Source organism: Grus americana, chromosome 9, assembly GCF_028858705.1.
Source record: "Grus americana isolate bGruAme1 chromosome 9, bGruAme1.mat, whole genome shotgun sequence".
Classification (NCBI taxonomy): Eukaryota; Metazoa; Chordata; class Aves; order Gruiformes; family Gruidae; genus Grus; species Grus americana.
Window position 1 is genome coordinate 8,957,851 of NC_072860.1, and position 286,336 is coordinate 9,244,186.

At 43.9% G+C, this 286,336-nt stretch overlaps 6 protein-coding genes and 1 long non-coding RNA gene across 15 annotated transcripts; 5 read left to right on the forward strand and 2 right to left on the reverse strand.

The window, feature by feature from the left end:
• Positions 1-1,264: 1,264 nt before the first annotated feature.
• LOC129210184 (RING finger protein 223) lies at positions 1,265-11,719 on the reverse strand. Its single transcript, XM_054835846.1, has 3 exons — positions 7,553-11,719; positions 1,793-2,028; positions 1,265-1,429 (listed from the first exon to the last, which is right to left on the reverse strand). Exon 1 carries the CDS (start codon positions 11,491-11,493, stop codon positions 10,630-10,632), a length of 864 nt encoding a protein of 287 aa, XP_054691821.1. The 5' UTR covers positions 11,494-11,719; the 3' UTR covers positions 1,265-1,429; positions 1,793-2,028; positions 7,553-10,629.
• A 17,330-nt stretch (positions 11,720-29,049) lies between these two features.
• SGPP2 (sphingosine-1-phosphate phosphatase 2) lies at positions 29,050-63,541 on the forward strand. Of its 3 annotated transcripts, none has more exons than XM_054835853.1 (5): positions 29,050-29,315; positions 43,592-43,750; positions 54,453-54,632; positions 57,127-57,216; positions 62,602-63,541. In XM_054835853.1, exons 1-5 carry the CDS (start codon positions 29,103-29,105, stop codon positions 63,145-63,147), a joined length of 1,188 nt encoding a protein of 395 aa, XP_054691828.1. In that variant the 5' UTR covers positions 29,050-29,102; the 3' UTR covers positions 63,148-63,541. The 3 variants fall into 3 exon arrangements, with proteins under 3 accessions (XP_054691828.1, XP_054691829.1, XP_054691830.1); XM_054835854.1 differs by lacking the exon at positions 29,050-29,315 and adding an exon at positions 36,177-36,643; XM_054835855.1 differs by lacking the exons at positions 29,050-29,315; positions 43,592-43,750 and adding an exon at positions 46,768-46,890.
• A 6,131-nt stretch (positions 63,542-69,672) lies between these two features.
• FARSB (phenylalanyl-tRNA synthetase subunit beta) lies at positions 69,673-111,713 on the reverse strand. 2 transcript variants are annotated; one of them, XM_054835844.1, is made up of 17 exons: positions 111,607-111,711; positions 110,336-110,391; positions 109,054-109,208; positions 108,440-108,512; positions 107,879-107,994; positions 107,285-107,435; positions 105,982-106,090; positions 103,580-103,650; positions 102,214-102,275; positions 102,076-102,127; positions 100,468-100,529; positions 99,837-100,044; positions 99,330-99,410; positions 96,366-96,458; positions 94,079-94,196; positions 87,332-87,484; positions 69,673-70,356 (listed from the first exon to the last, which is right to left on the reverse strand). In XM_054835844.1, exons 1-17 carry the CDS (start codon positions 111,662-111,664, stop codon positions 70,205-70,207), a joined length of 1,770 nt encoding a protein of 589 aa, XP_054691819.1. In that variant the 5' UTR covers positions 111,665-111,711; the 3' UTR covers positions 69,673-70,204. The 2 variants fall into 2 exon arrangements, with proteins under 2 accessions (XP_054691819.1, XP_054691820.1); XM_054835845.1 differs by lacking the exon at positions 69,673-70,356 and adding an exon at positions 83,114-85,624 and having other exon boundaries at positions 111,607-111,713.
• An 892-nt stretch (positions 111,714-112,605) lies between these two features.
• On the forward strand, positions 112,606-137,267 carry MOGAT1 (monoacylglycerol O-acyltransferase 1). Its single transcript, XM_054835856.1, has 6 exons — positions 112,606-113,005; positions 123,191-123,369; positions 123,799-124,000; positions 126,651-126,825; positions 130,219-130,418; positions 133,627-137,267. Exons 1-6 carry the CDS (start codon positions 112,912-112,914, stop codon positions 133,779-133,781), a joined length of 1,005 nt encoding a protein of 334 aa, XP_054691831.1. The 5' UTR covers positions 112,606-112,911; the 3' UTR covers positions 133,782-137,267.
• A 2,537-nt stretch (positions 137,268-139,804) lies between these two features.
• LOC129210305 (uncharacterized) lies at positions 139,805-150,094 on the forward strand. Of its 4 annotated transcripts, XR_008578372.1 has the most exons (5): positions 139,805-140,344; positions 144,018-144,386; positions 144,816-144,964; positions 145,595-146,288; positions 147,484-150,094. It is a non-coding gene; the product is annotated as an uncharacterized LOC129210305 (long non-coding RNA). The 4 variants fall into 4 exon arrangements; XR_008578371.1 differs by having other exon boundaries at positions 145,595-150,094; XR_008578373.1 differs by having other exon boundaries at positions 145,797-150,094.
• Positions 150,095-160,457: 10,363 nt separating this feature from the next.
• ACSL3 (acyl-CoA synthetase long chain family member 3) lies at positions 160,458-211,545 on the forward strand. Of its 3 annotated transcripts, XM_054835306.1 has the most exons (16): positions 160,460-160,716; positions 175,836-175,939; positions 180,212-180,634; positions 186,971-187,148; positions 193,292-193,401; positions 194,675-194,813; positions 196,593-196,743; positions 197,349-197,472; positions 197,757-197,828; positions 198,333-198,472; positions 199,204-199,376; positions 200,081-200,155; positions 201,186-201,377; positions 202,612-202,726; positions 207,397-207,554; positions 209,967-211,545. In XM_054835306.1, the coding sequence occupies exons 3-16, from the start codon at positions 180,284-180,286 to the stop codon at positions 210,128-210,130; spliced, it is 2,142 nt and encodes a 713-aa protein (XP_054691281.1). In that variant the 5' UTR covers positions 160,460-160,716; positions 175,836-175,939; positions 180,212-180,283; the 3' UTR covers positions 210,131-211,545. The 3 variants fall into 3 exon arrangements, with proteins under 3 accessions (XP_054691282.1, XP_054691281.1, XP_054691280.1); XM_054835307.1 differs by lacking the exons at positions 175,836-175,939; positions 209,967-211,545 and adding an exon at positions 207,003-207,196 and having other exon boundaries at positions 160,458-160,716; positions 207,397-207,528; XM_054835305.1 differs by lacking the exon at positions 175,836-175,939.
• Positions 211,546-239,400: 27,855 nt separating this feature from the next.
• KCNE4 (potassium voltage-gated channel subfamily E regulatory subunit 4) lies at positions 239,401-242,528 on the forward strand. Its single transcript, XM_054835338.1, has 2 exons — positions 239,401-239,481; positions 239,914-242,528. Exon 2 carries the CDS (start codon positions 239,949-239,951, stop codon positions 240,429-240,431), a length of 483 nt encoding a protein of 160 aa, XP_054691313.1. The 5' UTR covers positions 239,401-239,481; positions 239,914-239,948; the 3' UTR covers positions 240,432-242,528.
• The last annotated feature ends 43,808 nt before the right edge of the window (positions 242,529-286,336 follow it).

Below are 286,336 nucleotides of genomic sequence, written 5' to 3' on the forward strand. Positions count from 1 at the left end.
CGAGAGTGGCCTGAGTACGACGGCGAGTTGTAAAATGTCACAGAAGAGAAACTTCAATACTGTTCTAGTAATTTGGGGGTTACAGTAATACGAAAGTCTAATAAATCCCCTGCTTTGAGCAGGGGACGCGATGGTGGGGGGTGGGCGGCGACACCAGAGAAGTGACCGGTTACATCGACAGTCCCGTACAGCCCAGATTCCTTCTTAGAAATAAGCTCCGCGAATAGAGCCGTCCCAGGGAAAGCCTCTCCAGGTCGTACTTTCGAATATCACTCCTCCTCCGTTTATGGTCCCAAAGGTGTCCGGGGACATTACCTGTCAGGCCGGGGGTGTGAGGGAGCCCCGCCGCCGCGCCCCGGAGCAGCCGGCCGGGAAGCACCGCCCCGGCGGTGGGAAGCGGCGGTAGGACGTCCGGGGCTCGTCCGGCTGCCGGCCGGGCCGCTTCCCCAGCCGCCGTGCAGCGCCGGCCGCGGGGCCGAGCTCCAGCGCTGGGAGAGAGCCAGACCTCACCCCACCTCCAGGTTTAGAGGGAAAAATACCTGGTCGGACACCTCGCCCGGCTCCACGAAGTACCGCACTGCGGGAGGCAGGGGCCGCCTCCGGACCCGGGCCGAGCCCGCAGACGCCTCCGCCTCGGCGGAGCCCGGGCCAGGGGCCGGTGCCCCGGGAAGCCCCCCGGGCCGGCAGCGGAGCGGACAGGAGCGTCGCCTTCCGCCCAGCTCCTGGGCTCGAGCCTTAGCAAATATTTCGAGGCAAGCAGCCTTAAGATTAATCGGTTTAAGGGCTAGGGGTTTTTTGTTTGGGTTTTTTTCTTTTTTTTCTTTTTTTTTTTCAGAAACATAATACTATTTGGCGAAAAAAGAAATTACCAGCAAAGGGCCGAAGAGATTAACATTTGGAAACTTATGAAATGTAATCTGCATATCCAATTGATTCTCAGCATATCAGGTGAAAGGATAAAGATGCATATCTCCATGATGGATATTGCATTAATAGGCACATAAATAAAGGTTGAAAAGTCATCACCGAAAGCTTTGAACCTTTTCCCATCGCTTTTATGTCCCATCCGCACGTCTCAGCACCGCCTTATATATTTTTTTTTCTGTTTGAGTTGTTACGTTTTCATCAATTTACAGCCACTGCGCGTTTGGCAGCCCTAGAAGGGCTCGGTGCGGGGCGCGGAGCTGGCAAGGTGGCTCGGTACCGGAGGAGGCTCTGTGTAAGGACCAGGACAGGGGACAGGATACCCCAGACCCCTCTAACCATCCTAGGCACCCTGAGGCGAGCCTGGGGACCACTCCGGAGCCCCGCTGTCCGGGTCGAGGGGAAAGGAGGGGGCTTTGCTGCTGCCCCTCGTAAGGAGGAGTTTTCTTCCCGAGGGTATGTCCGCGGGGATCGCCTTTGCCAGGACCACGGAGGAAAGGGAAATCTGGAGGGTGAAGGCAAAGCACTTTCGTGGGTGGGTGGATAGATCCAAGGTAGCTCCCGCCACCGGGACCCCGACGGAGCCGTGAGAGGGACCAAACACCCAGGCGAGTCCCCTCCACCGCCCGCTGCCCGCCGGGTCCTGCCTTCGGGGGCATCTGCCCGCCGCCCAGGGACCGGCCGTGCCCCGGGCTGGGAGGTGGTCCCCGGGAAGGGCGAAATCCAATTCCCCGTAAGCCGGCGAGGCTGCCCGTGGGACAAGGCTGAAACACTTAACCCTACAAATGGCTCCCTTTGCGGCACCGGCCGCCCTCTCTCTCCCTGTAAACTGGCAATAAATACAACATGTATTTCACTAACTCCTCACCTTTCTGATTACTACCAGATCCTCCAGTAAGCGATACTACAGCTGCCACTCCATACTAACACACGCTTGCTGAGACGAGGAAAGAGATGCATCTGCGGTCTCGGGGCTGAGGGGCAGGAGGGAGCGGCGGCGTGTGCGCTCCGGGCTCCCCCAGCCCCGCCGCCGGCCCCCAGTTCGGCACAGCCCGGTGGGCTCCTTCCAGCGGGCCACGGCGGCAGGGACGGGCTGGTCCTTCCCTGAAAAGAGACCGGGGAAAAAAAGCGGGTGTTACTAATTTATTTATGATTTTAAAGATTGCAGTCGAATTTCGGAGTCATCTCAGAGAGAGGAGGTAATACCCCGCCGTGCTCCCCAAGGGAAGGCTGGGCCGGCTCCCCCGCGCCCACCTGCAAGTCTCACCCACGGGACGGGGAATTCGTATCTCCCTTCCCCACCTCCCCCGTAGTTAACAGCCACATTTCAAAATGAAGCGTCTAATCCTCGTTAATTACTTGTAAAAACACCAGTGATTATTAATTCCAGCAGTATCGCAATAGATTTCCACCGGGAGTTTTATTGCACTCAGAAGACCACGAGTGTTTTACGGACCCAACGTTCACACTGATCAAATATATTTGTTTTCGGAACGGTATTTTCACAGCAGCGGGCGGAAACGAGGAACACGCGTGGCCTTGCGTGACCCACTCCGAGTCTACCAACAGGTACCGGGGCACCGGCAGGCAGCTAGCCCTCGGTCCCAAAGTGTCTCCCGGGACATTCCTCCCTCACTCGCCGCCCTCCATCCAACGTGATGGAGCCAGAAATTAACAATATTAAAGGGAAAGCGGCCCTACTAGCACAGACATTGAATTCATTAATCGGTATTGCGCCCGCAGCTATATGATTTCACACTTATTCTTTTAAAGATGAACTGGATTACAATCTGTGAAGACAGAAACCGAAAGAGAGGAAGAACGAGAGGAGAGGAAAGAGAAAGAGAAGAGAAGAAAAAAGAAAATAGAAAATAGAAAAGAGAAAAGGAATCAAACAAGAAAACAAAAGAGGAGGGGAAAAAAACAAGAAAGAAGAGATGAACGCAAGCCAAGGAGGGCCGGCGCCCCGCTCGGTGCCTGCCCGGCGAGGCTGCTGCCGGCGGCGGCTCCGGCCGCAGCGATGCTCTTGCCCGGGCCGGGGGCTCCTCCGTCGGAGAGCTGTGGGCCAGCACCCCGCTGGGGCTTGCTGTATCGGAGAGGAGTCTCCGCCGCTACCGGAGGCTTCGGACCGTGCGGGGACCGGCCTCCTTCGCCTGAGAGGGCAGCACAGGAGGGCAGGCGGGCAGGGTCCGGCTCCATCCCCTGCTTCCCCGCAGCGGGTACCCCCGGGCCGCCCATCCCCAGAGCGCGCTGATGCCGCTGCTCTCCTGCCGTCTCCCTCTCCGCCACCCATCCCACGCTAAAGTAAAAGGATCCTGCTCCACATGGCCAAATTAATATCCGGAAGAATACTTTTTAGTGATCGTAACCAAAGAGAGACTCTTCCCTCTCCTTCAGAAAGCAAGCAGCAGTAATTTCCAGAACAACTAGAATGTCACCTATTTTCCATACGATTTTGATACTTAAATAATAGAGAGATCTAAATTTATTCTCAGGGAGAAACGTTTACTACCTGACTAGAAGAAAGTGTGGGGTTTATTTTATTTTTATGGTTTCATTTAATTTACTTTAAAGTCTGCAATAGTTCGAGCTTTTTTGACAGAAGAGTATTTTTCTGTCTCCTAATATTACCTGGCCGAGTAACGAGTCCTTATTTACAACTTTGAAATCAAACTGGAATTACTCATCACTACATTTTCTAAGTCATAAAAAGTCTCATTCTTCCCATTTTAAGGAAAGCACATTTTGATTTATATTGCAAGCATATTTCTCAAATTTCAGTCATTAAACACCTCCCCTAAAACCAAACGCTCTTATTGCTATTTGCTATTAATCAAAAGACAACAAAATAATAACTGAAATGGATTTGTTAGATTCTGCTAAATGGTTAAGCAACCTAGAGATGGGTAAATGTTGCTTACATCTAGACCTGTAATGAGCTGAAGTGTTAAGATTTAGATTCCTTGACAAATCAGGAGTAGGTTTGGGGGATAAATAACAATGAAAAAGTAAAAAACTTTCAAGTTATTCCTCTCAAATTTCATAATTCAATGAGACAAATCAACCTCATGATATTTGTTTACCATAAAAATCTCCTTAAAATAGCTGAGATATTTCTCAACTGAAACTATATGTAAGAGATTACAATCACCTTGATCCAAAATCTCACAATCTGCACACCATGTGAAAAGTACACCTGCGATCAGCTCAGAACGAGAGCTGCGAGGCCAGTTGCAGACCCGGGTGTTTTTAGTAAGAGGAGATACATGCCAAACAGAGGGCCAGTATTGCTCCATCCTCATAACACAAGCAAAAGTACCTTATGCTGCATTGATCAAAGATCAACTTAGTTGAACTTGTCTAGTATGAATAAATGTATTCCTCCATGACACGAACCGCCTTTTGTGCACTTTGCCGCACTTGTGGCACTTCCTTTAAATATCTCCATTTCTACATGCATCTGGATAAAATGCAGAAGCAGGATAGGCTGCAGGGTTTTCCAGCTTTAATGAAAGTGAGCCACCAAATTTAAATACCCTTCAGAAACATCAGAAATCATAGCCATGAAAGACCTGCCACACAATCCACTCTACAACATGAAGGGAACATTTGTAATTTTTGTGTGAAGATCTTGCACCAACAGGCAATTGACAGGCAGTCATCTCTGGTGGGGTTTAAATGAGCAGAGGTTAATACATACAAATATTAACATTTTCTTTGGCAACGTAACATGCTAACAAAACTAACTAACTTCCAATGAGATAAAGCATATTCTCTAGACCAGCAGAAGAGACAGGGACATTGTATCTATAGAACATCCGTAACACAGGGAAAAGGACCGTTGAGCTCAGGAGGATTTAAGTGCACGCCAAGAGCACTGACAAAGTTAGGCAAACGATTCTCCTAGTTTTCTTTCCAATGAATGTTAGGCATTCAATATTGTTTTCATAAACATATCTTGCACTGTATTAATATCAAATGCACTGTTTATGCCTAAGCCTGCAGGTCAGAGATGATTAATAACTGTTCCTTGGAATGATGTACACGTTTATATTTAAATAGCCTTCTTCAGCAGCTGTTAAATTTTCACTGATACACAGCACATGCTGAAACAGGAAAGAGACTGGACTGCGCCAGGCATGAACATGAGTGAGGGAGCTGCAACAGCACTTCTCCTTGGGATTCACAACTATTTCCCTAAGGAAAGGTTTTGAGCACCAGGTCTGAATACACGATTGCACACCATTCTCCAGAGAAATTTGGAGTTCACACCCCCCCAAAATTCCCATGCGGTGTGATTTTGCCTGTTTGCACAACCAGCAATCTTGGCCAGTTGAAACAGTTCACCCATGCCAGTGAAATCACTCACTGAAGTAGGATTTCAACTGAAAATCCACATTAACCCTGTAACTTCAGGGTGTGGTAACTGCCTGCATGAAGGCAACTCACTCTTCCATCATTTGCAAAAGGCATTTTATACAAAGTGTTATACACAATAAGCTACTTTGGGACGTAAGCCTTGAAAGCAAACCTGGATCCATGTAGAACAGTAATTTGAGCTACAAAAGAGCATTAAGGTAAGAAGCAACAGTATTTCCATATGCACCTGTAATCCACCATATTTTAATAACACTGTTCTACAGGGCAAGGAGCAAATAATGGCAGTTCAGTCATTTCTGTTCTCTAAAGTATAAACGCAGACAGAAAGTTGCTTTTCAGAGTAAGATGGTCTTTTGGGTTCTCAGCCCACAAAACTATTATTGAGCCTCCTTTTCAAAATGTGTTTCTAAAATGCTGTCTCAACCCAGACAAAAATAGATCGGACCCAAACTACCAGTCACTTTTGGAAAATCAGGTCATTGATGTAACTTGCAGAGATGTACGACTCAGTACCCACAGCTGTTAGCTAGTTTTATTATTTGGCTTTGTGGTATGTATCTAGTGATCATGAATATGAGAGTAATCACTGTGTTGCTTTTCGCAACATAAAAGAATACAAAAGTACCTCCACATGCAGGCCTTTTAACCAATCCAACTGCATAATCTAGGGTTTTATTCCTTCCGTGCATTTATGAAATACTCAGGTGTTTTTCTATCAAACCTGCCTTTCAAAAGATGAAAGTCTGCCATTAGGCAAATGAATATTGTTTGATTATTTACTACTTGTGGGCTCATGATGCAAAAGGAATATCACTTCTTCCCTGCAGCCTCAGTATTTACCAGAGACACTTCAAAGGAGAAAGCATTTCTACACTGGGGCACTGAAGATAGATTGTATGTCTTAAAAACATAGCGGTGCTTTAAAAAAATCAAATTCTTGAGCACAAGCTATTAAGGACAACATGAAAGAGCTAAAGTTGTAATGCAGGAGTGGTTGTCCTAACACATTGCCATAAATGGCAGAAGCTCCCCGCAAATAGCATACACTGTGCTTTATCCCATGTTAGCTCCAGTGGGGACTCTCCCCAAGCAGAGATGGTAGTCACCTGTCCCAGAAAGATGGAAAAGAACAGTTTACAGTACGTGACCACCCAGGGTCTGTGTTGGTAACCTAGGTTAGGCCCTCCTGCCTGCCTTTTTCTCCCTCTCTTGGACTCATACCACTGATGCCTGGCAGCCTATTCCAGACCATGAACTTAACACTCAATATCACCTCCCAGTCTGGAGCCCAGTATGCTCCACTCAGGCAGAGGAGTAGGGGATTACTGCTACACAAAATTTAAGGGGTTTTGGCATGACTGGAAACTACAGATCTTTCAGAGTTCACACAGCCTATGATCTTGCAAGGGTCAAAAAATTGCTGAGAAAACTTCAGGTCTTTGTTTACTTTCCTGGTGCTTCCATTTCTTGGCTGTAGCTGCTTGTGCCCCAGACTGTGTAATGCAGAGAAATGTTGCACAGGAAGAAAAAAAAAGTACAAGAAAAAAAAAAGGCAGCAGCTTGTACTTCCCATGATTTTCCCCATGGTGTTGTGGTCTACCCTGCCTGCTCTGCTTTCCCACAGAGTGCCCCAAAGCACTGGTTTCTTTCTGTGAGATGTGTGGATAGTGTAACTGATGATGCACAGCCCTTCAGCCGTGTATCTCTGTGCATTTTTAAACAACTAGAAAATACAAGGGTTCTGACTGAAATAGTTACAATAAAACACCACCAGCCACACAGATTTTCTCTTTTTGTATTTTACTTTTTTTTTTTCTGAAACTTGAGCAAAGTTTGGCTTTGGACAAGCAATCTGTACACTCAAAGGAACCCAAAATACAAATATAATACTGGGATTCTACAGTAGCCAGAGATGTATACAATGCATGATTTCTTCTGACTGGTACTGTGATGTGGATCCAGACTAACGCTCCTGAAACCAGTGGAGTTTCCCAAAATTTGCATAAGCAGAGAGAAGGATTTGGCATACGGTCAAACTGTCCATTTTAATTTGGCTCTGAAATATTTTCAAATATATGAGTAGGAACCTGATACATAATATGATCGTCCAATTGTGAATAAGCCTGAAAATCCTGTTTAGGCCTGTGATCTTCAACTTTTTGTAATGTGCCAACCTCTAAACATTTTAAAGTTGACCCCCACGTAACAAATTTAAGCTTCTGATGATCGGTTTGCTTTTCTTACTTACCTTTCGCAGATCCTTTAGAAGTAGTCCACGGGTCCCAGTTGAAACCATTGGTTTAGTCAAAATGGCAAATACTGTTTACAGAGAAAAGGCAAGAATAAAACTATGATGTGGAAAGAAAAGAAAACGATGGAGTATACATTTCTTACTGTAATCAGTATTTCAGGGCGTAGCTACGTAATGGCTTCCATTGTGACTGCAGCTCCTGCAAACGCACCCACGTCGGAGCGAGCTCGCTAGCTCGCCCCGACGGTGCCAGCGGCGCACCTGCGATATCCCAGTGGCTCACTGCAGCCACAACGCCCGCAGGAGTACAGCAAAGGAAGGGCTCTGCAGTGGGCTCCAGCTGAGCTCCACCAGCACTCAGAGCTAGCTTCGGCATGTCTACACGAGATGGAGTTAGAGCAGTGACTGCCGGGTGGGCCCACTGAACTGCAAGGCACCGGAGCTTACCTGATGGGACAGAAATGCCAATACGCATGCTGCGTTTGCAATAGAAGCACAAACAGGTAAATCATGTATTGGTGCATATGATGTACACATGTACATATTTTATATATTTATTTTTCTTAGAAAACATCGCTGCTGTTTATGTCCATTAATTTACATATATTTATTCTTACTACAGTATCATTTATAATAATACTTTCACTTCTATAGCACCTCCTCTTCAAGGATCTCCAATTGCTTAAAAACTTTAATAAATAAAGCCTCACATCTTGCCTGTGAGGTAGGTCAACGCTATTATCAAACTTTACAGATGCATTAACTTAAGAACAGAGAGGTTAAGGCCAAAATTTTCAAATGTTTGTACCTGAAGTCAACCATCTAAATTCTCATTTAGATGCTTAAATAAAAGTCTCATGGTTTTCTTTGGTGCAGAACATCCATAACTACTGCTGAAGTCAACGGGGGCTAATAGTCAGGCCTGATTTTAGGAGGCATACACCTTTTACACAGCTAACAAGCAACTCCAAGTTTGAAAACACTGGTCTAAATACACCAACCACGGTCAGAGCCACAGTTGATCCCAGTAACTTATCTCCTCAGGGCCTCTATATTACGATATATAATTTTAAAAGGCTGGTGCGGATTTTTTTAAATAGACATGACATAAAAATCATACACTGTTTCCACAAACTGTGTCCATTGTAACAGAGTCTGTATAAACACTGCTTCGGTTTGTGTGGGGTTTTTTTGGGTGTCAGGGGGTTGTTTTTCACAGATTTGTGATAATCAAGACAATGCACAGTACACATCACTTGTGCAGTCATAAAACACATCACACATCTTCACCTGCCATCTTTACATTTCTACATAGTGAATTCCTTTGCACTTGTGATAAATAGAAGTGGTCAAGTAAAGGTCTATTAAGAGGATACTTGTCAGAAGATCATGCAGACAGCTTGCAAAATACACATACTAAAAGATCACTTTTAAAATTCTTGAATTGTTAAGCACGAAAATAATTACCTCATTCCATTACAGTACTGTGTAGAAACACGGAATAAGCAGCATTATCTTATTCCCAATAGATCATAACAACTAATTAAGTTAAAAAAGTTCAGGCACCAAATGAATTATCCTGCAACATAGAACGGTATCTATATAAGTGCTCTCCTTAATATACTACAAAACCAGCTACATGGCAATGTTTTTCCATTTCATATTATGAGCATCTCATCACATTTCAAAGACATCACTGATGTTCCATCCTCACAGAACAAAAACGTTTTCTACTGGCCTTTACAGAAACTCATAACACAGAAGAGAAACTTACCAAGCGGGAAAACCACTGTCTTACAATAGCCACCTGACCGAAGGTAAATGTTCAATACACAAATTATGCTACTGCATTCCACTTTTACAGTGATGCTGAAAGTCCGTATTTTAATGTGGGCTTCTCTCTCTGTGAAAAATTGAAACAAATGGCCACTGAAATATTACTCTCTACCACAGGAGTCTCTTAGTTCTACTTTAGAGCTCCATTAATTAAATCATCTTCCATAAATTGTTTTAAGTGTGCAATGTAGTGTTTCAGTCTCCCACATTAAATGAGAATTTCAAATAATTAAATAATAAAGCTTATTTTAAGCAACCAACAGAGGGCCCGATGGCCTTCTAATAAAATTGTAACAAAACGGTACTCAACACATTGTAGGTAAACTTTGGCTCAGTCTCTTTAAGATCATACATTTCTGTTACAGCTTCTTCTATATGCACTTGTTAACTTTATGAAAGGCAAAACACAAAACGCATTTAACATCGTGATCCTGTTCTGCTCCTAACCACAGTGTATCTCTCCAATTATCTTCTAACCACAGTGTATCTCTCCAATTATCTTCCAGGTGGGGGCAACAGTAAGCCAGTTTTCTTTAATCGAGATTGTGTCCTTCTGCATCAGGGAGCACGGAAACCAGGGTACGCTCCCGACAGAGGCGGGGAGGAGCGCGCCCCCGACCTCAGAGCCCCAGCTCCCCGGGGAGGCCCTTCGAGACACCTTTGCTAGAGACACGCGTCCAGCCCTCCCTCCAGAGCGGCCGGACCCCCGCGGCCCCTCGCCTGGTCACCCTGCAGACCATCCCTGCCACCTCGGACCCTGCCTGAGCCCGCGGGGCTGGCCCGGCTGCAAGGGCCCACCGTGCCGCCGTGGCGGGCCTGGGGCCTGTCACCGTGGCGGGGCCGGAGCCTGCGCCTGTCACCATGGCGGGCCTGGGGCCTGCCGCCCCCCGCCACCACGGCAGGCCCCAGGCCCAGAGCTGGCGGGGCCGTTACACCCAGGAGACCCACGGCCTCGCCCGTGTCCTTCCCGCCCCCCCCGCGGCTGCCCACCCGCCTCTCGGCTGGGTCGGGGCTAACACCGACCAAACGAGGGGTACCTGCGAGCAGGGGGCCGCGGCCGATCCGCTCCTGGACGGACAGGGCCGCCCGGCTGCGCACCTCCCCTCACAGCGGCGCGCGGCGGGGGGCGGACCCCGGGTCCCCTCACAGCCCGCTCCGTGCCCCCCGCCCTGCCCTGCCCAGCTCAGCCCCTCAGCGCCCGCCGCCGCCCGGCCCCGCTCCGCTCCACTCGGCCGGCGCTACGTGTCGCTTCTGCGGGCGGCCGCCGCCCGACCCCGCGGGGTGCCGTTGGCCGTCGCCCCGCCGGTCGCCGCCGCCGCCTCGGGCCGGTACTTGAGCCAGCAGATGAGCCATGTGACGACGACGGAGAAGAGGGCGAGGATGCTGGCCACCGACAGGCAGATGGGCCCCACCGGCGACGGCGAGGCCGAGGCGCCGGGCCCGGCGTCGCCGCCGTACTGATTGACGAAGATGAGGCCGGTGAAGAGCAGCACCACCATGGAGAGGAAGGAGACGACGACGCACACGCAGCCGGCGCTCAGCGCCGCCCGCTTGCAGCTCTGGCAGCTCTCGTAGCCGCCGCCCGAGGAGCGCGGCCCGGACCGGCCGGCGGGGGCGGGGGACGGCGGGGCGAGGGCGGCCGCCGCCTCCCGGGCGCGGGGCGGGCGGCGGGGCGGCAGCGGCGGCAGGCTGTCCTGGGGCAGCGGGTCGCGGGCCCGCAGCTGCGGCGGGCAGGCGGCGGCCAGCTTGGTGTTGACGGGGAGGCCGTGGACGCGGTGGTCGGGCAGCGCCGTGCGGTGGCGGCAGAGCGGGCAGGCCAGGGAGCCGCCGGCAGACCGGCCGGGCCCCGGCCCCGGCTCAGCGGCGGAGGCGGCGGGGGGCTGCTGGGCGGCCCGCAGGTGCAGCTGGCTCAGGCACTCCTGGCAGAAGGTGTGCAGGCACTCCAGCAGCTTGGGCGCCCGCCGCTCCAGGTCGAAGTAGTTGTAGCAGATCTTGCACTCGTAGTCCTCGTAGCTGGGGGCGGCCGCCGCCGTCGCCGCCGCCGCCTCATCCTCCCGCCGCCCGCCCTGCCCTACGCCGCCCTTCTGCGCCGGCTCGGCCATAACATCTCGCCGGAGGGGGGAACGAAGAGCCGCGGCGAGTCCCGGGCCGCGCCGCGCCTGGGAGGCGGGCAGGGAGCCGGGGGAGCCGCGGCCCCGCCGCCTCCTGGCCGCGCCCGGGGGCTGCGGCGCGGCGCGGCCCGGCAGGGAGGGAGGGAGGGAAGGAGGGAAGGAGAGCCGCCTGCCTGCCTGCACCGCCCGCCGCGCTGGCGGCTGCCGGGGGCTGCTAGCGGCTGCCGCGGGCGGGGGGCGGGATCGGCGCCGCCCGCCCCGGGGAGCGGCCGCCGCGGGCTCGGACCGGCCCCCCGCGCCCGAGGGCTGCTGGAGCGGCGTGCGGTACCGCGGGCAGGGCAGGGCAGGGCGCCGCCGCACGGCCCCGCGGCGAGCCGGGCTGTCGGGGCAGGGTGTTCCCTGCGGTGTGCTGCGCTGGCTCTGGGAAGCACTCGTATGTGGAAAATGCCCGTAGCTTTTTGGTCCCGAATTGCATTTTTTTTTTTTAAATCGTTCGATCGATTTTAATAATTTATGAGGATTCCCCAATGTGATCATGTATTAGCACCAGCAGTTAGGATTACAAAACATTCGTTAGGCGGTGAACACCGCTAATCAAGGGTTAATACGGGAAGGCCCGTATGGTGGCAGGTTAACATCTGTTCTATACACTGCAGCTCGCAGGAGAGCGTATTTTGCTTCTCTTTGGGAAGAACCTTTTGTGCACAGTGGTTTCCTTTCATTATGCATAGTGAAAATAAAAGCTATTTTATTCTGGAAAATAGCTTTCCAGAGGTGAAAGGAGCTACAGGTGTTTTTATTTACATCCTGATGTTGCATTATAAGATTGAGAGCTTTTGCTCTGTTTAATTAAAAACAATCCAAACAATAAAGCATTCATATCCTCCAATGTCACGCTGTTAAACAGTGGGTTCACTAAATCAAAATCTGCTCTGTCTCATCGGTGAAATCTGGAGTAACTCCATATTCTTCAGGTCCAGCACAGGCCATAAAACAATTGTTTCTCTGTAGTTCTGAAAATGCACTGACAGATGGGGATAGCTCTGGGCAGGTAAGGCCCATGTTTCAGGCACGCTGCATCGCCCTGCTGTGTTGCTAAAGCTGCATCTTGGGAAAGTCAGCTGTGGACTGAGAGCTGTCTCAGCTCAGACATCTTCCCCTCTCCTCTGCTGTGTGTCATGCTGTATCAGGCGTGCCTCGCTGCAAATGCTAGCGGAAGCTCCATCTCTTCCTCGGTATTGGACCCTTCTTATCTATCTGTGCTAGGACTTAACTTTGTTCTTGAGCCCTGAGCAGTCTGGAAGAGCCAAACAAAATGGGGAAACTGTTATTTAGAAAGACTGACTTGTTGGAACGATGCAAAGGCACATATTGCTAAATTGTAGTGACAGATCTGAAGATTGTCCGCGAGTCCTTCAACAATAAAACTAGCAAAAAAGGGAACTTGCTTCAAGTGTTTCCGCTTAGCGTAGACCGAAATAATGGGATAAAGTCAGAAAAAAGTAGGAAGATTCTCTGTTCAGGGAGATAGATCCTTTTCATAATTTATCCTAGGAGATGATTTAAAGTCCATTCAAAATCTAGGTTCGGTTTCTGAAAAGAAGAAAGAAAATGACTTTAGCTGTTACTGTCCATAGTGCACAGCTGCTTTGGCATGGGGAGTAAAAAATCACCGCTTTTTAAAAGCCCACACTGATTCGCAACCACAGAGCTAATCTACCCGTGTCATCTGGAGGACTTTCTCAGTGTCACTGTTTTCTGGGTGCTGCATATCGTCCTTGATGAATGTGGACTGTTCTCATCTAACTCTCGTATCTTCCATTTTTTACACTAAATCTCGTCTTATTTACTCAGGTCTTCTTAAATTCTTAAAAGGATGTTTCTGGTGGTTTTTTTGGTGTTTTTTTTTTTTTTTTGCTTGCTACTGTTTCCCAGTTTAGCGTCATCTTCCCATTTAATTAGTTCATTGTTAAAAAATGTATGTCAAATTATCCCAGGCACCACCCTTCCACTTAATATTATTGCCACTTTCATAACCATACAGCTTCCAATTACTTTTCAAAGGATGTGAAAGTCCTTAGATTCAAGCAAATCTGAATTAATTGTTCAAGTAAAATTTTTTGAGGCACTGTATCAAATGCTTTAATAAGGTCCAGATACATCAGCTGCATTTCTGGTTCAAACCGCTTTGCCCCTGTCTCTTGTGTTCTGAGTTTTCTTATCTGATGTGTATCTGCCTTGAGGTCAACTGAAACTCCACCTAATAAGTATATGAAAGTCAGCATTGGGAAAGCTTCCTGTAATTCTGGCACGAAAACTACACAGAATAGATGGCAAAGTTGAGCATAACTGAATAATAATAATAATAAAAGATAAAAATACTAAATGAGAGATTAGGATGAATTTTTTTTTTTTTGCTAAAACTAAGAATAAGAAAAAATAGCCTATAGTTGTAGAAACAACTTCTTTGCTCATAATTACCCCTGAGAACACAATGCTGTATAATGATCCTATAGAAGCAAGGTTATCTTGTGCTGTGTGGTCCCTAGAGAACATTATTTAATAGAACATGTAAGCAGCGTGGTCCCCACGCCTGGTGAGATGCTGTTTTTTTCTGTGGAAGGGTACAACTCCTATTTACCTCTTTGTGTACCTAGTGGCACTTGCAGGCTCTTACCCTTCTGGTAGCACAGGAACTCATGTGATGACGCAGCAAGTCAGTTCATGGAGACAATCCAACGGCACACTGTTTACTTTTTTATTAGTTTTTCTGCTGGAACAACTCAGCAAAGCAGGTTGCATGAGGTCTGCAGCCAGTGCAAGGAAAAATGTGGGTGGCTGTGTGTTCAGGAGAGGAAATGAGGCTGGGACCACAGCAATGGTGATTTATGTGCTCTTACCTTACTATGGAACAAAGCCATTAATGATTTCAGCCCTTTTGTCTTAGTCCAGCATTGTGTCGTGTGTATCGTGGGATATTATAGTCCAGAGCAAGGCTTGAGAGCCTGCTTTGGCAACCTGAGGAATAAGCTGTGTTCTTGTATCTCCTGGCAGCCTTATCTGTGTAGGATAGTCTTCAGCTGTAGCTCTCCGGGGGTTTGCAGATCCACTGGGCAGGGTGTGCAACACATGCTCCTACTCCCTGCGACGTGGTGCTACCCTGGCTCCTCGGTCAGTTGGACCAGCCAAGCACCTGGCCTGGAGTTGAAGGTGGCTTCTTGGTTGGATTGGTCTGGCGACTGAATCCATGATTCTGTACAAGCGGAGGAGTTGGACCATGAGTACTGGAAAACATCTTCATGTTGAATTTAAAGGCTTCCTAGGCTGGGATTGAAGAGAAGAGAAATTTCTTCACATTTTGGCAGAGTTACTGTATTTCTGAAGATCCAGATGTATTCTCTCTTTCAGTCACTTTAATTACAATGAACTTTTGTTCTTTGGACTGTGAGTTTGTAGAGACCGTTCTTCAGTGGGAAAGATGTATTAGTTATTGTAAAAAAAACCCTGAAATGCAACGGAGCCAATTCTGAGGACTGACATTTGGCTGAACCACTATCTGAGACTTTGGATGTTATTCAGCAGAAGTTGTGTTACGAATTCTGAGCAAAAGTGGTGAACAACCCTTACGAAATACACATTTTTCCACTTAAAATAATCATTCTGTGGCTGGTAAGGATTGATTTTTAGTGTTGTAAATATTGGGCTTGATTTAACCAGTGCAGCATGCCAGTTTTATGCTGGCGTAAGCCTTGACCTAAGAAGAGCTGTAACAGTGTAAAATGAACTCACCAATGAGCCAAGCCCAAAACTTCGTAGCAGAATCCTCCCGTGTTTCACAAGGGACACGCTGACATACATCCCTGCAGCAATAATATCTTCTTTAGCTGGGTTAATTCTTAAGAATTTCTGTGGTGTGGTACAATAGGTATGTTTAATGCAATTAGACATCTTGCTTTTTATTTACAGGTAGGACAAAAGTTCTCTCCGATGGATGCACAGGACCGGAATGGATTGGATGCCTGCCCATTCACTGTAAAAACATTAAACCCCTCTTTTTTATCCTTATGTTTTCTATGTATTTCAACAATTAAGTAGCTTGTTTAGGACTGATGCAAAGGTCATTGAAGTCAGACAGCTCTTCAGATAAGTCTCTGTGGTTTAATATACTATTATGGTTGACATCAGAAGCTTTTTGACAATATTTTAATATCGTGATTTTTTTACTTTCATAAAAGTCTGCTTATTGTATGACTTCAGATCTAAAGTGGATTAAGTAACTAAGCCTAGAGCTCATTTGGTAAATATTTAGAAAAAGAGAACTTTCTTGGTTTTCATCCTTCCACTCAAATTCATTTACACAAGTTTCCTGCTCCAACCCCATTTCCGCTCACTTTTGGCGAGTAGCAAAAGCTGTGAATTATTTTTGTGCCCTGTCATTGTATTGTAGGATGCTGCAACATCTTCTTCTTTCTTCACGTTAACATTTTATTTCATGTAATGTATTTCTGAATAATTTATAATTAAAGTGCTTTTTAACCTTTTTGTGTCTTGGAACTACTGTAAAAGCTATTGCATTCAGTACGGAAAGGAATGTTAATTTTCAATAATATTTGCAGGCCATTTCAGGGAGCTGAAAAAGGAGAGAAGAAGGATTACAATTATAAGCAATTCCACGTCAGTCACAGCTATACACAAAATGTGGTGTTCTCTTAATGCATGTAATAGGAAAGATGCAGAGGTAAATAGATGCAGAGCTACCGTGACGCCCTTCTCCCCCCAAAATACACTTTAGTTTGTGTTGTAGCTGCTAAATACGGTCCTCCTTCAGTTGCGTCAGGCAGCGAGGAATGTGTGACATGGTGCCTTCACTGACCAGAGGGGAATACCGCGGCTGGAGAGGTCTCTGCTTTCGCTGGTCTCTAGGTTAAGCTTTAAGCTTCTCTTCCTCACCCAGTATTGAGCTGAAGCCCCAAGCACAGACACACCCTCGTTGGCATCAGTGTGATGCCAAATTGTGCAACAGGTTTATTGGCAATAAAAGGGTGAGGGCCGCAGGCTTAAAGCTGGAGATGACTACATCATTTCTGATGGGAATAATTTCTGATTATTCCCATGCATTTATTTTCCATAATCCCATGTTTTCAGCACATCGCAAACAGGTAACTGCATTACGAGCTCTGGTTAAGAAAAGATGAGGAATCATTTAAAATTGTGAGGTTATGTCCCTTAGTGCAATGTCCTTCTCAAATAGCCAAGGTTTAACGGCAACGAGGGGCATCACCACAGACTTGCTATCCAGAGCAACCCCATCTCAGAAATGTTGTTAAGCTGATGGCAGATGTGGGCTCACTCTACGGTTCAGGCAGAGGTGACTCCAGTATTACCCGTGCAGACCTATGTTTAATTTAGCTAACGGGAGTATCAAGACCTCGGGCTCCAGAGCCGTGTGCCGTGTGCCCCTCGGGTCCCTTGGGCTGTGCGGGATGGCGAAGCGCAGCCGAAGGAACCCGCATCTCTCTCGTGCATGGCACCTCATTAACGGCTCCTTGAAACACAAACTCTCTGTGTTAGGGCAGATCTGCCCTGGGTGTTTGCAGGGATTTAATTAATCTCATGGAAAACAGTATTTAGGTCGGTGCAGTCTTCCAGGTTGGTTGCAGCTTTAGGAACAAATGTACTTTTATAAAAGTTACCTTCTACTAAGCAAACTGCGCTTCCTCAAACCCTTTGCTGATGATATAATTGAGAAAAGAATCCAGGAACTGCGCTGATTTAACGGTCACTTTTTCAGAAAGAACCAAGTTAAAAAGAGAAAAAGAGAGAAAACCTCAGAGAAGTCCTTTGTTTTGGCTGGCGCTGTGTTTTCTGCACGTCACGGTACTAGTGAAAATGGCATTCGACACCGGCTGCTGGTGCAGGTGGCAGCGGGGGGCTGGCAGAGCCTGGCTGGGCTGGCTTGGTGCTGCCGGCTGCCTCAGCCGCCTTGGCAGGGAGACAGAGCTCTGCGGAGCACGGCATTTCGGGGTGCGGGACTGCTGTGTCTCATGTGGCACCTTGGGGCTTAAAATTAGCTGAGTGGCTTTGCCGGCCACATTAAAGCAGCTCTGTGGGAAAATCTAGCCAAAATTAATAATTACTAATAATGGCGATCAGAGTAATTAGTGAATACCAGCATGGCTCTTTGCTCTCGGGCAGTTACTTTCTGCTACCCAAATTGTCCTTGCAACGTGCTGAGAAAGAAAAGCTATTCCTATGTGGAATCACTTTAAAAAATTATTTAGTGCTTTGGGAGCTCCGTTTAAAATACACGGTGCACGTTTCAGTTGCTGCTTTTATTACAACATATCATTGGTAACATTGAGTTAAAATAGGGATGGTTATCTCTGAAGTAAAATCCTGCTCCAGTGAAGCTGGTAAGCATTTTTTCATCAGCTTCAAAGGGGACAAGTTTTTATCCTTGATAACGACAGGGACATATTTTTTTAAGACAGCTTGGAAACAACTACTATTGCTCAGACCACAATATTATGTATATGTGCTTAAATCAATTTTATTCAGAATGAGAAACAGATGAAGGGTTTGGGGATTTTTGCATTCATACTATTGTGTATATTCAGATATTAAAGTGTAATTTTTTTTGTTTTGAGCTGAAGTGAGCAGATGGGAGTTTCTTATATTTTAGACAAACTTTAACATCTTCTCGCAAGAAATAACAGATTTAAAAATGACTTGATGTGAACCTAAAACCTGATCTACTGCTAGCTGAAACCCAAGGGACCATTCCTATCAATTTCTCTGGGCTTGAGGCTCGTTTCAAACAGTATTATCTTCTATTGGAGATGTATTTCAGCTTTGTGCTCAAGAAGAGCTTATGCAGGAGAGAAGAAATTTCATAAGCTTCACCTGAGCTAAGGTAGCTTGTGAGGGGAAAGAGGAATTGGGTTGCCTCCAGAGCAGCAGGGCTCCGTGCCACCCTCGCCACCCCCTGCTCTCCCCACCTCTTGGAAGTCTCTGCGTTCCCTGCCTGGGTCTCTGCAACCCTGGAGGAGCCCAGCCCCTGCTTTTAAAAGAGGTATCAGTCAGAAAACTGAGTGTTAGGGCTAGATTAGGAATAACTAAACCATCACTTTGCCGCTGTATCCATCACATACTGAGCACTCTGTGCGCTTCTGGTGCCCCTGCTCTAGGAAGGCAAGCTAGGAAGGAAAGTGTTCAGGGAAGAGCAAGAAGGACCAGGGATTGTGAAGAGCTTCCCTACGAAGGAAACCCAACGGACCAGGACTCCACAGCCTCCGGAAGAGGCGGCTTAGAGGGGATACAACAGCAGTCTAATTGACTCTGCCGAGCAAGCCAAGCGACTCAGACACGGCGAATGGATCTCCGGCATTACAAGGGGATGGAGGCTGCCAAAAGAGATGCTGCCAACTTCTAAACTCGCCCGGCCAAGGGTGACTGTAACTCTAGAAGGAAAGGGATATCTGATTTGTTACTTGGCATACTCCTGCTGTATAGTCTGTTCTGCTGGCCCACTCATTTTCATAATATTGGGAAGGAAGATGAGAAGCTTGTTTCTAAAGGGTCGATTAGATATTAAATATTTGGGAACAAAAACAACTAACAACTGGGATGTCTTTCTGATGGGGGTGAGAACTCAGGATGTTACATTTGGAGAGAAAAATCTCCAATTAGCTAAAAATGCGGTTCTTGCTTAGTCAAGAAGGAGATTCCTTCATCCTAATTTGAAATCTAAATTACTTTAATTGAAGAGTATATGGTTCCTGAGTTTTATGAGTAAGAATAATGAAAATGGATCCAATTTCCATTATTTTTTGTTCACAATTGTTTTCCCCACAAAAATGCGGACTAAATTTGTACTCCCACTGGTGAATGCCAGTTTGGAAGAATTCCACTGCATTCATTGCAGTTGCCATACTTGCACCTTTCTTAGCGAGTACAGCATCAGGCCCTGCGTGCATAATTTTTCCACTTTTAGACCTGAGGGAATATAATCGGGAGCCAGGCTGAGGTCCTATTCCAGATCAAGTCTTTCATATGCAGATTATAAAATCAGTGAAAAACAAGCTTGGTTTGGCAGTTACTTTAAAAGAGACCTCTGGATGATTTTATCAACAGCAGAAGAGGCAATTCATTCTTCATGCTAGAAATCATCATATATCTCATTTTGGGAGATGTGATCTATACTGACTGGTTTTCGTGTAGAGAGAAAAATACTGTATTTGGGAGACAATTTCTTAGGGCCACTTCAGGTCTCTGGAGGCACTTCTACCCTCAAAAACCACATCCCATAATCTCAGAGAAATATTTTTACTCAGTGTATTTAGATCAATATTTTTGTTTTATTTATTCCTATAGTCTTGTCTCTTTGACTGTCTGAGCTTTCAAATAAGATTTCAGAAGCTCATCCAAAGTTTGTGTATTAATTCTGCTGGAAGCATGGACACTGAGTTATAGCTGTGGTTCAGGTTTGTAGATGCTAATGCAAGACAGCACCCAAGGAATGCATCTTCCCTCAACTCTTTCACTGCTACAGACCTCATAACTGCTAAGGAAGGGAGTTAAGACTTTTTCTGCAGCCATTGCCAGGAAAGCTGCCAACCAGGTGGATGATCCGTGGTGGATGATCCGTGGTGGATGGTGAACAATCCTAGTTAAAAGCTCAGTAGGTGCTGCCATTGTCTTTCAAAAGAATGCATATTCCCCAAATGAGCACAAATAAACAGAGGTAACAGAGTGGGCGTGGATGGCTTCTCTAAAACAATCAACGGATGTCTCAAGCCTGGTTGACCCGTGCAAGTGCCACAGGTCAGGCTGTAGCACCATAAATGCTGCCGTAACATCCACCCTCCAGTCAGAGGGCGCAGCAGTTCCTGCCGGGTGTGATCAGTCGCCTCTTGGATGACACCTGATATTCAGCAATTTGATGCAGAGGAAATACTTTTGCTAAAATACTTAAAAATAAGGATTATTCAAATAGCCGTACAGACAGTTGATAGAGTTTGCATTAAAGGGAGATGACAGAGCATGGTCATGGTTCTTTTCTGCAAAAAATGCTGAAATGCCTGCCATTTGGTGATATTTAAATACATTTCAACAGCAAAATGTTTGCTCCGAGAGTGAGACATAGTAGAAAATCGCTCCTACTATGAGCTATTAAAGGTGGAGGGTCAATGATGACGTCATTCTAAAGAGGGATGAGGGAGCTGCCCAGGCAAGCCATCTCCTCAGTCTGCCCGCATCTGAATTCAGTGATGTCTCCACACAGAGGTCCGTAAGTGCAGGGTAGCCCTATATGTCTGTCTTCCTTATAGATGACTTTTCCTTCTTTCCTTCCTCTGGTCTGAGGATGGTCACGTTTTTAAAGGGTTGCAAGCTGTTTCAGAAAGCAAGGGCAGGACAGCCTAAGGATCTGGGAACAAGCTGGTCACACCTGGAACAAATGGTAATCTCGACTTCCCTTACACATATGTAAGAATGGAGTACCCTTGCTTCATTGGTAGCTGAGTATTAATTGCTAGAATCAGGGCAAATACCCAGAATATAAAAGGTTTTCTTCTTACTGCCCATACAGTTATTCTCACGGCTTCCAGTGTTTGAAGTGGATGACTTACATTATTTCTAATGAAGCAAGGAGAATGCTGTCAGACCTCCTAATGATTGTTTCTATCTACTATACCATAAAAAATGTACATATGTATCTTTCTCGGTTTACTGCCAGTCAATCAATGTTAAAACGTTGACATATGGGTGTGGGACTTTTTTGCTGTCTTTAAAATAGGATCAATGACATTAAGGTTCGTCATGTAAATAGTAGAAATAAAGTAAAAAACCCAAGAGCTATTTATGGATTTAGGATGACATCTGTAACGTGGGTGGCAGTAGAATGAAAAGTAGAGAATTTCAAAGCTCTTCATAGTTGAATGAATTGACTGAGCATATATTTTTAGTGGTTTAAAAAGGGTTTGTTACCCAAAGTTCATGCATACAAACAAAATACATCTATGAACTGAAGATAAAATGAATCTATGAACTGGCTGCACTACCCTCAATCCATTTCATTGTTCATTTTCCACTCCCACCCTTCTTCCTCCTCTGGACTGTTAACTTCTGAACAGACTTTTAGCTGAAACTCATAAATTACCTGGAAAAAAAAATAAAATTGTAACAAGCCAGCAGGTCCCAGCAAAAGCCACTGTTGCCCTTCTCAGGATGCTTTGCGTTGGCTGAGTCTCTGCAGGGACTGAACCATTTCTGATGGCCAGGTTAACCTGCACTGGTGATGCCCAGCTCCATACTGCAAATAAACGGGCTTTAGAGGAAAGAAAGAAATACTCCCAGTCTGTTGCATTCCTAACAAGTGTTTGACAGCAGTGACTCATGCCACAGCAATAAACATTTAGAAAACATAATGCTGCAGCTTCAAAAGTGATGGCTGGAAGTTTCTTACAGGTAAGGTGCCACTAAGGAGAAGCTCTCAAGGGGTGGGACGGAGAGGTGCCTGGCTGTCAAATCCATCCTCTGCTCTGAACAGGATGAAGAACCAAGGGAAAACATGCAGTGCACAGAGGGCATTTGGACGTGGTCTCTGCCAGGGTAAGATAAACCGTTGTTCCCCAGCGCTGGTGAGTATCAATGACTTTTCCTCCAGGAAAGGTATGTGATGAAAATGAGCAGCTCCTTTCCAACAGTTTTTGCTCAGTTTTCTACTGAGCTGGGCGTGAGCTGTCCATTAGCGACTGCCTGCTCAAAGACCACACGCCGTGTCCAGGCTTCCTTCTGTGCATATGGGCTCAGAGCAAAACTGACCTTTCTAGAATAACGGCTTGCTTGAAAGACCAGGAAATTGTAAAAAGCACGGTATTATGCTGTATTCGATAATAATTACTCAAGAACTGTCATGTTGTCACTGTTTTTTCACATGCTGAATGCGGATTTATTCAAGAGAGCATGCCAGGAGATGTCTCAGAACAAAACGAGCAAATAGAAAGGATGTTTGTTCAGCTGAGCCCTTCCATCAGTGCCCACATCTCTGTAGCAAAGGTGTACTCTCGGGCTGACCGTTTCCAGGGGAGCTGGTTATAACGATCTAGGAGCTGGTCACCGCTAGCGAAGACCCTTGAGATGCTTTTACAGGGGTGACTTACAGAGGCTGCTGAATTCCCTTGACCTTGTGTCATCCCTTCAGTCCCAGCACTGACCGCTATAAGCAGCGATGCACCAGACAGCAGCAGGGGAGCTGCCATAAAAATATTGCTAGAAGCCTTTTCTGTGGTTTCAAGTACGTCAAGGCAAAACTCAACCCAGAGAATGAGAAGCTTTCACCATTTTAAGCCTACGCTGCTGTTGAGAATCAGAATTATTTCCAGAAGGCTAGTACATGGTACTGTAAATAAAATCAGATAGGTCAAGTCTTATGATAGTCAAGCTTTTAAAGATTCTTAGAGGTTAAGTTTGATATTTAAACACAGCATTATTAGTTTCTCTTCTGCCATTATTTCCCAAAACACTGAAACAGCCAAGGTATGGTATAGCCTACAAATAACTCGAAAAGTTGAGAACACCTCTAGGAATTTCACAGTCGATGTGCGTGCAATTGAAGTGTCCAAATGATGTGGTGCAGAATAATTATTTAAATGATATGCTAATCATCGCTGGAAATTAGCAATACCATTTCAAGCAATGCAAATCATAAGCAATTACATAGCATTATCTGGTTACTTACGCTGCAAACAGAAAAGTTAATTACTCCTGCCCAAGACAGCAGCCGCAGCTTCAGCACATTCTCTTTCTCACAGTTTCTGGAGATGCTTTCATCTTCCCAAGTTCTAAAATCCACTTTGCTTTTGTACTTGCATTCTCTAAAACTGAAAATATGACCACATATATAGTAAGGATTTTATAATAAAATTATGTGAGAATTATAAAAACACGGGTCTACAATTCCATTTTCTCCATGCCTAAAGTTACAGAAGTTGATGAGCAGTTAGGACCTTAAAGGACTGATATATTTAGCACATGCTCTGTGCTGGAGCTCTACATTTTTAAAACCATCTGTGCAAAGACAATCGGCTATGTGTTCAGTGTGTTGAAGGCTGCCGAGTTATTACAGAACCATGTTCCAAGCTTGCTACACCTGTCAGTTAAACTAAAGAAGATACTTGCATAGAAAACATTTTCTCGTCGTCAGAACGGGCATACAAAACATGCAGGCTCGAGAGCCATTACAGCTGCGTGGACTCCTGTGGTGCCAAGGCAAGCTGGTTTGTGTCGTTACGTCTCAAACGGAGATTGAATCTGGGAGAGACTCAGTGCCAGTTGTACCTGTCCGTGGCTTCACGCTGCAGACACAAGACCATTCCTTCTGCTGCAGAGCAGAGCCGAGTGAAACTTTGTGATTCTTCCTGGATTGACCTATGCTGCAAAAGATTTCTTTCTAAGAAAATCTCTTCAGAATTCATTTTATTTGAACTTTGATATGCATTAAATCAAAAGCAAAAGATTCAGGTAGTGTGAAAACCATAGTCCCTCACGCAAGGGCACCTTGCTTCAAAATCTTCAGTTCTTCCAGCTAAGCTGAGAAAGCTCCTTTTTGTTCCCTGCGAGGTCAGTGGGCGGTTGGGTCTGACACTCAGTACAAAAGTCTGAGATCCAAAATAATGTATTCAGTAACATATTAACTAAATGGAATGAAAATGCAAGAATCTTACAAAAAGAGTAGTCAGAACTTTTTGTATTAAAAACATATAAATTTTAATAGTTTCTTTCGCAGTATAAACAGGGAAAAATGCAAATTAAAAAAAAAATGGCGAAGGAAGATGAAAGTAAGAGTTGGGCTCTAAAGTACATTGAGAAAATGACTGAGGATAGCAAAAAACATAGGGGATGAAGCTGGGAAAGGAAATTTGTCCAAAGCCTGTTAAATACAACATGCCATGATACTGATGAGTTGGTGGTGTTTCTATCTCCACCGCACGGCCAAAGGATTTCTGCGTCCAGCCCTACGCGTCTTCAAATGGTGGAGAAGAGGGATTGTGGCAAAGCAGTAAGTCGAGTCCCACGCCTCCCTCTGGCACAGCCCACGTCCCACGGTCGCGCTCTGCGGTGCCGGGACACAGCGTGCTGGTGTTTGTGGCTCCGCCTTGTTAAATCTGCACCACCTCTCTAGGGGTTAAAGATATGAGCAAGTGCTTTTCCCCTGGTACCAGAGACATCTCAGAATGCAGTGGCTCTGGGCCTGCTCTACGGCATTTCAGTGGAGGCATCCGTTTGTCCACGTTCACGTCATCCCAGTGGTTTTCTGTTTGGAAAACTGCAGTTCTGACATCGGTGTGTGCAACTAATAACCCGCCGCCACCTGAACTGGCTATCGGCTGAAGTAACTCTAAGTACGATTCTCCGCAGGGAAACGTGGTGGCTGTCTGTAGAGCGACTGTAAAAGTTATGCTCGTATTTGCTCCTTCAGACCCATTCCCTCGGCTTACGAGTCAAAACAAGACTCGTCTGGCTGTCAGGATTGCAAACTCACGCTGGCATCCGAAAACTGAGCTGTGTTCTAGCATCGTTATCCACCCCCAGTCATGGAATTTGTACTTTGCGCTCTGCTTTGTTGATGCTGGAGGCAAAATTATCCACTGTCATGACAGTGACACCCGTTGTTGTTAAGAAAATGCTTTCAGCGCAAGGCACTGTTTTCAGCTTTCTCAAAAGTTATCCTTTGTATTCTCATCTTTCACGCTTATCCTCAGCCCAGAGGTGATTTTCTTCCCTTGTGAAAATGTAGCTCAATGCTGACCAGCTATTAGTGAGATATTGTGGCCCTAGATGAGGTAGCTTCACCGGCTGAAGCTTTAAAAACGTTCTTTGCAGTTGGACAGTTTATAAATAGCTTCTTTTAAACACTCTTAGAATGCTACTCATCTAGTTCTTTGCAGTGATGTTGCTTCCAGTGGTTTTACAGAAAACTGCCTTTCTAAACATCAGAAAATCTGTATGGGGCATACAATGTCTGGGATAGTTCTTGAATTTTTTGTTTCATTTTGTTGGGGTTTTTTTTCTAAAGCAAGTCTTTCAAGGAGCCAAAGCCTGAGTATTTTTTCTTGGCCATCAGAGGTAATGTGAAGTAGGTCTCAGGAAAAGGCGATTAGAGCATTGTTCTGGAAGAGGAATAGAAGAGGAATGATTCATATTCTTGCTTTGAGCAAGAATAAACATGTTGTTCCATGAGCAGTGCAAACGATAAAACAAGCTTCCTATAGATTTTTATTCCACGTTACTAGGCACTTTCCACTGCAACAGTCAGTCTTCTGCCCTCGGTTCTCTCCTCAAACCCTCCATCCTCTTTGTGGCCCGAACACCTCCCACTGATGTGCTACGGACCTTCCTATGATCCTCTATTCCAGCCTGGAAGTGTCTCGATTTCCCTCTTCCCGGTTCCCCTGGGTATTTGCACCCCTGAGCCTCCAAGCACCTTTGTAAAATGCCCCCACACCTCCAACCTAATTAGGGTCAGCTCATTCCTAAGCTAGAAAGGACAGGCAGCATCCTTCCCACACGCAGCATCCTTCCCACACGCAGCCTGATTTGGCAGAGACAAAGGGTCACTGCAGTCTTGACTTAAGGGGTGCTTCACGTTCCTTCGGACCTGGCACGCTTCAAACCCGCGGTGCATTTTTGCTCAGTGGCACTGCAGTTCTGGCCTTGCTTTTTCTCCCACTCCCCAGTGGTTTGTACCTGCGCGCTGATTCCCCCGTGAGGCGAGGGGGCTTGCGTAGTCCCGTGCTCTCCATCCCACACTGCAGCAGGAAGGTCCCAGGCCTGGCTTTATCTAATGCTTCGCCACTTAAGCTAGCACAAGGCAATATGGGGATAAAACTGCATGTAGTCGTTCTGTGCGAGTGCCCCTGCTAAAATAATCTACTAATGCAATCTGAAGTCACAGTTGTATTAAGCTAATGTCAAGAAAATGGTAAATTCTTAAAAGTAGGTTCCCCCCCCACACCCTCTTTGGCTTTCTTGGAAGCCTAAGTGAATAAAGACAAACCAAGACCTGGCGTGCTCAAAGACACGGACAAGGCAGATTAAACTTAACAATAGGTAGACATCTCCACCCCCCTCCCCTTTTTTACTTCTTAATTTTTTGGGCTCTATTAGGCTTAGAGTAAGTTTGGAAAGAAAATCCCAGTCATCCTGAATTCTTATCGTCTGGATGCTGATGTCCTCACTGCGGCACACTCCCACTAACCTCAGCGCTTGCCTGAAGAAGAATTAGGTAGAAGCTGGCTACGAACTGTTAGGTCTATTTTAATACTTGGGAAGTGTTCTAATGACAATGGGGAGACACAGGTATGTAGGCAGATCAGATAAATATTGACTTGTGGTTGACAAAGAGATTTTTCAAAATACCTATAGAGTGCTGGCCCCAGCCGTGCACTTTCGTTCCTGCTTTCCTGCTTTACGCCGTGTCTCTGGACGAGATCCTATCTCACCGGCATCGGCGGCAAAACTCCCAGGCGCACTGGCGGGGCTGTAATTTTACTCTTCAAATTAACACGTTAAAAACGCTTGTACGCATTGTCGTACGGGTGGATAAAACAAGAATGAAATAATTTCGAAGACTCTCTCTGTAATACAATGAAACTAACCATGAAGAAACCATGAACAGAACTCGTCTCTCATCCAGCTCTACTGAAGTCAGTCTAGCTGGGAGAGATTAAGCAATAGAAACACAATTTTTAATTGAAATTCCACACTTGTGGATGTTTTGCTTATCCAAGAAACAGGAACAAGAACAGAAAAGCTTCCCAGATACTTATGAGTGCACCTAAGAAATTATACAGCCATTAAAAAAACAAAACCAGAAGCAAAGAACGAAGAATTCCTGCAAGTAAACAAGATAAACGTATAACGAACCGGAAGGGGCAGCCTCCCTCCTCAGCCCGCGTAAACTGGTTCTGCCAACAGGCGAGCCGCAACCCTGTCATCACAGCTGCGGATGAGTGCAATGAGGAAAGCACTGGAAATACGATGTCACCTGGAGCTGCAGTTGGGCAAACCTCGAATGATAGAAGATTACATTTTGATAAGACGAAAGAAAATGAATCGCATGAAACTATGAGATGGGATCTATGGAGTCTGCCCTGGAGCCTGGACGGGAGCGAAGGAGACCTGTCCCTGCAGTTTCTCGCGGAGGCCACGCTGCCCACGGCTGGGTGGGGAGATGACCCTGCCCCCTCGAGAGCGCGGGCACTCGCAGAGGCTGGGCGAGCATCCCCCGCGGCCAGCACCGGCAATGGCGCAGGGACAAACCGGCTGTCTAAAAAGCAAAGGAGCATGGCTTTGGGTTTCAAGGTTTTCTAGAAAAAAAAGCCTTGATGCAATCCTGGATAATTTGGGGGATTTGAGAGGGAAAAAGTACCCCACAAATTTGCAATGAGCCTACATCGAGTGAATGATGATTTTGCAATCTTTGTACAAAATATATTTCTGGGGATAGAAACGGGCTGTTCTAAAAAAACCAAATGCACCACCAAAACTAAGTCCCTAATGTTTCAAGCGCAGAAATCAGCAAGTATCACCCCCAGCAGGTTTAGCAGCCCCAGGGCTTGTGGGGTATCTTCCAAGTGATAACTTCTCTCCTTCTGTGGGAAACTCCGTAGCTGTATTTAAAGGAGGAAATAGTTCAAGACGGATGCTCATATGTGGATGTGTACATGTGTATGTATACAATATATACAGGTAATTAATTATTCAGGAGAAAAAAAAAATGCTGGCTCCAAGACGGGACAAAATGAAACTGGGGCCAGCCCAGAGGATGTTTTACACCTACGAGGGGAACTGGTGGGAGATGAGCCCACGTCGCCCTTGCGTGCCGAGGAGGGCGGCGTGAGAGCTTGGGCAGGGAAGGGGAGAGGCTCCCCCCTGCAGCCCTCCTCTCCGGCCGTGTCACGGCACCCGCGTTTAAGCGTTTTCCAGGGAAATCCCGAAGCTCCAGGTGAGATTCGGGCGGTTTATCTGGAGGTTAAGAGGCGGGCAGTGCTCATCTCCGGGGAGATGGTGTTCCCTTTCGCACCGGGGCACCCACGGGGGGACACGTGACCCAAGAGAGGAACTTGCCGGCTGTGGGTGGGGGTCGCGGGGCCGCGCGCCAGGAGCACCGGAGCGGGGCAGGGGGGGCGCACGGCCCGGCCGGCAGGGGGCGCTCTCGGGCGGGGCTGGACGCACCTGTGCGGGCGGGGCGGGGCTGGAGGCACCTGGCGGGCGGGGCGGGGCGGGGCGGGGCTGGACGCACCTGGCGGGCGGGGCGGGGCGGGGCTGGACGCACCTGTGCGGGCGGGGCGGGGCTGGACGCACCTGGCGGGCGGGGCGGGGCTGGACGCACCTGTGCGGGCGGGGCGGGGCGGGGCTGGACGCACCTGGCGGGCGGGGCGGGGCGGGGCGGGGCTGGACGCACCTGTGCGGGCGGGGCGGGGCGGGGCTGGACGCACCTGGCGGGCGGGGCGGGGCTGGACGCACCTGTCCGCGGTCCCGCAGCCGCCGGGGCGCTGCGTGGGTCGGGGCTGCGCGGTGCGGAGGCTGCCGGCAGCATGGCCCGCCTGCTGGGCACCCTGCGCAGCTCCCAGCCCGTGGCGCGCTTCCAGCGCTGCTGCGGGCTCTTCCCCGCCGGCGAGGAGGGCGGCGGCGACCCCGCGGAGGGGACCCGGGACCGCGGCGCCTGCAACGGCGCGGGGGTGCCGCGCCGCCTGGCAGCCGCCGGCCGCGGTCCCCCCAACGGGGTGCGGAGCGGCCGCGGCCCGCAGGTGAGTGCCGCGGTGGGCGGCCGGGCCCGGCCGTGACTCAGCAGAGCCGCCCCCCTTCTCCGTGGCCGTGCGCGCCGGGGCTCCCCGGGGGGTCCCCCCCGCATCCCGCCGCCTGCCCGGGCGGGGGACCGGGAGGAGGGATGGAGGGGCGGGGGCGCCGGTGGCGGGGAGCTGTGCGCGGGGCCGCAGCCCGGCATCATCCCGGCCCCGCCGGGGAAGCGTTTCAGGGGGTCCCCGCTTACCCCCGACCGCTGGCGCCCCCCAAATGAGATAATCGGTGTGCGTGGGGGGTCTGCCTGCAGCGGTGTCTGGAGGAGCTCCGCAGCAGCGCTGCCTCAGCCCGGGACGCGCGTTTTGCCGTGCGCAGCGCTGGGAAGGCAATTCCCTTCTCCCTGCCTGCTGCGGGTCGCTCCCCAGCCGGGGTGCACCTGTTGTGGTGGTGCTGCGGTGACCCACGCCCGCTTGCTGGTCTCCCGTGGGACGAGGCTCGGCACAGGTGCGGAGCTCTGCCCGTGGCTGTGCCACTGCCGCTGCCTAGGCCTGCGCTGGTTCCTGGCTGTTCGTTGCTGATGGAGATAAGCCGTGCTCTCTGTGCTTCCTCTGGCCAAGCAGGTCACGGCGTTTCGTGGCACGGTCTGTAATTCACTTGTGTATCTGAAGGGAACAGGGAAGGGCATGACGTAACCCATGTGTACGGGTTGGATGACCTGCTTTTTCTCTTACTGTAATGACTTGAATTCATTAGCAGATCACTGTGTGGGGCCTTTTGGAAAGGAAGCGTGATAATGGTCTTCCAAACTCTACCCGCAAAACAAACACAGGCTGGCCGTGAACACCGTAACTCTATCAGTCCTCCCCTCTTGTACTTTACCCTTCCCTGGTCTACATCCAGTGCTTGGATTTCTGCTTCAAGCATCTGAAATTCTTCATCAGCTGCTGCTCGACTCCTTCTCAATTAGAAGATAAGGAAAACTGAAAATCTCCTGGAGAAATCTGCCTCTGCTGTGTTTTTAATGCTACTGCCTTTGCAGAGAGGGGAGGGCTTTTTACTAGATTTCCACTGGACTTACTAGATTTCCACACTGAAAATCTTTCAGTCCTTCAGTCTGTTCACTTGTGAACAAACAACAGTAAACTCTATTTTAAGAAAATTATGCAGATAATTAACAAAAAGATTTGTTTTCACTACTTGCTTTTGAACAGTGATGTAGTTAATGTAATAGTGCTGATAGTAAAATCCCATCCAAGTTAATGCTCATGAATGAAGCCATTCACTTCACCTGGAGAAATTGTTTTGAGTTGCACAAAATAAGACATGACTACCTTTATGTGATGGTTGAATATGCCCTGGGTAAGAGTCCATGAGACCTGGAGATAAAAGCAGAAGGGTTTGTGTCCACGTTATTAGGGCACTCACTTCTAAAATGTGAAAGTTGGGTTCAAACCCCCCAAAAATGGGGATAAGAGTAATGGCTTGAACAACATTTCAGTGAAGTGCTAGAATTATAAGAACAGACTCTCTCTACCTCTGTGAAAATCTGTTTATACAAAGAGAGTTTTCTGCAACCTGCCAGGAGCAGCAGAAAGTGGTTTTGGATCTTCCTTATGCTAAAAACCATACTCGCTGCACTGTTGCTAGATGAACTGGGGTTACCCTGATGCATACCTGTAACAAAGTGCGTTTAGCAACACATAGCAAAGTCCTCAGCCATAAACTCTCTATGGACAGTGGTATTTTCTTGCTCTTAGCTGCAGGTGTTTGCAGAAAGGTACTTAAGCACTGCCTCTGCATCTCACTCCTGGTGATCTTGGATGGCTCCTTGCTCAGCTTGAGCATCCCTTCCTGGAGTTTGGGAGTTTCAAAGTCCATATTTATCAAGATAGAAGGTTTCTATGAGGTAGTAACTTTCATATTACTTTGTCCTTACTACCACAGTGCTGTAGTCTCAAAGGTTTACAGGTTCTCCTCCATAAGTTCTTGGACAACCAGTAGGTTATACCTGTGAAAACAGAGTATATAATTGCATACTTGAGTGAAGAAGACGTGAACGGTTGCCCAGATGCTGGGGCTGCCCCAGCTCCATCTCCCCAGGACATTCCCTCTTTCTTCTGTGCCAGCTCTCAGGCTCCTGCATCTGACGTGAGCTGGGTTGTGTGGCCCAGCTGGGGAGTCTGGGGAAAGGGAGCAGAGGGCCAGTGGTTGGTGGTGGTTTGGGAGGGGATGGACACAGCTGGTAGGGATGGATGCCATACTGCATGGAGAGAGGGGTGATCCCTCAGGAGGGTAAGGACACAGGACACATCTTCATCTGGGAGAAAGAGGTCTTTAATCACCTGCATGTATTTGTTGCCAGCAGCGCTGCTCATGGTGCATCAGTGTTGGCTTTCATGTATAACCTGCAGGTTATATGTATGTTGTTGTTTTTTTTTTTTTTTTAAACAAAATACAGCAAGGCCTCATTACAGTGGTCAGCAGCGCAATGAGTGGCTGTATTTCTGCATCTTTGTCATTCAGTCCCGTCTGCCCCACAGGAGCTGCCCTGAGATGATGAGACAAGGAATGAAATGCTTAGATGTGACAGCAAGGGCTGCGTGTGTTTCTTAAATATTTGAATCACTTGCCTACCCTGTGTTCTTGATGTTTCCTTGGTTACCAGATCAGTTAGAAATGCTTTTTAATACCTCAAGTGAAAACTCAGATATCTGAGGATGATAGAAAATGGTGCTAGGCCAACAGGCTAGCCAGATTTATGCCCTGGCTTGGACTTAATATTGAACCCCTGGGCTTTTAGTGAGGGAACTGTTGGGCTTGATTATTATGGAAGACAAGACAGTAACTTCTGGTAATTATCCTGTCTCTAGCTACTACTTCTTTGTTTTTTGTACTCCTTTCTAATAGTAGTTTGTTTCACAGGGAATTTATTTCTGAAACTGCTTGGAAGATATCTTTTCCTGATGCTCTGCATGAAGTCCTTGAGTTGCACACTTAAAAATACTAACTTTCTGAAGACTTGTCCAGTGTTTTAGTGAGTGGCCAAATAAATGTTATGTATATCTAAAAAGTGGAGCTCTGCTTATCTGTCACCTCCTGATAGATTTTTTGCTTCTGAAATTGATAGCCTGAACTAAAGGGAACAAAGAAAAAAAAAATCTTACTCAAAGTTGTCTGTAGAGATTTGTTTGTTTTTCTCCACTCTTCCTTTTCCCAGATGCTTTATCATCACTTGAGATCTATCTTCCTGACTTTGAAAGAATACAGATTGTATTTACTCTGTAGTTATACCTTAACTGTCAGAACTGCTCCGGACTGGTGTAATGTTTACAAACTGCCCAGTCACGTTTAGTAATTGTATGGTTCTTGCTCGTGCCTTAGGAGAGGAGGGTAATAACCAGCATGACAGCAAGGCGATGGTAACAGAAATGGAAAAGGAAGGTAAAAACTGCACATCCATCTCGGATGTATTGCAGTCCCCAAAAATGTAGTTAATTACTGGCAAGACGTAGATGACAGCACTGCTTTTGCTGTGATCGGATGTCTGGTAATCTGAAGTAGACTTGCTCTAGAGGTTGAGCGAAGGTCTGTCTTCTGTGGTGATCCCTTGCGGTAGATTTTTGCATCAGCCTCGGTCTTGCTTTTCCTTTTAAAGTCATATTATGGGCTTACTCGGTTTCACATTGTTTCCCTTTCCATGCAGCAGTAAGTTGACAGTAGCTGAGGTAGGTTCAGCAGGTGAGACGTTCCCTTGTGAGAAAAGCCCATGAGCACCATTAGGAGAGCTGGCAGCAAGGCATTTCTGCCTCGAGTGCTAGCACTTTGTCCTGCTGGAGAATATAGCTGAACTTTTGGAAGTTCCTCAGTTTGGAGCTGCAGCTGGGGAAACATGAGAGCCAGTTTCTTGTTTCGATGGGCTGAGCACGAGGCTCACGTTCCTCGGCATCGCTCCTGCTGCTCTGGCACTTCATGTTCAGATCTCCCCTACTCACTGTGGCTGCCGAGGGAGCTTGCCTGTGTCCGATTCTTGTTTTAAGGTTCCCATGGAAAGCAGCTGGTAAGGGACGTTGTTAGTCTGCGTGAACGAGACGGTTTCATCGAATGGTTTAGGCCAGCCCTATGGGTGATGGTCCTTTGGAAGACGATAGTACAGTCGCATCCAAGATTCAAGTAGTGCATGGCAGCCCCATGTAGATCTGTTAGTGCTGGGTTTGCCGCTTCTCAGCGAGAAAACCAGAGTCCCCCTTGGAGAACAGGCAGCAAAGCCAGGCATGTGTTGTTTACCAGCATCTAGTCATCTTCTAGATCTTGCTGCAGAAACACCTGATGCTAACCAACGTTTGTGAAACTTCACTTGCTGATTGTAATGGGCATCCTGCATGGCTGCGCGGTGCCTGCTGCCGAGGGAGCTGCTGCTGGCGAGGTGGGTAGCAGTGCAGGGGGCATGCGAGGGGCCGCGCCGCGTCGTTACGCCGATGATTAGGTGCTTCGTGAGTCAGCGCTTCCTGGCTCACAGCCTGAGTCATCTTTTTGGAGGCTGCTGGACCTCGTAATGAGGAGCTGTCAGGATCTTAGGATTAATTCCAGTACTTGGAGGCGAGCCACTTACTGTTTTATAATTCTGCTGAATGTCTTATGCCATTAGTTCAGATATCAACCAGAAGAATAAAAGCTCATCTGCTGTCATTATTCTCCTTTGGGTCTCTGGAGAACAGGGGTAGGTTTAACAGGCGAGGATCCAGAGAAAATTTGTTCTCCCTGGAAGATTCCTTTGGACAGGCAGTTCTTTTACTTTACATCATATATATGCTCTGCAGGGAATATTTATGGGTCATCCGGGCAATGGAAGGTGACTATTGACTGCTATGGAAAATAAATCCAAGGTCTAGAATGTACAGGTAGTGTTGACTAAACCACGAGATTTTTATTTAAAATGGCTATTCAAGTTCCTGCTTTGTAGGGCTTCATATCAGTCCATTATAGTTAGCACCTGTAACTTATTTTTCCAAGGTAAACTGCTAGTGATATAGATTTAGACGTACGTGAATGCTTTAATATAGGGTTACATTGCTAATTTTATTGCATTACTATTTTTTGTATTACTGAAATACAAAATTACTATTTTATTGTGTTACTACATTTGCAAATATTTTTTAGCAGACATAAAAAAGTATGTTTAATCGTTCCTTTTGAAGGCAACTGGCTGTTGCAAACAGAGTTCCCCGAGCCTGCCGGTTCTGGTACGTACGAAGCTGCGTGGTCACTCTGTAACAGCAGACCAGGTTGTTGTTATCCCCTTTGTGGCTAGCTCCACTCGATGTAGTTAAACTGGTTAGCATAAGTAAACAGTTATAACTAGGTGTATTGCCTTTAGTGTTCCTGCAAAGGGAGAGCGTTGAGGTGCTGTATTTTACAGGAGGAGACGGCATCAGACACTTCAGTTGTGCCACAAGAGAGCAAAGACCGAGTGTTTGCATGGGAAAGGGCTGAGAGGCATTAGCAGCAAGGAACCTGTTCCCTGACGGACATAAGGCCCATGGACCGGGATGTATGGCACAAAGGAGAGGACAGAATAGGTGTAAGAGGGGTCTAGGGAGGAGAAGGAGGTATGGATGGCAGGGCGGCTGCGTTGCCACTGTCACCCCTGCCTGTGAGGTACCAGGGTGAATAGTGAACTGGCACAGATTGAAGTATTAAACCTTGCAAGCACCTGCCAAATCGTGCCAGCAGCGCCGTGCCGAGCAGTGCTGGTGTGTGGAGGCTGCTGGGGTGCCAAGGGGGCTTCAGCCACTGTCGCTTGTTCAGTGGCATAAGAGATCCTGACCTAGAAGCAGCAGAAGAGAAGCTTGAAGCAGCGCTCATTGGCGACATTGGATTACATGTTGGTCTCCTTGCGCGTTTCCCCATCAGAAACAGAGCTGGCATCGGTATGGCCTGCATTAATTGCAACTAATAATGAGGCAGCAAGTGAATTGACAACATCTTATCTATGGCTCTCATCCCAGGGGCTGGCTGGCTGCTGAGGTGTCCTCCAACATGCCTCCCTACAGTCACGGCTGCAATTTGAACACCACGGCCCTTCCCATTTACAGTGGTCTCTGCCTTCCAGGAGTGCGTCTACCTGGGGCTTGCATATTTGGGATGATACTTAACCCGAAGCCTCATTTGGCACTGCCTTAGAAAACTGCTATTTGACTTGAATCTTGGAACTATCTGCTGGGGGAACAGTCACTTCTCCCATCCTGGTGCCTGATTATGACAGATTAAAAAAATAGTAGTTTAGTTGTCTGAAGTGTTACTCTGCCCATTTATCTTCCAGAAGCCTTGTTGCCCTGTGCCTCTCAAAATAGACCTCTACTGTGGCACCGACCTTTGTGCAGAAGGAGGCTGGCTGGATTCACGATGCTGCTGGGTAGAAATACGTGACAAACCTATGGTGTCAAATTTCCAGGCTATGGTCAATTTTTAAAACCAAGTCTTAAGATGAAAATGAGATTTTTGCTCTGAAAAGAAACATAACAGTGAAGTCCTGGTTCTCCGTGGTCATTTGACCATTCCCGCATGCTTCTGTTGGGTTATGTTAGGCCTCTGTTGAGGAGCTCCCATCAGCCAAAATAAGAAGTGGTGGTGCTCGCAGGGAGCTGGTGTCTGGGCAGGGTGGCCGTCTAATGCTGTGCAGTTTGAAAACTGTTGTTGTTACGCATTATTCTTCTGTTCAAAAACTTGTAGTAACACTTATCCTCTGGAGATACAAAATACAGTTGAGTTTCAGGGGAATTTTTTAGTCTCCATTTCAAAGCTCCTTCTGAGCTGTCTGTAATTTACTTTCTCTGGTTCTTAACTCATGCTTCCCCCTCCCTGTCCGCAGCTACCGAACCCTTAAAATAACTTCTTCAGACACTTTCAGGCATAGGCTCCATGGTGCACCTCACAAAATTGCAATCTAATTATCACGAATTGAAATGCAATTAAACAAACCTGTTCTCCCACTGTAAAGCAGGAAGGAAACCTTTTCCTTCTGCCCTTCCCTCTCCTGCCCTGTTTACTTCCTTATTGCACAAATTGGCCAATTCTTCCTGGGACGTAGGAGGATGCCGAAGTCCATGGGAAGCTCACCCACCACTTTTGTCGGAGCACCTGAAACAGCCGTGTCCAACCTGCCTAACCTCTGGCTGGCAAAGCCGGGCTGGTCGCTTGCCGAGAGGATGAAGGAGGTGAGCTGCCTTCACAGTGCTCGTCAAGAGATAGACGCACGCAGCCCTGCTTATGCTGGCGTTGAGTGGCTTTCTTGGCAGGAAACTGCTGTTGACGCTCATCAGTGATTAAAAACAAAAGGGTAAGAACTGGATGTCTGAGGAGTTACTCAGGCAACTAGAATGGCCACAAGTGGGACAACTTTCCATAAAGAGCATGCAAGGAAACAAAGGCATTGCCCTTTGTGTGAGGGATGTCTGTACAGGTGTTTGCTCACAAAAACCATGGTGGAAGTAGACTTCTTTGGGTTTCTTTGAATGATATTGGAAGAAAAGGGCTGAAACATTATTCTGATACCATGAGACCACTGTGTGGAGAAGATCCAGATGATCTTGCTTTTTTATTAGCAACTAGCACAAGCCTCAAAGCGCATGAGCTGGTAGGAATCATGAATGTCAACTCTCCAGGCATCTGCTAAGAAAGGAATATATGAAGTTGAAGTGAGTTTGAGTGCCATGAAGAGCACGTTTTGATGGAACCGAGGAGTACAGAGGCTCTTAGAATAGTTTTCATAGTCACATGGAAATAACTAGCTGGAAATAAAGGTATTGAGAGGCACGCTGCCTGTGGGATGAATTTAGGAGAAGCTGCAGGTAAGCTGGAGGACAAGAACAGAAATCGAATAGTCATGTCACGTTTGAAGGTATGGTTGAAAATTGACTTCTGTCCACTAGGTGCAGATACCTATTGAACAACCAGATGTAATAAATACTCAACTACAGAATGGGAAACGATAAGCTTGGTAGCATTATCATGGAGGAAAAAAATGGTTGGAGATCACCGGCGGAGCGTGGTTCAAAGGTGGCATGCTATTCTGAAAACAGCCTGCAAAATGAATGAAATTGTGCAAGACTATTCCTTCGGCATCACTGTGTCGTGTCTGATCTTTGAGTACCATAATTCAGGACAGGCATGTTAAGTGCTGTGTCTAGAAAATGCTAAATATCTTCTGTAAGAAATACCAGGTGATTAAGCAGTGGAAGAGAGGACAGTTATGTCCTTTCTGAATGCTTGTAACAAGCTTCTCCCATGTCAGCCTTCAGAGGAAGGAAACAATTTGTTCCTTGTCTGCAGTAGATAAGAAAATAGTCATAGGTTTAAATTTCAGTGAGAAAGTTTCAGGCTAGGTGGCAGGAGAGCAAAGCACTCGGAGATCGCCTGGAGCAAGCAGTGGAGCCTCCACCATCAGCGTTGGTAAGGACAGGTTAAACAAACTTCTGTCAGAGGGATGGGAGTGTAAACCATCCGTCCTTGGTGGACGAGCTGGACTAGACTTTGGTTAGGCTGTCTTTCAGGAAACATGAGGCTGTCCTTCCAGCTGACTGCAGGCATGGTCCTTCACAACCAATCTCAGTCATATTAGCAGCCATTCCCCTATGTCTCTGAAAGAGACTTAGGGGCTTTTCTTTTTTTTTTTTTTTTTAATTTAGAAATTTTCTTTAGGAAGACAACATAATCCATTTTTTTCTTCATTGATTCTTCCTATTAATTGCCTAAACAAGTACTCTGTCAACTCTAGTCTTATTTTATTCCACTCTAAATGACTTGGCAGATTCTGTTACATCCACTTGTGTTCTTTCAAGAGAAGGAAGGAGGGCTAATTATGTTACTTCAAGAGCAATATACAGACATACAACCTATAATTAAGTCTGCCTCTTGAGCATTAATCAGAGTGGAAGGGAAAATAATCTGAAGATTGAAAAAATGGCATCTTCAGGGATAAACTGAAGTGTCTTAACTGTGTCCTGGACCCATCCTAGCTGCAGCGTGCTGGGTGCATGTTGATCGTGCGGGGGTGTGCGCGTCTCAGCTGACTGTCCTTTGCAGCCTGGAGGGGAAACTTTGGATGAAGATGCACTGATGTCAGATGTGACGAGTGTGTGAGACATCGATTGGGTGAGCACCGTGCCCAGTGTGGCGGCACCGTTGGGAGTCCTGGGCGCATCTTTCCTGTTTCCCACCTGACTGGTGTCAGCCTTTGGTCCCGCAAAGCGTGGCCCCTCTCAGCCCAACTGCTTCCAGCCATCCCCGCTGCTGCTGGCTGTGCAGCACCGCTCTGCTATAGTACCTTGCCGAGAGCTTTACAGAATGGCCTTTTTTGGTGCTCTGAGTGAATTAAGAAACTACGGAAATGCTACCAGAAGTCTGCCTGACTTTGGACTCCCTGCTTGTTCTTTGTCTGAGACCATGGAAAGTGCCGTGATGGTCTGGCTTGACGCTCACACGTCGTAACTTCTCATAGAGTGATTGTCTTGCTTCTGCATCAAATGATGATTCATGGCCGTGTCCCTAATTGTTATGCCATTAGTGTGTGCCACTATAAATGCACAACAGCTGTGAGCTGGATGTTGTGTACTAGTCAACAAGCCCTTTCTGCTAATAGCAGAGCTGGCCAGAACTGTACACGGGTGAAGAAGGGTTTTCTCATGATTTCTGTTTGTCTCCATCCCCATGTTTCTCAGGTTTCAGATAGCTCTAGATGTCTCTCCAACAAGGACACGACATAAACCTGGACAGCTCTTGTTAACTGGCTGCAACATGTTCTGGAGGGGAGGAAAAAAATATAAATAATTACCTGATTAAAAGTGCTTGAACAGGGTGGGAAGCTGCACATGAGTTTGGTTGGGTAAGATTTTCATGCCTTGGGGCTCCTTGTGTGCATTTTGTGGGCTCTCTGTGCTACTGCCCTCCCCTCGCTGTCTTGCTGACATCTCTGTGATTTCTTCCACGTGTCTGTATCCCTCCTTTGCCGCCTCCTCCATCACCTTACCGCTGGTCCTGTGCCTGCCTGCGAGGGGCTCATGGCCGGGGCACGGCCCCCTTTTCCTGGCCACCCTGTTCTTTCATCTTGGAGCGATGAGTTTCCAGCGCTGATGCTCCCAGGGGAGGTGAATGTGTAGGTGCTGGAGATGTTACTGGCTGCTCTCAGCTGCTTGTTGGATCTTCAGAAAACTGAAATTCTTTGATATTTATCTATGCAGGTGAATGGGAGAGATGAAGTCTTTGATATCATTGGTTTTGCTTTCTCTTATTTTCCAAAATCTGATCACTGATACCTAATTTTTGGTTGTGGCTTCATAGGTTGCTTTGTTAATCAGGTACAGTTAATAAACATAGAAATGATATAAACCTGTCTACTTGTACAGAATACTGCAAAATTGAAGAGTGTTTTCCCCACTGGTGATATTCCCCACAGTACTGCACTGTGGGACTGAATTGTCTGATTTATATTGTCACTGTATACAGCAGCATCTATATCAGAATTTTTTTTTTTGTTGTGCCTGGTCTCTTGTGGCTTCTATAAATTTTGTGCCTTTTTGCGGCATGAAAAGAGCTATCTCTTAAGTGAGAAGTATTGTGATGCGTTAACTGGGGGCTTTGGGAGAGAAATTCTGAACCTCTGCAAGGCAGTTCTGTTGGAAGGGAAGCGATGTAATGACTTTAAGAACTTTAATTAAACGTGCACGTCTCCTGAAGGATCCAAAGTAATTGAGAGCTGAGAACAAAATGTTGGTTAATGGTATCTCTGGGTCAGGCTCTGAGCCTCAGACGTCTGATGCTGCAAAGCTTGTCTCTAGAGACAGGGCAGGGAAAGCTGGTGCCTGTTTAGCACTCCAACGAGAGAGATCCTACAGGAATTGGAGGCAGAGTGGTATACAGCTTTTTTTTTTCCTCATGTGGGATATACCTCTGTCTTAAAATACATTTTAAATCCATTACATTAGTAGTTCAACTGCTATTCCTTTATTGCAGCTATAAAGTAAAGGCTAAATATTCTTTACGTACTGTCTAAAATTATGGATTCCTGCTATAGTCTGTCGTTGTGTTAGTGTCTCCCAGTTGTCACCGTGGCGGTGGCTTGATCTGCTTTGCTGGCCCTGTCATTACTGCTCCACAGGGATGCTTTGGGGATGCTCCAGAGGAGGTTGGGTGGGTGCTGCGGCAGCGTAGGGGCGGCGCTCAGAGCCCCACGCGTGTGCGACCCACCCATGACCAACGTGCGGAGATTGCCAAATTAGAATGACCTACAATAGCCATTTTCTGTGCCAGTACTTCAGGTGAGTATTTAATTTATGAATGTGTGAGTCTCCTGTAATTTCAGCAGTTATGTTTTTTCAAAACAGATATTTTATAGCTGATGAGAAGGGTCATTTGCGTGAAATTACCTATCTTCTGTGTCTGCGAATGTTGTGGCTTATTGCACCTTGCTTCTGAAATGTTCTTAAACTTCTGACTTTCTCTACAGCCTTAAGAGCTGCCCATTAAAACCTCTCTGATCCAGACCGAATAGTAACGGAGATGGATGGAGGGGCTGACTCACTGAAAGTGCTTCAGAGGTTGTGGAAGGCATCGGGTCACTTCAGTGCATTAAATATCAGCAAGTCTAAAGAGCAGAGTTATTTAAAAGTAGAGATTGAATAAACTTCTGAGAGCGTTAGAAGAGAGCGTTCGCACAAATAACTGTAATGGCTTTTTCCTGCACCGGGGTTAGAATGAGAACAAAAAGGGAAGGCACTTCACAAAGCACACGAGTCTTCGCTCTCTGCAGAAATAATGGATATAAATAGTAAAGGTGAGCTAACTGCTGGGCTCCAGCACCGGCACAGCATCCACAGCTGAATGTGGACCTCTCACGGGCCCGGGTACGAAGGTGCCTGGAGTACTTACAATGCTTTAGGGTCACAATGATTGAAAACATAGCTTTTTTATTACTGTACGCTACCTGAAATCAAGTGGAGCGATTCTGTGGTACCTTGCGCAAGGTTATCTCTGTCCCCTGCCTCACATGTTGGGCTGTTCGCAGCTGCTGGTGTGGTGCTTAAAAAAAAAAAAAAAAAGTATTAAAAAAATGAACCAAACAACTGGGGGGTGATTTCTGATAGAAAAGGAAAAGAAAAAATAAAGAAAGGTTTTAAAAATCACATGGAAGGACTTGGCCCTGCCTTCTGCCTGGAAATAGTTTTTAACTCCAGATTTCTTTTAGAGCCTGAAAAATTATATTTTTTTCCCCTTCAAAACAGATTACTGGAATTAGAAAGTTTTATCCCTCATCCCACGAGGTTCCAAGTATAAAAGAGTTACCTCAGGGATATGTCTGATCATCTTTGATCTAAAGCACATGAGCACGTAATTCCTAATACATTGGAGATTGATGCTTAATTGAAGAATTAGCGATGCCAGAAGAGGGTTTTCTCTGGGGCAATGTAAGTATGGCCAAATACACTTCCAGGATCTCAGACAGAAGCATCAGAGTTACTAATTGCGCTGGGGGTGTTTCTAATTGGCGTATGAGACTCGAGACACTTAGACTGATTGCTCCGTCATTCAGCCATAGCACGCTGCTGAATTATCTTAGAGGGATGCGGTAACTCATCTGTGACCTCTGTCACTAATACATGGGGGGACACTCCTGCGAGCCGAGCCTTTCAAAAGCGTTGACTCATCTTTTCTGTTTATTGATGCAAAAATCAATTTAAATAAGTTGTTTTTTTTTTTTCTGTGATAGGTGAATGGATGTAACTTCTTTCCATCTTGCTTTTGTTGTCGTCATGGAGGTTGCCTCATTCCATATTGAAAGCAGATTAAGGGACTGGAACTTCTAATTGCTTTTACGATGAGTCACAATTGCATGTCTAGACTCCTTAGGCAATTTTTACATTTTCTCACCAGGATGTAGGATGAGAATTTCTCTCTGGTAGATCAGGTGCACAGTCAAGTCCGAGCATAATAGTTTTTCCCTTAGGAGAGTTTTAGGAGCTTATGTTGAAGCTATATCTTAATACTGTGTCTGTGCTTAAACCCTCACGATCCCTTCTCAGATCTCATCTTTAGGGAGTTCTTTCATCTCATATTTACACAGCCAACTTCCCTATTTTATTTCTTTTGGGGGACATGGAGAGAGTCTAGATTGGCTCCCTTGCTCCTGCCCCCAACTCAAAAAATCCTCTTCACGTATGTATCTCCTTTTTTTCCTGAAGCATACGGATGTTTATAGAAAATGTGATTCATCCAAATGCTGCTCCTGCTAACAGGGTGGGAGGCTTCTTAGTGGCGTACCAATCCCAAACGGCAGCAGCAGCAGACCTCTCCACGAGTGACCAAAGCCGTGGCCCGAATCCCAGACGCTGCTGTGTGGCGTCCCAGCTCCGGCGGGCTGGGCACAGCCTCTTCGAGGAGAGAACACGAGTCTGTTAGGTGGGGTGCGTCTAATGAAATAATCCAGCTGCCAAATCCAGAGAGAACTGAAATCTGTAGCTTAATAAAATGAAGAAATAAAGTCCTGCACAGTGTCGCCTGGTACTGGTTGCAATATGTCTGCTGGTAATGTTTAAAGAAACACCCTGGGGGTTGTTACTTAAAGATATTGGGGTGAAAATTTGGTGGTGGCAGGGGCGGCTCTTCTCTCTGCCCGCTCGCAGCCTGGTTTCCCCCGCTCGGCTCACGCAGCTGCCATTGCGGAGCCAACTCACAGCTAAGGGCTGTCGCTCCCAGCCGCTGCATCCCGCTGCTGCATCCTGCCGTGGGGTCGGAAGAGCCCCGTGTCGAGGGCGGTGCAGGGGATGCCGCTGCCAGCGGCACCCAACAGCAAATTTCAGGGACTAGCAGGGTAAACTTTGCCTGCTATAATGAGGCAAATTTTAGTGAAATGGTTCAGTAATTGCAGTTTACTTTTTAAATTTCAACATACATTCCCAGTGAAAGCAGTGGTGGCTTTCTTTATCTACAGATGTAGAAACTTCAAAATTAATGCATTGGTACTCAGTTTCCCTGGAGGACGGACAGATCCAATCTCTTGAAAATCTTTGTCACTGGGACTTAATTAGTTTGAATAGATTTCTGATCTGCAGGAAATGCAGTTGAGCTATCACTATAGTCTTCGTTTTAGTATAAAAATTGAACTTAATTTCTTGACACTTGTTCCAACAAATTACTCGGTTTCAGGGCTGGGAACTGTAACAGGTAAAATTTCTTAAATGTTTGATATAATTTGCTTGTTCACTAAACCTTTTTAAAATCCTCTCATTTCCAGGGTTGCACGCAGAAGTATATTGTGAAGAACTACTACTACTACTACTTGTTCAAGTTTTCAGCTGCTTTGGGTGAAGAGATTTTTTATATCACTTTTCTTCCATTTACCTACTGGAACATAGATCACTCTGTGTCTAGAAGGATGATAATTATTTGGTCTGTAAGTATTCCTATGACTTATTTTTAAATATTCTTTTGTTTTCTTTAAATAATAACCCTCCAGACAAAACCCCCAACATTATTTATGTGTGTAACTTGCATGTTTGGGGAAGCAGAAGCATTGCGACGCCGAGAGAGGCGCATTAGCTGACGCAGGGTGTATGCTCATCTCTGTTACATCTTGGACCGACTTATTTTTTCAGCCCAATAACTGATTGAGCTGCTTTTGGTAGGGTTTTCACAGAACAGCTGGGAAAACACTTCCTTCCCAATGTGTCATGGTATTTTAAGGACAGTTTTTCATTACTTTAGGAAATCTTTCTCTTACCCCAATTTCTTCTGCATAACCTCTTCATGTAGTTCTGGCTTGGTTGAAATCAGTGTAAACCTAACAGGTTTAAACTTCTGCAGGCTGCAGAGGAATAAATGGGGTGCCTCCGCGGTCACTTGGGGGGGGTGTGAAATCAGATTCTCTATTGAAGGCTAAGACTTAAAAGCATTGGTTTTTGTGACTACGAGAGCATCCTCAAATTAACATTTGCAAATGTGGTTTGGAGTACCCACAATAATGTATTTCCATTCTGGCACTGAAAACCAGTAGATAACCAGGCACTTTAATCTGGGAACGGCCGTCGTTTCGTCGCTGCCGTTGCTCATCTTGGTATTGATCATGTCTTTGCTGCCCAAATAAGACCATTTTAGAACAAAGAAAGGAGGCAGGAAGCATCTCTGGCAGATGACAGACCCTGGAGGTTTAGCTGTCAATCTACATTGATTAAGAAATTGAAGCTTGGTAAAAACTTGGATGTGATATCTAGCTTTGTTTCTTTACAGTGAAGCTTCTCCTTGACTTAGTAAATTCTGGTTAGTAATATTCTGTCTTTTGTCCAAATAATACGATGAGAAATAATAAAATCAATTTTAACTGGGTCATACACTTCAAATGCACCTGGCCTTGGACAGAAGGCATCAGCTGTTCTGTGCCAGTAACCCTAGTCAATACATTTTATAAAGAGAACATGAAAAATAACTTGCAGATGAAATTTCAAAGTAGGTGGACACTGTATAATTAGAGTTGGGTTTTGGCCAGGAGTACACCTACGGCTTCTGGAGACGTGCCACAGAAGATGATAATTGGTAGTCGCTGCCTTCTGGGTTTGCATATTGCTCAAAGGATAACTCTTCAGAGCTCCTTGCGTGCCTTTCTGCAGACTTGCCTTGCCTTCACCTTGCAAGGGCTCCATCTGAGTACTGGCCAGATCTAGGCTGGTTGAATTAGAGTATTCGAGCATGTGATGTTATGATTATTAATGTTACTTTTCCAGTTACTGAGGAGTTGTGGAGTTGCTTTTTATACTGAAAAGGGGAAAAGGAAAAGCTGTTTTAAATACACAGGCTTGTGACAATCTGCAGTTTTAAAAACATTTTAATTATATGTAATCATGAAGTGGCTAAAAATGTCTGTGCAGGCTATGCGTTAATCTTACGGCAAGCTCAGCTGGGTGGCTTATTCGCTGGTGAGCAGGCTGTGACCAGGACTCAGCATCCACGGTGCTGTACGTGGTGTCAGTCTGTCTCGGGCACCTTGGTCGTGTACGCAACAGCAGAATCGGCTCAGCTGCGCGGGAGGTGCCAAGGTGGTCCATGTGACAAAGCCGTGCTTTTAAATTGCTGGAAGGTTTTTGGCATGGCACTGGAAGGATGCGCCTCTGGTGACGTGCTGGTAAGCAGGAGTGCAGATCTGCAGGCTACCTGCAATTCAGAGTTTTAAAGAAATGTTCCTCTTTCTGCTTGGATGGTGGTGTGGCGCTGAGAATAGCCACGTTAGATAAAAGTGAAAATCCAGGTAGCCCGAGAGTCTCTTGCGACAGCTGGCAGTGAGGGGCAAAGTGCGGCACCCAGGCACGGTCAGCAGAAGGCTCTCACCCAGCTGGGGAAAGGAGTTGGTCTTGAATGGGGAGCCCCAAGGAGAAGGTGGAAGTAGTTCCCTTCGAACGCTGTTTGGGGTGAGGCGAGATGATTAGTGAAGCTCTTCAGCGGGGAGAGACGCAGCGGAGCAGCAATGACTGTTTCGTGAGCCTGCTGCAGGGCGTCCGGGGACGTTGGGTAAAACCCGGTCGACAGGCACGGCACGGCACGACGAGGGGGCTTTGGCCGCTGCGTGGGAGCAGTGGGCTCGCAACAGGAGTGGTGCTGAGCGTGGCGCTGTGTGTCCTGTGCTATTGCGGGCTTAACCCTGTGAGTTTCTGCTGCAAATTGGAAATGACAGTGTCGGGGTCCCAGGATGAATCAGGGGAACTTCTCCCCTTAAAAACTGAAGCGGTGTTAACGCTGTTTATGAGGCCTTGCCGCCATCTTGTCTGTAACAGTTCATGCAGAGCCAGTCACCCACGTTTGAGAAAGATAAATTTGAACTGGAGCAGGGCCAGGGATGATTAGGGAATGGGCTATTTTCTGAGCAGAGACTGAAAGCTTAGATAAGTCCCTAACAAAATGAAGTTGGAGAGAGAATGGGGCTGACTGTAAACACCAGGGGAAGGAAGGAAGGAGACTCTTCAAATAAAAGTACAGTCACAACAAGAAACGTGCGTAAGACAGTCACAGATAAGCTAGGGTGACACCAAAGGCTGTGAAAATAGCTCTGGAAGGGCAGTAAGAAAAATTATGAAGAGTTCATTGCAGCAGCAGCAGAGGAGGGGACTCGGTGCCCTGGGATGTCTTCTGCAGCCCTGGGTCTCCAAAACCAGCTGCTCCTGGTTCTCATTAGCTGGATGGCTCTGGGAAATGCTGGCTGCGGTCACATCCAGGTGCTCTGGGAGCTTAAAACAGCATGTTGTGCTTCCACGGTGCCTTTCCTCCGAGGATTCACGGCATACGTGTAGGATTTACCTTTCCCTTTACGGTTAGATGAGGGAAATAACTGCCTGAAACCTCCGAGCAAGATGCTGGGTCAGTGCCGAAGGTGCCCCGGTGTCTTCGCTTCCCTTCTTCAGCTCTTTGAAGTAAACGCTCTTGAATCTGCACAGCCGAGGCTTTGATGCCTGTGACTCTTGCTACTTCAACCAGGAAGCACGGAGATGAAAAATAACTTCACAGGAACCAGCTCCTACTTTAAATTTACTGCACATCTTGGCTCAAGAGGTGAAAGTTCAGTTTGTTTTTTTTAATCTCTGCACCCCTTCAGGGTTGAAAGCTTTATTTTGGTGTGGGATTTCAGTGGTGAGGTAGAGACCTGGAAAAAAACCCAGTTACAGTTTCTGCTTGCTATTTAGCATGTTTGGAAATTTTTTTCTTGTTTTTTCAGGGTGCGTGGATGTAAAATGCATACACACCTCTTTTGAGCCTATAGAACTTTAATTTATAAAATACAAGAGTTGGCCAGCGTGGACTTTCTCAGGGCAGGTGTGGAAGCTGCCGGTGTGTAAGTGTGAGCAGCTGCGGACTCGGGCGAAGGCGGCACCTGGGAAGGGAGGCAGCGTTTGGGTGGCGGGGGGTGCCAGCGGGCACCCGCCGGGCTCCTCGAGCAGCGCTGGGTGCAGGCAGCTGCAGCGAGATCAGGTTCTGGGGCTGAATCCATGGCAGTTTAGTTTCCCACCTTGCTTTTCAGAGGAACAGTTTTCCAAAGGCTGCGGGCAGTTAGTTACTTGGGAACGATGAGCTCTGAACTCGGGTGCTCAGAGTAACCAGCAGCTTAATAACCAGCAGGAATTTACCCACAGTCATGATGCTGCTGACGTGACTGTGCAGCAATTGAGTCCCTGGATGCTGCTTTGAAATGCACTTTGCAGCAAACTCTGGGTTTATTGGTTCTTATATGTTTGTTATTTTTTGTGCTTTTGCAACATTTCACCAAAACGTTCTTGCGCTTTTGCAACATTTCACCAAAACAAGCTTGGAACAGCCCATAAACGTACTCCCCGGAAAGGCAAACTCTGCAGAGTGCCATATATCACACTGTGTAAGAACACGTATTCAGGCATTTAAGTAGCTACAGAATGTCAGAATACAAAATAAAGGGTCCATAAAAGAAGGTGCCATGTGCAAGATGATAAAGTGTTTATTGAAAGAGAATTTTGTACGTGCTGGTAGCTGTCCTCTACCCTTGGAGAAAAAATGCCAGTGAAGCTTTCGTAACTGAGACCCTGCACTGAGGTGAACACTGTGTATCTGATGCCAGCTCCAGACTGCTAAATCTCAGTCAGAATAATTTAAGGTGAAATTTTAATTGGAAGCCTTTTGTGTTTCACTAGAACTACAATGGTTGCAGCTTCCCGGTTTTAGGTGATAGATGACAAACCAGATCAATGTGGTGGTAGTTTTTCCTGCTACCAGGACACTGTGGCCCCAAATTTATCTTATTTAAACCCATCACAAGATAGTCAGCTATCTTACAGTTTTGGCTAAAGACTTCTTTTAAAGACAGAGTGCACGTCCTAGGATGTTGGTAGGTTATGCTTCTGGAGGCAGAAGGCTCTCTTGATCTTCTTGTTCTGGTTTTGTTTTTCTCAAGTCTGACTTGAGAGATCTGAAGTGCTCCCTGCTATATATATATATATATATATATATATGTTTTTAAAGCAGCTGTCTGTGCTGTCTCTTCTCTCCTCCTGTCCGCTGCTGCCCCTTACCGAGACACGCACCCTGTGCTGCTGCTCGCTGCCGAGCGCCGCACTGCGTGTGGTGGGCTGGAGCCCTGCCTCCTGGAAGTGCTGCTCGCGTCGTGGCCAGGACATCTCGAGTAAGCGATGGAGAGTCCCAGCAGCTCAATGCAACCGCGAACGTCCTGTTGCACCTGACCAAATCCTTGTCAAACATGGTGTAAAGTTCCTGCGCAGCTAAGACGAGATTGATGTATTTTCTGGAAAACAGCAGCCACTTTGGAGGTGGCAGGTCCTTGAGCTCCCCTAGCCAGCCGCCCTCTCACATGAGGCACGTATGCCTCAAGGAGGTGCCCAGCCTCGCGGTCGCCATTGGCATCTCTGCACGTGGGGAGCAGCCAGGCGGCTCGGGGTGGTGATGGGGAGCGGGATGCGATCGGGCAGTGGCGTAGGGTCCCTCAGGCTGGAGGTGCCTGGGCTTCTGCAGGGCTTCCTCCACCGGGGCTGCCACCGGGGCGAAAGGCCAGCAGTGCTGGTCGGTAGCTTTCATGGTTATTTCCCTGAAGCCAAACCTTAGTTCTTGGCATGGGCTGGGGGGTAGGAGGAGCATCTCCAGAAGAACACGCTCTTCCTCGCTCTGCTCCTCTTTCACTGTGAACCAAGTGATGCTCGAGGGGCACAGCCGCAGCTATTATCTGTTGCAGTGTTTATCTACTCAATTAAGCCTTAGCTGGGGGATGCTGAGAATAGAAGCTGTGAACAGTGCAGGCTGGATGCTTGGTTTAATTTCTGTATGGTGAATCAAAGTCACGCCTGCCTTGACAACCACAAAAAATAGCTGGCGTTTTCAGGATACAGTCTTTGCTTCTGCTTGACTAATCTCCTGCAAATGCCAGTTTATTAATAGTGCATCCTTATTTTTTTACCCTCTTTCCAGTGTTCCCGATGTGCTCTGTCATTCCTATCAGCACACAGTGGTTATGACAAAAACAAAAGCAACATCATTTTCAAACTGTAAATTTTCTGTCTGGGAAGACAAGAAGTACTATGGCAGGGCAGGGCTTCTAGAGCCAGATGATAGAGTTTCTGTTTGGGAGCCAAAACAGGAGATTCAAAGTCAGGCTGCCACAGTGTGAGTCTTGGGGAAGAAGCCGCCGATGTTATTTGACCCCACGTCTTCTCTAGAATTTCATCTTGTCCTTTTAATAGATCAATGGTGCAGATGGGAGAGCTGCAAAATCAGAACTTGAAAATAAACATGTTCTGGTTCACCTTTGTTACTTGAACTATTACGGACTGCAAAAAGAATTGCTCCTCCTGCCCTTCGCAGGCCTGTGGGACGGCCAGGTGTGCCCGGCCCCGTGCAGAGGTCGTGGCAGAGGAGAGATGGCCGGCGCACGAGGAGGATGTGCCACACACAGCACACCTGCAGCACTGGGCCTGTTCCCTAAAACCTGCCAGGTCCGGGGTCTGCTGCCGTGTAGGTGTTCCAAAGGGGAAATCGTGCCCTGAGGCACCGGCCCGGTGCCTCTGCACGCGGAGCTGGCGCGGCTGTGTTTGTCTGCGTGCCTTCGTGTTCGCACTGCGGTGGTAGACCTACGGGCAGCTCTTGCTTCCTGCTGCAGAAGTGCCGCCCACAGCATTGCAAGAGTAGTGAGCGGCAAACCATTGAAAATGCCAGGGAGCACCTGCAGGTGAGCAAACCCCCTCCTTAAATTATTGAAGCAATACCAGAGTTATGCAGATGTCAAGGAGCCACAGGGAGGGGAACAGCCCCTCACCCAGAGGTGGGGAGAAATGTGTCGACACCTGGACCTATGTGGATGCCAGTGCTCTGAGTTTGATTCATGATCGTTTGCTAAAGCGAGATCCGTTAAAACACAAAGATAGATTCATCGTGTTTACCCCAGCGCAAAGTCCCAGGTGAGGATGTGTTTCTGGAGACAGACTATATATATGGCTCTGAGCAAAGTCAGAGGAAACCCTGAGAAAAAGGCTATTGTGCTGCTATAGCAACTGCTAATTGCACTCATGTAGTAAATGTAATGCTGTTGACCCATAGCGGCAATAAAGCTTTGCCTTTCCTTCGCCTGATGCCTTGGCTGCAAGGGACTGCTATTCCCCTCGCGCAGCCCAGGCTGCCCCAGCAGTACTGGCAGGCACCAGGGTTTGAGGAGAGTCTTGGTTTTAAGTTGCTTACATCAGTACAGAAAAACTCTGAGAGGGGAACAAGTGTGTACAACAAGTAGGACGTCTTTACCCAAGTAATTTTGAAATGCTTCTTGCGTTTGTTGTAAGGATTTAGTTCTGAAGGCTTCAGAGTCATCTGCGTAACACTGGAAATTTGGAAAATCCCAAACTGAATAAGGGTGGTGTGGGCTGGGGGTTAGAAAAATGCCCTTGTGTGCCAGGGTTGCTGCCTTGGCCCACGTGTTCAGCCTGCGGGGTTATAAAGGAGGGACCCCCGGGAAGGATGGCAGCTTCGGCGCAGCGTGTGCTGCATCGCGCTCCCAGCACGACCGCAGCGTGCCGGGCAGATGCGGTAGCACCTGGCAGTGCAGAAATGGTAGGAGATGGTTCAGCTCTGAGCAGATCAGGCTAGCCGTACCCTAGATTTCCAGCGTGGATCCGTAACCTAGGCTGCTTAGTGCTTCACCGCGGAGCACAGCAAGACACGGGTCGTGGATTCCCTTGCAGCGCAGGGCAGGAGCCCTTGGGAGGAAGAGCCTGCCTCGCCTCGCCCTGGGCTCTCCTCTGCCTGCAGATGCAGCTCACGGGTTCAGCCAAAAAATGAAGCGTCCGATTTGTGTCTCAGCGAGGCAGAGCAGCAGCAGGGGACGCGGGAGCTGTGCAGCCCGCAGCCGGGGAGCTGCTGTTTGTCTGAAGCCATCGTGAGTGTGCTGTTTGGCTTCCCTAGGGTAAGCTGGAAACCCCAGCAAAATCACCCAGTCCTGTGATCTTGGCTTTGCGACCTAAGCAATCCCAGGCTACCTGCTGCTCCGGACTTGGGATAATTTTTGCCCGTGCTAAATTTCTTTCCAGGGCCATCAAAGATTTTTGGCGTTGTGCAAATAGGTAATTCAAGTCAAGCGTAGGTGAGGCTTAGCCTGTTCCCCCATGTTTGTCTCTCCGTCTCCCGTCTCCTTTCCCGTGCTTATGGTTCGCAATGTTTATTACAGAGGTTTTTCTCGTGCTAGGTTAAAAAAAGCTGTTAAGAGGCCAAAACATTCAGGCTGCTTGCTTTCTTTCCCGGGACTGTTAGAGAGTAAATCCCAAATTACGGAGAAATAAGGTCAGGAAACAATGAAATGTGGCCTAAGAGCAAATATGCCACTTAACCAAGGCAGATACCTACCGTCCTCAGAAGACGAGAGCTGCGGTAGAGTGCAATTCAGATACATCCTGCAATTAAATAGAATGCTGTGTTTCTGCACAACGCTTGTCACATAGCGACCGCATCTGCGGTGGGTTCCTACTTGTATTTTTTTACTATTTGTGGCTGAGCTCTGGGAGTCTGTGCCTGGTATGCTCGCAGGGGCACTGCCCTCAGTCGCCAGCTGTGTGACGGTCCCCAGTGGGACTGGCTGATGCTCTGGGCTGGGGAGGGACGTGCAGCTCCCAGCTGGTGCTCTGCCTGCCCCGCTCTGTGCCGCAGGGCCATCTCCCTGGGGAGGGCATCCCTCTGCCCACCGTGGGCAGGCCTGGCAGGAGTTCTGGGCTGCTCGCTTTGCCGTGCTGTGAGCCCGAGAGCCCGTGCGGCGCCTGGGCAGTCCTCTGCTCCCCCAGCCGCTTGCGCGCAGGACGTGGGGAGGCAGGTGAACCAGAGCAACACCTTTGGGTGTTTGATCTGGGTGGCTTTTAGCAATGGTGCGCTTGTCATCTTTCGCCTTCTCAGGGAAGCCTGCCAGTTCAGCTGATGGGGGATGTTTTACTGCAGCCACAACTGCTGCTTCGCTAAATAATCCAGGACCTTGTGTGTAAAACCACGTGCACAGCACCCAGATAAGCTAAAGGCAAAGGTCTGCTGCTTCAGATCAGGGCTTAGTCTGAACGTGATCAGGGCTTAGTGTGAACATATTCTGGGCTCCTCTTCATATTTCATGGAGGTCGTCTCACCTCTTATTATTGTATGTGTCTATACAATAGGTTTTTAAAAAATAGAAGGGTCAGAATTTAATCTGGAATGCCAGGAAGGAAGGTGTTGCGAGGCTGCCTGGTATTTTTGCTTACCCGTACCACCTCCAGCATTCAGCCTGTTTTTTACCGTCAGAAGTCCTAGCATAGCCTTCATTTCAAAGATGACTCATTTCCCTTTCTGTAATACTCTTACGTACTAGTGCTAATAATACTTTTCCAAGTGGAAGTCATTATTGTAGAGAACTGCTGATAAACTGGCTCGTCCTACCTTGCTTCTCAGATGGTATCACAAATGGTAGCCTCAACGATTTGTGTTCTGCCAGAGAGAGTAATTTTGCTTTCAACCCTGGAATTTAATTAACTTCCAAAGATGTGCCTGTATCCATTTGGAAACTGGTGGCATTAACCAAAGAAACCCACGCAGTGGTTTCTTTAAGACACTTGTTCCTTGGGCCTTTGTTTGCTGTGAACAGTCGGGGCAGGGTGTCTGCTGCCTGCCCTCTGCCCCGTGTAGCAGGGTGAAGTGGGAGCAGCCAGCCGTGCCGCAGGCGCTGCCGCTAATAAGGCGGCAATGTGATTCATGTGATGAGGGATAAAGGATGCAAAGGCACCAGCAGTCCCTTTTCCAGGCGCTGGTGCTGGCTGTAAACCTAGCACTCCTTGTGGCATGTGCTTGCTGTAGAGAGGGCAGTGAAGGAATGTGACTTTTTGGCTTTTTCCTGGTCCTGATTTGTGAATTCTAAATCCTGATGTCTGTCTTTTAATGTGAAGCCATTTTTTAAGTGGCTGGTGGGAGAGGGAGGGACACAGTGTGGCTGGTGACAAATGTGGCAGCGGATGATCGTGTTGCTGTTCTGGCATATGGCTAACACCAGCATGGGAAGGATGTTATTTTAAGACCCCTCCTTTGCTAGTGGAAGCGTGAGAAGCAGAACAGCGAGCCGTCTCGCACAGCAACTGAGTTTTCATGGCAGATGTCAGTTAACCTGATTTTTGTAATAAAAAAAAAAAAAAGAAAAAAGGTTTGCTTTGTTTGTAGAGCTTGCTTTGCATATGTCTGGCTGCACTGTCCCAAGGGAGGAGGGTGACGATAGAAAGGAAATACATCCTCCAGGGATAGCCTGGTGGGTTTTGTTGACATCCTTCTCACTGTGGATGCTGAGAGCCCGTTGCCTTTGGGAAGAGGGTGCTGAGGAGCAGAGGATATCAGCACGGCGGGTGCCCTGGGCGCTGCTGGATGGGATGCTGGCCAGCTTTGCCTCTTGTCTCTGCTTCCCATTTCATCTGCTTGCGGTGACCTGAGAATGCAATATTTCCCCCCAAAATCACTTCATTGCAGTGCTCGGTAGCTAACGAATGGAGCCCTTGCTTAAACATCCGGTGTGCTGAAAGCCCTTTGCTGTTGGGGAGTTAGGCAGGAGAACTGGTACTTTATGGTGCTGGTCCAGTTTTCCCTCTGCTGCCTCCCCGAGGATGCCAAGGTCATTATTTAGCAACCACACGAGTAGCGAGTCCCTGCGGGGCTCCTGCAGCACCTTGTGCGCTGGGTGCAGGGCGAGCTGGAGCTGGGAGGGACGCGGCTGGGCAAGGCGGTGATTTCAGAAAAATACCTCTCATAGCTGTTTGCTTTGCAGGAGAAGGGTTGTAAGGAATTGGGAGGAACTTAAACTTCTCTAACGTGGGGTGGGAGCCAGCTGTCCGTCTCACACCATCCTGTACTGATGCATCTCGTCAGCGAACCCTCCTTTTGGTCCCACTTCTGATCAGGTTACAACACGGTGCAGTAAAACCACCGCTTCCTTCGCTGACTGGGATAATGGAAAACCCTTTAATAATTCAGGGGATAAATTCTGCACTTGGGGTGGTGGATTTTGCAGGAAAAAGGGCAGAAATAGAGGTGGTTCTTGGGTGGGCTGAGTGGGGATTGCCTGTGCTGACTGACAGCCCTGTGGCCTTTCCTCTCCCCAGATAGTGATGTACATAGGCCAGGTCTCCAAGGACATCCTGAAGTGGCCTCGGCCCCTCTCGCCGCCTGTCGTCAAGCTGGAAATGAGGACGGATGCAGAGTACGGGATGCCTTCCACCCATGCCATGGCAGCTACCGCCATCTCCTTCTCCTTTCTCATTGCAACCGTGAATCAATACAAGGTAGGGGGTACAAAAAGGAAAAAAAAAAAGGGAAAAAGCATGCATCTGCTTCCAGCAAGCTACAGAAAACTAGCAAATCCAAAGCTGTTGCCACTTCCAGAGGAGCTCTGTATTTATTTTCACAGATGGGTGTTTTTCCCTGTTGTTGCCCATAGCTGGCCGATAATAGACACAATCAGAAATTTGGCAGAAATCTCCTTTCTTTAGCATGAACCCCACTGAGAGCCGCGGGTGGGCTGTGCTGCCCTGCTGCGGTTTGGTGGGTCGCTGTGTTTTCGCATGTGGGGTGGCCGTGGAGGGAGCCGTGGTGCTGCTGCAGAAGATGCCCAGCGTAAGTGTTTTGTGCTTGCCCTGTGCCCGCCAAGCCAATGCTGCACGTTGAGAAATGCCGGCTTCTGGGGAAACCACAGGAGCTCTGTGTCGCCTGGTTTTTGTGTGATGCAGGAAAAGCTTCCTTGGAAATCCCCTGGCTCTAACCTGTGTTAGACTAACAGCATACAACAGGATTTGAGAGCCTGTTTGTCAGAGAAGCAACAGCAGTTTCACTGCGCTAGAGCTGCAGGCTGCTTGGGGAGATCTCATCGTTATTTTCCCCAAACCTTCAGTCTTTTATCTTTCTAAAAGTTTATTTCCCAGAAACTCATTTCTCCATGAGGATTATTTTCATTTTATTTTATGACTCCAAATAAATGTTTCCTGTACTCAAGCAATAACAACTTCCTGGCTGCACCATGTTTAAGCGTGTTTCTCAGCCCCGTTAAGTGTATTTCAGAGACAAACCCACGTAACCACGAGGGCTCGCTGTACGGCTGGGGGGTCTCGCTGTCACGGCGTCCCCGGGTGTCGTCCCTGCGGTGCCAGCCCGTGCGCAGGGACAAAAGGCGGCCACCCGTTTGATGAAAGGTGCTGTGTCCTGCGGCCGTAACTCACAGAAATGGAGATCTCTGAATTAATTGGACTTCCCGACTCATTAGGTCCCAGCCGTGAAGCAGTGGGCTTTGCCCCTGCCCACAGCGCAGGGATGAGCGGGCAGGTCGGTGGTGCCCAAATCTGCGCTGCCAGCCTCCTGCTCCCAGTAATGGTTTGGTAACTGGTCAGAGGGGCTTGGCACTGGGATGGGGACGGGGAGGAGGAGCCGTAAGGTGGGATATTTGTCAGCCCTGCCAAAAAGACCCAGGCGGCAGCACTTTCTCCGCCTCCTCCTCCTCGCCTGAGAAGCTACCAGTGGGACACGCAGCTCTTCACAGGCTGTCTCATAGTTCTTGGAAACTGCCATGAAACAATAAAGCTGCTGTAAAATAATTAAATGATTTAATTGCCTCTATTAAGAAGGAAAAATCTACCAGTACATTATGCTGCTATCTTCTAAAGCTGCCCTAGTCATCAATTACCGATCTGGGCTAGATCCCAGGCTCCCTGCTGAGGAGGGAGTAAAGTGGGCGTAAATCCTCCAAAGGGTCAGAGAAGTGAGGAAAAAATAGCGTTTTGCGAACTGGGAGTGACGTCTGCAGCCAGGTCTGAGCTCTCTACTTCGGGGGCTAGAGTACGCCAGGGCAAAGGGTCAGAAGGGAGTTGTTATGCTTAAAATTTCCACAGAAGCGTTTTTGCACTGACCTGTGGCCACCCTGGTCAGTCATCAGCCTCTCGGCAGGGGATGGAGACTTTGTGTCAAATCAGGTGAATTAATTTCATTTATTTATATTTTGAGTTGGTTTATTTTTTCAGCCAAAATGTCCCTTACAGACTGAAAGGAGCCCACCAGCCCGCTCTGTTTCAGGATTTGAATGAGTGGATTAAGGGCCAATATGTTAAGCTTATTCTTTACCAAATGTGTGTGGGGGTTTCCTTGTAAAACGTTCATTTGTTTCAACACTTCTCTCCACGTTCATAGGCAGCTCAGGGAATTAAACAAACCCAGCTTCATAAGAAGATGATTAAACCCGAAGTGTCACAGGGAAGAGCGGTCCTGACTGCTTTAACAGCTGGACCGCAGTTTCAGCCCAGACATTGGTTTTCCCCTGCCAGCCCGCTGCTGGAGGACTATCGATCACGCTTGTGGTCCGGCTCTGCAGCTATCGCGTTCCCCTCTGGCCACCTGGGGCTGCGGTTCAGCCTCGGGCATCACTCATACGATGCGCTGTGCCTTTTTTCCTTGGGGTCTTTAGCACTAACGTGGGTTTTGCAGGTGGATGTTGTGAGCAAAAACTCTGCAGATACCATCTATTTCCCGGGTTTCCCCACGCTAGGACTAGACCTTCACAAAAACAGGCACCACAGATAACGAAATGACCTTCCCGCAGGATTGCACGCTGGCCGATGTGAGGTCTTGTCTCGGGTCACGTTAATCCCTTTGGGAAAGTACAGCTCAGGAGCCGCTGCCCAACGCGAGATCCTTATGTCAGTCCAGCTGCTTGGATGTTTTATTTCAGAGATATGCTGAAGGTAAAGTGGATAACGGTGTAATGGGTGTATTTTTTTTTTCCCCTTTTCACAGTATCCATTTGAAGTGGGCCTGATAGCAGCATTTGTGTTCTCGACGCTGGTGTGTCTCAGCAGGCTCTACACAGGGATGCACACGGTCCTGGTAAGGATGCTGCGTGCCGGTCCTGCCGCCAGCTCTGCTTGCTTACCCACAGCCATTCCCAGCTCCCGCTCTTCAAGCGACGTACGTCCTGCGTGGCCGCGCCGCTGCGGGAATACAGGACCCGTGCCACTGAGTTTCAGGCTGTACGTTCAAAGGCAGCTGTGAGGAAACCCTCGGGCTATTGCTATTTGAGTCTGAAAGGGAATTATTTATACCATTAGGGAAGCAGCGGTGTGCGTGGGTTGAGGAGCTGGGTGAGGTCGGTGTGGCATCTGAATCGGAGTTCTCTATTCTGAAATTTTAATTGCGAGGAATGCACTTGGGCAACTGACGCTGCTCCTTAGCTAAGCCTTTTGTGCAATAGTATCACTGTTGACAGCGAGAAATATTCCGGGTTGGTTTAGCCTGGGAGTGTCAGGGAAGGAATAGCAGGTTGGTGAGTCACACCAGCAACCATTGAGAGCGGAGGAGAGGGTAACGCCTGACGAGTGAGGGTCCCTTGGGGTCTGGGGGACAGCATCTCTCCTCTTACCATACAGGGACGTGGCACTTAAAAAAAAAAATTATGACAAGCTTCTGGTTTTCAGTGGGAAATAAATTCATTCTTAAAGGACTGAGATGCACAAATACTTTGTCCAAAAATAAGCATAAAGTATCTGTGACTTTATGTGACAGACTTGTTGGGCACAGTTGTTCAGAGATGTCAGTCCTGCTTTAAGAACAGATTTTAGTGTAAATTTGATTACGTAGTAGCTGGTGCCTTCCTGACGAGAGGAAACATTATTGATCTGCTATACGTAGTGGTCAGAGGGGTGGTCCAGCTTCCCAAGTATGGATAAAAACTGCCGGCTACTTCCCCGCAGGAGCGTGATATGCATTGTTGGCTGGTGGCATATGCATAAATAATTGCATTTTTTTCCTAAGTAATAATTATGTTTGTAATAAGGAGACTTGGTGGCTGTGAGAAGGAGAGCCCTTATGAGGGGCTATAAAATATAGTTTGACCTTCCAGGCTTAGTGGATCGAAACGGTATCTTAGACCGTAGCTGGAGATACCCTCTCTTGGCTAGTGACCTTAAGTCAATCAGTAAAAATTCTTGGCATACTTCCCTTGCTGGTCCGTCAGAATGAAAGACTCCTCTAAATTTGGATGGATTTTAGGGTAAAGAAAAAAGTCCTTTGTTCCTTTTACATGATAAAAAAGGTCTTTAAAATAAGAAAAAGCTCCTTAGTTGAAGTGTGAGCAATGCTGCCTTTCAAAAGGGCGAATGTATTTCGCCGGGGTCTTCCTCCCGCGCGTGCCGTGGTGGGGACGGAGCTGGGGAACGCCTGATGGGCACAGCTGCCCAAATGCAGCCCCTCTCTCTGCAGCAGCATCCCACCTGCAGTGACAGGTTCTTTTGGGGAAGAAGTGCGGTTCTGAGCCGTTCGCCACGCTTTGAGGGATGGCTCCCACCCTGAGCTGCCCGAGACGCCACGGGGCTGGGGTGCGGCAGCGACTCAGCCAGAGCCACCAGCCGAAACAGCCTCTTCTGATGGATTTTTTAGCTGGGGTCTTAACAGAAAATGAATACTGACAGGGTATAATTATGCATTAAGTGATCGTAATATTTTAGTAGCAAATGAACAGGAAAATATATCCAGTGAATTAATGTAACTGAATTTTTCCATTTGAGGAACCAGAGAAGGAGCGGCAAGGTGGTTGCATGATGCTTTGCTACAGCCGTAGCCGAAGCTCTGGTGCAGGGGCCCATCTTCTGTAGTCTCAGCTCTAAAAATCAGTCTGTATTTCAGCATTGCTGGTGTTGCTTTTGGATCAGGAATGGCCTCAAAAAACACAGTTACGTCAGAGGAAGTGATGTTACAATTAAAGACCTTCTGGAGCTGCACCGAGCCGGTGTGAGAGCTGCCTGCATCGTTACAGCCGTGTCAGAATGGAGCCTGTGCTTGGGAAAGGCAGCGAGCACCGGTTGCCTGGGCTGTTACCAGGAGAGCATCACCCAGCCAGAGAAAGGGGCGGAAGCAATACACTGCCACTGCTGAGGGATGACTGAATTACCACCGGCCTTCGCCACCATGACACGAGAATATCCCCTGTGTGTGGAGAAGCAGGGGCAAGGCAGAGTCCTTCCTTTTAGGTGGTGAACGATGGACCCGGAGGGGCTGGCGAAGAGGGAATCTGGACTTACCTGGAAAGGGCAAAGCAAACATTTGTACACGTTTCAAAGCGGAGAACCTGAAACATTTTAGGGGTTATTTTTTATGATTTCCTCCTGCACGAAGCTGATGGGTCTGGCATTCACTGTGGCGGCAGAGCTGGGTCCCCCAGCTGCCAGTGTCAGGATCCGCAGACCGTGCTGCCGCGCTCCCTCGGTGATGGGCAGAAAGCGTTTTGAAGCGCCCCGGTCCTGCATCCCAGGCATCGCATGCAGCTGGGTTTATACCCCAGCTGTTGTACTTTAGGTACCTGTAGCACAGGAAAATAACCTGAACGACTTGCAGCACGAGAAACCCAACGCTGGCCTGTTCTTCAGGGAGCAAAGCAAAATGACGGCACTCTAGCTAAAATCGATGGGAGCGAGGCCTCCCTTGGGTGGACCCCGCAGAGATGCTCATCGCTTAGGGGAGGCGGGGGGGTGCTGTGCGGGAGCAGGGTGAGCTCTGCATGGCAGCGGGGGCGCTTTTTGGGGCAGATGGAACCTGTGGAGGACTTGTTAGTGCTGAGGGAGCTGGGGCATCCCAGCAGGGAAACAGGAGGTTTTATGTTTTGCCAGTAGTGCTGCACCTTGAGCAAAATTCGTGCCTGCCCTCATTTAAAAATTCCTTTATAATTGCGGGTTTGGCGAGAGAGGCTAATCTGTTTACACAGGCAGATGGGCAAGAATGTGCTTCCTGGGAGTGTGAACTGCGCCTGTACTGCCAGGAAAAACTGAGGTCCCGCTCCTGGGTGCACAGCAGGGAGAGTCCAGAAAAGCAGTTTTTCTCACAGAAGTCAGAGCCATCCCTTCTCTGCTCAGCTTCTCCTTAGTTCAGCAGGCGAGGAGGGAAATCACAAATTCTGTACTGCTGAATGTTTTTGTAAAGTGTTGGTCTTGAACTCGCCAGCCTGTTCCGGGTGTTCAGGAAATCAAACCTCTGGCCGGGGTACCGGAAGGGAAGGGAGTCACTACTGATGCCCGCGGCTGGGTATGTCCCGCACGCTCCAGCGGCTTCCAAGGAGTCTCCAAAATGAGAACCCCATGTATTGGTGGATGGGGGGAAAACAGTATGAACTACTAGTCTCCAAACTTTTTTGATCATGTAAAAAATCAGTAAAAAATTTTTGTAGCATGCGTGCCCCAAATATGTATATTTATTTATGGATTATTTACAGGTATTACTATACTGATAAATACATTATAAAACATAGAGAAAAACAGAAAGTGAAAAAAGGATGAGATAAGGATGAAATAAACACTACTTTTAAAATATATATATATATTTAATTTTACTTATTAGTGGTGCAAACAGTATTTTCTTCCCACAGCCTGACAGGTTGCCTTGTGCACCCACTTTGGAGACCACCGGTATAAGGCACCGGTCGGGAGCAGAGCTGGTTGTCTGGGTCCTGCTTGACAACTACAGGAACCGCGTTACTGCAGTGGGGCTGAACGGGAGGATAATAAAATTCAGAAAACTTCCATCAGGTCCATAAACAGAGGCTGTGTGCCCGGGCCGGGAACAGCTGGAGTCAGCTGGGTAAAGCTGAGCAAGGCATTCGTTAGGGGAATGTTAATGTTTGGTTTAGTGGCTTTAATTGGAACAGAAAAGCACGTGACCAGCTTTTGAGTTTCACTCCTTACTCGCGCGTGGAGGGGGTATTGAGACGTCAGGACTTTTTCTTCTAATATGAAGTGGACAAATAGTGGGGTGGGAAATGGAGCTGCACAGTGGTGGTGGGATTTCTGAGCATCGGTGCTGGGAGCAGCCCCCAGCTCTTTGGTGTTGACGCGGTTACTTGGTGTTGGGCCAAAACACGCCGTTGTGTGTGAAGTTACCATTTAAAAATTAGTATCAAAAGATAGATTATTTTGCTGTTGTGAAATATTGACACCTGATGGTATTTTACACATTAGACATCTGTGAACAACTTTGTGTATTTCCGTGGGTATCCTCATGTCATGGATGAGGGAATAAATGTAAGTGGGAATTTGTATTAGAAATATGCAAAATGACTCTGGGAGTTGCTTAAAACCAAATATGCTGTGAATCTATTGCCTGGGAGTTGTAAACAGCTAAAGTTCAGCCATACTGGAGTAATGCATTTACCAGAAAGTCATTAAATATTTCTGTTGTGAAAAAGTCCCCTCGTTCCTGCCTAGCTATAAACGAAGGTCTCATAAATAATTCATTTCAGACTGTGACCAAGCACGGTAGTAGTCAGCTGTCAAGACTTGGTGAAAAAGATACAATCTCGAGAAGAGGACATTTCTGTCTGTGATCAGCTCTAGCTTTTGCAGGGCATTTCATGGTCAGAATACAAATGCTGCTGCCTCCTGAGCAACGCCGGGAGAGCAGCGCAGGGAAACTTGTTATATTGCTTTTTATCTGGCTGCTCTCATACAGACGGCTTTTGTTAGGGGTTACCTCTTGTCTCCCTTCCCAGCCTTGCGGTTGACAGCAATCAAGTTCTCGAAACACCTTATTTGTCTCTGTTAATAAATTAGGTTTTAACTACGCGCTTGCCTTGGGCGCTTAACTACAAGCCGGATTTCAGAGGCTTGGGCAATAAATTTGTTCTTGATGTATTCCTGCCCGGCGGTGCCTACCTCTTGCCGCGGTCGGCAGAAATCATGGCACGGGCACCACGTCCCGCAGCTCTGCGCTTTTCTCCCCTGGAGCGTGCGTTCCTGGACTGGGTGCTTGTCTCTGACAAAAGACAGCATCTTCCCATTTATGCAAAGCAAGGAAGCGATAATCCTACTGGTATGATGAAATTACTTGTAGGATTATGGGAGGGGAAGAGTTTGTACGAAGGCAGTTTACTGTGATACCGTCCCTGAGATGGAGTTGTGCATTGCCTTCTCCACTGAGGTAGCAGATGGAGAGTGCTCTTAAAATGTGAAAGCAGGTGAGGGGCAGAGTCTCACTTGTTCAGGGGAAAAATATGAGTCAATAGATACGTTCACATGGACAAGGCCAAGGCTGGGTTCACGGGTTGCCATGTTTTGTTTAGCGCAGGCTTCAGGTTGTCACTGTGCACGGACGGTGCCATCGCTGTGAATTCGGGGCGTTCCTCTGCTGCTGTGCGCTCACGAATGCAGATGCTGGTCTTTTGTCATCACCTGAGAATATCTGTTTTACCTTCCAGGTCTCACAAAGCTTTTAAACGTGATGTCTTTGCAGGACGTGATCGGCGGAGCGCTGATTTCGGCTGTGCTGCTCGTGCTCTTGTATCCTGCGTGGGACATGATAGATCACTTGCTGTTAACCAGTCCCTTCTGTCCGCTGCTTTCCATAGTTGTGCCTCTTGTCTTATGTTACAACTACCCCAAACTAGACTACTACAGCCCTACCAGGGGAGACACCACGACTATCTTAGGAGCAGGAGCTGGAGCAACTGTGGGATTTTGGTTAAATAACCAGTACGCCATGCCAGCCTACACCAGTGAAAATTTGCCGCTCGGATTTCCTCTGATCACCAGTAAAATAGTGGCGGTTGTGCTGGCCAGGTTCTTCGTAGGGATCTTTGTTATTCTACTGACGCGCCGGCTGATGAAGTGTGTGGTCCTTGGCATGCTGGGCTATCGGTACAAGTTTTCCATCGGCGACCTGGAAGCCCGAAGACGACTGGAAGTCGAAGTGCCGTATAAATTTATAACGTACTCCTCAGTTGGCTTCAGTGCTACCGTGCTTGTGCCGCTGCTGCACGAGCTGTTAGGATTGATGTGAGCGCAGCGCCTTCCTTACAGAGTAACGTATAGCACCACCGTTGCAGAGATGCGATAAGGTGTTCCAGGCTGGTAACTTGACCAAAAAGTGTTTTGTGCCTTTCTGCACTGGCCTAAAATACCGGATTTGGCAGAGTCACGGGAATTGCTGTACACAAATAACTTTGGGTTTGAAATCACTGACCCCGCTGTGTCCGATAATTAGAGACCCCCGGCCCAGACGACTAAAGATGACAAGCACAGAGTACAAAGCCAAAATCCCTGCCGGAGCGTCGGCAGCGGCTGGTTTGCCGGGGGTGCCGGGAAGGGTGGCCGTGCCTGTGGGACGCCGGCCCCGTGGGCTGCAAAACTGCCTGCCTGGCCGCGGGGTTGCTCCTGCTGCAGAAGGAGAGCGAGCCAAGGAGGGGCTCGTGTTTGGGGCATGGGGGGGTGGGGGGGGGCAAGTGGCTGGTGGGGCGGGGGAAGAGATAGCCAGCCGAGAGCCAAGCGTTGTCCTTCAGGCGCGCAGAGCTCTCTGCCCTGCCGTCCCCTGGGGACGGGGCGAGGGAGGCTGGCTGAGGAGGGGAGATGGGGCGCACGGAGGTGGAGGCTCCTCAGGCGCTGGCGCTTTCCCGCTGTCGGGCTTCGGTGGGAGCGTCCTGCTGGCCGAGACGGCAGGTTTCTTCAGCAACCCACGTCGGCAGAGATCAGATGGTCACGCTTGGGTATGGCTGTGCAATTCGCTAACGAAATCTGAGGATTATTGTACTTGTCGCTTGTCATAGTGTCTTCTGACAGCACTGCCAGACCTGGCTAGTTCTGTGTGTATGGGTTTACTCCCTGCAATCCTTTAAAAAAAAAAAAAAGTAATACAAAAGAAAGAAAAATCCAACACAAAACATTTTAAGTTATTTACAACAAATCTTGAATAGTAGTAAGAAAGTCTCCACTACAAGATCCTTTCCCTTCATACAACGAGCAGTTGTTATATTGAGGCTTCTGTTCAAATTATTTAACTCAGATTTAACTTTCCTGTCTAGGGGATGGGACAAAGCCCTTGCTATCGTGCAGGGGCTCGGTGACAAATAGTGTCCTTAAACCGCGTTGTGGAAGGAGCTGAGCGGTGACTCGGTGACTACAACGTGTGGCGACGATAAGATGCCATCGCTTTCTGGTGCGGCACAGCGTTAACGGTTGGTCTTCCGTGCACCTTGCAATACCATGCGAATACACTTGTAGAATAGCAGTTGAGCAGCCCTCATAGGAGGGTCGTCGCTTTAACTCAGGCTGCTTATTTAAAAAATCAGATGTCTTCCGTTGGACCAATGAGCTGTTGAGAAATACAGCGGTGAATGTGGTCTGCTTGGCTGGAAAAATGTAACACGCTATAGCTGCAGAGCTTCAAGCATGGCCCCTGTGCCTTTCCTGGCAGAATGTCCGTACAAAAGCCAGCTTTTTAACCCTGTACGCTTGTCTTCCTGGCTGCAAGAAAAATTAACCTGAAAAATGTAACGGAGGTGCTTTGCCATCAGTTTAGCTGCTTGGATAGATATAATCGAGTTAAAAAAAGGTAGCTGGGAGTTCTGTATGAGGAGCGGGAGGCGTGCACGTGAAAGAGCCGTGCGGTTTTAAAACCAGGTTGGTAGTGTCCAGAAGAAACGCAGGCAGAAGTGTTGACCATTTTTAAATTTGCCCAGGCTGTGGATAAACTGTTTTAAATCAGGCTGTGTGGACTTCACACGTGCACGCAAGCAGCTTCGGCGAGTCTTTCAGCAGGGCGTGTGCCCGTTCACACGTACCTTTGGTGAGCGCTGGCTTTGGGCCACCAAAGCACAGGGTCCCGTCCTCAGTCTCCCTCTCTCCCTCCCACCACAGAAGCGCTGCCATCAGGCCTTAAAACACCTTTAAAACACCTTATTTTAAGGTTTATGTTTCACGATGTACAGCTGCAGGGCGGAGCTGGAGTCCTGTGGAGGGACATCACACTGGATGGGACCAAATTTGGGAAAAAACTTGACAGCAAGGTGAGCATTTCAGCTGTGGGGTGAAATCGGTTGGTCCCATGATAGGCACGGTTCGACGTTCATGCAGTTTTACCTGTAATATTTCTGTTCTGAATCACAGCTATTTTATGCTATGAAAATTTTATAAATTATCTATAAATGCTTGGATTTATAAAGTAAGTGCACAAGTATTTTTATCTACCTGCATGTGATTTGTGCAATACATGCAAACTGTTCTTGGTTCAAATTTTAAAATATACCTATTTTGCAAAACTTGGTGTTTCTCTGTTCGTTTTGCGTCCTCTATTGCTACTTGTAAATGAATGATGTAAGGGGAATGAGTCACAGTTTAAAAAGCTTCCCAAATGCAACCACCCACGTCTCTTCCGAAGCTGTCCTGCGTGCGTCCCCTCCCTCCTGCTGGGTCTAGCTGCGAGCTTCGGCTCCCCTGGGCTCGGCAGCAACAGCCTGCTTTTCTGCTTTTTTAAAAATATAAAAAAAAAAGACTACTGCTCTACTCACAACTATTTGCTACATCCTTTGCAAATGGAAACGTGAGTTGCTGTGTCGTTAGTGATGGGGGATGCTTGGGCACCTGGAATCTCCTTCACCTGCAATACCCGCCTCTAATAGACTGAACAGTTAATTGGAAGCCAAATTTGATTTTAAGTTAATATATGCAATTCTAGCATGACATCCCATAAAGTGCAGAGTATTTTGTGTTCATTGAGGAGCCTAACAAGGTTTTGTTGTCAAGGATGTGTGTTTGAAACTGGGTAAGGCATCATGAGGTGGTGTGCCCGTGGACCCCCAGGTGCCCACAGCTGGCTGGGGCGAGCCCCGATGGCTGCAGCACCTCTGGGCTGCGGGACCAGGGACAGCTTCCAGCTGGGCTGTGCTCACGGGGCCGCGGTCGTTCCTGCAGGGCCAGGCTTGAAGAGGCAAGTCCTCTGACAAGGTAAGACATGTCACCCTTCCTGTATTTCACTAACCTGAAGCACCAGGTCCTCGCTGCAAACCCACGCGTGTCCTTGCTGTCTTTGGAAATGCTCCCCGCCTCCGTATTCCCGCAGTTCAGGTGCTTCCGCGGCTCCAGTGTGATGGTAGAAAACGAGGTTTTGCGGCCGGTTTGCTGGTCATGTCTCTACTCAGTAACACAAAGGCATCAGCTGACTCCTCTTGAGTAGGCATGCCTGGTTTGTAGAGTAAAACATTGCCTTTGATGTGGACAGGGTAGGAGATAACTTCCAGATAGGGAGCGTCAGCCTTGGACGCGGTGGAGCCTGGGCTGTGACTTCTCCTCAGTACTGTCCTGCAGGGACACCACGGGGGTGGTGCCAAGACAATCTTTTTTTCTAAATCTCCTTCATTATGCTGTGAAGAGTGCCGTAGTAGGCATCTCGCCCTTAGCTTAGCCAGGCTGCCGCCTCCCGACGTGCTCGCTCTGCAAACCGCTTTCCAGGTGCGTGGTGCCGGTCCAGGCTCCCTCCTGTCGCAGAGCATCTCTGCGTGCCGGTGCCCCAGCACAGAACCAGCTACTTGAGGCAGCGGCCAAATGTTGTCGCACCCCTCGGCAGGGATTAAAAACTAAACCAGCAAGCGCTGAATTTGCCTGGTTTAATTTTCCAGCAGTAACTTTGTCACGAGCCCAGCCTCCTCATCCTTCCAAGCTTCTGGCTAAAACTGCGAGCAGGCTTGCAGGTTGCTTTTCTGGATACAGGTGATTTGATTTAGGGGACAGAAAAAAAAGAAAACGGTCTCAGTTTCAGTTTTAACCTTTCTACTGCCTGCTGCGAGTGGAAGTTAGGAAATAAGGGTGCATCTCTGAGCAGGGTGGAAGCGTGGCTCTAGCAGCGGGTGGGATCTCGCACGTTTGTTAAAACATGCATAAAGCACGACCCTCGTTCTGCCACCGAGCTCCTGCTCCTGCCGGAGCGCATCGCCTCCCCGCCGTCTGCGTGGGAGCACGCTGGCTGTTGGGCCCGCAGCGATGGCCGTGAGCTGGGCTCTGTTTCAGGGTCACCGGGCGGTCAGAGGTGTCGCGTGTGGCCGAGGCCGTGATCCCCGCGGCGGTCTCCTGGCAGCACCCATGGCTTTTGCTCGGCCTATTCCATGCTCGCCTGCCAAAGCGAGAACGATTTAAATTGCAAGCGAGCCAGAGATGGAAAGAGTCCCAGGTGCGACCTTTACAGAAATACTCTGCGCACCAGTGACCCGCCAGCGCGGGGAGCTGTGGCGGGGAGCTGCGGCCAGGCTGCCGGCGGGGCTGCTGCTGATCGGAAAAGCACCCTGGCAGCGCTGAAGCACAACAAGGACAAAACCAGAAGTCGGTACTCATGTCCAGCTGCATGGAACCCAGCAGTCACCCAGACAGCACGTTACAATGGGCTTCAACCTCTCTGTCACCAGTGATCCAGCCTTCTGCGCTCGTGTTCAGATGCTGGGCGATGACCCGGTACCTGCCGCCGGCAGCAGCAGGCCAAAAGTAATTCATCATCGGGGACCGCTAGTGAAAAATCCAGCTTCCAACTCTTCCTTGGAGAAATACTCAACGTTCAAAAGATGTTAAAAAATTGCTCAAAAGTCACTGCCACCAGCAGAGACCACAGCTACAGCAAAGGGTAAAAGCGAAATAGCAGTGCTGACGGTGGCGCTCTCTAGCGCAAAGCGTGTGGTAAATACTTTGATTATTGAATACAGCTACGGGCGAGCTGTAAATATCAGATAATTGGGTTTGGGCTACCAAAGACAATGCCCCGCAATAAATACGCTAGACTTGTGTGAAGTGTCCCTCTCATCAGGATTCTCAGCTAATCCTGAGCACAGCACTACGGCAAAGCTTGAATTTCAGAGCTACGGCAGCGTCTGCAAGGCTGCTGGCACCGCGTCTAGCTGTGAGAGGGGTCAGCGGCTCTAAGAGGTTTTTTTAACCCTTCTCTCGATTCTCTCCCTCTACTTCTAGCAAGCAGTGCTACTTCCCCGGGACAGAGCTCACATCCCGCTTGTGGAGCACTTAGCTACTGACACCAAGCAAATGATATGAAAAAGGAGAAGTGATCCCTAAAAGCCTCGCAACACATACCACTGCAGCTCAAGCCCTTAGTCCCAGCCTAATCTGGTCTTTACGCTCAAAGGACAGTATATTCACAGGAGAATTGGGACACCCAAAGAGTCAGAAAATCTTGTGTAGAGAAATATATTTAGTGCACGCAAATATGCCTGTACTCTGCTGAAATGCAAATCTGCCTTATTGTCGCCCTAATCCCCATGCATGACACACTAATAAACAGGGGGGGTTAATACTTACCATCTGCGTTACAGATTGCTTCCCACACTGTGAGCTTGCTTGGTTACAGTTGTGTAGGCATCGCGGAGAGATATATCCTGCAAACGACAAGCTGGCCAATCCCTTGGGAGACTTTAAAATGTGAGCTGCAGTTTTCTCACTCTCCGTGGGCACTGGAGTCAGTCGTGCAACGTATGGCAATAGCTATATTCTCATTTCACGTCTGTCATGCAGAGATAATTAAAATCTACACTTCCATCTGAGGGGAACCGTAGGGTTTCCAGATGGGGAACCGTAGTGCATTTTTCCTACTGGATTAACACTTGCCTGTTGCCCTCCCACCTGTTGAGATTACTGACAGGGCTACCACTGGAAAGCCATCGTGGGTCCAGCGATAGAGATCTGCGCAGACGTGCAGCTCGCGTAACTATGAGCTTACCTTACCCCTACCATTGCACATCTCTCGACGAGCTAGTCATCGTAGCACCCTTCTCCAGCATCACCCAGATGTCCACTTTTGGATGGTCCCCTCCTGGGATCAGAGCCTATCTGGCTCTCACAACAGAAATGAGCCACAGCGTATTGGCCTAATGCAAAATCCTCACTATTGTTAGCCTGCAACATTAGCGATGGTTATAATATTGCAAATGAGGGATAGCCAGCTTCACTAGCGAGCTGGTAAGGAGCCTGCTTCAGAGCACTGAGCTGGCCACCCGCTTGGTGACATTGCACCAGAAAGGATGTACTGGGCATCGCCGTGCTGGATGGAGCGGCTCAGTTTCCCAGATAGCAGAGGCACAAGGCACCAGGCTGCAGCGTAACTGCTGCCAGAAAGCCAGCCAGCGGAAAAGCCTGACCCAACAGAGGTTTTCATATATTGTCTGGGGCAAAACTGCAAGAAAAGAAAAACTGTCTGAGAGCCACGTGGTCCCTGCTGTGCAGCTGGGGTTCAGAAAGCCACTGGTGCGGCTATACGAGTGCAGCAAGGACCACGCTAACTTCTGCAGACAAATATGCCAGCCTTGGTCGGACAAAGGCTTTGATATTTTTCAGCTCCTCATGCAAAAGACCACTGGCATATGCTCTTAAATGCATTTCCCCAATTTGGTTTGGAGCTTCAAAAACCACTAAGCTTACATCAACCGTGAAAAAATTTAATTCCACCCCCTCCCCTTTCTGAATTTAGAATGATAAAGGATCAACAGTTATGTCTGGAGTAGGGAAGCAGATATTACACACATCTTGCTTACAAAATAGCTCTGGTTTTCATGAAACAAGTTTATTTTCCTCCCCCAGCCATTGATGAGCACATGACAACCGTACAGAATAAAAGCTCAAGTCCTTAGTTCTGCTCACATTCACTCAACATTTGCTCTAATCAATTATCTTATTTCATGCAATAAGAAAAGAATGAGATTCCTGTTATGCAGCCATAATCAGTTACAGTATGAAGCTGTGTCTGTGGAACATTTCTGATTTTGAAAACTAATCATGTGCTCTGCCATTACATTTCTTTTGTAAAACACTGGGCTTTTACCCAACTTGTTTCTTCCCCGCTCCCCCCTTTAGAAATATTGAGGGCATGGTCTAGTCCGAGATGCCACATTCGTACCCTGCAGAAACTGGCCAAATTGTGCTGTAAGGCACTTAGTTACCCAGGGAGCTAGGCTCTGTTTTTCTAGTTTATTGGAACATAAAGGGTAAGCAGATGTGCCCCGCAGAGAAAGACACAAGAGCAGAGGGTGCTGCATGTGACAGTGGATGGCTGTAGGAGGATAAAAGTCTCATCATCACACGAAGGGCTCGATATTGATCTCTAGGGCAGAGCATGGCATGGTGAGCTCAAACTTGGTGATAACATCGGGGTGTAGGACTCCAAGTTTCCCAATGCTTTGACCTTTGGCAAAGATCTCAGCACAGCGACCAGGAAAGAAAGCAGAGCCTGTAAAGAAAGTGAGAGAAAAATCAATATTTCTCCGAGCCAAAGAAGTCAATAGGCATTTAACATGGAGAACAAAGCTCTCAGTATTAAACCATTCTCTGGACTGAGATGCTAAGAAGGGGCTCTCACTTTCTTGCATTAACAGTTGTCATGATTGATAGAGAACGAGGAAACGCTTTGAGTTAAAAATAAAATGTGAAGCCCAAAGCATGGGCGTTTTTCACACTCCAGTTGTTTTGACTAAGTTACTCCTGGAATAGAAATTAGCACGAATAGGTCGAGTCAGAGGGCTACTGAAATGAAGAATTTTTGCAGGCTTTAGGCTATTTAACATCTGAGTGTTTCCCACCTTACTCTGCTTAAGGAAATAAAGCTTGCTGTCATCTAAGGGGTAAGTAGGCATGTCACGCTTGATTACATGTCACGTAATTAGAAACAACCTACATTCCTCATCTGGAGAAGAGCTTTTAAGCAGTTTCATATACACTGTAAAACTGTGGAACAATGAGTAACTTGAAGTCGAAGATCATCTTCCTCTTACCTCAAACCAAGCCCCAAGTTTTAAATGTTATTTGGGAGTTTAAAAAAAAAAGTAATCGAACTGGCCATGAAGAACTTGGAAGAGCTGTGCAGACATTTTCATGGAAAGCCCTGCCTACCTGGGAACTTATCTGTGTGCAGTGGCTATACCAGCAATATGTTCAAGCTTGTCTATAGCAGCTATGCTTGCATTTTTTTTGTCTCTGTCCTGAGGTGAGCGGCATTTTGACCTGATCATCCTTCAAAAGCTGAAAGCAAACCAAACCAGTAAGCTGCTCCTTCTGAAGCCACCTCTTTCATAGCAAGTGTGTGAAAGCAAGGCACAGTGTGCAGGACCTCCAGTGAGTAGTGCTGCAGATGATGCTGTGAACTCAAAGGAGGGAAGGGGGAGAGGATGAAACAAGGCCACTGATTCCTCCTGGAGAAATCTGCCTCCGCTGTGGTTTTAATGCTACTGCCTTTGCAGAAAGGGGAGGGCTTCTTACTAGATTTCCACTCAGAAGTTGAACACATTGGTAGGGACAGCATCAGGGACTAGTCAGCTTCCCTAACCTCACCCCTTGCTCTGCATCTTTACCTCAATAGCCTAAAATCCAACAAAGCATCGTCTACAAGAAGAGCTGGTTATTGGGTACACCTGAGGTTGCATCAGTGCAGATGAGAAACATCCCTGCTCCACTTCCTTCTGTGCCAGTATAAAGACAACAGCTGAGGAGCTGCTTCTAGTCCTGCTCCCTGCCTGCTACTGATATGGCACTCAGCCCTTCAGCATCCCCTGTCATCCTACAAAAGGATTGCAAGAATTTCCTAATGGCAACTTGCTCTGGTTCAGGATCAGCCCAGGACATTTTACTGTGTTTACAAGGAACTATTTAAAAAAGGCAATAAAGGGCCAAATTAACCTCAAACCTCAGGAACATTTTCACGACAGTCTGATCACTAGTGGTCAAGCCCAGAGAAATTCTTTGTTAGCTCCCCACTGGAAATACTTCATTTAAGAAGTGTCTCCTGTGAGGTTTGTAGTCATAACTTGCAGCTACAAGAATAAGAACAGCAATTAGGTCTCTTTCTTGTCCAACTTGCTGCAAGTGCAAATTAACTTAAATATGTACTTCAATTTTGGCTGCCTTGTGAAATCTGACAGCAGTAGTAAATGATCACAGTAACATTACCTAAAGGCTGTTGTAAAAAATATTCAGTATCTTTAAAATCATGCAGTTCCAGTTTTAGCTATGAGTGCAAACCAACTACTTACACTGGATGTACAAAAGTGGAATTATCTCCCCCTGGCTGTTAGTGGCACGTGACTCCAGCCAAACAGACACTTGCCACTGCCAAGCTGCACTATTCAAAGCAAGTGTTAAAATAAAACTTGACAAAACAAATTTAGAAAAGAAACAAATGCCACACATACAGATCACTCCGCAGATTGTGAGTGAAAACATATCCTAAAAATAAAGTACCCCTGTAGTTAGTGGTAAAGGCTTTCCTATTTGTGAATAAAGCTGGTATTGTACCATGGATGTGAGCAGCACACAGTGACGTTCTTTTAGAAACCTGACTGTAAGCTTAAACTGGTACAAGAGCAAGAACCAAGTTAATAATGTTGGCATGATACCCCGCTACAAAATTATAGGAAAAAAGAGCTTTGACAGTATAATTAGTTAAAAAGCTGTGAGTCTGATTTGTCTGTTCTTCTGAGCTGCCTTGTGTGTAACCTTGGGAAAGTTACTTTATCTTCTTGCACATCTAGACCCAATTATAGCATGAGACTTAACTGTTTTTAAACTTAGACATCTGGATGGGGTCTAAAATAATACTGCAGTCAGTCAATCTATCAAAGGCAGTTTCCAAGATCTGTGCTGCTTCCTGTTGTGTGAAACAATTTTATGTGTTCAGGGACAAGAAGTGCTCTGCTATCTGGGCATCACCAGTTTTCGGTCTCCCAGTCAGAAGTTAGGCTGGAGGTGGACAGGCAGTGGGGGGACCTGACCCTCACATCCACCAGTATTGACGTTTACTAGGCAGTTAACTTCAGTAGAAGTTCCTTTGCACTTAATTAAATAATATGCATTTGGATAAATTTTGAAAACCAATGGCAATTCACGGCATTATATTGGAAACTATGAAATGGCTTAATGATTATGGCATAAAGTGAAGTGTTATGTTAGCTAGAATCTTAACACCCATAAAATTTCTCCCTTCTTACCATGAGCTTACAGCACAGCTTCATGTAACAAGTGAAGTGAACCAGTGAATCACCACCACCAAACGGGAGACGGTGGCTCTCCACCTGGAGCGGGGAGGAGAGCAGGACAAGCTGTTGATTTGGCTGAAGCCTGTACCCTGAAACCATACGTCAGCATGGCTGGGAATGTGCTGCTCCAGCTATACATGAGGCATTCAGCCACATTTTCCATCTTATATGCAGCAACCAATGCTGGACCATGATGTTATTTATTTTACTTGGTGCTTACTCGTGGTGAAGAGATTATAATTAACACCAAGGGGGAACATTTAGCTCCCCAAAGTGCAGGAAGCAGGACCTTCAAATCACCTCTCCATTTCTCGTTAAGCTAACCCTGAAATTTAGGTTGCTTCACAGTGCGCTCAGTAGCACGCTTGGGGTTTTGCAGCCATGGCACTTGCAGGGTATAATTCTGCGACTGGAAGAGATCAGACAATAAGCAAATAAAAATGAAAGAACCTGTTAAAAGCTTTAGGGTCCCCATCTGTCCAGCTAACACTTGGCTCTTGCACCAAAGAAACATGAGCTGAGGAATAGGTTTACAGGGAGTTTATGAACTCCAGTTAATAATGAAACTATTATTATGATAATTGGCTGCACTACAGAATGCTTCAAAGTATATTCCTGCCTGCCAAAAGGGCCTCCAGACCGCATCCCACAGATGGGGGATCTACGGCCTTCCTCATCTGACTGGCTCTTCCCTTGACCACACAGGTAGTGAGGGAAGGAAGGTGGCTCATGCCTGAGACTGGGTGTTGTTGGTCCATGTAACTCTGCCAGGGCACCAGAATTTGGAGCAAATGTAAATTTCAGATAAAAAAATTCAGACATTGAAAGGGAAGCACAGAAAGAGAGAAAAAGCTCAGAAGAAACATGAAAAATCTGAGCAGAAAGGGGGGAAAAGAGAAACGAGCATTTTGCAGCTGGGGGAGTGCTTTGACTGAGGGACCAACCACGAGTAGAAAAGGAGAGCTGAGCAGGAGGAACCTTACTGTGCTGAGGACAAGCCATGGGTTGTGTGACTTGGCCAACCCACAGAGCAGGACAGCAAACCAGAGGATTTGTCAAAAGAACCAAGAAACAAAGGTAAGGTTTTGTGGTGGGGTTTTTTTGTTTGTTTTCCTGATTTGTGTGTTTCTGGTATTATCAACTAAATAGCAATGGTGTTTCAGATTTCTAGCAAAGCCTGTGTTATGGACTGGACTATCATGTCAGCTCTTTAAGCATAAAAATTTAGAGTGAGAGTCAGGGCTGTATGAAAGAGATGTGCTTATATGCTACTTGCATGTATGGAGAATCAGCAAAAAATGCATGTGCTATTATCTGATTTGAATAAATCACACCGTAAGCTGAAGCCCTGTGCTCTTAGCTTCAGTAAAGTCTTGATGCCAAAAGGAGTCTAAAGGTGCCTTCCCAGAGAAGTTAGCAGCTGTGACCTGCAGCTTTTGAGCAGGAGTTCCAAGCTGACAATAGAGTTTGTCCTATCTCTGTATCCAACATCATTAAGAACAGTATGGTTGTGAAGAGCATGGTCCTCCTGCAGAAAGCTTCCACTAATCAAGCAGTCACCAAAGCACACCAGGAGGCACCATTATCAGCAGGTGTGCTAGGAAGGAGTGTGCTCTTGCTGCAACTATAATGAAAGGCTGCTCTTGTAGGTCTGGTTAGCTGTACCATCAAGTACATTGAAAGCCAAAATTCATTAAAAAAAATTGTAATTTACTATCCCATCCACTTTAAGGATAACAAATTTATCACTCTTGATATAGTTGCTCCTTTCTGCTGTGCACACAAATTGTACCTTATAAACTTCACCTCGAAATCTAGTCAGAGATCATATTGTTCTTGCTGATAGAGACCTATACAATGCCAGAGGAAGCCAGAAGGTCTAGGCAATGAAAATCCACCTCTTAATATGTCAACATCATAACTGGTTGTTACGAGAAGGGGTGGGGTGAAACACAATATGCATTCCTAAAGAAGAGATGCCAAAGCCAGTCATGTCTTATGCTGACATACTACACGCAAGCAAAAGACAAAAGCTACTTCTCGTGGCTGCAAGTAAGAATTTAATTTCCAATGTTCAGTGATGTAGAAATAATACCTTTAATTAAAGCTTCTGTAGCATGTCCTCAAAATCCGTAATTGTCTCTCTATTCAGGCAACAGGGCTGCTTTGATTGCTTTGGGGTAATTCTTTGGCCAATAATCCAATAGAGCATGTAGTCTTTAGCACATTTTCTGGCTAATTGACCCTCAAAGAGCTCAGAGTTCCTTGCACTCTTTGTTGTCAAACACCTTGCACAGTTTCTTTTTCTCTGCCTTGCTCTCCCCCCTTTCCAAAAAGAAATAGATTAAAGTAGTATTATACGCCTACAGTTGCACTAAGCCTTCAAACCCACTCGTTTGTTCCTATAATTTGAAGGAACATCGGAAGCTGAAGCTTAAGAAGGTAATAGAGCAGAGCTCATCTGGCCTCTGAAGTCTTTCATCTTAATTCTCCATCCCCTTGGTCACTCCAGCTGCCCTTTCACTACCTCATCCTGACTCACCTGGTGAAGTATTTTACCTGTGCTACATTGGATGGAATTTAGTTTTGGGAGGCGAGTGGTTGTTTTTCTCTTTAGGATCAGGTTCTTCACATTTTTGACTAATTCCTCCTTTTGGCAGATATGGTCAAATGCAAAGTTAGAGGACGCTCTCAGACTGGCCAGTATTTTAAAAGGCAGCTACCTTTTCTTGCCCACGTACGCAGTGCAGTCAGGCTCCCAGAGCCTTATGCAAAGCAACAGCAACCTCAAAATTGTATCATGTCGTGGGATGATTTACCTTCAGCTAATTTTTAAAATCACATACATCCCAAATCTGGCATGATTTTTGGAACATACTGAGAGACCAGTTGCTCTTTTAAGTTGCACATTGTCAGCAATTCTTCTCCCATATACTCTCATGTTCAGAAAAACCATACCTTGGGATCAGTGGGATATTAATTAACTTTAGTTTCCTGGTTTGTAACTCCCGACTAAAACTGTGCCGGAACAACCTCCATTCCCCAGATTACACCTAACTGTAATGACATATTAGGAAATTCAAATCAGTACAATCAAATTTAAGGTAAGCACCTTAGATTTATCCACCCCCAAGAAAATAACACTTGAAAAAATGACAGAGGAAATATCTGTATGATATGAACAAATATCTCCTCTGTCTAAAGAACACCTTTCTGACTTCTGGCTATGTTTTTTTTTTTTCAACAGCCCCCAGATGCAGGGCACAGCAGAAGAGGGTAAAGGGACAATCAGTTGTTTACCTGGACTGGTACACTGGATATCCAAAACTAGAGTTGAATATTAGAGTCCTTGTGCAGACAGTGAGGCTAGGGAATATGGAGAATCATCCACAAATTTGCAGTGGTCAGTCAATTAATCATCTCATGTTACAACTAAGTCAGTGGCTGCATTTTCATTAATTTGTATCTTGGGGAGGGTGTGAGGAAAAACTAATTCTTCTATCTTACAAGAACCCTCACATACAACTCTAAAACTGAATACAGTTCACTCTGTGTTTGACTTAATCTCATTGATCCCTAAATAGTCTTACAGTGTTTTACAGATACAAACTTACAATACACTGTAAGCAGCGTGGAAATAATCGTAATACTGCTTGGGTCCAGAGTCAACTATTTTTAGTCATGTTAGTGTGCTGCAGTGATGAACTGGGGACTGGTGTTGCTAGCAATCGCTTTCCTTCCTTTGCCTTGAACAGAGCCCAACACAGACTTTTAGGCTAGATTTATTTTTCATTCTTGCTGTACAGTGCCCCAGGAGCTTTAACAGAGGATGTTTGGTGTTGCTGGATGTCAGGAAGTGGTTTGAGAATGTAATAGGTCTGGAGCTCCTCTTTATTTGCCTGTGGTGTTCTCAGGATTGCAGTAGTGTCAGACACTTCAGACTATTTGGGTAAAATCACAGTGTTCCTGCTGTTCCTAACAGAAGGTAGTATTTCGGTGGATGCTGAGGCTAAGGAAAGCAGATATTTTGGGTCACTGATCTGGGTAACAGGATTTCATGTATTCGATGCTGGAGTACCAGGGTGGCTGCTTAAGTAATGTGTACAGAAAAACTTGTCTGGAGTAGGAAACCTAGAAAGAAATCTCAAATTCTGTGTATTTTTGTAGAAATCAGTATTTGTGTATAAAGCTCAATAAATTTGCATTTGTGTGGCAGTTGTGAGAAACAGCAATTCTACACTGGAGTTTAGCTGTACTGTAATTACCATTACACAGCTAAGCTTTGCTTTTAGACCAGTTTTATCCAATTTATCTGAAATGTTATACTTCATCCTGTCTAAAAGTCACAAACCTAAGCTGATAGTGTGTCACAGCTATTTATAAAGCTACAGAATTCCTAATCCCAAATAAAGCTGCTTTTTTTTTTTAAGGTATCTTGCTATTTCACTTGAGTTAGAGAACAAAAGCTTTGAATATTAAAAAATTTAATTTCTTTCTGTTCCATGACGCTTTTTATCCCTCTTTAAATAGCTAAAGGAATAATTTATCCTTACAAACATGAGAATGTGTCAGAAACTAGGAAACAATAAACTAATTCTTTATTGTAGGGGGTCTAACATACTCTATGTATGCCACTAAGGCAGCAGACTTTGGCTTTTAGGCTCTGCTTTCGTACTAGCATTAGAGAATAACAAGAACCAGCACTAAGTCAGTCTGCAAGTCTACTTTAGTATGTCATATTTAGTTTGCATGTTTATTCACTTTGCGTCCTAGACCAAGCTGTCCTCCCCTCCCAATGACTTGACGTGACTTGCTGAGACAGAGAACAGCCACCTGATGTTACGCTTTCACAGCTACTGCGTTTCATGCCTTTTAGAAAATGACTTGACAAACTAGCATGGAATAATACATAATTAAACAATGAATCTCAGCAGTCACTGGAACTGTTAATCACTTAGTTTTAGCAACTAAGATTTCTGTCACAAGCCAGTGCCTTGTGGCTGAAGCACTGGCTGCACCACTAGGAACAGAAATGCTTGAACTGGGTGAGTGAGCCCAGGACCAGAAGCAGTACTGGGTCTATGACAAATACAGCTATTCTGCTTCTGGACTCAGAAGTTCTGTGCCCAGCACGCATACTAGGTTGAGTCTGCACTAGCTCAGCATTTCTTTGCTTATCAACTGTTTTCTAATACATACACCACAAGCAAAGGTAAAGTCAGTTCCTCCACCATAGGCGACAGAAATACTAATCTTAGGATCCTGCATTCACATTGATATAAAAGCCAAAATCTTGCAAATTCTTGTTTAAAATTTTATTGCGTAACTAGATGTTAGAAAATGTATGAAGGTTAAATTTGAAGCACTGCCCTTCTGCCTCCATATCATGGTTCAAAAATCAAACCAGATCAGAGAACTGCCTAACTATGAGCTATAAATTTGACATGATCACAATTGCTTGCATTAATATTAACACTGTAGTGAAAATGAAAACATACAGACACCTAGTTGGCCTCCAGCCGTATCAGGCTGTGCAGGAGGTGAACACAGACTTGAAGGATGAAGCTGTGGCACTGGTCAAGTGCAGCACTTCACCAGAGAAGCCGGTGCGACCAGACCTGCACCCTGACCCTCGCTGCTTACATCACTGCCCCGTTCACTAAGAAAGGAGATATGCAATTTGCTGCTATTTCTGCTACTGGCTTGGATGAATCATTTCTTTTCTAGAAAGGGCTCTGCAACATTGAAAATATAGTTTATGATGAAGAAATAATTTTCTATTTCAAAATGTAAGGAGACAGACAGAAAAAATGGAAATGGCTTAAATCTATATAATATAATGTAAGCTGTGCCAGACATTTAAAACTCTTGATGCAAGGAAGATTTTTTTAGACTTGTTATGATAAATGATTTAAAAAAAGATAGTTGCCTTTGGGTTGGGGGGAAGATTTAAATTTTAAAGAGGCCTCCCCAGTAAAGGAACAGCAGAAGAGTAAAGACTTAATGTCAGGGAGAAAGAATCAACACCTTGAGCTCAGGAACACAAATGCCAATGTTTTTAGGTGGTTCTGGGAGTTGACAAAAAAACTGGTAAAAAATGAAAAGCCTAACTGTCAGGAGAAATGCTACTACTTCTTGGAGTATCCCTAATCTGTCAGAATAAAATGCAATGGGAAGAAAAACAGTGTAGCCTTTATTAGTTAGTACTAGCAAAAAGAAGAAGGTAAGAGACAATAGCTTGTGTCTCTTTACAAGCTGACTTGACATCCCTCCCCAGAATAGTTTTGCAGTTACTGTAGATTTTTCCTCCCACTATTACTCTATAGGAAATATACTTCTAAATGAGTCAATTCAAAGGAGTTTCTCTTCTGAAATAATATTCTGAATTTGAGAAACAAGTATGTTCTTCATTCTCTTATTGAACTTTTTAATTTCATATGTGGGGACAAAGTGTGTCAAGCATAATGTGGTGATGAAAGTTTAAAAGACACAGAAGTCTAAGCATGTCAAACTTTTTATCCTGTGCAGTGCCAAAATAATGTACTTCCCTCTACCTGATAGACATTTTTATAAGGTTTGTGCAAACAGATTATATTTGAAGGGTATTGGGAAGGAACATTCAAAAATTTTCAGATGAGGAGCTGAAATGACCATAGGAATGGAAAAAACCCTCTTCAAACTCACTTCTGATAGCCTCTTTTTTCATAATAAAATTTCAGTTTTATAATACAGAGCTAATGGAAGGAGACTATTTCCAGAAATAAACTATGGGTTTTGCCACGAACTGTTTCAGTGTTGCTTGGCATAGCCGCATCACTTGCAACAAGACACCTCTGAGGTGTCCAGTGATACATTGTGCTGTCAAAGTTTGATAAATCAGGTTTATCTGGAGAAACTCCAGACACTATAAACTCCCACTTTGGCTTATTGAATAATATAATCAAGGCGCCTGGTTCATATCTTTGCCAGGTACCTCCTTGGGTGTTAAAATTGTTACAGCCAAATTTGAGGCATTGCCATTGGTGTGGGAAGATACTTGATAAGACAGAAATAAACTTGGCCTAAGTTTGTAGGGATTTAATTCCTATAAATCTGATGTCCTGTACTTACAGGAATGGAATCAAGAGCAGATTTAATAAATAAAGGGACATCAAGTGAGCAGCCACACCCATCTTATTACATAATTTAACTTCATTTTGAATTGTTAGAGCTGTAGTTCTTCATGTAACTAAGCTCCCTTGATGCTGCAGGGAATATTGCTCAAGAGACAAGGATGAGAAATTAATTAGAAATTCATTACATGTTAAAGTAGTGGCCAACACTGGGAAAGCCACAAGAACTGGTGACAAACATCCAGTTTTGCAGGATGCCTTATAATTAAGCCACTGTAATGACCAGCGCTGGAACCCCTTGCACAACTAGGGTAATAAATCTACAAGTACTAAAATCAGTCAGACTTAAACTGTCTTTATCTCTTAGTGTTATTAATTCATGGAGCTGACTATGGAGGTGGGAGGGAAATAAACAGAAAAATAGGAGTGGAAGATTGGGAGATCTTCTAGAACAAATTATTTGATAAACCAGTTTTACTAGTTTCGCAACAAAGACTCGGCACACTTTTGGCCAAAACCCTATCCATATTTAGTGCTGAAGTGAAAGTGGTCAAAAAATCAGAAAAGCTTCTTGCAGATGAAAATGAGAGAAATAATCACACTTCATGAAGCTTAGTTTACTAACAGTGGCTGAAAACTCATCAAGGAAACTGAACAGATTGGGAAAGGTTAATGACTGGCAGCAATAAAGACAGCATTAGAAAGACTTTTTGAGTATCAGACTGTGTTGGGTTTGCATGGCAGGGTTTTGGTGGCGGGGGGGCTACAGGGGTGGCTTCTGTGAGAAGCTGCTAGAAGCTCCCCCTGTGTCTGATAGAGCCAATGCCAGCCGGCTCTAAGACGGACCCGCCGCTGGCCAAGGCCAAGCCCATCAGAGCCTCTGTGATAACATATTTAAGAAGAAGAAAAACACTTAGAGAGCGAACTTTTGCAGCTGGAGAGAGGAGTGAGAAGATGTAAGAAACTCTGCAGACACCAAGGTCAGTGCAGATGGAGGGGGAGGAGGAGCTCCAGGCGCCGGAGCAGAGATCCCCCTGCAGCCCGTGGTGAAGGCCATGGTGAAGCAGGCTGTCCCCCTGCAGCCCATGGAGGAAGGATGAGGGGGTGTAGCGATTCCACCTGCAGCCCGTGGAGGACCCCAGGCCGGAGCAGGTGGAGGCACCTGAAGGAGGCTGCGGCCCGTGGGAAGCCCACGCTGGAGCAAGTTCCAGGCTGGACCGGTGGACCCGTAAAGAGGGGAGCCCACGCCAGGGCAGGTTTGCTGGCAGGACTTGTGACCCCGTGGGGGACCCCACACTGGAGCAGTTTGCTCCTGAAGGTCTGCACCCTGTGAGAGGGACTCCATGCTGGAGCAGGGGAACGATGAGAGGAGTCCTCCCCCTGAGGAGGAAGAAGCGGCAGAAACACCGTGAGATGAACTGACCGTAACCCCCACTCCCCGTCCCCCTGTGCCGTTGAGGGGGGAAAGTTGAAGCCGGGAGTGAAGTTGAGCCCGGGAAGATGGGAGGGGTGGGGGGAAGTGTTTTAAGAGTTGATTTTATTTTCTCATTCCTCTACTCTGTTTTGCCTAGTAATGAATTAGATGAATTCCCTCTCTAAGTTCGGCCTGTTTTGCTCGTGATGATAATTGGTGAGTGATCTCTCCCTGTCCTTATCTCGACCTGCAAGCATTTCGTTATGCCTTTTCTCCCCTGTTTAGTGAATGAGGGGAGTGAGAGAGCGGCTCTGGTGGGCACCTGGCCTCCAGCCTGTGTCAACCCACCACACAGACACAAGCTGTAAGCAGAGATACTTTCATCTGCTAACAAGGCTGGCTGAACTTTTAATGTGAGACAGAAATGTAAAAGGTTTTAATAAATAGTTATTTTTCATCTGGGGGGAGGGGAGGGGGAAGAGGAAGGGGGGTATTCTTGAATATAATAAGGTGTCTTCCAGTCCACTGAAAAAAAAAAAAGAGGAATGTTTGGTTACATCTACCAGATGTTTCTGAGATACTAGGACACCAGAACTGTGGTGCACTTCTCAAAGCAAATATCCTGCCTGCTGCTGTTAACTTACAGTAACAATACTGGGAATTCTGTAGTACTAGAAAAATGTTCATGTGGTGTCAGTATTCCAAGGTGAGAAAAAAATTATTTGGGAAATCTGAAATTCAGAGCACTTGAATATAGTCAATTACCAGCTGATATGTTTTTAAACTGCTGTTTTCAAACAAATCTGATGATAGTCTTTCAAATTACAATAAATACAATTACAAGGATGCAATAGCACCTATAAAGTATCTATTTTTGAATGCCAATTAAATGGATTAAGAATTGACTGATATCTTCTAGTATGTCACAAATGATACTTAGAGGCTTTGTATTAAAATTGGCACATTTCCTTTGGTTATTTATGAGTAAATATGCAATCATTGACATTCATGAACAATGCAAGAGCTGCCAAGACAGGCAACTGAAAGGCCAGGATTGCCATTAAGAGCAATCTAGTTACCTGTTTTATTTTAAGGAACTGTATTAATGCCAAGTTCAACACGGGTACTAAACATCTGTTTATATTACAGTTTCCCAATTTAAACTGATCACTGGGGATAGATGCTGGGGTTCAGTTCTACACATGTAACTCGGCATTAGTCCCAGACTTCCCTCCTCTTGTCTTCTGAATTGAGGTTAATCTTTTAAAAGAAGATTTAGACTGTGGTTTGTTGTATAATTATTATTATTATGAAAGCAAATATTTATTGATGTTCTTAGTTACGGAGATAACTATTACACCTCTAATTAGCACAGCTAAACCTAGCTAAATGAAAAGCTATTACTATGATTTACTGTGGAATTAAAATTTTCTACATTTTACCACACCTTTCATTTAATTAAATAAGGGCAGTAAAAAGAAGGGAGTGCAATTTTTCTTTTTCTTTTTTGAAAGACAACTGTCAATTACTGAAGGATGCAAGACTTAGTATGCATTTATTAAGTACATATTTACATTGAACACAAATGAGCTGACTTCCCAGTTTTACTAAGCTGTTGATTACCCTAAAAGAATGAATGAATGGCATGAACATTTACTTTAAAAAAAAAAAACAAACCAAAACAAAACCCAAGAGTTAGCTGAAATTCACAAGAATCAATAATGTACAAAAAGTAGCTCATGTCGCAAGCTCAGATTCTTCAGGGATTGTTTGTTTTCACATGAATGAATGCTAATTCCTAAAATAGCCATTTTGTCATGGAAGGCAGTGGGACAGACAGTGAAGCGGTATTGATGCACAGATTTACCATTAACATTTTCTGAGTCAAATTGCTTCATTTTTATAAAATATGGATGATATTTTCCCTTTTCAAACAGTTTGTGTCCAATTAACTTCCCCTTCCAAAGTACAGAGACTCTCAGAAGGTACTGCAAAACTAGTGTTTGTTTCCTTAAATGAGACAGTCATTCTAAATGTTACAATGTGAGTGAGAATAATTATACCTTACACTTCACACTACTCCTTTGAAGACTGCCATATCAAATCCACTGTCAGTATTTACTAAGCCATATTTTATTCTTTTTAGCCTAACTAAGACTTTACTATGGACCCAAATCCCATGATTAACATCACCTCCTGTGATCATGGTCCTCATTTCTGGAAGAAAATAGTCACCTCAGATCTTACCCAGAAGCACAAGATGACCAAAATGTTGCAGAAAACATACCCATTCCTGCAGAGATTAAAACTTGAAATTAAGAATACCTTCCAATATAATTATCAAATGCCTCTAATTTTTCAATTTGAGGGAATTGAAACCAATGCAAGTGAACTTAAAAAGAAATAATTTTATTAAATTACCTGACAATATATGACCAAATTTGTTGGCTCTTTCTACCTATATTTTTATTGTTTAAAAAGTTTGATTTTTATTTTGTTTACTTCCTAATCATACACATCCATACTGATCTTTATATTTTATTAATGGTATGGAACTGGCTAAAATTTCAAGAGTCTTAAGCAAAAACTTTTATTACGGAGCATGTACAAATTTGAGGATTGATGCAATAATTGTACTCTTTTCAAGCTATGTTTGATTATAGATGACTATGCTATAAAACAAAGAAAAAAAACCCACAAAATGCTTTTCTAGGCCAGTAATTGTAGGATTCACTAACACATCAAAAGGTCCATTCTGTGCATCTGAAAACAATAGGTAGCACTCCAGAGTTCTGTCTGTAAGACTTTATAATTTTGCATACTTAGTGGTAATAAGAGGAGGAAAAAAAAGGTTCCATTAGTAACTTTAAGAAACTGAAAAGCACTGAGTGCCAAATGTGTGTTGAAATCCTTGGATTCAGTCACTCAAACCACTCTCTTCCTTAAGGCTGCTCTGAACAGTTCTTCTCCATTTATTACCTAGCTCAGATTACACCAAAGCGTAGTGCAAAGGCCAGGGGAACATCACAATTTCACCCATATTTTCTAGCATCTGTACTTTTTTCACAGGTGTTGCTATAAAGGCAAAAAGGCTCTGACCTTAAGGTCAAATCACAGGGCACTTAGGTGTTGGTGGAACAGAAGGAGCTTAAATAACCATGATTTGCACATATGGACCAAACAGGACTATAGTGCAGGCATTTCATTTTTCAAAGTGAATTTGGAAAAGAGGCAAATATGTGCCCAATACATCTCTCTCTATTCTTTGTTACTCACTTAAAACAACATTTTTCTTCTGTATTGTTCTCCAGTAATCACTAGAACTATTTTAATCAGTTACACAAGGAATAAAAAAAACTGGACTAAAACCCTACCTTTACACTGTGCTGCTTACTAGTCTCGAGTTTTGCTTAAGATCACATTAGGATCTCTCTAAATCAGAGTCATAGGATAAACCCATTTCTCACTGTGCAAATTTTAATTTGGCACACGCAATAAAAAAGTGTGCTCCATAAAGATGCATCTGAAACTCCATGCCATGTGTAATGTCCTGATTTAATACTTCTGAAGTAACTTGCGGTGTTCTTCTGAATTATTTCAGTATGCTGCAGTCTCTTAAGATGTTACAGGAGATTTTTTTTCACTCAGCAATTAACCTTACTCCATCTGCTGACATTTTCTCTCACACATGCTTCATTGACAGGTTACAAAGCAAGTTTAAAAAAAACATAACAAAACCCCAAAATAACAACAAACCCAAACACAATCCCCTAAACTACTTCCAACCATCTCTGCAGTCAAGGTCTTCTGAGTAAGTTGGTGCAGTGACACTGCATTCACTATGGCACTAGGGTATCAGCCACCTGCATTGTTCCCAAGGTTAAATTCCAATGTGAGGAGAACTGCAAGGAATCTTTGTGCCATCCCAGGGGAGTTTCTGAATCACTGGTGAAACAGAAAGTAGTAGGCACTTTCTTCTTTGTCTATAGCCAAAAGCCACAAACTGCTCATAATATATTGCATATGACAAGACATAATCCATCCTTTACACTAAATGCATTGTGGAGTAATGTCATGGGAATGCAGGGATTTTGAATGGGCATTACAAATCCCACAGCACCAGGAATATTAAACAGCACTAGTATCTACAAATAACCTCTTTACTGTGCTAGGATTATTTTTTTGAGATTTTTTTTTTCCAGTTTCTTAGAACCAGCCATACATCATTGAAATGCTACAGTACAGAATATAAACCACTTCCAAATATTTTCAGTACTAAAGCAAACTCTTGATATGTCCATTCAAAAACAAGCTACAGAAGAGTTTTGAAAAGGAATCTAACAGTTTGGTTTGACTTCAGTGTCAGCTGAGTACCCAGCTCCCAGAGGCTCTTCTAACCACTCCCCCTCCCCTTCCAAATAAGAAGCTTTGCTACTACCTGTTCTGTGCTCGGTGGAATTAGAACAAGAAGTATAATTGTTTAACATTCCTCTGGTCAACCTGAGAATCCTATCAACAATATTCTAATAATGCCTTTGAAAGTCTGCCTAAGTAATACTGAGCAAAATACCACTTTGTCAAAAAATGCGGGGTGGGGTGGGGTGTCAATATGACACAAACATGCAGGAAAGTGCTAGGAGACCACTTAGTTGAAGTATTACATTCGGCATCTTGGCAGTGCACTGCAAAACAGGGAGACACCTAACAATTTTTCATTTAAGTTCTATGAGCAGGCAAGCTCGGTCAGGCTGACAGGGACAGTGCCACTTGTTCCAGTATGTGCAGAATGGAGGCACTTCTTCAAGTTGACTCAATTTGAGCCGGTGTCTAATATCTCTGAACACCAATGCATGACCTCTAAGTAGAATCATAGCTGCTATCCCTGCAGTCTTGCTTTGATATACTGTATTTACTACACTGTTATTTTAGGTAATAGAATAGATTAGTTGCTGATGCTTGTTCTCTTCCATCAACCTATGCTCTCTCAATAAAGTAATGAGGTCAACCTGCTTTCTTTCCCTCTTACATGCGTATGCACATACACAGAGGAGATTTTGCACTTAAGGATGTTATTTTTAATTCATGTGCAGCTCACCCTGTATGGAGAAGGAAGAGGGCTGTTATACAACTACTTGTCTAAGCAGCAGGCTCAATCTCAAAGATAGCAAGTCTTTGAATAAAAGATATAGAAGGCATATATCTTCATATGAATATGTAAATAAAAGTTACATATGAATAAAAGCTATAAAGCTATAAACTAAAAGATCAGGTGTAAGAAGCTAAAGAGAATGCAGTGGGTACCTAGCATAGTCATCAATTCAGTGAATTCCTACCTACCCTTGCAATCAGTGGATTAAATCTTTGTAAAGAGTCTGTGAAGTTCATGGCATATGCTCTAAGTCTCCTTAAAAAGCTGTCAACTCACAATTTATATAAGGCTACTTGGAACAGCTCACAGGAAGACAGTAATCCCATTTTACAATCAGTGCATGCAATTAATGCCTTTTTACTTATTTATACTATCATACTGTGGTATAATAATATTAATTCTTAGTGCCTGCTGCTGGGAACCAAAAATTCACCTCAGATTGTAGGGAAACGTTTAAGTTCCAGAACAACTTCTACTGTACACTGTCACTCTGTCTTCCTTACCTTCAGTTGCCTTGATAGCGTATCCATTCTGTTCATTTGGTGGTACTTCCAGAAGCTGCATGACCCTGTCCAGCAAACCATGGATAATCTCAAACCCTGGGCTCTTGTTGTAATAAACGGCACAGAAGTGCCTGTAATTTTTTGCACCTACATCTGAAAAAGAAGGAAACAATTATGTTATCTGGAAAATTTTATCACACTTTCAACATTGCCTTTTGCATCAGTTTTCTTCTGCTGTACTGTGAGGCACTTGTGGCTGAAAGGAGAAATGTGTATGTCGTTTCTCTGATATGTGTCATACAATCTGAGGAAATAATAGGATAGAGCTGTAAAGAAAGATTTAAAGTATCCCATGCCTTGAGCCAGAAATAGGGTTGTTAAATACAAGTAACTTCTACGCAGTGACAGGTACCAAGCATATAGTTCAACGTGAAAGAAATTAAAACCAGACTAGCCAAAATGCAAATACTCAGTAAGCATCGAGAAACTTGTGGTGCTGGTGGGAAAGCTAAATATTTATAGAACTCAGCTGCAGAATAACTACCAGTACAAAAGAACTAGCCCACAACTTGAAATGAGTAGTAACATTAGCACGGTGACCCATGAAAAGATCTAAATTCACACAGGTTTCCAAATTACAACTGATGTTTTCCATGATCATTTTAGATATCCCGAAACCCAAGTAACTATGAAAAATGTGCTACATTTCACTAACTCAAGACTGACATGAGTGTCTCCCACTTTGGACAGTTCCTTAAGTCAAAACCCTGCCTTCTCCCTCCTGCAAGTTTTCTTACCTTACTGATTTCATCAAAGTAATTTTTTCTTTTTTAAACTTTCAAAATGAGTATGTAGTGGTATGTTGTTGTACTTGTACCTTTAGGCTACGCCATAGCAATATACACTCTCTAGGATTACTGTGCCCTACTTTGAAGCTCTATTCATTGTGGGTTTCAACATTGTCACTTTTTGAGAGGAACAATCTAGGAACAGAGTAACAAGTGTATTGTTACAGTTGCCAATAGTAGCAGTGAAATTCAAAATACTGATTAATGTAGTAAACTTGTTAATGGCCTTCAGTTCTTTACCTTCTTCAAAGTTAAAGTCCAAGTGTGTGTTCAGTGAGGTTGGCGTATACAAGGGCGAAGTTTGCTGAAACCAGGGAAGGACTCTGTATGTGACTGTCCTCCTCTTCTGGACATTCATATGCTTTGAAAGCATCTGGACTATATACGTTGCATTGCAGTTTGGACCAGACCTGCACTTCTGAAGGAAATCTCCTGATATCCCTGCTTACTGTTCACATTGTAAAGCAACCCTGGGGCATATAAACCAGAGTCCTTTCAGCTTCAATTCAGTCAGGACAGATGTTCCAGAAGAGCATCTGAATAGCTTCAACCACTCAAGGGCATTCAGCACATGTAATCAGACTAGAGCTAGTCAAATGGACAGCTTATGTGCATACAGCATGGACTGCGAATCAGCAGCTGATCTCCTTCTGTACTGCACTGCTTTGTAATAGTGCCATATAGTGCAGCAAGTTACAGCCAGATTTTCATGCATAGATTTCTTCCCTTTCTAGAGAGTCCTCTGGCATCTCCTAGTTGCTCATGCCTAGACGGACATTCTCATCTTTCTTCTCCACTTAATGGTGATTAGATATAAGGAGGAAATGTATTTACTGATAGTAATTGCATTCTCTTAAAAAAAAAAAAAAATCCTTCTGATCCATAAATACTTGTAATCTTTGAGGGGAAAGAGGGAATAAGAACTGAATGAGTGAGTAAAGAGTCTGCAGTCTGGCCTGCAAGTTAAGATAGGGCAGCACTATGTGACATGAAGTTGGATGCATAGGGCTTTTGCATTTTTTTCCAGGGATTACCCAAAAGAAAGGCACATGAAATCTGGTATATGCCAGGGTGAATTATATTCTTTACACAATCAACTCATGTTCACACTGAGCATGTCAGGACCTCTGGTCATAAAGCAGCTCAACTAGACTTAGTGTTCCCAGAGAAAAAAAAAAAAAAGGCGCTGCCCTGCACACTGCTCATAGAAAGAGTGTGGTTAAAGATCCCTATACAGTTAGTGACTTCATGGGAGTTATAGCTGCACCTACGGTCTGAATTGTATTTCCATGTAGTTCTGGATGTAAATGTCAGACCTCAAGACACAGTTCTTCGGGCATCAATTGTTTGCTGCTGCATCCACTACAAGAAATAGGGGACATAAAATCAATAGGAGCCAAGCTCAAAACAAGAAAAGGAGTGGGTTCTTCAGGTAGTATAGAGTTAAGTAGTGAAACTTCTTCCCCACAGGATTTTGTGGATGCTAGAAGCTTACATGGCTCTGAGGAGGCAGAGGAAGTTCATAGGAAACAAATCTGTTACTTCTTACTGCAGACAAAGAACCACATTTGAGTTGGGAAGTCCCTGAGCTACTCGTGGCCAGAGAAGAGGGGAGCACTCTGGAAGTGTTATATACGTGTACCTGCTCTCATGCTTTTTCCCTTGACAACCACTGTTAGCTAGTGTTACAGACAGGTTATTGGGATAAACGACCCTTTGGTCTGACCCACCATAGCCGATCTTTGTGCTTGATGCACAGTGAGCTTAAATTAAGCAGAAACATTAGCACTCCTTTGAGTGTTCCCTGAGCTGTTAATATCTACCACAAAACCCAAGATATTTTTAAAATTTAAATTTATGTCTTGTTTATTTGCTCCAACTAACCATTTACTAACAAAAAATCTGTCAAAAACTAAACAGGAAAACATTTACCAAGTGGCTAGAAATATACGGATTAAAAAGGACTGCAAAATACAGGAGCAAGACCCTACACAAAAGATGAAAGCACAGACTTTTTGAGCCAAAAGTGATTCAAAACTTCTAGGGCAGCAACTTGGCTATACAGCTGCAAGTTCTCTCAACAGTCACTGAAAGATGAACTTACTTTGGCAGTAAGTCTGCATTTTGTCAATCAGGATCTTCTTCCTGACATAATACTTTGCAGTGTTAATGCTGGAGAATCCAATCCTGAAGTTAAAATGGCAACACAGAAAAGTAAAGGCTGCAGAGAAAATATCAATAGATGCAACATCTGATTTCTGGTCTGAGCACACTGGCTGTCCAGTCCCATCATATGTATCTCTGTTTCCTAGCTCTACTAAGATACCAATCAGTAATACAGTCATGAATGGAGGATAATTTATATTCATGTTGTACTGAGCAACAGAAAAGAAAATGTTTTTCCCTTCCTTAAGACAGCAGGTTCTTTGGGCCAGACATTCAGTACAATGATTTCCTTTTTTCTGTGAGTCATTATGCTAGCAGAACTTGTGACAATTCTCTGAATTTTAATTTCATTATTATTCAGATAGTCAATGATGTCTTCAGACCACTATTCTTAACTAAAGTATCAGAAATAAACATACACAATTTTTATACCTCATGTTTTCAACTGTAGAAATCCTTAGTAAAGGAAAGTATGCATTTTCAAGCATTCAAAAAAAGCTGCGTTATAGAACTTACTCCTTTACAGAGTTATATTACAACAGAAGTTCATTCACTACAGGCAATACAAAGAAAAAAAGAAAGTATTAGGAACTGAGGCAAAAGCTGGCGGATGTTAGAAATGCTTCTGTTCTTTATAACTCACTTAAGAGATCTCGTGTCATGCCATGAAACATTTCTATTTTTTAAATGAGTCTGCCTGCCAAGTATGTCAACCTAAATTATATATACTGTATATATTTCTGAGACTTCAAAGCACTTCCTGGGGATGCTGGTGAAAAACAACCCAAAGGATGGGCAGCTGGTTAGGAATATGTGAGCCAAAAGAGTGCAGAGTAAGATAAAGCAGTGTTGTATGCTGCCCCCTTCCAAATTAGAGATGCTTCAGAAAATGACTTGGTGATCTGAAAGGGGGCACCTGTTCATTTAAACTTGTCTCTCAGCCTCACAAAAATCCCAAACTATATTCTGCATATAACTAACATTTCCAGACAGTTTGGAAAAATGCTTCAAAACATGGCACTAGCTGTACTCACAAATGACGTAAATTGTGCTAAATGTGTGCTACCATAAGCTTGCCAGATTCTACAAGATCACTGGTCAGAGGTGATTTCCTAATGGATTAATTTCTTTGGTTGTGGTAAGGAAGAGAAAGGGTAGTCTCTGTTAGGACTGGTGGTTTAAAGCGATGATTTATATGCTGAACTAGTATAACTATCCCACCAGAAGTGACTATCTGGTGTTACAAGCTAACCACGCCAATGCTGTGTAACATAGCCAAAATCAGCACGTTTCCTCCTGCCTTGAGAAGGAACGTATCTGCTCAGATTTGGTTCCATTTAGTTATATTAAATCTGGCATACATTTTGCTAATTTAGTACATCAAACCTTTCTGACAGATATGTCCGAGGAGAAATATGTTCAGTTCATCTTAGTAAGCATGAATTTTGTGTAAGAAGGTATTTTATTGAAAACCAGTGTGTTTGAAAGAGCTAGGTTCATTCACACATGAATGACAAGATGCCATTTCAAATACAGTTAATGTCAGTACTCTTTCGACCCATACTTTTTAAATTATTAATTGGAAATTCTGCATGCCAAAATCATGAAATAATAAAATTAAATTAGTCAGTCTGATGACATAAGCCTTCTGCAGGAAATCTCATTCCATATGTGAGAAGACAGCCCCACATTTTTCAGTGTTTGCAGAGTTACTAGATATTTCTTTCTGCCTTCCCCTTTCGAACTGTTTATTAGGCAAGTTTAATTTTGGAAGTAAATTTGGGAAAGAGTAGTTATTCTAAGCACAATATTAAAAACAATTTCAGATACTGTTCACAGTCTGCAAGTGCTTAGCCCATGACAGGGCTGCCCAAGAGCATAGGGCACAAAGCTGCTGCCTCAGAAGTCTTTATCTTCCATCTGTTGCAATGATTCCCATCAAAATTAAGCACTCTACAAAACCAGCCTTTATAAAACCGAAGCAGCCATCCACATAAATGAAAGCTTTCAAGAGCTACAATTAACACACACAAAATAAAAGTAACAATTTAACTTGCAAATTTTATAAAGCCAGAATAAACGCACTCCTTAGTCCAAGATAAATAGCCCCACTCTTGGTTCTAAAGAATGCTGATGCTATTCTGCCATCTGTACCATGTTTTTTGCATTCTAGCTAACTGCACGCCCGACAAGAAATGAGCTGCACCACCAAACAGTCTGTATTTAATAAAAAAAAGTCTACATGGTTTGCTAAAACTGCTTATTTTGCTTGGCAAGGCTTTTTTTTCTTTAAAAAAAAGTAATCTACAAATTAAATTCATCACCAAAGCAATTTACTTGCCATTTTGTTTATGCCTTATATAAACCTTTGTTTTGCAGATCCCAGATATCTTAAACACAACCACTAAAATCTGAAACCAGATAATGAAATGACAGAACCATTTGTGCTGCTGAATTTAAAGTAATGTCAGCCTCTTTCACTGAGAGGCAAAACTTAATTCAGAGCTGTAACTCAGCGTACGTGTACTTCCTCCCAAAACTCGTAGCTTGTGCATTCCTCTTCCCCTAGCATACCATATAGAAAGAAATGAATCAGTAAATTTTAGACAAATTTTTAACATTTAAAAATCCATTTTTACAGTTCATTTTACCTTGATACATTTTTCCAGATAAAAAAGACAATTTGAAATTTTGATGCCATACAGTGGAATCAGTGCAGAGAGGCCCCAAAACACAGGAAGGATCTCATTGAAGCTTTTGCAACATGAACTAACTACTTTAATTGTTTTACGAGAAACAGCCAAGGTTACAGAACAATTCAAAGGCAGCCATGCTTTCTTAGCATAGTTGGATGAAGTGGAAAGATAAGGAAAATCTTTTTATAGATGAGGGGAAATTTTATACTGTCGAGCTCTTTATTTATTTATACATTTTTATACACAAACTTGCTCCATTCTTTACCCTGTATCTCTGCTACCAATTTAATTCTTCATATTGGTTGTCAGTTTTCCAGAAGATAATTTTGGAGAACAAATACAAGCAATCCTATTTAAAGATGATGGAAAGACGGAAAAGGGATTCATGTTGAGATACACCGACTCCAAAATTTTCCTCTGAATTACAGCTCTCCAGAATAGAATCTGTCTGTAAATACAACCTGCTGTTCCGAGGCTTGGGACATACTGCTTTTCAGTAGGCACAGCACTGCACATCTTTGAGACTGCAGCAGTTTTAGCAGGCTCTAGTACTGTAATAGCAGCATGCCTTTGATATTTACTACTTTCTGAGGTTTGTGCCACTTGAAAACACTACCAGCAGGTAGTTTTTCTCATGAGTTACATCCCTGATAAGAATACAAAGGAGCACTAGATTAAGAGCAATTCAAAATGGGTGTATCAACACAAGCAATTTAGAGCAGGTTCTTTTTTTGGTGCAAAATTCTTGCATTTATCCTTGCAGCATTCTTGACAGATTTTAAGGGATATTTAGATAGCTAAAAATATTTGTAATGTACTTACCAGCACTTTTGAGAGAGCATTTAAAATGCAACCATATCTCTAGCCACTCTAAAATCTAGCTTGTTATGCCACTCTCTTGTGCTGTGCACATAAATAAAAAACCCCAACATAGTACGTAACGACTACTAAATTTTTAAAGAAATAGAGATTTACTTTTACCATTTGGTATGTAAACATATTTCCATTGTCAAAGATTTTGAGGAAACTTCTCTTACCTGTATTAGGATCTTTTACTACGATGTCAGAAATCTCAAAGAGTTTGAGAGGCAAGGGCATCTTTCGGTTAGCAGCAATAGTTTTCAGTAGCCCAGGAAGGAGGGTTGTACGTGCCACCTGCAGGACAAACGTGGATGCTGCAAGTGAAATACCTTCCAAAACAGCTAATGTTAGTTTTCTTAAATTTTTGTTTTAAACTCGTTAGAAATGAGCAGAAGTAGTGAGGTGCAAATACTGCACTTATCTCTTATGTTTAAGACTCTTTGCTTTAGAATAATTAAAATTGAAAATGTACATTCTCTGCATGTTCTTTATACTGCATTTTCTGAAAGAGCATATATGTGAGCTTAAGAATAGGTATCATTTCACAGATGCTTGAGCTGCAGCACAGGGTAGAAAAATAATATATAAAGAATTGAAAAAAAATCCCATACATTTAATTTCACTTATGCAAAAGGTAAATACTAAGTGTTACTTTGAAAATATTAAGTGCTATCTGAAATATTATCTTGATAGCTCCTTATATCAATCAATGATACAGGCAGAACCTAAGTAACAGAAATGGATATATTCAGATTTCAGTTGTGGACAACCTGAAATACATAGAAAATGTAAGCAAAGCAGGAGGCAATCATATTACTGTTCTTACAGATACATTCACACCTATTTCCTGTGTTCTCCATTCAGATACTTCCTTCGCAGTGCACTTCTTGTTTTGTTTTTCAAACTGGAAGAGTCTGATTCAGTAAATCCAATGGCAAAGGGATGGGAGTGACTGCTGCTTGACTGCAGGTAAAAACTTATCACGTGCTCAGCCAGTTACTTCTTACCATTGGTCATGCAGCATTTCTGTCTATTTATCCTATTTTTCCTAACCAATGAAGAGATCCAGCTGCATACTCAGCTAGAAGAGGGTCCCTGGCACCATCCTGCTCTTGTCTTGCCAGCAGAGGATAGGGGATGGGGAAAAGCCATCCTGAGAATCCATTCACAGTTAGTATCTAAAGTGGAAAGTTTATAGTGCATCACAAAGAGTAACCCCTTCCAATTTTGGGGGAGGCCTACAGACTTTAAAAGATCGAGGCTATTTTTGCCAATAATATAACTGCTTAGCAGCATTGCTACTGCAAAGGCCGCAGTCTTTGAAGAACAGGAATCTGAAATTGTACCTGGCTAGAGGGACTGCCACTTCTCTTTTTGTTCACACTCAGTATTGTTTGTTTGTGGTACATTCTATATTGCTCAGTTGTAATCACCATGCAAAATGATATATATGACCAGGTGATAATAGTCTAAACAGGTTACAACAGTGTGTTGCCCGACTGCTTATTTGTGGTACCAAATAGAATAGAAAATACATGCAGATACCCAAAAATTCTGTTCCTGAATCTCAGAGCAGCAGCAGATTGTTTTTAGTATTAGAGATAAAATCTAGAAGTATTAGAGATAAAATCTAGAAAGGTATTTTAGACACTCAGGAGAAATCAGATTTACTGAAGATGATCTTGAGGGGGAAAAAAAACAACCCACAAATCACAAACCATCAATACCCACAGACTGCTGAAACTTTTCTAAACTTTTCTAAGGAGTGTTTACCTTTGTATTTCTTAGGTCGGAAATAAAAAAAGCCTTAAATTTAACTTTCCCTCTAAACTAAAGAAAGCATCTTTAAAAAAAAAAAAAAACAAACCAACCCAAAACACTCTCTAAAAGACATACAAAAACTATAGGTACACTTTTAGGTATTTTCAGAATTGTTGAGAATACTGTACTTGAGTTCTCACTCTGCTCTAACAAAGATCAAATGATCTAGAAATGGGTATTAAAATAAAGAGCAATACAGAATTAAAAAAAAGAGTAATAATGGTTAATAATTTTTAAAAAAACATTTCCTATCCAGAGCTCAGGAATTTTAGAGATTACTGGGTCTAGTAGTTCCATTCATACTGAATGGCTTTAATGGCTTTTCTAAATGTGGGAGTTGATCAGTCATCTAGGATTTTCTGTAATAAGACATCTCAATTTTGCCACATGCTGTCATACAGAGCATGGTATTTTACTTTATGAAAAGCTAATAGTATTTCACACCAAATAAGGTATTTCTCAGTGAAGGAGTAACAGAAGATGACTGCTAGAAAGCTTAGCACATAAATATGCACATCCTTGTTAATGCAGGAAAAGTAGCTCTGTAGTTTATAACTTTTATTTCCTGTTGGTTCCTTTCTCTCCTCTAAATATACAATCTGTGACAATGTTGCGCTCAAAATTTGACCTGAATTCTCTCACCTGAAATTCTGCAGTTTTGGGGTTTGCTATGCGCACTGCTTTTGTTGCAGAGATATCCATGCCAAGTTTATCTGCAATGTCTTCTTGAGAACACTGAGAGGAAGAGACAAAAAAACAACCAAGGTCAAGTAGTTAAAATAGACAGTAAACCAATGATGAAATTTGATATCAAGAATGAACAATTCAATTGTAGCACTTGCTCTGAGGCCCCATAATATATGCTCTCATGTGCAACACCCACTCATAATAAAAATTAGGCCCCAGTCTTAAGAATAAGGCAAACTGGTTTATCTACAAATGTTAATTACTAACCAAAATAAAGCTAGTTAAAAAAAAGGGGAAGTGTTTATTTAGGCTTCTGTCACAGATTGCTGTCATTTGTTTTAAAAACAGAGGGTCAGATTCTGCCCGCTGACTTGCAGTGGGTAAAGTATTTTATTTTGAAAATAGCACTTGAAAAGGGGCTGGTACCTGAGCTTTCTCACAAAGAAAACAACCCCTTGGGGGCTACTTACAGAAAGTAAAGTATTGTCTATGAAAAACAGGTTGTATGGCCAAGCCTTCAATTTTCATAGCTGCATAGGATTCTCATAGTTCATTGCTGTTGTTTTCTTTTTTTTTTTTTTTTGAGTTGGAGTATTTTTAAAGCCTTTATTCTCAAGGTGTATTTTTAAGCTGGTCAAGTGTGATGCACATTACCAGGCTCAGACAATGTCTGTGCACACACAGCAACAGATGCTACTGATAAGATCCACGCTACAGATTTCCAGAATTTATAGCTTTATTAATGCATTAAAGAAACCAATAGCAGACTAGGCATGTAATTGCGGATTTGCCAGTTTACTGCAGTCTCCCAGAAGTGTTCCCGTTGCACTGGCAGTACTCTGAAAAGTGCTGATAGACCGAATGTGAGGAAAATGAGCAGATGATACCATCTGAAAAAGCAGTTGAATAAAAAAAAAAAAATCTAAAATGAATGCTGACCTTAGGAGAAGAAAACTGTTAAACAGTTTTCAGATGTGTATCCAAACTACAGTACGTTACTGTGATTTAACTAAATGCATTTTGGCTAAACTGGAGCTCCTCACAGAAAGCCATGTCATTGTGTACAAGTATAATTTGGGGCTCAAACCAAGAAACAGATTGTATGCACAAATACATAAGCAGTGTTTGTCATATAACACCAGGCTACAGAATGTTGCAGCGTAAATGGTACTTGTCAAAGTCATAGGCTTCACATTGGCGTTTTAATAAAGTGTTGGTGACACAGCAGAAATACAAATATGTAATGTGATAATATGATATACTGCGTGCTCTTACAAAATTGTGCTGTTGCAGTTTGTAAAGGTCCTCAGTTGTAGTGATGTAATATATTCAAAGTTTTTAAGCATATTACCTATTCAGTGCTGAAAAAATTGGTTTATTAATGAATAAGGAAAATCTATAAAAGCTTGACCATGTTATACATATTATTTCCCCAACATGGTACTACCACAGGTAGTCTGAATATCTATCAAATACTAGCACTGCAGGAAGTAATACTACTTACTGTCCTGGTTACTTAAATGAGTTACTAATAAAATATTAAAACTGGAATATATTTTTCAGACTTTAGAATTAGTCTAAATTTTGCTTTTAAAGTTCCATGAAATCCAAAGGTGTTAATTTTATTCAATCCATTTGGATTACCAACTTTGGTTGCAGTACCTGAACTTTTCAAATGCATGGAAGTGTTTAAAGAGCCTGCATCACTGTATCATAAAATCTTTGAGTAAGTTATGAAAAAACAATATCAGACAACTATCTCTTAAAAAGTTGTGTACTTCAGAGCTATCTAGTAAGTTTTAAGTTCAGGAAAAGGTTGAGAAATATTAGAGATTTTAACAGAATATGTGATGGTAGCTCCCCATATGCTAAAATGTCCACAAATTGCACTTTAAAGCAAAGGCTTTGAGCAGATCTTGCAACAGAAAGGATTTTCTAAAATCTATAGCGTGTTTTCAATAGCTGACTGTGCCAATCTCCACATATGGACAGTTACCATATACACTTGGAGGGCAGGGGGGTGTACTTAACTTTTTTTTTTTAATAGTAGATCAGGTTCTCTGATCTGTTTCACAACCATGGCAAAGGGGTATGAACAAGTGGCCGTGACAAAGATTGTGTTTCCTACTGAACACTTTATTTCAACATAACAATCCTGCTGCAAAATTTCAGTATTAGAAATTATGCCAGCTGTTAGTACTGGAGTTGCACATGCTGCTGCAGAGTCCTAATTCTTGGTAAAAGACTACTGGCATGGCTGCAACAAGTAATATGAATAATGGCTGCAACCAGTGATAACAATTACTATACTTTTATTTGTTCTTCCATGCAAAAAACCCCACCTGTGGTGAAATTTACAGAGGAATTTGTGTGCCCTTAGTGTGCATTAGAACTTTTTTACAGGTATTCTTAAAATAAACTCTTTGCTGACTGAGTAACTGCGTATCAGCTCGGAACCTAATGAAAGGAATCATGGGCAAGTGACAATACTAAAAAGAGACAAACAGGGTAATCTCTAAACTGTAGTAATATCCACCAGAAAGTAGGATATTTTTATGTTTGTTTTCCAGATTATCAAGCTATGATGAATTTCACATCTGGTGATCAAAGTCTCAAGAGAGACTTGCTGTCTTACGCTTTCATCCTATGGAGTTAAACTAAAAACAGTACTTGAGCAGCTACTTTTGCCTCTATACTTAGAACTACATGCCACATTAACAGTGACTCATTCAATTTCTGACGTACAAACTCACAAAATATTATACTATAATTCCAAAGCACTAGCAAACAATCACCTGCCAGAACAGTAATGGATAATACTGGTACATTTATACAACAACTCAGACCATCCTCTGCAGTTTTGGCTGCATTGCTATTCCAACACTCAACTAAGAAAAATATGAAATCAATATAATATACCAGGGCAAAAGTGAGCGCTTCAGTGAATCCAGCAGCTGCCAAGTCCAGCCTCAGAAGTTCTGTGAGCTTATTGAGGGGGAGCTAAAATGAAACAAAAACCAGTTTTCAACTTCCATCTAAAAACATTTTCCTATTCTTTCCCCGAGGTGATTCTGCCTGTCACGTTATGGTGAATTCACTAGGGAGGTACTATGCTTGTGTGCTTAAAATTTTTGAAAGCGTCAGCCAGCTGCCTTTAGGCTTGCCTGAGGAAATGAATCTCCCAATTAGAGATTTAATATGGGCTCCCTACTTAAACCCTGTCTTTTTTCAAGTACCAGCAACCACTGGTCTTGGACTTATTCAAATCAGTGGGGCATCTGTTTTGTATCCTATCCATGGTAAATACTTCTCAAGGCAAAGCATGTCAAAATATTTAATTTCTAGGTTCTGTTTTCCCCAAAGCCCTTCTGGCATGCACTAGTCATTTACTGACAACAGAGCGTTTATTTGAAGGGGCAATCTTACTTGATTAGCTATGGTGTACGTTTTCGGAATAGTCATCTGAATGTTGTTATAACCATAAGCTATTGCTGCATCTTCTACAATATCACATGCATGGATAATGTCCGCCCTGGTAGGAGGGATTTCAATCTCTATATTGTTCCCATTCCCTATGACGTGTGACTTCAAACACATCCTAGTCAGCAGCTTTGCAAGGCTTGATGGAGTTTCACTGAAACAAAACAAGAGAGTAATTTATGGATCTTGCACTGTATCGACTGGCTTTTTAAAGTAATCAATGTTTCTGCTGCGTTGCCTTATATCCTGAAAAATCTCCAAGTGCTGTATGGACTGTACATAGTCTTAGCATTCCATCAGCACCAGCTCACATTCTGACTCTTGAGACAGTCATTTGTCTTTACTTCATAACAGTTGTGTGAGGCCGTAATGAATCATTCACTTTCTGTGAAAACAGTGCAAGAAGTCGTACAGGGTTGATTTAATTACCCAAGAAAACGCCACAATTTTTTGATAAATTAAAAACCCCCCAAACAACCACATAGTGTACACATTTTTAAAACAATGCAATAATTAATGTTTTCTAGTGCCTTTTTCATGATTAACAAAAACTATATTTTCATTTGCAATAACACACCTGATTCCTATTTTCTTGTTAATGAGTTCAGGCTTCACCTTCTCTTTTCGGTAAGCCAGTTCCTAAAAAGAAAGACAAAGCTTTTCAGCATATGCAGTGCCTGCCATTTCTACCTCAGAGGATTCAATTTTGATATCTTAGTAAGCTTCTTCTAATTATCGAACTAAAATGACATCCACGGAAGACAAATGGGGAATATTAGGCTAAACTTAGTATTTTAAGGTAATAGGATTCTTGAAAACATATTACAGTATGTGCTGCAAAAGCTGTTCTCAGTTAAGCTAGAAGATTGAATGCAGCATGAAATCCCTATTAGTGAAACTTCCGCTAATTTCTGGTATATGCAAGTAACAGAGCTGCTGAAAGTTTCTAGTCACCAGTTCATCCTAAGTCAAAGCCCTAAAGCAGTGAATAGTCATGCATGAGATCTCGTGGTCTAGTACAGATCAAATGATTTTTTAGGAGGAAAAGGAAAGAAAACTTTCTATTTCCGTATTGGCACAGAAATATCTACTGGTATTTTACTTAGAAAGTTTGCAACATACTTAGGACAGTTATTTCGTTTGTATTTGCTTAGGTGTTTCTAAACTTATAGATATACAAATCCTTAAAAACCTTTGCATCTAAAACTTTGGGGATTTTTTGCTCTATTTTATTTAGGGAAGCTACTTTGGTTACTGCACAGATTTCTGTTTTGTTCGATATCTCTTCAGGATTCTAGGTCTTTCCTCTGTTGATTAAAGCTGACATTGCTAAAAGATAAAATACCACTAGAAAAACTCAGTAAAAATAAGTTTCTTTCCGTTTAAACAGTTTGTACTTGATACATCTAATTTTATAACTCAACCAGACCTCCATTTGTCTTCAGGAAACAGGAGGAATTGCTTTCTTTATACTTATTAAGAGAGCAAAAACGTAAGACTCCCGTACTGCATAGAGGTCTGTTGGGGACTTTGAATGCAGGCAAACCTGCACTTGAAGTCAACATCCTGACTTAGAGACCTCTATATAGTTGGAGCCTATAAAGTGAAAGACTGAAAAATCCAGTGTTACAAGGTTATTTTAACTGAAGGGCATTAAAGCTTCCAGATCTGATAAGTTATGCTGAGGCTGATTTCAGTTGTCCACTGGTTTAAGCCTGAAGGACCCCTTCCTGCGTTCACTTTTCCTGATTTGAAACACATAGGTTTTAAAGGCTTTAGACACAGATTATGGCCTTTGATTGCAATCTTTACTTGTTCCTGAAAAAGTTCGTATCACATGAACTCTAAACCACAATAGCAGTTACCACTTGTAACTTTAAACCCTACCCTTCTGTTTGGAGCATCAGGCTATGACAGTGAGGCTGTATTTTTGAATCTTAGCATAAATTAGTGGAGCTTCAGAATGAGTTTACTAGGTAAGGGGAAGCTGGTGTTATTTTCTCGTGGGGCTAGAGAAGGCCCTGACTCACTAATATACAGTGTGCTAAGCTAAGCTTTTACCCTGTACCTCAGAACCAGGATATACTGCCTCTGCAGAAAAAGAAAACAATGTCACTCTTACCAGACTTTGTGTAAACAAAATCCTTTCCCCAAGGATACTGAGATATCATATCACTATGCTTACCGGATAGATGTGGGTCTTCCCATTAGGATAAACTACTTCTACTGCTTCGACACTGAGAGAGACAGAAAAATAGAAGTAAAAATGGTTTTAACACATGGTCCAAATGTAATGTGTTTCTGACTGGAGATTTATACTCACCTGAACGGCTTCTCACAATATTCACTAAACATCGTGACTATAATATCAAGAACAATTTTTGCCTACAAAATAAAGATAATAATTACATTGAAATCTGTCATCTACTTGTGTTTAAGCAGACAAAATATCTTTAAAAAAAGGGGGGGGGGGAATCTTCGTTGTATTTTATTCAGTAACTTAACAACCAAAATCCCAGCAGTCTAGAATACTAGATTGAACGTTTGTCTTATGATGCAAAGATGTTTATGCAAAAACTTGAAATCTTTGGTATTCAAGGTTCTAATGCATTTGTATATCTGTGTTAAACTCTGTTCTGAAGACACACAGGGTTTTTATTACCAGTCAGAACTGGGTCTTCCCAACCTTTAGTCTAATTAGTCATTTCACTGAAATTCAAGTGAGAATGTAGAGGCTGAAGGACTGTGCATTGTTTAGTAATATATTATCAAATAACCTCATCTGCAATATCTTTTGCTTTACAGTTAATATTGTAAGACACTAGTATAACAATATAATCATGAGATTCAGATCAACCTCTAATCTACAAGGGTTGGTTTTTGATGCCTCACAGTATAATTTCCTTCATGTAAACAGAACAGCACTATTTTTATTTTTATTACCAAGGCAAGCAGTAGCAAGACGCAGTTATTTACTAGTTTTTTAGAAGCCACTCCCCAATGTGCAACTTTATTTGTGCTAACATATCATTGTGTAGTGAGGTAAGTTAAAAGTGTTTTTGCTCTTGAATGTCAAGATACACACTTTATGGAAACTATCAATGAAAGCACAACCTATATTCAAGAACAGGCAATTATAACTGCTAGGCTTTCATGCTTCAGCTTTGAGTTATAGAATTTGCATATGGAAAGACTTCGATTTGACAATTGTTTGCACAGCATCCCTGCTTGAAAAAGATAACTAAGAAGAAGAAGTGTCGTCTTCCTTCCCTCAGCCCAAATATTATGTAGGAGACAAAATTATTGTTTACAAAGAGTATTCTGGCAAAATAGGCAGTCTTAGTGAATTTTACTCTTTTCGAAGCCTTTCAGATTTAGAAAAAGTGCTCAACAACAAAAAGAGCCCCTACTTTACTTAAATTACTTTCTTGTATAAACTGAACACTTGGTGTCAATGTAAAGATGCAGTAAAAACAAAATCCAATGAAAATACAATACTATCTATAGAGCAAGCCTAAAACTGTTGAGGGAATTCCACATAGTCCTCAACTTATCCTGCCCTTTTGAAATGGGAGGCTGGCTCCATAAAGTAAATGTCTGGATATTCTAGGTCCTTGTATTGCAGCCTTATCACCCAAAAGGAAAACAATGATAATACAGCATATCAAAAGCAGGAAAGATTAATTTACCTTAGTAATATCTGTGCCTGTACATTCAATAAACACATTTCTGGTGTTTACGTTTATTTTTGTATGATCTCCTAAAACATGTGAAGACAAAAACATGTTAAGAAATATTATTCCTTTTCTTGCAATGACACCAATACTGACTCCTTTTATAATTCAAAAAGATCATTGTCATCTTCTGCAGCTTAAAAAGCCACTGTCTACTGCACCAACATTCACAATTCTTACCAGAATAGCAGCAATTTTTATTTTTAAATTTATGAATGAAAAAGAGGAAAGACAGACCAGACTCACTGACCAGGTTTTACATTAAAAGACATGCCAATCTACAGGTATCTCATATCAATTTGAAAAGCAAACTAGCAGAATAGTGGCCATCTGCTGTTTGCAAAGCGGTTCTGCACTTCCAGAGCATCTCTTGCCTGGCTTCAGTAACGCATGATGCATGTAAGAAAGCAGCCTTGGACAGGAATTAATTAAATGGTTTTAAAAAAGTGATTTAGACTGATGAATATCCATAGCTACTTCTGTGAATAACCAAGATCTCCTGGCACTCTCTGCTGATACACCATAGGTTTGTCTACATTAGTGACTCAGGCCCTAGTATGGGTTCCTTTTAGGCATGAACTTGCTTTGCGACTGTACTGGGAGTCATGAGGTGTGCGCTGAAGCACATCACTGATGTGCTCAAAACTGTTTCTCATCTGGAAGAAGCAAGATAGAACATCCACTTAGGGGCATCACCTAAAGTGTCTCTTGCAAATTGGATGCAAAGTCCCCCAGTAGTTGGTTCCCTACAAAAGTGGGGTAGCCACAAGCAATCTAGAGCAGCTGTACAGAAACCTGCCTTGTATTCCCTGTTAGGTATAGGTGTGCAGGGCATACCTTGACTGAATTTCATTGCTGGTAACCATGCAGCATAGATATACAAAGTCCTAGAACTGTAGGGGATCGTGCCAAATCCAACCTTTTTGTCCTTCTCACCTTTCATTGCACCATTCACTAATGCGGATGGACCCCACAGGAGGCAAAGGGAAGCACACACTTGGATATACACTGGGGCATTCTTCCTTCATTTGACCCTCAGCAAGTCATTCAGCTTCTGTGGTTTAGTTTCCTACCTGAGAAACTAGGTCACAGCTAGACTGAAGGTTAGGTGCGCTGAAGATCTTAAGACTGAGGGATCTTGTATTCCCTTCCCTTTGATGCTGTGCTGTACCTCTTTGCAGGTGCAATGCATTCAGCATTTCTGGACTCGCTTCAAAGCAAATATAACCTTTCACTTAAGTGTTTGTAGGTGATCCAAAAACTCAATACAGATGTTTACTTTTCATTATCTGTTTAAAAAGTACCTTTAACCTGGAAGCTTCTCTCAAATACCGTTCTTTAAAACAGAGACAGGTATTAAATTTAGCTGAACCTTTTTCATTGATAAAATGTAAACAATATGCAGTGCTTATAGATGGAACACTCCAAAGTTGGAATGAGCCTAACAAAGAAGGATCAGGCACAGTGGTTGATGCCACCTTTGGTTCAGAACAGTTGTTCTTACCAGTCCCTGACACAGAGTTTGAGCTGCTTTTTGAGATGATTTGGGTTAGCTGTTTAAGATATGGATAAGGTCAATTAGGAAAAATACATCCAAAGGGATTATCACTGCAGATTTTATTGGTCTGTGTATTACTGATTCCTGACCTAAATATATAGGTATACTGAAATATCTTTGTTAAAGGAGTAATTCTTGCGATGCCATTAATTAGCTTCAGTAAATGTGGTTTTCAACAATCACCCATAGTTTCTTTTGCATTCAGAGGAAACCCATGTTTAGAAACAATCCAAAAAAGTTTATTCTTTTTAAGCTATTAAAGTCTTCTGGAATCACTTGTGTGATAGTAAAAGGACCCACGAGAACTGGTTGACGCTGCTGATAAATACACTGGGTGTAAGACCTAGGAGATAAGTTCCTACTGCATAGAGTGGAGTACAAAGCAGACTGTTGCAAATACTAGTTTACAAAATAATTTCTTACATGCTTCTTTTAGCTTAATGTCTGATGAACAATGTTTATGTATGCAAACAAAATGTTTTCCTTACCAAGGTTCCTGTCACAAGGAACCTTTCTTGAGTTCCAGAAGGGCATGAGAAGCTAAATGCAGAGGTTTGCAGTGGGACTTTTATATCCTCTTGATGAGGATGAGAAAAGAAGAACACTAGCAGCCTAGGGAGGGAGCAAAACATTTGGCTGCCTTTAAACTGAAAGAAGGAAAGAAGACTATATGAAATTACAAGTGAAACAATTTTAAGGAAACAGAATAGTCCTTATTACACATCAGTGTTCCTGTCAGACACTCTGACTCGTGCATGAAATAGCAGCAACAGCATAAACTAGTCATAAGTAATCTTACCATTGATGATTGGTGGCATGGACAGAACAACACCGTTGCTGTCATAAATGACAGGATAAAGTGGTTTGTTTTCAATCAGGTGTAAATAGTGGCGAAGGTGGCTGTCGGTCTGGAGAAACAAAGCACAACCTAAATTTCCCATTAGTTCACTTGTGAACTTCCATAGTGCCACAATCCTTTGCTGAGAGATTAATGGGAATTTGGAGAGAGGGAAGGATTGGGCTTAGGGCTAAGGTACTTCACTAGCAAAAGCTGTTTGCTCTCAGAAGCAGGAAAACTTGGAAATGAGAGAACCAGAATTTTGGTCTTCTTCAGAAGTATTAAAAAATATTTCTTTAAGGATTCTCTCAAAGATGCATAGGCCATGCTGTCCAAACGATGCCTTTATTCACCACAGCAGACCTTTCATTGCCAAACCCATGGGCACGCATCCTTAGTTTACAGGAACTTTCCTTAGAAGTGATAAAATACTTTTAATTATAAATTGCTGAATATTGACAAATTTATGCTTAAATTTTATTCAAAATTTACATCTGTTCCAATGACATAGGTATATGCTGTACCAAAAACATAATTTACTTTCAGTTTCTCTGATACCTCTTGTTCCCTAGCTCTCTTACTCATCTTTAGTCAGAGATCTTTGAGAATTTCTTTATCTCTGACCAAATGTGTGCTCCAGCAGGGCTGTATCTTGTAATGATGGTGATAATAGTATCATTTTCAAATGCTGACATTTAAAGTGGCCCACATAAACATCGTAAAATTAGACCTGATAGAATCTTTTCCTAGCATTTACCTGGTTTCATCAGGATGCTGGGCCAAGAGCAGTGCCAGACTTAACTTCAGCCTTTTACATAGATACGCTTGCCTAATATGTGATTGGGTAAATAATTCAACATCTTCCCCAAGTAAATTGGCCAAATTAATGTTAAAAAATCTGATGTTACTTACCCCAAGCTTTTCTCAGTTTTGTACACTGAGTATCTAACCAGTGTAGATAGATACATATACAACCCTTTGACAGTATTATTAAGAGCATCATGAAAAGCAGTCTTCATGTTGATAAATCAGAGGGTTATGCTTAGCCACAAAACACCATGACGTATCTTTCACAGACAATAAGAAGTATTACTGTGCATTTCTCAGGAATAAGCAAAATGCAGAATGTTCACTGGCTGAAGCTACAAAAGATAACTGTTTTATTTCTAAGAACAACTCTTAATAACAAGGATATGAGAGGCGTTAAGCCTTGGAAATATATCTTCCTGCATTTAGTGCAACAGGTCTGAAAAATCCCACTTACCCTATACAGATCCATAATTTGTGAAGCTGTGTACTCCTTGGATTGATTCAAGGGCTTGAATTTAATTTCAGAAGGAGCTTTAGCTGTAAAAGTAAATGGACCAGAGATGGTGTCCAAGTCATGTGTACCTATTGCTACTAACGCTCTTCTCCTAGAAAGAAAGAAGGCAAAATAATGATTTTACTAGTAAAATTTGGAGTTTCTTTGAGGTAATATCTCATGATACTCTATACTCCTATGCATTCATAGAACTTTCTGAAAAACTAGAAGGGCAATTTTGAGAAGCCTAGAAATTATTTTCACTAATAACATTTTAACGCATGTTAACAATGCACCTAACAGTCAAAGGCAAATCCAATGGGACTGTTGTAAAATGCTTCTTTCTCAACTGTTGTAAGAGCTCTAACAACTTTTTATGTTGAAAAATATTGAGAGCAGGCACAGGCAAGGAAATGAGAAGGATCAAGACAGCTGCTATAAAAGATTTTCCTTAGCATAAATATAGTGCCTCTCTGCAATAGGGATGTGCAGTCTTAACATGTGATAAAATCATACACACAGACACTAAACACCGCTTTAAATTTAAGCACTAACCTGCAAATATTTTGGTGTAGTTTTTCTTGGAGGTCAATGAAACTATCATAACGTTCCTTGGTAAAAGTTATATTACGAAGGACTGCAGCTACAGCATGAGGACGGACTTGGACAGTCTGCAATTTACAACAACACGACATTATAAATTTCAAATACACAGAATATGCTAAACTAACTGATTAAATGTGCACTTTTCTTCATAAAATCCTCTTCTGTAAAGTAGTAATCAAAAGGAAAATTCATGGAAAGGCATCAGAATCCCAAAGGGGAAAAAAATCCCCAAACTCACTCCAGGTCTGGTAGAGACAAGGAGATTTCCAATATACTGTGTGAGCATCTGAAACTTTGATTCAGGTTCACCCAAAATAATTTGCCTATTGTTCCTCCCCCTCCCCTTCCCTAAAAATAAATCACAATGAGTAGAGATATTTCAATTTCTTTAGCTCTTGTTCTGCAAATCAGATTTCCATTCTCACTGCTCGTACAAAACTGGTACCAGTACCTATCTTGCTGGTTCGGAAACTCTCAATAAATTTACAACGGTGCAGTAAACACTTTTACCTCTTCAGTGATAATCAGTCTCTGACCTTCACCCTGAGCAGGTATTATCTTTTCATACCTAGGGACATTTATCCTAGAATAAAACCAGAAATAAGTTTGTAACTGAAAGACAGTAAGTTCCCCAAATGCAGGAAACTTTAGAAATGTAGCAATAATTACATGTAGAAAACTTTCTTAGTAATATTTATTGGCATGTAAATTAGCTAACTGTTTAAAACTTGTTTTCTATGGGACGGTAAACAGATTACTGAAATAGAAAGGAAGGACTCAAGAAGATAAAGTGATAGCAGAAAAGTGAAATAAATGATTTGTTTTGGTATTTATTACAGAGGATCACAAGGAAGTTCGTCTGCAGGAGTTCTGTACAGAGGATAAATCTCAAATGCAACAGCAGTTGAAACATTTTTTGAACAGATCCAAAACCCAGTAACGTTCTTGTCTAGTCTTTTAAAAATATACAATACATCCTCTCCAGAGGAACATCTGATGAATGTGACCTACACATCAGATCGTACTGAAAATCCAAGCAAGTGGCAAGTTTGTTTATTAATGAGAAACGGACTTGTATGTAAACAAATAACAAACCACATAAAAATCTCACAACTCTGCATTACCTTTCTTTAAAGACCTGCAATCCTCGGACCAACCCTTCAAGGCAAAGAAGATCATAACGGTTGGCAGGAACATCAATTTTATAGAGAATGATATCAGATGCACCCTTTGCCTTTTCTTCACCTTTTTCTTTAATTATAATGTCTTTCTCAGATGTCTGAAATTAAGCAAAAATATCTTTTTAACCTGAAATATCTTAACATCAACAGGAGTAGGATAGTGAGATAATGTAATAGGAAAAATTGTATAAATTAGAAGTTTAAATGTATAATTTGGATTTATACTGCAAAAGGACACCAAATACCAGAAATGACATAACATCTAAATCTTTCTCCGATTCAGAGACTGTAATGTGGTATACCAAAAGAAAAATTCACTATTACAATTTGAATTTTAAAAAAAGATATTATAGAACCAAGACTCTCCAAGCTAGCAGATCTCAGTAGAGAACTGAGACCTTATTTTTGTCCACAGATCAGCAAAAGACTTGTCATATCAAGTCTATTCTGAAATAAAACATAACATATGATGTTCAGATGTCTCTTGATAAACATCATTAAATGATCAATTAATTCAAATTAAAAAGCAAAACAGAAACAGGTCTACTTGAAAAAGATTTACATGGATACACAGAATGTAAATCATAACTTTAAATATAAATTAGTTATAACTTAGGTAACGATGTCCAGGACAAATACATTTTTATGGATACTGCACAGAAGAATGCATACAAAACAAAGCCAAACAGATCTTGTAAAACATGTTCAATATACGGTCTGTGGCCATATTTATGTTGCTAAATAAAATGGGGCCAGAGACTGAAGACCAAGTGGCACAGACTGCCGACCTCCACAAACTATAGCAATGTTCCATCTTGGGGTCTCTTCCTTCCCAGACAGTAATTTTTGTATGGTTTTTTCTTTTCAGACTCAAAACACCTGTGTTAATACAGCCTGTTACAGCAGTATTTCATAGCAAGAACCTGAAGGTATGTGTTACGTATTCTGCTCTGTGGTACGGAGATGTATAAGGATGTTTCAGGATGAAGAGCCTGCTGAAGTACTGCTGAAAGATTGTATAGGTCAAGTCTTGTCTACACTGCTTTTAGAGGATACCTGGGGCATGGTATCCTCTAAACCTTGCCTAGACATTTTCTTGGTACGTGCTAGAGGGCATTGGCCAGGGAATATGCTGGAAATAACACAGTACAAACTCTTACCAGCTATAAATGCTGTCAGTACAGCACATCTACTGAAAAAGGTAACAAATAAAAACGTTACTTACAATTTCATCAAGCTCCAAACCAAACTCAAAGCAAAGGTCATTAAATTCTTCGTCAGCTATGAAGAAAGAAGGTGAATTTTGGTTAATAAGCAGACCTCAGACTTCTAAAGTAATTTTTTGTATTTGTTTTGAATGTTCTCAAACAAGATAACAAATGCTATTTTGAAAAAAAAAAAAAAAGAAGAGTAAAAGTAATTTAAAGAATTTTGCTTATATTCGCATCTGAGTAGCAGGTTTGTTAGTACATATTGCATTTATTGACACGTTATGCTTACAGTCACAGCAAAGGCTTCTGAGCCCCGGAGCCTAGCTTCGCTACCAGCTCCTCAGCCAAGTTTGTCAGAGTAACTCTGGCCTGACCAGATAATGAAAACAGGAGTAACTGGGCAGCTTCTGCTAACAGCTACTTTTTTAATAAGTCAGCTTGTCATACAGAGGTTGGATCAACTGCATTATGACATGTAACAAAACCCTGATCTGAAAACAGAGATTTGTGCCCGTGTCTTTAAAAGCCTACGAACCCTGGCGTGGGCTACATAAACTACTGCCTGTCCCTAAACGGTTTCAGCCAAACGCACAGTTCTTAAGTCGCATTTCTGAAGAGCCAGGGAAGAAGGACTGAATGAAAACACGGTATTAACTGTTTGTTTTGCCTGTTCCCTCCTCTTCCCTCTCCTTTTTGATTTAACCAGCTCCTAAAGCAGACAGTGAAACTCCAACCAGAAACAGCGATTTGGGAATGCACGGTTCTGATCTCCTGGGAGACCTGGACTCAAACAGCACGTCTCTGGGTCAGCTGAAGGGTCCAGAGACACTGCATGGCCCTGGCCCTGGAGGAGCGGAGCGGGGGAGCACCCCGATACAGACACCGCTGCTGGTCCGGAGCCTGGGCGTCTCCGGGCGGGGCGGGGGGGAGATCAGCTCCGTGGACACGGGACAAGCAAGGAGCGAAGGGGTGCTGGCGGTGGACGGCCGGACAGCCCCATCTCCCGGGGCCTTGCCCGGGCCGGGCAGCCGGCGGAAGGCGCCGCGGCCCATCGCAGCCCAGCGGCCGCGGTGACCAGAGGGAGCCGCCCGGCAGAGCCGCGGACGCTTCCTGAGGCACAACCGGAGGATGCCCGGGACACTCGAGCCAGGAGGCGCTGCGGGCGGCCGCACCACGCCGCCTCAGCCGGCACCCCGCGGGCACGGACCGCCCCGGCCGCCCGGGAGGCGGCGTGAGGCGAGGTGAGCCCCGGCCCCGCGCAGCCCCGGCCCCGCGCGCCACTCACTGTAGGTCCTGCCCAGCGCCTGGAAGAGCAGGTCGCGCTTCACGCTGACAGTCGGCATGGCGGCACCCGGCTCGCTCGCACCGCGCCTGCGCGACGGCCCGCCAGGCCCCCGCCGCGCCGCCTGAAGGCCACCCGCCCTTCCACCGGCCCGCGCCCGCAGCTCCCTTCGTTCCCCGGCGCGACGGTGCGAAGGCAGCTCGGTCGAACTCCCTTGGAGCGAATCCGCCCGTCACTTGCACCCAAGGAGGCGGCAGGCAGCGCGCTGAGCACCGGCAGCGCGGCGGGCAGCTACGCCGGTGACGTCAGCCGTTGGTCGGGAGCCCTCACGCCCTGTCAGCGGCGTCCCTTGGCGTGAGGCGGCCGGTGCCAGCGGCGTGAGGGGCCGCCCGGCCGTGGCGGCACCAGCCCGCGGTGAACGGCGAGCTGCGGCGTTCCCGCCGTCCCGACGGTGAAATGGGCGCAACCGGACAGCGCTTTTGCAAGTTTTGGGTGGCTTTTTTTCCTACTGGATTTTTTTTTTTTGGCGATACCTGTCACTGACACCCTGGGTTAAGTGCCGGGGGCGGGAGGAGGCTGTGCATGTGCTGGTTTAATTAGAAACAAAAGAGTTAAACACAAATACCACAGGGATTCTGAGTTCTTGGTCAACTTCCACAAGCTCTTTAGTCATAAGAGCCTTCAGCGCGATGGCACGGCGCGGGGCTGGGATGAGGCAGAGGTGGTGCCGGCTGCGCTGAGGAGCAGGTCTCCCGGCGCCCCCCGTGAGGCAGGCTTCTGCCGCGCGGCTTGGTGCTCGCACTAATAAAGCCGCGGTGCCTCCGCCCCCGGTGCCTGGTGTCGTTTATTTGAACGGGGACGGGCGCGGCGTTTCGCGGCTCGGAGCTGGGGCCGGAGCTGTGGAAGCCGCGTCAGGCGCTTCTGTTCGCCGCGTTCCGGGGCGCGTCCAGCCCCCCCACCCCCCCCAGCCTCGCCCGGGCTCTGCCCGCTTTGGGTTCAGGATCGGATTTCCCGGGGCTGGGACGGGGCGGCGGGGCGCGGGGGAGGAAGGTGCCCAGGGCGGGCTGCGCCGGAGCGGCCGCCTCCCCGCCCCCGCCTGCTGGGGCCGCGCCCGGACCCCGCTGTCGTGCCGCGGCCGTGGGCAGTGCCGGCGGCGGGAGGGGGCGCGTCCCTGCGCCACAAGCTGGGGGCCGGGGCCGTGGCTGCCGGCGGCAGAGCGGCGTGGCGGCGGGCAGGTGCGGCGGGCTGGGACCGGGACCGGGACCCGGACTGATCCGTGCCTCCCCGCGCTGCTCTCCCGCCGTCAGCATGAAGGTCGAGTTTGCCCCCATCAACGTCCCCCTAAAGAGGAGAATCCAGACAGTCGCCGTGTTACAGTGGATCTTCTCCTTCCTCCTGCTGGGTAACTGCCTTCTTCATTCCTGCCCTTGCCCCAGAGAGAAAAGGAAAAAATCTGCTTTTTTTTCCTTGACCGGCGTCACCTGTGGGCATCGATTGGTCTGTGTCACCCTGTGATTCCACCTGGGAGGAGAGGTATCAGGGCGGCAAGCTGCTCCCTGGTTATCCCTGGGTGGGCAAGACCATCACACTTCTGGGCTCAGGCCTTCTCTTTCCTGAAAACTTCAGATGGCTTTTTCTCTTCTTTTGGGGTCTTTCTTTCTGTGGGTTCTCTTTCAAATATGATCTTAAAAAGCTAGTGGCTGCATCTTCTCATTGAGATGCCTGCTAGGTTTCTGACAACTCACAACAGCATAAAGGCTGGTACATGACTAATGCTGTTTTCATTACTGATTTTGTAAAATAACTTCATGTACTGTAGTTCAATAAAATTCTCTTTTAACTAGGTGACCAAAATTAATAAGGATCGACACTGGACTGGCTTAAATACAGCCACTTCTGTAAATTTATGAAAAATGTCCTCACTTGCTTTAAGAAAGCATTCCTAACAATTTTACTTCGTAAACTTTTTCCGCTAATTATTCTTCTGTAGTGAATTTTCCTAATGTCTTAATGGACTCCTATCACTAAACATCTATTCACAGCAGCAAATCTATTCTCATGGGTTGTTATCTTGAACTTGACAAAATGAGTCACTTGATAAGGTAAGCTAAGCCTTAGCTCTCTGGGACCAGATCTATGGATTATGTAAATTAACAAGCAGTTATTGAATAGTCTGTTTGGAACAAAACTGTTCTGAGGTGTGGAGCGACTGACTACCTGTGCGTTACTGGAAATGTTGGAATGTTTTATTATCTTTAATGCTTTAGGGCTTACAGGGAGAAAAGAATGTGTGCATATCTTCCTTGAATATCTTGCAAATTTGGTATCATTCAGATGGTGGTCTGGTGTCTTTCAGACAATTTTTTTAGGTTGTTAGCCCACACATGAATGATTTGGGTGTGTGGGGGAAGCATGGAGTGTATGAAGCACCTTCACAGACTTATCCCTAAACTTGGCTGGTTTATGTTACCTCTAAATTGTACGTGGTTGGATTATAAACAGTTCATGTTTGTGGCTGCATTGTAAATAGCCCGTGCTTTTAATTTTCTGTTATTGAATTAGATCTTGGCATGTCCCATTATTCCAGTCTAATGATAATGCAGTGGAAGATCAGTTACAGTGGAAGGAAACAATTTTTACCCTAGCCTGGTTGGTAACAATACTGCTGCAGAAACTTACGTCCTCCTTAGCTTACTAGAAGTGATCGGGCTGCAGAAAATCCACTCTTGGTGCAGTTCGGTGGGAGAAGTAGGTAGCTGTCTTCTGCAGCTGGCGCTGCCTGGGAATAAATGTCAAGGAAAATCAACAAGGAGGTGGTCTTGTGGCTGGTTATGTTGAATGTAGTGAGTGCACATTATTATGAAAAAAATCTGTTTGAAAAAATGCTTGAATTTTGGTGGACAAATTGATTCTAATAATAATAATCTGCTTGTGCTTTCCTGGGGATGTTTATCTTTACAGCTATCCAAGGTGACCTTGTAATTTTGTAGGTGTACCCTTTCAGTCATAGGATAGCCAGAGTGATCTGGCCAAAAAAGTTTCACTTAGCTCCAGGAAAATTCAGATGGCTGAATCCTAAATGACTTAAAGAAGTGAAAAATGGATTGGTTTCTAAGGATCTGGATTGCTATTATGTCTGGATTTTTCAGCCTTTTTTTTTGTCTGCTGGAGCAGACAAAGTGTGGAAACATTGTGTGTAAGCTCTTGAATTCAAAAGTGACACTTTCAAATCATGCAGGGCATGCCATGGTACAAGTGAAATACTGTGTGAATTCATCACAGGATAACTTGGAGGGGTAGGTGTTGTCTGGGGGTTGGTATATGGCTGGATCTAGTTTATACCAAACAAGATCTTCTGTAGATTCAATCTTATGTAAAAATATCTGCATGTGAAACCATGAACAGATAACACGATGTGATAACTAATGATTCATATTATAGGGATTCTGTTTAGAGCAGTGAGTAAATAGGGCTGAGTTGCTAAAGCTGTCCATCTAAGCATGTGGTGAGGTGCCATAACTTAATAAAATGGACCAATAGGACTAACAGATAAAGTAAGAGAACTCTAAAAATTAGTGCCCTGAAAGACAAAAGCTGAATTGGGTAATAGTGATATCTTTTAAATCTGGGCAGTGACATGTGAAAATGTGATTTAGCATGCAGAGTAAGAGGTAGGGGGAACACGAGTCTATTGCAACTCAGAATCCATAATGTGACTTGGACAGAAGACTCTGAAAATCAAGCATCGGTTTTATCTTCCTGGCTGAGACCCTTAAGAATAGCTGTATTTAATGTTAAAAGCACATTGTGTTGGCCTTTGCCCCTCGCTCTCCAGGGTTGCTTGGGTGTAATGCTGCAGGGTTTTCTGAGAGTGTGGAATTGATTGAAAGTGCCCTCTTGCTTGTGTGACTAAAAGCTACTCACAAGTTAGCCCAAAATACATATATGCAATAGTTGCTGAAGACTCTGAATCTCATCACCACTTGTGGGGTTTCACTCCTCTTGTGAGACCCCACCTGGAGTACTGCATCCAGCTCTGGCGGCCCCAGTACAGGAGAGACATGGAGCTGTTGGAGCAAGTCCAGAGGAGGCCATGAAGCTGATCAGAGGGCTGGAGCACCTCTCCTGTGAGGACAGGCTGAGAGAGTTGGGATTGTTCAGCCTGGAGAAAAGAAGGCTCTGGGGAGATCTAATTGTGGCCTTCTGGTACCTGAAGGGGCCTACAGGAAAGCTGGTGAGGGACTGTTTATCAGGGAGTGTAGTGACAGGACAAGGGGTAATGGGTTTAAGCTGAAGGAGGGTCGATTTAGATTAGATGTTAGAAAGAAATTCTTCCCTGTGAGAGTGGTGAGGCACTGGAACAGGTTGCCCAGAGAGGTTGTGGATGCCCCATCCCTGGAAGTGTTCAAGGCCAGATTGGATGAGGCTTTGGGCAATGTGGGCTAGTGGAGGGTGTCCCTGCCCATGGCAGGGGGTTGGAACTAGATGATCTTTAAGGTCCCTTCCAGCCCAAACCATTCTATGATTCTGTTGTAGAAAGAGCAAATCAGCCAGCAAATACTGAACAAATAGCTGCAGTAGCACGGTACAAACAAGAAAGTTCTGCTTCTTTGCTCAGTGTACAGGCTTGGTCTGGGTCTGCACTTCACATACATTGCTTCTGCTGTAGAGTGTAGACAGAGTAAACATGCCTCTGCCTCAAAAAGCTGTACAGATGTGCACAGAATTTCATTACATACAAAAGGAACCTCTTTAAAATTCCAAGTGTAAGTTCTTGTGCTTCCCTGCTCTGTACTGCAAGCTGCCAAAGTTCGCCCTCAAGCAGAAAAGACAAGTTTTCATTGTAGCAGTGGTTCTTCTGTTGGTTATCCAGGGGCATGACACCAGAAGCAAAAATGAGTTCTGAAATAATGTGATCTGTATTTAAGAGCTTCTGGATTAGACTAGAGAAATGACCATCTAACAGTTTCCCACCTTGTGCCAGCCGAAACTGTCATACAGTTTCCTTTCTTATTGTGCTCTAAATGCAGCTGGCTAAAACAGTTTAGGTAAAGTTCCATGAAAAAGAAAAGTCTTTTAAATGGGATTCTGTCTTTTAAAAGAAGAGCAGTATTAGCTTGGAGTCTAGAAAACTAAAGCTATGAAAACTGAAAAACAGGAAACTCTAAAATGATGCTGTTTCTTGCTGTGTTAAGCAGAAATCCAAAACAGCTTCAGGCTGAAGCTTAATTTCAAGTCATTATTGTTTCATTGCTGAAATAGCAAATATATGAAGTTTTGCAATTTCGGAGTACCTACTTTGGAAAAAAAAAAAGGCTGAAACAGACAATTTCGATAGATGTAGTTTTATGCCTGTAATTACTGTTGCTAGAGGTTCATCCGCTTGGCCAGGGGCTGACAGTCCTGAGGCAGGTCTGGTCCTGTTCCAAGCTGGTGCAGCCCCCACATCGTGCCTGCCTCTGAAGCTGTGTGCTGGTATCTGCTTGTGATCTCGCTGTGCCGTTGTCCAGCACAACCCCAGGCAGAAAGTCACCTGGAGAAATGAAATCTCCAAGCCTGCAAGTGCTGGGGACAAGAGCAAAGAGGTTACATCACTCCCGTTTTTGTAGTGTAGGTTTGACGGTACATATACACAAAAGAAATTGTCACCATTGATGAATGCAACAGGTGTCACTGGTGTTTAGCATGAAATTTTTGTTTTTAAGCTGGAAAATCTTAGTCTTTTTGACTGAATTGGTTTTGCTGCAGTTAGTAGTATGGCTGATATCCTCCTGTGAGGAACCAGCGTAGGTTTTCTGTTTCTCACATGGTAATTGGGCAGTGATTTACCTTGGTGTGTAAGCGTGCTGCAGGGGTGAGCAGTGTGCCTCAGTACTGCACTCTGAGTGAAGTTCAGTTTGTATCAGGAGGTGATCAGTACCTATGCAGCAGGTAGATCACAGGGTTCTTTTCAAGGCAAAACAATTTAAACAAAGAAAAATCAATGAGATTTGGTTTAAGTGCTGCTTTGCATGTGCTTTAGCCTTTTGTTTCCCTTCCTCTCTAATGTACACAAATTAAATGACAGTGTTTTTTTTAGAGAAAATATAGGTAAAAGGTGAGTGGGTGAGCTTCTCTTCTGCCAACTTCTGTGCATTTGATGCGAAAAGGGACAGTGGAATTTGAGCATGCACAAAATCAAATACAGACCCGGGTAACTTGGGTGGGGTGGTGGTATCTTGGTCCAGACAAGGAGAGACGGAAATGAGAGAGAGTTTAACCTTATGACAAGGATACTGGAATTTTGTTTTGAGACAAGGTGGTGGTAGGGGAGAATGGTGCATCTTCTATGGCTCACTTTCTAGGTCCAGCAGTGGTGCGCTGGTCTTCTTACTGGGGACCTAGGAAGCGACTGTTGTGCATGCACCCCTGTGTTTATTTGCAAAGTACTTAATAATACAAAATCTGTATGTAATAAAAGGTATACTTTAATATGCATGAAGCCACAAAATAATATGCTAAAGACTTTGCTGTATATTAAAGTACATCCTGTTCTCTAGTGATTAAACTTCTGTGCATGTAGGATGAATTGCTCTGTTAATTGAAGTTGGCTGGAGACAGTTCTGAGCTGTGGATCTGGCTTCCCCAAAAGAATAGAAATGATGAAACGTTTGCCACAGAGCAAGATATTGCTGCTGGAATAAGTAGTGAATTAAGTGTTGAGAAAGCAGGTGTCAGTGTAATGTGCTAAAGCAAAAAATGAACTTTTCCCCAAACATGTAATGATATTTTATTATCTAGTGCTGATATAATTCACCAGCTGTAGCTGGCTAACTAAAACAGTCTCATTTTTCCTCAAAGCGTTTTTTAAAAACCCTCTGTTTTGATACCTGAGAAAACTCAGCTAAGCTCTATGAGCCTTTCCTAGCAGGCTGGCTGGTATTGCTACTTGGTTTTGTCAGTCTTTGCTCATCTATCCCTGAAGCTTATTGCTGGCCCATGGGCAGGGACTGATGTGTGATCACAGAGAATAACAGGGTATTTACTGATGCTTGACTGACCTGTATTTCTAGGAATGCTACCTATGCTACATACATCTTAGGGAGGGGATTTAACCATGTGTCTGTGTATATTTGTATCTTGTAAGAATGAGAACAGAAAAATGCCTGTGCTGCGCCAGGCCAGGGGCCCTGGCTTGGCAACCTGTATGTGAACATAACTGATAGTAGATGGCTAAGGAGAAATAAAAGAAACAGGAAATATGTCGACTACATCTGGCATGCTGTCTCAGGATTTGGTAATTAGTAACTCAGGGATTTACTGTATCCAGACCACTCTATCTACAAGTCAATAGTGCCTAATGCTCAATATCTCTAGTTTATCAGTATTTGTCAATGGAAGGTCTGCTTGCTTGAGAACTGGAACCAAATTCCAGAGTAAACAAGCCTATAAACCAGCCTCCAAACTTTGGCATCTGAGGGTTTGCATTTGTTATCATAATAGTGTTGAAATACAGCTCTTCAGGAATGCTCAAATATCCTTGTGACTGGGGCTCCCAATTGTGACCAATAAACTGAGGAGGGACCTCCACTACAGGAGACTGAGAAGTAGTCAACAAATGCTGACCTTCTTGCTAACTTGGTCCTGGAGGTGGCTACCAAATTCACATGGACTTCAATAATTTCCCAGTGCAGTTAGTTTAAATAAAATCCTAGTTTGTTCTTTGCTGGGGATATAATTTTTGCTGGGGAATCCATATCTGCCATGGGTAGAAAGTGGCAGCAAGTTCCCCTGGTTCTGGTGGAAATCTCTATATTGACAGAATTGCACAGAATAATAGGATCTAAAGAGGATAGTGCTAACATTATGACTCCATTTTTTAAAAAGGAGACTTTCTACATAAAAGCTGTAGAGCAGTACTCTGCAGAGGCATGAACTTGCTAACCGTTGCCTTGGCAGATTGCCTCACTCAGGTGCTGTTGTCTCAGGTCTTCCTTTGGTGGGACTGTTGGAGTTCATTTGCTGTATGTGTTATTTCATTTACATTTCTATCCCTTTCTTTACCATTTATGAATAACTTAGATAGTATTTCCAGAAATTAAGGCTGATTTTACTTTTTTCCTAATGAAAGAATCCACTAAGCAGGGGAAATGTGATTTGGTGTTTTTTTTTTTAATGCCGAAATCAACTTGTCAGTGGTGCCTTGAGGGATTATAGAGAGGAGCAAATGTTCATTAGGGACGAAAACATCATTGTGCAATTCTCCTTGTGTGTTCCTTCCAACGTTCTGTTCCAAAGCAGTGCAAGCTGCTTTGCTTGGCTTTGTGGGGTACTACAGGTAGTGCTTGTTGGATTGAGATGAGCACGCTGGCCACCTAGGATACACCTGCACTGGCCAGACATGGTCTGACTGCTCTGAGAGTAGAATCATAAAATCATAGAATATCTTAAGTTGGAAGGGATCCACAAGGATCATTGAGTCCAGCTCCCTGCTCCTTGCAGGACTACCTAAAGCTAAACCATGTGACTAAGAGTATCGTCTGGTAATGGGAGGCTTTTCTTATAGTGGACAATCTTAGATTTGGTGGCCCTCACAGTAGATACTACTCAAACATTTTTGACTCCTTAGTAACTGCAGATGTGTTCTGAGCTCCCAGTTGCTGGGAGCGCTCTTATTTCCCCACACAATGTGCTGGTTTCCTACTTCCTATCTCTGTGGTATTTAACTATTTTATGGATTTGGTGCTCACCACTGCAAACTCAGAGCCCACTTAATGAGTGAAGCATCAGGCGTTGAAGCATCATTGAGCAGGATGGCTCCCAGTGCTGCTAGCTAACACTATATATAATATTTTTCATCCATTTCTGGCAACAGATGAGTATCCACATGTTGTAAACAGGGAAATGGAGTAAAAGGGACTCACCAATGTTGGCTGGCAAACCAGATGTTCAGAGTCCCACGGCAGTGATTTGTCTTTTAATCCATACTGTTTCCCTTTTCCCCCACTGTTCCAATACACCACAGAGATATTTTCAAAGCTTTAATTCAAGTTCAAGCAAAAAAATTATGCTTCCAGTGTTCACTGGACCTACATCCAAGGAGGAAATAATATAGTAAAGTGACGAATTCCAAGTTATTCATCTTTTGCCTGGAATTTGTTTAAGAATTTAGGTAAAGTGGTTGCCATTTATTTACTCACTGTCTTCTCGGAAGGAGAAAACACTGGGTTTGTATTTATAGGTTCATTGGTTTTGAGTCATCAGTGTTTAACTCATCTTGCAGGCTGTTAATGCATTGAAATAATAAGGAGGTATGGTAAAAGGAATTTGCTTTGCATGTCTCATTACGAATGCAATAATAAATCAGCTTTGTCCTACAAGATGCTGAGCTCCCCTTAGGAAATGCCGTCAGCATACTTATCTCCCCATACCTTACATGCACGCAGGAACGTGTTCTAGCTAAAGCAAAGCAGTGAGCTTGTTGATCTCGGATATGTTTGTCTGCATAGTGTTAAATAGTGCTATCTGGCACTTACCGCTGCTGATTTAATTAGCTCTCACAGCAAGGATGCTTTGATCCAAAGCACCTTTCAGCTATTTGGCTAGGAAACTGATAGTAAAAAGCCTTGTGATTCTGCACCGAGCCAAAAGTCCTTCTGAAAGGAAGGGTAGGAAATATAAATACTTACCAATTTTTGCATAACAACTTCAAATTAATTGATTTATGGCAATCCTGTCCAGATTAGCATTCTTAGAAATTTCTATAGTTTCAGGATCTCTTCTTCAAAGAACAGGTAATGACTTTTCCTCAAAATATTTCTGTGCCCTATTTTCAAGAGTTGCTGGTATGGGATTCCAAGTGAGTTCTTCCTCCGGAGCAGTGGAATTGAGTGTTGTCTTTCACCCATGTTGCTCATCCTGCATTAATGACGTTCCCTAGAAGTTGTTGCAGCTTTGGGGATTTTTCCACGTTGACTTTGGAGGCCTGTGGGCCTCAGTCATTGTATTTTTCTAGAGCTCTTACTGAGGTGCTTCTCTGTGCAAGACCAGGGTTGCCTGTTTAAGCAGGAAGCAATGAGCTTCTGTGCTGGTGGTACTGAAGAATGGAATATCGTTCAAAACAGTAGATTTGATCCTGCTTCTGGTTTTACTTATGATTGTTCCCTTCTCCCTTCCTTAGAGCAAATGCAATTCCTTCTTTGCTTATTCCCTGTCAGAAATGGGAATGTTCATCCCTTTCCTACTCAATCTAACCAGCAGCTTTGCTTGCTGTGTCTGCTTCTGGATTCTGCAGTAGTTCTCAGTTACCCCATGACAATATATCCATTTCTACTCTGAAAGCACAGTTAAACTAGGCACGAGGGAAAGTTGACAGAAGTTCAGAAAAAAAATAAGTACTCAGGTTGGAGGAAACACAAGAGTGCCCATAGGCCATGTCAAGCTCTGAATTTCAGCGGTTTGAAACCTGCTTGGTGTAGGGAATCTGCTGTGAATATTCAGTGCCCAAGTAATCTTTCTCTTGAATGAAGCTGATCTTAACTAGGGTGAGTGGTTTTTACTGTTGGTCCATCTGCTTATTTCAAAGTTTTCAGTTCTGGTAGTATTTACATTATGTTAGCCAAATTATTGCCTGATGTACTTCTCTTATGTTTTTACTCCACTCTATTTACTTGTGTATTAGCACAGTATGTTTCACTGGTGTAACTCCTTTCAGGACATAACAGGATATTGCCCTCATGAAAGCCAGTCAATTGTGGGACATACAAAGTACTACTTCTGCTTTGTAAAATATCACAGAAAAACACCTGTTTCATACAACTATGCCGTTGAGACTTCCAGTGAGGACTGAGTCATGTTTTGCTTGCCATTGTGTAAATACATGATGCTAAAGCCCTGGCTCCCTTGCAAACCTTGCATCTGCTGAATTACTCTGATCCGCGAGCCTGCTGCATTTTGCTCACAAGATGTCACAGCAAGCAGGCTGCTGCAGGGCACTATGGGGCGGAGAGCAGCAGGTACTGCGTCCATAGCTGCTTGAGTTGCTGCAAGAGTGCAAAATTCTGCACGTCCTACAAATGTAATGTTTCCATAGGGAGTTTCCCTGAATAATTATGTCAGGGTTGAGCCCCAAAGTAACACATTCTGTTTAATCAAACAACTTTTTCTGAAGTACGTACAATACACTTCCAATGTGTCGTTATTGCGGTAGGATGTTACAATTCTTACTAACCTGGGTCTGAAAGTATCAGGACTTAAAACTGCTGTTGTATTCCATAGCAATGGTGAGCTTCCACTACAGTGACGTGTTTAGAGGCTGAAGTGGAACCTCTTAATGCTTTTGTTTTATTAAAGTAAACCAGTATCATCTTACGCTTATTCGTCCAGTTGTGCAGTAGAGTAAGAAATATAGACTGAGGTGATACCTCACCCTTGTAGGTGTTTCACCCTCAGTGTAATGACATTTACACAATGTGGAATAAGCTAACTTAAATTTGTATGCATTTGGAGTAGCATCTGTAATAAAAATGTCAGGGCTGGGAATTCAAGGTCTTAAAAGGAGACAGGTGAGATTAACGCTTGCTATGGTTTCCTTTTTTGTCTCTTGTAGCAGAGTTTTGCTGTGGATTCTTTGTGATCTTGATCCTGGGAAACTTCTGGTTCCTCGCTGTTCTGTACCTGCTATGGCTCTACCTGGACTGGGAAACGCCATGCACAGGGGGCAGGCGGTCCCAGTGGGTCAGAAGCTGGACTGTTTGGAAGTACTTTAGGGAATACTTTCCCATTCATGTGAGTAAAAGGTTTCTTATAGAACTGTAAACAGTGGAACAGAGACAGCTTGAATAGCCATGAGCGTGGACAAAACATCTAAGACTCCTCTTTGGTAAAATTCTAATACTTACTCCAGGGTGAACTCAACATCTTTTTAAAACATGGGAAGCCTGAGATTTAGTGACAAAAAGGGGCAGGGGCTGATTTTCTACTTGGACTGTTGGGTCACAAGATAGTGCCTCAGCACAGTAAATGCTAGACATGACGTCTTGAGACACATTTATTTAAACTTTGTTCAGCTGTAAAACAGGACAATAGTTTAAAGTGTTCAGAAGGAAATGAATTGTCATCGGTTCTGTGTCCTGTCAATGTGCAATCTCCATACTTGTTGTTTTTGAGAATCCTGAGCTAAGTATTATAATGTCCTCCACTGCCTCTATTTTTCAGCTTATAAAAACTTCAGATCTGAATCCAAATCACAACTACTTACTTGGCTTTCATCCTCATGGGGTCCTGGTAGCTGGAGCCTTTGGAAACTTTTGCACCGGTTCAAATTTCAAAAATTTATTTCCTGGGCTTACTCCATATCTTCATATCATGCCCATCTGGTTTGGCTGTCCCTTCTTCAGAGAATACATAATGAGTGCTGGTAAGTAAAAGCAGAATGTCTCAGCTGTTGCTCCGTATTATAGCTTCTGCTTCAAATGTAGGGTCCATTCCTGTACCTATAAATGGTAAGTAATTTCACTTCAGAAGGATCAGCGTTGGTGCTAAATTACACCTCTGTTTTACAATAAACTGTTGTTGCAAAACAATCTGAAAGGTTTCATTAATAGTTTTGTTAAACTATATCACTGAGCTTTTTTGCTTTCTGAAAAAAGTTGCTGTTTTTCCCTTGAGCTGTGAGACAGCACTACTGTATCAGTTATTTGCAAGAAAGGGGCATATTAATTTATATTGTTATTTAATTATTGCACAGACACTTGTAAAACAAATTGAGGATCGTCTCTTACCTGAAGGGCTTAAAGTCCTACTCATTACAAGTATCTTTCTAGTCAGAAGTTAAGTACCTGCTTCTGACTGAGGTCCCATAGTGCAAATTTGTATAATTTTAGTGGAGATGTAAACCCTAAAGACAGGAGCCTTTTTCCTCTGTTCTGAGGAGCACTTGTTATAAAGGGTTGATATTCATGACTGGTACTACAGTAATAAAAGATAAAAATAACAAGCAATAAAGTTTGGGGAACAGAAGAATGTATAATGAAATCGGGACTAGTGTTTCCCCACAGTGGTTTAATACAGGAGCTATTTTACTTAAATGCATTTAACTAGAGCATTTGGGTAAGTACGGTCTGGTGCACAAGACTAGGTTTAGGAGACAGAAATCTAGGTCTTATTCCTGCCTGCAACACAGACGCTGTGATCTTGGATAAGCTATGCAACTGCTCCATTTGTAGAAATGTGCCTAGGATGTTGTTCAGATTAATATCAGAATTGCATATCCATGTATACTTCAGCACACCCCGGAATGCCCTTCCATGCAAATGTCATTTCTGAGGAGATTCTTTCAGGCTTGCAAAGTTAAGGGATTGACAGTGGTGGAAGATGACAGTTTTAAACATTGCCTAGCTTGGGAGTCAGCTTTACATGTTTTTGGCATCTTGACCCATAGGAACAAATATTTACCTGCTAGATGAGAAATAACTGGAGTAAAAAGCGTGCTAAAGAATAGTCAGCATGGTAGCTCGTTTTTCACAGGTATGTAGCTGATAAACCAGGGGGGACCTTTGATATAATACAGGTTATCAGTCAAATCATAAAACACTTGCAAAATCTTCTGTGTACTGGAAGCCATGCTCCTAGCACACTGTTTCATCTCCCAGTCTTTTGCTCCCTGTCTCGGAAGCCTGCCAGGCTGCAGCTGTTGTCGTGGGGAGGAGCAGTTTCTGCTCTTACCAAGCTGCTGTGTGAGCAAGCGGGGAGCAGTGCCCTGCGCGCAGGCTGACTTCTCTGCTTCAGCAGGGAGATACAACTTCTCCTGGGGAAAGACTGTAGCTCTTGCTTTCTCTTCCAGAGAAAGTGCATGCCGACTGGTGAACAAGCATCACTCAAATTATTTGTGAGTCTCAGGTCAGCTGCATTTTTCAGAGTAACAATGACTGTGAAGACATATAAGGCAAATGGAAGTAGCTTTTTACTGAGGTCTGAGCTTGCTCCCGTAGCAAGCTATTCCTTTTGGTGGCCAGCTCTCAAAACTAGATTACAATCATCTTCCTCTTCTTGTGAGATTTTCATAGTCCACACTGTAATGTCCCTAATAGGAAGAAAAGCAAGTAGGTAACAGGAAATGAAGTCTTTGCTTAGCATCCAAAAGAGCGTGCCTTGATACTAGCCCTGTAAAAACCAAGAACAATGCAAACTAGACTTGATCTCTGGATTGTCATTTAGACTATATTAATGCAACACAATGTAATTAAATGTGCCTTCTGGGTAAATGGTACCACTATGAGCTTTTGAAGTAAAACTTATGGCACAAAGGAAGTCTGGAGGGGTTAGATTGAAAAGTCCCCTTTCTAACAGATTTCTAAGCGTCAAGTTCAGAGCAAGGTCTAAGTTGACGTTAAAGGCTCATACAGCAGTGTGTCTCTGATTAGAAGTACCAGGATCAGCAGGAGTACCAGGAAAGCTTCATATATTCTGCTATTTTAGCCTAAATAGATTGATGAGTGCCAGGTCTCGGTTACTAGAGAATGAGCTGATGCAATCATTGGGAATGGTACAAGTGAGCCTTTTCTGCTGCTTCTGATGCCGTCATGCCGTTGCCTTAGATGGAGCTGCTGCTTTAGAGTGAAGGGGATCAGCTTGGCGCTGTAGATCCGTGTTTGAGTTAACAAGTCCTCTATTCATTCTGTTAAACCCTCTGTGCCTGTGTTTATATGCACCTGCTGTATGGCTTTAGCTGCTGCCTCTCAGCAGTATGCGCTGCCATTCAACTCTTCTGTTCTCAGGCACAGAATCACTCTGAGGGGAGTTAAGTTGGCAGAAGGGCACGCTCTTCCCTGAAGATCTCAAAACTGCTGTGACAGGCAAACAGCATTTAGCTCGTCAGTGTGAAATCAGAGGACTTACCTAAGACCAAATCTGTTGCAGAATGAGGAGGGTGAACCCAAATCTTTGAACTCTGTCCTGTGCTGTAATCATTTTGAAACATCATTTAGATATTTAAAAATATTTCTTAAACTGTATTGTTCTTGTACATGAAGATTCAGTGGTCATTCTTAAAATGTTTGGTCCTGAAGGAATGGTTTCTGCATCCAAGGAGAGTGTCTCGTATGTGCTGAATAATGAAGGAGGCGGCCACGCATCCGTCATTGTGATTGGAGGAGCGGAGGAATCTCTGAATGCACACCCTGGAAGTTTAACTTTGAACATCCTCAAGAGGAAGGGCTTTATTAAAATGGCCTTGAAACATGGGTAGGTGTCCCATCTGGGCTGCTGTAGTAAGCATGCTTTGAATAAAGATTGATTCTTAAATATAGTTCATATGAGTTTATTATATTTAATATAATTAGTATTTGAAAGAGTTACTTGTCTACGAACGTGCAGATGTCTGCCATAGGAGCCAGTCTGTCCATCCAGATCCAATCTGGGAGTGTTGAAAACTCCCTTTGACTTTCATAATTTGTAAGCAGTAGGTGTTATTAGCATATCTTGGTGTTTTGTTTCACTTGTTTTTTGCACTAGCAAGGAGTAAGAATTATGAAACAATATTAGTAAACCTTGGCTGTTATTGCTGAGTGGAGCAGGCATTCTGTTTTCTGTTCTGTAAATTGAAGTTACGATATTTTTTTGTCTGCTTGAAGTGATAAGAAAATTCTGTATTAGAAAGCTAGGCCCTGTTTTATTAAATCACTGAAAATTGTGGTCTAGGAAGATTTGTTTTCACCTGTATTCTAAAGACTTTCTTTTGAAGGTTGTTATTTGCAAAAGTAAGTTTCTGGGAATTTTTGGTGAAAGTATCAAGAAAAACTAGCTTATATTACTATCAAACAGTCATCAGTGTATAACTAAACAGAGATGGTATTAATATCTTTTGAGTGATTTACACAGTATAAGCTATTGTGTTTGTGCTGGACTGGTCTTAATGTCTTGTATACTGGAAATATTGGAACCAATGACTTGTTCCTGCTAAACTTTTTGAAGAGCTCCCAGCATTATATATTGACATGCGAAGCAATGAGAAAAAAATATTAGTCTTGAGAAGTCTGTAACAGTTTGGGGTTTTTTTAAGCTGTTAACTGGAAAAAAGGTGGTCTCTGAGAAGAGGAGCTCTCTTTTCACACAGGATGCTAAGGTCCATTTTTTCTAGAAACTATTCTGTGTCAAAATTCCAAGAGGGTTTCTTACGCATATCCCTAGGAGTCTTATAAAGGACCTGTTCTCTGATAGGAAGTAACATTTTAGTCTAATTTGTACCCAGAAACAACATTTGTGTATTTAAATTAGGACTTTAGTGCCTAAATGAGTCTTTACTCCAGTGGAATCCTAAACACCATCAGTAGCTTTTATTTTTTTTTAACCATAAAGTTCAGAAGAATATTTGGGGAGAGTGTGTGTGTGTTTGGCTTGTTTTGTTTGGTTGGTTTTGTTGGTTTTGTTTGGGTTTTTTTAGCATGTCCGTAACTGTCAGATCACAAAGGTTGGTGTTTATCTCTCATATAAACTGATTTGGATTGAGAAACTAGATACACCTGTGCCTCTCGTGGCCTTGATTTCAAAAGCATCCCCAACACAAGAAGATCAGGACACTTACAAAACACAGGAATGGCCACTTCTTTCCTTATGAAGTCCTTTGTTTCAAATGATGTTCCCCTCTTTAAGAGGCTTAGTTGTTTAGAGCCCTGTCTCTGCCCGAGTGACTTGGCACCTACACCTCACGCATGGTCACCTTCACCGCCAGGCTGCAAGTCGTTCTGGGCCTGAGCAGTAATTGCTTCTGGTTTTAACACTTTGTTTCTGACAATCAGCAAAATGGGAAACAAGCTTCCAACTCACATGGACGTGAAAGGGCGAGGGAGGCTTGTGGGAGGCGGATGAGAAGAACCACCTGCCCCCAGCGCGGGCATGTCTTTCTGGTGCTCGGTGATCTGCAGCATCGAATAGCAAGGGAGGAAGGGGCGATGCAGAGACCTGTGCTCTCTGGCTCCTGTGCTGCCAGCACAGAGAGCTGTGGTTCCTCAGCTAGGAACTTGTCAAATGTGGTCTGAATATGTCAGCAAAAGTCCTCTGCACTTCTGGAAAAGACATTTTGATCTGAGGTAGTAGAGATACCTGATATGAAGTGAAGAAATCCTAAAGACGTGAAACAAATGATGAATCAGCTAACTTATCTTTAGTTTCACAATCATAAGTTACTTATTTCTCTATCTCAACCTCCTACATAGCATCTTGCAAAAGCCTTCACCAGATTAAAACAAATCCCACAGTCTCAGAATGCTATTGCGCCACAAGATGTTCATGTTTGTCGTAATGTTGTAGTAAAAAGTGGAGTATTTACACAGCCACAGTATGTACCAGGCTTTCTGATACTTCCTTTACAGGTGGCTGGGTGATATATGCTCTATTTGAGAAAGAACCTTTGAGCAGACACCAGTCAGAATAGTGAGTGGGAATGACAGTCTCTGGGGGTCCCCAGGCTCGAGAAGCTGTAGAAGCAGGTTTTTTTCATACGTGGGGGTTTTCGTTGTCCACAGTACTTTCCAGCCAGCTTTCTCCTCAGTGCATCCTCCTCAGGCATTCAGAGCTCTGCAGTAGTTTGTCCTGACAATATTATAGCAATGCTGCTATTTTACAGTAAGGTTTTTATCAAAGATAGCGTGGGCTGAATGGAACTAAGATAGAGAAGTTAAGACTTAAGCAAAGCAAATAAAACACCTCTGTATCCTTCAGAGACTGCTTAGGATTACCCTGCTCTTTTTTCTTTAAACTGTGTAGAATACTATTCAATGAAACTAAGCGTTAATCAAAAAGCATGCTGCAGTTAAGGTTTTAAATATAGTGATGGTTTTGCTTGTTGGAGACAACTGCACTGATTCCGTCAGCCTAAGTAGTCTGTGCAGAAGCTAGTCAGTGCCTTTCCTCCCAAGCCAATTCATGAACTGAATGAGAATTCATTAGGCTGTGAAGGAGCCAAAGTGAATTAGTATAATTTCTGTGGGTAGGATTTGACCTCTGGTAATAATGGATTAAGGCTAGTGTTTTTGAAGAAGTCTGGAGGAAGCAGGATTTCACTGGGAATTGGACAGCCGAGGAATTTGGCATTGCACTCGTGTCTGCAAGGATGTCTGTTTTTTATCATGGTTTTTGTGCTGAAATCAAGTGCGTGCATTACTCCGGTCAAAAGGCAGAGGAAAGCCAAGATCTGGTTTTGACGCCACCCAGCTGGGAGCATTAGAAGGTTAGCAGTGAGGCTTCTTTGCTTGCCAAAGGAGAAAATGTAGTGGAACAAGGGTGGACTTGCTGAAATAATGGTGGATAAGGTCATAATCATAATGATGATATATACAATTATTCATTTTTATGAATATGAACAGTTGTGATGGGTAGCAACCAGCTAATAAATACTGCGCAAAAGCTAGTTGCTAGTTATATGCCAATCTTTTTTTTTTTTTTTTTTTTTTTTTTTTAAAACCCAAAAAACCCAAAGCAGCTGCACATCGGAAGAGTTGAATGCCCATTGCTGATGAAGTCTAGAGCTGCCAAAGCTTTCTGTGCTGGTTATTGTGAAACCATTTCCACGCTGCTGATGTGAACCACAGTGCAAGTGCAGGCTGATGTGAGATTCTCAGTGCATTCATTGTTTTACAGGGCTCATCTGGTCCCGGTGTTTTCCTTTGGTGAAAATGAACTATTCAAGCAAGTTGCAAACCCCAAAGGTTCATGGCTCAGAAATGTACAGGAGAAGTTGCAAAAGATAATGGGCTTTGCTTTACCGCTGTTTCATGCTAGAGGAGTATTTCAGTACAGTTTTGGCTTAATACCTTACAGGCAACCTATTCATACTGTCGGTAAGTTCCCTGTGCTTTTTCTAATGCTTTTGCAAATGTTTAAAAATGCATGTGTGCTACTAATATCTGTGTAAATTTATAAATCTGTTCTAACAGAAACAATTGGTTACTGTGCATCCAAAGCATGTATGTGAGGTTTAAAATAAATCAATCTTTTCTTTTCTTTCTTTCTCTTTCTTTCTTTCTTTCTTTCTTTCTTTCTTTCTTTCTTTCTTTCTTTCTTTCTTTCATCCCTGTCTTCCCCCAATTTAAAGAGGGGATTCTTTTCTCCCTTTCCCCTTTCTGTCCCAGGCCAAATCTTAGTCTTCATTTGCAGTTATTCATAGGCTTCTATCCTCAGCAATCCTCAAGGAAACCCAAGAGGTTGTCCAATTCGTACCAGAGGGCTGTCGCAGCTCTGCAGCTGTTGCTGCGTATTCTGGATGCTGCAGTTATTTTGTAAGGTGCCCAGCACCTTCATTTCTTAGCTGTGAAGAATTTGGGTGTTTCAGTTGATGCATGGCCACTGCAGTGGTGCTCCAGAGCAAGGCTTCTGGAAGGAGCTGGTGCAGTCCTGACCCAGTGCTCATCGGGACAGGGGAGAGACCGAGGAGGGAAGGGAGAGGGCATCTTGCCGCAGCTCTGCCAGCCCTTCAGCAGGCTGCTGCTCAGATGGCATTGCAGATCCCTGGGGTGTTCCCTTCCCTTTTGGTTTTTTTTTCCCCATGGAAAGATCAATTCATGTTTAACTGAGAGCATGCATGCCATGTTGACAGGCAGTTTGGAAGAGAGCTTTTTCCCCAAAAGCTTTCATCCCTGGTCGTCTACTGTCACTGGAGTGTAGGACTGAATGTCTCTTGATTTTTTTTTTTTTTTTTTTTTTTTTTAGTGGCTTTAACTAGTGCTATTGACAACCAGACCTTTAAAAAAAGTTGTGCTGGGCATCATGCAAAGGGAGTAGCTGGCTGTCTCTATGTTTTGGATAAATAATTTTTAGGTTTTAAGCTGAGTGAGCTAATGAAGCCTATTTCTACAGAAAAGCAAATTGAGCTTTTCTGGTATTCCACAAGGGACATTTAAGAAGGCCGCCCCTTTAATGGGAGGATGATTTGATTTTAGTGTGGATCAAATAAAAATATTTAAGACAAAAATGCAGCTCTTTTTATGTTAAATTTCATGTAGCTCTGTATCTTATCAGTGCATATAGTTAAATGTTTTAGAAAAGATTTAATTTTTAAAGCCCACATTGTGCACAGGCAGGCTAAAAATGTGACTTATTTTAAAGCCAAAAAGTTTTCAAAGCATTAGAATGAGAGCAACATATTTTATGCATTTTTTTTCCTTGGGCTGATGACATCGAGAGTGCTCTGAAGCTTGAAATGTCTTTCACTTTGAGGCAAATCTTCATCATTGTAATATTTACTGCAAGGACAGAGGTGGTCCATGGTTAAACCATGGGAGTGCTTCAAATCAGCAAGACCAGAGTCTTGCAACAGAATTTGTTGTATGATCTCAAGAAATCCCTTACCTTTGGTGTCTCTGTTTCCTCATGTTTGAAAACTATCACCATGTCCCTGCATTCTTGAGTGGGGTCTCAGTATGGCTCAGCATGGCTTTGAAAGTGTTACCTCTGCTCCTGAAAGCTACAGAGACATGTTGAGCTCCACCTGAGCCAGCTAGCCGTGTTGACAGTGTGGCCGGGTATTGGTGAGTTTCCTCCTGGATCAGAAGCCGTGGTTCCTGAAGCAAGGAGATGCAATTCAGCAAAACCAAGGTCCATGAAGTTGATGAGTGTTTTCAGCTTCATGAGTGAAGTACTTTAGTTTTTCCTGAAAATTATTATTGCTTTTCAGAAATAGAATCAACTCTGATATACCAAATTAAGCAGGTTGCTTAAAGCTGCACAGAAAATTAGGAAGATGAGTGTAGTTTCCAATTTCACAAGAAGTCTGCACTCTTAGGAGAAGAGACTACTGCAGAAGGGCTTGGGGGGGGGGGTGTTTGGTGTTTCCAGTCATGCTTCTGGAAATCCTGTGTCGGATGTATATTGATTTCACCCGCCCTAAGGTGTATTGTTCAATCCAGGGCTGGGTTCCCACCTCGTCACGTAAAGTCTGAATTTCAGCACTGTGTAGGGCCTGAGAGCTGTTGGCAGCCGAAGCTGCAGCAGGAACGTGCAGAATCAGCCCCTTTGTGGTTCTGGCTAGACTTCCCTTCCCTTTAGTCAACACCATCCAATTTGAGGTGGCAACACCTGTTGAAAGGGATTTTCAAGTGCCTTTGTAAAAGCTCCTAGGTGCTCTCTGCTTTTCTGCAGACTTCCTCTGTAATCTCAGTCAGGTCTATTAAGCTCTTGATGACTCCAGTGCAAGAACAGCTCTCAAAATCTGTAGTGATTGAACAACACAAGGAAGGTGGAGATTGTGGGAAGCTTCTCTTAGCATAATGCAGGCTTTTTAGCCATAGCTTATTGCGAAGGAGGAGGCTGCCCTCTGGACTTCCGTGGAATTGCCTGCCGTGCTCCCTCTTGCTCTCGCTCGACAGAGCAGGTAGCAGCTTTGCACAGTGCCTCGTGCCTGGAGAACGCTTCAGTTGGAGTGATGCTCGTGGGCAATGGATGGTTTAGAGCCACCTTACAGGGTTTGGGGGTTTTATATGCTACCATTCTCTAGGCTGAGGTAGCCAACATTTCTGGTGCTGGTGCAGCAGTACCCATTTTGAATAAATCAGAGGATATCCGCATTTCCTTCAGTCCTATTCATGTGGCTGTGTGGTTGAGGGCAACTCCGTCCTCTTAGGCATCTCCCTCACATTGGATACCTTTAGTAATCAGAGCAGAACAGAACATGGTGAGAAGCCGTATTTTTTTCAAATGTTATTTTGGGCTTGTGCTATACTACCCCAAAGGCAAGACAGCACACAGCCCATGGGATTGTATATTGAAGTGTAAACTGCTCCTTCGAGTCAGAGCTTAACCACCTTCTCATTTGCTCTTTTGCTGCTGAACTGAAATGATGGGGGTTTTAAATTCATTGTATCTGAACTTGAGCAAAAGGAAAGAACCAAACCCAGGGCTCAGGTTTGTGAAAGGCAGGATCAGGCCCCGGGGCAGCGCTGTGATTGTGCCGTCTTGCTGGGAGCTGTGGAGGAGCTGTTACAGGAGGGAGAGCAGTTTTACATAAAAAGAGACGTCAATGAAGCTAACGCTGCTGTTGTGTTTGATTTGCAGTGGGAAGCCCTATACCTGTAAAACGGAACTTGAACCCCACCACTGAAGAGATTGAACAGCTCCATGCATTGTACCTGCAGAAACTAAGAAAATTATTTGAAGAACACAAAAGAAATTATGGGATCCCTGAGCATAAATCTCTCATCTTTGAGTAGCAAATTACAATTTGTAATTCCAAATCTCATGGAAAAAAACAGTGTATGCTGAAAGATGTCTTTCTTGCAATCTGTATTTTGCAATCTGTAATTATCCTTGTGTAAGGAATAATTTTGAGAAGGGATTATTTGATGATTTATTGATTTTTATCTTACTCTTGGAGGGGAAAAAAAAATCCTTAGGGTGTGAGCCTCGAAGCCAGTGCTGTTTTGAGTTGTCCTTTTATGTTCATCTGTACCAGAAATGCTAGCGAGAGACTCAGCACAGATGTTCTTACCACCATGGTACCTAACCATAGCTTGAACAGAGGAAATGGCCCCAGCATGAGATCACAAGCAGGAAAAGTAAAAACCCGAGAAGTCTGTGATTAGGAGTTGAGAGACTTACCTGCATGTAGCAAACATTTCATCAGGTTGTTCTCTGAATGTCAAAAAACCTTGCTGCTCTTCCATAGAAATGAAGGTGTGTGTTTTCGGCTGTTATAAGCCATTTACATGTGAATTCAAGAATAAATAGGAGCTTTCTGCCCTGAACAGGATATTGGCAAAAGTGGTTTGTCCAAGTTATGGAGCAGAGCAGACCCTCTGTTTAGAGGAAGAACAGCATGTTGTGTTTTCTGTGTGCATGTATATGCCGGGTGGTGGGAAGCACTGACGATGTGACATTTTTTGGGCAAGCTGTGCTTTGGATTGTCTGTTTGGAAGAAGAAGCAGCAGCTTTGTTTGGTAGCTCCGGCCTCAGAGGAGATGGCAGGCACAGGACAGGAGAAGCATACCGAGGAAGCTAGTGGAAGAATCGTGTGAACTTTACATGTTGTGCAAGTTAAAAATGATCGTATGCCAAGCACTTCCACAGGAGGAAGGGGAGCCCAGTTTGTTCAGTCTAGTTCCGAAACTTCACCAAGGAAAGCATACTTGATATATGCCTTTTTCTTCTCTGCTGGTAGATGTGGGGAAGCACGTGGAAAGCTGTGCCAGCGTGACACAGCTGCGCTTGCCAAGGCAGTGTCAGCACAGCTCTAGGGTGCAGCAGGTTAAGAGGATGCTTTGCATTCAAACCAGGTGCCTAAGCTTGAGAGAACGTGCATCTTCTTTCTCGGTTAAAATACCTAGGTCTCTGAGATGATGGTGTGTGTGTGAAGAGAATTATAGTATATTATTGCATTTTTAATGAGATAAATTCTTGTATTTGTAAATGCTTTGTATCTGCACCTGGACTTTGCAGATCTGGTTTTGTTGAAAAGTGTTTGGTTTGCTTTAACCAGTTGTGGTGCCTGAATTTTACGTCAGTTAGGTGCTCTGACAGGACATGCACAGGCTTGTTGGGCAGCCTGGGATAACTGCAGCTGGGTCAGTTCAGCACTGGTGTGCCCCAGGAACAGCGGTGCTGGTTCCACAAAGGCACTGGACGCATCGTGTACTTGCTGGGCTGCAGGCTCCTCAGAAGAAATGCAGTTAGGGTTTTGGGAAAGAAAAGATCTTAGCGAGATGATGGTCTTTAAAGAAAAGGGTGGAAATATCTTGACTCCTGAGGAATAGGCTCCTAATGAACCAAATCCCAAAGCTGAGTAAATATTTGCCAGACAGAGCAGATGAACATTTACATGATGTGCTCCAAAAACCCTCCAGCAACAGGTTGCTTTCCTTAGGAGGGCTGTTCTTCTAGTGCCTATCTGTCAGTCAGAGGTGACCAGCGCTGAGCAGTGAATCCTGCTCTCACTTTCTCTAGGATGACAGATGTCTTTCTGGGAGCCATGGCTGGAATCTGTGATGCCTGAAGACCCTCTCCTGCCTGAGAGACTGCTGTCAATATGCCCACAATTCATGTCTGCTTGAGCTTTCTTGGTGCCACGTGTGCTTGCCTTCCCTTCCCATGCTTTTGCTGCCTGATGATCACTGTGGTGTAGACATCTTACTTCCTCACTCTGTCCATCCTCCCCTGGGTTAAGATCTCTGAAGGACTATGTATGCATGCAAAGTATTGAGTGGTGGCTTATTGTTCAGCAGAAATGGGGTTTAGGCGCAGGGCTTGAGAAGAGGAAGGTCTGTGACTGTGGATGTTTAACACGAGCTTAAGATCAGGATTGTTTCAGCGCTTGGAAGGGCATGCATCTGGGGAGGTCAAACACGGCAGGTTTGATACTGGGGAAGAGGTCTCTAGGGTCCTGAGGACTGTAGTAAGTGATGAGCCATGAGCAGTCATTTTTGCTTAGCCAGCTGTGTGAAATTCCCTTTGGATTTGTTATTTTGCTGCCTGCCCTGGTGAGTAGTGCTGATCATTCATGAAAAAAGAATTTGGAGCCTCTGTCAGACTCTTCTCTCCTAGATCATCTGCTCTAATGAGATAGGTCCTCTCATTCTCAGCCTGCTCTTAACCTATTACCTTAATGATAGAGGAACTCAGGATGTAAATTTAAAAGCATTAGCGTTGGGTTGAGGACGGGAAGTAACAATGGATTGTTGTTGATCAAATTAGCCCAAACTTCTAGGGAATATGCGGATACTGATTTGGGGGCAATATCTGGCCCAGAGGGTACCCTACAAACAGACTTACCGCTGAATTCCATGAGAACATTGTGAGCTCTGAATACCATCCATAACTGGCACAGGCAGAACAAGCAGGGATTGTGTTACTCTGACTACTGAAATTTTCATGCCTTTGTAACACAGGAAGATGAAGAAAACAAAATCTCCAACCTACTTAAATATGTACTGTTGCTCAGTAACTCCTGCATATTGCTGATGATGGTCCTTCCAAACTACCTTTTATTAACAAATTGTCTAGTGTATCTAGGACTATTTTAAAGTAGAATATCAGTCTCTAAACCTGATAGGCACGGTGTCATCTAAAATATTTACCTCTGTGTCAGCGTGTGGATTTGTAAAACAGCCCTGCAATACTGAGCCTAAAGGCCGGAGCCCTGGAAGCTGTAGACTAGTTGTGGCTGGTGCAGGCACCCGTCCTACCATTGCTGCAGCCATGAGGAGGCTTCCCATGTTTGCTTGAGTAAGTATCAGCGCAGTCTTTGGTTGCAGCTCATGCCTGACCAAGCAAGAGCAAGCACTAGTAGGAACGGTGACACCCGCTCCCCCAGCTGTGATTAGAGGAATCGGGTACTGCTCAGATTTCTGGTGGGAAGTCCACACTTCGTGGTTTGTTTCTCTTTGTGCCTTTTAGTGATGGAGGGAATCCCAGGGATGCTGGTCATCTATCACCAAGATAGGTGCTCAGCCTCTGTACCATGCAAACGCTGCCTCTCCAGTGTGCTCCAGCTGACGGCGACTGCCTGTTCCCTCGTGGGTGAACATCTCTTTGCCAAAGTCTGTTTACAGAAAGTCTTTACACATCAATCCTTGAGAATTTTTACTTTGTGAACTACAAAGCGTGTTTTACACTTTGTAACTTTTTATGGTACCTGTAAAATATGAATGTCAGTTGTTTCAATGATAGCTGTGGCAAGGAGGTGTGAGATAATAAAGGTTTGTACCAAAGCGTGCTTGTGTTGACTGGAATTCAAATATGCATCACCACTGTTGGGTAAGGCCTTCATCCGTTGGACCTTCGGAGCCTGACTGAACTCAGGAGGCCCTATTAGCAATAAGGCTGAGGTCATAACATGCTGAGAAATCAGGGGGCAGGGAAGATGGATGGATTGCTCGCTGCAGTCTCCTGAGGGCTCACCTGAAGCCAGGTTCCTGCTGGCAGTCCCAGAGGGTCTGGGGAAGAAGTGGTCCCTGTCCACGGCAGGGAAGGGCTGGGCTGCAGCAGCTCACAAGCAGGAACACGGTGTGAAGGGGACACAGGAACTGGTGAAGTAGTAGCTTTTGGAGTTGAATTCAACTTAAAATTCAAACTTGTGCTTAAATTTAAGTGAAACTTGCATTAAGGAGTCCAAGTCTTAGTATCTGTAGCATAGAAAGAAGAACAAACCCTGCAGAGGCTCTGCTTAACTCTAGGAACTGGGGAGCTAAATAACTACTTGGAGTAAAAAGTATTGCGTTGGTCTGTTGGGAAGAGGAAAACCAGCCACCTTAAAACAGTGATGTATTTTTAGGGGTTTTACAAGTACGGCAACATTTATACTAACAGCCGCACTGACAGGTACGAATTCCCAAGCCTGGGAAAGGCAAATGGTGTGTTGTTCCCTTTTTAATACTTCATGGAACGATCCCACGTTGTGTCTCAGTGTACTATAAAGGGGAAAAATGGATTAAAAAGTGCAGTGGCCGTGGATTGCTTTGAAGTAGTCCCATTATACCCACGTGTATGTAAATGGGGGATGTGTCATGGTTTATCAATGGATCGACATCACATCCTGGTTTTGCTGAAATACCAAAAAGTAGCAAGTTATACCTGTAAAGCAAGAAATAGAGAAAAATGAGGAAGGGAGAGCAACTGAATCTTCACGCTTCTTGAAGGGCTGCAGCAACGCTAATCCTGATGAGTTCTGCTTGCGATAGGTAAGTGGTGTTACCTCCGTACCCAAGTAGTTGACTCTGAAGGAAATCGGGTGGCCCGAAGGATGTAGCTGGTTTTGCAGCTAATGTTTCTTGAGGTTGATTTCCATTTCATGTCGGCTGAACTGCTGGAGCGCTGCCTGTATTGCAGACCCCAGCAGTCCCTCGTCTCGTCTCAGTTCAACAGGCTGTAGAAAAGGAAGGGGAGAAGAGAAAAAGGAGGAAATATGTTTACTTAATGTAGTCATATGCTGGAGAAATATGTCCATCTAAAACTGTAGCTAAAAGAAGGTGAGGAACCATCTCCTCTCTTGGGTGCCTTCCGTACGCTAGCAGTAGTTTCACAAATAGCGCAAGCTTGGGAACAGCCTTTTGCAGCGCAAAGAGGAAGAGGTTCCCTTAACACGCGCTGGGCTCAAGGAGTACGTGTCGCCTTTGTACGCTTGCCTTGGCTGTCGTCTAACCGGGGTTCTTTTCCGTCTTGGCCAGTAGTAACAATTACACCTGTTAGCCAAGTAACACCCTCTGTTCGTGCAATTGATTTTCAGTTGTATTTCCTACTGACGTGAATGGAGGCCCGTTGCTTTTTGAATGGCTGTGATGAAATTTAATAAACGGACCAAGAAAGAGCTCAGCACGTTGGCTGTGAGCTTTTCTTGGCTGACATGAATCAGCAGTGGTCTAACCTTTTCCTTCTGCAGTCAGCAAGCAATATTTAAATGTAAAGAATAGGTTTGCTGACTGGAAAACTGGCATTCTATCTATTTGTAGAGCAGAGCCTGTCCTGTAACGACATGAGTTACAGTGTTTTCCTGGGGAAATTGCTTAGGACTAATTCTTAGACGTAGTAGTATTGACATAACGTGCTTTAAAATGTTCTGAAGTGAGAGTCCATGTTAAAACAGAACCTAGGTGTTTTATTTGTTGCTAAAATTTGTGCTGTTTCTCTAGATGTGTATGCTGCATATGTACAAAGTAAACCCTATTTCTTCTATTTAAAGCAAGCATTTTCTCCTGCTTTTTCCCAAATTGCTCCTGCCCGGCAGAAGCCCACTTAAACAAAGAGCCCGGTTAAGACAGGGCAGCCTGTGCCCTCTGCACCGCTGCAGCGCTTGCAGAAGGCGAGAGGCAGGCTGGGCTGAACCGTGCCCGTTTGCTCGCGCAGAGCAGCGCTTGCCGCTGCTACTTACTCACGCGTGACCTCGGCTGGGCTCAGGAAAACCGCGATTCAGGTGAGGATGTTACTCAGTACCCCAGGGCTCGGCCCCGCGGGGGAGCCGGTGGGTGCCGCAGAGGAGGCTGGCGCCTGGCGAACCTAACCCCGCCACCTCGTCACGGAAACACGCACGTGCGGTGGTGACGCACACGTTTCGGTAAGCAATGCCCCCGCCCTTCGGAGGTACTCGCTGCTGCCGGGGCTCCGCGGGAGCGCGCGGGGGATCCGCGGACGTTGCCCGGCCGGGCCGCCAGGTGGCGCCGCCGCTCCGCTCCGCGCCCGGGGCCGGGGGGGGGGGGGGCGCGGGGGGGGGCCCCGGCTGCGCGTCCGTGTGCCCGCTCCGCGGCCGCGGGGGGTGCCGGGGCTGGGCGAGCTGGTGAAGGGGTGCGGGCAACGGCAGCCCCTTCCGCAGGCGGCGAGTTACAGCCAGGAGCCTGCAATCCCGGCGTCACGGCTCTCTTCGCCGGCTGCGCCATAGGAAAGCTTGACGTCTGCGCGCCCAGGCCTCTAACTGCTTGCAGCGCGCATCAGAGCCACGGGTATGACGTATGAACCTTGCAGCGTCGTTCGCGCAGTTAATTGTGGATGCGCATCCCCTTTCGGCAGCCCAGAAGAGGTGGGTGCTGGGGCAGGAGCGCAGCGCTGGCACCACGGCGGGAGGCTGCCGGTCCTGCCCTAGCGAGCCCGCGGCTGGCGGTGCCCGGCCTGGTTTTTGGGAGGGACGTACGAGGCAGATTTTTCAGAAGTGCTCACTGCAAAATACTCCACGTGAAACCCATGTAAAGTGTGACTCCGCAGAATCTGTGAAAATTAAGACCCGGAAGTCAGGCTTTTCTGAAGAGCCCAGCCTTGTGGTTTTTCCGACATCAATGAACAAATTTTCAAAACGGTACTGAATTTTGTTTTTAACCTGGTCACTGAAGTCACAAATAAGTGTTCTGGGTGCTGAGAACAGCCAAGGACCAGTCCTCAGTACCAAGGGACGGGAGAGGGTGGGCTGCTCCTGCGTTTCTGGCCCTGGGTACCACGATTTAGGCATGTACTCGCTCACGCTGCTAACGCGGGACGAAGCGGGGCCCAGGCAGGGTCCCCTGCCACGCCGCACGCGTGTGGCCTGCGGTGCGCGACTGCGGAGCGGCTCCCTCTTGTCCTCCCTGCGCGAGCGGGAAGCCGAGGCCGGTGGGATGCGAGGGAGCAGCGGAGGAGGCGGGTTCGTCTTGCTGCTCCTGCTTGGGGCGGCTGTGGGGCTGATGCTTGCTCATGCTGTAGAGTTAAATGCTTGGCACCTTGCACGTTCGTGTTCCTGCGCTGAGGAAGGTGCTGCTGCTCGAATGCATTCATTCCCTGCTGCTGTCTCATCTTCTTCCATCTTTTTTCCTTCTGGTTCAGTGTTTTTCCTGAAAAATTTCTCTCTATATATGAGTTTGCAGCTTGACATTTTTATACCTGAGGCTGGGAGGAGAAAGGAAGGCCAAAAAAAAAAAAAAAAAGAGGTAAAACAACTGTTGCTGCTCTGGAAGCTATTTGAAATACATCATCGCTTTTTGATCTTCAGCAAAAAGAAAAAAAGACCTGGTGAAAAAAATACATAATATTCTCAAATTGGAAATTTGTGTATGTTATAGCAGGGTTTATTTTTCAGCCTCTCTCTCAAGCCCCACTGTGCTGCCCTGTAATTTCCCCATCACCTCTGTGGGGTGCTTTTGCCTCCCTCGTTTGCGACTTTCTGTTCCAGCGCTGTGTGAAGTGAGTGGCTTGGCCAATGACTGACCAATATGTTGGCCATCTTTCCCTTCCTGCGAAGTCAGAGGTACCTCCCTCTTTCTTTGGATTCGCACTGTCCTTGGGACAAGCAGAGAGAAGTGGGGTGTCTGGTACCTGAGCAGGTCTTGCCGTGGTGGCTGGGACGTCACCCCTCTGCTGCCTGCCCCGATTTCCCGATGGACGTCAGCACTCCCTTAGCGGAGCTGGTAGGACAAGGTGCATGTCCACATCTCAGCCTGGCATCTTCTCTCAAGCCATCACTGAAACTCAGGCTGGCAGCAACTGGCAGAGGCACGAGGAGGAGGCAGGTGTGGGCAGGAACGTCTCTGGCTGCCGCCAAGACTCGTGCACGTTCACGTGCGAGCATCGTCCCGGGAGAGCATCACTGCGATGCTACGCATGGCGGGTCCCAGCTGGCAGATTCAGCTTGAGGTAGATGGCCGCAGGTTTAAGAGGAGCTTTTGTCCATCCTCAGGCGTTGGGGCTACAGCCAAAGTGTGCTGTGCAAGGTTAAAAGTTTCTAGAGACTTCTTCATCTTTTAATCTCGTGTCTCTCTTGCTTGCAAAATCTCATTTTTCAGAATACAAAAGACTTAGATTTCAAATGCAAAAAAAATTTGATGTGATTTATATTTAATTATCCTTTTTTTAATAATGATTCAATTTTACTGCATCTACGAGTCATGTGGAATAAGAAAGGCTTTTAAAACCATGGAAGTTTAGTATCCTGTGCCTTGACTGTCAGCCAGCAGTAGACAGCCTTGTCGCATATTCTGTCATTATTACCTCCATCAAACAAAATTTTGTCAGCTGTGAACCAGAGAGAGAAAAGTCTGTAATTTGACCATTAAATCTACTGAGGCGGAAAATATTTGCTTAACTGTCATATAATGCATGGGAGGAGGAAATGGGCGTTATTACCATAGCTCGGTTACCAGTGGCGGTGTATGAAATGCTGTAGTCCTGGCTACCACTTACAAATCAAGATACGTGGTATTATTTACCCCTCCAGAACAGGAAAAGCATTGTTGGAAATCCTGAAATACTACATGCCATTAATTTCTGGAGTTACCCATCTGAACGCATCGTATTTGCACTCTTGTGCAGAATAAGCAGGCCCGATGTAAACGCACGTTGATGCCAAAGGGCATTTTACCTGACTAATGACTGTAAATTAATCCGATTAGGTTGGACTGAAGTTGTGAGAAGCTGAAGGTCCTGGGAAGCCCTTCACCTTTCCACCTTTTCCTGCCCACAGGGATGACTGGCGGTTCAAACTGGACGGCTTGCTTTGACCTGTCGGTATTGGTTTTGATAGAAACATGTATTGGGGTTTTTAGTTCGATATGAAAATAGCGGCTAGTGGCTTGACTTCATTCTGGCTCGTGTCTTGAAGTAAGGATGTCTTTTGTGGGGCTGTTCTCTGGAGCTTCCAAGTTTTTCATCTGAACGTGCAGAAGTGAGGCAAGAGGTCAAAGCTGACGATTTTCTCTTGAAACGAGGGGTGCGCTGCCTTCTTTAAACCCGCCTGTTTGTCACATCTAGCTTTTGTGTCCGCTTCCTACATCCTGACAGCAAGCGGGGAAGAGCGCGAGAGGTTTCCCTTCCCGGCGCTGATCAGCATCTCCTCCCTTTAAGCGACCGCCGCTCCTGAAGAGAGCGGTTTCCCTGCTGCCGGGCCAGCCCGTTCCATCAGCTGCTCTCCGAACAGTGGCTGACAGCACTAATCTGCATTACGTGGGATTAAACAGGCACAGTAATTAACTTGCGTAAGCGCTTTAGCAACTTTTGGCCTTTGAACTGCAGCGTGTCCTGTATATTGCGGTGCAGAGCCTCTGCAAGGTGGGGAGAGCACGGCGGGAAGCTGGGGAGAGGAAAACGAAGCTGAAATTTCGGCTGCAAACAACAGTGAGGGGGAGAAAGAAAATGCACACAGCCAAGCCCAAAGAATGGTTGTCATTTTTGAGGAGTCAAGGTATGCTGAATATCTTACAGGTGCGTGGAAAAGGCACACGGGCACTGGTGTCCACAGCTCTCACCGAACCCGAACTACTCAGGAAGAAATAGCTCCATCTCTGGTCCTGTGCTAAGCGTCATTCCCGGCTGAGAAGGGAAGCTGTGCCTGGGAGCTTACTCCGTCAGTTTTATAGTGTTTACTCATCACAAATCATAACTTTAACTAATTCTTACTGTTGTGTATGGGAGATTCCATTCAAATGCACAGCCCTACGCTGAAATAAAATGCTAGTGTAGACATGCCAATAATTTCCCCCAGCTGCTATCCTCAGGTTCTGGATTTTGCTCAGTGACCGAGCATCTTGTAGCCTGTAAGGCATCCATCCCGAGAAGCACTACGGAAATAAGTCCGAAGCAGGGCCTCTTTTCACTGCTGTGCGCAACTCATAAATATATCTGATGTGGCCAATTCAGATCTGCTTTGAACCAGTCGAACAGCAGGGAAGGCTGAACTGCATTTGCCTGTAGCATTTTCTCTTTCTTTGAAAACATACGGTGCCAGGGGAAAGGTCTGGAAGTCAGCAGGAAAACTTGAGAAGGTTTCGCTCCCCCAGTAGACAGCGTGTTATCCTGGGTCTTATCCGTGAAGCTGGTTTCAGTTTTACGTCACGCAAAAGTGAGGAGTCACCAGCGGGTCAGCTGGAGGTTCAGGGCTCCAGGCCAAAGGGCCGATCCGGTCTGCCATGCAGACCATGTGGGCTGCTTCTTGGTTTGGCTTTCAGACTCGGGGTCCTCTTGCAAGCCTCGCAGGAATGTGTTCTCAAGACCTTTTTGCCTTTCAGGAAGCGTTGTCTTCGGAGACTGGAAGTTTCGGAACAAAGCACTTGAAGTTTTCTCGTTGTCCACATAGTCCCACACGACTCCAGATGGTTCAGGAACCGTTGAGAAAATGCATACTGTTGAAGTAAAGAGAAGCCTTAGGTGTGATGGACTTCAGCGCTATGCCACGCACCTTCGGGAATGCAGCACTTCACGGAGTCCTAATTCAGCCTCAAAAACTCGTAGTAACCTTGGGAGAAGTTACTCAGGGATAATCAGCTCAAGAGGATTGCATGGATGCGTGCTGGCAGTGCAACTGCTTCCCTCGTGTTTAAAACCAAACTCAGATGGAAAAACAGACCTTCTGCTGGCTTCTCGGTCCTTTTAACCAGGTAAACGTGGGGCTGACCAGTAATCTGAACGTGCTCCAGAAGTCAGGTCAGCAAACGGGATGGATTCACAACGGGCTGACCGTTCTGGAATAAACAAATCAGAGTTCGTTAATTGATTGCCTTGGGATTCGGGCTGGGCCCTCACCCTCTGTGCCTCGGTTTACCGCTTTGGCCGCAGCACCGTCACTGCTTGCCAGGCTTCCGCTGCTGCAAACCGCTGATCCTGCGGCTGGGTACCGAAGCCTGCGGGCACTCGCCGGCGGGTCCGGCTGCGTCACACGCTGCTGTCCTTGTTCCCCCGCAGCACCTGGGACCCCCACTGCTGATCGCCGCTCTGTACGCAGGCTGGTGTAAAAACCGGACGAGACTAAGGTATTTTAGTGGCCTGATCCCGGTGGATGCTAAATTTCCTTGTCTCTCCAAATCCAGTGCTGAAAGCCTGCCCCTCACTGCAGGGTGAGTAGCCCTGCCGAGAGCATCTTGAGAAGCTCATCTCCCTCTGAAGAAAACCACTGGTGGGTGTGAAAAGCTCCGATCCGTATCTCAGTCTGGACACGCTGCCAGTGGAGGTAAAACTGGTAAGTGACATTATCACCAACTTGGGGCTTTTTTTTTTTTTTTTTTTAGCATTGAAGTTTACCTTCACAGAAGAGACAGTTCCTGGATTCCTCCTTTAGACAACAATTTGTGTTTTAAAAGCTGGTATACGCTCCATAATTGATCTTTTCTATGAGAGATGGGAAAATGAAACGGATACATTATTTCTAGTGAAACCACTAGTAAAAAACAAAGCGTGTAAGAAAATGATCCACACTGGAAAGAACAAAGCCAAAAGTATGAATGTAACAACATAAAATTACTTTGAAGTTCAACTAATGGTATTACTAACTGGAATCTTAAACCCCGTGTCTTGTTTTCACAAGAATCTCTTCACCTGATTTTGTATGACGATAGCCTGGCACTCTAAACCTTTGGGGAAAAGGTTACTGATTTGGGTCCCTGCATGGAAATCCCCAGTTTTAAAAATGTTTACTACACTATTTATGTACAGTCCTTCACAGGGGCAGCTGGATATTAATGCTGACATGCCTCACATTTATGTGGCATTACTATCCATTTTGCTAACGTTATATATGATGTAACCTTTTCAGCATTGGAAGGATATTCTTCTAGTATCGCTTGACTATATCGCAATGTTTGCTGCGTAGGATTTCACAGTGCAAGATAGTCAGGGCTGGAGAAGACAGAGAAGAGCGTGAAATTGAGCCTTTCCGTGTGAAATCGCTCATCCCATCCCCTGCACTTTTTGCACAGTTGCATCAAAAGCAATCTGATTCTGCTTCCAGTGAAGTTTTGTATCGCTGGGCCCTCGTGACAGCTTCCGATATCGATGCAACGTCTTTGCTTTAGAGTGCCCTTGCCGTGGCGGTGTCCCACCGGAGTCACGCAGTCCGCGGGTGAGAGAGAACGGGGCCGGACCCGGCGCTGACATCAACGGGCGGCAGCGGTCTCGGGGGGCTGCAGAGACTGACTGGCTTTACTTCATCTGTGAGGAGGCAAAACCAGCTGGCATCGGGGAGTGCAGATGGACAGCTGTAGTTTTAATTGCTTGCATTAAAAAAAAAAACCACCCTAAATATGGAAATGACTTGGAGCGTAACGTACGGCCGCCCCCAGCGCCGGTTCCTGGGCTGCACCGTGGGCACCTGCTGGCTTCTTCCCTCTTCAGCCCCGACTGCAGACGGGCGTTCGGTTCCTCCTCTGCTCTAAGCCCTCGCCTCGATGGGAGGTGGAAGCTGCGCTCTTGGCCACCGGCCAGACTTGTGACCCGGTCGCCAGAACTTACCAAAAACCCACCAGCTGACCCTCTGCACCGCTTAATCTCGTCTCTGATGACGAAAGGTACAGAGGTACATTTTTAATGCGCCAGGACTGACGTGTGATGTAAGGCCGATGCTGCTGTGGTTTGTTGTTACTACTTGGGATAACTTTCAAGCAAATTTTCAACAGGAAAATAACTTTCTGTTGCGTGCTCACTGGCAATACATTTTAACTTCTCAGCTATTGAAATAAGTGGTATTGGTAAAAGAGCAGGCTGAGCTTAGGTATAACCTGATCACAGCGCGGTTAGCTAGGTCTCCTATTTTAATAACCTATAAACATTTTAGATAGAGTTAGAACATGATGTCCTAGTGTTTGACAAGGGCTATAGTTAGGGGCTCACAGCAAAGGAGCTACCATGGATGGGAGGTCTAAAAAGTTAATTAATGAGTAAATAAGCAGTTCCACGTACATGTATGTGTATACATGTGTGTGCATGTATGCAATAAACTGACAGAACTTTCTGTAGCTAATTTCAGCTCCTGATAGCTCTTAGAAATTTTGAATGATGGCTTTTCTTTTCATGAGCTTTCGTAGTTCTCTTGTAAAGTTACTTGAAGTCTAACTCGGTGTATAAAGCAATCTGAGGATTGCCATTCCTCTACTATATTCCAGATCAAATTAATACTGAAGGGAAGGATTTTATGTTTTAAACGTGCATTAGTTCCATCAGAGCACCCTCACCATCAGTCCTAGGCTTGTTCCACCTTTCTATATGAAGTGCATACCTGGATTCTCAAAAGTATTGTGCTTAGAACAGCAATATTGATGAAATTAAGTGAAATCTTTCAGAATGTATGTACACACAGAATTCATCTGCATTTCCGTTCTGGTCAAATTCTTCAAAAGTTTCCTGATTCATCATCAATTTCAAACAAATCTTGGCAAGTAAGGAAGCAGGCACAAAGAACTAGAGAGAAGTCTGGGCTGGAGTTTTCTCCTTTCAGATTTGAAGAGTGCAAATCTGGAACCTGACTTCACGGCTGAAGCCCACACGTAGTCGGATGTGGTGACCCAGTGCCGTGATTTCAGCTGCTTTCAGATCATTCCCCTCCAATAACAGCAAGTGAACGAGGATTGAACAAATTAATTCAGCGCTGCTAAATCACAGCCTTAATTATACGCGACGTAAGGTAATGACAGTCTTAGGCTGTGACGGCAGGTTGCCGGTATTCTCGCCGCTCACCTCTTGCTCACGCCTCTCCCCCGGGGGAAGCTCCACTTTGTGTATTTCCTACAGTGAATCACGGCCGACATCCGGCCAAGACGACGGACGGACGGACGGACAGAGGGCCCCAGAGTGAGCAGGAGGAGCCGAGGCAGTTAGCCTGGGCTGAGGCACAGCAGCCGGGGAGGGCGGCTTGCCGGAGGAGATGCTCCGTGGAGCCGCAGCCGGAGACGTGAGCTGGTAAAGCCGCAAGGAAGCCGAGGAGCAACATCATGGATGTCAGCAAGAAACGACTGTCAGCCCTCGATGCGCACCCGCCCGAACCCCAGAGGTATTTGGATATAGAGTGAAGTCCTCCCCCGGCCGGTGTCAGTGGAAATGCTGTGGCTGGTGGGGGGCAGGGGATTGACCCACGCTGCTCGCATCCTGCATAGCGACAGTGGAACTGTCTGCGGGGGGCCCTGGTCTGGTGCTCAGCCGTTCAGCCCAGCAAGAGGGTTCCTGAGCTGGGCCTGGCAAACATAACGATGTTGGGATTTGGTGGTTAGCAAATACAGTATGTCTGTTTGGTTTGGTACGCAAATCTTTTTATTTAATGGTAAATAATACTGTATAGGTGACCTAGCGATGGATAAAAAAAAGCCCCATAAAATAGCTTCATAGAAAAAACCCACAGATGAGTTAAGAGCATTTTGGTTTGGTGTTGTTTTCCCCGTTGCAAGCCTCTTCGTGTTTCTAAGACCATGTCTGCAACAGGCTTTGAGCCTCTGCTTTGGTGACAGCAGCGCACCCGACGCTAACCGCTGGCGCAGGAACGCTGCCACTGACTACGCGAGGGCTGGAGCAGCAAACAGCCGCTGCGAACGCAGGGGACGGACAGCGAGGAGGGAAATGAGCACGCACGGGGCAGGCTGTGAAGCGTGGAGTTTTTGTTGGGGCGTTTGTTTATTTTTGCTCAGGGAATGAGCTAGAGAGAATGCAAATAACTACCACCAGAAAGCAAGGTGGTGCCGGGCAGGCGGCAGGAGAAGTGCTGCGGAGCCGCCCACGCTCCTGCGGGCAGGGACGTGGGTAATGAGCACGCGGAGCAGCGCTTGAGATGAGGCTGCCGCGGCTCCCTGGCTGGCATCCAGCTACGCAGACGGAGGCGCGCAGGGCGCGTCGCCCTCCCGGGTATTTACCCGCAGACCTACGGCCAGGCTGTGAATTCTGCAATTCCGAGGAGCCGACACCCACCGAAGCCACCGGGTCCGGCTGGAGCGAGAGGGGCGTGATTTTGCTTTTTAGTTACCAAGCGTTGCATCTAATTGAACCCGCTGCAGGGGGGAAAGGCTGATCTTGAGCTGATAATGCCTCGTTTCGATGTGACTTAAAATAACTGGCTTTGGGGAGCAGCAGTGGCTCCGCCGATGGCGGTGAGAGGTGTCCTCCTGCCAGCACCAGCTGCGGGTCCCACATCACCACTGAGAATGACATCGAAGGGCCGCTGTCCCGTCTTTTCTGTCGCAGGCGGTCAGCCGCCAGTTAGCCGAGCTAAGGGGCAGGGAATGCAGCTGTTGAGACGCGGTCGTTAAACCTGTCACGGAGAGGGGCTGATACCACAATTAGTGCCAAGGAGATGGGATACAGACGCACAAACTTGCCATTGTTCTTAAAATGTAGCTGGCTTTCTGTGGATAACCACTTGTTTGTCAGTTCAGGGCATCCATAACTAGCTCTTACTGTCACATTTTGAAATTTGAGCTCCTGATGGAAAAATAAAAGCACACAGGGGGAGGTGTCACTAAAAGCAAGCGATGCATCCTGGCACTGTCAGCATTTCGGATGGCGTGAACACATCTCCATGTGCTCGAGCCAGTAATCTATCCTCGTTACTCATCATCACGTGTCTAACCATAACTATGTTTTTAGTTACTCGGCAGCAGAAGTATGCATGTTGTTTTTCAAGTATGAAAAGGCCTTTTCCTTGTGGCTGGAGTCTCCTACACTAATTTGCCAGCCTCTGAACTTTGATCCTAGTCTAGTCCAACTGCTGGAAGATCAAGGGCTATATAGCGTGGACCACAACAAGCGATGAAGAAAAAGGGCAAAGGCGATGGAGGGGGGGGTTATGGCAGCCGAGTCGGAGCATGTGAGTGATGTCCTGGGGACAGGCTGCTCCAGATAAAGTTGTACGTGGGGACTACAGTGCTTGCAGGAAGGGAAAAATCAGAATTTTCAGGGGACCCAAAAGTTTAGTTCAACAGGAGGATTACCTGTGTGTTGGCCTCTCCTTCCCCGGCACCGGTTTTGTTGTGCTCTTTTAAAAGCGCTGTTGTTGAAACGTAACGCGGGCTTCCTGAAGTGCTAGCGGCGGCTCTCCTGCCTGCCCTTCCGGCTGGGCACAGCCGGGGCGCTCCGCAGCTGGCACTTCAAACGTGACTTCTTCGGGACTCGTCTTAGCCAATTCCCGTGACATCATGGCATATATATATATTTCCTAAATCAAGAACGGGGTTCTGTAGGCAATAAGTGTCTCGAAAGCCACATTGTAAGCCTAATTAGATATTTATTTTTTTAAAAATCTTCACTTGCACCACAGAAAATCTAAAAAATGTCAATAGCCAAGGTAAGATTGCATCCTTTGCATTCTGGATTCAGAGCCTGTCAAGATTTCAGGCTTGTTTACGCAAGCACTGATGTGTTATTTGCTGGGGTTTTTTTAGATGAAGGCTAGTTTTTCTTTTGTAGTTGACTCTGGTAAAGGAAACGTAGGAAACCCACAGGCTGACGGAGAGGGCTAGCAGCGCTTTGGGAGCGGTGCTTTTCAGCAGGTTGGGAGATCATCGCGTGCTTTAGAATGAAGAGCCTGGCTATTTAGTACTCCTCCAGGCAAAAGAAATTACTAAATATAATATCAAACTGTTAAATAAGTATGATGGGGTATAGTCTGTTCCACACTGCGTGATTCTTTGTATATTTGCAGAATAGTACTAATCAACTTCAAAAATCAAACTGCAAGCTGGATTTCTTTCTCGCTTAGAAATAACTGCTCTTTTCACGGTGCAATGACTATGCTGTTGATCGTTACCTTCAGTGCTGCGTACTGAGGAGGAGATGGATGGAGTAATAAAAACGCATAAAGGGCTTCACGAATTGGTGTTGAAGACTGTTAAAGATAGAAATAAAGATGGATCGGTTAAGCATCTTTTTTTTCCAGGACTTTTGTTCTTTGAGATAGTCAGAGGAAACTTAATATTGTTATAAAATCTGGTATCCTTTGCACAAGAAAAATAAGGAGGTAGTAAGGAGGGTTTAAAGCTTTTTAGACTAACTTTCTTAATAAATATTAGTTCTCGATGGTTTGCTTTCTTTGCCTCGGCAGGAACAAAGCAAATGACACCTAATGACAGTTCCGATCATGTCCTAAAGGCATCCAGATTTCACATGTTGATTAGATATTCCACAATTTCAGTAACTATATTTGTTGTTCACTGTTACATTTACATGGCTGTTAATTACAGAATCACCAGAGTAGTCTGGTTGTCTATTACAGACGTATAACCTTGAAAAAAATAGCGCTCTAATTTATCCTAAGAATACCGTACGCTAATCCAGCCCTATAGTTTGCAGAGATTTCTAACACATCAGCGTACTGCGAAACTAATTGCTCGCATTACTTTAGCATAAGAGATGAAATAAAACTTTAAGTATATAATGACTTATTATTTATCAGGTCCAAGGTTTTACATCCGTGCAGATTTTCAAGAAATGAACAGGACGCTTATTTAGGCCTCCAGAAAACCTCCTTCGTTTCTGCTTGTTTACATAAGAGGCAATTATTGCCAAACCCTCCCCTGGTAAACAGCAATACCTCGCTACAAGCAAAAATAATGCTGTTGCCTGTCTTAACATCTTATTCTGGAAGAATATTGCAATTGAGCTCTCGGAACTGTCTCCCAGGAGCAAAACAGGTTATGTGAGAACGTGACCTTGGTGAGCTGCGCTAATGGCTATGATTTAAAATTCCAGGCTCTTGTCTCAACTAGAGAAATAAACGAGACAAAATGCCTTTAAAAACAACCCAAATAATAACACTAAACAAAGTGCAGATACAATTAAAACGTTTTACAGTGAGTAACTAGGTGATGACTAGCTAAAGTATGTTCAGTTTTTTTTCCCAAGCTGGCATAAGCGTGAAAGCTTAACGTATTCAACGCAGCCGTTTGGGTGCATACAGGGGGTCTCTGTGCGTACCCGTACTACGGTGGTGTCGGCTGAGAGCTGGCTGCACAGCAACGCGGTGGTCCTTCTCCGCACGGAGTACCGGGCGCGTTGGCTCGGTAACTGAACTGGCTAGCAAGGACCAGCCCCAAATGGATTTTGTGAGTCGCCTGTAGTTTGAGAGGATAAATTCATGTTCGTTGTCTTCTTGCCAAAGGCGATGGCTATTTGGAGTGGGGTTAGAACTTCTTGGCGCGGGCTGTCTCGAGAAAGGTCCAGCATACGGTATTCAGGAGGAAGGACTGCTCGTGTTTAAGCTGGACCACCCTTTCAGGACTTAAGACTTCTTTGGATGATGGTGGTCTCCTGTGAACGTGATACAGGTTTGGTCTCCTAAGGGAAAGGTTTAGGGAAACAATCCCTTAAAAATATTCACTGCACACACAAAGTATTTGTTGTTTCTAATTTGTATACACATTTGCATACACTCTCATGTCTTAGAAATGCTCACGTCTCTGAAATGTCAGAGTGAAGAGGTACAGAACGCAGTGTTTTGAAGGACACGCTTATGATCCGTTAGCTGATGAAGCGAACATTTTGCAGCGATGCAGCCCGTGGCGTGCAGCCTGTCCTCTGTGCGCGCTGTTAAGCGAGCGCGGTTGTGGTCTTCCTCACGCACGAGCTGTCTGCCTTAATCTTAATCCTTCTAATCCTTAGCCCTTTCCCGTGCCAGGTGAGGACGAACGCTCCGTGTGCCCCCAGACACCACTGGCCCGTTTTCCCCAGACCCAGACCACCCCATAGCTGAACTCAGAGTGTTGTATCACTCCAGTCATCAAAGAGACCACGCTGTCTTCAGGTATTTATGCCCGCTTAGATTTACTTCAGAATGATGCCAAGACATAGGAGGGTTATAAAATCATACTTCCGTTAGTGCACCTTCAGCTATGAATTCCTGAATGAGCCCTTTCTCTTGAATCCTCCTGCCTTTATTCTCTGCATATTTTCTTTTTATTCTCTCTATATTTTTTGATTTTACGTGTTACTGTGAGTGCTCAGTTCTATATGCTTTCTAAATAATTTCTCTAGCATGCTTTTATGGTATAGAATGGAACATTAGTGTATGTAAGTATATTAGTGTTTGATGTAGTGTTTATTTTTCTTTGGTTTTTGGTCCCTTTCTCTAGTATTGCAGTGGGATAGCCTTAAAATGTATTGAATTTTGCAGTTACTATTACTGAATTATTGACTTTTGCAATATAATTACTTTATTAAGCATATAAAACCTAGCTGCTGGAGAAGTTTTGTTTCATTGTCTGCTGTTTCTGACACCAGATTTTCAATCACGAAGTAATTGCTGTGAAGCAAAGGAGTAAGTCCCTCAGCCAAAACTTAAATAAACCTCCTCTTATCGTTTCTGAGGAGCAACTTGAAGAGCGAAGGTTCCCTTAAGCAGTAGGTTGGATGGATTGTCTGATGCCATCAGCGAGGAACGCTGTAAATGTATAATTGAGCAGATCTGACATCCTGCTCAGCTTTGCCAAGAACAACTCACGGCCACAAAAGCCCCTGGATAATCCCTGTTGTTACACGTGTACAAATGTCATGAAACGAGGCTCGAAGGACGTAGTTACTTTTCCCCCGTCACGTCTCGGGTCTGCTGCTCCGATGCTGCGCAGCTGCAGCGTCTCCAAAGCGCGCTACAGCAGCGCAATGGGCGAGCGACGCTAAATCCAACGGGCCGTTGCCCCGCGGGTGTCAGGCAGCGCACAGCCCGGCAGCGGTCGGCGCGGCCTGCAAAACTGTGCCCCTCTGCTCTGTGCCCAGCTTTTTGAAGGGTTCACCATTTGAGCTTAGTGAAATCAGCGGGACGGCTTCCTTTCCGCGTCTCTGGCCGGGGGAAAGGAGTTGCTCCCGCAACTTCTTCCACACACTGGAAGAAGCCGTTCTTTTGAAGTTTCGCAGTTTTATTGAAGCGTCGCTGTACTTTGCTGCAGCGGAAATCCAAGTGTGTTCAATGAACTTAATTTCTGCGGACTACATTTCACGGCTGTTAAAATGATCGGTTTGTTATGCCACAGTAAAACCAGATGCAGGTGTTAGGATTCAAACGGCCCCAGGCTCAACATCGATTTCATGTATGAGTTCGTAACGCAGTTGGAACGATCAGACTCTGCGTGTATTGATCCGCAGCACCGTGGCGTCTCTGAGTCACCAACAATTTTTGCGCATCAGACCTGGGACTTACTGCAATACCTTTCTTTTTTGAAATATGTACTATACTTTTGGTTCTTAAACATCACAAGATAGCGCAGCTGCCTGTTTGCATACAGAAATCGCCTTTGGTTTTTTTCCAGGAATAACTTCTCAGTAGTTAGAGGTTCATCTTCTGGTGACCCGGTGCTGTTTGCATCCATTGCTTGAATGATTTCACAGCTTCCTTCGTTGCGTAGGCAGGACTCTCAATCCTTTCACTCCTACCTTTATAATTCTGTATTAATTTCCAGTATAACCAAGCTCAGTGTAAATTCATTCAGTACCGTTACGCTTAGTCACAACTTTGTGTCTGAAATTTGGCCTGCTCTGAAGCATCTTTGTTATTTATCTCCACTTAATGTCTCAGAGAAAGGAACTGCACTTGTTCACCCTCTTTCTGCTGCTCAGCTTGGAACTTTTCCTGCTTGTCAGGATTCTCAGATTTAGACGTTGGATACAAATATGCTGGGCTGGTCATGGCTTACTTCATGAAATTGTTAAACAGCCTTCGACCCTCTCAAAACAAAAAATTGTATTGCAGATGGGAGGGAGGGAGGGAGGGGGGGAGGGAGAAGTTCCCCCGTGAGCGCGTTTGCAGAGGAGACAGGTAGATGGGGGACCTGTCCCCAGAACACGTTGCGGGTACATTCAGGCACCTGATTAAGTCGTGGTGTTTCCCAAACTGCCAAATACTCAGTAGTTTACCTCGATTTTCTCAAATAACCCCAAACATCTGACTCGCACAAAAGCCCGAATTTAAGCTTCTGTTTCGGAAACCCTTGGCCACGTTTGTTTCCTGGTTGAAGTCTTAGACTGTAAAATGGTTTTGTGTTATGAAAACGTTGCACAGTAGTTGACTAAACAAGACCCACTAAATAAAAGCAAAATATCAGCAGCGTTCACCTGCTACGCTCTTGGATTGTTTTAGCCACTCACTGTCGCGTTACGGGTTTATAACTACCAGCTGTCTGTAACGGTACTTCTTTGCCACGTGTATTTATTCAGAATTGCAGAAGCAAGCAAGCCTGTCCTGGGAAGTGGCTTTTTTCCTTCTTCCTTCTCAAATATCAGGTGGACGCAGGGTAACCCAGGCAAATCTGGTGAGTCATACTGCAGCCGTAGTCTAACAAGCAGAAGGGCTCTGTGGCGGGTGCTGCGTTAATGAAGAAGCAATCGTAAATCCGTGCGGTGCCCGAGGCCGGGAGGGCTGTTGGTGGACGGGGCTGCAGCGTGCCCAAAGCACCCGTACCCACGGGGCGAAGCCCGGGCACGCAGCGAGGTGCCAGGGAGCCCGGCCGGGGCGGCCGCTGGCGTACAAGCGGCGTGGAGGGCTCAGACGTGGGCTCGCACCTGGGCTTGGGTGGTTTTATGGTCTATTGGATGATTAAATTGTATTGTAAGACACCGGTCGCTCAGGACATCGCTGTCTTCGGAGCCCATAGGGATCCCCTTTGTTCTGCCGGCTCGAGTCACTGTTCGTTGTCTGATGCTCTCGGTTCCCCTTGGCTGCCTGTGACGCTGTCAGCTCCACTGTAACGTTTCGTTGGCCTAGAAAACGACAGGCGGCTTTTGAGCAAGGAAGTTCAAGAGCAGAAATAAATTCTATTTTTAATCCTGCCTCTGATTTTCCGTGGGCGACACAATTTCTCACAGCGTGGAGGTTCCAGGGTGCGGCAGTGCTGCAGAGCGTGCCTTGCAGCTTGTTTTACAGATCCTAACCCATCTACATGCTTTCCCCCAGTTGGAAATGTCATTTTTGGGGGGTTATCATACTATTAATACCCGAATGGCGCTCTGATTTATCGCAGTAGGTTGGCAATGTATCTGTGGTATGAGAAAATACGAGTGAGGAATCTAAAGAAGTACTCAAGCGTTAACAAAGCTGAACTGTGTCAAGTGGTGATAAATTTTACACTACACCCTTGATCACCTTATTATTAATGTCATCAATCTCTCTCTGTGAAAAGTGGCTCCGGGCATGCCCATATTACCAAATGTTCTACTAAATAATTAATCATTTGGGGCGTGTTGCCAGAGTTCGCTGCTTTCCAATTTAATCTTGGCAACTTACTCATTTGTTCCTTTATTTGGAAACAAAAAGCTTCACGGATAAAAATGAGTCAAATGTACTGATACGTACATAGAGACTATTTAGAATCGAAACCTCATGCTGCTTGCTCTCGAAATGTTTTTTCCATCTTTTAAAACAACACCCCAAAATTACCAGTTCTGGGAATGATCACTTCAGGAACACAAACTGTTTCTGCTGCCAGACCCTGCATCCCAGCTGGCTCTCCCTGCCCCTTCAGTCCTAGCTCAGCCCTCTCTGCGTTTTAAAGAGGGCAATCAAAATGCCACACCACCAGGATATCTTTAGAAATAGAACATTACAATGCCAGTTTGATTGTGTAATTAAAAACGTCCGGGGATATGAGTCCATTTGTTGAACTGGTTATTGTTTGTGGCCAAAGCAAAATAAGTTCTAAGTGAACTGTTCAAAAACCTTATCTTCTTTTTAGTTAAAATCCACCTCATATAGAGTAATAGCGTATTAATTTGTAGCGTTCAATTATTTAACGAGTCATGGAGAAAGTTGCTAATTATAGAGTCATTTATTTTTCACAAGTTGGAAGACCACAATGAAACACATTCTACCCAGAGCCCGAGCTTTGTCCTACCCATGCCCTTCTTTAACTGTCTCTCTGATTTCACATAAGAAGTCAATTTGATTTCAGTTTAACCATATGTACCTTCCTGAAGTCCTTAATTTTGTTTGTGTTCCTCGGGGGGGTTTTTAGCCCAAAGCTCTCACATCTGGTATATCTGCGACACTCTGGGTTTTTCCCCTCCAGCTTCTTTGCGAGAATCAGCAGGCAGCAGCCTGCTCGTCGGAGAGTAACGCCAGCCTTCCCCACGTGTTCACCCATTCATAGCCTCTCCTCCTTCAGTGTGGCTCGTGGGTTTGTTTTTATTAATTCCCCCTGGATATTAGTTAGAATTGGCCAAATATAACGTTGGCTTTCTGTTCTCTTGCCTGATGAGTCAGTTGACTGTACTTCCAAATCAGTATTTTCGTAAGATCACTTGCAAGCTTCCCTGCTATTTACTACTTGCTATTCATTCTCTGTTGCCGATCAAAACATATGGCAGTGTTTTTCTTCCCCTTGACTGGATGCCCGAAACTTTTTAAAGGGGAAAGTGAAAATAGTTAATGAGCTTTTCTTTCTGGAAATTAAAAAAAAAGTAGACAAGCGTGAATACATGAATGTGGTTAGTAGGAGCCATGAGTGTTTTCACAGATACTTCTTCCCTGCCTGAATGCTCTGGGTCGATACAATAGCTTCTTTCCTGCCTTTAATTGTGCTATTGTGCCTTTTTATTTAAAATATAAATCAGCTACTATTTTAACTTGTCATTTCCTATCATTGTGCGTAGCTCGTATAGGAGAGGTCACCGTCTCCCACAGTCGTTAGTGTACGTGTCTTGTGCACTTTAAATTTCCAATTATAAACACAGGTTATCAATCATTTTATAGGTGGCTATTGTGTCTACTATTAATCCCCAAATTCTTTGGTTTCCTTAAGGGATACTCAGCATAGACTCGTACAAGAAAAGTGTCGCGGTGTAAATGGCACGACACCACTATCTTCCAAAGCCCTGCTCTATTAAAAACTACATTTAAGCCAAGAGATGTGTTAAAATCCCTGATACCATGAAAAGCTTTGCCTATGCTATATGTAAACATCAGGAATCCATAAAGAAGCTCAAGAAAAAACTGAATACATGTGGGAATCTGTTTAAATCATTATGTTGTTGTTTGTGTATATACATACATATTTTTAAACCTCAGGTGTCTCTAAATTTGAAGTTGCTTAATCAGCGTGGGCTGCAGATAATCTTTCACCTCTGATGCTGAGCTGAATTAGGAGCCGCAGGGATTGCCAGGGACCAGGCTATCCAGCCTGGGCTACTGTCTCCAGCAGCCACCAGCACCCCACGGTACAGGGGGAAATTTAATAAATGTCATTGTAGACTAACGGATTGAACACAGTTTAGTCTTTTTAATCATAACTCCTTAGCAACTGGTTTAAACACTAGTGAATGAAAGCTTCAAAACCTGTTAGGATTTACTAGTTAGTTCTCAGTATTTTTGTTTTTATTTGAATGGCTTACTGCTATCTAAATTATCTTAAGATATGGGATGCACCGGACAGCTTTTTGGGACATAACGAGCGCTCTGTGATGCATGTCTGACTCGCGGTCCAGCACGCAGGAGGATCCCGGCGGGCTCAGACAGTTGGTATTCGCCGGGCGATGAAAGTACCTCAGCTGCTTTGTGCCTGTAACAAGCTTGCAAGCTCCTCAGCAACAGGCACGGAGTACTAGTTTGGATAACAAACAGGCAAAGGCGGTAAGGACTGGGGGACACCCACACCAAAGGCCTTACACGTTTTCCAAACACATCCTGCTGGGGTGGTGTGTCATCATGCGCTCCTCGTTTTCCCTGAAGACTACGAGGGACGCAGCCAACAGCTGGGTCTGTTCGGAACAAATATAGCTAGTTACACAGTTAGCTTTTGGATTTCAGATAACTCGGAAGTTCAGGCAAACGTAAAACATGCACGTTGATGTACCCTGTAATAAAGCTAAGGCTGAAATACAAAGTTTACAACAAATCCGTATTTGGAATTAAAGTTTCTCTGGAATCTCCTGCTCATAAAACTTGATACTGTTCAGATCTAGCAGTTTAGTAAGCGTCACACTTAGTTTCGAGTTGTGGATTCCGTGCATTTCTCAAAGGGAGGCTTTTGCTCCGTCGCTGGCGATTACCCGGGAGCACGCGAGAGAACAGGGAGTTCAAGACGAGATGCGATGCTGAGCGGATGAGCTCAGCGCTGTCCAGTGCGTTATCTCCCATCTTCCTTTTAGTAAAATCGCTTTTGTAGTTTTATCCTGAACTTTCCTTGCCTTGAATGAAATGTGAAAGATTGCATGGCACAAATCTAGGACTCCTGTCCTTGTTCTAATATTCACGTTGTATTTATTAAGTTTACTCTGTCTCTGCCGATGCAAGCGTGTCCTTTGGCAGAAAGCCTCCTGAATTCCTTCCTGTTGCAGAAATGCCCACATTTTCCATCTTTGAAAAATGAGTTCCTTCTCCTTCCAGGTCTGCTTATCCTTTGTCACTTTTCCCAGCGAGTGTGAAACTGTGTTAAATATAACCTCCCCATACTCCTACCCGTATTTCAGCTAGCACCACTTCTGCTCGGGTAGCTCATGACCTCCACAGCTCAGATGACTCCCGTGGATAATGTTTGTCAGTGGCCAGCTCTTCGGTTCCAGTTCTAAACGCTTGGAAGCGTTGTTTCCAGTCACCGAGGTGCCTGACTGCGTTGGTCTTTGGATTAGAAAGTTAATTTGCTCTTAGGAAGAGTCAGTGTCTTCCCTGCCCCTCTGCAGATGACGTTTCAGAGGACGAAGCGCCGTTTACAGCTACGGTCATTATCCGTGGGAGGAAGGGAGGAAGGACGTACATCTGCGGGACGGACGGTGGTCAGCTGCGGAGCGTGTAAATGGTACGAGGTAGCTTGGGGCCTGGCGTTCAGACCGCTTCCCCCCGCATTTCCGTCCCACTCTGCCCTTCCTCGTGCTGTGCGTTCCGATGGCCGCGCGCCGTGCGAGGAGCGTGGGCCTGCCCCAACGGGGCACGACAAACCGAACCCTTCGGCAACGGCGGCTGCAGACACAGCTGCAGCCCGCGGTGACTCGGTCTTTCTTCTGGGCCTGTCTGCGGCGGGCGCTCGGTGTGGTGTTACGCCGGCTCAATAAAACCCGTTAACTCTGGGGGAGGACGCGCAGGATCTGGATGAGCCAGTGCTGGGCGGCCCGAGCCTCCGGCAGCACGAGCCACCACCGCGGGGCTCCTCATGACGCCGGCTGTGATGCCATCCACGTGAAGCGAGCGGGCTTTGTTCAGGGCTGTCAGCAGAGACGCACGTCACGAGCAGCCAGTGCCGCTGATGACACCTTCAGTAAAACCTCAAACTCGGGAAAATCTCCGCGGCCGCCCCAAGCCCTGACGTTCTTGCAGCAGCTCTGGATTTTCAGCCACCGGCCCAAGGCAGGCGGGGGTGGACAGCTCTGGGGGCCGGGGCAGGGCCGGGCAGCCACCCGTCACTACGGGAACTCCTGTCAAAGTAACGAAATTAATGGCGGACTCGAGGTAATTAACAGGCGTTTTAATTGAGACGAAGGACACGCAGGTTGAGGTAGGAGGAGACCGGGTAATGTGTAACGGCGGTGCCCCCGGCAGCCCGCCGTGCCGTGCCGTGCCGTTCCCCGCCGTGCCCCACAGCCGCCCCACAGCGGTCACTGCCCCCCACCCGGGACCGGGGCGACGGCCGCGCAGGCGCAGTGAAGCCGAACGGCGGCCGGGTGCCGCGGATGACGCGGCCCGTCACGGGGGGCGGGCCCGGCCTCGCCCCGCCCCTCCTCAAAGATCGGCCCCCTCGCTGTCGCCCCGCCCACCGCCGCGGGTGACCTGTAGTAACCCCGGTCCGGCTCGGCCCGCCCCGCCATTCCGTGGGAGCCCGGCCCCGCGCGCCACCGCGCTGCGGCCAACCAGGAGGCGCCGTGCCGCACACGGAATGAGCGCGCCCGGCGGCGGCGGGCTGCCGAGCCGCCGCTGAGCCCAGCCACTGGCGCGGCGCGGCCGGGGACGCGCACTCGGGCCGCGGCGGCAGGAGCGGCCGCGCCGGGGCGGGTGGAGGCGGCCCGCAGCGTGCGGGCGCCGACCGCGGGCGTCCTCTGGGCCGGGGGCCGGTGAGTGCGGGGCGCGGGAGGCCGGTGCGGGGGTGGCTGCGTGGCCCTGCGCCGCCGGGTGCGCTCCCGGCCCCGCTGTGGTGGGGGGCCGCCGGAACGGGCCTCCCGGGGCCGCAACGCCGGGGCGGGGCGGCCTCCCGCCGCCTGCGCGGAGGCGAGTGCGGGCGCGGCGGCCATCCGGGCCGCGGTGGTGCTGAAGCGGCCCGGCGGGGTGGGGACGGAGACGGGGGTTGGGAGGGCGGCGAGAGCCGCCCGCGGCCCGGCTGGCGGTGGGGGGCGGCCCGGCTGCGCACCGCCGGGTCCCGCTGCGGCGGCCGGCCGGCCTTCCTGCCGCTGCGAGGCGATTACCGCCCGCGCAGGGCGCCGGAGCGCCCGGGGTAATTAGCGGGATAATAGGCAACGACGGGCGCCTTTTCCTTCTCCTTGTCTTTGTGTTTCGGCTCTTACGTACGAGGAGGTGGGGAAAGCTCCGCCGTGAGTCACCGAGCCGGCCGTGGCTGGGGGCAGAGGGCTGCTCGGCCCGCCCGGCAGGTAACGGCCCGCCGGGGCGGCGTGGGGGGGGCGGCGTGCCCAGCCGCGGACCGGGGACACCCCACATCCCGGGGCTTGGTGCCGGCGGCGCGTTTGCGCACAGCCTTCGGTCTCGACGTGCAGCTCACGGTCCGTTAAGCGCACGTCATGTGAAGGCAGCGCAGCTGGAGGAGGTACGGATCGGAATTTCCAGTCGTATTTCACCGGTTTCAGTCTAATTTCAAGGGGTTTGATGGTTGGTTTAGTGCTGAGGTACTCAGTCCCCGAGGTACTCGCTCGTGAAAGATAGCCGAGGAGCATCCTTCGCTCGAAGCGTGTGGGAGAGGGGAAGGCGTCAGAAGATGGTCCCGTAAACAGCACCACGTTCAGTCTGTGGGACCCCTACAAGGTCTTTATGAAGTAAGCAAACGGGAACCGTCAGATAAACTAAAACCGTGACTTGAATAAAACCAGTTGTAAGGTAGTTTATGAGCACCGCTAGGACAGGTTTTTGGGTTTTTAATTCTTTGAAGAAATAACTCCCCGCAAACAATGCATAATTTTTATATTATTATATATAACAAGTGGTATTATCAATAGAGAATTTGTGAAAAAGAGTAAAACCAATGATAAATATTTTTGAGTACTTCAAAACGTCTCTTAAGGGTAAGGGCACTCATTTTTACTCAAAATGTTTTAGAGTATTGCAGAAGTCTTAAGGAATATTTGAGTTGATATCAAGGGGTTTTTTATTATTATATTCTAAGCATGTAAAGAAAAAGCACAAAATGAACCCAAAAGTTATACTGGATGTAATGGGATTTTCGTCTGGTAGCCTTCTGCTGTGGAAATAGTTTTTCCCCAGAATGGATGTAACTGCTCATTGTGTGCAAATTCACTGTGGTGTATGACTTTTTCTTTTCTTTTTTTTTCTGGGGGTAAAAAGTAAAAGTCAGAAGTGTTAATGTGTTATCAGGTCTTGATTGTGTCCTAAGAGGAAGATAATCATCTGGATGCAGTCGTAAGTCTTTACGCTCGTACCCATCTGCACCGCTGAGAAGGCGAGCACGTCGCTGTATTTGCCTGTCCTATGTGCTTTGAAACGTTAAGGAAGAGACATTGTTAAACCTGGTAATTCCTCCTTGTCCTGAGGATTTGTGCTTCAGGAATGGTTGAAGCCGAACTTTGCGACTGAAAGGCTTACATTTTCTTTGCAGTTGTTCAGCATATATTTTATTGTTAGGCCCTAGAAGCAGGGGTTAGATCTAAATTTCATGCTTTGTATGGCTGACAAACTTGAGTGCATCTAATGGATCTGCTCGTATCTGTGGTCAAGACTTCTGAAACATGTAACGTGCTCAGCTTGTGGCATGGATCCAGTCCCTGTTGGCTGGTCAGAAAAGCAAGCTTCTTACTAATGGAAACAGCATCCTTTGTAAAAAATTGAACCTACCATATTTATTCTAAAATAGCCTGTTTGATCCTCAATAAACTGTCACTTGGTTCTGAAAGTTGTGCCATCTCCAGGCATCCAGTTCCGCTCAAAGTAGTCATGAAAATAATAAACCTCAGCCTCAACATTTTTTCTGTGTATTTCAGAGTCGTGTATCTGTAGGTGGACTGCGATATATGTTGAGAGAACTAGCTTGCGGCTGTGGGCCAGGGCAGGCTGTGCGTACCTGTGCCTCTGGGGCTTTGACAAAAGCATCGTTGATGTCCTGAAGCGAGGTGTCAGGATGGTGGTGTGTTGAATCTGGTTCCTCTTTTTGGAAGTGTTGCCGGGTAGTTCCTGCCATCCCCGCTCCGTCTCCCTCGCTTGGAGGATCCTGATTATGCAAGCCCGCCGAGTGGAGCGTGTTGGGCTGAGTGTGCTGATAGGCGTAACTTTTCATTTTATGACACTGTTATAAAACCGTAATGCCTGTGAGAGAGAACCTCTCAAATCAAGAGATCTGGTTCAGCCCGAAACCTAAAAAAAATCAGAATTATATTTATTGGAAAAGTGATAGCCTTTGAAGAACTAGAGGAAACGTCTTCATCCTTGACTGAAAGCACAGTGAGCTCTTGCTGAACTGGTGAGCATTTAAGCCATCGATCCCTAAGCCCATGTTTAGTACCGGCGTAGAGCTTTTATTCCTCCTTTCTGTAGACCAGTGACTGGTTTGAGCCACAGTCATACTAAAGACCAATTTTTTATCAGTGAATCATCAAGATATCTGGAACAAAACACCACACATAGCTCAGGACAAAACGTGAGAGGATGGTAGGTAAAGCATCCTTGTTCGAGGAGATCCAGCTATGGAATAAATATCCAGAAGGGAGCAGGAAGAATTGGATCCTGAATTGTTTAGAAATCTACATTTTCTTTAAAAATACGTTTTCGAGTGGACGAGTAACTAAACTAAAACCTGTCCTGACAAACAAGCTGCTGCTTACTGCCACGGTGACAAAACCAGAGGAGTAATGCAGTCTGATGCTGCAGCGTCACCGGACCCTGAAGATTAAGTTCGAGTGGCCTGAATTCCACTCAAGCCCCTTTTCTCAGTCAATGGAGAAATCTAGGTGGTTTTGGAGACAATTTGGAGAATTTACGTAAGATGCTGGATGGGTAGCTGCCTGAAAGCCAGCTAATAAGAAATAGGCGGCAGAAGGATTTGTGTGGAATTTAGGCCATCTGAATATGGCCCTAAGATGCGACTTAGTACTACTAAGTAAGGTGTATTAACACTAAGAAGACTTGGCTTCAATTTCCATCCATTTCATCTGCTGCTGATTACTAAGCAAACTTACCATTTAAGCCAGCTATTTAAGGGTGAGGGCTTCCTGGCTTTGTTTGCTGGCAGGAGCAACCCCTCGCAGCAGCGCACCTGGGGCCAGCCTGGCTGGGGAGCAGCTCTGCTGAGAAGGCCCCGGGGGTCGGGGTGGACAGCAAGCCGAGCACGAGGCAGCCGGGTGCCCCGTATTAACGGGAGCACAGCCAGTAGGTCAAGCGAAGCGATTATCCCCTTCCACTCGGCACTCGTTAGAACACATCCAGCGTACGGCGTCAGGCTGTGCTGCCCCCCAGGACGAGGGAAATGTTGATAACCTGGAGTGGGTTCCGTGGAGAGCTACCAAGGTTGTCTTGAGGTGTGAGCTTTTGCCTGGTGAGGAGAGGCAGAGGAACCGTGCCTGTTGTCGAGCATGGAGAAGGCTTGGGGGGGCCCTTCCAGCACCTATGGGGAGGTTTTCGAGGGAGTGAAGCCGGGTTCTTCACAGTCCTCCATGGTGGGAGGACAAGAGACAGCAGATGTGAATTGAAGTCAGAGAAGTCCGTGTCTATAAGGCATTTTTCACCGTGAGGTCAGTTGAGCAGTGGGACTTGCTGTCCAGAGAGGTTGTACAGTCTCCTTCCATGGAGGTTTTCAAAATCCAACTGGATAAAGCAGGTATGATCTCATGGGTGACCCTGCTTTGAGCTGCAGGTTGAACCAGAGGCCCCCTGAGGTCCTTTCCCACGTGCATTATCCCGTAGGTCTATTTAGTTTATGCCCATGGAACAGTCACAGTGGAAGTTTCTGAGCCAGCTTATTTAGGACTGCATGCGGTCTGGCAGTGCAGGTTTACTCATCATACGTGGAGGAATATAGCAAGCACTCAAGCCAACCTTAAGCAGCTCTCAAATGGCAGGGCTTCGTTTGTTTAATTATGCAGTTTGAGTTGGAACAGCTGCTTTTCATCCTGAGATCCTGATCTACATCAGGGTTTGCCATGTAGTAAGGTCTGAAGGACTCTTAAAGGTTTCAGTACTCTGCTTCGAGATAGAGTTTGGGATCTAGTGATTTTGAGGATGGTGACAGATATCACCTGGACAAGGCCATATCCTGATAGCACCTTCTGAATGGCTATTACTAAATCAGGACTAGAGGGGGAACAAAATGCAGCTTTCTGAAGGAAGCTCAAATCTTACTCTGTATTACCTTCTGAATCAGTTAGAGAAAAGTTGTTCAAAATTCAAACGGTTTTAGAATCAGCCCGTTTCAAAACTTGGAACAGCCTTTACTGATCCTTGGGAAGGAATTACTGACACATGTGTCCTCTTGTTCCTTAAGTGAGCCTGGGGCTCGTGGGAAGTCGAGGTGCTGACTTCGTGTCTGTGATCCTGGGGCAGGAGGTGATGGCAGTTTGTCCCAGCGTCTGCGTTGGGAGGTCGTGCTTCCTTCAGTGTTCGTGAGTCTTGTTAAGTACGAAGATGTGCTAGTTAATGACAGTATCTGAAATGGGACAAACTGGCTTCTCAGTTTCCTGAGTTTCCTGAAGAGCAGGGGAAATAGTATTACTGGAAGTTTCTGACTTGCGGATTTTCACTGCTGATAGCGGAAAACAGCAATCACAAACTGCAAGCCTTTTCCCATTTCACATCACAATTGGAAACCTGGAACTTTGGGGTTTTTTAGGTACTGTGTAAATATCATCCTTACCCTGAATGCTTGTATCTACTAGATGAAACCAGTATGAGACCTGAAAGGGGAGAATAAATAATAAAGATTAGAAGTGACTTGTTGAGGATTAAGCAGCAGAATAGCACTAGTACTGCACTGCCAGTTCCAGTTCCCCACCAGTTGCTGTTACGTTACTGTGTGCATAGAACATTCTCTCCTCCCGTAGTAAACTCATAACGATACTGTGAACTGAAAACTATATAAAAACAGTTTTTCTGCATCTTTAGAGGAAAGACTTTTCTGCCTTTCCCTTACTGCTGCCCAGGACAGGGTATGGAACGTGCCTCATTTTACTTGGGTTGACTGCTGAGACTTGTGAGAAGCCTTGACCATCCCCTGGAAGGTTTTGCGTGGGTGCTTCGCTTCTTGACTGGAAGACTTCAGAGCAGTTCGTGCAGTATCACACATCAGTGTTCGTGATGCCATAAGGTTTATTGGGTCTTATGTACAGTATGATTTCTACCAACCAGAGTTTTAAGACAGAGTTTTGAAACAGTGGACCATGGTCTGCGGTTGTTTCACCAAACCATTATTAAAATCAAAGTTTGTGGGCTCATTCTGTGAGAACCTATGAAAAATGTGGAAAGTGGAGCATCTATGGTTAGTTTTTAAGTTAGATGTGTGCATAATTTGTGTTTGGTAAAGAGGATGTCTGCAGTCTGTGCTTTAAGTCTGTGGGTATGCAGAAAGGCGGAAGGGGACGGGAGAAGCAGGAGGTGACAGCTGTGCAGGAGGATTTAAGTGGTTATGTGAAAAAGATGTATCTGCTTTTTTTTGTCTACAGATTTTGTAAGGATTTATGTGTTTGGTGAGGAGACAGGTAAGGCAACAGGCGTAGGAAGGAACCAGCGGTCCCAGTGATGCTCGGGCAGGGAGCTTCATTGTCTGTGCAGCAAAAAGCAGGTTCAGTCTGTTCACAGCAGTAAGTCCACAAACTACTTGGAAAGTTCTGTTGCCAGGGCTTGTCAGTCACTTCTAGCTGCGGTTTAATTGTTCTTATGAAGTACTGCTGCGCTGTATTATTCCAGGGAAGCTGTGAATAGAGAAGTGATTTTCCTGATGGACAGCTTTGAGATGCCTGAAAATATTTTCCAGTTCTGCAGTGCTGATAACTGTGTAGATCTTTTTTTTTTTTTTTCTCTCCGTGTGGGGGAAGATGCTGTTGAAGATTTTTATCTTGTTCTCTTGCAATCTGCACAAATAGCTTAACCTGATAACTTCCAGTACTTTCAAGAACGAGGTACAGATCCACTTTGCAATGAAGCATAGCAGGGTGTGAGCTAGTGTGAGTGTCCTAGCCACAAAGCCAAGGCTGTAGTGCCTGCTGGAAGGTGGTGTGAGCCACTTTGGTCCGGAACACTAACTAAAAGAGACATTCTTAAAGAAACTTGTGACTACTTTTGTTTTCAAAAATCTGTCATTTATCAATAAAATGAGTGTTATTTAAAAAAAAAAATTCTGTCAACATCCTGTATTACATATTCACACACGCAATTGTGGCCAGGTCCAGGGTGTGAAAGAATGGATAGATCTGCTAGCCTGACTTTTTTTTTCTTCTATACATCTGTAGAAGTGTATACATTTAAGATAAGAGTCTTAAGAGTACAGTGGTTGAAATTGTATACATTTTAATAACATCATTAGCTTAATCTTTCATCATTCTTTTGGTTTTTTTTTTTTTTTAAATGCAAGATGTAATTCTTTTAGTTTTTGAAATGTTAATGGCTCATGAAACAGATGAAACGTATTTATATTCTTCTTCTAGAAATATTTAATAGTTTATTCTGGACTTCCAACTTGTCAACTTGTATTAATCTAATCTGGCAATCTGTATAACGCAGGCAGAATAATTTTGCCTGAGAATATTTACAGAATTCTGCAAATGCTGTTGTACTATGGCACCTTTCTTTTTTAAAAAAAGATCAATGTTTGGTGTGGGTTTTTTTTTTTTTAAAACAGCTGTGAAGGCTCTACCCAGCCAGGTACTTCAATAATTTGGTCATGCTTACATTATCAGAGTCTAAAGGTGTGTTTATTTCCCCTGAATAGAAAACCAGGATTCCCTTCTGCCAGAAACTCCATCTACCGACATAGTACTTGTATGATTCTGATTCTGAACTACTGACTTGAATTATCTCCTGGGAGGAATTAGTTACCTCCTCACCTTCATCCCCTGCAGCCTGTATCTGGGGTCACTGGATGTTGTCCTCTGATTTTCAACACCTGAATTTGTAAGTTTTATTTTTAAGGGTGACACGTAAGGACTTGGAGCTGAGGACGATGCTTCTTTAATGCTTCTTCACATAGAATAAAATGGCCTCTAATTTAATGAGTCCTTGTTTTGCATTTGTTTCATGGTACGCAATTGTTGGGCATGTTCATAAGTGATCCTGCCTTGCTTTGCTTACAAAAAGAGAGACTAATAAAAAGAGAGAAAAGGATATTTGTTCCAGTGTGATGAAGGAGAGATGTTGTCCTGGTACTCTGTTACTTCTAAGCTTAGAAAATAGGATGATGTCTCAAATGAGCAGGGTAGGCATCCTTAGGCTGTACTTAAATAAATTGCAGTGCTGGATTTCGAACAAGGGAGTCATTTCCCCTGGATGATCTAAAACACAGATAAAGTAGCTCTTTAGGAAAACACTGAATTTGAAATACTTTGTATCCTTTGCTATTTCTTTCTTTTGTAATAGTGTATTCCCTGCTGCCCCTAGAATTTCAGAGCAGCCAAGAGAAACAAAAACCTGATAAAGTGGTTTGTAGTAAACCAGCCTTCTAATCTTTCTGTAACTTAAGCTTTTGTGCGACTCCCCGTGGGTCACCCCCCACTTTTTGAGTGCCAAGGAATATGTCTGCCCATAAATACGTGAGGGAATGAGGTTGAAGCGGTGACAGCCGAAGCCGGCTTCCGTGGCAGCCTTCCCTGGGCTTCATGAAGCGCTTGGTCCAGGAGCCCTTTGGGGCAGCTTTGCTGTTGCGGAGAACAGGACTGTGCATCTGTGACAAAGGCTGAGAAGTTCCCAAGTGACATGAAAAGTTCCAGGTGACATTCCTCGTGGCACCTTGGCGTTTATAGCGTCATGCTTATACCCATCGGAAACATTTAAGTCCTGTTTCTACTGATTGACAGTGTGTGCAGCATTCCTGGTGTCTTGTGAATCGCAGTTTGGTTCAACTTGAGCCTTTTAAAAATCTGGAGTTAAATAAGTAATTTTTTAGCGTTAGGTTCTGAAAAATACTAAGAGAAAGGCGGTTTCTGTGCATTGCAGTACATTTGGGATGTATGTTCAAATATAACTAATCTTAAACAAAGTATTTCTGTTAAAACAGCTTAGGAGTCCGGGGTGATTGTCTGTAAAGCTGTGTGTTCAGGAGGTGGTATCTCTCAATACGTAAGCGGTCTAAGAACAGAAGATTATGTTTTTGAGAATAGATTTATAACTGGTGGCACAGGGAAGATTACTAAATGTGTACTTGAAAATTGCGTATTCACAGAACTTTGAACGAGCAAATTTCCTTTCTCCCTTTCTATTTGCGCTCAGGAAAAGCTCCCCGAGTTATTTTCTGCGTTTATATAGTTACCGGAGTGAAGTACTGCTTTCGATACGTCTTGCTTTTAGCCCTGGCGGAGAGGCTCACGTCATGAGCTGTGAAGCACCCAGCGAGTCTTGTGCAAGCGTTGGCTTGAGGCAAGGCCTCCGGGGTCTGTGATGTTTGTCGGTTCTGCTCTCCTGCTTTTCTGCTGTGTGACTTGGGGCAGGGGGGATCTCTCTTGGGGCACGACTCTTTCCCCGGACAGGTACTGGTCCCCTCTGAGGGACTGGTGACTTCCTGCGCTGGCCGGAGGAGAGGGGCTGCTCCTCTTCTGGAGGTGCAGTCACCACTGTGGAAAGTAGGGGGGGGTGGAGAAAAGCAGATGTTCTGTGGGAACTTCTCCATTAAAGTTCTTTTGGTAGTAAATCCCTGTACATAACTGGACACAATGTCGTTAAAAAAAAAAACCAAAAAACAAAAAACAAAAAAACCCCAAAAAAACCCCAAAACAACCAACCACAAAGTGAAACCAAACAAAAACCCCCAAACAAACAAAACCCCAAACACATCAAAACCAGAGCAATTGGAACCTGAAAATGTATTTATCCTTCAGAAGAGAAAGTGTATTGAAAATGTCAACAGCTCGGCCTTTCAAATTAGGTGGTGAAACATCCCACTTTATCACTTTGATAGCTTTGATCACGCTGCGGATGTCCTTATTCCTTTGAAATGTATTGTAAAATTCCTCTTGAAAGCATTGTTCATCTGGCTGATGTTTTTGTTGTGAGGAACCTCTATAAAGACTTGGAATAAATCCTTTACTCTTTCTTCCGAAGCCTGTATCATCATTTTGTTCTCTCAGATTTCCTTTGTTTCTTGAGTGTACTCGTCTCCTGCTCGCTCCTTAAAGAGGTTCTGACTTACGGTCATCCCTAATGAAAGCCCATCAAATAAAGAAGAAATGTTACAGAAAGAAGGCAAAGGCAATATAAATACATGGGCTTAGCAGATTTTGGAGCTGGCCACCTGGTATTTAATTAAAAAATGGATATAGGATAATAGGTAATATTTTTTACTGTCACACTAGATGAAGTCTAATTCATCTAACATTTTTATGCATGTGTAGCTTCTGCTAGAGGGAAAAACAGAAGCACCTTTACTGCTAAAAATATCTGGTATTGTTATGTTAGATTTTTGTTCTGATCTGACAAATCCATGACCAGAATACAGCACAGAACCAGATTGAACATACAGCAACAGAACAACTATTTCTGTTTTGATTTTTGAGAAACAAGCAAACCAGACCTGTTCACTCCTTAGCATTTCAGATTTCCCAGAAATTAGAGAACTGACGTGAGGCTGTATTTTCTAGTAGAAAATGGCATATCAAACCATTCTGGATGTTTCCTTCCATTCAAATGGAAAACAGAGTCTGCCTCCCAGTGGAAGTACCTAGGAGTATTGTCTGAAACAACTGGAAAATGATTGTAGGAATTTGGGGAGTGATAAGCTGGCAGCGAGGACTGGGCTGTTACTCCACTTCTCCGCTAGCCAAAGGTTGGGGGTAATGACCAAGTGTCTGGTTTATTTTTATGTGTACTTTTTTCATGCTGTGCGCGCAGCGGTATTAGTGTTTTTGTTTAAGTGCTCTTCATGCGTAATTTGTATCTGTGGTTTACAAGTCGAACGGTGTACTTGGGCAATTGGTGGTTTTGTCTCTTTTTGGCAGTTGATTTGCAGATACCAAAGTTACTCTGAGGTCTTTTCCAGCAGTAGGGTACTTTATCCGTTAATTTCTTTGTGTCTCTGTGTCCTGGTTTTTGGCTGGGAGGGGACACGGCCAGGACTGGTGACCCAAACCAGCCAAATGGATATTCCATACCGTATGACATCATGCTCAGTATATAAGGGGGGGAGCTGGCCGGGGAAGAGGGATCGCTGCTCCAGATGGGTTGGGCATTGGGTTCCTGGCGGTGAGCAATTTGCATTGTGTATCCCCGCTTTGCCTATTCTTTTATTAGTATTGTTGTTGGTATTTTCCTCTTCCTTTGCTGTCCCAGTAAACTGTTATCCCAACCCATGAGTTTTAACTTTTTCTTCCACTTCTCCCCCCATCCCCCTGGGGCTGGGGAAGGAGCAAGCGGCCACGCGGTGCTTAGCTGCCGGCTGGGGCTAAACCAGGACACTGGCATAAGCATGACAATACTTAATTTAGTTTGGCATTGAATACATCTCTTAAGCACTGTAATAACTCCTTATGAGAAGGAATGGAAGTAACGTATTGACAATATCTGATAAATCAAAGTGCCTGAAATGAGTAAGAGGCTTGTTTGCCATAAAGCAGTATTATGTAGTGGGAAGAAGAGGAGACAAAGATGTAGCAGCACTGGATTGTTTTCCTGGCATAACCGGTACTTTGTTGAATGACTTTGAATAAATGTTTTTATCACACTTTTTTTTTTTTTTTCTCTGTATTGGTAGCAACAGTGATGTTAACTTTTTGGGAAGTGCTTTCTGGTTTTCTGACAATTGTTACATTAGAGCTGTGTTTGATTACTCTTATTAATAGAAGATGTATTCATCAATCCATTAAATGCTTAATCTGTTTTGTATAAATTAAAAATTTAACTTAATGAAAATAAGTTTCAAAATGTTTTGAATAGGGAAATTTCTAAGATGCAGAATTGCAATGGGGTTTGTTCTTTCAGCTGATTTTAGTATCTCGGAAGGGTATTTCTCGTAGGTAACAGCAGCTTTAGGAGTGCCTGTTTAAGTGTTGCTCCTGAATTAGTGCTGAACCCATTTTGATTTAGTTTTACTTTTCACCTGTAACAAAAGTTTAAACTTCAGTTTGTAGCCTATGCGGTCAAAGTGTGCATTGAAAGCCCCGTAGGTTTGTTTTGGAAAAATAAAGCTCTCTGTCTACTTTGATTGTCACTTTAGCTTTCAGGTCCTCATAAATATTACTGTCTTTGTTTTGTTAGAAAGCAGAGGATAGATTTATGAACCTGAGCCTCTCTCTCCCCTGCAACATGCAGTGATGTTTCATACAAGCGGGGCATGGAGGTAGGTAGTGGAAGTACGTAAAGGAAATACGAGTATCGTTTTACAAATGTAGCATTGAGATGTGAAGGACATACATTAAACCCCTTCGTATTTATAGGAATGTTTAATAGGCTGTAGCAGTTGAATCCACCAAGGGTGAGCTCCAAACAAAGTAAGTAGTGAGATCATTAGTAGTGAGAGCAGAAGGTTAATCCTCCAGACCGCAGCTCTTCTCTGATCCCACAGCGTACTGGTGATGACCAAGTCACGAGGCGTTTCACGTATCGGTCTATGCTGATCTTGGTTCTCCTAGGGCGAGCGGAGGTTTGATTTACAGATTTACAGCGTGACTGCCAGGCTCCGGCCCTCTCCTCCTCCAGCTGTGTGTTCCCTCTTTGCGTGGCATTAACTGTTCACAGTCACCCGGTTTAGATAGCGGGAGAATAACTTCTTTTGTAGTGCTAATTTTCTGTTGGTTTAGGGGCCTGCAGTGACTCACCCTAGGCTCCAGTAAGTACCAAAGTTGAGACACAGGAAAATCCACCTTTCTGCCCGGAGAAGGAGGGGGTTTAAACTGGATCAGCAAGCTAATCTGACTCGTTCCTAGCCACACAGGCGCGCGTGTGTGGGTGCAGTGGAGGGAAAGAGCTGGATTACATTTTGGAGGTGAACGGTCTGTTTTTATTAGCAGCCCAGCGTGAAATCTGCTTGAGCCAAACTGAAGCCATGCCCTCAGGCCGTGCACATGGTGAGCAGCCTTGGCTGCCCCAGCGATCTGTTAAACACTTACCTTGGAAACTGGTTTGTGCCAGGTCACCACGTGTCTTTCCTGATGGTCTGCGCGTGCCCCCGTATACTTTTCGGAAACACACTTGTGCACAGGAGCGTCCGAGTTGCCATCAGGACCGGAGTTCAGTTGTGGATTCGCTCCTGCCGAAGCCTCCCGGGGCGAGTTGTGCGAGTGGGGTGGGAGTGCTGGGGTGGCTCTGGCCATCCGCCTGCGCGTCCGTGATCCCCAGCAGAGCAACGGGGGCCTTGAAAGAGCCTGAGTATGCACCACAGCTGAAGGCTCCAGGGTGATCTGAGCAAGGTAGTTCAAAAGTAGCCTCGATGTGCTTGCAGAGAGTAGTTATTCTCCCCATGTCCAGAAAGTCTGCGTCCTTTTGAGAGAGCGGCCGTAATCAGTAGTAATTTTGGTCTTCTACTGTATCTCTTTCTGTGCAAGCTAATAGCAGTTCACACCATGTGTAGTGGTGAGGAGGACAAAGTCCAGGGAGAGACAGGTGTCTCTTCTTCAGGACTGAAGATGATGTGGGAATTAACTTCATTCTGGGTCTGCTTGCTTGAAAAAGTTTCACGAAAACTTCTAGCTGAGTAGGTCTGACTGTTACAGCCGTGCAATCCTGTTCTCCTACATCTTTCTTTAGCAAAGGCTTTTTAATAACCACAACGAGCCTGGCATGGTTGGGTAGAGCTGTTGAGGAAGGTACCGCTGCTAGGTTTGTTTCCAGTGGGTGGTGGTAACCGAAGGATTGGTGCACTGAGCGTTTTTTTCTCCTCCCTGTTGCAAGCGGATGTCCTTTTGGTCAGCGCTGCAGATCTGCCTCCAACTTGACTCAACAGAGGCAGCCCATTTTGGAACAGGGTTTCAGGTCTGCCTGGCGAAGGGCTTTGTGGATGTTTGAGAGGCGTGTGAAGGTTTCCCTTGCTCTAGAAGTGATGCCGAGACCAAGGCACCAGCCTGGGGAAGGGTGGCACGGAGGGGCTGGAAAATAAGTAAGCAGGGGACAAGGACAGCATTTGCGCAGAAACCACTGGGCGCAGGAGAGAGGGGACCGCCGGGATGGCTTGGAAGGAGCTTGGCCCTGGGGGGTGAGCCAGGTCTTGCCAGCAGTCCCGGGGCAGCGGCTCTCTGGGGTGCGGGAGGTGGTGGGGAGCAGAGGCTTGCTGCCACGAGCCCTTGCGCCCGCTCTGCAGTTCCTTCAGATTTGGGAAAACGTGCTGAGCACCACCTCCTCCCTGGGGACCAACGCATCGTTTCCACCATTCTCTAAGGCTTGGTGGGATTTCCATCCTCTCCGTTTCAAGAAACGTGTGAGAACACTTCTGCTGTAGCTGTGAGGAACACCTGTTTCAAATATGACTATGTCTTAAATCCATATTGCAAGCCAGATCTTCCACTTAGATGACTATACGTGTAGGATTTTTTCCTCAGCACTATTCATCACCTCAGGCTCTACCTCACCTCGGAGTCAAGGGAGTTGCCTTGTGAAGCATGGGCTGTTGCTTCTGTGTACATTTGAGTTTCTTTTCTATTTTATATAAATACATAAGTATTTATAAATAATAGTAGTTTGGTTTTCTTTAGATCTCTTTTTGTAAAATAAAAGCTCACTTGCTAAATGCTAGCACAGAAATGTTTTCCCTGGCAGCTCTAATAGTGAATTCCAGATGCAGTAAAAAGCCTGCTTCCTTAGGGTTGTTAATGTGGCTTTTTAAGTCCAGATGTAAACTAGTAGAGGCTAATTTCGAATACAAGTAAAATTCTGTATTACGAGCTTCGTTATATTGTCTTGAGTACTCAAATTGTTAGTTTTCATAATGGAAATATCAGGCAATACGTGAAGATACTTGGTTATTTTGTCCTATCAAGCCTAACGCTGTAAATAACCTTTTTATCCTTTCTGTGAATGTTAACAAATCAATTTCTTTTTGCGAGATTCACTAATAAGAGAAATCTAATGTGTGTTCCTGCGACTACAGGTTGTTGACTGAAATGGTTTTTGTGTGTGTGTGGCTATCTTGAAATCTCTGGGTTTGAGTTTTGTTTAGGTAGTACGTGTGACATCACGGCGGTTGAGAAACGGGGCAGTGTGCACCGTGGGTACTCAGCTCCAGCGGCAAACAGTCCACTGAAACCCTTTTCTGGAGAGGATTATCTGCCTAAGAGCTGAATAGCTGTGTAAATAATAATGTTTGCAGACAGGTAGTAGATAGGCAGTGTTTACATTTGCCGCATATTTGAAGCGCGAGTTGCTGGCACAGGTTTTTAAGTGAGGCTTATTTCCGCAAAGGTCAATAAATAAAACCTCGATGCATGGCAGAGCAAGGTCAGTATACGTAGTGATTACCGATTTATGTAGTCTTTTTAAAAAGTGCTCAGGAATATTTATTACGCGGATTGAAATGTATTCTCAGCGTAGACAGATATACAAAGCTCGGTATATTTTTTCCACCCCAAATGGTAGAACCAGTGTTACGCTGAGAGGCACTGGGGAGGTGGGAGTTTGCCCGGGAGCCGAGGGAGCTACGGCATTTCCCTAATGCTGTTCAGCCCCCTTCGTCATCCTGCGTTCCAGTACGAACCCTGACTGCTTTGTTGGGTGCTACGGTAGGCTTGATTTAACTTGGGTGTTGTGAGCCTAGAGTCTCCAAGGTGACACGTTGCAGTGTTACATGAGCAAATTGTTTTATTTATTTATTATAAAAGGCAAGCGAAAGAACAGAGGATATGTTTTATAATATTTAATGGGGATTTTCCATTTTTAGATTTCGCACAGTTGCCTGTGACAGCTCCTGTTGAGTAAACTGAGACGGGAACATCTTGTATCTGCTGTCGTACCTGTACCTGCCACGATGAGAAGTTGCATAAGGTTTCTTTTTCTTGTTAATTCATGCTTTTATTGTAGTGTAATTATTATAAGCAGGTCAACTAGTAAACACATTCCTTTAAGGATTTATTTATTTTTTTTAACAAAAGTTTTCTTCTAAAACGAAAGGGTGTAACAGTATTAGTATAAGTAGTATATCAGGCCAAATCACTGATTATGTATTAAGCAGGATCAGTCCTGAAAACTGCCAGTTTACTTCTCCAGACTCGCGAATGAGCGTGCTGATTTGCGTCTTCTCGTCGCTGTTGAAAAAATGGATCACGTTTTACTTGTGGTCTTAGACTTTGCTCTTTGACTGCTTCTTGAAACAGAATTACAGATAAACTGAACAGTTATTACCTGTGTGCAGAAACATTCACTTGCACGGTTTTTCTATAAATTGTATTCTTGTATAAATGAGCAGCTCTGTCCTCCAGGATTTAATCTGCCAACCTTTCCTGCATCACTAGTCAGGGTTTGAACACTGATTCCTCAAAAAACCCAACAGGATTACGTGAAATCAGAATTCTGTAAGGTTCTGTAAGAACCTGAGCATTTATAGCTAATCTGCAGACTGAACCACGAGGTTAAAGATATTTTTACATGTCGTCTATTTTTATTTGTCAGTGATTAAGCAGGAGTTACCTGAGACCAAAATTCTGGTATTGCAAAGGCGGTGGGCTTCCTCACTGTCTCATAGTCTAACACTGACTAAAACTGCTTAGGATCCTGTTGTCCTCTGCTTTCCGTTTTCTGCCCCAAAATGTTGGGCTTACTTACCCTTTTTAAAGTCAAAAGCAGTCATATACTTTCGAAATTAATGCGGTGGCCACAGCTGTATTTCAGTTAAATTTTAAAGCCCCAGTATGGTGTTTCCCTAAGTGTTTCAGAGGGGTTTTTTTGTTTGGTACTTTTTAAAGGCAGAATACTTAACAGCAAGCAGTACATTCCTTTCAGGCCTTTCAAATTTGATATAACCTTGAAAATTTCCCTAAAACTTTTCGTTTTCAGATTAGTTCTGCAAATTGATTATTAATTATGTATTTTCATTTTGAGTTTTTAAAATAATACACATTAAAGGTTCAAAATAGCAATTGTTATAGAGAACAATGCACGTGCAAACACTGTATCTTAATGAAAACAATCTTTTTCTTTTATAATGTCATTAAAACTTTTTTCGAGAGGTTAAATGACCTTTTAGTTTAAAAAAACCACCCAAACAAACCACAAAAATGCACTGTCATGTTCAGCTGCATTGGTTTTGCTTGCAGTAAAAGAGAAAGATAACTGTGTTACTGCCAGCGCTCCAGTCTCAAGTTAGAGTTAAGTTTTATTTCTACATTGTCATCCACATGGGGTTTTTTATTGGGTGCTTAGTGACCCATTTGGCTGAAGGTGATGATGTTCTGCTGGGAACGGCAATGATAAATCTGCTGGATGAAGGCATTTTAAACTGAAACAATGCACCTCCTCTGATGCTTACCTGGAATTTTTCTCTTCAGCAACATAGCAAACAGATGAAATCATCAGTTACAGTGCGTCTTGTGCTCTTGAGTCACAGAAGGAAAGAGGTGAAGCCTTTACCTTGCCACCAAGAAACTTTGTGTCGGGGCTCAGCTCCCTTTAGAACCACCACCCTACAAAGACAGTGGAACTTACCCTTTTAATGAGAATACTAGAATATGTGTCTGGCTTGTTCAGAAAGGGACTGCGCTTTTCCCGCTCCCAATTACAATGGTAATTACAATTAGTTACAAGCATAGATGATCTGTAAATATCACAATCTGAAATGAGCACTCTCTCTTGCTAAAGTTTGCTGTCTCCTAATTATAAGATTTTAAAGAAAGAAGAATTGAGTCTTATTTGGCCTTTAAGGCAAGAAACTGCATTTGCAAAAGATACTTTTTTTTTGTAATCCTTAAAAAAATTGCATTTCAAGTGGAAAAAAATATTTTTGTGTTAATTTTTAAAATGAACTGTTTGAAATACCTGACTTGTAACAGCTTTACTGAAGGAGAAACTGAAATCATTAGGAATTTACTTGGGGTAACAGATGTACATCAGAATAGAGTCTAGAGCTGGATGCTTACTTTTCTGAGCCAGGGTGACATTCCAGAATATTTCCCCTTAGTCTTCCAAAAGGTATTAAAAAAGTTGCCTCCATTTTTGCTTGTAACAGTGTTTGGTTAAATTCTGTTTCTACTTGATAGGCGCACAGGGAAGTTCTCCAGCTTTATAAGCAGAAAAAAAAATGTCTGTCCCGTCCCACCCCCCACCCCCCCAAATTGGGCCAGGCAAAATTATAGTACAATGTATGACTTTTTGAAATATGGGTAAACTTTTGTTGCATGAACTCTGGATTCAGCTTTAAAACATCATGTTCTATGCTGCTATCAATAACAGCATAATTTTTCTGGATGGCAGTAGCTTCTTGGCTGGCACACTATTACTGCCATTAAGTATCCTTCAGTGACAACCTAAGAACATAAATCTTTTCCAACAATTACTGAATTTGCTCTTTAGCCTATTTAAGGTTTTTTTATATATATATTTGTCATCGTTTTTTGCCTTTAATCTCAAAATTAAAATATATACACTTCCATTATTTTTTTTTTAGGTTTTAAATCCCTTTCCCCCTCTGCTGCTTGATCCAGTAAGCCCCTACAGTGACAAGCTCCTATGCTGTATTTGAAACTGTGTCTCTGGGTGCTTTGCAGAGTAGACCTTGATGTTGCTTGGTTCCTTCAAATTGCCTGTAACGATGCAGTGGTAACGATGAGGTTACAGCAGCTTGTTAGGGAAGAAGTTGATGGTGAAATATTTTTGCTTGGAATTTTAAGAAATTGTATGGTTTAGAGAAAGGTGGAATTAGTCTCATCAAATGAAGGATATTGGATTGATCTGTTCTCAAAAGGACCTACAAATCGAAGATTCATGAAAAAGGTTTCTTGCCATTACTACTGAAGGATCTTACGTTACTTTTTCAACTCAAATTTCTTTTCATTAGGGTTTTCAAAGAGTCAGTGAACATAAGACATCAACGGAGAATAATATGGTACTGGCGCTGTATCTTGAATGAAAATTTACTTCAGATGCACAACTTTGATAATTCTTTCTAGATTATGTACACTTCATTATTACTTGATGTATGGTATTGCTTGTAATACAGTTGTATCAATACATTTGAAAAGTTAACTGTGTGAAGTATATTTATAGTTCATTTTGCTTTTATGCGTGCAAAACTGATTTTTATAACTGGTAGCTCATTCACCATTGCAGAAATTAATCTTCAGCCGTTATGACAAGTGTCCCTGTTTTCCATAATAATTTTAATTATTTTGTTGATTTTTAATCTTTTAGATAGATGGCATAATTTCTTGCCTGCACAGTGGAATACATTAGCAAGTTGCATCATTGTGTTCTTGAGATGTGATAAATGATGCTTTAAATTTAAGAAGTCAAAGTGAATATCCTAGCATCGTTAGGGACCCTGGAAAAAGTTACATATGTCTTCATAGTGCTGTTGCTAGGATTTTGGGGATATTTCCAAGCCATTTCCAGTATTTACCAAATATTAGTTAACTTGTTGTATTTATTTATATAACAAGCGTGCCCATTGCGTACTGGTACCGAGGCTGCAATCGTAGGGCTGGTGGAAGGTCCCTAGGAATAAAAGAACCAGCAAAGTTCTGTCGCGTACAGGGCCTTCACGGAGGAAGGTCACGGTTTCCTTCTCCTGTGTAGGCGTCCCAGTCTGTGTAAGGTTTGGAAAGCATTTCAGCGTACTTGGTGGTCAGGGTTCCCACGTACCGAGCGGTGGCGTTGCTCATGTTCTGAGGGCTTCCGTGGAGGTCGATGACTTACAGTCAGAGGTCAGAAAGATCGCTAGCGAAGATATGCGTGTAGGTATTCTGATGTGGTCGGAGAGAATCTTTTACATTGTATAATCACGTAACATTTCCAGATAAATACATGCCATTCACGTGTCATTTAATTAAAAACCCAGGTCCTGCATCCCTTAGGTTCTGTGTTTGTGCTGTGTAGTGTCCAAAGAAATAAAAATACTGGTAAGCCCTGCAGTCTGTTAAACGGCAACGGAAGAGTTTCTCCTCGTGTATCGGTGTTTTGTTTGGCTTGTGTAAGGGGTTAAGACTTTTAGCCTGATTTCTGCATAAAAAGACCTACTTTGGTATGGATTATAATAGTTTGTTTGAAAATAACCCCCTTGCCAACAGCTACAGAGTTTACCACTAACACTGTCTTTTCTCTTTTCAGATCTCTTTGGATCTCTGTCTAACTGATGCACGTTTCCGAACCCTCCCTTGTAACCTTCGCAAGCAGCCAAAAATGAAGTTGAAGCATAACATCAACCCTGTTCTTCTACAGTTTATAAACTTTATAATCTTGGTCTACTCCTTTGTAACGTACATTCCGTGGTACATATTTTCGGGCTCAAGGCAGGCTATAGCAAAAGCCAAGCAGGTTAAAGCTAAACCTGTGAATAACAAGCCCGGGGGTGTGTACAGATCTGTTAACAGCCTGCATTGCTTAGCTTCAGTGTTATATCCTGGGTGTGATACGCTCGACAAAGTTTTTAAATATGCTAAAACTAAATTTAAGGACAAAAAACTCTTGGGAACACGTGAAATCCTAAAAGAGGAAGATGAAATCCAGCCGTCGGGAAAAGTTTTTAAAAAGGTAAGTCTTTTTGCAGTTTGCCTTCAAGAATTTCTGCAAGGTGTGTTTACTTCTTTTTTTTTTTTTTTTTTTTTGGCAACACTTCTGGTCCAGTAAAGCAAATTGGGGGGGTGGGGGGGTGGAGTTTCTCTACTTAGGTTAAATAGTTGTGAAAAGAGTTAAATTATCTAATTCCCAGTCTTTCATTACTTGGCATTTAAAACAAATCTAAGCCTTCTTTTTGCCTTCTTGAGTAGATATCATTTTTTACGGCTTCAGCCAAAGAAAAAACCACAAATATGTTTTAGTACTTGTTTTTTATATTTCCCTGATGATGTAACCAGCTTTAAAGTTTTCCTTTTAGGTGAATTAAAAAAAAAAAAGTGTCCCTTTGTGTTATTCACAACTAATCAGATAAATATAGAAAAATTTCTAGATGCCTATACTTACATGTGCCTTTGCAGTAAATTTAGCTGTAAATTAAGGATTTACTGTTGTGCTCTGTGAATTCAGGGCTTAAATGAAACTTTTATTTAGAAAAGGATTGCACAGACTTTAATTGCAAGACTTTTCTTTTTTCTCTTTCAGTCTCCTTTAAGGTGATCTACTTCTCTGCCAGTCTTTAATCATAGTGTGTGTGGGAGATGTAATTTCAATATAAAACTCTCGTTTCAAGGGACTAACTTTTTGTAGTCTTTTAAGTTCAGGCCTGAGTTGTCAGTTGCTGCTTTCTATTTGTTCAGAGGCATTTAGAAATGCAGTTTTACCTGAAGAAGCAAGTTCAAGATACTGTTAACAGGATGCAGGTATTTGTGCGGATATGTGTTAAAGGTCCGCACTTCTGTATTAGGAGTTGTTAACTACGTGCTATAAAAACAATTTTTAGTTAAGATTAGTTTTCCTGCAGAAGAAAAATTTATCTCTTTAATAAAGGATTCCTTAAATACTGCTAGTTTTAATTCTGATCTAGGAATATAATGTTTACAGTAGAATTTGGTTGATATCACAATACATGGCAAAGTTCAGTTCTGTTAAAATTTTTATAGAAGCTTTAATTATTAGCAAAACTTCCTCCCAACTATGGAGTTAATTTTTCAGTGTCAAGGAAATGCTGGGAGAAATGGGTACATATAATCTTTCTCAATGCACATTTTGCTGCCTCAGTGCCCTATAAAGAAACAGAAAGTTCATGTCGTACAAAGTGGCTTCTGAGCATAGATCAGAACTTTGGCTGCCTGTGATCTCTGCTCTGTTTTTCAAACATAATTAGTAATGTAAGGCTTAAGAACTTAGGAGTTTTAGCCTTTGCCATTATGCAAGCAAAGTGTTCTGAATATTGGAATGCTGAAGAATGTTGGCGTTGACCTACTTAAACTACTTGTTTCTAAGTATTTAGACTTAGAAATTACCTAAGCTAGGTAATTTTGTCTAAGCTTGACACAACAGTTCATTATGGTCTGTTGCCATACTTGCCCTCAAATTATTTTGTTCCAAGTTGGGCATTATCACATAAGTCTACTTTAATTTTATTTTTTTTCCATTAAGGAATACAGTGTTTCTTAATATCTCATAACATGTTTTAGCAAGTGAGGAAAATCGGAAAATTTCGCAAGATACCTTGTTGATTGTAAATGTCAGGGTTCTTTTCCTTTGATTTTTGTCTCATAACGTGCATCTTTTTATTGCCTGCTTCCTTTTAGTAAAGGCAACTTGTTGTGGTTTATTTGGTGCAACTTTTCAAAAAGGTGCATGACAGTTTTAATTCTTGGATATAAGACACATCATTTCTATACCTTACACGAGTTGCAGAACTTGTTAATTATTTTTTTTTTCCTTTCAGAAATTGAACTCGGTGGAAACGATAGATGCATTTTTCTGAGGTCATCTGCAAGTCAGGGACAGATCAGAATGTAAATCATGGATCTCTGTAGTTACCTATTAGAAGATGTCTCTCTCTGCAGATTGCAGTGGGCTAGATTAGCCTAATTAATGATTCATTAATTAATGGGGTAAATCTATATCTCAAAAAAGTAAAATATTAAGCTTGTGATTCTTAGGAGAACTAAGTGTGCTCACACTTCTGGCTAAAATTGTTTAAAGCTAGATATTTAACATCTTTAAGATCATACTGCATCAGTTTATTGAGAGCAGTGCTATCCCAGATAATCTGTAATTTCTTGAAGATTTACGTTATACTGTTCAAAGGATTTATTTATTCCTGTGTAGTTGCCAAAGTAGCAGAAATTCATGGATATTAATAAATACAAATACTTGCTTCTGCTTACTTTGCGTTTTATAGTATTTCATATATAGTTAGTTTTTCTGTTTCCTTCTGTAGTATCCTTTAATACATGGGTTGGAGAGCGTGCCTAATATTAATTTCGTAAAATATGTATTTAAGTCAGGATAAAATAATGTTGAAAACACTTCAGAGATTAAGATGTAATTAATTGGGGAAAAAAAATCATTACTTTAAGCAGAGCTTACGTTTTACGATGCCCAAAAGATGAACCTTATTCTGCCAGTTGATTATTTTATGTTGTCTTACTTACATTGTCATGTGCTTGCTTTTATATATGTTGGTATGTGGATTTTGCTTTGTTTGCATGTGCGTTCTTTTGTTGGGTGTTTGGGTTGGTTGTTTTTTTCCAGGGGTTATTTGTTTGTTTTGTTCTGTTTGAAAAAGGATTGGTAACCAAGAGCAGAATTAGTGGAAACATAGTAAGAAAGACATACTGGGGAAAGCAAACACGGTCTGGGTAGGGGAGAGTGGTGCAGCCACTGAGCAGTGAACGAGTAGCTTACGATGTTGAAAACCAGAGGGTGCTATGTAAATAATACTTTAGGGTGGGGTTTTTCGGTGGTGGTCAGCTGCAATCCATGTTTTCATGTGGAAAAGGCCAAAAATGGACATTTCAAATAACCTTCTTTGTATTGTTAATAAATTTTCTACAAGGAAATGTGTTTAACTTGTGATCACTGGCTTCCAGATTGTAGTCTAGGTTCTTCAAGCCTTATAAGCTACTTTTAAGAAGACCTTGAAAGGTAACTGAGGTCAGGGAGTTTAATGACTCTACATGTGCCTGCAGCTTTTTTCAGAACATTTTGTGGCACCTTCACGCTCAAAACTTGATTAGGGTTGCCTTAAAATCCAGATTAAAGAACTGTTCACTGTGCAGCAAGTATTTAGTCTTTATGCTTTGTTGGATTTCCAAATATGAATACAGTACTCCTATTTAATAATCTTTTCCAATGTGTATAATAGATAAATATTTTTAAAAACTAGCAGTTTAAGTATGTTTAAAAGCTGGTGCACTAGAGGGCAGTGTGTTTCTATGTAATGCAGTATTTTGAAGTAAGCATTCAAAGGTGCCGTCCCTTCTGGTGTAGTGTTTGGGTTCATGTGTCTCTTGAATCGCTTCTCAATAATCTTGACTTCCTGGGCCCTTCGCTCGCAAACTCTTGGACAGTTTCTTTACACGTGTAAGTACTTATCTGGCAGAAAGAAGTTCTGAAAGTTGTAAAATTAAACGTGTGTGAACGTTTAAAAGATTACGGCACTTAACGTCAGTCTTAACAGCTGTTTGCAGTAGAAGCTGTACATTGGAAAATAGTAGGGAAAGCTACTGAGGGAAGGGCCAGGAAGGGAGATGGATTTGAAGACGTCCTCAAAAAACATAAGGAGAGAAACCGTAACCTGCTCTGTGTCCTGCAAAAGAAGCATTTAGGGAAATGCAGAAGAAAGGGACACACGGACAGAGGCGGTATATCAGTATGTCATAGAGAGGAAACGCTGGGCACGGGGAGGAAGGGAACGTGGGAATTGAAATATATGGAAGGCAGTAGGAAAAGTAAAACTCAAAATAGCTACATTGAAAAAGGTTTTCTCATCTGTTTTCACACGTCAGAGTTCTTCAGAAATATATTTCTACATCTATAAAAATAACTGTACCTAACAGTGCTATGCTTCCCTTCTGTGGGTTTTCTAACCACTTAAAGGAAAGCACCATAAGGCCTTCTTTCCCTACTTGGTAGCAAACTTGTTTAAGCAATGAGGATAAATTATTTAAGAGAATAAAAAAAGAAGAAATGCTGGGCATGGGGAGGAAGGGAACATGGGAATTTAAATATATGGAAGGCAGTAGGAAAAGTAGAACTCAGAATGTCATTCTGGTTTTGACCCTGTAATGATTTATTCTGTCAACTGTTGTGAGTTACGTAGCAAATGGTGGGAATTACCAAAACATGTTCATATACAGATTGGCAAACTCACCAGAAACAGTAACAAGAATCTGCTTGTATTTTTTGGCCTAATTATTTGAGAGCAGCATCCCTGAGGCCACGCTGTAAGAATATAATGTGGAAAGGGTGTCGCCTGATTAATTTCTGTAAATTATTTTCAACTGATGAGCTTGTCAAGAATTTCCAAGTCTGCCAAAAATACCGCGCTTGCGGGGAGAATGTCCCATACTGGAATTAAAATTCCAAATTACTGAAATTTGGACGGACGGGCATAGGTGCAGTATTTTCTTTGGAAGCAAGTAAAAGTTTTGCCACACCAGAAATATCTTGGTGTGTGGAAACCGAAAGGAGCTCCCAGGTCCTTAAGGGTCCTTGGGGGCTGTAGGTGTGAGCGCGGGTGGCAGCGTGAGCCCCATGCCCCGTGGTGCTGCGAGCGTGGGCAGGCAGCGATGCCGCTGCGATTCTCGCTCCGGTTACGGCAGGGACGCTCAATGTGATCTTTCTTCTCCAGTAAGGTTTCTGGCTCTGTGTTTGCCAGTGAAGCTGAGTTCCTGTAAATAAAACAGGAAAACCTGAGCAGATATTTGTGTGAGCACTGTTTATTTTCCGGTGAAATTGCTAAGTATTGTTACTGTTGGCAAGTCTTGTTTTTTGGCTTGGATAAATCCTATTTACCCACGAAGATATTTGTGAAGTTTCCAAGCAGCTATGTATATACCTGTCCCGAGTTAAAAAGTTTTGTCCTGCAAAACAAGTAGGTGAATGAGCAATATGCTGTAAAGCCGTAGTACGTACAGCTCGGCTACCCAATGGTGAAATTCTGCAGTTTGAAAAAGTGTTTTGATAAATCTACTAGATCGTATTTTTCTATTAAAAGTTTGAGAGAGATTTTAAAATTTGTTTTATTAAGGAGGTGGATGTGGAAATACAGACTTACTAGAATGGAGCTACATGCCAAAAAGTTACTAGATTTTACAGCCCACAAGTTTGAAATTTAGTTAAAGTTGATAAATAAAATCCGGAAAACAGAGGGAGGAGGGAGAAGTTTGTTTTTCTAGCCTTTTTTTTTTTTTTTTTCCTAAGCATTTGCTTGCATTTTTTGCTAATACAGTGTAGCCAAAGGAAATGTCTGAAATACTAGACCAATAAAGATTAGTTTTCAAAATTGTCAAGGTGCTTGTATAACTTGGCAGGTAAGGTATAATAATTTGAGTCTGGATTTTCAGTGCAAAATGTCTTCTCTGTATCTGTATATGAAAATTTCTAGGATGTCGTCAAAGAAATAACCTGTCACTCCGTGAGAAAATAGTACTGTAAGGTGGAAGTGCACACACAGAAATCTGTGACAGATAGTGAGCTGTAAATTCAAGTCCAATTTTACTGTGCACCAGCTTTCCCATATAGAAGAAAAGTGAGATTGCTTAACTTTTTCCACATGAGTTTTCAGTACTGAGATTTGCCAGTAATTCCCAGTCCAGTCTTCTGTCCCACTTTTGTTTAGCAGTAAAAAAAGGACAAAAAGATTACTCCTCTCTCCCCTGACCTTTGTTTCGGGACAAACAAAGGGAAGGGAATTTCACAATTTCTGACTGAGGGCCCGTTGATATACTGCTGTCTGCATTCCAATTTTCCTGATTTTTATGGGGTTTTTTTATAAGAACGAACACCTCGGCATCGTATTTGTATAGGAGAACCATAGCCCAACTACCCAAGAAAGCAAATGTAGAGTATGTATTGTACTAGCTAATGCTTGTCACCCTTTATTAAAAAGAAAACAAACCTTTGTAAAAAAATGAAAGGCCCATGGATCAGATAACCACGGCTTTTTGTAGGGCTTCTGAAGCTACGAAATACGGTGGGAATCGCGTGCTTTCCTAATGTGAAAACAGAAACTGAGGTGATAACACGCGTGGAGATATTGCGGTATTTGTGTTGGAACTTCCATGGTCCCTGTAGTTTTTGGCAAGAATACTATTCGTTATCTTGAATGAACTGCTTTTAGAATTTAAGCAACTTTTCCTTCAAACATCTGTGGTTTCTTCACGTGGATAAAGATGTAGTAGGACATGTGTTAAGGATTTTGGTTTTCTAAATTGTATTTATTATTCTTATTAGGTCATCCTTGGCAAGTACACCTGGCTTTCATACGAAGACGTATACATTAAAGCTGTTAATTTTGGAAATGGCCTAGCAGTGTTGGGTCAGCAACCAAAGACTAACATTGCTATCTTCTGCGAGACTAGAGCCGAGTGGATGATCGCAGCACAAGCCTGCTTTATGTGCAACTACCAGCGTAAGCATGCGTCTCTCCTAACAAATATATGTCTCTTGATCTTACAGCCCAATCTGAAAACAAGCCTTTTTTTTTTTTTTTTAACTTCACTTTGCACACTGGGAAAACGTTATATTAAGTTTATACAGAGCATTTAAAACTACAGATAAAAAATACTGCATAAAGTAGAGCCCTGTGTACTTTGTAGTGTTTTGCCTTACTGAATGGGGAAATATGTGCTTGTTTGCAGCTGGAGTATGGTTTCAGTAAGTGTATCTTGCTCAGTGGATTTGAGAGGTTTATTTTATTTTAATCTCAAATCAATACAGATTCCCAAGTTTCTAAAAACAATCAAAAAATCACTTACGAATTCATTGACTCAGTTTCAGGAGTTGATGTCAAACCTTCATCTGTGCCTGTAAGTTTGGTGTGGGTTTTTTTTTTTTAAATGAACATTTTGTCAACTCTTCAATTTTGATTTTGGTTCGTTTATTGTATTGTTTTCTCTAAAGAGTGAAAAGGAATGAGTAAGCCCTGAACTTATTTTGGACAGCTCTTTCAAATTAAAAAGTTGCTTAGTAACTCCTTTACCAAACCGTAAGTCATTCCTTAACTCAAACCTTAGGCTGAGCCTGATGCTTTTTTTTTTTTACATTTTTATAGTTTTCTTACTTCTCTCCACCTCTCGACTTTCTCATAGTCCATTGCATGTCATTTAATACATCCTAATTTAACCTGAATGCTAATTCGAGACTACACTCAAGGACAAGCTTGAGTCCTAGTTATTACTTCCGAAACGTTAAGACTGTGTTTAGTTTTGGTGAGCTATTTTAAAGTCAGTCTCTCTCTCATTCATAGTATCTGGTTTAATCATACACTAGCTGGATCCTTAACCCTAGCAGTGGACTAAGTTCTCTGACCTGGATGATACTCCTCATTTTCTCATGAAGTAACCGTAAGAGAAGTGTCTTTTGGGCTCTTCTGTCTGATGACAGTCTTAGTCCCATTCTGTAACTTGTAGTTCCTTATCCTTTAGTCTTCTGCTGTGCTATTGTGGAGACCACTAACTGTGTTGGGGCAGAGCTGAGCCTGCTCAGGGAGGAGAAGGTGCTTTCTTGGCAGGACGTGTACAGCGGGCAGTTGCAGGTTGGGTTGGAGGTGCCTTTGAGGAGTGGCAGAATAGGACAGGGTGACTGGAGGAGTCCTTGTGCAGCTTTGCTTCACAGCACAGGGCAGAGATGTGCAAAGCCTGGTCTGCTCCCCTTTCGCTTGAGTCATGTAGAAGGCCACAACTGTGTCCAAGGTACATCTCTGCCACGGTGGAAAGCCTGCTGTGTGCCCAGCCTAGGCTGAGCCTAGGCACGAGGATATGCGTGGGAACTCTAGGCCTATTTTTCTTGCTGAGTAAACCTATTGAGCGCTGATCTCAACGTGGTATAGGAATTGTTTTCAAAGGTCTGTTTCATCATCAGTCTTTAATGTGTCATTCACCTGACTGTAAGTGCTGCCTGGCTGGGTTCTGTGATGTTCTCGGGGGACATTTCTCATTTTCCCACTGGGCACTTCAGAAGTTGCTGTTCCTTGCAGGCTTTGGCCTCTTCTCTCCCATGCCGTACTTACCCTCTTTCAACGAGAGATGGGCTGTAAAGGCCAGATGTGCAGAAATTCCTGATGTAGATCAGTTAGACTTTCTTCAGATTTTGGAAGCAAGCCTAACAAGAAAATTGTATCTTAAATGATCCCTCTCTGCTCTAAGCAGGAGTCTGTTTCAGTTTGAGAAGCCATATGTTCATGAGTAAATAGCAGTTTTCATTTAAATAAGCCTTTACTGCGGATCTGTGTGGTTATTTTGTGTATACCCTTACGCTGTATTATTCCCTCAGCTTTAAGGGTGGAGTTGGTTACAAGATGAGTACTGGCCTAGCCCCTACCAACTCCACGTCAGCCTGCTCGCCTTGTATGATGGCGGGCTCTGCGGACAAGGAGAGAGTGGATGTTGCATACTGTGTCTTTAGCAAGGCCTTTGACACGATCTCCTCTAGTGTCTCTACCTCCAAATTATTTAGATAGAGACTGGATAAGTAGCTGGTAAGATGGATGGAGAATTCATTGGTCTGTTGGCTGAAAGGATTGTGATCAGCAGGACGAAGGTAGCTGCCAGCCCTGGGGGATGGATGCTGAGTCCAACACTGTTTAATGTCTTTGTTGAAGGTCTGGCTGATGGGGCAGAGTGTAAACGCGGCAGGTCACAGCCCGTAGCAAGTTTGGCAGGGCTGACGTTCAGAGGGGCCTGTCAGCTGGAAAAGTGGGCTGTTGGGAACTCATGGAGTTCAACGAAGGCCGTTACAAACTCCTGCGTGTGTGCTGGAATAACCTCATGCACCAGTATAGGCTGGGGGACAACAGGCTAGAGAACAGCTTTGCAGAAAAGGACCTGGGGGTCCTGGTGGATAGTGAGTCAGCCGTGAGTACACAGTGACTTCTTGCACTGAAGGCCAACCACATCCTGGGTGGTAGTAGAATGGGTGTAGCAGGTAGGTCCAGAGAACTGGTCCTTCTCCTCCATTTGGGTGCTTGTGAGATCATATCTAGAGTACTGTGTCTAGTTTTGGGCTTCCCAGTAGAGAAAAAGACCTTGACATGCTGGAGTGAGTCCAGTGGAGGGCTGCCAAGATGCTGAAGGGGTAGGAGAACATGATGTATGAGAAGAGGCCGACAGAGCAGGGTCTGTTCAGCATTGAGATAAGTGAGTGGAGATCTTGTTGCTGTCTCTAAAACTATTTAATGGGACCCTACAGAGAGAACGAAGCCAGACTGCGCAAAGGTGTGTTTTGATAAGACTGGACACAACAGGCACAGTTTGAAACACAGCAAAATTTGGTAAGATATTAGGACAAACATCTTCATTGTGAGGGTGGTTAAATACCAGAACAGGAGCCTAGAATGGTTGTGAAATCTCCATCCTTGGAGATACTTAAAACCGGGGTGGCCATGGCCCTGAGCACTCTCCTCTAATGATCTGTTTTGTACAGGTGATCTTCCGCCTTCCGACCTCACTTCAGTCACATTTTTGGTCCTTTCTTCAGTGAGTGACTGCTGCTAACTTGCCTGCCAGAGCAGAGATCTGCACTGGCAGCTCTCAGATGAGATGCCTGTGTTCCTTTTAAACTGCATTTCTCATGATCCGCTGTTGTCAGTTCCCTGTTATCACTTTTGGGATCTGTTAGATTCCTAGTGACTATTCTGGGAATAAAATGCAAAGGCTTGCATCAATTATTTTTTCCTTGGAAGTGAAGTACGCTTACAAATCCTAGGAAGGTTTCGTAATTTGAAGGGGAAAAAAATAATCTGAGATCATGGATGAGTGTCGTCTGTAGGATGGTATGCACGGTTTTTTGGTTTTGTTGGATTAATGTTTTAAATTCCCTTACTGAGCTGTGTGTCGGCGTACGGTCTGACGTGGTATTTAGCATCTAAGCTGTATGTCATCTTATGTGAACTTGGCTGACTTATGTGTTGGCAGATGATGATACAATCATGCATTAATGTAGTCGATTTGCCGAATGAATGATAAAATTTAGATGATGTTGAAGAAGTGTGGCAAGACGTTGCTAAATGACTCATATTAGCATTCTTCAGTTTACAAGTTTCACAGCAGTTAACTGCTGCGGTAGTGTTGTGACATTCTTCCTGAATGTGAAGTGTATTAATTCTGATGCTATGTGCCCAGAAGTGATGCCAAGAGAGCAGGTTCATCTGCTTCGTACGTAGTGTTGGAGAGAATGCCTTTTGTACTACGGAATTAAAATGGGGAAAGTAAATTTTATGTTACGTATCACTCACAGAAGTGGTTTTATGATTAGAAATACTTGCTTGATTGTAAATTTGACGTTGTTTGAAGCTATTAACTCTTGTATTTACAGGAGGTTGAGTGGGATTGCTAGTTCAAATATGGAAGAAGAAAAAAAAAGTACTAACGTGAAAACAGATTTTCTTCCAAAGTATCTCCCCTTCATCTGTGTGAAGAGCTCTTCACCAGTGTGGGCAGATAAAATGCCTGAGTGTATAACCAAATAATGAAATAAATAGGAAAGGTTATGTTTCATTTTTCAGTCGTGCCTTCCTGAAGCTTGAGCAGAAGTGATTTTGTCAGAATTGATTTGGCTGAACTCCTTAAAGGTATACTTTGCCTTTTTCCTTTTTATGTATGATGGATGCTGAAATATTCAGTTTAACATTTTAGGTTGAAATAAATGGCCAAAGTTCTATTTATTTCTTTAGGGCAAGGCTTTGTTCTTGTATATTAGCTGGCAAATTTAGTAGTGTTGAGATTTTCCTTTTTGTCAGACTTCTAGAGCGGTATTCCTAGCAGAACTCCAGATATCAAAGATTCACTTGTACTGTTGCATATGTAAAGACGAACGCAAAAGGTAATACCTTCTCGGTATGTCTTCAAGAGGAAAAAAATACCTAAACTTTCAGATTTGCCTGAAAAAGTTTTAGGTGCCACGGTGGAGAAGTGAGAAATTCACGGATCAGAGTCACGTCTCGGTTCTTTTCTCTCCGTGACATCAGCACGCCGTCATATAAATGGTATATCTCTCTTTGGCTCTGTCGTATAGCCCTACGTTGTCCTTGATGTACTTATTTGTAGACGAGTACTTTACTACATAAATGGTTATTTCAGAGATAATACTTCTCTTTCCGGGCGGTGCGTCGTCTCGGTTGTGCTCGTTGGCTTGGGGAAGCTGCGTTTCTGGTGGCTGTTTATATAACAGGGGTCACCGCCGTAAGTAGGGAGAGCTCGTGGGAACTCGCAGAGGCACTCTTCTGGACTCTGCTCCCACCAAATTAAAGAAAACACAGTGCATGTGCGTTTGCCCTGCAACAGTTCTGAACTATGATGGACTGTTTTAACAAGGAAAAAAATAAGTAGAGGTCAGCTATTTACTTTTCTGTGTAAGAAAACGGCTTTTGAGTTCTTCCTTAGTATGCTGCACTGGGTTAGTAGCTCCTTGGATTTCAAATCTTGGAGTAACAACAGAGTTTGATTTTATTTTATTTTTATTTTTTTATTTTTGCTGCAATGAACATAGTATAGTTACAGCCCAAACGTACTATGGGATTGTCTTGTTTTAATAATTATGTTTGAATACTCAGCTAAATCCAGACTAAAATACAAAAGAAATTCAGATACCTAATGTGACAAAACTTCCAGCACTGATGATGTAATTATTAATGATTGTGTTGATGGACCTTACAACTTTTTCTGAGATGCCCCTGTTTAGCATTCTGCTTGGAAAATAGGAAATTATTTTTTTTTTTGAGAGCAATATCTCTCTTCCTTTTTGAGCTGCCTTTTTCTTCCTCAGTCTCTTCCTGTCTTTTCTCATGCAGTTCCCATAAAAATGGCAGGAAATCAAATACAATTTTAAAATTGCTAATATGGAATAATTGTTGTTTAACACTATAGCTAATGAGCTGTCCTTAAATACAGGAAACGGTGTTTCTAATAGGCCATTTCCTAAGTATTTTTCTTTCCTTCCTATTCTGTATTCTCATGATGTCAGTTCAATGCTTAATGATTGTGATGATTAAACCTTTATTATGTTGTTTTAAATAGATGGGAGAATGATAGTCACAGATTTATTACTCTGTGAGAATTAATCTGCTGATGACATGTATTGCAAGGTTCTAATTTCTTACTAGCAGTCAATTGTAAAAGGCTAGTAACAGAGCATGTGAATTCTGAAAAGAGAAGTCACGTAAATGCAAGCTGTTTCGTGCGTACAAGAGGACTGTTAAACAGTGTGTTAAACTGCGAACAGATGCCTACGTTTAAAATGGTAGAAGCCGTGCAGGTAGGAGAGTGGATCTAGAAGAGAATTACACAGGGAAGCGGGGATTTGGTAGCTCTAGTTAGACCTTGAAAAACAGCAGTCACATAGACAATGGTTGTTCTTTATTCCTTCTGGGAGTAACTGAAAATTATGTTTAAATCCATGTAAAAAGTATTTTTTAAAGCACAGAACTATACCACCTTTATATTACTTGACAAATATTTTTGCTTAGAATAGGTTAATCCTGGCCCTTTATTGTAAACTATATTTGAAAGCGTAACAGAGATTCACCATTTTATTTTTTCCCCCCATTTTCTGTTGCAGTTGTTACTCTGTACGCCACTCTGGGAGGCCCAGCAATAGTACACGGACTAAATGAAACAGAGGTGACCACCATCATTACTAGTAAAGAATTGATGCAAACAAAATTGAAGGTCAGAAAACTGTTCTTTGTCTCTCTCTTTCCACTCTCTGTTCATCGTTGAAAGGCCTGGTTCCGTTGTACAGAACAATGATTTACTGCCTTTCCGTAGGGCAGACGCTTCTTCTCGAATAAGATTTATGTATCTGTCTTCGCGTACAGAAAAAACGAGTTAGCCTTCAGCGGGATTTAGGCTCCTCGGTGACTTTGGAGAATAGGATTAGCAATTTGCACTATTGAAGAGCCGCAGTGCTGCCTGGAACGACACCTTTACAAGAAGCTGCTATGGTTTCTGGGTGGATTTAGTGCCTATAAATTTAACAGTTGAAGCAAATGGGAAGAACAGAAAAATGTGTGAACTGTATATGAATAGCCAAATGGGATCATCCTCCTGATTTATTGTTGGATGTTTTCCCAGCAGAGAATGGCTCTTAAATCTAAAAATGGTTGCTCAAAGGGTTAGAGCTGTTTTCCAGTGCGGGGGAAAGCTTATTAAACATTAGAACACTCAAAAAACTTTTTTGACGTATTGACCCAGATCGAATACACAAGTGGAACAACTAATCTGCATGAGCTTCATCATCATGTGTTTTGGAGGAACTAGACCTGTCATGTAAGGGAATTGTTTTAATTAAAACCTGTGTGCTATTGCTGAGTTTTGAATGAGAATTTCAAAACCTTACTTTTTTTTTAAAGTTACTGGAATGACAGTATATACACAATGCACATTTATTTCAGCTTACAGTAAGAGAATGAATTTCTTCTGATAGAGTCGATAATCATCTCTTCTTCCACTGGAACACTGATAAATGGTTTGGACCTCACATTTTTCTTGAAATGCTTAACTAGTGCTTAACTAATAATTTTCCGTATATTTGCTAGTTGTTGCTTATTTTAACTAGCATAGTAATCAAGGAGCATCATAAGGATTATTGTGAGCTTGGTGTCACCAGTTTCTCTCTCTTCTATGAGAGTGGAAAGTCAATTATCTCTACAAATCTTGCAGTGTCATTTGTGGGCTTTTCTTGAAATAAGACCCAGATCAGTAAATGGTTGGAAAAGTTTTTGGGCTTGTTAAGTGGAAAGTTGAGTCAGTCCTGCAAATCTAAACGTGGAAAGTTTCAAGCTTTGCAGGTTTTTGAGCTAGACAAGTTTATCCTTTTGATACTTTAAATCCTCAGATATTCTATGTCAGTGCTTTTTTTTAATGTATACAGTAGATAGATTTTTCTTCTTCTTGGCACAAACCTCATGTTTGATTTCTGAACACATGTTCATTTCCACAGGAAATTGTTTCTCAAGTTCCACTGCTGCGACACATTATTACAGTGGATGGCAAACCAACAACGTGGTCAGAGTTCCCCAAGGGTGTCATTGTTCACACTATGGCTTCTGTGCAAGCTATGGGGGCCAAGGCAGATACCGGTACGGTCTCTCTTCTTTCTGTTCGGATCTCCTCATTCGTTGTCCTAGTTTGACCCTGTTGAATAAACTTGGGGAAGTTGCAGATCTCAAAAAAAAAAAAAAAAAAAAAAATGCAGTGACTGACCTTTTAGCGTCTACTTTTTCGTTAAATAAAATCTGTGGGGGTTTTTGATTTGGTTGTGGTTGCATTTGGGGGTGTGGGATGGTTTTTGTGTTTTGTTTTTCAGCAGCGTAAAATGCTTTTAATAAAAACTGTCTTCTCCACAACCAAGTGTCACATGTTGAAGAACAGTTTTTAGGATAAGCGTTTAGGCCAGGATATAAACTTAAAAAGCATTCTCATGATCAGACATATTAACCAGGTTATTTAGACTGCACAGAGAAAATTACTGTGCATTTTATAGCAAAAGACATCAGTAATTTGCTACCATTAAGTTTTGTTAAATTCACAAATAACAAAATGTAAAATAACCATTTAAATGTGACAGAACTTGGTCACTTTTATTGCATTTCTGAAAGTATCAATCTATTACGTAAATTTCTTGAAATCTATTTCCAATCTGTGTGACATCACCACAAACTTCTATTCTTGGCTCTGAAGAGCTGCTAAAGCTACTATCTTAAGATTTCATTATATGCAGTAGTTGCTTTCTTTTGTTCTTTGTGTTTTCAGAATCTTTTAACCACTGAAGACATGTGAATGTTGGATTGAATTTTGTTTTAGTGGTAGGGTGGGTGGTTAATCCATCTGCTGTTGATGTTCAGGGGAATGGCAGGTTTGCTCCCAACATCGTGACCTCTCAATTTCTTTAAAAGATGGCTTTCCCTTTTTGATGTACCAGTTTTATGTGCTATTAAAACTGTTTTAGACAACACTAACAGAAAAAAATATGGCTATTATTCATTAGCTCTTTGAGATTTGTTATTCTATGCGCTATGTAAAAAGGCGTCTAATCCTTCTTTCTTCAGTCTTTTAGATGTCAAATACTATACACTATAATAAAGGAACGTTATCTTTGTCAAGTTACCTATTCATAAATTGTGGAATACTACAATGAATTCTTTATGGTCAAGCATGTCCAATTAATATTATATTAAGTACATGAGCCGCTGGTTATGCTATTTTCCTCAGTGGTGTTCATCGCGCAGGATGGGAAGGATGCAGTGAGTGGGAAATGATTAAAAATGCTCTCGCTCTTCTCATTCAGCGTGTATGCTGCGCTGCACGTATTGCGCACTATGCAGTTTTTCCTCTGAATAAACCCCATTGTTCTTGTATTTTCCTGCTCTCAGTGCAGGTATTTTAAAGACACTTTAATCCCATTAAAGCTATTGAACTTCCTTTAAATATTTCCAGAGATCGGAGCTCCTGTTGGCTCAGCAGTGCCTTGCCGCAGGTGTTGCGAATGAGGCAGCGTGGAACCGGGGCAGCGTACCTCCCTAAGGATGTGGAGCTCAGAGGCGTGTTGGAGAAGCCAAAGCTCTGCCCGCTTCTCTCTCCTCTGCAGGAATGTGGGAAACATAACAGAAGAAGTGGTGTTGTGGTAGACTGGGGCAGTCACTCAAAGTATTGCTCAGCTAATATAAAGAAGGCTACTTTTTGTGAAGGCACTTCAGCTTGACCACGATCTTTTTAACCAAATTTTTAAAGCAAAACGTAATAGCGGTAGTCGTGTAGTGTTACAGTGGAATGACTGCTGAAATATGTTCGTATATCAGCTCTCCCAATCTGGTAGGCTTGCCACACGTTACCATTCTCTTTTTTAACACAAATTACAGGAAACAAACAGCAGTCCAGGCCCGTGCCTTCGGATATCGCGGTGATCATGTACACAAGTGGATCCACAGGAGTTCCCAAAGGAGTTATGATCTCCCATTGCAACATAATTGCTGGGATAACTGGAATGGCTGAGAGGATTCCAAATCTGGGGTGCGTACCAACAGTTACTTATCAGCAAATAAACAAGTTGCGTAGTCGCATATGAGTTTAGATTAATGACTGTGTAAAATAGTAACTGTTTTATATTGCTTTGTCTGTGACACATCATACTATGTACTGATGTCTGAGCATCTTCCAGTACTGCGTTAAATGGCATGACTACTTCACGTGCTGTTTGTTCTCTCGTCTTCTGTATGTGGGCAAGACCGGGACACAAAAGCCGGTGAGGCCGCCTTGCACTAGAGTGGTCGAAAGCTTCCCTAAGCAGTACTTCCTTTGGTTAGTGTTAAATTCTGTGGTTTCTTTCTGTTTGGTGCAGTTTTTAATCTCGTCCACAGAGTTGCCTTTGCAACCATAACACACGGTTAATTGTCTTGGGATGAGTAAACATCGCACTTTGTTCGTGCCTTAAACCTACAGTATGTAGTACACAACTTCTGAAACAAAACTCATGTTATGTGAAATCCGTTCCCAAACTCAAGGGCATTTTTCTGCTTGTCTAGTTCTGCAGTAAGCTCTGTGTAAATCTAGCTTAACGACTCATCCGAGGACTCTAATGGTGCAACACAAACCTATTTTTTAAAAATTCTTTTCAGGGAAAAAGACATCTATATTGGCTATTTGCCTCTTGCCCATGTTCTGGAGCTGAGTGCTGAGCTTGTGTGTCTGTCTCACGGATGCCGCATTGGTTACTCTTCGCCTCAGACATTAGCTGACCAGGTATGTTGTTGATGTAGGCCCTTATGGTTAAAAAAAAAAAAAAAAATAAAAAGATCACTCACATCAGATCTTTGTAATATTTCGTAAGAGATATTACAACAAATCTTCTTTTCTACATTTCATGAAACAGGGTATTGGTGGTTATGACTGGTACTCTGGACTAGTTTTAATTGTTGAAATATAATTTAAATGAAAACAATTGTTTGAAAGACGTGCTATGTCATTTTGTTTGTCATATTAAAAATCTTGAATGTGTTTGCTAGTAAATTTGTTCTTCACTTTAGTCCTCTAAAATAAAGAAGGGAAGCAAAGGTGATGTTACTACACTTAAACCAACCCTAATGGCAGCTGTCCCGGTAAGTAACTGAAGCATAAATAATTTTAAAAATTATTTTTAAAAGATAATTTAAATTTTTAACAACAAAATCAATGCAGTGATCATTTAAATGAAAGAGGTAGGACCTGTGATGTTCAGCTAGCTTAAAATAGTGTTTTTGGTGTTCATTTGTATGTGGGGGATAAACATTCATCTTATGAGTGTCAGCGTTTTTCAAAGTTTAAATAGCCATGGGGATAGGATTGCCGTTTCGATTAGTCATCGGTTGTTCCTCATAGGAAGTGAATGGAATAAAGAGAGTTGGCAGCAGGCAGCTTGGGGTTAACCAGTGCTCCTGCTCAGGTGTTTGCTGTCCTTGTTTCTGTGACCACCTTGCTCGCTCTTAGGAATGGGAGAGGGGGCAACCTGGGAGTGGGGCGTCGTCTGAAACGGACTAGAATTTCTAGATTGTGTTTCCTTTTTGTTGTACTGAATTTAGGATTTCTGTTACTTTGGCTTAAAGTTAATCTTTTTATGTAACTAGGAAATTATGGATCGGATCTACAAAAATGTCATGAATAAAGTGAATGAAATGACAAGTTTCCAGCGGAATCTATTTATACTGGCCTACAACTACAAAATGGAACAGATTTCCAAAGGTTACACTACCCCCCTCTGCGATAGGTAAATTTAGTTTTATTTTTAATGGCACAAAAAAATGCTTATCAAAGTCTTAGCGCATGAGCAGTATCTGATTTTTTTGGGTGCTTTTCTTTGTTTTCATGTTGACACTTTGAACATGAACAAGTCTAAGTGTAAATTGAAACAACAAATCAGTAGTTTGTGTGATTCTTTTAAATATTTACCGATATAACTTAAGTGAGTGTTCTTTAACTTGAAACTAATTGGAGACTTATGTTCATGGCATTATTTTCATCGGGACTTTAATAATGGCTTTATACAGTTCTTGGGTAAGATGAGAAGTCCATTCCTATAGATAACTGTAGACTTCACATTTTCACGGAAGTGAATCATAGAGTATCTCAAGTCGGAAGGAACCCATGAGAATCATGAAGTCCAACTCCCAACTGTAGTGAGACTAAGGGATAATATAACTGCAAAATGTATACAGCTTATTTGTATTATTTTTGAGGAGAAAAATCACAGAACTTGACTGTCTTACTAAATCGACATTCTCAAAACATTTAACCCGTCTTCAAATTAGAATGTGGAAACAAGCTGAAAAATCTGTGCCTGCGTTTTCGAAAACATAAATGTGCTCCTTCAAGGTTTTCCTTGACCGCCATAAAAGTTTATTTGAAGATGGTGGAAACTTTGAGTTCAGACAGACAGTTAGGTACTCTCTTGTTCTGTTTTTAAGCAACAAATATATTCTCTTATCTTTTGCATTTTAGCCTTATTTTCCGGAAAGTACGAATGCTGCTAGGTGGAAAAATTCGCATCCTGCTTTGTGGAGGAGCTCCACTCTCCGCAGCAACTCAGCGGTTTATGAACATTTGTTTCTGTTGCCCTGTAGGACAGGGGTACGGACTAACCGAATCAGCTGGAGCTGGAACAATCACGGAAGGTTGGTGCCGGCGCGTCCCGCTGAGTGCTGTGATCTGTGCTCTGCACGTATCGTCTTTGACAATCTATTCAGTTGGTGTGTGCCACCACACGTAACTGGGGAGTCCTGGGAATTACTTGTAATCATAAACGTATAAAACAGCAGGAGTACTAATTTTGATGCTTTGTGCTAAAGCTGGTGACCTGCATAAAGAAATAAATGTTCTCATTTGTGATAGAGAAGCCTATAATAGTGTGAGTGGGATCTTGGCATTATGGCACTTACCAGTTGAACTGGATAAGTTATTTCTAATTTTGGTGAGCATAGATGCAGAAGGGCTTGGGATTGAGACTTCAGGAAAAATGAATCAAAATATAGAATCCTTGAATTGTTATGAAATATTGCTACTTATTTCAGAGTCCAGCAAACACTATTTAAAGTTGTTGTGCCACTTCTGAAGTGTGATGCACTGTCAAAGCTGTGTTGATATGACTGCAGGTATCTGTAAATACAGTCATCTGTTCTCTTTGCAGTATAAAAATTTTATCTGCGTTACCTTGATAGATTCATTGGTTTTCTTGGAAGTTCTATTCTGTGAATTAAAGTTCAGAAAGAAGTAGGAGTTAATTTTCACTAAATGAAATGCATGACAGCAAAGGTTTTTCTAATCAGTTTTGGTATTTTTTTTTTTTTTCCTCTGAAAAATGCTCTTTTTTAAATTCTAGTTTGGGACTACACTACAGGGAGAGTGGGAGCACCTTTGGTCTGTTGTGAAATCAAGTTAATGAACTGGGAAGAAGGTGAGAATTTCTGTATGTGATTGAATTATAGTGTGCTTGTAAGAACTTTGTATAGCTATCTTTCTGTTGGGCTTTGCTCAGTAGTAGTAAATTAGAAGACTACTTCTTGGCTTCTTTAATTTTAAATGCTAGTTTTATTTATAAAAGTTTGATCTTGGGGGAGAAAAAAGGTAAAATAAATTCCTCGGTGGTTTTTAAACCTACAAGTATCTAGACAGAAGCTAGCAATGCGAGTGGCGTTTTGACAGCGTTGTATTATGACTCTCTTTGGCTATACTATTTATTTTATTCCAGTCGCTATAATTGTATATGCATATTGTGTAAATGTATACAGCATTGTAGCTCTTTCTGATTTAGATCAGTATTCTTGCAGGACGGGGTGCAGGTCTTGTATATTGTCTCTTAGAGGTGCTGGATTCAGGAGACTTCAACTGAATTGCATGCACGATACCTTCTGTTGGCATTAAGAAATTATTTTAAAATAGTCTTCATAAGGATTTTATCAATAATAACAATATTAAAACATTGGCATGTGGACCAGAAGCTTAATGGATGCTATGTAAAATATCTTTAGTGAAGTTTGAAATGTATTTAGGTGATTTCCCTTCATTGTAGGCTTTTATATGTTGTAGAATAGAACTACATAATACTTCAGGGTGCTTTGGGCTGGTGTGAAACTCTATTTTTATTTTTCTTTCCTAAAACATGAGGAGAATTTTTTTTTTTATTTGAGCGTGTATGAAACTGATGGAGCATGTTAGTCCTGGCAGAAGGATTGCACAGAGGTGGCGTTTGCCTTCTGCATGTGTGTGAATTTCACTGTTTGTAAACACACATGTTAAATAGCTGTTTATATGCCGAAAGGATTTGGAACCACCTCTTTTCTTACTGAACTATGCAGGCAAGTGGTAACTTCAGCGAAGGACTTACTGAAGTGTTTACTTCTATATTTAAGTATTAATAATAACAGGGATTCTTGCTTTGGAATATATTTTAATTCTTGTTAACTTAATAAAAACGGTACTTCTAGGTGGATATTACAACACTGATAAACCATATCCTAGAGGTGAGATTCTTATTGGAGGGCAAAATGTGACCGTGGGCTACTACAAAAATGAAGCGCGAACCAAAAAAGATTTCACTGTTGATGAGAATGGGCAGAGGTGGCTCCATACTGGAGACATTGGAGAGTTTCATCAAGATGGTTGTCTAAAAATTATCGGTGAGTTGTTAAATTCAGGTGAACATATATATACCTTTTTCAGGGCTGTAAAATACTGTAATTAACAAAAAAAAATCTGCGTATCTTAGTATGCAGTCTAAAGCCCTATCATGTATCACAAGAAAATTCTGATACCTTAACATAAACTTGATTGTGTGTTTAAAAGCTGATTTTTTCAAACAGTTGCTTCCTTTTAAAACAGTCTTAACACTGACTTTACTCTGTCAGTGAGACTGAGGAGTAATTAGAGTTATATGTAGGCTAATCGAGCTAGGTGAGCTGTCTTAGATTTTATAATTTTGTAAGTGTGGAATTTGATTCAGTAAAAGGGCTCTCTTAGTAATACGTGCTCAGGAATTAAATAAGCTTTTTTTTAATCTTGCCATTCTTTATAAGAGGAATATTCCGTTATCATAGAGGAACTAGGGGAGAAATATACTGAGGTAAAGGTGTTACACATAAGCCTGTAATAGTCTCATAATTCTTTGACACCTGTCAGTACAAAAGTCGGTGCCGTGTAAACTACCAGGTCTCTCTCTTGAAGTCAGTGGGTGATTCACGGTGCTCTCTAATCCTGAAAACTAAGCTTATTTGTTTTAATATATTGAGAAAAATCTTAGGTCCCACTGCAGCTGCCGTGCACTGGTCAAACAGCTCAGACAGCTACAGAAGTACCTTGCTTGATTGCAGGGATACAGCAGAGGAGCTGGGTGGGTAAGGCCCTGGAGCCACCTTGGCTGCCTTGGGGCTACATACAAGAAGCTCAAGTAATTTGGGCTTAATTTTTGGTTCCCGTTGTTGTGTTTCAAATAACAGACGGACAGTTGCTCTTTAAATATGCGTTTAGCCTGGGAATAAATAACAAAATGTCACCAAATGCTGTATCTCCTGCCTTAAGCGTCTGGACCAGACAGCACAAAATGTGTGCTTCTAGCCAAACACTGCCTTTTGCATAATCCTAGTTGTGTTCCATTCACATGCCAGTGCTGTCACACAGGAGGTGCGTTCTAAAGGCAGAAAACGCATAGAATTGAAATGCAGCTCATGTTTGTGAGGGACAGATTGATAAAATGCAAAGTCTGGAAATCCTGGTATTAAATGTTTCTGGTACATTCACCAAGCACGAGTTGGCTTGCCTTTTGGTGTTTATACATTCACTTCAGAAAAGTATAAAGTCAGTGTCTGAAGTTCTTGTGTTCTGTAATTAATGTTTAATTTCTTTTTTCCTCAATAGATCGTAAAAAAGACCTTGTAAAACTCCAGGCAGGAGAGTATGTTTCTCTTGGGAAAGTAGAAGCAGCTCTGAAGAATCTTCCACTGGTAGATAATATTTGTGCGTATGCAAGCAGGTAAGAGGCAGCTGATGTTTTGTTACTGCTGTATTCCTTGTCTGTCCTACTGAAGCTGCAAGCACAATGTTTTGCCACTCAAAGTGTGGATTTTTTTTTAAGCGATTGGAAAAGGATTTTATTTATAATACAGTGGAAGAACTTTATCAAAACTAAAACATCTGAAATGTGTGGGTTTAGTTTTCCTTTCCCATTTTTTTCCATCATTCATTTGAAAATACCAAGAATGAGTCTCTCTCATTCCCTTTTTCCCAATCTGAAAAGCAGCTAAGCTCTGAATACATTCGTAACAGATACCACTCAAGCACTTTAGAGATTATTACCCAGAGAAGCCGTAGGACACCTTGTTCTTGCTGTATTTGGCTGTGATCTGCTCATCAGAGGAAGTACTGTTGTACTTCAGAGGAAGGATGGGGAGGGGGACAAAACCACCACCAACCCAGAAGCTGGTTTGCACGTTAAAAATACTTTTCTTTAACCCCTGCAGTACACCAGCAGAAACCTTGAAGCTTGAGAGAAAACGCTCTGTAAATACTATGCAAACACACAATTAATAAACAATGATCAAATGTCCTTTCTATTTGTTTTCTACATGTACCACTGCATTAGGCATATAAGGGCTCAAACATGTCTTAAGTTTCTATTCCTAGAATTTCCTACCTGTGCATAATATAGACTTACACATATAAATATACTTCAGATGGTCTGTGTTTCCTATTTGTCATTTTTATGTTTGGAAAGTCATTTTGGAGCTTCTGAACCATCAGAAATATTCTGATTTCCAATATGACCAAAAAAGCCCCACTTGGTAACTTTGATTGAAGGAGGCCAGGGCAAGCATACCAGAGAATTGCTCAGTGGTAATAAACAGAAAATTAACTTTTGGTTTGTTCACCTGGTTCTCTGTGGTATTTTTGGTTTAACTAGTGATAGTCATCCTGTAACTTCAGTTTTGGATCAGTAGGCTAACATGCATTGGGCATGCCACTGCTGAAAAAGCTTCCATTATATTAGGCTATATTTGTGGGTTTGACCTGTTGTTGGGTGCGTCTCATATTTGCTTGCTTTGACTGCCTGAGGTTACGTGCCTGTTCTGAGCACCCTCTGTAGTCTACGGAGAAAGAGACTCCTACAGATGGCGGTTTCTGCTGTTCTAGGATTGAAGTTCGCTATTGGAATTGTACTATCAAATTTGTGTTAATTTTGCCAGGCGACCATAACGTTGGAGACTAAAATACACTTGCTAGACAGGCACTTGACTCTGATAGTCTATATCTTGCCTATTACTTCAAAATTGCTTATAGGTTTTCCTATTTTTAAAGGTAATTTACAGAGTCCAAGTATATTCCAGATTGGTTTTCTGCTGCTGCTGTATTTCTTTTTAATGCTTTCGTGTGTGTAGTTTGGCATAAGTAGCCATGTAATACGGATTCTCTGAAAGATTGTCCATGTGCACATTTCATTGTGGGTATATACTCACCTCTGCAGTGTGAGCTCAGAGACTTTTTGTTAGCAGCGCCTATGACCTCTCTTGTATCCTGCCTCTCCTTACACTTTGCTTGGGAGATCTTGTATGCAAGAGGAGTCCTTCATTTGTGGCTGTTTTGTCTCCCACGTGCAAAAGGACGAGGAGGACAGACTTTTACAAGTGGGTTAAATCTGTGATTTGACCTTAGATCTTGGGGTGCAAAGCTCCTCTGAACATAGTAGCAGGGAATCAGAAGCATTTGCACAATATCACTGCTTTAAAAGCTATACTCATTGAGCACTTCAGACTAAATAGTGAGATAAGGAATAAAATGTTAGCTGAAAGGAATCATTATTAGTGCTCCTTCAGAGGAGACTCTTACTGCTTTATCAGCGCTTCGCCCATCCAAGACGCATTCAGTAGATCTCAAGTATCATGTCAGGAAAATGAGTAGTTTAGTTACCTGAGGAATTGAGCAAACATGGCAAAAAAACCAAGGGAGTTCTCAGCAGGAGGCACAAGGAGAGCTGATACGGCCCAGACTTCACCGAATAGAAATGGTGATATGTAGCGCCCCTGTAGATGTCTCTTACCATTAGTCTGATGGCCGTACTCAGGTAGGGTCTCAAGCATGGCAAGGGAATGAGGATGCTAGTGTAGGAGAGGCGTTTTGGGAAAATCTCTTAGCATGGAGGAGATGACTAAGGAGTTCCTGAGGACCAAATTCTGAAAACGTCTTCCTTCCTGCTGCTGTTATGACCCCCAAGACTGAAGAAGCTAGCAAATTCAAAAGATCTGCAGAAGGAACGGGAGTGGAGAGGGAAGTAGCTGCTCCAGAGAGATGATGTAGTTTAAGATAGTTCTCAAGACAAACTGCATTAACATTTGAACTGCAACAAGTGAAGATTTAACTAGCGGTACAGAATGAAAAGCTATGTGTTCCAGGAGCTGTAAGCTCCAAGGCGCAAAGCATAGTTGGATGAACTTGTTTGTCCAAAGGAAGTATGCTGCTGCTCATGAGGCTGAATTTTAGATGAACTGAAAGTTTGAAGCTTACCCAGCCACCTGATTACTTCTATGTGCTGTCTACCCCTGGAGACACTGGTGATATTGCTGGACATGACCTTAAGCACATCAAAAGACTACAGAACCCGGAGTGAAAGTGCCCCAGTCCTTTGTGTTCTGGGTTCCTTCATACCTAAACCATACACATTACAGACTAGACCTAGATGAAGTTACAAGGATTCAGCACGGAGTATAACGCGAGTACTGGGGAGAGGAAAAACCAGAGAGGCAAAGGCAGAAGGTGAGACACAAGCAGTAAGATGCTGAGGCTAATCTGAAGTCTTTCTGTAAGCACATTCTAAGAAAGAGAAAAATGAGAATGATTCCGTAAGCCAACAGGCGAAGCTTGTCAGCAGATAATGCCAGGGCAGCGTGTGTTTGTAATGGGCTTCGTGCAGCCTTCACAGCTGCTGTCAGATGGCCATGGTAATTCATACCAGTAACAAAGGAGAAAATTGCAATCTATGGTCACTGAAAGGGTATTTAGAGTTAATATTTTAAAATCATCTTGGAGACCTTAAAGGATAAGCTAATGTAATCTCCGTACTGAGGTTAAGGTGCTGTATTTTTTATGTTGATGAGCTGTCTGGCAAAAGAGAGAGTTAAAAAGATCTAATAAATCTGTAGACCATTAAGGGGGGACAGGGTCAAAGGTACAGTGGAGGACAGGATTAGAGTTCGGAGCAAGCTTGACTAGGTGGAGATGTCGCTTGAAAAAGCGGTCAGTTTAAGGAGTGGAAATGTAAATTATACCTACACCTAAATGAACTGCAAAAATACAGGATAAAGAACCACCAGCTGGTAGCCGTTCTGTAGGAGCTGACAGGAATCAACAAGTGCCATGCTGTTACAGGAGGGTAACCGTAGTAATACAGCACAATGAGATGTGTGGCCTGCAAGATGCACAATGATCTTTTTGCTCTACCAGGCATTAAAAGGTCTGCGTTCCACGTGCAACACTTTGGAAAAGGTGACCCTCTTGAAAAGAGTTCAGGAGAGAAATGAGAATGTCTGGGCAGAGGTCTGTGATGCATGACTTAGGAGGAAAGGGCATCGCTTAAATTCCTAAAGAAACTTAAGAAAGGGAGGAAGACTAGAAAGGTGAGAAGGAAAAAAAAAATAGTCTGTGAAAGGATAAATGGCTTCTGTGGAAAGGAGAGAAACATCTGACTGTTGCCTGTATGAAAATACAATGGATGTAAACTGCAGAGAGGAAGAGTCAGGAACAGCCATCAGGAACAGCTTACCAGTGCTAAGAGTAATGAAGCATTGGCGTGAGCATTTGTCTGATGTTTTAAGAATGGGTTACACAGTCATCTGTTAGATGTACCTTACCTTGCTTCAAGGCAGGTGAATGAATTAGATGATCTTCTGAGATCCTTTACAGCTCGCTGATTCTGTGATCTACCTTGTTAGAATTACGTGTAGAGTTGCTATCTGAGGTTCTGTTCACTTTTTCCCTTAACTTCACGCCATCTCAAAAATCTTGAATACCTGTATCAGGGTGAATTGTGCTTCAGTGTTTTCCAAAAACTTTGAGATCACAGCTTCGTATGTCGTAGGCCTATCAGGAGCAGACACCGATTGCCAACAGTAGAGTGAGCGTATGGACGAGCGCTTGAAAGAGAAAGAGAAGTCACTTCCCTTACAGAAGCGGGCGTTCTTTGAGATGTGTTGTGCATATGCTCATTCCACAACCTGCTCTCCAACCCCTCTTCACTGCAGTCCTCTGCTCCTCTACAGTAACTGGATTCTGCAGTTGAGAGGAAGCTGGGGTAGGGAAGCCGCACACCAGTCTTCATACCGGGATGCAAAACATGAGGAGAGGCAGGGCGCATTGACTTCGTATGGGTACTGCTTCCCCAAAGCTTTGAGCGTGAGGCACAGTGGAATATGCATATGGACAGCACACCTTGAAGCAATCCAGTTGCTGTAAGGTAAGTAGCTTCTCTTTCTACTTACTTTTAAGCAGGCAAAGGCAATTTGTGTGCTATTTCAGAAAGATTATCAGGTGAACAAAAGCCAACTGTTAAGAGCAATATCTCTGTATGAAGTGCAAACCCCCCAACTTGCAATGTTATTTTTGAAGACTCGTTAACTTGACAAAATTCATACTAAAGTACATTATACTTCTCAGTTTCCATTCTTATGTCATTGGATTTGTTGTGCCAAATCAAAAGGAGCTCGCAGAACTAGCTCGAAAGAAAGGATTTAAAGGAACCTGGGAAGAGATCTGTAACAGTCCTGAGATGGAAAAAGAGGTACTGAAGGTGCTAGCTGAGGCTGCCATGGCAGGTGAGTAGCTGGGTAGATAGTATTAACCTTGTGGACCGTAACATCTGTGAAACAGATGAGCATAGGCCCTAAAAATATTTCCTTGAGTGTGTATGTTTCATAGAACATACATGAAGTGAAATTTTCATACAAAAAAACCCAACAACAAAATATGAGTCAGGTCAGTCCTTTTGGTTCATGTAAGTGTTGGGTTTTTTTTTTTTTTGACTGTGGCCAAATATAAAACACATAAAACCAAATATAAAAACAGAGTGAACTTAACAAGCTCAGTTCAGTTCCCATATATATATATACACACACACATATATATACACACACACATATATATATACACACACGTGTGTGTGTGAGAGAGTCTGGTGCACTTTAAGATGTCCGGCACTATCTTTTTGGCCTTAGGTACTGTCCAGAGAGAATGTGGGTCACCTGTAGATCCACGATATGCGTTGGGCATCGCACAGTCTCACGTGCTACGTACCTACGCATAGTTGAAATAAGGCCATGGTGACAGGGACTCCTCTACCTTCCAGTGACTTCCATCTGAGGGATTTTCTAAACTGAAAGCAGTATCTTTGTAGTTCCTAATTTTCAGTAGACTTTTTTCCTGTTAAGTCTTAGTCACGTTTTAAAGTTACGTAAATATTCTGTATCAGTATCCATACTATCGTGTGGCGGAGATGCAGAGCTCAGCTATGTTCATGTGAAGAAATGTCTTTTTGTCTGTTTTAACCCTGCCATCTGCTAGTTCAGTCTGGTTCTGCTGAGCTCTTGTATGGGAAGAGGCAGTGAACAGCCGCAATGGCAGCCAGGATCCTTTTCAGTGTCCGTTGTGCTTCCCCCTCAGCTGTATCTTTGGCATGCTAATTGGTCGTAGTCTGTCCGGCTATTCTGGTGCAGAATTAAACAGTGGCACAGGGATGTTTTGTTCGTTCTTTCATAATAATTTCTGCCTTGGCTTTGCTTTTTACTATTACTAAGCACTGAGCTTTTTTCATAAAGCTGTCAGTGGTGACCACAGAATGTTTTTTTTAAACTGTCATTGTGGATGTTAAATTTGTTTTTCATATGCATTCTCTCTTATGCTTTTCTGCAATGAATGTTTTCTGCTGTCTGTTTGCAATCGCTCAGTATCACGATGTCCTTCTGCACCTCTTCACAATTTGTCCTCATCTTTTCTACCCTGGGTAACTTTATGCTTCCAGCAATCTTTGTCTTGTTAATCTTTGTCTCTTCTCCATATTACTTGCGAATACAGTAAACTCTGGTTAGTATATTTGCAGACTTCTGTTACAGGAGCATACTCTTATGATGACTGCAGTCTCAATACTGCAAAAGACTTTTTTTTTTCCTTGCCCCCTGTCTCTAGTCCATTGTTCTTCACTTTGTGGAGCAAATGAACAAGGTCATTGTAAGAACCTGCTGCAGTGGAGAGCGTGTACGAAGTCATTTTCCGTTTCTTTTTTGTGCAGCGCTAACTATTCTAAAGAGAATTAAATATATTGTGAAAATCGATGAAACAGAATATTTGATTTAATCTTGAGGCATTTTTACACATTTTGATGTTATTTTATATTTGGGTTTGTTTTTCAATTTGGTATCACAAGCTTTACTTTTAAAGCAATATTATGATTTTTAGTGCTCAATTGCAAAAAACCCTCAAACCCAGTGATACAATGTCAAGGGGAGCAAAAGGTGGAAGAAAAGCTAAATGTGGCAGGTTGCACAGGATAATTATACATTTGTGGATTTTTCTTTATTTAACCTGAACATAGATAAGTTTTTTTTTAATATTTTAATAGTAATCTGTTGATTACTTTTCTTAGAATTATTTGGTTTTCATCTCTTGTGTCTGAACCCAGAGCAGAAACTCTTGCAAATGATACAGTGATTTGTGCTAAGGGTACAACATGCAGAGCACTGATCGGTTTCAGTAAGGGGAACAGCTACCATATGAACTTACTTTCTTTGAACAATTTAGGACTATCAGGAGAAAAAAAAAAGATTAAAAAAAACACAGAAAAAACCTTTTGGGTTTTTTTTCAAGCTTACGTAGCATGGGTTTTAAGACTTTATCTCAGCAGACGAGTATCACAACACTGATAGGACAGTGTATATTGTGAGGATGTCGCTTCCATGCACGGAGGCTTTTCTGAAGTCGGGGAGCAGCACAGGTACCCAAACAGCTGGGGTTTAGGTCCATATTTCCGTGGGCACTGGAGAGCGGTTACTGGTGGATCCTGGCATTCTGCTAGTGACCACGCGGGTTTTCAGAGGTAACCTTGGGGGTTTGAGGAGCACTTCTTCATTTACTTCACGTGCTTCTCTGTGTGAGAATACGGTTCCTCCTTTTGTGCTTAATCGTGGAAAAATGGTTACGCTTACATTTTGTATTAAAAATGTTTATTTTTACAGCTAATCTGGAGAAGTTTGAAATACCAGTAAAAATTCGTTTGAGCCCTGATCCTTGGACCCCTGAGACTGGTCTAGTGACAGATGCGTTCAAACTAAAACGCAAAGAGCTCACGGCATACTATCAAATGGACATTGATCGAATGTATGGAAAAAATGTAAAATAATTCTTTTTTCTGCACCACTTTGCTACAATGAGCTTGGATCAAATAGGAAATACTTGAATTGCCTGTCTCAACACTTGAGATCAACACACAAACCCACCGTTCCTCATTTGCAGCTTAAACTGTTATTTCTGATGACATCACCATGATGACTGGCAAGTTTAGTAAAATGTTACGGCAGCAAATTTGTGTCTGTCTCCTTTTTTCCAGTTTTCTCTGCTACCTTGTCAGTCTGTGGATTTTCCCGAGTCTTTTTGGGAAACCATGATTCTGAAGCCTCAAGTTTTTAAACATTTATAAATCCTGTATAATGTTTTATTTGTATCTTTAAAATTTGGATGTATATAGAGAGAACTTGGCTATATAAGAAATGGTTATACTGGGGGCCTTTTTTTTACCTAATTATTTAAAGATAAGAAGGTATTGATGTTGTGACATTATGTACATTGAACATGCTTGTAACGAGATCGTTGTTGAACAGAGGACCAGGTTGTTATTTGCTGCTGTGCTATTCTCCCGTGTAAATCTGAGGGAGAAAATGTTTGACATTCCAGCTTGTGTAATACACCGTCAATATGTGCCTAATGGTTACTTTTATTTTTATCTGAAAATGAAAAGATGGTCATGGCACAGCTTGTGTAAAGGCAGGTACTCTTGCAGGCGTTAGTTAAAGCTTGTGTAATATAAAAGATGCTGTTAACACAGCAGAAGTGAAACCTAAGAATAATCTCTCAACTACAGAAACTCCGTTTTTAAACAGCTCATGACCATTTCATGCGGTAGTTGAATTGTGCAGCGCTAATAAGAACTCTCAGCATTAATTTCACTTAACACTTTGAGTTTGACAGTGTCCTTTTAGCAGAGGGACTGTGGCAACTTTTGTCTTTTCTCATTAGGTTTGGACGTTACACTGGGCTTGCTCTTTCGTTGTTTGTGAGAGTCTGGCAAGACCCCTGTTCTGCCCTAGCTGCGACCCAAATTTACCGGGGGGATTTTTAAAGTCATAATGACAGTTATGTTCTCAGCTCACACAGTGCCTAGCTGCCCTTTGTGCCATTAAAAATCTCCCTTTAATTCTCTATTCTTTTGTTTAGCTTTTTTTTTTCCCTTTAAAAATAGATATTTGACGTATTTGTCAGCCAGAATTATTTATGTTACTTGGTTTGTTACCCCAATTCTTGCTTTAGGAAGGAGTCTCAATTTCTGTTTTACTATAAATATGTGAATATTGTTTGAAGAACTACAGAGGATCTTTTAATCTTCAGTGAGAGCGTTTAGATTTGTTTCAGATGTGAATTTTATTTTCAAAATATTTCTAGAAAGAATATTTTAATCAGGGTTACATGGGAATGTGAAAAGGCATGCATCAGTCAACTTTGTGATGGAGCAAATATTAAAATGGCTTTAATTTGAGATTATTCTCTTGTGTATCATTTACTTGTAGTACTGAAAATCAAGGTCTTGATGCTCACTTAGTACCCTACTACGGGAGCATATAGTAATTCTGGACAGCAGAAGCTTTGTTGAGGGGAGGGAGTGCCCGCTGTTAGCATTTGTGGCAGGAGTTTCAGGAGATGTTTGATATACAAATTCTCATTAAAAACATTGTGAAATACTATTTAAATTAACACTTTCCATTGATTATAGTAAGCAGTTTCCTAGGAGATGAAAGTTACCACGTAGGTTCCCGGTACTTGAGTTTCGGTGAAGCGATGAGAAGGTTTGTGCTGTATTGTATGTCACGTTACCATCTCTCCCGCTCTTCCTGGGTTTCCCCTGCGGCTGTCCGTGACAAACAATTACCGTGTGGTGAATTTGGGGGGAACTAGTCAAATGGGAATACAAACAACAACAAAAAATCGGAACCGCATTTGTGCGATTAATGCCTTCAGATATCTAGATCATAAGTTAAAACCTTCTGGCAAATAGAGATAAGACTGATGTTGGAAAACGACCGAAGAATCCGACTGTGGAAATTGCCAGGTCTGCAGGGAGGTGTCACGCCACGTGTTAGACGTTACTCATACTCACGTGTGTAGCTGTGCTCCGTCAGCAGGTTCTTAAATAGTTCGCGCTCAGCACTGGATGTACATTGTTGAAACATTTTTTGTGACTTTTAGTGAAAACTAATTGCTGAAGTACTATGTATATCACTGGGTGCATTGCGCAGCAGATTGAAGAAAATAAATCTGCTTCTGGTTAATTCGGAAGAAATCTGAAGTTAGTGTTTTATTCTGCTAAGGGTTTAAATCCACTTTTGGATAAATTGTGTAAATGAAACTCTTAAAATGGTTCGGAAACAGTAGGTTTGATTTTTTTTCTTCTAATCCAATCACAAGATTGGGTTGCAGTCTAACTGTGCATTTGATTTTACAGTTCAGGTTTTTTATATTTAACATGGATGTCAATAGATGTAGTTCCTCCTTCTTTAGACATCAGATTCATTGTGGACGTTTATTTTTTCTACAGAATGTGAAAATTAAGCAGTTCATGAATTTTAGCCTCAGAGTCGAAGATAGACAAACCCTTAAACTATTTGTATGGGCCTAAAATATTTGCAATGAGTCTGGTTTTTGTGTTGATTTACACCAAAAGGCAGACTTTAACGCTACTAGATTCTGCATACTTCCGCGTCCCGTTGCGGGCTCCAGCCCCGTGGGTGCCCACGCTCCCATCGACCGGCCCGGGGCCGTCCGGGTGTAGTAGGGCCCCCTTGCTCCCACATCTTACTCCTGCCGACCCCGCGCTCTTGCACTCCTGAGCAGAAGGACAACTCCAGGGGAGTTTGAAACCCTGCGTAGATGCACTACAGCCATCTCTCCCTTTTTTTTTTTTTTTTTCTTTCTTTTTTTGGGGGGTGTGTGTGTGTCTTCCCATGCCCAGTGTAACAAGACCAAAAGCACCTGCTGGAATGTACGGCACGTATTGCACGAGTCCCCAAGGCCGCGGACAGCCGTGGAGTACATTAGGGAAAGCGCGTGGTTGGAAGCGGTGCTCTCCATCACGTGGGGAATTTTGGACTGGGAAGAGCTGTGACTTTTAAACGGTCTTTCTGAGTTCAAACCAAGAACAAGGGGTATCTACCTCACCTGAGGGGCCCCGAAAAAGGGGGGAGGGATTTTTAACTAAGCTTTTGTAAATATAAGACTTCCCAGGATTCTGAATCATTGGGACTTGTAATTACTTTATTCTGAAAATGTACTTACTTCACTACAAAAAATGGCTGACCAAGAAATTCCAAGGATGCTGTGAATCTCCTTTAAATTCCTACAATTATTTAAAAATATTTCAAGACTTTTTAGACTAAATTCAATCTAGGTGTCATAAGCGTTCTTTGCAGAGAATAGTATTTCTGGAGTAGGTTAGGAAATGAAAAAATGCCCTGTCGGAAAAAGACCTCGCAAGTTCGCTGCTGCTGCAGTTTACACACAAGCAGGACCGTACCTCAATGGGAAGCTCTATCTTGGCAGTAAAATATTTTGCTGAAATGAAAGCGAGAAACAACGTGCAACTGAAACTAAGAACGTAAGAAATACCTACGTCCTACTGGTTTTATAGATAGGATGCAGAGAAGGGTATGGAATTGAAACCATACATTAAAAACCTCCTGTAAGGCTTGTAAGTTTATGCAGAAATTGCTATAGGACATAAGACTCCTTCGCGATAACCTTGATCCTGCTAAAATTCACAAGCTTTTATTCTGTACTAAAACTACGTTTAGGCGATGCAACGCAGCGTTCTTAATTTTTATTAATGTGACGTGTTAACTGCTTTGGACTCGGTATAAAATCGTGTGCATTTGTTTCTTTTTTGGTAAGAGGAACAATCTTCAACTTGCATACACCTCGGACCGGGCTGCAAAGTTAATTGAATGACCAGTTGTATATTATTGTAATTGGTTATTTAATGTAAACTCGTTTTCAATGTGATCTCGGTTGTTACTATGAACTGCCTGAACGTTGTATATCCTAATTGAGTTATATTGTATGAATTATTTATTTGTAATTGGATATCATGTTTCAAAAATAAAATTAATTTCACAAATTAGGCCCTATACGTCCAGTTATTTAAGCGGCATTTCCTTTTTGTCCCAGCCTACGTAATCTGAGGTTGTAAATCGGCGAATTTAAAGCACGTTGCCTGAGCTTGTGGCCCTTTCAGAAGGGTCGAGGGTGTTTGGGGCCGTGGCGTTTTCTCGGCTAACAGCCACGTGCTGGGCGCCGCTTTGCCGGTAGGGAAGGTCCCGGCGGACGGCTCGGCCGTTAGTGCCGCACGGGTACTGCTGCCGTGGTTTTCTGCATGTCGATGGTGTTGGCGGCGAGTTTGTACGTCTGGACCGGGCGATAATCCCCCTCACGTGCGAGGCTTGCCGGTTCAGGAGTAGATACCTGATGTGGGGGGAATTCAGCCAGCTCGTCTCTTTGGAACCGCAGTTTCAAATCCCGTCAAGTAGTCGAAGTAGCTGTGAGAGTTTGAAGAGGAATGCGGGAACACGGGTTATCCCCTCGGTCTGCTTTTCCAGCGCAGGAGCGTCACCGTCCCGCTGTGCCCGTTGTGTTTGCGCGTGAGCTGCCATGTACCCGGTGGAGGTCGCTGGCTGTGGCGGTACCTTACGTAAAGCTGTACGCTGCTGACATGTTTTACTGTCCAGGTGTACCAGGACTTAGATTTGGTGTTCGATTTTCCTTAAGTGTGTGGGCTGAAGGGTCCGATCTCAGAGCTGTAGATGCTTGCAGTTGGACTTTTTAAGATCTCGAGCACTTTAAATTTAAGGTTTGGATGGCAAGCTCTCAAACCATTGCTGGTCACCATCCATCCTGAAGGCATCTCAGCTTCAGAGGTGCTTCTCTCTCTTTTTTTGTATTTATTTACGGGTTCCCCGGATGCCTGGTGGTGCAGTGCTGGCTAAATGTCAAGCCTTCCCTGCTGAATAGCTGATCTTTATTTTTATCCCTGTGATCAGCCATGAGAAGGCTCCGCCTTCCTCCTGATTTTCAGTTGTATTCAAAGTAGTTGTTTTGTTTTGTTTTCTTTCTTCAAAAATATTGGGGGGGGGGGGAGGAAAAGCTTAAGACTGAAAACTTTTTATTTCAAATTTAATTTAGGATAATATGACACACTTTAATTGTTTTCTTCTTTTTTTTTTTTTTTTTCCCCCCTCAGGCATCCACAGCTGCTAAAATGCCTTTAGGGGGCTCTTTAATAAAAGAGAAGTAAACTAGTTCTGCACTATTATAGTAGGTAATTTAGTATAGCAACTAATTTCAGAAAGGATAAACATGTAACCATTTTAGGAGCCTTAGTTTTCAGAAAACATTCGGTTAAGGAAGCCATTATTACAGAGGCATAGGAACCAAAATAATAGATACAATAAAATTACGAATAAAAACGTTGAAGTCCTGAGTTGTTATTGTTGTCTACACCAGAAAGATCTAGGGGAGCCAGCAGGGAAAGGGAGTACCCAAATAGTTGAAAAAGTGATTTGCTAAAAAAAAAAAGATAATTTTAATACTTAAGATTAATATTTTTGAAAATATTGTAATATTTCTGTGTATACATGGTTTGTATTTTGGCAATAAAAGTTAAACCAAGAGTATTCCTAACTGTTTTCACTACTGCAGCTACTAAGTATTAAGACAGACACCTGTAACCTTCAGCAAGTGGTGTCGGTCAGATCTGAATCGCAAATTTCATTATATATTGGTTTAAACCAAGCATTTCATTCCTGCTTTCCGTGGAAACCGCTGCTTGGCTGTAACTCCCCACGTCTGTGACATAAAGACCTTGCAGCGGCGTCGGGCCGCTGGGGTCTGTCTGTGCGTGGTCCCGGGCGGGCAGCCCGCGGTGCTGCCCCGTCCCCCGTGCCAGGCGGCCGCTAGAGAAGCAAACACCGTTGCCCTGGTGGGTTACGTTTGCTGTGAACACACGTACCTGAAAGAGTGGCGCAGCTGTCCGTAATAAAATATTCTATACGCGTGACGTCAAAAAGACGCTTTTAGTTCAGACTGCAGGGTTACGCAGCGCTGCCGAGTGCAGCAGCAGGAAAAAAGCCACGTGGCACGCTCTGACCCCTAGCCCCTGAACATCCACATGTTCTGATACGCCCCTTCCCACTTTATTACAACAAGCGTGTGCTTAGTTTATTGTTTTTTCTCTAAAACTGTAGTGCTTTCTATTGGGGGCAGGGTTGTGGGTTTTTTTGCAATAATTTCCAGAGAATCGAGAGAAAACTGGATGAACATAAATGGTTTTAATGGGAAAGTTCCTGTGGCTTTCCATTGATGCGCAATCCCAGTAACTCTGTTTGGCAACAGGCCTGGTGGATACAGTGTCCTTAATCAGAGAATCACAGAATGGTTTGGGCTGGCAGGGACCTCAAAGCCCATCTAGTTCCAGCCCCCTGCCATGGGCAGGGACACCCTCCACTAGCCCAGGTTGTCCAAAGCCCCATCCAACCTGGCCTTGAACACTGCCAGGGAGCCAGGGGCAGCCACAGCTCTGAAATCGCAAGATCGTGACGTAGATCCTTCTTTCCATAGACTTTCTACTACTTTAGGCTCCTAGACAGGACGGGGGAGAAAGTAGCATCATTTTGAAATACGAAAATATTAATAGCAGAAGAGAGTGTCTATTGTATCAAATTCCTATAAAATTCACTGTATCCCAGCTAATACAAAGTCCTGGATGCTTAGCTAATTAATACAGACTTTGATTTAGAGATTTACCTTAACGATGCTGATCAGATAGACTTCAGGGGTTTTCTAGATAAGATTTGCATTGGCGGTCTTGCCGCAAACTCATTATTTTTTATACCTTTCCTAGTACCGTATGTATCTACAGGGGTTTTTTAATTCTGAAGTGTATAATTTATAAGATTTAAGAATGACTTGGAAAGCACGGTTTCTATTATTCAGTGTAGTTAAAGGTAGGTTGTGGATGTTTAACAAGCTGTAAGGAAACTAGTTGCTAAAACTCGTTAAGAATTTTATGTCTCATCAGTTCTCTGGATCTCACCCACGTTTACTGGGTATTACTGCCAGGCTTCTTGGAAATGAAACGGTTTTGCTTAATTTTGTTGCAATTCAGGACTTGGTCTGTTCCAGCTAAAGTAGCGTAACAAAATTATCAGGCAGACTGAGAATGCTAACGAGCAATCTGGCCTGTTCAGCATCGCATCCTCTTTCCTCCCCTTTGCCGCCAAAGTTTCAGAAGAGCCATATAACAATGGGGGGAAGGCAGATTTTCAAGCATAATTTCTGTATTAAATGGACTGATAAATTTGTGATTTAGTGCGACTCCACTGGGATATCTGCACGTGCGCGTGCACTCACGCTCGCTGGCGTGCGCAGGCCAGCGTTGTGTGGGTGAGCTGCAACAGGGCAGGATGTAGGGCCAGAAGATTTTGGATTGTCCCTGCTGGCGCAGAGCGGTGCGGAGCTTCTGGAGGGTGGTGGTTTCTGCCCGACTGCTTTCTGCCTCGCCAAGGAAGTTAGGAGCAAAGCGTGCTAATACTTTTTTCAGAGACCTGTGTTTATTTGAAGTCTTGATAAATATTTCTCTGAAAATATCTTTCACGTAGTTATTCCTCCATATGTTTAGTAATGGATTTTTTTTTTTTTTGTGTTTCCAGGAATGGCAGGTGATGGGTCTCGTAGGCAGCGTGTTGCCGATGGGGAGTGCTTCCCCAGGGCTGGCTTCCTCCCGATGCCAAGCCCCAGAGCCGCTGTGGGCTCTGGGCAGCCCAGCTTTGGTCTGCTCAAATGTAGCTGTCCTTCCAGTTGTGGTTACGGTGTTTGCACTGAGCGTGCGGAAAAGTTTCTGTGCCCTCACGTGCTCTCCCGTACCCCAGCCTGCTTGTTTTGTATTTGCTTCTGTTTATATTCATTGATGCACCATTGGTAACGTGTTTTGCAGTAATTTTCCTAATGTTTTCAGAAATAGATGGGATTTGGGACTTTCTCCAGAATTTTTCCCAGTGGTACAAAGGGATACTTGCTTTTAAATCATTTTTCCATTTGCTTCTATCAGCTTTATTTTCTGCCAGTAACTTTTCATTATACCACACACTGATCGGATCTTTCCGGTGTGGTCTTTTCCGTAACCGATGGTTTGTCTTTGTTAATTGTTTTACAAAATTTGGACTACGTTAGATGTAGGTGCAATGGATTGCTTGCAAAGGAGGCACGATGCTCTCTGTAAATCTTGATTGGCAGAGATTTCCAGATAGGAATTTTTTTCTGAAATCCTGGAACAGCGAGTCTGCGACTGCTGCCTGTGGTCTGGAGCGGCCCGTGCTCAGCGGGGGGCACAGGTGCGTACCCCACTCTGCCTTTGCTGGTCCCAGTGGGAGGAGGGGTGAGCCCACTCCTAATTTGGGTGGAGAGAAAGGGCCCCGTTTGGGAAGTGCCTGCAGTGGAAGCAAAGGCTCGCTGTCCTCAGCCTCTGCTTCGAGGGTCTGTGAGCAGCCAGTGCTGCCGGACCGCAGCAGTCCCCGGTTCAGTGGGAAATGGAAAACCTGATTTAAAAAAAAAAATTAATCAAATTTTACATTATCCTGATGCCTTTATTTTTGCATTAGTCTAAATATTCCATAGTTAAGGCAATGACTTGCTGTGTCTTACAGTTTAACTGGCCTCAAGACGTGCTCCTGGTGCAAGGATGCTGCCCCCTTCTCCGTTACCCTCTGTGCTGAGGGGGGGCACCAGCTGCCTCTGCTGACAGCAGCAGCCTTGCGTGGCTTTGAGAAACCATTGCACTTGCCCGTTGCCCTTCCCTACAACAGTAAGTAGTTGGTTAATCGCCTCCAGAACCGCTCATGAGCTGTTCTGCTCCCCGGGTGCGCAGGGGTGATGCTGCACCGTGCTCCTGGGGACCTGCCGGCTTTGCCCGCTGACGGCTTTCTCCTGTCCTGTCCATCTTTCTCCTGTTGCCCCAGACACCCCCTTGCTCCCAGCGCTGTCATACGTCTTTGCGGAGTGCAGAGCTAACGTCCCCTTGTCTGCCGCCCTGCCCTGAGCCCGGCCCGGCCGCGCTGCCCAGCGGTGCCCGGGGAGCGGGACGTCAGCGTGGGGCCGGCCTGCCGCAAGTACCCGAAGCCCCAGGCCTGCGTTTACCGGCTCGCCGTGTGTTTTACAGCCGTCTACGCAGGGCACGTGTGTGACGAGCGGTGCTGACATCCCCGTTTCACCCCACTCGTGAAAAGCCCTTTCGGCTCCAGCCATGCTCGTCCCCTCGCCCGTGGCACTTGCAGCGTGGGCTGGGACGTGCTGCTGTCGTCCGTGACGGGAGCCAGGGAGCCAGGCGGCCGCGCAGCCTCCTCCGTGCATCACGCACCCTGGGAAGAAGGAGCTGCTGGTACGTCCTAGCTACAAACTGCTATTGCTGTCTCTCCATAAAGATCTTTTTTTTTTTTTCTTCCTCTGGCCAAAAATGGTTTATAGGGAAAATTGCTGTGCTCTGAGCCTCCGGGCCTGCCGTCACGGAGTGCAGTTTATTTAAATTACTGTAATGAGACAGGCTCTTGCACAAGAATGATGTGGACAAATTGGAAAATGTCAGGTAGGCAAAAAATGTTAAATTATTAAGTTGGAATAAGTAGCCAGTATATGGTGGTAAACCAGACACCCCCCTGCCTGCCCCCCTCCTCCCCATTCTTTCAGAGCTTCCCTGTGTTTTCCACAATGGAAAGTATGCCTAAATAAACCTTTCAATATTTATAATTGGATCGGCTACAGATTTTTTTTTTTGTTTTGTTTTGTTAAGAAAGTGGAGAGTTAGCAGAAGATAGAGTTATCCGATCTTAAGCAGCTTGGAAATTACCCACCCTGCCAGAGCTCTTTGAAGGGAAGAGTTGGCCAAGGTGCAAGAAGAAATGTATTTTACATCAGCTCTCTTTTCCTGAGGGAAGAAGCAGCTACTTTGAAAAATAGAGAAATCTGCCTAATCCTGCCTGCTGGGCACGTGCTTTGGGACCCCGGTGTGCCCCTGCCCCAGCCCAGGGACTTTGTTGTACCTCGGCTGTGGCTCGGGGCCAGGGCTGCCCCGAGCGAGTGCGGGGACGTCCCCGGGGGGATGCTGAGCCCTGGACAGGCTTCACAGGGGCTCACGGACATCGTGCTCCTCAAAGCTTCGGGCGTGGGGAGCTGCAGGGCTGGTGGAACTGGCCGGCTCGGGGGACGGAGGACCCAGGATCAGGATAGCTGTGGTCATCTGGTGCTGCTCGCGGGTGGGTGTTGCTCGCCCCAGTACTGGCCACCAGCAAGCCCTTAGCCATCAGGCGTACGCCTCATTGCTTCCGTGTTTCAGAGTTACTCGCCACCTGACAGCAGCTGCGACTTTGCGGAAATGCCACACAAATTGTTTGTGTCTCGGATGGCGTCTGGAACCGGTGTCATTAGCAACACCAGCAACGGTGATGGGTGCCCTGGAGGTAACTGGTGTGGGTGAGAAATCTGCAGCATGGGTCTTTCTCCTTGCATATGGAAAGACACATCTTGGTATTTTTAAAAACTTTTCTTATTAGCTGTGTAGTTTTTAAAGTAAGAATTCCCTATTTGATGCAGCTGAAGGACATGTAGGGAGCTAACTTCTCGGTCCTGCTCCAGGGACGACCAGCAGGCAGGAGAAGGAGATCGGCTTTGGGATGTCCCGGGTCGGTCGGGTGTTTGCCAGAACTTCCCCTGCGGTACGTGGCGCAGCCGCCCGGGTTTGCCTTTACCCCGTGCAGGGAGCGACGTCCCGCTCCGTGGGCTCGGCCCGACGGGGGTGCCAGGGGTGCCGGGCTGCGTCACGCGGACTCGGGGCATGGAGTGCGCCGCTGCAGCCCCGTGGGTGCGGGATCAGCGCCCATGCGGGACCCCCACGCGGGTGCCTGTGGGTACCAGCCGCGGGCCAGAGGCCCCGTTGTCCTCTGTGAGTCTGGGAGCCCCCGCCTGCGGGTGCCAGGAGGGAATCGTTTTGCCCTTCTGTAGCTTTAGAGGTTTGGATGGGGTTTTAGGGCCCAGGCCAATCTGGGATAATCGAAAGCTGCACTCCAACAATCTCAAGCATTTGGATTATAATTATTTCCATCTGTCTGCCTTTGTTTATTTACTTTTTCAAGAAAGCTCCAGTAGTACTGAGAACAGCTTTATTGTGCTAGAAATTTCTAGCCCGCTGCGATTCGCAGATTCCTGTGCTGATTCAGTGCAGCAAAGCCTTAGAGTCTGTTTGGGACTACGGGCTGACACCAGCTGACGGCTCCTCGGCTGAGACTACAGCGTACTCCCTGGCTTCTTTCAATTTTTGTTTCATTAAGACTTGTTTTAAAGAGTCTGGTTGTTTCTCTTCTATGCTCTTATTTTTCTCTTTGCATCTGGCTGTACCTCCAGGTTTTCTGCGCTATTCCCTTCGCCTTACGGTCCAGCCGGAGCCAGCCACCTTGGCAATGTCACGGGGAGCACCGGCGGTGGATGGACTCCAGATCCTCTCTTTTCAAGAAGCTTGCCCACATGTTCACCCTCCATCACCGCCGAGGGCGGCTGCGTGGGGCGACGCTGGCTTTCTGGCGGGGAGAGCGGAGCCGTGGCGCGCTTTCCCACCCGGAACGCGGCGGCGCGTGCAGCTGGCTGCTGAGTCAGGGCTTGCCCAAAGGCCAGCATGGCAACGGGAGCTTTTCCTCCTGACATCGGGAGCCTCTGGACTGAGCTCTGCAAGGGCTCCTGACTCGTCAACAGTGACTTTGTACAGTGACGTACGCTGCTGCGGTAACCTTTAGAAGAGGCTTCAGAAAATTATACCCAGCTTCCACTGCTAAGTAGTCCAGCTTTGGTTTTCATCCCAGCTCCACTTAAGAAACCCATTAGTATCTTGTTTGCCCTATTTTTTTTCTTACTATGTTTTTTTTCTTTTGTTGCTAAGACCTTTCTCCTAGTTTTCAGAGACAAACAAATAGCTTTAAAGATTGATACGTCTCAAACACTTGTAGCATCTCCACATCTGGTACCTCACTCATAATTTATAAATCTTTTGACATTAGGAAGAAGATGTGGACTGCAGCAAAAGACTTTCTCTATTAACCAAGTAGACAGAACCTTTTTCAATGTTTTGTAAGTATAGTGAAACTTAAATGCTCTTCCTTACCCCTTCTCTTCATCTGCTGGCCTGTTTTATTCTGGAGCTGATACCTCAAGCTGTCTCCGGGAGTTTTTTGATGTGACCGGGCATCACTTCTGGATGTGGCGGCAGAGGTGGGTGCAGCCCAGCTCCTCTGCAACTGCACAGTTTGACTGCCTCAGTCGTGGGGTCCCCAGCCGGCTTGTGATGCTGGAGAGATCAGCAAATAAGTATCCCAGAGCCCCTCGTCACTGTAGCTCCTCAGGAGCGAATACTCCTGTAGCACTGGAGGCAATCGATAACTCGGCCTGTGCGAGGTTGAGATAATTAACTTGAATTTTTTTAATAATTTTTTTTTTATTTCCCAGGCAAATAAACTGAAGCGTTGGTAGCATCAAAACAAAAATCCCTAGTGGTCCATGTGATGATCTTGCATGGGAGCTGGGTGAGTATCCTGGGGCACAATCTGAGTGTGTTTATACCCGGAAACTGCAGGGTAAGCAAACACGGCTGAGAGTAGGTATGAAGGATGGCAACAGATTTTTTATACTATTTAAATATAATTTAAGGGATATTTAAAATGTTACTTGGGGGTAATTTTCACGCTGCTTTCTCCTCGGCTGTGTGAGCGGAGGGGTGCGAGCAGCGGGACGTGCCGGCGTCCCCGAGACGGGGCTGGCAGCCCAGGGAGCCACTCGCTGCGGCGCCTGGCTTCGCTCGGCTCCCAGGCACAGCACAGCGCTCAGCCTTTATCTCCCGCTTTGTTCCTTCTGGTGTGTGTTACTTCCAAGGACAGTGCCTGTCCCGCTTTCACCTTGCAGCGCTGCCCGTCTGCGGGGCCGGCCCGGGCAGCGTGGCAGACGCGTGGCAGAGAGGGGTCCGTGCGCTGGCCCCAGCCCGGCTCCCTGCCATCCGCCCGCAGCCTGGCAGGCAGGAGCCCTGCCGCGTCCCACCCGCCTCCAGCCCTGCCGCTGTGCGCAGAGATTTATGCTGTCATCGCTCAGCTACTTGAACGGTATTTGCTTTTCTTCTGGGTAAGATCTCAGTTTGTTTGCTAATGTAACTTTGGGGTAGGATTTTTGCAAATTATCTATTTATTTATTAATACGTTGATACACACACTCTCTTTAGTTGTTCAGGATCCTAATTTTCAAGGTTGAAGGGGGCTTACGCGTATGTAAATAAGTGGCCTTTGTATTCAACTTTAGCTTAAAACACCTGTAAACTAAATACTCCAATAGTTGCAAGCTGCCCATGAGGCAGAGCCCTCAAGACTCGGCGATCACCCCCCGGGAAAGCCTGGCTGCGGACCGTAACCAGCCCTGCCGCAGGGGAGAGCGCTGCTGGGGGGGGCACCTGGGCGGCACAGGCTTCGAGGAGGGCTGGCTTGTCCCCGGGGGGCAAGGGAACACGCTCTTGTCAGCCGCAGTGAGTGCTCAGGGAACTGGCTGGTGGGGTCGTGCAAATTGGGATGTGGGAGTCATTTTTAATCAGCGGTGCTTGAGGGTGCAGGAGAATCCGTGTGGGAAGATGAATCATGACCGTGGTGGGGAAGGGAAAGGGTGGGCAAGGCTGGCGAGCTGCTTGCTCCCCAGGCAGTAAAACCCTCCCAAGTGCCTAAGCCCTTCAAACCAGCCGCCATCCCACCGACTGTGCTCTCGGGAGCGGAGGAATGTAACTAAATATTAAATGTACATCAACATGAAAAAGAATAATCTTGACAAGTTCTGGATGATTCCGAGTCTCACAGGGAGATGTCTGAGCAAGAAAGGCTGCTAACTGCGCAGGCAACGACTTAATCGCTTCTAGAAAAATCTGCTTTAAGAATTGCCATGAAAGGGAGCAGAACGTCTCAAGGGAGAAAGCAGATTTGCACCCGCGGAGTGCGATTGTGTCTCCACCGCGGGGGGAAGCAGGCGGCGGGGCTGTCCCAGCGCTGGGAGCCTGCTGTGAGACGGGGGAGAGTCGAGTGCGACCTACGCGGATCTTCTGGCGCAGAGCGGGCAGGTCCCAGCTGCGTGGGGCTGTTCAGGAGAGCAGCGCTCCTGTAGAGGAAAGATGCTTTCTGCCGCTGCAGCCCCGTCTGTAAAACCTAATCCTCCACGGCTCGGGTGACCAGAGAGAAGCAAAGCAAACCTGGCTGCGTGGAGGGATGCAGGCAGCGCCCTTGTCTCTCCGGCCGAATTTGCGAGCTGCTTCGCTGGAGTGAAGCTGTCCCAGCCCGCGCCCACGGCCCACCCTGCCGCAAAGGGCCGACGGTCTGGGGCGCCTGCCTTTGCAGAGCCGCGCGTCTGCTCCCGCGGGGTACATCAGGGAACCCCTCGCGGGCCCAATCTCATCCTGTTCTCCGGTGTTTGAAGAGTGGATTTTTGTGCCAGAGCTGACTCAGTTTTTATTTTCTCGGCCACTAGAGGAAAAAAAAAACCAACTTGACTAATAAATTGTGGCAAACGTTTGTAATTTGTCAGTGACTCATTTACAATGACACTTGTGTGTGACAGATGACTTGGTGAGCAGCGGTGACGTTTATTTTCCTGTGAATTTGAGAAGCTCGTACGAGAGCAAAGGCCCATGGTTCTGACCTACTTCCCTCTAGATCTAGAGAAAAGCAATAACTGGAAGTATTATAAAGAATCCTCTCCCCAGTCCTACTTGATTTTGAAAATATTTTGAGTGTCTTCACAATAACAAAACAAAGTAAAAAGTCTTTCTCTATTTTCAGTGCATCCTTTGCAGTTTTCCCGCTGTAGGGAGGAACTCCAGACCTCCCCGGAGGCTGTCTCCCCCCGCCCCGGCAGTGACCCAGTCACCCTCTGCCTCTCAATCCTGGAGCAAGTGACTTGCCCGGAGGCAGAATGAAGGGCGCAAATCAGAAATCTCCACTTCTCAAGCCCGTGTATCTTCACACCAACCCCACAACAAAATGTATTGCCTTGAGGTTCTCATAGCTCTTTCATTTGTCTGCAATATTATTTTCATAGATGGAAGATTTTTTTTTTAAACTCTTTTGAAAGCTAATATTAATTTAAGCTGAAATAAGATCTGAAACAAATCTTTACCTGAGCATAAGGATAGTCTCATTGCTACAGTGGAGGTTGGGCAGTCGGACATCTATTGTATCATTGGCTTCCTGCTATCTCTCTCTGCCACCGTTAACCTTCCTTACCGAGCGGTAAACACAGGTATCGAATGTTACACCAATGCAAAGCCTAGAATATACAGCCCTATAAACACGGTCATTACTAAACGTGTTTGGCTTCCGCTCAGGCTCTGAAATCTATGGGACCGACTTCCCCGCTGTGGATTTACTGTTGCAGAAGCAGCAGCATTTCAGAAGTGCTTTGACTGCATCCTCGAAGGAGAGTAGGGTCATAGATAACAGCGTCTCTGTTTCAGGCAGTGCAGAATAACGGGGTGAGATCAGGCCGGCTGGAATTTTTCAGCATCCCTGACCTTGTCCGTGGCAACCCCACCGTCTGCGCGCGGCGGCAGCACCGGCTGGCCTCTGCGCAGGGCTTCCCCCAGCCCTGCCGCTGGGACGCGGCTCCCCGAAGCTTTGCCCAGGATGAACAATCTCTGTGCCCTTGTCTGAACCTCTGCTCACATCATCTTTGTTTCGGACGACATGGGAAAGCGGCTGAGAAATGTCGGGGCTGTGTTGTGGGCTTCCAGGGAAGCAGGAGGGACCCAGCTGTGGATGTAAGCAGAGAGGAAGCTTGCTTAACACTTGAGGGGGGAGAGGGTGGAAACAAGGGAACTCGTGGTCATGTCTGCTTTTTTAAAGTTTTATTGCTCTTGCTAACTCCAGGCAAGTTATTATTCAAAAATCACAACTCAGAGCCCCAGATGATTAGACTTAAAGTAATGGATTTGGGGTTTTATTGTCTGGTTCCCTGGTTATCATCTGAGGCATGCAAAAGCCATGGGCTATCTTTCTTTTGACTGAAGAACAAGCAGCTTTTCTCTCTTGCCTTGTTCTTTTCTTTTAGCGGCCTTGAATCCTTCTGGAGCTCTTTGAAAACCAGCCAGCAGAAGATTATTAGCTGATGCTAATGGGGAATCAGAAGTGTGAATGGTGTCTTGGCAACAAGTGAGGAGCAGGAGATGAGGATCTCAGTGCCTCAAGGTACCTACTAAAACAGCGGGAGTTGGTAACATGGGTCCTGCTTACGGGTGCTTGTGGATCACACGGGCTGAGTCCTGCACGCCTCCGGTCACGGACAAGTTTCCCATATTAAAAATCCTGGTACGGAGGAGTTTGCTTCTTGCTTGGTTTCTCTTGCACTGTAATGGACTCTTGGGAAGCCTTTACCCTTCATCTTTCGAAAGGCAGTAATGTGTAGCTCATGCAGACGTAAGGCATCCTCATTTGCTTTTTACTTATGTTTAGTGCATGTCAATTGTTTCCACTTTATTGTTATAACAATAGAAATCCAATATATTTTGTCTGTAATTTGTTAATGAGATCCTGCATTTTTGCCATCTGTTTTTAAAGCCAGATTAAAACCTCTCCTAAGTTTAATTCAACAGAAACACTACTAAAGTTCTGCATTACCTACCTGTAAGTGGCTGCATTATATTCCCTTATTAATTAAAACAATGACATCCAGTATTTGGAGTGTGTTACCTGCCCAGCGTAGCCTCTTGCTTGCCTTGGTGTCATGGCAATCTCATCTCCGTGGCAGCATTGGTTTCTGAGCATCGCTCGTAGCCATGGCAACGTGGGGTGACAGGGCGGTCCGAGCTGCCCGCGGTCGGGATGTGGCAGCTCACTCCTGCTGTAGTGGTTACTGTTAAGGGCGCTAGTCTAGCACGTGGGTTTTTCCATGTGATAATGAACCCGCTTGGTTGAAACTTGACCGGTTCTGAAGTGAGGGTTGAAGAAGAGAAGAGAAATGAAATGAAACGGCTAATAAATTAGGGGGCAAAGCCTAGGCTCTCTTTACTCATAAGACTTCTAAAATCTTTAATTTAGCAAATTGGCTGCTTTCCTGAGGTGAATTACAGAGGGGAGCTGGGCAATTTATTTGAAGTGCCTGAGCACTGGATACCTGAATCAATGTCTGGATCTTTTATTCCTTTTGAGACTTGATTAGATCCTGAAACCAGTCATAAGGGCAAAGGGGGGGGGGGGAACCCCAAAAACCCCCAAATGCCAAAAAACCTAAAAGGACAACTCAGTGTTTTGGTGATGACCTATGTTTTCCCCCTCTGAGCTTTCCAACGATGAGATAGGACCCTTTACAACTTTCCTCTGTACGAGGTATTGAAGCCTGTAGTGGTTTGCTGGGTACCGAAGCGAGGGTCCGGGTGGGCTGTGTTTGAGAGGGAGGTGATGGCAGGGTTACACGAGGGATCAGCACACATTAAACCGTGAGACCTGGAGGTGCTACAGCAACTTCTGCAAGGGGACAGATTTGTAGTACCACAAATATGGTGTTCTGGGGCACTACGAAGTGGGGACCAACCCTCGTTGCTATTGATGTCGATGGGACACGGGGTGTGAGGCTGGCGACTTACAGAGCCGGGTTAGTGGGAAGCTTATTTAGAAAAGGATTTTGGTATTAAGCCCAAAGGGCAGAGTATGATTCACCTTATAGAAAAACAAACAAGCGCAGCGACTTTAGTGGGAAACGACCCCTGCGAGGATTTGCTGTGTCTGACGGAAATGAGCAGTTCACAGGCTGAGCCTGTGCTCGTTGACTGGCTGGAACAGAGCAGACACTTTCTTTCCTTGAAATCAAGTGTAGTGGGAGTCTGTGAGAGTGCACAGGGGCTGTGAGCTCCCTACCAGGAGCTTTCAGGATGCAGTAAGGTCCATCAGCCCGGCCCTGTGCCCAGAGGGAGCAGCGGGGGGTCACAGCAGAGGCGATGCCGAAGGCAATCGGCCTCTCATCCACCGTTAAATCTGCTGCTTCTCTGGCAAACGAGCTCCCGATCCAGTAGCGTGCTTATCAAGCTCAACAGTCAGCAACAACAAAAGCCTGACCCCTGCAGCATTTCTAGAAACTGTGATTCCAAAAAACGGTGTGGCCTCCTCAGTGGTTTCCAATCTGTGCCCTGCCCTGACTGATTTGGCAGCTGCTTTTATCCTTCTCGTAACTGGAAGAGATTAATTTTGTTTTAGTCGCTCCCACATCACGCAGGAGACCAGAATAAGGTTGTTCTGCACTCGCTGCCTCAAACTTGCAGCCTGGCACAGCTCATCACCCAGTTTCCTGGTGATTTTTGAGCTGCCTACTCTTTAGTTATCTTCTGCTGTGGTCTTCAGAGAATCAGCTTGCTATTTAAAAAAGGACTTTATAACAGACCAAAACATTGATGGGAATTTGTTTTGTTTTATCTCGTTAGTTCTTGGGTTTAGGAAACAATAATGACGTATTTTAGACGTGTCGGCTGGTTCAGCAGCAAATCATAAAGCTTAATCGTCAAGACTCCTTAATCCCAGATAACTGTGTTTTTTGAGTTTTTTTGGTTTTTTGCTTATGCTGCTAGCTAATCCTAATGCTGAGATTATTATACCCACAGCAATTAAATCTGCATGCAGTTTTTCATTTTGATCTGTTGTTTACAAGCACAAATCATTTTGGATGAACATTTTGTAGGTCTGGGCTCTAATCCAAGTAAGATACACCAGGCACAAGGACTTGGGCAGGGAACCTTCCAGAATAGATGCACCCACATCTGCTCAAGAATGAGCAACTTTTTAAAAAAAAAAAAAAAAAAGGTCCAGCTAAGCCATGGCTGACCATTTAGGAAAAGGAGGAGAGTTAGCAGCACAGGGCGCGCAGGCTGGAGGCATTCCTGGAATGCGCCTTGCACCAGCCCCAGCGCCACGCCGGCGAGAGGCGAGGGGCTGAGCTGCAACCCCAGGGAGATGCGGCAGGGAGAGTTTATCTTTTGGGAGAAGGAAGGAACCGTTTCTGGCAGCTTTTTCTTGGAGGGAGATATTGGGAAACCACTCGGAGCTCTGCAGAGCTGTCCCAGCGGAGTGCGATTCGCAAATGTATGGGGTGTGATTGCTCTTTCAGGGTTCAGAAAAATGCAAGGTATCTCGCTAAAGACACAGTCCGGCCCCGGCAAAAACACAGCACTGTGGTTCGATATGACGTGGCAAGCATGTTTATAAACAGAAACGTCAGAGAAAAGCAACAGGGGACATGGACAAATACCGTGGATGTGTGGTGCTGAGTAACGCGTGCATGTGGGTATTTTTCATTGTCTTTTATGTAGATTTTCCTTAAAGTATTTTTCCTATCTCCCCCCCCATAGCCAAGCAGGTGGGTTTCAGAAGGAGATGCTTTGGCACCCTGGTTTGTGAAGGATGTTGATGGTTAAAATGAGATAACATGGGAGAAATCAAAGGAGAGGGACGAGAGCCCTGGATGGAGAAGGTGGCGGGAGCTTTACCTCAGGAGGAGGTAAACCCTGACATGTAGGTAAGGACTACAGGAGTTCCGCTTTCCAAAGCAACAGCTTCTGGTGTGCATTTTCCATTCGCAGTTGAAGGATTTGATACGAGAGTAGCCTGGGTCCTCTCGCCTGCGTGATGCACAGAGCACGGAGCTGAGCCCCTGGGGCAGAGGGAGCCAGCAATGTTACGTGGAGGCAGCAAACCTCTCCCGGTGGCTGGCTGAGCTGGACTGGATGGCTTGGCGGGGTGGAGGTCGGGACCATGCTGAGGAAGAGTCAGAGAGACGGGGACACGGATGGGTCACGTGGAAGAGAAGTTATGTGGTAGGGAAAGGGAGCGGGCGGGTGGGAAACACGCTGAGTAAATGGTTTGTGTGCGTCCCCCGCCGTGACGGGTGTAGGCAGGGTCGCTGGGGTCGAGCGAGCAAGTGACGGGTAAGAAAACCAACCCGAGCATTCCACCCGCCATGTCCATCTGCAAATGGGTAGCAGTGTGTTAAACAGCCACCGTTCTTCAGGATCCTCGCCTGTAGCGCAACCGCAGCAAAGGGAGCGGAGACCCCGCTGTGCCGAGCCCTTTCATCTGCCCGAGCACTATTGCTCTTCCCTACGTGGGTGGTTTACGTGAACAACCCTCGCACGCCGTGAGCTATATTTACAAATAATACGGCAGTTGCGTTGCTTTCAGGAACTCCTTCAGCACTTCAGTTGAAGAATTGATTAGTACTCCGCTCATGTGTGAACATTCAAATGCTTGTGAAAGAGTCGGGAAATTTTGTGAATACGGCTACACCAAAATTCTTTAGTTATGTGACTCAAAGGAGTATTAATTCATCCTATGTGTCTAGATTTTATTTTGTTTTTCAATTTTCCATCTGGAACAGCAATAATTTTTCCCCAAACACGCTGCATTTCCAGAGCCAGTTAGGAAAGCGCAGGATCTCCTGCATCCGTGCAGAATTCCCCGCTTCCTGTCGCTTCCTAGATGCGAGTGAAACACCAGCCTCATAGGAGGAGCAGAAAGACCACACAAGACCACACGTTGTTTACTTTGGGCTGATTATTCACGTTATGAGCAGCCAAGAGAGGAGACTGTTTTCCCCTAAGTTCTAAAAGCATAATTCCATCAAACCAATGGTTGCCTTTGCTCTAAGAAAATACGTTCAAGAAGGCATGAAGTCTCCCCACTGAGATATAAATGCTTGCACTTGAAAAATACATCCCCTCCGGTTTCTTTTAGCATTTGCAAGTAAGCTGCCCCTACTTAAAGTAGGTATTTACATGTTACTAAGTTTCTTTTCTTTTGTATCACTTTTTAAAAATTAATTTGGGAAGTTAATTTTGGTTTCTTTGGTCAGCCTTATTGTTGCAGTGCCGAAGCGTGCTCGCTCTCCCCTCTTTCTGTTCAGCACGCAGCACGGGGAGAGTTCTCCATGGGATGGCGTGGCTGTGGACCCTGTGGGCAACACGGCAGTGGTTCCCAGAGGGCTGCACGCTTTCTGTCTGTTCAGTTGGATGCCATGAGCACCCACGGGTGCACCTAATCTGCAGGGTGCCAGCTGGCTGCGCTGATGAGGGAAATGTCAGGAGGGCTTCTCCTGCTGGGCTTCTCCTTGGGCTTTTCCAGGTCTCTTGGAGCTCTTTTGACATTTTGTTCATGCAGGAGGTACAGGAGGGTGTGGGGGCCTGTTACATCAGTCAGGGTCCTGGTAATGGAAGATTACATCATTTCAGCTCCATCAGCTGTCCACAAGAGGTTGGATTACGAGTGCTTACATTAAGTGAAATAAATGAAGATTTTCTATCAGTTGAGAAGGAAGAAACCCTGTTCTGTTAACGCTGGCACAACCCTACGTTGGTACAACCCATTCTCTGCGTTATGCATGTAGGGGACTTGCCCTCTGCACGCTCACATCCGTATACCGAAACACAGAAATGCAGGAACAGATCTCAGCTCGTTTTCAGGAATCATCTTAAATTCTCGTGTCCAGGCGCTAATGGGGAAATCCAGACCTTACAGGAACCAAAGGCAAACTGCAGATGGGTTCATCATTTGAGGCTGGGAGTTCGGCCTCGGGTTTCAGAAATCCCAGCTTTGTGCTTTCCCCCCCTTTGCCATGCAGATGCCCTCCCTTCGGAGAGGATGCACGTGCTCTCGCTGCCTCTTTTGTGTGCTTTCCGTCCTCTTTGCTGTACACCTGAGATTCATCCAATTGATGCTATTTACACCCCAGATTGCTATTTTGTGCTTTGTGTTGTGTTTTCCAAAGCAGACTTTTGGAATAAGAATAGAAATAGCTGATCTGAGTATTTTATGCTCTAAAAGTGAGTACAGTCAACAGATGCCAAGATGTAATAAATCAAACTGAAGTGCTGTCTTGGTTGCTTCAGCTGGAAAGGGGACTGCTGTAGAAAAAGGCAGTGATGAAATCTAAACTGTATTTGCAATCCTGTGAAGATTCAGGTCAACGGGGTTGAGAGCCGAAATTAATGGAGTGTGATATTTGCTGCAACAGCTACAGTAAATGTGGGGCTTTCACAACAAAAACTCAAAGGGAGGGTTACAAACGCACATGATGCTGAGTGCCTGATGTTCCACAAAAACCCGAGGGCCTTGAACATCACAGGGAGAGAGTTCAACATCTGGTATCCATGTGAAAGTGAAAAATCCTGTATGTGCTGAAGGTCACAGTGACCTGGGATGCTACGCCGACATGGCTGTGAAACAGCATGCGCTGCTTTATGCTTTGCAAACAAATTTTCCAGGACTGGAAAAAATAATAATGAAGAGAAATGTGGCTTGTTCCTCCAAGGCCTTGCAAGTGCTCTCACTTCAGCTGGACTGGATGTGTGCCACTGAGAAAGCACTAGCTGTCCCTTTCATCTCTGCTGTACACCAATTTCTGGGAGAGCAGAGCGAACTTACCTCTGTGTGTCTTCGCTCCTCGGGAGAGATGGAAGATCACCGTGACGCTTGTGTTGTATTCTTTGTTGTACGCTGTCGCGAGTTCCTAAAGGGGTAGAATTGCTTTTATGATAAGTGTCATGATGGTCTCCCTCCCTTTTTAAATCTCTTTTGGACACTCTGTATTCAACCCTGTCCTCAAGAGCAGTGTTAATTGAGATTAATATGAAATGCCCGTTATATACCTACTTTGACCTCAAGGCAGAAAACTCGGCACAGTCCATGCGGGCAGCCAGACTGGTACCTTGCTCTGTATTAGCGGCTGTGTTCTTCACACGCACCAAAATCCCGCTGGATTCAGTGGGAGCTCTGGGCACGTACCTGAGGCAGAACTCGCTCACCTAAACACTGGGGTCTTTACCATTTCTTGAGGTATGAAAATGAAAAGGGCAATGTTGCAGTTTAGCAAGGCTAAGCAACAGCTGTTTCCTTGGCTTCAGGGTCTGTGGTTTCCCCAGTGGTTAAATTTTTGTCTGTTTGTTTTTCTTCTCAAATTCTTCCAAGTGTGGTGGACTTTGAGAACCGTAACACTTCTGTGCCGGTGCGGGGGAAGTCACTGGGTGTGCGAACCCTGCCCCCTCCATTTCATGAGACAGCATCCTGCTCCCCTCTCCTTCTTGGTTTCCAAATATTATTTTCAAAAAAGCCCAAAACAAAATGACCAAACCGTGCTGGGCTTCCACGTAGCCAGCAGAACCCGGGAAGCAGAAAGAGAGTAACTAAGGGGGGCATGAGCCTGAATGAGTGGCAGTAGGTAGTGGGTAGCTGCTCCTTGGGGAGAAGGCAGCAGAGTCCCAACAAAATGTTTCCTGACGCGAGGGAATGAAAGCATGCTTTTGTATTTGAGCTTCAGTTCCGGGTTACTGGACAGCCGGACGTTTATCAATGTCTCTATAAGCTTTCTGCTTTACGTTGTGCAAGCATCTCCTAACTTTTCCCAAAGATCTTTAATTTCTGATCTGTACTCAGGTGAGAGTTCGAGTCAAGCACTTGAATGTTTTTAGTGTTTTTCTCCCCTTTATTTCTTATGCTTCTCAATTACTGGCATATGCTGAATTTCTCAAATCATGAAGAATCTTAAAATGAGCAAAAAAAAAAAAAAAACCAACTGAGGACAGATCTTCATTCTGTGTGCAGAGGAATTTTTCAAAACCCCTCTAAATATTCATTCATGTCCCTTCACCTACAATGTGTTTGTCAGAAGCCTTCTCTAATGTCAATCAAAGTGCTGATTCTGAGCTGATGAGAGTCAGAATCAGTTTGGAGAGAGGACGAATGATCCTTCATAAGGCCCCTTTCCGTACTTGGAAGAGTGAGCACTGTCTGTTCACCGAAGAAACAGAGATGTGTGTTTGGATTTATCAGTGAATTTCTTCTAAATACTTCTAATCAAATTTAGAGGTTTTTGATTTATTTTTAATGGCATCCAAAATTTGGTATGTTGCTACCTGTTTTAAATCCCAAATAGAAGTAACTATGTCGAATGCAGTTGATCGCATACGGTGCAACTGAACCTAGTGTTTGACACTGAGAGCAAAGAAAGCTTTTATTTTGGTTTTGAAGGTAGTGCATCCAACAGATCATTCTGTTTGGAGGAAAAAAAAAAAAGAAAAAGAAATGAAAAAACATTTTCAAATCAAACATACCTACATCCTCCGTGCAACATCAAAGGAAAAAGGTGAGGTAATATGAAGTATAAGTTTCATTTTATTGTATAGAAATATATATTGATAAAATAACTTTGTAACATGTCTCAGCTACAGGGAAGAGAATTGAGGATGTGATGACTTCGGACTTTTTAAATGTAATTTCTTGTTATTGCTATCATGAGAGTTACCTGTTTCCGCTCTATTTGTTTCCAGTCACTCATAGCTTTCTGCAACTCAGTTTAGGAGTTGAAACAAAATGCCTATCCCAAAACCCCAAGACTCCCACGATACCTGCCTTACAGTAAATGCTAAATGCAGGGTAAACTGTTATTACAGATATCAGTGAGATTTTCTGTTGCTTGTCAGCTCTCAGGATCGGAAACTAATTTGCCTCACAGGTCTTTGTTGTGTGCTCGGGGGGCAGTTGCAATACTCTGGACGTGACTGCTGGGAAATCTCTTGCCACTGCTAGAGTTGAGATCGCTAGGGCACCTCGGCTGTGAGGTCCTTCTGAACCCCATATTTCCCACTGTTCATAGACAGTTTTTGCTGCTTTGGGTGCAGGGAATACCTGAGAAATGAGAAGTTTGATGAGATGGGGATCTGCTACGAAAGTTAAATGAAATTAGAATTAAAGCAAACTAAACGCTGAAGTTGGAAAGAAGGCCGTTGCATGCATCTTCTACACTTACCTGTGCATGCTTTCACTAGTGAAGATTGTAAGGCAGAGCTGAGCATTATATTAAGTTTTTCACAGTTAATAACTAGGCAGAGTGTTATTTCCATTTGGTATCCAGATGGTAACATGATATATTGTGGATGACACCGAGAAAATTGCCACCTTCCTCTAGAAATTGCTTGCGTGAAGTATATTAAAAATGTCATCTACTTCTGCAGTATGAAAAATAAAGAAGAATGATGGAAAATGACACTGAACCTAGAGCTGTGTGAGAATTGCTCTGATGCCAGCCCAGCCATGTGGTAATGCTGTTGTGCTTGCGAACACAACGGTTATTACCTTTTCAGGTAGCGATCTGCAAGTGCATTACCATGCTGTACCCTCACAGCATGTGTAATTTGTAGGTATTATTAAATTCATTTTACAAGTGAGTGAACTGAGGCATAGAAGTGTTAAAAGTGTATAGTAAAGCTCATAAATTTCATATTGTAAGTAGGCTTGTTAGCAAGGAGGCGCATGGCTTGTGTCGGGCTGGTGCTCATTCTCTACTCTGGGAATGCTTGCATGACTCGCTTGCTGCTTTTGCATTCGCTCTTGTATTCCACCACACCCACAAGCTTCACTGAAAATTGAGTAGCACAGCACTTGAAGGAAGCAGGTGCTGCTCCTGAGCTGACACGTGCTTTTGGTGAGGCACTGCCATTAACTTTAAGGGGCTTTGACTTCAAGGAGCTTTGGAGCAGGTCCTCTGTGAGGCTTGTGCTTTGCAGTGGGACCAAAAGTCAGCACGTGCATCCCAGCGTGGCAGGTCTTTAAACACAAGACCACGTCATGGGCACAAACATCCCTTTCATTGTGTCTTCTTTTACGGTGTCAAACCCAGCTCTCGATCTCTAGTTTTACTTTGATTGAAATCATATATGTGAGTGAAAAATATTGCTCAACTTTGCTGTCCATTTTCAACTGCAGTGTCGGAAGATCTAAGTCATCACTAAGTCAGTATTTGCATGGCAAAACTCTCTCTCCTTTTTCTCCCTAGTGGTAAATCCCTAGCTGTTACTTCTGTTAGAGGTCCACCTGCAGGAAGAAAAAACCCCAACCCCTCAGTCCTTTCTATTTCTCTTTTCTTTCAATTTTTTTTTCTGATTTTCAGATGATTACTTCCAAAAATGCACATGCTCAGATACTGTTTAAAGTCATACTGTTAGCATATGTTTACCAAACAGGCTCAGCTTCCCGTAGGAGCTAGCCCTTTAACAGTTGTGTCTTGTATCTTTAGTCTTATTAACTCACTAAGTGGAAAAAGAAAGATAAATGCAGCATCAGACCACGGATTATGCCCGTAATGAAGGGTTAGGCATATATTTTCCATGGCAGCCTGCAGAGAGTCATCTGAGTCTCTAAGGATGTTTCATGTTGTCTTCATAATGGATTCTGTCTTTGTTCAGTTTTCTGACTGTCCTCAAATTTTTATTTGGAGAAAGAGTTCACATTATACTATCCCTTAAGCCATGTTGTGAAGGATTCCTGCCCCATGGGATGCCTCAAGCCTCAACTTTTGCATCCTTTGGTGACGGAGGTTGCTGCCACAGAAGGCTCTCTAGGAGACAGGGACCTTGAGAAAAAAAATCTGGCATCGGCAGCTACATTGTGACCTTTTCATTGCTGGAGTGCCTGGCTGTTCCTCCGCTTTGTTAGTCTGAATGTTTTCAAAAAAGAGGGATCTGGAAGGTGGGAGCAACAGCATGAGGATTATTCTTAAATGCGATAGCCTAGGTTGGGAGTGATGCGATGGTGAAGAGGAACATGTGAGAGGCAATTGCTGAAAATATAAGAAGAGACCTGTCAGTGAAATTTCAGCGGAAATTTTGTGAAGTTTGAGGAAAAAAAAAACCCACCTGATCTGATAGGAAGAAAGGAACCTCAAACAAGAAATAGCTAGTAACCTTAACTCCAAAGAGTTACTTCAAATTAAGCAAGTCTTTTTGCCATGATCAACAGTTTTACATTATGCAATGCATAATGTAATTTGCAACAAAAGTAATTTTGAAACACAAAATTTAAAGGCTCCAATTTTCAATTTTCTAGGTCTTGTTTTTAGACAAAAATACAGTTTCTACAGGGTACATCTTGAGAAAGCTGACATGGCACCAGTATGCAAGTGGCATATGTTTTTCAGGTGGTTGTTCCCCAGTGTCTTCCTATCCCTCCTCTTCATGTCTGTAGAAGGCTCAGGGATTCCTTCCAGGCCTTTTTAAAATTAAACTGTTTTTCAGAATCATGGGCTAACAGATGGAGAAGAGTTGTTATCATCAGCTAGCCAAAGTAAATATAGTTGCAAGGAGTTTTCAGCAATAACTATGCATAATTATGCAATTCGGTCTTCTTTTAGTTGAACTTTGGGGGGCTGCATAAATCTATGGGTGTACCTGACCAGTCTTCATGTGCTCTTGCTGGGTGCTGCAGTTGATCTTGGTAACTTTGTACAGAGCTTCACCTACATGAAAAATATGAGGCTTTGGAGCAAATAAGAGACCCTATGCAGACCTGCGGGCACCTGCAGAAGAGCCAGTCTGCCTCTGCTCTGCTGGCTCACTGGTGGGACCTGTGGGGTGCCCCAGGTTGGTAAAACGTGACACATTGTCTTTAATTATTCAAATTCCAAATTTCTGGAGCTGAATGGGGGAGCTGAGAAAGCTGTGAAATAAAAGGTCCCCAAAGTTAGCTAGAAAATCCAGAGACTTGCTCTGGGTTATGCATTAGCCTACCAGTTAATATGCTCTTGCTGCCTGCTCAGTAATTTGTCGGGAACAAGGAAGAAGAATCCAGACTTGGCAAGCTGGTGCTGCAGACAGATTTTGTCAGATGAAATCCCAGTAGACATTAGTCCAACATCAACAGCTCCTGAGCTATCACATGGGAATGCGCAGGGAGATAAAACGAACATCCTGAAGGGTGGATCCTCTATTTTAAGGGGCAGAGAAGGGAATCTGGCTAATGTAATTTTTTTTTTTTTTCCTTTGTGGAGTCGTTCAGAAGAATGATGGAAAATGCTGATTCCAAACACAGATACAATTCTGTCTTTTCTTGAAATCTTCACTTCATTTAAAATTGCTTAACTCCTCTCTCTTGCGTTCTCCTACATGTGAAGAGAGGTTAATCCTATCTGCCTTTACCTCAGAGGGATTGTAAGGGCAGAGTTTGGAAAAGAATTTGCCATCTATGCAAAGAATCCACAAGTGACTGCAGGGAAAAAAACCCCAGACCTACCGCTGGGAAACTCTAGCACCAGTTGACTACTTTCTGGAAGTGGAGTGTCCTGTTACATAAACATCCTTGAAGCTTTGCAGAAGGGGTGACATTCACATCACATATGTGGGCCCTGACTAATTGGGCTTTGTGTGTGAAGAACAGGGATGGAGAGGATAAGGAAGTGAAATCCCCAAGGTGCAAGCTGGGCCTCCTTCTTCCCATGGCCTGTACTGTTGCTTACGTGTTGAAAAGGGGTCTCGGAGCCTCCTGTACCACTGAGCTGATGACTGGGAACTCTGGGGGCCCCGCAACCCACTCTACATCCTAACCCTGCCCTCCCCAGCGGGCTGGGAGGTGTCCTGCGCAGCCCAGCAGCCAGCTGCAACAGCCTCCAGCAGTCACTCCGAGAGCATCCTCTGCCCAGAAGTTGTTAGCGTCTCTTCATACTAAAATCTGCACTAACTCAGTGGTCCCGGGCTACGTATAAACAGCATGCAGACCATGTAACTCTTGGCTGCTTCTAAAACGGTGGCAGAAGGGGGCTGCTAACTTCAGGAGCTCCAAGTTGCCTCCTGGAGGAGCCTGTACCTTTCCACTGATTATGTGGGGAACCAAAATCCCGTAGTTGCTGTTTTGATGGCCGAAGTTAGGTGGCACCAGCACCCCTCCCTCCAAAACTCACTTGAGACCCAGGGCCCAGTTCTCCAGAGCCCCACACCTTGTGGCAAAGTGGAGCTGCAGCATGAGTTGAAAGTCACTTTTGTAAAGCTTTCTTACTAGTCCCAGGCAAAGAAAATAACCTCTTTCCTCCTCCATCTCTTCAGGGAAAATTATGTATAGCAGGCATGTAAATAACTTGATAGTGTCTACCATAAAATTCACATGTATATTTTTCTATATTTTATGACGGACACAGAATAATGGTTTGCAGGTTTTCCATGCTGCACAGCAGCTCTGAGGGTAACAGGTCAGATTTAGCAATTGGGATGCCAGTGAAAGGAACAAATTCACAAGCTGAAAGAGCCAGTGCTGAACTGGTTAGGAAAGAGTAAAATCTGAATTCCCAACTCTTTTTCTTTTCACAGCTGTTAAGAGTTCAGTGGGTTGAACTGCAATCCTTCAAGTTCATCTGTTGACTCCAACACAAAACTATTATAAACTGTGCCTCTAAAACACGTGATGAAACATTTCGTGAGAGCTATTTATTCCAACTGCAGCAGAGGAAAGTTTTCAGAACACCCGATATTTGGTAGAGGAAAGGTCTCTTGAGCTTTGCAAAAGGAGGAATTATTTGCATACCGACGTAAGTTGCTTTTTGATTATTTTTTTTTTCCTGTACCACTGAATAAAATAATACTTCTAACTTTCCCTCCCCTATGGAAACGTGGTCAGGTAGCACAGAACTGTGTTTAAGTGCCTAGCTGAGTATTTCTATATAGTTTTCTTTCTTTAGTCGTGTGGATTGGGGATTTTATAATTCAGCATAGAACTCGACATGATTTAATATTGTCTTTTCTTTCCTCTGATGTTTTCTGTCTCTGAATAACAGTTCATTCATTTCCAATATTAATGCAGAAATAAGTATGATAGACTGCAAGCTTTGATCAAGTGTGTCCTGCAAGCTTACAAATTACAAGTAACAAGGAATAGTTGGGGGGTATCTTTTTTTCAGATGTTTCTTTTACATCTTTGATCTGACATTTGATCTTACGTATACATACACATTCTCCTCCAGGCTTTAACTGCGGTAAAACACTTTCCGTGCTGAAAATGGACCATGCAAACATCACCCTAACCATGCTCGATGCTGAATCCCGCAACACGGAGAAGAACAACAGCAACGAGTATTTTTACATTCTGATCGTCATGTCTTTCTACGGGATCTTCCTGATAGGGATAATGCTGGGCTACATGAAATCCAAAAGAAAAGAGAAGAAGTCCAATTTGCTTCTGCTCTACAAAGATGAGGAGAGAGAATGGGGGGAAGCTGTGAAGCCTCTACCAACCATATCGGGGCTGAAATCTGTCCAGATCCCCATGATGCTGAACATGCTGCAGGAGAGCATGGTGCCGTCCCTGTCCTGCGCCATCTGCTCGATGGAAGGCAGCAGTGTGAGCTCCGAATCCTCCTCCCCAGACGTGCACTTCACCATCCAGGAGGAAGTGCTGGACGCCGAACTGGGGGAAGTGTCAGAAACGCTCCTCAACGAGAGCAGCGAGGGATCTGCGGAAAACATCCACAAGAACTCCTAGCACTTGCAGGGCTCCCTTGATCAGCTGCCAAAGCGTGAGTGGAGCTCCCACTAGGAACTCGTGGTTCTACTTTCCTGCTCTCCAAAGGACTCTCAACAGGTATCTGTGCCCCTGGGCCGTGGCGTTCCGGAGAGCTGGCGGGACAAGGAAGCAGTGGTACCCAACACCAAAGTGTAACTTGCACATAATTGGGATGCTTAATTTTAACTTTGCCATTATTATTTCTTACCGTAAGAGCTAAGAACAAGGAGAATATATATATTTTTTATTTTTTTTTCTAATGAGGTAACTATTACTGGCATGTCTCTGCATATTTCAGAATTCTGCAAATATCTGGGAAATGTTTGGGGAATTTACCCTAACTGGTTGCCTGGCTGTTAAAGACGATGGGTAATGCTCATTCGTGTAAAACTGTGAGAGAAGAGAAGAACTTTTACTCTTTTTTTTTTTTTTTTTTTAATAACAATCCACAGCCAACGGCAGATTTGCTCAATGAGGCCTCAGAGCTGAAAATTTGTTGATGCTGTAGTTGGAGTTGCAGCATGGCTGAAGCCTGACTTCAGGCACAGAAAGAATGAAAGAAAAAGGAAAAAAAAAAAAAAAAAGGCACCGAATTTCTAAGAGGTTTGTAAAGCCCAGTTTCAGATCCATGCCACTACATCTATCTTTCCTGAGGTTATACCTGTACTGGCTGGGACAGGTTCACTAACTTCTGCTGCAATCCAGCCTTTGACTGAGTTACTAGTAGGAAAAGTGGGTTTGGTTTTTGCTTTTGTATTTTTTAAAGACATGTAGATTTGATCACTAAAGACAAAGATCTGCAAGTTAAAAAAGAAAAAAAAGACATTAAAAGATTTTTGTTACAAGGTGTAAGACGTAGAAAGGCTTGAACAAATGCTGCTCTGTTACACCCCCTTGAAAAACAGGTGGAATTCAGAATAGAATTTAACCTAGCAAGGGTGAAATCCTGGCCCCACTGAAGTCATCAGCTGAGTCCTCCTGACTTCAGGGGACGTGCGCAAGATTTTGTGCTTCTCTGTTGGAGTTAAATTCTCCATTTGAGGTCAGTAAAACTGTACCCATTTACATCATTAGAGAATCTGGCCTTTCTGCTCTATTTAAGCCAGTGTAGATAAACATTGCATTACATCCTTTTTTTTTTTTTTTAATCAGCTCGCATGTGACACATGCATTTCTATAAAGTCATTAGTAACTAGTTTTTACAACCACCACAAACTTCCCCCCTTAATTTAATGGTACTGTGATTTTTTTTTTGCAAATGCTCAAGAAATTAGTTACTAGATTATTGCACTGTTAAAAGAAGTAATGTTAATATTGTAGCAATGTATGATTATTTCAATCATACCTTATATTTTATAATAACTTATTACAATGTTTGGATTAGTTCTGAACCATGAGGGCTAAAAAGCCTGAATCTAAAGCATTGCACAGCAAAACGTTTGCAAAATGTCTCCACATATTTCCTGCGCTAAAATAGCTCTGTGATTTATCCACTGGCATTAGAGCTTGAGAGACAGCTTGAAAAACATGAACGCTGAAGAGCAGAAACGAGCCGAGGCAAGAGTCTGCTGTACTTCTGCCACTGAGAAGGGAGAAGTCTGGGTTTGGCTCGGAGGGTTGGTACGATGCGATGCAGCCCGCAGAGGTATCGCTGTCTCTCTCTAAACACGGCAGAACAAAGGCTCCGTTGTGCTCAGAAAGGGCCTGATTCAGTTCAGACTGAAGGCAGTGGGAGTTTTTCCATCGACTTCAGTGAACTTTGGATCAGACCATATAAAGCTTTTTGGTAGATTTACTCCAAAAGGGGCTGTTTTAAGTTTGAAAGAAGCCAAATTAAGTTTGGCACTTTGCCTGGAATCACTTGAATCCTGAAACTTTCCAAATGAGACTGACATGCGCGAGTTGTCACATTTTCCATTGCTTTCTCCTTCATCCTTTTGGTATAAATGTATTTGTATCTGTTAAAAACTGATGTATATAATTCCTAACATTGAGTTGTATATAATTGTCTCATGTATTTAAAGTTTATTGTTTCTACTGGCACTAATTTTTATTTAAATAAAGAAACACTTTTCCTGGAAAAGTTTCCACGTTTGTTCACTACATCAAATAGATTTCCACTAATGGCACTGGTGCAAAATTTCTACAGGATCCTTTTCTTAGCCTCTTTTCAAAAAGGTTCCTTGTGTTTGACAGTACCGCAGCATTGCAGGCTGACCGCAGGGCTGAGCCAGGCGCTCCGGGTCTGCCTTGGGTCCAAACTGGCTCTTCGTGGCACTGGGCAACTTCCTCGCGCCGAGCTCCTGCCCACCTGCAGGCAGGGATGCAGGGACACCCAGAGTCCTCCTGCAAAGAGCTGGGGGTGCTGGCGAGCCGTTGAAGAGGCTGGCGAAGCCGACAAGCTGCTACAAAAACATTTTTGTCATTTATTCAGCCTCTCGAAAAGTCTGCATTTTGAGTTTTGGCTTTAAATTTGCCTTGTGGCAAGTTGAGTGGGCTACGGTTGAGGTTACGGGTGAGTATCTGACACAGGTCTCTGTTCCTGCTGGATTTCCAGTACTTGGCCATGGCACGTAGCTGGCTTCATCACAAGCTTTGACCCTGGGTTTCATTGCTGCTCTGTAATTTCCAGCATTAGGGATAGGGGAGGTTTTGGGATTCTGGTTCCCAATGCAGGGCAGAAGTGTTGAGAGGCAAAGTAGCACTTCCATATCTCCTTCAAGCTGTGACAGTACGTACAGGGTCACAGGCACTGGCTGAGACCTGCTTGCATGGGGTAATTTCAGGTTGTTTCAAAAATCAGGTTGCTGTAAAGTTATATCTGCTCGCTTTCCCACAAAACCTGTTCCCCTGTGCTCCTCTCTCTTCACTCACTCCCTGTTAAATAATTCTGGGGCCTGTTCACAAGCTCCTGTGGACCTAAAGCTACCCATCAGCAAGACTGCGTTTCCCTCCGGCAATGTAATCTCCCGGGACACCCACAGTGTCCTGGAATAGCGGGTCAGTAATGTTGCATCTTCCACATTTACCCATGCCGCTGTCTCAGTGCTTCACTGTTTCCATTGCCACAATCATGAATCAAGAGACTTCTGACAGCACTGGTGATAAGGAGGAAAAACAGAACAAAATGTAAATTACAGCTCTGCTTTGTGGATCAAAAAGCTAGCTTATTCCAGCAGTTTCTTGCATTAAATTGAGCTGTTATAAAGGGAAACTCTGTGTGCTTTGGGGTCTATTTACACTAAACTGAGCTAGTAAGCACGAAAACGTGGCCACCTTCTTGCAGACTGTCATGGAGCCATCCTTGGCCCATGGGGTTTGAGAAAGTATGTGTGACAGTTATGTATTTGTCTTTGTCCAAATTAGTATTTTGATGGCACCAGGGGGAAAAAAAAAAAAAAAAAGCAAGAATATATTTTTAGCTATAGAAGTTAATTGGGTTTGCAAATGAATGCAACGATGCTTTGAAGACAGCCCGGTGACCCAAGACTACCAGGTAGCTATTGTTCCAAAATAGAAGCAGCATTGTTAACCTTGAAAAGCTACAGATAGAAGGAAGAAAATTGCCTCCATCAAGCTTATTTCAAAATCCTTTTGACTACTAAGGAAAAAAAGGTAATTTTTTTTTTTATTATTTTTTATTTTCCCAAAATGACAGACATTTCCAGTGTGCTTCAGTAACTGAGTTAAATCAGATTCACAGCTAATAGATCTTGGCTTGAGGGCAATGATAATTGATCGTAATTTGACTGAAAGGAGATGGTTTTATTTTTACAAATGCATTCTTTCTTAACAGAACACAGCGATTAGGCTCCCGTTTCTTGGCAGTGCTATACCTCATACCTTTGCTGGAATAGTTAATGCATATCATCTTTGACAGAACAGGAAAAGATGGCCTCACACGGCATGTGGATGGGGTCTGGCTCCAGGATCTACTGTAAATATAAGTGCCAATTCTGAAGATTATCAGGTTGGGATCAGTGATAGTAGCCGGCCGACAGACAATCCTAAATCCTACCAGTGGATCGCATACTGACGCACCTGTGAGGTCACTCATTCAACAGACTGAACCTGCTGAATAACTGAAGTGGAAATGCAGAACTCATCTCTTCCCCAGGCACAGGCTCTCCCAGGACTGCCGTGCTCTGGACCAGGGAAAGAGTTAACCAGGGAGGGAAGGTTAAGGAATATGAGAGAATCTTCTTTCCCAGGTCACAGATGGTGGTAAGTAAGGCCAGGAGCCTCGCGTGTTACAAATTGCAAAACTTCTCTCCCACCTTGGCCCTCTCACAGTGGCTTCCCCTGGATCTTTCTCCTTCTCAGACATGCGCCCACACCTACCCAAATAATCAAATTAATTCTCACAGGGTTGGAAAGGAAGGAAATGGATAAACTATAACAAGTAATTTCTATTTCTAAGTCCTCAGTGCATGATGTTGGACAAGGATAGATGTACTGCTCGAGGACGAGGAGAACACAGGTCCCCAACACAGACTATCAGGCACTCATCACAGCCATTTCAACCAAGAGAAGATTAAAACACCTGCCTTTAATTTTAATCTAAACATTTCAAGACCTTGAAAAGACGGGAGTCCCTGCCACGTGCTTGACAAACATTCTCAGAGCTGCTCAAAGTGGGGTGCAGTACAGCGTAGCTGGTTGCGCCAGATGCAGTTGTGCCAAAGCTGGACTGTCTTCTTCTGTGGTTGTTGACCTACCATGCTTGCGTAATAATCTTTTTGGACCTTGTTATTCTAGTGGGAAGATTATTTCTCTCTGAGTTCATAGTTGCATTTTAGATTTAAAATATGAGGTTGGATCTAAGAGGCATAAAAATTAGTAAAATTGTTTAGGCTATTGGTTTTTAAGCACTGATCATATTTGCCTCTGTGTATTTGGTTGATTTGCTTTTGTATTCTTTCCATTTTCACACGCCTCTGCAGTTCCTACTGCATACAGCCAAAAATAGCTGCAAGATGAGCTGCTGCCTTAGAGTATTGACACTTCTGTATCCATGTCAACTGGGGAAGAAAATGGAAAATAATACAAAATCAATGAGCACCAGAGTTTTTCAAAGCTTAATTTTGGTTTAGTTTGGGTTTGGGTAGGGTTCCAGTTTATATTAGGCCAGGTTAGACTGAGGTTTTTGCCATCCGAGTAAGTGACTAAAAGAAGGTTAATAAAGGCTATTGAATGGTGCATTACAGGCTGTGTTCCCACTTGTCTCCCTGGGTAATCTGTTTAACTGTCCTGTACTTCACTCGATTATCAGATGATGTTACTTATATTCCTGTCTGTGAGAATATGATGTGTTCTGATAGACATGAAATGCTTGTGATTCTCAGATGAAAGATATGGTATAAATACAAAGCATCTGCCCACCTAGGTAACAACAAGGTTTTTGACCCCCTTAGTACTATTAGATGCCAGAGTAGCCACCGGCAACAAATGACAACTACTAGCATGTGTGACTACCTGGAAGAGCGCAGCTCACCCCTCTGGACCTCCTCAGGTCGGCAGAAGCCACGTAACAGGGCCTTTTCGCTCGGTTGGCAGAAGAGAGGAGGTGCTGGCGAGCAGGGCGGTAGCCCTGGGATGTGGGAGACTAAATTCAGTTCCCTCTTCTGCTCCAGGTTCACTGGAAAATTACTTGCTTTGGCTAAGACTCTCATTTATAAACTGTAAAGAAGAACACATCTTGGCTGCCTAAGGCTGATGTGAGAATAACTACGCTGAGAACGTCCGGGTGCTGAGCTCTGGTGGAAAGTGAGAAAAGACAGATGAATTGTCACTCTTTGTACTTGGAGAATGAACCACAAAATTAAAGAACTTCCTCCGGTGTGAACTCCAGCTGTTTAGCCGGGGCCAGCACGTGATGCCTCCATCCTCTGTAGCTTACCTATGAACGCTGGGACTGGAGCCTGCCGTGGTGCTGGTCCTCAGCCTAGCCCTCCCTGGGACAGCTGCGTCTCATCCCAGCAAGGAAAATGTTAGCTGAACAGTGCAGGCAAGAGGATGTGAGACACAATGTTCACAAGAGATTTTGAATTCCGTTCTAGAGAATACACAAAAGACCAGTCTTTCCTTCTCTTCAGGAGGAAATGTAAACCGTGCACCTCTAAGGATGTATATCCCTCCTCTCTCTTCAGAACACAATAAACTGATCAAGTAAGGTTTCCTGTAAGAGAGGAGAGAGGAAGAGAAAAATTGCTGCTGCTACTATTTTTTAATAATAGGTATGGAGCTATGTAGTAGCAGAGAGAGTACCCTTGAACGTTACACAGACAAGCCCCAGTGGTGCCTATTTCAAGGCCTTAATAGAGCATCATCTCATCATTTTCCTGACAAATACACGATGCTGCAAAATGACCCATTGCTATTGCCGATCCTGTCAGCAACAGCAGGCTAATGAGCGTCAGTAATTGCTTTCCAGCGCGCTAGCACTGTGCTTCTGCTGCACCGGGAAGCAGGGAACGCTTGACACTTGCAGAAGCATGGAGCGGTGCTGGGACTGCTGAAAGCCCAAGCACCACTGGGACATTTCTCCAGATGTGACTTTCCACACACAACGCTGCAGGAGAGCACTGTAGAAAGTCTGGGGTTACGCGTGCATCCTGTTCATATATGTTAGTTATGATCAGTTGCGCAGGATTTTACACCAAAGGACGCTGGTAATGACCTTCATATTGCTGTTGACTTTGGTTAGAGGGGTGAGCGTTGTCTAAGAAATGACAGTGAGGCACGGAGGTGATGTGATGGTAGCACCTACCCATATTCACCAAGGAACTGCTTGTTGCGCCTTCACCAAAGGAAAAAGCAGCAACAGCTCTGTCACATTCTCTCACAAGGGGTCTAGCTGTTTAGTGTTAAGCATAATTAACTTAAGTCATATCTAATTAGCTGCTCTTTGGCCAGGATGTGTATCTCACATTCTCACTATAAGTTTTTATTCTTGTCTATTCATGAAGAATGAAACACCAGATGAAAAGGATCACGCAGCTCGCCTCTGCAGGGGAGGTGCCAATGGCTGCTGACAGAGCTCCCCCGCATCGGAGGGGGGGGCATCGTGCTGCAAGGGCGAGCAAAAATGCTGCCTTAGGGCTGGCTGCTCACGGATTTTACTGCTTCAGGTGAGCTATAGGGACTGTACTTAGTGTTTGGGTGGATATTTACATTTTTAGTTATGCTTTACTGTTATAATAAAACTCATGAAGGACATTCAAAATACCACAGGATTCTTTGTCAGTGAAAAGAATTTTTTCCACAGTTTCTTTTCCGTGACCTTTAGTTTGTCTTGTGAAGTACTATCTTCAGGAATGACAAGAACATTATATTCATATGGAAAGAAGAGAACACAACATTCATATGGAATAGGCAGAGCTTTGGGATTAAAAGTGTCCCGTATAGGAATATTTGTGAGATACATGTGTGCCAGGGAAGGATTGCAGACCCAGGAGTTTAGAATAAAAGTACTGGACTCTTTGAGTCCTTGTATTTATGATGTCTAGACAGACAGTGAATTTTCCCTCATTTTTCTGTTGAGAGCTGTGCCAGTTTGAACTGGGAGAGTCCAATAAATGGACTTCTATCTCTATGCATGTTCCTGATGTGCCTAGTTTTCCTCCCTCATTACCATTTTTCTACAGGACTGCAGCCCACGGAATTTAGTTTTTCAGGCGTCTCCTTATCTTCTTTTTCTTTTCTGCATGGAAGACATAGCTTAGGGCACTTAAGTCAGGTTGAACATGATTTTTTCTATTCCTTAGTAGTTCCTAATGCTGACTGCTACCGTCACTTTTGAGTAGCGCAGTATGTGCTTTCCTAACAGCTATACTCAATTCACGCAGTGACATATGGTTAACATCAATTTTATAGGGACCCGGAAGCCCAAGGGATTGTGTTAATTTTTCCTGTTATAAAGTGGGGCATAGAATTTGCTACTTCTACTGTGGGCCACCAGTTCAAATGCAAAGCCAGGACAGGACTAGCCAAGCTTGGTGTGGGGATTTGATGGCTTTTGTGACACTGGTGCTGTGAGACCGGTACCCTCAGCACACTGAAAGAAAGTAGTTAGAAGACATTTTATGCTTCAGTCTGCAAAAGCAGCAGCACGCCTGTAAACTGGGAGACTTGAGTTAGCTAGGGAAATCTCTGGCTGGTGGGGAACCCGTGGAGCCTCCCCACTGACCTCCAAGCAGGTCTAGGGGGGAGCAGGGATGAGCACTGACTCCCCCCAGCTGGTATCTGCTCACCAAAGCGCAATCCCAGCTGGCACCACACACAAAAGGCTCCTGGGCCATCAGGATGGAAGGTATGGGGGGGTGGGTCACCAGTCCCTTTCTTAGCTGACCCTGGTTTTGGAGGGGTGGACCTTCTCACAAATGTTACAGGCAAAGTAGCATCAGGGTTTGGTGAAGGGAGGGGCAGGCTCCAGGTAGGATTTGGGGAGGTAGCCCTGCATGCCCCTCAACCCCTCCAAGCCAGGAAGTTCTCTTTCAAAACCAATGTCACTCCCTTTCACTGTTGGGTTTTTTCTCTTTTTGTTCCCTCTGGGCTCTGGAAACATGCACTTTATTGCTACACAGCAACTTCCCTGAACTCTATCTGGGAGATTAATGGTTTACTGAAGAACAGGCAGGATTTAGATTGTCATCAAGAGACCCATAAAAGTAAGCATGTAAAAGTGTTATGGAAACAGAGCGTGGCCCCTTGGAGTTTTCAAGGGTGGAAGCTGGGCTATACGCATGTCCTGCATCCAGCTCCTGCACCATTTTGCTGGGGGCACATGTGGAATGGCAGTGGGAGTCATTATTTGTCCTGGAAATTAATGAGTCCCTTGTGATGTAATTTGCTTTGAGTACACCTTTGCACACAAGCTGATTTTTTTTTCCAGGCTAGCTGCTGCTTTGTTTGTGCGTGCGTGTGTGTGTGTGTGTGTGTGTGCATCTAGTACGTCACTGGGAACGCATTAATGGCTGTCAGGAACATTTCTTTTGGAATCCTCACAGATATCCCTAGTGATCCAATTTGAAGCATTGCCTGGAAAATGATTAACTCCTCTCTTTGGTCTATAAGGGATAGGATTACACAAATCTGCTTCGCCGCTTCGGGCCACAGCCAGCTAATTTCTGTAGACATCCTCATGTTCCTCTCCAGGGACCTTCGCTTTTAGGGAGTCCTGCACGTAAGCTATTGTTGCATCTGAAGGCCAAACTGTTCCATTTAAGCACGGGTCCATAAAAGTGGCCGTGCTACAAAGCCCTAGGGAAAGACTGGGTTACATACAGCCAGCTGAGCCATGACACAGTGCAAACAGCACCCTGCTCTAACGTCAGCTACCCTCCTTGGCATTTTTTTCCCTGCTCTCCTGATCTTTTTTCACAAGATTTGTTATTGGTGATATTTTTGTGTGTGTGAAAATAATGACTTCATATATACCCCAAGCGTTGCGAGGTTAGCTATGCAGCTAACATGCACAGTTGCCGTCATTGTTCCCCTAATTATTGAAAATTGGTGGAGGTTCACTATTTCCCCATGCAGTCGCGGGACCTGCATGTTAAAGCACAGACAGAGCTGAAAAATGAATGCTAGAGTTGTAAAGCCACAGCTTGCTTGTTTAGGAATGGGTTTCTTTGGTTAAGGGTTTAAAATAGAAGCTCTGAAGATTTGTTAGGACAGCTCATCCTCACACACATAACCGTTTGCTCCGTTACCTTCAACTCAGCATCTTCCCCCCAAATACTCCAGTTTCCATGGGCTCCCCCGCCCTCCCCAGCACCACGGGTCCCTTCCTCTCTATAATAGTAAAAGTAAAGTAGTAAAATAAAACCTATTTCTTTGGCTTTGTATACTTCTTGTCAACCTGCTAAAGGCACAGGTTTGCTCTTGACTCATCTCACTGGAGGGGGGGTCCCCTATGAATGGCCCCCAAAAAAGCTATAGTGGCCCTGGACACACCCCCCAGCATTTCAGGCATGCCAGTGGGGTCTGAACCTGGGGTTTTTTTTGTCCAATTCACAGCAGTTTCCTTGCCTTCAGTCAGAGATGTCCCCAAGGGTGGGGTTAAGCTGCAGCCTGCCTTTAACCTGCCGCTCACAGGTGCTTTTTTTTGCACTTTTCTCCCCACTCTGCCCTGTCTCAGCAGGAGAAAGACCTACACCAGAGCCTTGCCTCACGCGGGGCGGGCTGGGGGCCCTTGGGGTGCCCCAGCACATCCTTCCACCTGCCATGGGGGGTGAATCTGTCAGGGATGAAGAAAACCATTGCAGAGACGTGGCAGACACGTGTCACAGCCACGCGGTTGCCTTTGCACAGTGTCTCTGTGCGGGCTGCCGGCTGTTTCGTTTATGTGCATGGAGTGACCGGGAGCTATTGAAAAACTCTCTCTTAATTAAGCCCATAGACTCTCAGAAGAAACTGTCAGGTAATAAAAGCCATAAAATGAGAACTGCTGCCGCCCAGCAAGGGTAGCCAGCAGTATGCAGCTTGACGAGGGGCCACGAGAGCCGCAGAGGGCTCACAGCCCCCCATGGGGTATCTCTGAGAGGTTTTGGGTGGGGGAAGCTTGCACGAGTGGTTTTTCGGGCCCACGGCAATCCCAATGTCTCCTCCCAAGGCTGCTTGCACCAGGGGAGCCCGGGGATGGCAGTGGGCCCACGGCCATGGTGAGGGGCAGCGGCAGAGACCTCCTCACGGAGCTGAGGGAAGGTCCCGCTGGAACAGGCTGGGGTGGGGGGCACCACGCAGGCCCACCAGCTGCCAGGCTCACAAGAACAATAACAAACCCTGTGATTTTCTCCGTAATTGCACCTCTGAGGTGTCATTGCTCACAGCTTTATGCTTTTTCGTACCTCCTGAGGCACGTTATTACTCCCCAGCAGCCACGGCACGGTACACTTTATTGCTTAATTACATATCCCCAGTCTGAGTAACATCTCTGGTTGCTAGGCTTGTCAAGCCCTATTAACCGATAGCATTTGCCTTCCAGCTCTGAAAAGCCTGGTGAAAGATGTGCCAAGGTAATCCAATGGATATTTTATCATTGCTGCGGCTTTAATACAAATAGCTCTGATGTCTACTCGTCCTTTACAAAGCTCCTTTGTGAAGGATAAAAACGAGTGCGAAGAAGTTTGGTGAACGCCTCCCTGTTGTGGGGGTTTACTGCCTGGTGGCTGTGCACAGGGAGGTGGAGGAGGGATGCGGCCTGTCTGTGGTGGTGGTGGCGATGATGACAGCCGTGGGCTCAAGCACGGGGAAATGGAAAGCAATTCCTTCCCACAGACCGAGGTCTGCTTCAACTCTTCCTTGTTGATATTTTTGAAACCTCTAATTAGGTGCCCTTTCATCTTGCTCTGTGTCTGAGGATGACACCATGTCATCCTCTTTTCTCAGGAGTTTTAATATTTCCAATGACTTATGAAAAGGGCAATTCCGTCAGGCATTTTGTGACCTTTGATTTGGGAGAATGTCATTCCTGAGGATGACTGTGGTCATTTTGTCTGCTGTGTCCCTCACAGTGATACTTTTATAATGATGGCCACTCTAAAAAACCAGACAATAGCTTTCTAAGTGTGGACTAAGGAAGCCCATAGTGAATTCCTTTCTATCCAAGCTGTGTGTAAGAAAACCTTACCTTCTTAAATTTATTGTTGTTTGATGCTTATAGTGAGGTACCCCAAATGAGCCAAGTGGCCTGCAAAATCAAAAGAAAAAAAACCTACTAAGTTTGTTGGGAAAATGATACTTAGGTCATCCCAAAACTATTTATGAATTCGAATCAAATTCTCTAACTAGTTATTCCTGGGATTTTATCTTTTCTGGGAGTGGATTTTTCTTCAGTCATTTTTCACTTTTACTTAACACAGGGGTTAATGCATTTGTCCAGAAACTGGGAATCCCTCAGCCAGTTCCAGTCTGCGCTTGGGTGGAGCTGGATAATGCAGTTCCACTGAATTACCAGCGCTTTGGAGTATCTTAGGACGAAAGGGCAGGACACTCACAGCTTCTCCCATTGGACCTGTGTCCCCACAGTATAAAATACGTATTTCCTGAGCCAGAGAAAAAGAAATGACAAATACTCCCTAGTCCAGTAGTTAGCGAATACACAGAGGCAAGAATATATTGGATTTCAGTTCCTGCTCCAGTGACTATAACTTGTATAAAATTGTGCGAGAACATCACAACACTGTGAGATTTGGCTGTTCTGTAGCCTGGCAGCCATAGTGCTGTCATAGGAGATGCGGATTCCCTCAGGGCCCAGGTAGATATCGGCCTGCATTCACTGCTTTTTGGTTTTAGTCAGGAAATGAAGTACCCTATCCTCTCTTTTCTTTTGCTGTTCATAAGAAGCAAATGTTTGGTTGAAACAACTGTGTCTCAAGTCAAAGCCATGTTGGTTTTGCTTACTTTGGTGAGGAAACATCAACTTATTTAAATTTGTAAATCATCTTTTTGACTAAAAGCGGTTACTTCCATGAATCTGTCAAGGTGGGGCCTCATTTGCTAGCTGCTAAAGGAAGGAATCAAAAAAGCAACTCAACTCACAGAGCTTGCAGTCTAGGAGAGCAGATGTAGGAAATGGAGAGATGAGACAAAGTAATCTGGTGCGCAGTTTGGGTGATGTGGGTCGTGTAGGCAATGGACTATAGGCAGGTATTAGTCATTTGGCAACTGTGTTAGTATTTTAAAACAACCTGAGGACAATAATTGGATCTCAATCACTGCTTCAATGTGCTTGTTAAAGGTGCTGCTAGCTACTACAAACTTTTCTAGCGCAAGCAGAAGGGAAATATTCAGCTCATGAGACAGAACGAACCATTTGACCTCTTTTCTTCTCAGTCTGTCCCGTGCATAGAAGAAAAGGTGGGGCTAGGCTGACATTTATTTTTCTGAGAAGAAACCAGCCTGTCTTTAAATTGTTCTTTGGCTTTTTCCATCTGATTTTATAAATGACATGTCATTTTACTGCACTCTTAACTGGAAACAGACCTACGAGTTTTGATGAGAATATGTCCTGTCTTTTTCTTAGCTGCTGCTGGTACTGGGGAAGGTGCAGTGGACAGATTGTCAAGGGAAAAATCGTACGAAACACTGACCGTTAAGCACAGGCTTTTGGTCCAGTTTGGGAAAGAGAAAATGTTCACAATGGTCTCTGCAGTTTTACCCTCATTTTACAACACGCTGCTTTGTTTTGAGGTCTCCAAGTGCTGACCCATTCTAGCTTGAGGAAGCTGAGGTGGTCAGGACAAAAAGGAGTCTTCTCAGTTTGGACATCTTGGGTTGAGACTTTGAAACATCTCAGTCAAAGTCAAGTCTGATCACTAGAGAAACTGGGAAGCTGACCCAGAGCCAAGAGAAGTAAGCTCCAGTTTACACAAACAGCCCCTGGTCTGTCCTTGACAGTTAACAAGAAATAGAGTCATCTGTACATGCCAGGAGCAGAACCATCTTCTTCCCACTGCGTACAGGAACAGGTCTGTATCTGACAAAAACAGTTCATTGAGATACTAAGATGGTCCAGAGCTCGTCAGTTTGGATATTTTGCATATGAATGTCTTCAAGGGAACACAGTTTTAGAGTTAGTGGAAGTAGCAGGTGCCTAATCATTCCCCGCGTGCATAAGGGTGTCTGCCTGAATTTTGCATACTAATTGATATCTACTGTTTGCGACCTCAGATTTGTTGCAGGTTAATGCCCAGCCATTGAACTCTAATTCCCGTGTATGTTAGGATGTGTTGATGTTTGAAGGGAAACGTGTAATATTCTGGCTTTGCATCTTTAAATGAATGGGCAGCTTGCTTTAGTTGCTGGTTGACGGAGAGAATGCAGGAGCCAGCACAATCAGCAGTTCAAGATTTCTTTGTAAACAAATATAGGCAAGAGAAAAGCAGCAGCTTGCACTGGAGTTTATAAACTCATAAATTCAGTGAGTAAACGCGCAGGAATTGCCTGACGAGCTATGAGACCGCTGACAGTCCCCACTCTATGGCACTGCACAAGTGTCAAAGTTCACTAAATGCATTTGCCTGCTAGCACTGCGTAGCTAATATTCCTGTCTGATTAAAAGTACAAACCCCACTGGACAAGTAATTTACAGGTGCATCACAAAGATTGCACAGAATTATTTTTTTATTATTATTTTATTTTTTAAATTTAAGGGAAGCCTAGAAAAACAAGCTAGTCAAAGGGCAATTTTAACGGGATCTGTCTCAACAGAAGACTTTAACTAAGACACATGGCTCAAAGACAATATCAACAGATGAGATCCTTTCCTTTTTGGCTTTCAGAGGCCACAGCTGCTTTTATCCTTCCAGAGCCTCAGGGCACTAATCACCATTACCGGCCTCCCTGGGGGCCTTCCCCCTGCCCAGCACCCCCCAGTGCAGCCCTGGCTGGGACCACCGGTCTGGGCCAGGCTGTGGGTGCCGGGCTCAGAGGCTGGGTCAGCTGAGACTTGTCCCTGTGGTATGTGTGCTCAGGGGCTGGTGGCCCCAGCCTGTGCTGAGAGGGAGCTCCTGGGCCATGGGTACAGGTGTGGTTGAGGCCCCAGGTGAGGCTGCTCAGGGCAATTAACACTTATTAGCGCCCTCAGGGTTTTGAGATCTTCTCCCACAGTTCTCCTATTTGCTCTCAGAAGATGGAGCGGTGTTACTTTACTGTCTCTGTGGCTGCAAGGTATGTTTTTGGTTCTTGTATGACACATTTGCAATTTTTTTTTATGTGGACTGGAATATCCTGTTGCAATAAGAAAGCAGTTAGGCTGTTCTGGTGGAGGAACTTGGAAGCATGGTGAGATATATTGTCGTATCTTAGCAGGCAATAAACCATCTCTGCGGGATTTGCTGATTTCTAGTTCTGCTCAGCTTTAGGGATGTTTGTCTGTAGATGCCTGTGACGCATCAGGAAAACATGCTTTCCATCTCATGGACTGCTCGGAGGGGGTGGAAGGGGTCACCCTGGTAGCATGTTTAGGATGGGTCAAGCCTAGGAGATCACGGAACTTTAGAATTCTACTGTTGGTTTGTCTGGAGTGGCTGGGAAGTTTCTAGTGTTTTGCATGGTGATGTGTTCTTTCTGCTGTGAACCCATAGTTTGAAAACTGTGATATGACTCACCATGTCCAAACGTTGCATTCAGTCGTTTGTCCCACATATTTGTTGGGTGACCTACAGACCAGTGTGTGGGCGTGTTATGTGGCGTATATCCCCAGCTGTGCCCAGTTCACAGAGGATGTGTGCATATGGGAAGCATTTGCTTGAGAGCCTGGTGTTTTAGCAGGAAGAGCTCATGCTTTTGTGCGTTGTGGGTCACTGCTTCAATCCTTGAACCAAAATGTCCCATGGCAGTGCACTCAAAGCTCTGAGGTTTGCTTCAGCTGAGTAGTGAAGTGCAGGGAAAGAGGAGGCAGACTTGAAGGTACCACAACACAGGCAGAAAAAAACCCTGTTGCTACGATTGCACTAGCTTAAATTCTGTTTCCAGAAATATAAGATAAACGTTTTCTTTGATTTTTTTTTTTTTTTCTGGAAAACCATAAAGACATGTAAACTCACTGGTAGGAGTTCCTTTTCACTGACTTCCCTGCTATCATCACTAAACCTGGGCAGAGGCTTTGTGGATAAATATTTCACTAGCTTTTAAAAAAACATTAAATGTTCTAAGCAGAAAAGATAATGAAAGGTGTTGCGGTCTTTCAGATTTTTCAGTAAATTTGGCTTATATGTGTTTGTATCTGCACTTGTCTATATGTATGTATGATCGTATGGTGCGAGAATAAAACCTCTGTTTGTTAGCAGGGAAGGTTGCATCAAAAAGCTGAAGGGTGATCTGAGAACCAAGGAGGGAAGTTAACTACACTGCTTTGTTCTGATGTTTCTGATATAGAATATCAGTGTTTGCACTCTGTCACAGAGCTACCATTCTCACAAACTTTTTGAGTCTGTAGTATGTACTGCCTTTGGGAGGTGTTGGAAGTAAAAGTCTTCTGGAGCACAACGAGCAGAGACACCAAGACATGGCAAACTGAAGGCAGAAAGAATGCATAGCTGTATTTTCAAGTATCTGTTTCTTGGAAACTACAGGGTATGTTAATGGACTCTCCCTCTTGCTTTGCTTCCCAGGCTTTTGTGTTGCTTGCTGTCTCAGGGCAGCAGGTGCCACCTGGAATTGGAAGGAGAAATTGCAAAGAACATCCATCATCAGTGGATTGGCCTTTGGGCACTGTTTTTATAAGAGATATATGAAAAGTTCCCTGGAAAAAACTGCCAAAGTGTAATTATTACCTGGGGATCTGCCCATGAAAAGCAACGCGTAGGCAGAGACCAAGTCTCAGGATCTATTGAATTACTGGCAAAAGAGGCTCAAGGAAATGTGGAAATTCACTAAAAATTTCCCAAAGCTATTTTTTATCAGAAGTTATGAAAATGGCAAATTGTGCTCAAAGTTCATATTGTCTTGCTTTTTATTTGTTGTTCATGTTGCCATAGCACCGGAGCAGTATGTGGAGGTAAAAGGAATAGGCTGTACTGCCCTCGCTGATGCAGGCAAGCAGAGTGTCACCATATCCCCCCTGGGTCCCTACAGATAGGAGAGCTGTTGCTTCATGCAGGTGTAAGCTGGCATCAAGGTATGCTAGAGGCGATTTAGTAGAACTGGCTGCTGCTGTGGTAACCTCCCTGTTCCCTGTCCCTTTCACTGTGTGATGGCAGCACAGCCCTAGCTGGTATTTTGTCCCGATCTGAAGTAGGAGCTGCCACCAAGACTCTTGCAGTCTGGGAAACTATTGCTTCTCACAGAGGCCAGGTGTTACACAGGTCCTGGTGCTCCTACTGACTTGTATTCATAGTTTTCCTCTTGTTTTCAGGCACTGCATAGTTTTCACAACTGAAATCCCAATTTGCTCTGGGCATGTTCCCTGTTTTTCTTCTTGTAATCAGATTTTTATTAAGGTTAGAAGTTATTAAATGGAATACTGTGGTCTCTGGCTGAGAAAGATGCTGAACAACAAATATCAGGATGTTGAGGGACTATTCTGGGCAAGTATTCTCTTGCTTTTATTCTCTTCCTTATGCATCCATTATAGGGTATTCTTGGAGATACTGTGCTAGGTGGCTCTTTTGGTCTATCAAGTAATAGCCATTTTTATCCTCTTAAGCTTTACAGACATACCTTATCTAGGGGGGAAAAAACCCCTACTTACACAGAAAAAGCTTATTAAAATATTTACAATAATGGACCAGGATACTATGTTATTGATGATGTCAGCTGCTAAAATTTCTTGGATAATCACATTATGGTATTACACTTAGATTTTAAAGGGTTTATTCTCTGCTAGCGCGGTTTGCATTCTTCTATTCTGCAAAAGTGAAAGGAAACAAATATTCTTTGTGTTGTAGCGCTAAGCTGAGCAGGACTTGGCGGCTGAAATTCTTGAGCTGATATGCATGGAAACACAGAATGAAGACCTTTTGAGTCACTCTCCAAAAGGCTGAAGGCTCAGCTTGTGTGAGGCAGTAAAATTCTATCTCATGAGAAGTAGCTCGTGTGAGCACTGCTGTGCATGAGCCAGAGACTTGCGAGCTGTTGCTGGCTTTGCAAATGAGTGTTTATGTCAGTAAGCCATGACTTGCAAACAGTTTGACCTTTTGCAGGTATGCAAACAAAGCAGATACAACAAAAAGCAGGTTACGAGGACAAAAATGCTAGTCACGTTTGTAGTGAAAGCAGGTAGTCTGTGACACTGCTGGAGTTTAGCCCACTGGGAGGCCTGTGGATAAAGATTTTTAAATGAAGAGCTTTAGAGGTGGGAAGAGTACTGTCTGGATTAAGAACTGATTTTTAGCCTGTCTATATTATGAGGATTGCCTAAACTGTTACGTTCCTTTTTAGTCACTTGTTTCCAAAAAAGGATGTGGTTCCTTGTGATGTGTCACCTTCAAAAATAGAAGTCCGTTCTAGAGATGCAAGTCATAAGGAGTGGCTGAAGCTTATTGCCCTCAGCCTGACTGAAATCACTGTTTAAGAGTGGAGGAGGAGGATTGTTTTGGTACGCCTATCATATGTGCATGTAAATACGGGACCTAGATATCTATCTTTGTTATAAAAGGATTTTATATCACTACAGTCAAAGCCTTCAGGTCTGCTTAAGGACAGAATTTAAAGAGGTCTGCCTCCACAAAAGTTCTGAAATTGCTGGTCAGGTTATTTTTAGATTATCTTGGCTTGCTCAGACTACCATAGCAATGAGTACTGCTAAAATCTGCCCTCTGTCAAAACGTTCATGTTGTCTGGGTCTGTTTGCCAAGTGCTTCATGTGTCATGGCATGCTGAGAGAGGTTCTGTGTGGTCCTCTGGGAAGGCCCTCAGGTGAGCGGAGGGGCTGAATTTAGGTGGCTATGACCTCTCCAAGCTCTGCATAACCCCAACAGTTTAATGTTCTGTGGGTATAAACGGTGCCAAGCAAGCGGGAATGCACAGACTGCACACTGTAAACACAAGGCAGAACTGGGGAAGGGCTACTCAGTGGTATTCACTAATAGTAACTTAAGGCTTATGCTATAGGTCCCTGGTGTACTGGTTTAGTACTTCTAAAATTGCCCCAAAGCCAGTGTGTGTGAAATTGCTCATGTGCAGCAGTGCTGAAGAATTCAATTTGCTGGGCCTGACAAGACTGGCTCTGATTGTTATGTGTATCTGATAAAGGCCAAGTTTCCCTTTTTCTCATGGGATGGGGTCACTGAGTGAGTAGCAAAGCAGGCTCTTCAGACATTCGGTGCTCGTGGAGAGCCATTGGGCTCACCGTGTGCACAGCAAAAAGGAGCTTTCTGAATTGTCAGCTTTGTGACTGTGGATGCCAGGGCTCCATGCCCTCTTAAGGGGTCCCTAGTATTCTCTATAAATAAGTGATATCGAGAGCCCAGATCCATGAAATAGAAGGATGATGTTGAGAGTGTAACTTTATTTTGGTGGGTTGTTGGTGGATTTTTTTTGGTTTCCTGGTGCTCTGCTTTATCCAATCACTGGGAACACTAACATACATTTTCTGCAGTCCTATCAGGTCTTAAAAATGTAGTTCTAATCTTAAAATTCTGTTTCAATCCCAAAGCACTCTAAATTTGAATTCCAGTCTGTTAAAGCTCCTTATACTTGCATCAATTCTTCTCTGACTATGCAAAATCCTTCAGTTCATTTTATTCTTAATAATGACCCACATGGCCTAATCATGCAGTCACATTTTAGACTATGTACAGACAGACTTTATATCCTGCAAACTTGTGTGATGTGATTTGTGTGTCCTGAGACAAAGCTGTGCTTCAGGTGTATTTTATGGATATAATTTAAAGATTCTTGTAATTTATGCCTATCTGACTGTTTCTTAGCTGAGCAGAAGGTCTGAGCAAAAATAACTAAAAAAATCCCACTAGCTTTATCTTTTGGGGTAAAAGAGTGTTAATAGGTGTAGAGACACTGTTGCCTTATTTCATTGGCATGGATGGTGCTTTTAGGATTGCTAGTTCCTACTGCCTTTTAAAATTGAACTGTCTCTGCAAATATGTTTTTCTTTCTTTATTGTATTATGACTGAGAGACCTGATCAAATGTCTAAAGAAAACCTATAGATTACCTAAGTCAATCAAGACTGGATTGTAGGTATTTAAATGCCTAACCTGTAAAGAATTCAACAGGAATTAAGCACGCTAATATATTTGAAAGTCTGAGTCTTGGTGGTAATGAAAGGAGCTGGATGATGCTTTTTTATCTCCGGGTTGGAATAGAAAGGTATTTTGAGTTTTCTCTTGCTTGCCGATTTCCCAAGGGAGGGAGAGAAGTGTGTTTTGCGTGTCATGAGAATGCACATAGCTGAAACAGCCTGATCACCCATTCACTGCCATCTAGTCCCCGTAGAGCTGTGAGATGGCAGCTCTTCGGATTGTTGTAATGCTTGTAGAGTCAAACCTGTGTCTTCTGTTCGCCCGGCATGGTACATGAGCACAAGAAGGATAAGGTCTGGGTGGTTTGTTGCACTCTGTGCTCCATGGTTGTCATATTTTACAGCCCTTCTGATAAAGGAGAGGGATTCAGCTTGGGGGTGTCATGTCAGTTAGCGTTGAGTTGCTGTAGATATAGCTCTGGGTTTTGTGAACCCTCATATGAAGCAATTTATTTGGGGGTCTGGGTTTTTGAAACACACCGGGGAGGACAACGAGAGTGTATGAACTAGGGGAGGAGATGGTGCTCTCTAAGCAGCAGAGATTTAGAAGAAGCTACTTTCAGGCTGAGGATGGTAAATACCTTTAGCATACGTACGTGCCTGATAGGATGGGATATTCAGTGATATTCATGTTTAAAATATGCTTTTTCTTCTCATGAGCTGTCTGGCTCCCTTTCCCTTGGAGCTCTTGGCGTTCACTGTCTGAATTGATGATGTGGGTAAGATCAAATTCAACCTGACAAAATAAGTCAGAGGACGTGAAATCCTCCCTTTTCCCAGCCTTCCCTGTGGGCAAACAAATGTCATTTCACCTTAGCAAAAAGTTATTTTGCTAAGGATTGAGACTTTTAGATTTAGTGAAATAATGTGGTTTTCTGCATTTGGAGATAGTTTTGGGGTTTGTGTGGGTTTATTTTTATTTTTTTCTATAGCATGGATCTACTTGTGATCCATAAGGTGATATATTAAGAAGGGATTATTCAGTGCTGGCAACTCATTCTTTCCTGCTCTTCCTGGCAATCACCTTCCTCTGAGGACTGGGCACCCCTGGCCAGGGGATCAGGCAGAGCAGCAGTGCTTGTTGAAAGTGGTTTTGCTTCGTGCAGGGATACTATGACATTTGCAGAACAAATACGTAGGTTGAGATTAATCCCACTGCTCTTTTTGCTTTTAGATACTTAACTATTATCTGTTAACTAGGTTGTCCTCATTAGGCTTTTTCTTAGTCTCATAACAAGACAGAGCTAAAGGCTGTGCCTGTCTAGGAGGGGCACGATAGCTACCAGACTAAATAAAACATCAGTGTTAGTAATGGACTAAAACATCAGTTAAACAGCAGCAACAACACTAAACTGGAGGATCTGCTGGGAAAACAGGCTCTAACAGGAACTGTTCCATTAATTAAAACTCTGCAATAAGCAGAGTCATTGCTCTGGTTGTGCTGGTTCTTTCTGCCCAAACACCATAACTAAGCAAAAGAAACAATCTTGAGTTATGTTTGTAAGAAAAAGGAAATTAAATGAAAAAGAGGGAGGTGGAAAGAATGGGGTGTCAGGAAAAGATAGATGCCTGTGGGAACAGAGGTCAATTTTTTTTCTTGTCCGAAATACCCCTCATTATATAACCTTACCAAACTTTGCTTTCATATTATAAAATATTTATATCACAACATAAACCTAGACCTGAAAATGTATAGTCTTTGGATTTGCTATGTTGTTTTAGGTAACACACCATTTAAGCATAGCAACCTTTCAAAACCAGACAAACAAAAAAAAACCCCAGAGGACAAACCAGTTTGCTTACCTTTGGAAAGTATTGCATTCAATCTTGATGTTCTGTACTTTCCCTAGCCGCAAGTAATGTGATTCTACTAGGTACTGCTTGTAGCTAAGCATAATGTTTAGTCTTCAAACTTTTATAGCACTTAGGACTACCAAAACATTTAACCATTCAGCTTGGAAATTTCCTCTGGTGAGTTATAAATGGTGTCAGCATTAATATTTGCGTGGGTGAAGGGAAAGATCTCTGACTCTTTCAAAATTTAGCGTTTACGTTTCTAAGGTTAATGCTGTCTTTTAATTGCATTATACATCACGATGGCTCCAAGCCCTCTCTGTATATCCTTTTTGTGGGACAATCTCCGCTCTTTCTTGTGTGCGTGGTGGTGGTGTGATGTGGTCTGACTTGAACTATTTCTCACAAAGGTTTTGTGACTCTTTCAAGTGGAGATGTCAGTAGAAGTTTTTGAAACAAATCCATCAAAATGAGTAGTAACAAATTGTCAAGGCCTAATGGTATAACCCAGGTGTTTTGGAGGAACTGAAATATGAAATTACTGAGCTGTTAACTGTGGTACGTAATATATGACTTAAATTAGCCTTGGTGACAAAGGAATAGCAAATGGATGCCAGTTCTTAAGGGGATCTGGGAAGCTTAAGATGGGTAAGGATGACTTTCTACAGGGGAAAACTCTTATACGATTGTAATAAATAACAGAATTAGTAGACATATGGATACGCTGAAGAGGAGAGGTTCATATAGCCTTTACACAAACCATGCCTCACATCTATCATATTTTTTGTAAGGTCCCAGTAATTAAGTGGCTAAGCCTCAGTCTGGGTTACATTAGAGTACTAGAACTGCTTTAAAAAAAACCACACCAAAACCAACAAAAACCCAAAACAAACAAAAAGCCCCAAAACATTCACTCAGAATTCCTCACTGAGATGGAGTTGGAAGTAAAGCGTTAGTTTTCCACAGAGGACTGCTTGAGAGTAATAAAAACAGCCAAAAAAAAAAAAAAGTTAGGAAAAGTACTAGGAGAATAAAAGAGAAAGCATCACCATGCCACTGACTTCATAGTTTGTTCCTGTCTTAGTCTGTGTGGTTTTAATCTTCTCATAGTGTTCAGAAGTTTATGTGAAGATGTAGGACGTGCTGAGATGCAGTTCTTAAACTCGGAAGATAGGATGTGAGTTAGAGGGTGGGAAAGGCAGATCATAGCAGTTTGTAAAATCAGAAGAGGTATGGAAAAGGTGACTACTGAAGGCATAGTTGCTGTTTCTCATGACATAAGGACTATAAGTACATAATGAAATAATCAGCTGACAAGTTTAAAGCAAACCAAAACTCCCTTACTTTTTCCCTAGAAATGTAATTAAGCAATGGCGTGCCTTGCCACAGGATGTTTTGAAGGCCAAACGATTCAAACCATGATTACACAAATCAATGGAAGAAAAAAATCCATGAAGGGCTCCTGAAGAGTAGATAAAGTCTCTGGTTGAGGAAGTTCAGAGCTGGGAGGATACACTAGGGAACTATTATTGTATACTTGCACTACTTTCTCTAGGCATCCCAGCTGCAGTGGGGGGGAAATCGGCAGATTAGATGGATCTTTGACCTGACCCTGTACGTGCAGCGTTGCTGGGGAATATCCCTGGTATATTCCAGGGAAGCCTCTGTCCTCCTCCAGATTTCTGCCTGTCAAAGTGTGGCTCCTGTGGATGTATGTAAAGACAAGAGAGTAAAAGCAATTTTCTATTCTGCGAGAGATATTCAGTGTCCTCTGCCAGCTCTCCTCGCACATCAGGACAAAAGAAGGCAGTTCATCTCACCTCTTGGTTTCTTAATGCAATGTGATAAAATAGACCAAGCCTGGTGGAATGTCCCTTAGTCCCGTAGCTGCACAGCCAACTGGTTTGCTTCCTGGCTTGCTCCTGCAGGAGTAACCCACCCTTTTAAAAGAGGTTATGCTGCCAGCTAATTTTTTCAATTTATTTATCTCCAAATCATAGATTCTCTGAGACATATAACCTACGAGGGAGGTTCAGCACAACAAACATGCCAAAAGCTTATTATCGGTCTTAATAATAAAATTAAACTATTAACTGAAGGGTACGCAAGATATTTCAGTCGTTTATGCTGCTGCTGCTGTTGTATCCAGCATGATTGAAAACCAGTATTTTTGTGGGCGGTTGAGTGTGTGGAGTGTTTTGGGGTTTTTGTTGTTTTGCTTGTTTTGGTTTTTTTTTTTTTTTTTAAACAGGGGAATTTAATTCCCACATGTTTTAGAAACAGCTGAAAGGAGTTTTCTCAGACTTTCCAGAAAAATTTCTGCCTCAATATCCAAAAATGGAAAATTTCAGCAAAAAGGGTTGTTTGAACAAAGTTAAGCATGGGTGAACACAGGAATTTTGCAATTTTCATTTAGTAATGGTGTTTTTATATATATGATAGCAGCACGTAGCACAGTGGGGACTTCTGAGAGTCCATTACTTTTAATGTTTTCATGCACACTAGTGATAATTAGTTATGCAGATTTGTTGAGGCAGGTGACTAATTAGACTGCTCTTTGTCCCTGGCTTTTGAGGAAATTAGCTTTTATTTCCTATGTGCTAGTCCTAAAAAGCCCTAATAATATTCAAATATCCCAGCTTCAAACTAAAAGAATCCAAGCTGTGCAGTTGGATACCATATGGAAAATGTTTAAATTGGTAGCTTAAAATTCATCTGTGCTCTGGTTAGAAACCCAGTGAACAGCTGTGGAAATCAAAACCAGATGAGCAACTGGATCTGCTATCTTTGGGAACAGAATCCAATCCATGGTTTTAATTTACTGTACATTTGAATGCTCAGCATGACGTTGATGGGAATGCAGCTAAGACAACGAGCAGGAGTTTTAATGAGCGTGGTAGTTGTGCCGCCTCTCCAGGCTGGTGGCATCCCTCCCAGGTAGCCTTTGATACATCAGTCAGAGTTGGGCTGAGGAAATCTCTATTACTGCTGTTCTTTCTGAAGTTCCTTGGGCAAATACCTCGCACTTCTGAAGAATATTAGCCAACAGGAAGAGAGTATCTTTTTGATTGCCTGTGTGGACTAGCTCAGTACGTGACTATGCCTTCCGATGGCAGCTTTCGGGCACTGCTGCCTGGAAGCTGTAGTCGTCTTCCTGCAAAGGGCCAATTCTGTGCTTGGGGTCTCGAGCTGGAATGGGCACGCTAAGCTGTCCGTGCTGTGCCCACCTCATGGGTGGGAGGCCCTGGAAGCTCTGGGCAGGTGTAAACTAGGGAAGCCTGACTGTACCACCCACCACAGAAATCAACTGACATAGCACTGAAAGGCTCTACTTGCTGGTTTCTAACTGAAATTATAAATATCATGGTATTGGAGCATAAGGGGAAATGAATCAAGAACAGCAGGGTTTTCTTTTGGAAGCAAAATGAAATTTAAAAGTTTTTACTTTGTATAGTTTTTGTTTATACAGCATTTCTAAGAGATATTTCCTCACTGATTATCTGACAGGGTTTTGTAAAGAATGATGCCTATTTAAGAAGATATCTAAATTGCAGGTTGTTTTCCCGAGGGAGGTGTATTTATGGCATGAGACTTCTCCTGTACCCTAAGATACAGTCTGCATACAAGGTGTGCCTTGGGGGGGAAATGGACAGCTTCATCTTCCTTGTGTCCACCTTCCTAGCTGCATGCTGAGAAGTAAAGGGGAAAAAATATCAGTCTCCTTTGTCAGGCACTCCCATTATATATTTGTGTGTCTTGAATTCAAGAGCTGTGGCCCCTGGCTGCTTATTGCTGCTACTCCTTCATAGTTCTCCCTCCTGCATTTGGCTAGATGAAAGGGGGAGCAAGTACCTTTCCAAAGGATGCGGGAGGTGACTGATCTGTAATCCTGCTTTGCCGGTAGGTAAGCATGGTAGTGCAAGAGAGCTGGCTGTAATTGTGCTTGGGCAGTAGGTAAACCCAACTGTGCAAAGCAGCTGGCAAAAGGCTGTTTTTAGTCCTCCAGGTCTAGGGATTGCATGAAAGGTGAACGAAAGTTTCCCAGCAAAAAGCCTGTTGTTGTGTGTTACTCCCTCCCTATCCATCTCACGTACTGTCACATCAGACCCTGAACACAAAGGTTCATGTTTCAAGTCTGTTCTGACTTCTATAGCCCAATCATTGTGTCTCTCAGGTGTATTTTAGCAATAAGACTTGTATTTGCTATCTCACTCTTGGTTTTGGTGTGCAGGGGGAGGGAGTGAAGCTGGACGTATTCTGTATTATTGTACCTCTGTTACATTAGTATTTGCAGATTAAATCAAAATGCAGTCTGGCAAAAGTATTCGCTTGAGAAGCTCTGGTGTATTTTGACTCACTCTATTGGTGGTGTGGAAAAGTGACGCTTTACAGAACCTCATTTGAAGAGGGATTGTCACTCAGAGTCGCCTTACCTGTGCTGTGTCTTGGACCTGGCTGAGCTGGGGGTTTACTGAGAGGCTTGGGAGAAGAAAGGAGTTGGCTCCAAGCACTTGATGTTTTGCTCAAATTTGAGTGCTTCTGGCTCCAGTATGGGAGTGGTCACAGGGCAGGAATGAAGCTGTAATTGTCTCTGAGGACCATGATAAAGCTGGTTTTTCTCAGCTAGGTTTGGTGGTGGTCAAACAGCTCTCTTGGGGCTGGGAAGAATTGCATGGATTGGTACTTCTCTAAGCGGGATTTGGTAGGGCTGTGATGTGGCTCAGGGGTAGTTGCTCGCAGACAGCTAGAAAGCCTGCTGCCAAGTTATTTGAGGAAAGTGCAAGCTATCGCTGTATCTGCTGTACTGCTGCGGTTTTCCAAAATTAAGGCTGTGTTCCCTTTTCCCTACTTAAGATTTTCTTGTTTGTTCCTCATCCAAAGATGCTTATGAATTAGAAATGCTGAGCTTGTTCAGTGAACTAAAGCTTTTGTGGACAGTGCTCTTGTGACTTCCAAGATTTTTTGGCTGGTATCTTGTGCTGCTTTGTTTGTTTACACCAAAATGTTCCAGGAGTTGGTTTGTTTGGACGTGGTGGTAACTGCTACCACAGGGATGATGGTAACTGCTTTTGGCTCTATGCTCTAAGTTGCGGTTTATGTATAAAAGATGGTAACCTTTGATGAAATGCACTGGTTCTGATATTGCTGAGGACCTCTCAGAAAACCTTTGTTTATATATAAAGACATCTTCCCCCAACCCCAAAAATCCACAAACAAACATGAGAGTCCCAATGAAATCAACAGTGCAGCCACCACAGAAAGATCTGAACAAGGGTACAGATTCTGGCTGTCTGCCCTAGTCATAAGTAACATTTTGGTGTGGTGAAAAGAGGCTTTTAGAACCTGTACAAACTTAATCTATTATGAGAGAATTCATCTTTTGCCTTTTTTAATAGAAATAATCAAATTTCCAGATTATATCAAAGAGCAGTGAGTACTTAAATACAGTGCAAGTGGAGTCTATTAATTTCACAGATGAGGCATAGTTATTTGTTTGAAAGCGCATGGAGTCAGAGGCTTTGTACTGAAAGTCATATTTCAGTTTGGTCAGTCATCCTTAACATAGGTATCTGATAAATCACAAAAATGCATTAATAAAAGGAAAAAGGAGGAATTTCTTTCTTGAAGCACACACCCCACACCCCCTCCATGGAAGATGTATTTGGCTACGCCAGGACTGTGGACCTGGCCATACCTGTGTGCATGATCCAGACAACTAAAAGCAGGGTATAGGAACTGCTGTGTAGAACCAGAACCAGTCTCCCTTGCCTGGTATCCTCTGATGACTGAAGGGAATAAATGTCTGCTGAAGTGGTATTTAAAAAACCACAAAACCAGCAAAACCCACCCACCACCCCAAGGCATATATCAGGTGATCCTTTGCCTAAAATGCTCTCCAATTCCTTTTCCAATTCTTCTGCCTCATTTTTGAGATGGAGGAGAGTAAAAAGGAAAGAGAAGACTGAATTAAATATAACGTGCAAGATGTGAACAGTGGGTTTTGAATAGAACATGTTTTCTACCTCTTTTTGTTAAAAAAAAAATCCTAACACTTGGGTATTTTAGCTTCTTTCTGACAATCTATCTGCTATTTTAGCTGTTATCTGCAGCAAAATTCGGATAACAGATGTGAATATCAACAGCAAAAGTAGAGATCATCACTGCACAGAAACAGTTAAGGCTGCTTTTCCCCATTTGCGTTGTTTTCTTTTTATTGACAATAAATTATATCTTCCATTTAATGACCTACTTAGCTAACACTGGGAGATTTGGTATCATTCATAGCTAGGCTTAGGTTTTAACTGCCCAGAATGAGGATTATTTCTTCTTCCTTCTTCCTTTTTTTTTTTTATGATCAGAAAACCCTACTCTGTTTTTCTCCCCATTTCACCTTTTCAGAGAATGTGCGTAGCACAGTTCCCTGTATAGATTATTGGAGGACCCCTCTTATAACTTCTTTCAATCTGAAAACTAAAACTTTTTTCCTGTGGTTTAACAACTTATTCTTGAAAGACACTGCTTTATCCTATAGCAAAGTCAGAGAGCCCACAGAAAGGTAGCGGCTGTCAAAGCCACTCAGAAATCTAAGTCAGGGTCTTTGAGGGGAAAATCCTAGTATAGCATGTCCTGTGGGTTACCTGTATTAACACACTGATGAATTCTTCAGAGCATTCTGAAAGATTTACTAGGCATCGCTTTGTGTTAAGAAAGCTCATTGACTCTTCCTCATTAAATCATATTTATCCCAGTTATCTATCGATTCTGATCTTTACTATGTATTTTACTGGCCTACATAAGTAGAATTCTGTTAAATTCCTGGGTCCTTTATTTGCAAGAACACTCCTGACCCATTTTACAAGATGTGCAAGACGTTTGCCCCCTGCACTTCTCTGCAAGTGAGGGAGATTTATTTATGTGACAAGTTACGCACTGTAGTAGCTCAGTAAAATTTTGTATTAGTGTTCCCTTAGAAGTCCTGGGTGAATACTCTCTGGTCTTGGCTGTTCATTGTACAGAGCTGGGAAAAAGCCACCTCTTTAACACTTTGATTTGAGGCAGCTCCTCAGACTCATTCCTTGGGCAGACTGCCTTAGTGGGTGAACCTGCCTGACCTCCTCTCTGCTGCACACAAATGGAAAGAATTCCTTAGCTTTTCTGAAATGGGCTTATCTTAAGTGTTTGTACCTTTATGATCTGTTGGTTTCAGAAACTTTCTGGCAGGCTTCTGGCTTCCAGTATGTTTGAAAGTTTTTATTAGTAGTCTTTATACCTATAGCAAGTTGTACTTTATGCTGATGAGGAAAAGATTTTTAATATGCTTTTACTTTTAACTTGACAGAATTAATTCCTCTTTCTGTTTTCTCCATCTGGCCTTATTTTCCACATTTTGAAATGTCTTTTTTACTTCTAATAGCAGTCCTTTCTCAGACGTTTAACCACACCATCTTTCTTATTGCTACTTTTGGAGTCTTTTCTGTTGGGTGGCTGTGAACTGAGAGCCTTTATGTAATACTTCTGAATAGCTTCTCTGCTGCATGCAATCACCCTACTCTTGCAGGTGCTCTTCTAAATTTTCTTTTAACTATTATTTCCATTTTTCTGTAATTTCCTTTATACACTATCTGAATTCTGAAGTGTTTTCTCTCATTATGTTATTAGAATTGATTATAATGTGGTCATCAAACAGCAATTTTTCTGTGGCTCAGCTTGAACCAGATCCTGTGTTGATTTGAGAATCACTTTTTATGAGTTTTCTGAGGTTATTTCTAAGCTTATTTAAAGCTCTGAATTATGCCACCACATGAGTTTTATCCAGTTGGTATGGAGGTAGCTGAAGCTTCCTGATCTTGTCAGTCCTTGTGGCCTCTTTCATCCTCAGCACCATTCTGTGGTCACTTTTGCCATCTTGGCGGGGTTTGACCTATGCTTTTGTTGGATACTGCAGGCAAAGTCTATATAGGAATAGTGTTTTGAACAAGGGAGACCCTGTGGCATGGATGGAAGCATCAGTTTTCTTTGATTTCTGTTCTGCAATTTTAAACACTCTGTAAATGTTTAAAATTTATTGTGACCTCCTCCACTAGGAAGGTTTATTGTGGAAGATTTGTTGTCATCCTTAGAAAACATGTCACTTTCATATTATAGTCTCCCCAAATGCTTCTAAAATATAATGTCCTGCCTTAAGTACGATAAATATTGCATATCAAGTTTGAAGTTTTGAAGCTGCCTTCAATATCTGCAAAGGAAAAAACCCTAAAATCTCAGATTGGAAAGTGCCCAAGCTTTTGAGAAAGCTCAGATCAATGCATTGAAACTAACCCTATCTCCACAGGGACAGTTCTGCTAGTGTTGATCAGTTAAATAAAGCAGAAATAGAACAACTTTAGTGGAGAAAATGAAAGGCATTTTAGAAAGCCACAATTAGCTGCTTGCCTTATGATCTCTGGCAAATGGTTCTTGCTGGAGAGGCTGTTGCAAATAAAGGCCAATTTGCTCACTGACTTTCTAGCATAGAATAACTAATTTACATCATTCAACAGAGCTGGAAGCAGCTGATGTTATTAGGAAGAAGGAGAAATAAACAATTGTTGTTGTGAAATGAATTGAACGGCGTCTTTTGCCAGGGATAACTAGACTGAACTTTGACACTTCTCCGGCAGAATTACAGTGATAGTAATGAAAATTGCATAATGAACTAAAGCACTGTGCAAAACATGAAACGCATCTAGCTTTTATGGTAGACATCGTGTAGCTGAATTGTTCATTATTAGCTAGCTCAATTTTCTGCAGTCTTGGAAAGGCACATGCATAACTTTCTATTATGCACACTGTATGAAGTGGAGTCCAAGAATAACATCTGTAGATACTGCTTTTCATTATTTTGTGATCAGGACTTGCATATAGGTCTGTAAAAGGGTTTGATAATATACTGTAGTCATTATATATCCAATGGTCATTACATATCCAACAGTTAAATGCAGAAGCCTCTTAGGGGAGTGTAATTTTTGAAACAACATATATTGGCAGTAAACAACAGCTTAAGAAAACAGCAGGTGAAGAAATCCTAGTCTACTAGAACCTTCATTTCATTCCAAAGACCCACCCAGCTCAGCGTCTTTTCTCTGACAGAGACTGAAAATGGATGACTGTCTAGGGAAGAGTGTGGGAGCAAAATGAACATGTACAACTTCCCTACAAGCGCTCTCCCAGGCTCCCACTATTTTCAGCTTGGAGACTTCCTGAGCCAGACAAAGCTTCAATGTATTTGGTAACATCCAATAAATCTGTCTCATGAACATGTCCATTTTTCCCTTAAACATTGGTAATCTTTTAGCATCCATTATACCCCACAGCTTAACTATTCTTCATGTGAAGAACACCTTCCTTTTGGTTAATCTATGGAGGAAAACCCTGAGATTTTATTTTACAAAACTATGACCTCTCAGCAGTATGGCTAGATCTGTGACTAGGATGAGTCCTAAAATTTAACAGCAGAGAGGTATTATGGAGGTGGAATAGGAAACAAGATAAGCATCTTCTATGCATTCATAAAGTGTCACATAACCATGGTTACCCCAAGACTGACACTCTGACGTTCAGAAGAGTTGTAAGTAGTCAATGCATTTGCAGTAATTGCCCTGGGATTGTGTGGGGCATTCATTGGAGGTCAGCCTGCCTACCAGGTCTAAACTTGGTCTGGCAGGTCAGTAATGCAACCAAATCAGGCTGTGAAGTGTGGCAAGCACATGGTACATACACCTGGAAATGGGAGAAAGACAGGAGTGAAATAAGCTACACTTTGCAGGAAAGCAGAATTATTTTTATATTATCTTGAATTAGACTAGTCATCAAACTTTTGTACAGCAGGAAATCAATAGTCTGTAGACTTGGAAACCAGTTGTTCTGTGCATGCCTTCTCTTCTGTTTTCTGTGGGTCCTGTTCCCAAAGCTGTTCAGGTGCTGCTCTGTGCTAGGTTCCAGGGACCCTGCTGTTGGGTCTTGACTTGCTTATCAATTTGGAACTCTTCAGGTAGGCTTATTTCTTCTAGTCAGTGGTATTTATCCCATCTGGAGTCATGGTCCATGAGTAGACTCTAAGCTTAATTAGTAGAAAAGAAAAACTAATGTAAAAAAAGCTGGTCCATAGTGAATGAATTTGTTCCCTGTTGGCTGGGAATCTGAATGAAAAAGTTATATCCATATTGCACAGGGGAAAAAGTCTTTGATACATTAGCAGAGGAGACAAGATTGCCTGTGTTTAAAATCTGTCTCCCTCTTACCTTGAATGCAATCCACTAACTCAAGTATTTTGTCTTGAAGAGAAGAACATGCTACTACTGTCCAACTCTGAATCAAAAACAGAGTTCTACTTCCATGTTTCTTGATTGAGTATATATATGTTTTCATATTATTTTATAATTTTTAAGGCAGAAGTGAGTAAAGATTTTCTCTTAAGGTCTTTTGGTATCTGATTGTCAGCAAATTTCTTCAAAACCCTGTTTGCAATTACCTAAGAAGTGTTGCTGCTTAAAAAGAAAGAAAGAAGTGTTTGTCTGAAGAAACAGCAGAACTAAATATCTAGCAGGGAATAAAAAAATCAATAAAAATACTAAATGATGCAAGAAAAAAAAAAGACTGGGCTATCCTAGAAATTCTATTTGTATCCTATTTATCTTAGGATCCATTTTTTATTTAGCATACTAATATATTTTTAAGTAGAATTAACTAAGTAGCTAGTGTCTTTGTTTTCAATGAAAATATGTAAAACTGTCAGCATGATTTAACATTTGATTTCCTGGCTGTAGTTTTCTATTTTGATTGGTTCTTGCATAAAATGTTTTCCCTGAACAAGAGAAAGTGATTCAATTTCTCAGTGTCAAAATTGTGAAACTTTTCTCTTGGCTTAGGAAAATCTTTGCTTTATCATTTGTTACATACAACTCGTTAACAAAAGGTAAAGGAGAAAAGATTGCTTTGTCATAAACTTATCTATCTCAGCCAGGAAAATATTTTCTGCTGCCAGCAAGTGGCACCTGTGTGGAAGCCAATGGAGTTACTTACGACAAGCAGGCTGAAGCGCTGCACTGTTGAAGAGTGTCATGCCAAAAGCAGAGAGGTTTATGAAATTTTAGGGAAAACAAGAATCTTGGACCTAATCATCCTCCCACACTGAACTTGGATGCATCTCCATATCTTCTTTTTTTATTATTATTTTTCCAGTAATGCACCAAGTCATAACTCCTCAGTTTCAAATTGCACCAGACGTTATTTCTGGACTTAAAACTTCTCAACCTTCACCACCTAAACTCAATTCAAATTACTAGCGCAGAGAAAGGATCAGACTTTCAGCTGGTTTGAACAAGTTTAACTCCACTTACTGTTATAGATTTACCCAGACTTGCAACAGCCCAGAGCGTTCAAATCCTGGTCTTGAAAGACAGAAGTATTGACTATGTAGGCCAAGCAAAGACAGGAACAAGTTTAACCTTTCTTGTAGCTTTACAGGAAACCTAACTTAATCATGTTGAGCAAGTGCTGAGGTCTAAGAATTTTGTTGAACACGCATCTGGGTTGCCCCAGTAGCAGGCCAAAATGATAATTAAAATTTTTGTTTTGAATCAAAGGTCTCAAATGAAAACATTTTTGAAATAAGGACTAAATTAAGATAATTGTTTCCCTTTGGTTGTGGAGTTTGTAAAAGAAGCTATTATTCCCCTTTTTGTCCAAACTACTTAACTTTCGGTTCGTAACTCTTCTGAAGGAGTTGAGCTCAAATCATACATCATGCCTCCTTGACCACCAAGAGAACTATGCTCTTTGCTTTTTCTAAGTATTTTATACAGAGCAACGTGGCTCCTATGGGAAGGACTGAAGGAGGTGTGGAATACTTTGTAATGTTTGGGAAACTTTTTTGGAAGTGCAGATCCCTCAGTCAGCTGAAGAAGTTAAACTTGGGTCCCTTATAAGGTGGCAGAATGATCTAGCTAATCCTTGAACTTCCAGCCATCACCAACATGAAAAAAGCAAGTTTAGCATTCCACCTTTTCCAAATGTTTTTCCACTCAAAACAGTTCTGCAAGTAAGTGACCTGCATATAAGCAACATCTTCTGTCTGATAAAAGAGATTCTATAGCAACGATTGTACCTTGTTACTGCCATTGATACCTGGAAATAGCTCTACTTTTGAGGGTTTTCTTTATCAGAAATTGAGATACTGTTCGACTGTTGCCAGATACATATATCTATGCAGTAAAGATAGAAAATTCATCTCCCAGATCAGTAGCATGCATTTTTTAAAAAAAAAGAAAGTTTAGCAACAAAGAAAGAAGTATGCATGTCCAGAACTTTGTGTATCAGTTATAAAATAAGAGAAATTTTTATTCCCTGGGAATAGGAAAAATGCATATTGCAACTTTTAATGAGTCATTCAATCTCCTTCCTTACAAGCTGTTTTCATCTAAGAAGATCAAGTAGTATTGACTGTACAGTAAACACATCTCTTCCGTTGGTAAACAATTTGTATGAATTACTTCTAAATGCATGCTTAGCTTTAGAAATGCTCCTCCCAGCCACAAGTTACTCATCCCTGATCAGAGAGGGTCAAGCTATCCAAAACAATATTGACATATTATCTACGTGGAATTTAAAGCCAAATGTTATTTTAAATCTGTTTTTGAGAAGTTGGTTTATAGTTGATATAATAGGTAAAAATTACTATTGCCAATGAGTCAGAAAATAAGCTGAAGCTTTATAGTCTGTGTACAGCAGGTGGTCAGTGATGAGATCTGCCATTACCAAGCAGACTGTGTACCTGTCTGGAGTTCAGTAGTCTCGGACTATGCTTGAGTAGCTGGGAAAGATCCACACCAGCCAAATAATGGCTACCGAGAATTTGGCAATTCTGTGGGCCAGAAGTCTGAACTGTCACTCCCTTAAAGTTAGTTCTCTGGACTGGCCTTGATGTATGCTGGTTTGTCAGTAGAAAAGAGCACTTGGGACTACACCAGATCTAGGGAGGAGAAAATGAATGTTTTTGCAGGAGGTAATGGTGTCTGCATTTTTCATTTCACGTGGCAGTCGTGCTTCCTTTCATAGCTTATCCTACCACATATAGGAACATCTCGGCATCTTCCAGTAGTATGTTAAATGACATAACTACCATATGCCACATGATAGTGTGTCTGTTACTCCCTTCCTAAAGGGAGACATCTATGATGTGAAACACCTTGGTTGTGTTTGTCCTTATTAAATACGAATTGTTACACACTTGTGTTAAAAAAAGGAATAATGAGAAAAGGGGTCAAAATAAAAAGGAGTGAGCCTTGTGATGATCCTGCATTCCTAGGGGAATTTTCTCCGTGGTTTCTAACTGTCCCTGACAGACTTCTGACTCCAGAGAAGATGAACTCTAGCCTTTACTGTACAGAGTAAAATCACTAGTGTGCTATGACGTGTATTCAAAACCAGGTTCTTCAAAATTCTTCAGTCAAGCTGAGGTTGCCTTTGAGGTGTGAACTAGTAAGTTTGGAGCTGCTGGCTTGTTGTGCTCAGTGCTGCTGCAGAAAGTAATTCTTAAACACAAAATGTTGAGATACCTCTTTCCAAACCTTTAAAGGTGGGTTTCTAAGCCTAATTTGGTTCCTTGAATAAACTGGCTATTTATAATGGGAGAGGCAGTTGATCCAAGGGAGTGTTTATAGGAGATAGCTGTAGCCGGTCTTCTGTTTCAGGCTCTTTGGTTTATTGTTTTTTAAGCAATGTGGAGGTCTCTGGTTTAAAGGTTGGTTTGTTTGTTTTGTGGTTTTTGTTTTGTTCTAAAATCCTCAGTAGTGTAGTGGGGACCTATTTTCGAGGTAGCTGAAATGAGAAATGTCATTTAGCAATTTCCTTTGTGTTGCAGGACGTTTAGAGAGAGCAGAGGGTGCAGGAGCTGTGCTTTTGTGTCCCCGGGTTAAACTCTGAGCCAACGCTTTCCTATATGATGCAATAAGACAACTTTTCCTTATGCTGTGCAAGTAATGCAGCATTCTCCCCCTTTCAACCTACTGTACTTCTCACCATTCATTCTCGTATCAAGTTGCTCAATCTTTCTTGTCTGTAAATAAAAATGAGTATATGTACCATGTGAGAATTTGTATGTAGCCCTTTGATGTGAACAAAAGGCTGCTTTCCCATGCCTAGTCATCTGTCTCCTATGTAAATAGTTCTGATTGCCAAAATGTTACTGTTGAATTTTATAAGCCATTTGTGAGCAGAGAGAGAATGCATGCTTATTGCAGAATGTTTTCCCATCGTATCTGTTTGACACAACTTTTAAAGGAAATATTAAAAAGTATTCTTTAGAGAAATTAAGATAACATAGAAATAATAAAAATGCCATTAAAATATATTATACACTTTTTTTTGGTGACAGTGTTACATATTAAACTGAGAGGGGGAGATCTTGCTATAGCTAAGACTTTCCTTTCTTCAGCTCAATGTATAGTTAGTTAATTTGGTTGGATCCTGCTGCAGCTCTCGGAGAATGTTGGGCTAGATGAACAGAATGATTTGGTGTGTTCTGAGCTCTGTCCGGGATTCTTTACTTGAGGAAAATTTCCTTGGATGATGCCTGGGCTCCTGCACATCTTCCAAACTGAGCATCTCCCTGCTGGTCACCACAGCTTTGCTGTGATGCTCTCTGTTCACAGGCAGGCACGTGCTACTCTGCTGAGTAACCTGTAGGAAATGGGGCTAGAATATAGCATAAATGAAATGCTAGAGGCTAACGTCTTGATCTGATGATGAGCTGTCAGTATACTCTGATGTGTTCAGAATGCTTCCCATACAAAATTGGGACCTGAACCAAATTCCGCTGCTTGACTCCATTTCCTGAATTTGTATTTGGAGTGATGGCTCCACGTGTCTCTTGTCAGTAGTTTTCCAGTCCAAAACCCTTTAAACTTTCAAAATATTTTGAGATGTGCATCCAGACTTGAAGTTTCAGTATGTAGGCCACTTTGTGGGTGGTTGGGGTTGGTTGCTTTGTTTGTTTGCTTTAAAAATCAAACAGTTATCTAGTTGTCGCTCTGTCCTGAGGGGAGACCACTTTTCTTTCATGATCTTTGAAGTTCATAGCTGAAATAGGTTAACAGCTTCCAGGAAGCCCTGAGTGTGCTAAAACTGGACCTCTAATAATCTGATTCCAACTATACTAAGAAAATCCCAGCCATTCAAACTGGAAGCAGTATGAAAAGACATCCACTTCACTTAACTGCAGAGTGGTGTTGGATACTTTCTGGGCATATGGCCCTGTAGGACTCTTCTGTCCATTTCCATAGACGTCAGTGGAGCAGCAGATCTACTTACGGCTTTGATGTTCTCTGCTTCTCTCTCACAAGTGGATACTGCAAACTGTTGATCAAATTACTCCAAATGTATACCCTCATCTCAGCACCAGCAACCAAAGCCAAGGTGATAGCTCAGATATCTTTTTAATGAATGGGTGATATGATGCCAATGAGATTTCTGAGACTTTTTTCCTCTCTCTAGAAAGCCACTCTCTGCAGGCACTGTGAGCGTTGTAGTGTTTCCTGTACTATTCCTATACGCTTCTTCAATATTTGAAAATGCTCCCGCTCTTTTGCCTGGTTTGGCTTCTTCTTAAGAAGCCAGACTGTTTGAGTCCCCTTCTATGATACTCCCTTCCATAATGAATTGTGTCAAAAGGACTTATTTATTATGCATAGATAAGGTCTGACTGCAGCACCAGGAAATCTTAGCTTTGTTCTGCTTTCTATCCAGTTTATTATTTAAATTGACTAGGGCATACAGAAATCAGATTAAGTGACTTCCTTCAGGTCATGCAGTGAGCAGCTCATTTTGGGTAGGATCCCAAGAGGATACTTGTGGTTCCCAGCCCTCTTCTGTAACCTCCAGACCACATTGTCTCCCCAATGCACAGCGCAATGAATTCAGTCTGAACATTAAATTACAGCTTTGGCAATGCAGTAAGAGTTCCCTGGGCTCCCATATTTGCTGTAACTTGAACTTTCCAGAAGAGTTTCTCATTGTGGTTTCTACAGCCTTCCCTATTGACCATGCCTCGTTACGGTGGGGCCCAGTATATCTAGAGTGGGTTTCAAGGGCCACTGCAACCTGGTTGCCACTTCTCATGTTAACTACCCAACAAAGTAAAATCTCTGATTCTCTATTACTAACAGAGGATGGTAAGTCATTGTAGTGATTTATTCCATTTTTTCTGGCTTTGTCAGGCATCAAAGTCACTCAACGTAGGCAAGTTTACAGTGGGCTGTAGTCCTCAGAACACATTTTTGTAAGACCCTTTAGTGGGGAGATCTGTAATCTTGCTGTGGAGAAGGAGATGATGAGAGGGAAGCTTAAGACCAGAGGAAAGCCTCTCTTGAGGGAGGCTTTGCAAATAAAGGCAAAATACCTTTGGCTGTTTCTGTGTCCATGCAATCCTTCCCACTAGTTGTAATAAACATTAGATGGGAAGATGCCTCTCTGGATCACCAGGAGTCAATACCTCACTTTATATCTGTACAAGCCTCTGAGGGAAGGCTCCCTTTGATGTGTCATGTTCCCTCTTGTGAATAGGCAAGGGCTGGGAAAACCAACCACTTGTATGTTCTATATACTGCCTAGTTTTTAAAGCTCACTTTCAGAACCAGGAGAGAAACACTGCAATTTGTGTTTTCAAATGTTCTTTGAATTTCTGTAGCTTGCAGACCACTGAAAAGGGTCTCCTGGCTTGTATATGAAAGGAATTATGTTCAAAACTCAGTGCCTGTGTATAAGCAGGGCAGATTCAAATATACATATGTGAAAACTGGAGCTACTCCGTTACAAAATAGAATGATGTACTAGCTATGCATTACCTATGTGAAAGTCTTTATGGCTGTTTGTCACTTCTGAAATATAACTAGTATAAAACTAGTGAATAGAATAGCAAAACCAGTCAGGACAGGTTCTGCTCTCTATTGTACTGGAGAAAACCTGTTGCAGCCTCACTGATTTCTTATAGAAATCTCTAGAGTAGAATAGAAATGACCCACCATGCAAGGCTGTATTGCAAAAAGCTCCCCTTTCCTCAGTAAAAAGTCATTGAAGTTGCTCCAAATTTGCCTCAGCAGAATAGCAGTTCTTTGTTACTTGGTGGTTTATTCATCTTAAATAGTGAATTGTAAATTTTTAGTGGAGTTCACTTTCTAATTTTCATGCCTGAATAGAATAGAATTGTCTTTCTCTCTTTTATTATGTCTAAAACCAATGTCAATCTGCGCTGGAATAGCCACCTAAAATCTAGTTCAGGTCTTTTATGCAGAACTAGGAGGAAAGTTAGCTTCAACCTAAGTTGGAATAACTTATTCTATCAGATGAAGATAAATTGTTTCCCTGACATAGCACCATTTTGTACTTTGTCTGACATCATTCTAGTTTCCCTCCTCTTGTTCTGCTTTCCTTTCATATCATCTAATAGAAATCGTAAAGATGCATCAGATTTTTTTAAAAAACAACCCCCCTCAAAACTGCAGTCAATAATATCCCCAAATGCTCCTAATGGTTAAATTGGGAGCCAGAATTAAGCCTTTATGCGAAGACAAGAAGTTCCCACACTGAGTGTTAAGTATCATTTCTGTCTCTCTGATGTCACACCACAAACATCTCTTTTTTTTTTTTTTTCAATCTGTATAATTAACACATTCCTTCTATCCACTGACACACACCCCCACCCCCCCAGTCCATTAGCTCAGGATTGGCACTGAAGCAGAGTGGAGTTTACCAGCTCATCTGACTCTGTGGTCTCATGTTTGCCAACTGCTGACCTGCTTGGCCTCTGCATATGGTACCCAGGAGTCTCCCAGCCAAATATTATTAAACTCTTAAAATCAGACAAGGCTTACAGAATCCTGCCTGATGTGGATGAGTCCATCCATAGCTTAACAACCACAAATGTATCTTCCTTAAATTTGATATCTATTAAACCATAGCATACAATGCTATAATATGACTGTAGAGAGCGCTATAAATCATAATTTTAAAAAATCAGGAAATAAAAGCCTCTATATAATGTTGGAGTTTATTGAAACTACTCTGTTTATCAAAATCGACATGCTTTACCAAGAGCAAGGCATTTTGGGTATAAACATGATAGTTTCTTGAACCTCTCTTTTCTGTTCCACTTGAGACTATCAATGTTTATATGAAGGAAGCAAGCCATGCTATTTAGTCACAGTAAGTACAAAGTGAGCTTGTCTTAGCTAGCTTCTAGAATGGGAAGGACTTGCCTCTATTTTCCTCCTTCTTGTTCATTTACTTTAAATAATTTAACTTTTTTAATGCTAGAAGGCAGGAACAGAATCTGTATTTACTGTTTCCTAAAAAATTTGACAGTGAAATAATGGGCCAGAGACATTTCCAGCCCTTCCCCACAGCCAATCTGAAGAATAGGGTACTAGTGGAGAAGTTCATGTTTTCAAGGCTGAGCAGCCTAAACCATGGTACAGAAATGGATTCTGTCAAGCTGGGAGCAGATTGTTTTGGAGGTAGAAGAAAAAACTTGTAGTAACCCTGGCAGTTCTGTCTATGTACAAATGAGCGTGATCTTCAGAGAATACACGCATCTGTCTGCCGTTTTAGCTCAGGCCCATCTCCAGATCGAGATCCCAAGTGGAGCATTATCATAACTTGAACCATTATTTCCTGGAGGGTGCACGTTTCACACACTGTCCTGCTGTGGCCGGGAATGTGAGACGCTTGCGTCACTGCAGAGATCGCACTGTTATATAAGTGATATCCTAAGGAAAGGCCATGGCAACAACACATCCCTCTCGGGGAGGATCTCTGTGAAAGCCTGACTGTGACCTAGAAAAGATGCTGATAGGAGGAGCTGTTTACAACAAGTCTTCATTGAATTAGGAGTCTGAATACTGGTGAAGTTTTACAAGAGAACCGAGTCTAAAATAATACACCAAAGGTGGGGGGTCTTGTGTATCTCTTGGCCAGCAGCAACTGGTAGTAATAATTCTTAAATAAACAAAACCCCTCCAGCTCTTATGCCAAGGCAAAGGCTTGATCTCTGGGTTTGTGAGTTCTTACAAAATCAATCCAGCCAGAGCTTTGCCTGAGAGATCAATATAAGTTATTGCAACTCAGCAATTGGAATAACATATTGTAGCAGAGCACAACTCTAACAAAACTGATTAGAGAGGGGAGGAAAAATGCATGCACAGCTTATCAAATTCTTCTATTTAATTTATAAGTTCTTCACTAAATTTTGAAACTTGGAGAAAGTTCAGGCCATTCTAGTACGGCCGAGTCAAGACTTCAGTCTGGAATTTAATTGTGCCTCGGACTCCTTTCACAGAGGAACTAATTATTCCATAAGTTAGGAAACACTGGTGCATCCAGCTTGTAATAACTATGCAGTGACATGGTACAGTATAGAGGGATTTTTTTAATGGTGAATTTTTATTGATTTGGGGGAAGTGGGGATTAAGGACTTCTCTTATCACAGTACCTGTATTGCTTTCCTTGCCCTTCAAGATACTGAGCACCATTCCATTCTAGTTAAGGGTTTTCCTTCCTTGTATGTTTTTAATTGGAATTGAATTGTGAAAAGAGGATCGAGCTTATCTGAACAGGGACATTATCTACCTCTATCCATTGAAAGGCAAATTGAAAATTACCTTGGAGTGGCTGCCAATTCTTCTAGCTAATCTATCCTTTTCTTTCGATTGGGGACATCACCAGCTCCTTGTGGTCTTTCTCTATGAAGTTCTAGTGATTAATTCTGTTGTCCTTGCCTTTAGTAACAATAATGGGTTACTTTGCTTGCAACCAATTCTAATCCTGTAATTAAAAGAGACCACTTAACCCACTTTGTATGTCCACTACTCCATCTCTGCAGCTCATTCCATCGCTTAACTTTTTCAGTTCTCAAATGTGTCTTGTTACTGCCCTCTGATGATACTGTGATGTGAGGCCTATGAAACAAGAGAGCATTATTCAAAACTTTTCTCAGGTAAACCTTTCTGCAGATTTAGCAACTGTTGAGTATTCTATATGTTGGGTAGATAAATGTAAGCATCCCTACAAGTATTGTTTTGAGACATAAAACACAGATATCTTCTAATGCAAAGCAAACAAATAGCTTTCTTGCTTTTTCTTTCTGTTGTTTGAAATTCCTTTTTGGCACAGTGTATACATACTTTTTTTGGCCACATAGCAATGCAGCTGAAAAAATTGTCACAAAGTTCAACAAAGGGAAAGTGAGAGCCAGGGCTGAGTCATTGCATATATGAGAGTTGGGAGGAGGAAGAATTGGACTGTACTGACAGAGATTCAGAAAATGCTGAGGAATAATGTATCCCAGAGGATGCTGGCAAGCTATCAAGAAACAAAACAAGAAACAAAATAAACCACAGCTCCACAAAGGGATGGAAACCACCCCCCACAAAGTTAGCCAAAGAACTTTCCATCACAACATGAATATCAGTCCAAGTCTCTCTAGTTTTCCCAAGATGAGGCAACCACAGCATTGACACTCTTAGCAGTTAATTTAAAATATTGATCCAGCAGATGTTTAATGCTGGGCTGCTCACATGAGCTGGTACACAGGTGCTGTTCAGCAGATGCTTGGAATGGCCATGCTGAAATGTGTGTCAGGGAGCTGGCCGTCTGGCAAGGGACGGGGAGCCAGGGGTGACAGCGTGGCAAGCAGGCAGTGACCTCTCTGACAAGGGTCCAGTCCCACAGCACCTCAGTGAGGGCACAGCAGGTCTAGTCAGAATAGCCAGGTCTAGATGAGAGTCCAGTGATCACTGGACAAGTCTGGTGACAAGACGGGTCCGAGATCGAGTGAAGAAGTCAAGGCAAAGTTCAGCAAGGTACACAGCCAGGTACAGTGTACCTATTGTAGAGTTCAGAGAAGGACCAAATGCATCTCTTGGTCCAATGGGCTGAGGGTGCCTGAGTGGAAAGCCCAGATGAGACTTTGCACAGCCCTGCTTCTCACACCTCTGTTTTTATGGAACTGTGATTCAGGGTTATACAGCTGTGTGGTATCAGAGCAGACTTTGGACATAAGCAAATGAACCTTTAAAGAAGGGAAGAGGTTGTAGAAGAGAATTATAGAGGAAGGTGATTATGGAGACATCTCTCGACATCAGTGTATCCTGTACTCAACAGAAAGAGATACTTTGCAACTTTGAGAAGTCTGGAACTTTGTCCCATAACATGCTGCATAAATTTGAAAGATAGCGTGGCTTTTTGGCCTTCTGCTACCCTTATGCTAGGGACGCATCTTTACATCTATGCATAAAGAGGTAGTTGTTGTCACACCTAATTAGCTCCCTGTCTCAAATGGTAGGACCATCTGAGTGTCTTCAAAGGAAGACAAAAGTAACCCTCTAGTAGATGGCTATGGTATGGTTTTATTTACTGAGCAAGTTCCTTTCTTGTCTATTACTTTTTGCACAAAATTTCCATTGCTTTACTAAAACTCTTTTCTTATACACTAGACTATGTATTTTCAAATTTTATGCCCAAGAGTCACATTCATAAATATGGATAATGGTCTCATTTTTATGTCCTTTTCAAGTTAATGTATGCCTTAAAGTACCTGCTAGACTATTCTTGGTTATGTCAGTATATAACTGGTAAAAGTGAGCTCCACTCTATCACACCCTGAACAAGCAAAGGCGATATTAGCGCTTGGGACTTACAGGATTAGAGGGAACTTCATTTAATACTGAAGTTTTATGATAATCATGTTCCTCTGGATCACTGCCTGCAAGTTACGTGGAATACTTTGGCCTTAATTATCGTCAATTTATTTCTTGTTTCTAGTTTACTTAGGGTTACTGTGCAGCTGGGTTGGATTTCTCTTTTCTAATGGATGGGTTTTTTGATTCAAACAAATCAAGAGCAACATTCTTGCTAAGTACCTCAATTTGTATATTTACACTTCAGGGTGTCTTTAACAAAAGTTTTGAAAGAATTCCTCTTTCTAGAGTTTAGTGTCACTCTGCTAGATTGAACATTCCTTTGATATAGTCCACCCTCCCCAGTGATTTCTTCCTCAAGGACGTTGCATATGATTATATGGTGGTAACTGTTTGTTAGCAGCTCCACTAGAGCTGCTTCTTGAGCTGCACCAAGCCAGGCTCATATGTTTTCAGGACAAGGGTCAGAACATCCTCTCCCCTGTGTGCTCCAGAACGAGTTGTTCCAAGAAACAATCCTCCAAAGGCCAAACTTTCTGATATGAGACAAGTTTAGAAGGGACCAGTGGAAATCCTACATTATGATTTTATTAGATTCTGTTGTCCTTTTCACCTCCCAGCATTTTGTGCTCAGTAGTGTTCTTAGTAGAGATCAGTGGCAAGTAACTCTCACGAAAGGTACTGTAGTTTTCTGAAAACTGAAATCTCTTTTGCCATAGAGGGAGTCTAATATTGACTTGAAGGGATTCATGGAATCATAGAATGGTTTGGGTTGGAAGAGATCTTAAAGATCATCTAGCTCCAACCCCTCTGCCGTTGGGGGTGCCAGACCATTGCAGCAGTGTTTTTCTTTGTCGCAGTCAGACTGTGATTCTTCATATAATGGTCAGCCTGTGGGTCTGAAGTTTCACAGTGTCTTAAGACCTCCAAAATATTTTGCTCCAGCCCCTCTGAGACAACTGTAAGGGAATGTCTTTGAGGTCTGGGAGGAAAGTCAAGGATCTAGAATACTGGAAAAGGGGCAAGCATGAAAGCCTACCTCAAGAAAGAGATAAAAAGGAAAAGGAGGAACTATCAATTAAGCCATTGTATTTTGAATGCCACATTAGAAGTTGCAGGTCCTATTGCTAGGACAAACAACTCAGTGAGTTGTTTGCTACTGCACATGGCAATCTTCAGAAATATAATGGACTTATTAGTACTTCTTACCCTACATCTCAGTTGCATGCTGAGAGTTGCACATATGTCTGATGCTTTCTCAGATACAGGCCAGTGGATTATTAACTATATCTAACTCCATTAATTCCCATTATTACATCTTCTAGCATAGTTAAATGATAAAATGTGATCTAATTGCCATTTCTGGCTTTGTTTTGCAATTTTTGTAGGAAATTCCAGTTATTTAAGTCAATAGTATGCTGTCCTTAATGGGTATTTGAATTTAGTTTTCTTTTTGTTTTGAAAGTTTAAACTTCCCCTGTCCTACCAAGGGTAGTGGGCAGCTGGTGCGAATTCTGCAAGGTACAATTACGCAGAATGCAAGCTTCAAGCAGTAACGTTTTGAGGCAAGTCTCATTCTTGCTTCTATCAGTGTGAGTGATATTCACAGGGGCGCTGAGGAGGATAATCATACTTTGGGGTTTCCAGAGCTGCATGTGGAAAGTTCAAGATCTGGGCCCATTTCGGGGTGGCTAAGCACCTGCAGCTCCCTGATGTATGAGTTTTGGTATTGTTTTGTAGTATTTTGGCCTGTACTTATGCATTGATATATTTTAATGAACCTTTCAATTAACTTTATCAATTTAGTATTTAATAGAATTTCCCCACTGGACAGAAATACTGAATCTTAGCCAGCTGGGGGAAAGGATCTTTTTCTCGTACATAAGCATTGAATGGTACAAGGAATGGGTCTGAGTGTTAAAACAGGAGTAGCATAAAGATGTTTTATATCAGCATGAGGCTTTATAGAGGTGGAACCATTTTGGGGAGCAAAAGAAAGTTCAGAGAAACATTTTTTTTTTTCCCCCAGAAGTAGTGGCTATGACATATTTTGAGCTCTGTAGGAGCTTTGTGGCTTTTACAGTGCTCTCATAAACCAAAGCTCCTGAGCTCTGTCATCCTGGCTGGCAAACAGGGAAAGAGGGGGCAGGAAGCAGTGGGACCTTCTGGCCCTAGGGACCATGGCCATCTACCCTCTCAGGACCCTCATTTCATCTCTGCTAGCCTAGCAATCTTCCAGGTGAATTGTCTCAGAATGAGAAACCTTGGAAACTCAGGACACTGGAAGCAGGAGCTAATAAGACTTCCATGATCTTATCTCCACGTCAAGCATTTTATCTTTAGTTCCAGGATGATTTGGTTTCCCATCTGTGCAGCACAGAGCTTCAGGCAAGCTGGCAGGAGCCTGGGCATGTTTCCAGTAGAAGATAGGTTTCCACTGTAGTTGGCCTTTTACTAAATGCTTTGCTTTTGATGAATCAGCATTTTCCTATGGAAAAAACATTCAGTTGGAGAATTTCCAGTCAGAATGAAACCTAGTTTCAACATATTGCAAAATCCCTCCAGGACAGGATTTATTTTGTGTAGCTGTACTTATAAGCAATTTTACTCTTCCACACTTTCTCTGTATAGTAAAAAACAAAAAAAACCAAACAA

Excerpts from the sequence above, each read along its gene's own strand:
- LOC129210184 (XM_054835846.1), bottom strand. The coding sequence starts at position 11,493 with ATGGCCGAGCCGGCGCAGAAGGGCGGCGTAGGGCAGGGCGGGCGGCGG.
- SGPP2 (XM_054835853.1), top strand. The coding sequence starts at position 29,103 with ATGGCCCGCCTGCTGGGCACCCTGCGCAGCTCCCAGCCCGTGGCGCGC. Across the intron at positions 43,751-54,452 it reads GGATGATAATTATTTGGTCT|ATAGTGATGTACATAGGCCA; the intron begins GTAAGTATTCCT and ends TCCTCTCCCCAG. Across the intron at positions 57,217-62,601 it reads CAGGGATGCACACGGTCCTG|GACGTGATCGGCGGAGCGCT; the intron begins GTAAGGATGCTG and ends ATGTCTTTGCAG.
- FARSB (XM_054835844.1), bottom strand. The coding sequence starts at position 111,664 with ATGCCGACTGTCAGCGTGAAGCGCGACCTGCTCTTCCAGGCGCTGGGC. Across the intron at positions 103,651-105,981 it reads CATGCCACCAATCATCAATG|GAGATCATACAAAAATAAAC; the intron begins GTAAGATTACTT and ends CACATGTTTTAG. Across the intron at positions 94,197-96,365 it reads CCAAAACTGCAGAATTTCAG|GTGGCACGTACAACCCTCCT; the intron begins GTGAGAGAATTC and ends TTTGTCCTGCAG.
- MOGAT1 (XM_054835856.1), top strand. The coding sequence starts at position 112,912 with ATGAAGGTCGAGTTTGCCCCCATCAACGTCCCCCTAAAGAGGAGAATC. Across the intron at positions 124,001-126,650 it reads AGAATACATAATGAGTGCTG|GAATGGTTTCTGCATCCAAG; the intron begins GTAAGTAAAAGC and ends TTGGTCCTGAAG. Across the intron at positions 130,419-133,626 it reads GCAACCTATTCATACTGTCG|TGGGAAGCCCTATACCTGTA; the intron begins GTAAGTTCCCTG and ends TTTGATTTGCAG.
- ACSL3 (XM_054835306.1), top strand. The coding sequence starts at position 180,284 with ATGAAGTTGAAGCATAACATCAACCCTGTTCTTCTACAGTTTATAAAC. Across the intron at positions 199,377-200,080 it reads AGCTGGAACAATCACGGAAG|TTTGGGACTACACTACAGGG; the intron begins GTTGGTGCCGGC and ends TTTAAATTCTAG. Across the intron at positions 201,378-202,611 it reads TGGTTGTCTAAAAATTATCG|ATCGTAAAAAAGACCTTGTA; the intron begins GTGAGTTGTTAA and ends TTTCCTCAATAG.
- KCNE4 (XM_054835338.1), top strand. The coding sequence starts at position 239,949 with ATGGACCATGCAAACATCACCCTAACCATGCTCGATGCTGAATCCCGC.